This window comes from Watersipora subatra, chromosome 5 (genome assembly GCF_963576615.1).
Source record: "Watersipora subatra chromosome 5, tzWatSuba1.1, whole genome shotgun sequence".
In the NCBI taxonomy this organism is placed as follows: domain Eukaryota; kingdom Metazoa; phylum Bryozoa; class Gymnolaemata; order Cheilostomatida; family Watersiporidae; genus Watersipora; species Watersipora subatra.
In genome coordinates, this window is record NC_088712.1 from 60,922,255 (window position 1) to 61,210,612 (window position 288,358).

The window sequence follows — 288,358 nt, forward strand, 5'->3', positions numbered from 1 at the left end:
GGTGTGTGCGCGTGTGTGTAGCCACATCATATATTTACACTACACAATAGTAAATTGTTTTGAAAATTGTTACAATTATTACTACGGCCTGCTGTATCATTAACATAACACGACTAGCCATACCAGTTTATAAAAGAGTAACTTGTTCAACCATCTTACATGTTTTTAGATTCTCTTGCGATCAAATTACTGTCAAGTCTTTTTATTTATTCTATCCTGTTAGAAGTATGTGGAAGGAACTTTGTGTTAGAACTTGGCTCATGATTGGATACTTCAGGACAAACAGGCATCCTACTCTGTAAAGAGGGGTTGTTGAGAGAGACAGCGAGAAAGGAAAAAGAGAGAGAGAGAGGGAGAGAGACAGCGAGAGAGGAAAAAGAGAGAGAGGGAGAGAGACAGCGCAAGAGGAAAAAGAGAGAGAGAGAGGGAGAGAGACAGCGAGAGAGGAAAAAGAGAGAGAGGGAGAGAGACAGCGCAAGAGGAAAAAGAGAGAGAGGGAGAGAGACAGCGAGAGAGGAAAAAGAAAGAGAGAGAGAGACAGCGAGAGAGAAAAAAGAGAGAGAGAGAGAGAGAGAGGGAGAGACAGCGAGAGAAGAAAAAAGAGAGAGGGAGAGAGACAGCGAGAGAGGAAAAAGAGAGAGAGGCAGCGAGAGAGGAAAAAGGGAAAGAGGGAGAGAGACAGCGAGAAAAGAAAAAAGAGAGAGAGGGAGAGAGACAGCGAGAAAGGAAAAAGAGAGAAAGACAGCAAGAGAGAAAAAAGAGAGAAAGAAAGAAAGAAAGAAAAAAAGAGGTGTGCAGCAAGAGGTGTGCAGAGGTCATGCGCAGGTGTGACTCAAAATTACCAATCTGTGTTGAGTTCTTATTTTGGAGCCGTGAGCTAAAATCGCCCGTACTCTTTGTTTTATGTGACTTTAATTACTTGCATTCCTCTACCTCTTGTTTTACACTTCTTCTATTTGTTTACTGTTTTTAGGTAAACCAATCAGTACTTGAGTACTAACCATACTATTAGCTTAAAGCAAACATATCTCTAGAGTTATGTTTGTTCTGCTGGGCTTATTTGAGGAGCCAGATAATTGCGCCAGAGAACAAATGAAATGGCAAGGGTCAAGAGTTCGGCTATTTAATTGAGTTGCATTGCGGTCTTGGACATCAGAGCTGCACCTTTATTCGATACCAAATGAAATATGCTAATTGTTGGTTTAGCCTCTCTTTGACCCGCCACTAGATAAATAACATGATATTTGGCATTGGCATTTGACCTCTTCTTGGAAAGATCAACCAGCCGTGTACCTGCCATTAGAATTTCATTAAATTTCCGCACTATATCTGACCTCTTCATGGAAAGAGTATCTGAACATTGAATCACTCATAAATCACCTGCCTGATGAGTCTTAGCTATGGCTTCTCTCTATCGCTTCACTTCTCATAAATAATGCACATTAATCTTGATTCTATATCTTTTTAGAGTAGATAAAAATTCATTTATTGCTGACAAAATCTGAGCTTTTTTAAAGGCAATAGCCATGGTTTTATGCCAATCAAATATGGTTAAGTCGGGATTGTAAGATTTGGAATTATCTACATTAGCAGAAGGAGAAAACTCTCACAATTATTTTGCAAAAAAAATTTTGATTTTAGCTTAATTACAGCAGATTTTGGGGTCAATAAACTGAATGCACGTTAACCATTAGTGCGAAAAAACAGTTCTGAGAAAACTGGTGTTAAAGTTTGAGAAACGAAAACCAATGCACAATGTTGATTACATTTCAAAACTTCATAGCAACCAATATCAAGAAGTTGTGATATTTATTTAGATTTCTGTATTTATATCCAAAAAATGATGCTGAATTTAAAAATCTATACAGATTTTAGCTGGTTGTCATAGAAATAGCTGTATATCTCTAAAAAAATGTATTAACTAATTTTCCAGATATTAAAAATGGCTTGGTAATACCGCGATATTTGGCACAGCCATAGTATCATCAACAAAATCTTTAGAAAAATACTAACAATAACGTATTGCACACCATCGGTCACTATATACTTCGATCTTGTAAACTCGAATAGTCATTCTTATATTTAAATATTATAATAATCTTATAAAATCAAATAATTATTTTTATAATTATATATTGTAATAATCTTATAAGAATCGTTAAGAAAATATTATCGTCATTCCCTTCACTTTCACTGCTTTTTATATCAGCTAGAATACCAAAGTACTCATTATAAGTGTTCAAAATGTCAGAACTATATTTAAAATCGGCAAAAAAGAAACGATTACTTTTATCCGATACCATTTTTCAGTACTTCCTGTTTAGCATAGCAACGGTTTTAAAGGGGTTTTTCCGAGGGTTAAAGACTTCTATTGGCTAAACTGACTTCATATTCAGAAAGATCACTCTTTAATTGGTCCAGACGTTACAAAAATCGTTACCAATATTATAAATTCAGTTGGTGCAACTTCAAAGTCGAATAACTCAACTTCGTGGTTTGCGACATAACCATGGTTTCTGTGATCGCAACCCATATATATTTTTAGCATATCTAAATAACTTAAGCAAATATGTTTTGGCACGTTAAAAACTGATGTTTAATATAACAGAACATAGAATTACGTTAATGAGGGTTTCTTTTCAATTTTGAGCAGCAGCTCCTTGAAAAAGAAGGTTCATTGTAGCTTCATGTAGATGCCAGACAGCCTCACCAAAATCAAACAATGTTTGGGTCAATAAAAGCTGCTACAAGTTTTTAAAAACAGCTATATATACATATATAGGTTGTGAACATAGATTTGCTCTTGTAAGCCTAAAATTTAGTATCCAACAGCAAAGTTTCCTACTTAAATTTAAATGTAGACATAGTGAAGACTACCTATCAACCTTAAACATTACAAAAACAGTAGAAGAAAGAGTTTTAAGCTAAAATACGAGAGTTATTCAATAATTAAGGTGAGTTAAAGGATTTCTATTATATTTAGAACCTAAATTTTCTCTTTAAAAAGTTTGTATAATTTTTACTGATGACTTTCATAGTTTTCATTGGAGATGATGTAGCCTACTTATTTAGCCAATAACAGAGTTTATAACAATAAATAAAAACCGATAGATGATCTCTATGTTCAGTGGCTGCTTTACCCAGTTAGTTCAAGTCTGATTAAAACAGCTCATAGTTTTCATAGACACAAAAACAGTGGCAAGACCTTCCTTCTCTGCTTTTTCTCTCGTGAAATTATCCACGATAGCAAAGGAGTTCTGTTTCTCTCAGATTTTCTGCTTAGTGTTCCATAACAATTCATGATACAATCAATCCGCAAATTTGCTTCATCCTCAACATTAAAAGGTCAAGCGAGTCAAGGTCAAGCGAGTCTTGTTATTTGCAAATTCTTATTGAATGTTTTATAGTTTCCAAAGATGGAACCATCACTCACAAGTGAGGCACAAAAAAATGCCACGCAAGCAAGACAGGAGTGTGTCTCTAAAACATCTGGCATAGAATTCCTTATCCTTTTAAACGAAACCTCTGTGTTAACCTGTAACATGCAAATCGTCATTAAAACACTGTCGCGTGATAACTCCACTTGAGCACCATTCCAAATCTGTATTATCCATGTCATGGAAACAGTTTATTTTTGTCCTGGTTGAAAAAAGTGAGCTAGATTCTGCTCTATAATGATGTCAGACATAAAGTGCTGTTGGCACAATTTGAAAAATCTTTGTGTAATTGACACAGAACATTCATGGAGTTAAAGATGAGTACTAATATACTTTTAAATGATTACCTGGTGGTATACAGAGGTCTAACCACAATTAAGGGAATTCAACCACAATTGCCCTTGTGCTAAGTTGGGTCATCGGCGACCAAACTGGCTCTATATTTGCACTCCAGCTTGGGTGAGGAGGGTGGCTAGCAACTCAGTGGAACTAAAAAAAACCTGAAAAAGGGCAGAAAAGATTATCTGCAAGCTAACGGTCAGCTAGCTAGAGATGGTGTCTCAATAAAAACACCCAACAGAAGGCAATGACAAATCAATGTTAAAACCTGCTAAGAGCTGTCATGTTTAAAGGAAGTGGCGGAGAACCATGATCTCCTATGTCCTCACAGGACATGGTAATTTGAGAGAGATACGAGGTAACTGACAGATTGTGAAAAATAAACTCTGTTAATTGGAGATAAGAATGTTTATATGAATATTAGGTAATGAAGTATGTAAAATTTGTGTCAGGAAGTCATATGATCAGCTAATTAACAGTTTGAACTATTTTTAAAAAATATTTTCCAAGAAAGAAAAGACTGTTTTTGACGGACTTACATTTCACTAGGCACACAAAACTTTCACTAACAATTGACCGCTTAAAAAGTTTGTTTCTTTTTTTAGACACCACAACTAGAGCTATGCTGTAATTCTAAAAACATAGAACTATGCAAATTATTAACTACTAGATGGGGTTTTCAGTAATTTTTTATTTCCCTATTCATTGTGTTTATCTCATGATAACTTCTATTTGAGCAGTGTACCAGTATACTGGTACACTGCTCAAATAGAAACTATAATATAAAGTTTTACGGTAAAGCAAAGCATTTTAATGTAAAATTTATAGTCTGTATACTGATATGAACAGATTTAAGTATTTAATGCAGCTTTCCTATAAATAAACAACATCAAAAAAAATTCTGGAGTGTTTCAATATAGCTGAAAACAAATTATTTAAGACAAAGTCTTGTATAGTGAAGGTTTAGAAGTTACTACAGGGTAGCATTCTTTTTAGCATATTTTCTGCCATTAACCTAAATTTTCATTCAATTTTTATTATTCTTTTTTTTGCAATTATCATCTGACTTTAAATCAATAACAGACCATTTTTAAAATAGAGGTCACAAAGTAATAAATAAAATTTAAATGGTTAAAAAAATCCAAAATATGTTGTTTCGCTTGATTTTAAATCGAAGGGAAAAGAAAATCATGGTGCAATTTAATAATTTAATTTAATTAATGCATTTTAATAAAGGTTTAGTAATTTGATTCAATTAATGTGATTTAATAAAGACTTGATATTTGAAATTAAATAACACATAAAGCAAGCAGCAACATGCCTCACTGCCTCATGCCAACATAAGAAGCACTAGTCTATGCCGCTGTTACGTACAAGTGACAAGTAGCAATAGTACAGTACAGGTCAGATATCTACATACAACAAGCTACATGCTAGCAGTGTTCAGTGTTGTCTATAGAAAAGCTGATTTACTGTCATCTCTCAAAGTGTCTCCGGTTGGAAGAACTCTGTTAATTTTTTGTCATTTGCCAAAAGAATGTCTAATCATGGACTACATGGAAACTTTTATGGCATTATACTTGATTGATTCAAGTTAAAAATATTCCTTGATTAATCGCTGTAAAATTTTAAGCTACTTACAGTGACTTATCAGGTACCTACCTTATTTACTGAATACCACTTTCTATATTTCAAAACTTTTAATACCGAGGAGAAGCTAAAATTAATTCTACATATTTAACACGGTCTGTTTTTTTCCCAACATTAGGCAAAATATTTTAAACATTTAATAAGTTGAACACATTGAATCCTTGCTTATATAGAGAGTGTTTTCATCTCAATGGTTAAGATGAAAGAAGCGAGGAATATTTGATATTGTGACTATTAATAGCGGCACTCGAGCACACTTGAGGCACCAACTATTAAAGTTTTGAAAGTTGCCAAATTAAAAAAGTTCTTTTAATTTTTCTTGGCAGTAAGCTCATGGTACTCTTAGATAATTGCGCTAACCGCGTGTTTTGATACTTTCTGTCACTCAGTTAAACCACTTGCTAGCTACCAACCTATTTTCCCACATTACATATCTTGCAGTAAAATTTATACACAACGAAGAGATGCCATGAAGCTGTTAGCTTAGTGCTAGCTATTAGAGTAACAGGAGTTGACTGGCTATAGATTCTGGTATCGCATAGTAACAGCTGCTTTTATAATAATTACTTACTTTTATATAATTACTATGTTAACATTTAAAAATGAATATTAAAACTTTTGTTTCAAAATAAACTTTAAACATAAAAACTAGCTGCCATTTTATTTGATAAAATCATAAAATGTATTTATAAATTTGAAAAATTATTTCACATTTGAAAGAGTAGATTAGAAAATATTGTTTGAATAAGCTTAAAAGAACTTTTGAGTTGAACAATATTATTCTTTTTTCTCGCCAATAAATCAATTAATTAAAATAGACCACAATTTTATTAAATATAAAGCAGACTGAACATAGGAAATGCAGAGGTTTCTGTTAACAATAACTGAATAAGAAAGCTTTATGTAAATACAATTAAACAGTAAGTATTTGTGTTGTCAAGAACACTAGAAAGTTTAAGCTCTCAAAAAGAGGTAGTTTTAGAATAAATAGTTAGGCTGGCAAATAACGCAAACATTAGTTTTTAACGCCCATTCTTTCAGAACATATTTACTAAATTTTTATGTCAGCTCACAGGCATTTATATTCAGGCCTATTAGACAAACATGTACATGCAGTTTTCATGCAGCTATTCATGTCTGGTTTTAAGCTTAACTTCAGAATAAATATGCTGATTGCTGTAATCCTATTCGTAATTCTATTTCTAGATGCAATGAAGTTCATAACAACTGTTTGCTGTTTGGGTACTGCAGTCTGATGGTTAAGCTTGTTACCTCTAGATCTGGAGGTTTCAAGATTGAATCCAGTAGAGTGCAGATGCTTTTTTAGCTATAGCTGGACATACAACCAGATTTTGAGATTAATTTATAGGTGAAGCGTACTGCTTAAAGAACACCATGAAGGCTTATCAATCAGATTACACTTTCGTACCTGATCTGTAAGCCCTCAGTGCTTTATAGCAACAAGCTCACTATTTATGAAAGTTTTCTGATATGTTTTACTAGATAAAAAGCTCAGTTGTGTTAGAGGCAGTTCATAGCATCAGTATGTTCTGTAACCAACTTTCATAAGTGCAGTTCCCTACAGAAATAAGGTATATGTGGTATATAAGGTATTGTGCACATAGATGAATTACATTTTGATCGTAGTTAGGCCTGGCAAGTTGAGACATACATGCAGACATGCAGACATGCCCTTGTACTCATTTATGCCCAAATTGTCTTAGAAGTGCTTTTCTGTTACTAGAAGCTAAAAATCGTTTTTATTCCAATGCTTTCCTAATACATAAACAGGAATTCATTGTATGTTGTGCAAGTGCAAAGTAATTTAGTAAGAATGGCTAGGGTAGGTTGAGGTTGAGCTAGAAGTACCTACTTTTTGTTTTATAGGTATTAACTTGTTTTTATAGCATGAAGCATCACAAGTCGCATTTTCACTACTCTTATTCATAGATAAAATAGTGTTTTATATTTGCGTTTTTGTAATAGCTATTAAGATAAAATAGTAGTTTTTGATGAAAGTTCTATAATGAGCCATAAAAAAAACAATTGGAATTGTAGAATGGAGTTTGCCAGTTTGACTGGAGGAACTTAATCCAAGCTTTAAATTGTTCATGCAGGGTTTAGGAATAGATTATAGGGGAGCAAATAGTAGCCTCTTAAATTATATTGTGGTATTATCTAGGTATGGGAGCCTGAGCTAGTCTGTCTTGAATGTTTTATGTAAATATCGCTGATGCTAGTGAGCTTATGAACTGATTGAATGATACTATTGAACTCTGTTCTTATTTACAGTATAAATAAAGAAAGTAGGAGATATATATATATATATATATATATATATATATATATATATATATATATATATGTAAGTGTGTGGCTAGACGCACAATTGAGTGTGACGAATATTTGAAAACGCTTTTCTCCCTGATGAAGCCTTTTACTAGAAACAAAGTTTTTAGACGGTTTTTAGTTTTTAGTATCTGGTGGTTACTTGCCCTAGAGAAAGACTGTTCGCTCATGCGGCCATAGTAGCTGGTGACAACCCGGCAATCACAGAGCGGGTATTCAAGCTAGAGCATCTCATGGCTACCAGTTTTGACCTCCGGGTGTATGAAAAATTCTGATGAAGTCAACACAGCCTCTAAAAGATTAGTACACACCAGGAAAAAGCTAGACTCTGGCGAAAAACAATTCAAGAAAATACGATTAAAAAAGATGAAGTCTTTAGCAGATCATTGTCTCTCATTAATGTTTGTTTATAACCATTAGTTTTATATAACTCTGGCTGGTCAGAGTGAAATAAATTATAACCAGCATTAGTGGATTTGACGGAAATGAAAATATAAGGTCAGTTGTACTTCCGGGCACCACCAGAAGAAAGGAATTAAATCTTGGAATTAAACTCTGCCTTGTTGTTCCCTGGTCATGTGCTGAAAGCGATCGTGCATTAACTTTAGGCTGAGAACATGAATAAGATAATTGGGGCATTCCTAATGGGGCGTTAAAGGTGAACTTACACCATTGAAGCATGCAAATAAAAAATTATAATTATAAAGTTAAGACATCAAGCTACAAGTTGATGTAATTTTTGTCTTTATAGACCTACTCAGTTCAGAGATATAATAGTTTTAATGAGATCTTCTATTTAAACACTCAGATTCAAGCGAAGGTGCGATTATGACATCTACAGCTGCACTTCGGTAAAGAGACCGACAGAATAGAGAGGGTAACTCTGCAACTTGAACGCAATAGCACATATAAATCACAGTAGAGACGGGCAGCCGCGCAACTAGTGATGTCATTTTAGCTAGTGTGTTTCTATTGAGCATATGAATTGATTTGAGCATATGAATTGATTTGAGCATATGAATTGATTTGAGCATATGAATTGATCTGAGCATATGAATTGATCTGAGCATATTAATTGATCTGAGTATATTAATTGATCTGAGCATATTAATTGATCTGAGCATATGAATTGATCTGAGCATATGAATCGCGATCAAGTTTTGTTGGTTTTAATCTTGAAACATCCTTGCAATCAATTCCCCTCAAAATCAAAAATAACCTAAAATAACAGAAAATACCGATACTTTCTGATAACATCTTTGAATTTTGTAATTTCATCTTTGAATTCAAAGTGTTTGTATGCACTTCCTGTTGAAGATAAACTTCATCTATCTGTTGCAATAGTTTGTTAGGATGTTTGAGGTCATCCTTATTTCCAGGGCCTTGAAAGTTGGCAGCGGGCTTCATCAGATTGTCTGCAAACACTTAAACTATCAGCATGTGTATGTTACATAATGTTACATAATTCACTTACATAATAGAAGCCAACTGTGACCTGAGGGCAATGCTGTCAGCTATGGAACTAAATTGACCTCAGCATTTAGCTTGCTGAGTATGCGTGTACTAACAAAATTGATATAGCAATGCTGTAAATATTTCAGTTGCTGTCTATAATACCCAGTGTATATACGCAAAATAGTTTTATCAAATTTGTATCTGTAAAACTATTAACAGTTTATTAAGTTTGTATGCCAATCAACAATAGATGTTGCTACTTTTGAAAAGAAACTAATTCCACGGGTCTTACTGTTTTTTTTCAAAATGCAAAAGCTATGCAAAATAACCAAAATGCAAAATAATGATGAATAAATAATGTGAACCCAGCGGAAATGAACATATTTGCTGAGCTTTACGAGTCAGAGTCATGATTTTTAATTGTTTGTGTTTATAAAAAGCTTATGCAAGTCAAGCCAAGCTCATGAATTTGAATATTTTTCAGGAGAGTGGTGTTGCTACACAGGAACCAGCCATATTGGTTTTACCATTCAAGTGGCTCTCATACAGATAAAAACAAGGTTCCTAATCTCTTACCTCACTGTTTCTTTTGACGTCTGCAATCATACTTAAATACTTGAATCAGCTTCATTGAGTATCTTCGCCCACAAGTATTCTGGAGGTGATTATGTCTGACATATTTTAGGCCACGGAAGAAACCATTTATGCTTGCTGCAGTATATGATGCATCAGATTTTTTTAAATTCTTGGAACTCTGGAGACTAAAGGTCTAATGGTATAATTTGTATATGAATTCTAATGAGATCAACAGCCCACCCCCACAGATCAAAGAGTAGGACGGTGGCTTTAAGTCACATTCGGGTAAAAATTTAAACATGATCCTCAAGCATGCAGGGTCACCAAATAAAAGGGTCGTGACGAGGGCAGGAGTTTTTTTTTGTACCTAAGCGCGTCATAAATGTTTATGCCAGGTATAAAACTGTCAATAATTTTGATGAGCAGTCTAAATATTTTTCAGTTTCCAAGAAAGGCTGTGCAACATTAATCGTGTGTGCGTAGTATTCAGCTGAATTGGCTGCCGCGCGAGGTAACCTCTGGCTTGTGTTTAAAGCATTCATAGATAGCGTTTAATTTCTAGCCGGAAGAGCTGTTCAACTTTTAGCACAATATCACCATCAACTGTTTTTGCATCAAGTTTTTTATTGCAGTTGGCTGAGTATGAGAATGAGAGAAAAACTGTCAGATTGTCAGCAAATATTTAAATTAGCAGCATGTGTATGTTACATAATGGAAATTTATAATTCATTTACATAATAGAAGCCAAATGTGACCTGAGGTCACAGTTTGGTTACGTTTTTGTATTAAATTTCAAAATAAAATATACAAAATACACTTACAGTTACACACCTACACGTGCTAGACGTTGCTTTGCAGTAACCTGATGTTTTGCATATCTTATGCTTGAAAAATGTCCAAATGATAATCTTTACCTATTTATGAATATAATTATGCGTAACGCATGGCATAACGTATTAAAGAACCTAAAAAAACAGAACATTCTTAGCTAATATAGCATTTCCAGATAACATAGCTTTCTTACATAACATAGCTGTCCTAGCTAGTATGGTTTTACGAGATAACAAGTCATTCTTTCTTGAAGCTAAAATAAGTTTTTTAATCAATGCCAGGTGTACTTGACTAATATAGTTTTGTTAACCAATTTACCTCTAGCAGTCAATAACTCCACAAATCCTCTAATGTAGAATGTTATTGATGTTATTGCTATGCTATTGTTTTAAGAAAAATCACCATACTGACAGACTAGGCAAGATAGCTATAAAAATATTATTTCTCATGATAACAACAGAAGCTTATGCAGTTCTACAGATAAACATGTCTTGTAGCATTATATCAATTATCTCCGAAGGCATGTTTGACTGCTCATCGCAGCGGAGGCATGCAGTAAAATCTATGTATGAAGGCATGTATCAGTTTATCAGCATAAAATGAATATTTTCTAAAATTCTTTTTGATGTGTTCCTTTGGTTTAGAAATCAAAGTTATGTCTATGCAGCTTTCACGTTGGATATAACACATTTCATCATTAAAGAAGCAATAAATTTAGTTTTACAGATTTAATTGAACTGTAGTTTATTAGGTTTATTAAAAGTTGATAATGGTGAATATGGAGTGTGTAGATAGCATCAAAATTTACTATGAGCTCAAATTAACTGATGCATAAGACTTCTTATCAAATGATAGTACCCTGGCAGTCTAAAGGGTCGTGGAAGATCACTGGGTGTAATAACTACACACACAATTATTCTGCAATAACAAGAATTGGTTGTTTGGCTTAGTTGTTAGAGTGTTGGTCTGCCATGCAGAAAATCATTGGTTCAAGCCCTGTGCAATGCGAATCTGTTTTGACCTGACCTGTTTTGAATCTGAACCCTGACTTTGACCAGACACACTGCTTATTACAGCGAGCACTGTGAAAAGGTCACTCTGAATGCACATCGGTCATTTATAACAAAATTTCTTATAAATCATATGTAAATTTTTGACAAACCCTTACAACATTCAGTAAGGAACAGCCAATTGGCAGTAAAAAAAACATTAATTGTAATCTCTGGTTAATTTTTAACATTAAAAACTAACACAGGGAAAAGAAATAAAAACATTCGATCGATTTTCTGGTATCATTATTGTCATATATGATGTACCTGTGAAAGTGTATCGGCAGCAGCCTATGTGGCAAACAGCTGTCTTTGAAATTTAGGAATTTTGCCAACGTTTCTCTTTTCACTGGCAAAGCCTTTCAAATTTGTGGCTTTCATTTTGCATCTATTTTGGCTTCCATCAAGAAATTCATGGTAAGACAATTTTAGCGCAAAGCAATCTTTTCATCAGAAATGCACTTGAAGCTACACTAGGTGAGCTTTTTCACATCTCATATTCTCATCTTCCATTTCAGAGAACTGTTCAAAAGCAAAATGTAGTGTAACCCAATACAAAGATAAGGGTTGCTTTTTGTGTACACGTCTTATGAAATACCGTAATTTTGCTGCCTGTATATTCTGTAAAAGTGAACTCTTCGAAAACTCTTGAAAGTCCTCCATCACATTTGGGTTTTATGGGCTAATCCTACAACAATAAAGCTGAACTATATATTAGCATGGCCATGAGTATTTCATTGTCTCCCGGATACTCCCATGTGATAAGCCTCACCATGTTAGCACATGGCAGCACTCATCTAGCCCGTTGGCCTCCCTTTATAAACTATCTGTAAAGTTTTATTCAACACTGGCAATACGCCAAAGTAGATTCAAGGAGTGCATCCCTATAAATCACAAGATAATTCTTTTAATTCCTAAAAACCACTGAAACAAATTTTCAAAATAAAAAAATCAGTCAAGCAGATTAGAATCGAATTTAACAATTTATTTTTAGCAGGATGACAATAGAAACACTAATTAAATCAATACTCAATTTTCGGTTCCAATCGTGTGAAAAGTTCACCTTTAACTGATCCCATTGTGACATTCCTAGCAGGCGCTGTCTGAGGTCATTATATCTGTTTAGCCAATGAGAGGCATGCCAGGTTTTCAATGCTAAGTAAAAACTTCATTCTAATAGCCTTGAAAGGTAAATCACTGAACTCATTCATCAATAGAGATGTCATCTTTTCTCTCACATCATTATTCGCACGCACGGCCGTGATATTAATTCAAGGTGTTTTATGTCATTGCTGTGTCACTATTCTAACGATATATTGGAATTAATCGAGGCGTAAAATATGTATGCAGTTTAATACTTTCTTGACACATGAAACCATCACAATAAATATAGTCTCCCTGCACGCTTCTGAACCGACATTCTATGGTTAAACAACCACAGATCCCAAAAATCAATTTAACTACTTACAAGCTATCAACAGAGCAACAACCACTTATCAGCATGTTAACAACTACCTATGAACAGAGAAACAACCACTTATCAGCATGTTAACAACTACCTATGAACATAGTAACAACCACTTATCAGCATGTTAACAACTACCTATGAACAGAGAAACAACCACTTATCAGCATGTTAACAACTACCTATGAACAGAGTAACAACCACTTATCAGCATGTTAACAACTACCTATGAACAGAGGAACAACCACTTATCAGCATGTTAACAACTACCTATGAACAGAGAAACAACCACTTATCAGCATGTTAACAACCACTTATCAGCATGTTAACAACTACCTATGAACAGAGAAACAACCACTTATCAGCATGTTAACAACCACTTATCAGCATGTTAACAGCTACCTATGAACAGAGAAACAAAGTAGAGACAGACTTCGCTAGCGAGCCAATCAGTAGACACCCATCAACAGAGCATCAACCCATTGTCAACAGAGTAGCAAGCCTCCATTAAGAAAACACTGACAATCTATTACAAAAGTATCACTCAACCACCAACCAAACACCAGTCATCTATTAACAGTGTACTAACCTTCCATCAAGAAAGCACTGACGATCTATCGCCAAAGTGCCACCAAACCATCAACGGAGCAGCAACCAACCACCAACAGAGCATCGACCTTCCATTAACAGAGCACCAGCCCTTTGTCAACAGAGCACCAGCAACTTATCAAGAAAGCATCAGTTATCATTCAACAGAGGACCAACCACCCATCAACAGAGCTTCATATGCTTCCTCAATAAATTCTTCATTCATTTCAGCTGAGCTGTTATGGAGAGCTTCAGTTATATATTTATGATAATCAATATATTACGTAATGTTCATGCACTGCTTGGCAGAAGTATTTTAATGACTAGCGGTTTATTTTCGCTTGCCTTGTAATTCGGGGAACCTGTCTAATGTGCTCTTTAGCTAAAGAATTTTGGCAAAATAAGTAATAGTAGCAGCTATCAGCTCCAGGGCCTCATCCGATCTAAGGTTCTGGGGTATGGCATAAACATCAAAAGGTTGGCATGCGATAAGTTGAGATTGTCTACAGTACAATGCTGTTGATGTGGTTTGGTGGTTTGGTGGTAAATGGGAAGACTTATAATACGGTTGCAAAATGCTGGCATATATTTGGAAGTGAAAGTGACAACAGCTGTAGATGCATGCCCAAAAATAACATACACAAAAGTTTCAGAAAAAAACCTGAACTTTTAGTAGTAAAGAATGCTTACATTTAAATTAGTAAAATGTTAATGGTTAGATACTCTCTATGCCCGCCCAAAGACTGGAGACTAGTTACGCTTCGCTTTATTGTATTTCTTTTGAATCTGAGACTAATCGTTCTTTGAACAAATATATAAACAGGACTATACAATAAGATGTTCTACGAAAACAAGCTGAAATTACTGTAGAGTGCACTTGGTCCTTCAGGTGGTTTGATTCAAAGGAGTTTTTTATAAAACTAATTAATTAGCTGAGTGTGTTGACTGTTGGAAAGATCATAAATCAGCCATTAGATGCAGTAGCAGGAAGGGAGATATTCAGAGACTTGTACACCAAAGCTACATGAAACAAATGGCATAGTGGCAGTGCTGCAGTGATGAAATCCTACAAGGCTTGCATCCCAATCCGGTAAAGCTGTTTCCATGTTGCTGCCGTAACTCAGTCCAGGGAAAGTAACACTAAAAAATAACAGTATCACTTGCTACAAAAAATAATTATAATCAGAGTCCGTTTTGGCGTTATGGTTTTATGTGATTGCATGGTAGCGTGACACACACTACAGTGATCATGCGAGTTTAATCATGATAGATTTTGAACTCTGTTCATCTCACAAAATTGGTAGCTCTGTTCTATTAAAATTTCTACAGTATTGCACAATTGTCGCCAAACTATTGAAGAAATACAACGAGAATACTAATAAATAAACGCCAACAAATGAAAAGAAAAATTAAGAGAATGTTACTAAAAAATAGGTAGATAAATGATATATTCTAAAATATTCTAGATATATTCTAGAAAATAGATAGTTGATATACATGTATTTTAGAATATTCTAGATATATTCGAAAAAATAGATAGATGGTATATTTTAGAATACTCTAGATATATTCTAGAAAAATTGATATATTCTAGAATATTCTAGATATATTCTAGAAAATAGGTAGTTGATATATTCTAGAATATTCTAGACATATTCTAAAAATAGATAGATGATATATTTTAGAACATTCTAGATATATTCTAGAAAATAGGTAGTTGATATATTCTAGAATATTCTAGATATATTCTAGAAAATAGATAGTTGATATATTCTAGAATATTATAGACATATTCTAGAAAATAGATAGATAATATATTTTAGAATATTTTTGATATATTCCACAACATACTGAAGATAGATGATATATTATAGAATATTATGCCTTTTACATATCTATTTTGTATGTTTAGCCACTCGGTTGATATCACATTGTGTTTTATATCAAAACAGCTTAGCGATTCTCACAAATATGGTTATATTTGTTTTAACAACATATTTTTTGTCTCCTTAACCTTTTTGCCAGCATAGTTGTATTTTTCTACTTAGCGGCCAGTATTGTTGTCTGTCATCTCAGTACAAAGTACTTACACCACAAATGATTTGGGCAGCACAAGGTTCCTAATTACGGTTGTGTATTTTGTATCTTCATTTAAGAAGCAACATCTCTTGGAGAGGTTGCCATGCAGACGCTGCCTTTTTAAGATTTAGTGATCCAAAGTAATTGACTCTTAGAGTCAGCAACCAAGAGCTAATCTTGGTCATAGCCTTTAAGGAATTTTGCTATAGTCATATGTCGTGACTTGGCAATCTTAGAAATCTCCTCACAGATGTCTAGCCTTTATGTACCCATGACTTTCACATGAGAATAAATTATCTAAATATAGAATAGATTTAGAGTCAGATTTAGCCAGTTAGTACTAGTAGCTTTGATTTAATGATCAAAGATTAGTGCAACCAACGAAGAGCATAACCAACCCTTGTTCTTCTTTTACTGGAGTAAATGTGAAAATTTGAGACATCTGCTACTGTTAACCATAGTATAGAAGTGATTTGATGGTGATGTGGCAGTGGTTTGATGTGGTGTGGTGGCTGTGCATTGGTAGTATGGCGGTGGTGGAGAGAGATGGTGGAGAGAGGTGGTGGAGAGGTGGTATAGAGGTGGTGTGGTACTGTGCCAGTAGTGTGTCTGTAGTGTGATAGTAGTGTAAGGGTGGTGTGGCAGTGGGTGGCAGCAGGATAGCACTGATGACGCGATAATGAGGTGATGTGCTGGGTGTGGTAGCAATACATTAACTTGAATGTCACTATTTCTTACTTTTGGAATCTGCCACGCGCCGCGTGTCCATATTTAGCAGCCTAGTTTATCACACTGGGTTACTGATACCAAGGTTTTGAAAAGGGTTATATGTGAAACCACACCAGTTGTCATACAGTGCCAGTGTAGACAGAGATTACATTAACTGGCAAGCAAGACGAGTGTCTATAGTACAGAGCTGTGAGAAAGCTGCAAAAAAGGCTCTTGGAAGCATTGTGCAACAGCTAAAAAATAATGTGGTGTGTTTGCTTTTTTTATGAAATATGCCACAACAATGTGTAGTTGGATCTGTTAACAGCTAAAAGCTAACATGAATGGAAGTTAGCCGAACTCCCTGAAAAAATTCAAACCTGAGTGAAGAGATGGCCAGTATGTTGGGTATAAAGCATATAAATAGGTTAAGGTATATATTGTAAGCTAGATGAATAGGGGGATCAATAGATATATTGATTGTTCCTGGTTTCTTCTTTTTGTAAAATTTAAAGAAAAAATAAGGGCTGTTAGCAATAAATGAATTTTTACTAAATAGAAGAAGTTCTCATTGAAGGTAGATGAAGCTCTTAAGAAACATACTATAACAAAAACAGATATTTTAATAAGGCAGAGGAAAATGTTTAATTTAGCAAGTACATGGTAGTTGAAGAGTTTAATCAGGTTTAAAGTCTATCTTTTGCAGAATATTTGTATAAATGGCATTCATGACTTATTCAAGGCGTATTCAGAGATGTATTCAGAGATGTATTCAGATATGTATTCAGAGATGTATTCAGAGATGTATTCAGATATGTATTCAGAGATGTATTCAGATATGTATTCAGAGAAGTATTCAGAGATGTATTCAGATATGTATTCAGAGATGTATTCAAAGTGGTAATTGCAAAACATTCATTCTAATTTTTCTAATGAAACAGCTTGATTGAGCCTGCATTCTATTTCTTATGCCAGCCAGCGTATTTGCAACCGTAGAGTAAAAGCATTTCTAAATGTGTACCGCCCTGAGTATGACGTATCCTTTGATCTATTTCAAGCTACTAACTTAAAAAAACTTGTTGCCTAACCAATAATAACAAGCAGAAATAAAAGTGACACTTAGACATCATAGTGTGTTTATGCGCTGTGACATTCTTAGTCGATTGAACACCTGATCTTTCTTTCTATAATTGTAGTATTTTTTGCTATTATGACAGTTGAGTTAGATTCCATGCATATTTTCATTAATTATGCTCAAGTCTGGTGTTAAATACTTATCCAATTACCCTAGACTTACAGCACATGTCTCTGTCCTAAGTCTAGTGTTAAACATATATCCAATTATCCTAAACTTACTGCACTTCTTTCTCTCAAATCAAGTGTTACACATATCCAATAACCTTAGACTTCAAAGACTTGTCTCTCTCTTAAGTCATTTGTTAAATGCATATCCAATTACATTGGACTTACAAAACTCGTCTCTCTCTTGTCTGTAATTATTCTCTAGCTTTCACTCTGTTTAGATAAGTTTTGTTTTGACTTCAATATGTCCATACTCTGCTGAAGGCTTTAATGACTTTTTTGTATCTAGTAGCCTAAAACTTTAAAACTTACTAATTAATGTAGCTATTGGGGTAATGACAAAGATTTTATCATCTGTAACATGCATGTGGAAGTCATTGGTGTAAACTGGAATTGTTCGTAAAAAATTAACGTTATGACTAGACTTATTGAATCTGTTTGAACTGAAAGGTTTTCTCTCATTTGATTAATTTCCTGAACTCTTATTATTTTTTCATTTGGTTGATTTTCATCATTAAACTGTGGCAATTAATTTTTTAAACAAAAATGCAAAATTTACAGCCATTACAAACTGTAGATGACTTATATTAGATAATCATTATGCTGGCAGTTCTTTACTTTTAATGGAAAAGTCTGCAAGAATATCCTAATCTTCAAATAACTGCTGGTCATAGAAAAAAGAATAAAGAAGGGAAAAAATATATTAATACAATAAATGACTGACATCTATTTTTTGCTGATAAATCTCGTACTCTCCTTTCTATTTCCTTTCGTCTTTTTCAATAGCTTCCCTTTAGTTCTATCAATTGTTATCTTAGACTTCTTCCAAGGTTATACAGCTTGAGGTGTGTGATGAACATGTTCAGATCATTTTCATACTTTTACCTTTTTAGGGCTATGAGATTAATATGATAATAGTAGATTTTTTAATTTAGCTATTGAGTGTTATTATTTGAGAAACATTCTGTTAATAAGAATGCGAGAACACCCAGATTTATAGCTGAAGGTTTGATCTTAGTAACTACAAAGTACTACAGATTTTGTTTCACCTGAGCATCTGAAAAGTAAAAAAAAGACACATCTTATTCTTGTGGTTTGTGTATTATTAGTTATTCATACTACAGAGTTGTTGTTATTTTGTACTTTAGCAGCCTTAGAATGGTGCAGACTATGGTGCTATAATCTTACCTTCTGTGTCTAAATCTTCGAAATGATTTGTTTCACAATGTACATTGGATACTGAGATATATATCTATATAGAAGGACCTGAAGCATCCTGTATAGGATTTGATCTGTTGATGGAAGGTTGATACTTTTGGTAACTGGGTGATAGGTGTTCTATTGAAGGGTGGTTGGCATTTTACTGGTGAGTGTTTAGTGATCTTTTTATGGGCAGTTTGATGCTCAGTTGATGGGATGCTGTTGCTACTTTTGTTCCTCTGCTCATTGGTAGTTGGTAGCATGCTGATAAGTGGTTGTTATATTGTTAATAGATGACGGGTGCTTAAATTGTTTTTCATTTCATAATTTTTTCATAAATGCTGCCATTTTGTTTATTCTACTAACACTAAACTATTTTCTTTTCCGTAATTGTTTTTTTAATTGGACTACAATGTTAAATCAGCCGTCTTGGTGTTGAATTTACACGATGATGTTTTGCAGAAGTACTCTGAAAAGAAAAGCCAATGTTTTTAAATACTAGAACAATCATTTCACGCAAATGATAAACCATTAGAAAAATACTGTTATTTTTGTAATTAAAAGAGGATGTATTATCGACTCGCTGCAAGTCAGGGATTTCTGTCATTTTTAATTAGAGAGTTCGAGCTGGAGATGAGTGTTTAAGAAGCTGGTTCTCAGGAACCAAACGAAGTTTTAGAACCAAATATTTTTAGCGGCTTTATAAAAGGCACTGAGCGTGTGTGATGTTTGGACAAAATTGTCCAAAAATGTGAAAACGCATTGCATTTATGTGGACTAACAAACAGACAGACCTACCGGCATACACACGCACACGCGGGCACACACACACACAAAACACACACACAACCCACACGCAACACACACAACACACACGCACACACACATCACACACCGCACACACAACGCACACACATTGCCCACACAACGCACACACGCCGCGCACACGCACAACACCCATACAACACACACACTCAACACACACAACACACACACAACACACATAACACACACACCACATGCACAAACACAAACAACACACACACAACACACACACACACAACACACATTACACACCACACACACACACAATACACACACAACACACACACATTGCCCACACAACGCCCACATGCACAACACCCACATGCACAACACATGCATGCACGCACGCACGCACACACACACGCCACACACTCTCCACACACGCACCACACACGCACTACACACGCATCACACACGCACCACACATCACATACATACGCACAATGTCAAACTGGGATCTAGTGGGAAACAAGGGAGAGTGGCACAATACACAAATGCTCACGAGTCCTAAATTGTAGCAATTGTATGGATTTCTCAATCATGAATCAAAAAAACTTGTTTACCAGAACCTAAAACATTGCACCTAGTAAAGTTTTCAAAACATCTATTTAAAAATTTGGCAAAAGCTTGTATACCAACTCGATGAAGGTTTACCACTTTGGTATATAAAGAGAAATTGATATGCTGCCAAAGAGCTGTCACTCTGGTCAACGACACTTCAGTATTGGCTGTTGGTAGACATGAGTCAGTGCGATTACTTAAATAAACTTTCTTTCTCTTGTAAATTCTTATAGAACTCTTTACAATTAGAAAGAAATCAAACGCGTTACCAGAAACAATAAGTAGAATGTCTATAAACTGCTTTGTCCTGAACTAGAGATCCTTTCATACTAGTATGGTTGGTTGCCATGGTAACATCCTTAAACATATGTTCAAGGGAAACATAAGATGTGACAGATGTAAGGGAAAAGTATATGTCACTTTTGGCACATTCAGATATAGAAAAGAAGTCTCTAGCCAACCTTTAGCAGCTACGTGGAAGTAGTTTTCTAGCTCTAGTCTAAAGCCAGTGTTAGCATCTCAAACATCATTGTGGTTTTATTCATAGTGCTAAGAATAATCATAAAATTATGGTAAACCCTGTATGGCTACATTTGATAGAGCTGAATCGAGCGTGACAAGGACCAGCTGAACAGCCAATAAACATGGGCCTTACAACCAACTTACACCTTATGTGGAAAGGTTATGACATTCAAGCACCCACACTGAACTTTCTCATAACTAAAACATCTCTACACAGTGAAAATTACCATTTTCCATTTTCTATTATGGACCTCGAACAGTTAGAGGAAGATTATGGGTAACCATTTAAAGAAAAGGGCATGAACTAACCAAATTTAAATCACATTTATTTTCTTTTTAAAGATATGTAAGTTACCATACTTCGCTGTCAAAGACCAAAAAATTAATGTTAGACACAATATGTTTCTGAGCTAACAACAATTCGTAGTTAACTATAGACAGCTTCAGTGCTAAAAGTTGCAAGAAGTAACCAATTAATGTCATGCTAGCATGTCTCTAGGGTCATGATTATGAAATTCAAGCGGTCTATAGTTGTGTAGGAGACTTTCTGTTATATTTCTAGGGAGTAACTGTTTAGTTCAGAAAGCTTATTTTTGTAAGTTTATTTTATTGCTAGCTTTTATTCAAATAAACCAGCATTTATTCAAATAATTTATTTGTCCAGTGCCTCGATATTAGAATAACTCGAACATTTTGCTTTTGCATCTTTTGTGAGAAAATTCCACTGTTTGTATTTAGATTGTATTAAGATTGTCAAAATTTGCTATAGTTAGTATTGTGATACGTAATGTAGATAGCAAGCATTTTAAGTTCTGATGTTTCTTTTAGTATTGAGATAAACAGGTACGAGTATATTCAAAGTTAGTTCTCCTTCACACAGATAACTTCACGACTGGTTATGATATTTTTAGAAGATTTAAAGCTAATCTTTACTATAATAAGAGCCGTGCCCAAGACACGGGCACGGGCACAGGCCGAGCCCAAGACACAGGCCGAGCCTGTGCCCGTGCCCGTGTCTGTCTAAATTCACGCTTAAAGGTTAGAAAAAAGATTCCTTTCAATGAGATTTGAACTCACAACTTTTGGTTTGATAGACCAATACCTTATCACTTGTACTTATAAACTGCCAAGCTACATTTTGGGATAATTTTGCAGTGAACTATTACAGCTGACAATCACTTGTGGAGCACCGGACTGCCAGAAAGACAGGAGTTATTAAAAAGGAACTTCTCGCAACTGATGCAATGGAATGCTTCATCTGTTTGTAATGCACTAACTCAAATTTTAGCCAGTGTTATGAGAGTGAACTGGCGATGGTTATTATTCTTGCTGGCAAGACGCGCATGAATATATTATCTTATTGCAACAGGAAGGGCTTCATTGCCATGATTAGGAATGGTGAATACATTTATTTATAATTTAAACATTCAAGAGAGATAAACACACTGAGTAATCCGAGTCACATGGTTCTTTTTCATACTCTCTCTACAGAATTCATCTAATTGTTTGAACTATGTACAATAGCTGTTCTCTCCACTTTATGTATAATCTGTTGATTTATGAGCAGAAAGATGAAATGGCACAGCAACCATAAAAAGGAAAAATATATTCTTCCGAAAGTCGTAAAATGTAATTAAATAATTTTTTTTTCTGCCTTTAACAAAGCAAGCCTGTTTAGTTCAGCTGCTAAAGGGCATTAAAAGCAAGCTTAAACTGAGGTATGGAATAAACATAAAAAGACCTCACAATAACCCCTATTGAAGCACCGGTTTAGCTTTATAAGCCCCATTATCTCTACCATGCTGCGCCATACCTCAAATGGCAGAAAAAGTATAAATATGTTCCCATGACCTCACTGGCCTCACTGGCCCGAGTTTGACCTGGAACACTGCATAAACATGAGGAAATGCTCACTGCAACATAATTTTTTCAGAGTGATTCCTCAGTGTTTCCAAAAAGTTCACCCAATTTTCACAGAAATGGTGAAACCGGCTGGAAGTTCAATTACTAATCTGTAAATATTTCCATCATTCCATTCATGTCACGCTACCCTCTCTGCATACATGTTAGATTTCACAAAAACTCTGAATGACCTGGCAAAAGGAGCAGTGCACTATCGAAATGCTGTTAGAAGACATATTTTAGAATGACAAAAATATACAATAGCTCAATGATTACTGAAAGAAATTGGCCTACTTCGCAAGTAAAAGAGACATATACGCATACAAATTTACTTATTCTAGAACATTGTAGAAACAGCCAGCTGTTTCATCTTCTTCAATAGAGCTTAGAGTGAAATGAAAACAAGCAAAAACCATGAATGAAATTACATTAACTACAGTAATAATCATGTACATGTAGTTTTGTCTAGCATCATTATAAAACCAGCATGATTATATATTTCTAACGGAATGTTGCAGCCTTCTTTGAACAAATATATAAACGAGCTTATACAATTATACAGGAATATCACGCTGTTTTTTATATCAGAACAGCTTGAAGATTTTTAAAAATATGGTTATGTTTGTTTTAACAGTATAGGTTTTGTCTCCTAAACCATTTTAGCAATGTAGTATTCTCTTTTTAATGACCACTATTGTTGTTTGTCATGCCAACACGGAAAACGCAACTCGACCAAATGTTGTGCTTTTTGTTTGAAATGAATAAGCAAATTAGCTTAATGTTTTTGTTTGTATAGCTTAAAATACATAGATAGATTAATAGATAGAAGAAAAGATGATTTATAATACATTTTCAATAGACCACATCTAGAATTTTCTAGAACTTTCCGGATTTTATGAGTAATAGGCCTCACAATGAGATTTTTAAGTACTGGAATATTTGGAAATTCATATGACAAGTAGTGAAGCTCATAAGCAGTTAATCTAAAGATGATTCAATACTTGTTATTCGAAATGACAATTATAAACATATGTAGTTATTAAGTCATAAAATAACTCAGCAAAAACCTCACACTGTAAGCTTTCTGAAACAAACAAATATTTGGAATTTGTTTTAAAATGATCAAAGGGAGATATTTAAAATGTGTATTTTTATAATAGCAGTCCTTAAAGTTCATTCAGGTTTAGCTAAAGCTTTGGTTTGACCATACACTTTGTGCAGTTTATTTAGCATTTCTCCTTTGCAGCCTACAAAGCCTTAAGCAGTGACTATATCACAACAATTTGGGCAGTTCTTGACATTTCTTGTAGAAAAAATCTCACTATTAAAACTTCTGGAAAGATCTCCCTAGTAAGAATGCTGTAGCCTTAGAAAAACCAGCTGCATGGTTGAGTGGAGCTGCACACCTTTTGAACCTCTATCATTGCTTATACCATACAGGAATATTTATTTACGTGTGTCGTAATGACTACACTGCTTCTCATTTTTCAAAGAGACACCAAGGACATGATGCAAAAATATTGTAATTGGTTGAACCTTTAACATCGGCTTTTTCACAAAGTTTAGACTGAAATCTATGACTGGCTTTTGAGAACCAAACCGTTTATTGTGGCTGGGATGTTATTTAGCCCATCAATTTTTGCTGCTAAAGCTAAGGCTAGTAGCTGTCAGCATTAAGGATATCGCTTGTTTTGACTTGATGATCTGTAGATTAATAAACGCAACTTTATTTATAAGTATACTAATAAATGGGTAAAAAAGTTATTGAATGCCTCGTTTTTATAGTTCAGGGTTACCAAACTGTCAATTGAAATTAATATCAAATAACTACCAAATAAAAAAATACAACAAGACTGCTAATGATATTGATAATATAAGAGACAAAGTACACATTTATCAAACAAATAAAAGAGTAGAGAGTTGATCTTCCAACTTTTTAACAGCAACATTTTTAATAGCAATAATCCTGCAATTCTGCTTTGGAAAAATTGTGAGAAATGTTTCTACAAAGTTTCGAAAGAAAGATATCTATCTTTATCTCAATTCAGTCGAATTCTCACGATTTCATAGCTGTCAAGTTCAAGCTGGTTCATTCAATGAATGTCAACTATTTAGAGATACCAATCACTCATAACATCACTAGTTTAAATTTATCAACCACCGAAGGGGGTTGATAAATTGATATTGATATCAATTTGATATTGATATTAATTGGGGTTGATATTTCAGGTCTTTTAAGAGCTGGAATATGACTAAACAGTCAAATAGAATTTGAGTCACCATGTGTCAGCCACAGGCTTGGCTTTACCGAGCTCAATTTTAGCTTGCAGATCTTTAGATCAGACTTGTATGTCTTGACAATGTCCAATGATCTCTTCTCTGACTTTTTTGCAACTTTTAATATTAACCGAGAGCTTTATAGTTCTCTGCCGGTGTGATTCATGTGACCTCCATTACTTAGCTGCTGAGTATTTTTTGCCTATCAGGTGGTTATGGTTTGAAGATAAACGTACACAAAGTTTTAGTAGGTTTCATCAGAAAGTTTCGGTATTTTTGTATCATTTGTGGTTGTTTTTGATGCTTGAGGTGATCTGACTATCAGGATGTTTTAAGATTCAAACCAATAAAATTTCATCATTATTAAAATGCTCAAAAGAAAATGTGAAATTACATCGCTAGCTTTCATCGTTATGATAGTTGATATCGGCTATTGTGTTGAAGCTGCAACGTTTATCGTCTCTATTTTGTCAGTCTCTTTGCAACTATAGACATCAGAATCGTTCTTTCGCTTGATCTGAGTGTTTCAACTGACATCAAGTTTTACCGATTTTGATCCTAAAACACCCTGGCAGTCAGATCACTTTAAACATCAAAAACCATCACAAATGATAGAAAAATGTCGATACTTTTTGGTGAAGCTTCTTAAAATTTGGCATAAGTTTATCTTTTTAAGGCTAGAACGCTTGCTTTAATAGTTGATAAACTACTATGTTTTTTTCAATGTATCAAATTGTCAATGACACACAATAGTAATCGTTCATAAGTAATTCTTTTCAGAGTACTCATAAAAGTTATTACTAAGTTAAAACACTCCAAACTAAAATGTGGAAAGGATCTATTTTCGGTTTGATTGGAATTTAGGATGATGAAGCAAGTTTGCTATTGATCTGTATGGATGTGCAAATAAACAACCCTCAGTATTGCATCAAAAGAATTACAATGCATTGCGCTTCTATCGGCATTGTTGAAGGATGACATCATTTTCTCAAATCTTACGCGTCTGACGTAAAGCTGATATACGTATGCACTAGAGTAAACAGTGGGATAATGAAAATTGTATACTTATACGAGTTATGAATAGCATCCTCTGCCCACACTCCATTAAAAGACGCAAAAAGATGTGTTTATTATAAAGTTGTGGGATGCAAATGACTCATTCAACTAAGTCTGTGTTCAAAGTGCTTCTAATTTCAACGAATTTATCATTTCATAGGATTCGTATACATCTGTTGAATGCCTGCAGCCTACAGGTAAGGTCAATTATTTTCGATATGTTAGTGCAAACAGTCCTATTGTGGAGAGGGTGTGACAAGTAGAGAGGGGTGAGCAGCGAGTAAAGTAAAATTACCGTCAAGTCTATATTTCAAAATTTTGTTTGAGAATTTTCACCAGGAGAATGGATGAAACAAGAGCGATCGCCAGTTGCTTCTTGCCGAATTCACCAATTGAGTAAGGGAGGGGCAGAGATGGCCCTTTATTAGTAATTGCACATAGTTCTAGATCCCTGATAATTTTAGCTTTACTTTCTATGCAAGTTTTAGAGCTGAATTTCTGACAAGAAAATAGAAATAAGTAAAAGTTAAATTTACAAACTTTAAAATTTTAATAAAAACTTGCAAAAAATTTTGCAATTTTGATTCACTTTATGTCATAGCTATTTTTATCTTAATTAAATCACTTATTTGGTCTCATTTGAAACCAGAAGTATACAGAACTGATTATGTCATGTGCTACAGCATGGGTCAAGCATATCAGTATTGGATGGCATAGGTCAAATATGCCAATACTGGACAGCATGGGTCAAACATATTAACACTGGACAGCATGGGTGAAACATAGTAACACTGGACAGCATGGGTCAAACATAGTAACACTGGACAGCATGAGTCAAACATAGTAACACTGGACAGCATGAGTCAAACATATCAATACTGGACAGCATGGGTCAAACATATTAACACTGGACAGCAAGAGTCAAACATAATAACACTGGACAGCATGAGTCAAACATATCAATACTGGACATCATGGGTCAAGCAGATTAACACTGGACAGCATGGGTCAAACATATTAACACTGGACAGCATGGGTCAAACATGTTAACACTGGATAGCATGGGCCAAACATATCACTACTGGACAGCATGGGTCAGACATATCAATACCGGACAGCATGAGTCAAACATATCAATACTGGACAGCGTTGGTCAAACATATTAATACTGAACAGTGTATAAATAGTTATGAGTAGATAAAAGTTCTCCTGCTAAGTATTTTTACTGTGAGAACCAAAATAAATTGTTTATCTTGTAACAAGCCATTGCTCCATTGCTAAGCTTATGGTTTGTGTAAGATGTCTACCTACGGTACATAATTTTGGCTTTAAAAGCTAAAAAACAAAAGCCTGGCCAAACTTGCAGCAGGTAATTCTTACAATTCTAAAAAAGCTAGTTTGTCAATTTAAAAAGAGTTTCAGCATTCTAATGAATGGCAAAAAATTTAACATTTTTTTGCCATTTTTTATGTTGAAAACCGACAAATATTGTATTTATAGGATGGCAAATTTTGAGGGGTTTCCTTACCTTTATAAACAAAGAGAATCATGTGATCAATTCTGATATTGCCAGGAAAGAAATGTGCAAAGGTTACTTCCTATTTATAATATTAGTTTGTATATTGTTCATTTTCTACCAAATCGTCACGGGAGAGTTTTAGTATGGTTTCAGGATCTCATCAATTTTGTAAAAATGCGTGCTCTCCCTCCGACCTGAGTCGTTTCAATCACGGAACCTTTATTCACATATATCAGTGTCTAAATATGGTGCAGAGGTGAGAAATTAGTTTACCTAATTTAAAACTTACATTGATAGCATCAATCATGCATGTGCTGCACATTAGATTGTATTTATAAACTCGTGAATTGGCAGTATCTACATTGTAAATAGGTTAACAATGCTTGAAGAATGCAAATGCGCATCTGCAATAGCACTTAGAAATGCCATTCTTGCTAAAGCTAGCCTCGCGCTACGGGTAGCCAAAAAATTGAAGCGAAACCTATGGCAACATGACATAAAACTTGGTCATATGAAACGCGGATGGTGTTTGATGCAAATATGCTATCGTTATGAAGTCCAACACCAAGTCAGTTCACAAGTATTTGAGAGTAAGGAGTAGGTCTTGAAAAGCATTTAAGGCCTTTATCGCCATGAACTACATGAGAAAATGCAACTGGCAGCCTTTCAGAGTCATCTCTTTAAGAACATAGATATTTATGTATTTGCACTTTTCGCGCCTACTGGAATGTTTGACTTCTAATCTATATGAAATAAATTGAATTTTCTATAAAGTAAAATTGTTGCTACAAGTGTATTTACTTTTACAGATACTATGTAAATACTCGCTTGAAGATATTTGTGTAAGAAATTTCCTTCTCGCAAAAATGCATATGCTTTGCATTTCTATTTAGTCAGAGATCAAAAAGATACAGAGATACACAAAGTTTCTACCTAAGAAAGAATTGCTGCTGTGAAGCAGCAGGAAGATCGTTGGCTAATCGCTGAGAATGTGTTGTAATGTTACAGTAAGCCGGCAGCATTTATTGCTGTAGTTTTACAAGAACAGCAATTACTTTGTTAGGATACTAACATATAGTCCAGACTATAAACTAATATATTATATTACTGATTGTATATTATATAATATATAATATATATATATTATATTACTGATATATTATATCACAGCGAACAGGACTAAAGAATTACCTCTTCCAGGCATAAAAGGATTGTTATGTGACTTGTTCTTTAAAGATTAAATTACATAAGAACATCTTCCTTATAAAGTAAAGCACACAAAACGGATCAGCGCAGTAATTGTGGCTAGGAAAACCATTTTCAAAGGATAAAAACCTAGCGAGCTCGTAGAAACATTGCTGAGCCAAACCCTCATCGAATGGTTAGACAAGCCAGAATCTTCTTAAAATTTTATTATATGAAGTTTGTTTTTACTTTGTGAAGTATTTATTGTTTGCAATTTCATGCAAGCTCAGTTTTTACAGCAACTAGTTTTTCAGCACTATTGAAGAGCTCCATCTGTTCTTGGTAAGTTATGCTTATCCATGACACGTTGGTCACGCTAGAGCAATCAAACATGAAAAGCTAGTGGTCAATTTTCTCATGTTCAAGAAAACCTCAGGCGTGACAAAACTATTAACTGGAAAAGAGCTCGCTCATTTTTAGTCCACTAGTAGCCCACCTGTCCTTGAACTGATAAGATCAATGGCGTAGCCAATTTTTTATCGCGTGAGAATACGCAGTATATCAAGTGGTGTAGCCATGTTTGGTGACACGCATACTTTCTGTGAGGCGCATACAGCCAGACGATATCACAGGCATGACCTTTTCCTGACCGGCTTAATCCAGGTACAATTGTATACATTTGGCATATCATAATACAAAAGTTACAGATGGGCGGAGACAAAAGTGACACCTTGTGGCAAGTGTCTGGACGTGGGTATATAAGGCTTAATGCTAAGTTATAAGAGCAGTTAAGTGTAGGGTTTTTAGGGTCAATATCAGTAGGAGCAGCGTTGAAGTTTTGTTGTTAATCTGTTTCATGATAGTTTGAGCAGCAATAGAGGTAACTGTACTCATTAAAACTGGATTATATTATATCATCATGTTTCTGCCACCAGGTGTTAAAGCTTTACTATGGGCAGTTTCCTGAATGGTATTATTGTATTTGCAAGAAATAGGTTTAAAGTTACTTTTAAAAAGATAATCCAACGCAAAATTATGGTGATATATTACAATATTTCCTGTAATAAGCTTTAATCTATTATTTTACCATTGCTTTTCATCATATAAAACAATTATTTTTATTAACTTATGTTGATTTTGCAACTTTTTGCAATGAAATGCAAAAAGAAAATTATTTAAACACAAAGGTGCTATAATATATACACATATATTTATCCATTTTTTACTCTCATAGCATTACTCAAAATGACATGATTTTCTTATAGCCTACATACAGTAATATAATTTAGTGTAATTTACTGATCACCAAGCTTCGCATGCAACACTCTAAATCACCACAATTCAACTCTTTGCAGACGACTCAAACCAGAACATGCTTCCTGATTTGCTTCTCTCATTGCTGTATCCAGTAGCTCTATGGCTGTTTTGCATCACTCTATGGAAGCATTACATCAACAGCCTCAAGGATTCCGCCAGCAGCCTTCCTCTTCCTCCAGGCACTGTCGGTCTGCCTTTTATTGGCGAAACCTTCCACATGATATGCCAGGTGGGTCCGCGATACAGAAATGCATTAACTTCTGCTGAATTAGCAAACATATTGTTTTTGTTAATTTTTATTATTACTGGTTTTTTTAAATAATAAAATTATAATAAATAAATATAATGAAGTAAATAAACACAATAAACTATGAACAGAAATTGGTCAAATTGTGCCCATGGTAAACTGTTGATATACCAAACGGAATGATGCCAGTTTGAATCTGGCTTTTAGAAATCTTTTATTTCATTTTATCTGAAGAAAGTGACACAGCGAACACACATGCTATCGTATTATTATATAGGTAATGCAGTTGAGCTTGTACGTGTTCTATCCTATGCTGCCAGTGAGGTATGCTGACAAGGGAGCAAATGCTTTTTATGCTTTAGGCAAATGCTTTTTATTTGACATAGTCTGCCAGCACAAAAATATTAGTACTGCTCTTACATAGTCATTAGTTCGCTGAGTTCACTAGACAAAATGGTTTGAATAATCAAAAAGCCTTCACCCCGCAGATAGTAGTCTCAATAGTATGGGCGATGAACGATTTATTGAAGAATTTAGATATTTTCTAAGACAAAAATTCCTGTTGCAGTACCAATTATAAACGATTTACGAATTACATATATAAATAAATTTAAATGTCATGATGAAAGTAGCCATAACTGCGCAATCGGAGTTCTTTTTCGTAATTGTGTTGCAGTATAGACTTTCAGCTCTTCAAACAAAAATAGCGCGGAATAGATTAATGACTCATTATTTCAGTTTTATTATTCAATGCGTTTCAAGGATGTAAATTCTTTTGTTTCGTTCAAGTAGAACTGAAAATGGAGCTTAATTTAAGCCTTGCATGTCTAGCTTCACATGTTTGCCCAAACGGTTGCCAAATGTTTGAGTCTCTTTACTTCCTAGTTGATTAAGTTAATTGAGTCTTGCGGCTGACTCAATTGATGCTGCCAAATTGTTCAACCGACAACAGAAGAGTTCCAAATTAGGGTAGCTTCTAACCCTTGACTAGCCGGCTCTAATGGTGTTGATGGCTTCTTGTAGGGCTGGCAATTTTACAAGTCAAGAAAAGAAAAATATGGCCATATATACAAAACACATGTTATGGGAAAGCCTACAATCAGAGTATGGGGAACACACAACATACAACAGGTTAGTATTCTTAGTGTAATGAGCTCAAGTTCAAACTAAGCTTTATTGAAATGCGACTTTGGGTTTTGCATGATAAATCGTGCAACTTGATAGAGTATTTTCAAGGGTTTTCTGCCCTCCACCTCTTCACCCCTTCCATTCATTGGTAGGAGTTAGTTGTTTTCAAGTTCTGAAACAAATATTCTCAATTTTAGTAAACTTGCAGTTTTATTGCTGGTATCTCAACATAATCAGCTTGCAGCCTTTAAGACTCGCAATAACCTTTTCAAACTTTTTCTGTATATATATTCCTTCAACTTTGTTTAGCAGCTGAATAGAAAGTTTCTTTTAGACAAAAAAGGTCCTTTATTGCCAGAGCTAGTTTTAATACCTAGTTTGTCTTGTTTTTTCAATATTTTTAATTGAATTGAATTTGATCTTCTCAAGTAAGGCAATTGGTAAGAAATATGCCGTAAAAATTATAGATGAAGCCTCAAATGCCAATAGCTTGCCTACTCAACGTGCAGAGCCCAGTGAGCAAGGTGTTGCTCAAATAGCTAAAAGTTCACTGCAATTTAAAATTGTATGTCAAATAGGAAGCTTTAACTACATACTTTAGTTGCAGTAAGAAACACAAGCTAAATAATGGACACAGCAAAGTCTTGACCCCCCCCCCCCCCCTTATAATTATCAGACAGAGTTATGACTTTTAGAGGCTATCAAGAAGTCTGTTTTCAATACAAAAAGGATCTATGGCTGCTTACTTGAGCAAAATCTCGATAGATGAACTTACACAAAACTTGAATCGATATTATCATAAATTATCGATATTTTTTCTATCATTTGCGATGCTGTCGATGTTTGAGGTGATCTGGTGGCCTGGAGTTTTTAAGATTAAGATCAACAAAACTGTATCACGTTTAAAATTCTCAGATCAAGCAAAAGTGTGATTATGATGCCTATAGTTGCAAAGAGCCTGACAGAACAGACACAAATAGGTGTGATTTGAACGTAATAGACGATGTCAAATATTGCAACAATAGAAATTGGTGAGGTCATTTAGCGCGTGTTCTATTCTGATTCTTTTAACCATGATCAAGTTTTAACAATTTTAACCTTGAAACATCCTGGCAGTCAGATTACCTCAAACATCAAAAGGAAATCGTAAATGATAGAAAAATACCCATACTTTCTGAAAAAATTGACTAAAATTTTGTGTAAGTTTATCTTTAAAACGATTTACTTTGATACTTTGCCAGATTCATTTGTGGTAAATTTAAAGTGTTATATTTTAATTTTATATAAATGAAACATTATTTATAATTTACAGTGAATATTAGAAAATGAAATGAGGCAGTCATAGACATGTAAAATGTTAAAATAATATTCTAACCTACAAGAAACGGATTACATAAGTTGACTAAAGAATAGCACACGTTTTAGGGTCTACACGTGCGTGCGTGAGGAAAAGACAGCCCTTTTTAATTGATAATATTGCCTGCCAGCATGCAGATTAGCATGGAACAAAAGTGAGGGGCAACCACCTGCCATGTTTAGACAAGTTTAAAACTAATTGCCCGCGGGAGACGGGCAGAAGTTCAAATATGCAAAACTTCAATACTTCCCGAGTATAATTCTGGTCTGGACACCAGCCAAGGTGTCTGCCACGTTCCTGCTAAAGGGCGATTATCGGTCATGGGTTTTCTTCATGAGAAGGTCATTTAGATTCTTTCCTGCTTTGGCCCGTTTCCAGCATGCTGCACCTGCACTTTTAAGTTTCCTTACTTATACATTCTGTTTGAAACAGTTCTTGGCATCTGCCTGCATCTATAACTAGGATAGAGATGAGCTCCAGTGACACCTGCTGAGGCTATTCGATGGTGATAGGCTGGTTGCTTCAAACCATGTTCTAAATAAAAATTGATTTCTGCGAAGCTGTTTTTATGTTTATTTTTAAAATTCACACTTAGGAGTCGTCTTTCACATCAAGAGTACTTCAACTTTTAGCGACTCATAACTATGATCTTACTCTTGTATATAGTTAAGATATACTATATTTGATCTGGTTATATTGACACGCAGCAAGTATATGATGCTGAGATTGATGTGAAGCTGACTTTTGTGCCAATATTTGCTGTCATTTACTAAAAACAATTGGAATCGGTCTCAGTTGGCAGCTTTCTTTTAGAAATTCAAAGTTACTTGCTTATATACACGGTAGACTTAGGAGAGTAGCAGAAAAAAAGGTTTATGAAGAACGAAGTTCAATCACAGTGTTTAATTTTCTGACAAGATCGACAACATGATCTTTGAAAAAATAAAGACTCAATTAAATTATTATTGCACAAATATTCTTAAAAATAAAACAACCCCGATAGCACGGGTTTACAGAAAGTCAGAACTGAAGGTTAGTAATCTATGTTAGGTAGTAACTGATCAACTTGTTGGCAATTCAAAGGATTTCTTGTACCTTAAAATGAGCTTATAACAATTTTTAATATTTTTGATTCGCAATTTTCAGTAGTTCTTTATCATATGCGACTGCTTTCGATGTTTGAGATGATCTGACTGCCAGGATGTTTTAAGATTAAACTTAACAAAACTTAATTGCGGGTTAAAACATTCAGACCAAGCGAAAGTGTGATTATGATGTCTATATTTGAGACTGACAGAATAGCGGTGCGTAACGCTGCAACTTGAATGTAACGGCCGATATCAACCATATTAATGATAGCGACTAGTGACGCCATTTTGGAAAGTATGTTTCGTCTGAGAGTTTTAACAACAATCAGGTTTGGTGGATTTCAATCTTGAACCATCCTTGAAAAATACTGATACTTTTTGATAAAATCTACCCAAATTTTGTACAAGTTTATCCTTGAGGCATAATATATTTTTAACTATCCAATTCTATTGTGAGAGAGTTATACTAAAGAGTGAGTGTTTAAAAACCAAGCTGACAGTAATATAATTTTGGGATATTTCAAAGAGGTGGTTTGAAAAGTTCACAGTGTTTATCAGCATTTTTGTCTCAACTAGAAAAGGGGTCGAACAATGTCAGCGGGTAACAAATCAGTCACTCAATTGGCTAATATTGACTTCTATTACCTGAGGTTGTCTCATATTACGATTTTACTATTTAAATATTGGTTGGCTGGTTGGTTGGTTGGCTGGTTGGCTGGCTGGTCGGCTGGCTGGTTGGTTGGCTGGTTGGTTGGCTCGCTGGCTGGTTGGCTGGTTGGCTGGTTGGCTGGTTGGCTGGCTGGTTGGCTGGTTGGTTGGCTGGTTGGTTGGCGGGTTGGCTGGTTGGCTGGTTGGCTGGTTGGTTGGCTGGTTGGTTGGCTGGTTGGTTGGCTCGATGGCTGGTTGGCTGGCTGGTCGGCTGGCTGGTTGGTTGGCTGGTTGGTTGGCTCGCTGGCTGGTTGGCTGGTTGGCTGGTTGGCTGGTTGGCTGGCTGGTTGGCTGGTTGGTTGGCTGGTTGGTTGGCGGGTTGGCTGGTTGGCTGGTTGGCTGGTTGGTTGGCTGGTTGGTTGGCTCGCTGGCTGGTTGGCTGGCTGGTCGGCTGGCTGGTTGGTTGGCTGGTTGGCTGGTTGGCTGGCTGGTTGGCTGGTTGGTTGGCTGGTTGGTTGGCGGGTTGGCTGGTTGGCTGGTTGGCTGGTTGGTTGGCTGGTTGGTTGGCTCGCTGGCTGGTTGGCTCGCTGGTTGGCTGGTTGGTTGGCGGGTTGGCTGGTTGGCTGGTTGGTTGGCTGGTTGGTTGGCTCGCTGGTTGGTTGGCTGGTTGGCTGGCTGGTTGGCTGGTTGGTTGGCTGGTTGGCTGGCTGGTTGGCTGGTTGGTTGGCTGGTTGGCGGGTTGGCTGGTTGGTTGGCTGGTTGTTTGGCTGGTTGGCTGGTTGGCTGGTTGGTTGGTTGGTTGGCTGGCTGGTTGGTTGGTTGGTTGGCTGGTTGGTTGGCTGGTTGGCGGGTTGGCTGGTTGGTTGGCTGGTTGTTTGGCTGGTTGGCTGGTTGGCTGGTTGGTTGGCTGGTTGTTTGGCTGGTTGTCTGGTTGGCTGGTTGGTTGGTTGGTTGGCTGGCTGGTTGGTTGGTTGGTTGGTTGGCTGGTTGGTTTACCAAGCAGTTTGTAGATAGCAGGAACCTAAGTTTTTAACTTCAAGTCTTCTAGAAGTTTCTCCACTACTATATAAGTTTAGTACAATCATCCTACCAGCGATGGTTTTGTGGCAGTAGTTAGGTACTAAATGCAGTTTGACAAACCCGAAGATGATGCAGCAGTTGTGGTAGTCCATTACTACTTTACATAAGCCATGAATATTAAAGGATTGAGCATACAATTAGATACTTGACACGAATAAGCTTCAGATAGATTGCAGGTGCAGAGTTCATAAAAATAAACTAAAGCAGGTTCAATCATAAAGCCCAAAAATAAAATGTGCAAAATGCTAGGAAATCGCAAGGAAAAATATATATAAGAACTATATAGGTAGCAAGGAAAGATTGATGTGTAAAGGGAGTAGGCCTATAACTCTTCATTTTTTCAATTAAATAAAGTAAAAGGTTGTTGATGTAACAAGAACAAATTTCAAAATTTCCAGTTTTTAGACAATTTTTTTGTAAAACATCTTTCAGTAAAATTAGTTTTGAGGAAAACATACATTTGCTTCAATTTTTCACAAATATGCAGAGACAGGAGTCGTATCAGTTATAACCAGGACACCAAGATATTCTTAAATTTATTGTGGTTTGTATAACAATGACAATTAATGACAAATTAAACATTTTTCTAAAATAAAACAGATCGCAATCATCAATGTCTCTACTCTTGACATAGAATTCATAACCGCCGCACTATTGCGTGTCAGCGACATGATAACTGTGATATTGACCCCTATCCATCAAATTATGCAATGCCAACTTTAGACGTAATCTTCTGACAAACTCACAGCTGGACGATGTGGCAAAGCTCATAACAGCCGAGCCCAGGTGTGAGTGACAATAAAATCCGGTCAATAGCAGTATTGTAAATCCCTTCAGATACCATTATTCCTGGCATCGGGCGCAAACACCGGGGTGATTTCATTACTGCATTATCATTAGTTTGAACGCATCAGCCTAGCATAAGGTCGGTCACAGCTTTAGTTTTCATTAAAGCTAAGTTAAGAGCAACTCATGCAAGTTTTTACTAGTAGAGCTACAATATCCTTTCACTCTCCGCTAGAACCACCAAACTGACCAGGGGTCTGGTCCCATATTTTTCACATTAGCATAAATAATGAATGGTTGGTTATTCCAGGTAATGTTGAACGAGCTAGTGCCATAGGCCTATTGCAAAACAGGGTCAGCGTCAAGTGTGCCAGATATTTCTTCAACCACTGTGATTAGTGCTATTGTTCTCTTTCACTTCATTATTATGTTTATATAATAGAATAACGAGAATAATAATAATAGTAATAATACAAATTGAATCATTTCTGTAAAAAAAACTGAAATTCATTTTTACAAGCCTATCTCTTCCAGGCGATACCAGCAGCACAAAGCAAAAAAACCGGTGCTATTTTACATGAAGGTTTAAAAGCATAGGCAAAGATGTGTCAAAATATAGATTCATATCGTTAGTAAGGTTTCAAAATCATCATGGAAAATTATTACTCTTTCTAGTCATGCTCAGAACTGAACAGCTATATGAGGCCATCCAAAAAGACAGTCTAGTTTAGGAGTCCGCAGATATTGATGATGGTCTTTAGAGTAGAAGAAATATACCCTTAGAAAATAATTATCTTGATGACCTATGACCTTACAAAAGGTTCCAATCTCAGACAATTAGTAGCTTTGCTAAAATGACATGAGCCAACTCATAATAATAACAATAATAATAATACTAACAATAATAATGACACTGAAAAGGCTCTACAGTTGAAGACAGTAACAACCCTCTGGTCCTTAGATAGGACCAGGGTCATTTCCAGCCAACCTTAAAGGTTGTAATAAAATCCTTCCACAATAATGATAATCGCACCAATCAGAATAAAGATAGAAAGAGTATTAAGGTCGGTGAAGATAGAAAGAGTATTAAGGTCTGTGAAGATAGAAAGAGTATTAAGGTCGGTGAAGATAGAAAGAGTATTAAGGTCGGTGAAGATAGAAAATGTATTTAAACTTGCATACAGTTTTTCTTCTGACCAGAAATATTAGACCGAAACATACAGATGAAATTTATCTCCTTGTTTTCAAACCTTCAAGACATTCCCAATTTTTAACTTCAAGTAAAAATGCAAAGGCAGCCTGTCTGGTAGTCTGGTAGGTTGAAGGCGCAGGGTCTTGCAGTTAGACCTTTGCATCTAACCAGTGCTCAGATGGGTGTTTCTGGTGTTACTCGCCTTGTATGTTTTTGAAGAGCTCGCATTCGTTTTTGATTTATGCATATCAGCTTTTCCAACCTTGACACTCATTTTTGGCATAAAAAGCTACAACGAGCTTGCGCAACCCGATGTTGTTTGTTCACAGCTCTTTTTATGTTGCTCAATTGTATACCTATATTTAGATAAATGTGTTTTTTCACGGTAACTGTAGGGTAACTAATGCTCTCGCTAATTGAATAATTGATCATGAAAATAAAATATATTGTAGAAATTGGATTTTTGCTATTGGTTTAATCATAGTACCATAATAGTTCTCATACTTGAGCTATATTCTGTACTAGGTGGTACCAGGTGCTATGCTCTGATTGGTTCCTACCTCTTTCTGCAGCTAATCATCCTGAGAAATGTTTTATAACACGTATAGCAGATATGTGCATTCGCTTAAAGTAACCTAAACATTCGTAATCTTTTGCAGATTCTAAAAAACGAGGAAATGCTTGTGACAATGGCTTGGCCCAAATCCAGTATAGAGATCATTGGAAGGAAAAGCATTGTTGCATCAACAAGAAAAGACCATAACATGAGAAGAGCCCTTTACAGCCGTGCATTTACTAAGGCTGCCGTTCAAAGTAAGTAGCTGCATGCAGCTAAACACGTTGAAAGGTTTATGATTGCATCACCGCGCTAGATGGAAAAATCTTTTTTTTAGACTTTTAAAGTTTTGAAGCTGCCTGTCTCTCTTATTATTGATACCAACTATAGCGTTTAACTTTTAGTGCTTTACGTCTATATTCTATCGGTTTTTTGCCAAAGTGCAACAATACATAGAAGTCATACTTACACTAATGCTTGAACCTGAGTGTTTTTACTGCGATCAAGTTTTGTCAATTTTAATCTTGAAAGATCCTGGTTGTCAGATCATCTCAAACATAAAAAACAACTGCAAGTGATAAAAAAGTACCGGTATTTTCTAATTTTGTGGAAGTGCCTCTCTAAAAGGACACATACTATTGTGACAATGTCAGATAAAAACTGAGCAGCTGTACTGTCACTTGTAGTGCCCGAGCATGTAGTATAAACACAGCTAACAATTGTATCCTGTCTATTGCTCTGACTAGTGGTATGAGGAGTGTCTAATTACATGTCACAGACCATAGATCCCTTTCTACTGCGTTTTTTGTATACATTTAGTCTGATAAAAGGGATGTTGTTGATTTAGTTACGCTAAACTCAACTGTGTATGCTACCAGAGCAACCCATTAGCCTTTCGTTAGACAAAGTATTTTATAAGAGGTATTGCTTGTGATCAGGCTATTTCATTGTCTGTAGACTACAACATAAGACTTGAGGAGATAATACGAAAGTGGGTTCTAGAAAAATGTGATCAGGTGGATGTCATCAAATGCCTGCCAGAGACCCGAGAGCTTTCCCTTCGTGTAAGTCCTTCTTTTACACTCAGATCCTGATTTTGCTCCTTGGTCAGTTGAGCTTATATTCTCAAAGCAGTTGCTTGCAGCGTTTTTCGTATGTTTATTTAACTAATTATAATGTTCTTTTTCAGTTTTGATACCAGAATATCGGTGGTACTTTCTGTATTAGTAGTAACCTAACATAACTAAACTTACAAATTTCCCTTATGCGCTTTTATTTCTTTTCTACATAATCAAGACGAACCAAAGTTCATATTGTATATCGGTCAAGGTCATTATTTACCAACCACCATTTTATTAGGTAATAAACATCTTAGTGTATTATTATGGAAAATAGTATTCAAAATCTTAAAAATTTCACTATGAATAATTAGTGACAAGTATGTGGAATTCAGAAGGACCCCAATCACATATGATATTGTTGGTAGCAGCACTGCGGGCTAATACAGTTGGTAAGGAGTGCATGCTGTTGTAATGACATCAGAGAGAAGCAATCATTCAGTTAGCTATCTTTCTAAATCCATGTTTGAAAGAAAAAATTTTGATACTCAGGTATTTGTACATCCAGAATATTTAGATAACCATATTTGTGATTGTTGATTAATCCAATCTAGATTCACTCAATGTTTCCAAAAATAAGAAAAGTTTTAAAAATCTTATTTGTTCGACATACACGCTGGTCAATAATATTTCAAAACTTTGTAACTGTAAAATTTTATTACGGGTAGACATAGCCTTAGCTAATGCCTTACTCCAGTTACAGATCTACCTGTATATACCGAGTTACTTTGTTAAGCAATCCTTTGTTAAAAAGTCTATCCTTACATTGCAAAAGAGTGTCTTTGTATTGTTGAGAATACTCAGGTCGATATGGTAGATGCAAGGCCAAAATGGGCCGTTGGTGGTCACGCATATCGGGTGCACTTGGGGGCATTCATTGACACCCGATGAATAAATTATGATGTAAGCATATTGAACGCTAAAAATACCGAGGTGGCCAGATTCCGACAGAATGTCTCGTCAATTATTCAGGTGTATTAAAGCTATTGTGTAAATGCATGTTGAATTCGTCTTCAAACCCGCTTTGTCCTGAAATATTAAGAGGTCACACAATCTCAACTGAGAATGCACTTCCTGAGTCCAATATTTTTCAGACATCGCTTATAATCTAATTGGCTGTGCATTGCCTTACATCATTTCGATCAAAAGTTGTCTATTTTGAGATTGAGTTTTCTAAAGATATCATCTTGAGTTGCTTATTCTATTTAAGTTCAGAGACTTGTTAATCAGGGGAATGTTTAGGACGAGCCAGTGTCAAATATTCGGCCGGCCAAATCCTCTCCCTTTTTCACCTCACATTAGTGTAAGAGCTTGGCCCCACACAGTGGTATTTCTTATGCAAGGGCTATGCCACACACGGTGATGGCACTTCTTCGAGCACCTGCTCAGCCTGGGGAGCTAAACAAAGAGGAGAATCGTATTCATGATTCATAACTGCACCAGGAATTCAACGATGATGACAATTTGGCCTACAAGCAAATAATTATGTTTAAGACCATGTTAAATAAAACTTTTCCTTCTTTTCGACGAAGCTTGAGCGTTAAATAGCAGGCTTATTTCTGGTAACTTAACAAATTAAAAAGTGTGCTAAAGTTAACAGAATTATCCAACACGATATAAAAAATGCGAAAACACTCCTAAAAACGCAAGCATTTTAATGTGGGTGTGGAGGACATGAAAAGCTTATGCAGCATGCAGCACATGAACATCACACCCGCATTGACTGGACTAAGTACTTTGTAATCCATTAAATAATTGAACATACAAACTTGTCAGTAATTGTGCTCTATGGAGGTGAAATTAATTATCGCTAGTACTCTGTCTGTTCAGTCTGACAACAGATTTTCAGCTGTACAAATGAAGCCCAGAGCATAACTATGCATACAATTATTCAGAAATACTGGAAGGTGGTTGGTGCGAGTGCTAAAGCATCAGCAATTAACCGAAAATAATGAGTTGAAATCTAGTACAGAGCAAACTTTTATCCCAACTTTCAACTGTGGTTTTGGATGAACAAACAGACAAACAGCACTCATATAGTAAAGACTACCCGGGCAGGTGGGACGTGAGAGATCGTCATGTGTGCCAATAAAGCACAGATAATAAGTATGTGCACAATCATTCTGAAACCATTGAAGGGGAATGATTGACACAGGTGGTAGCCTGTTGGGTGGTGAAGTCAAAAGGCGCGGGCTTGAATCCCGCACAATGAAACATTTTTTCCAATCTCCAACTGGTTTTAGACGGACAGACACGACTCTTATTATAGTAAAGATTATTGTGATAGATTGGCACGTGATAGATATCACTATTAATCTAAAATGGGAAAAATCACTGTGTTCTCATGATGCAGATGATCCAGATTTGGAGTTGTGCGTCCGCTGCGTTGGCGTGCAATATGTATTTCAATGAACATTTGCATGTTTGTCGACTTTGTTTGAAAAGATAAGGATTCCTACGCCAGAGGTCATAGTGACGCATTTTGAACTGCTCAAATCAAAATAAGAATGACGGAAGTGTGGAAAATGTTCGACGTGGAATAAATTGCGCAGTATCTTTTTGCGCATCATTAGCAAGCGTCGTTTCCATTCTTCCTTAACAAGCATGAAACATGCAGCAAAGGTTTGCGAGTAACAAAACTCGCTTGATTGCAGATTTTTGGCATTGTCATCTTAAAGATGCCTTGCTGATTAATTGCATCGTTTTTTCGTGACGTCATTTTATCGTTGTCGGCCATCTTTATAGACAATTTTGTCTTTGGAAACACGAAGCTTTTGCAATGATAATTTGAAGACAATGTTTTTGTTTGCAATTTTTTATTATAATATCAAAACAAGGCTTAAAAGTACTAGTAAATCAAAGAAAAACGATCGTTTTCTACAAAAATGGCGGCTTTTTCGTGAACGAGCGCATGTGCAAACGACTTGATGACGTCAAAAAAAACTATGGATTGCGTCGTAGAAACTTAATAAATCTGTTGGTTTGAGTCCTTTTGAAAAGCCTTTCAAACCAAAGCTTTTTAAAAAACAGCAATTCAAATAAACTAATACATCATTTCGGATCTATGATTGTGTTCATTTTAAATGATTGCACATTTCATAGATTTGATTTCTTGTGGCGCATCTTATAGGCTACAGTCAGTGCCCTCTTGGGAAAGCAGCTGAAACAGAAGCAGCTAGAAACCCTCACGGCCAGCCTGAACACAATGGCTGCTAATTTCTTCAGCGTCCATGTCAACATTCCTGGAACAGGATTTAATCAGGTATGCGATACTGGTTGCTGTATAGCAAGTAGTAAGTCACCATCAGAAGGATTTCCACTCAAGTTATTGTAGGGTTGGGTGGGCCGACTAGTGGATAAAGAAGTAGCCAACATTAGATCTGGTTTTATTGTGTATACAGTTACTATAAGAACAAGATTTTAAGCGCAGTATTGCCTGCCTTTGTATAAAGTGCAATAGTTACAGAAGACACACAGATTTATGCTAATGATTGTTGCTTCTGAGGTTTTGTTACAGTTGATTAGCACCTTTTAATGCTAGATACTGACAGCATACTTTCATGCCTTTTCATACCAAAGAACCTAAGTTCTCAGAACGTAGTGAATAAAGCTAAAAACCCATTCACCATGTTTCCATCACGCAGTTCATTCGTAAGTCTGTCTCAATCTGCAAGTCGTCCGCAGGATGAAAACAGCAAAAAACCGCTAATCGAAAGAGCTTTGTTACTTGCCAATCTTTACCAACTGTTTCAGGCTTACGAATGATGGAAACGACACTTGTGAATGATATGCAAGAATATGCTGCGCAAGCTATTCCATTTTAAACATTTTCTACATTTCAGTCGCTCTTATTTTGATTTGAGAAGCTCCAAATGTGCTGTTATGACTTCTGGTAACAAAATTCGTTTTTTTGTCGACAAAACGCCCTCGTTAATGTCCATCATGCAAATTTTCACTAAAAAACTTATGCGCATGGTAGCTCAACGTGCGCATAAGTGTTCGATAACTCCGAAAGCGCATCATCCTCGTCGTGAGGATGATGTTTAGTCATCGGCGTGACTAAACATGGAAACACAGTGATTGAATTCCTCGCACTTGATAAACAGATCCCTATGTAGAGCCAGTCATACATACAAGTGCAAAGTTCATATTGGCAATATTCCGTGTTGCAAAAAACTGATTATTCCATAGTCGGTGTGTATCGGTAGGGTGCAGCGTGACTAAAATAAAAAGTTCAAGCCTATTATTGCATAAAGAGTTTTTCTACTGCATGAATAAAAAACCAACAAAATACAACCACTTAATTTAGCTAATGAAAATGATTTTTGCAATACGAATGAGAAAACAGCTCAGTGTGTTGACTTTAAGTCAAAACTCAGTACAAATGTTCGTAACTACGAATTGTATAGTACTTGTCGCTCTATATTGTTCTTGTCGGTATAGGTCTGACCCTTTGTGCTCGACTGATAAAAGGTATAAAGTCTGATGACCTTGTATAGAAAGAGGGAAGCACACAATAAAACTTTGGCAAATAATACTCAAAGCGAGTTCAATGCTTTTCTCGTGATTCCTGTCTGAAGTGTTTGTAAAGAGATGTTTAGATGCTGAATAAATTTCAAAAGCTAAACTTCATGCTGTCGTTGCAGGCGATGGTGGCCCGAGAAAGTGTCTTGAAGGTAATTCGCGAAGTAATACATGAAAACCAACGACTACCAGATCAACATAAAGACGATGTGCTGTCTGTACTTCTGTCAGAGATGGAATCTGGTGACCTCAAGCAAGTTGAAATAGAAGACATGCTTATTGAAGGGCTATTCTCAGCTCTGAATGGTAAGTAGCTGAGATCAAACTTCATCTAAACCATTTATATTTACTGTACGTTCTTGATCCAAGCTAAGCTCACTCTAAATTCTGTGGTGAAGCTGACGAAAGGCTCTGCTATGAGATAAAGATGCCAGTCAGTGTTGCAATAGCTTCTGACATCTGGCCTTGTACATAGTTGCATTTCCAATGGTTTGACACACTGTCAACAGGTACATTAATTTGGCAGATTGGTATTTTACCAATGCTAGCTAGCAGGAAATAGCTCAATGGTTCATATTATTATCTAATAGATTCAATGACCCATGATTTTGACATTGTCGAGAATGGCTAGAGGTGAAAGGTTCATTTGCTCTCTATTTGACAACTAAAATATATAGCAGCGATCAAACCACTTGTGACTTATGGCTCTAAGTGTAATCAACAAGGTTGGCGATTGCCTTGAAACCTATTTGAGTGCCAATTTCTTTTTATGAACCTTCTGAGAAATATGAGAAATATTTTAATAATAGCTAATTCAGCAATTAGAGTGGATTTGCATGCATTACTAGCTAGCTTACAGAGATCTAGTTTTGTTGTAAAAGCAATTAATTGTGTCAGAACTCATAAACAAGCTTCTAGAGAGACCGTTCAAGTGATACTGGCTAACAAGAGTTGTCAATGAGCACGGCTAATTAGCAGTCTAGTAAAAATGGACTGTAAGTTGGTTATTTACTAAAGTTATAGAATCTACAAAACTAACTATACAGCAAGTTACACTACCTTAAAGGCCAGTTCACACATATGTTGGAGTTGTCCTTTTGGTGATTATTTGTCGATTAAGTGCACTGTTAACCAAAGTCATCATCGAAGCAACACGCATGATTCGAGAAAGTTTGCAGCTGCCCAACTTTCCCGCTAGTTCGTCGAGCATCGTAGATGCTGATTCATCATGAACTGGCCAATCTCCATGAAATTCGTAGATGCTGATTGGCCATCGCGGATTGATTCATATTCTCTTTTATGACAGATGCTGCGGGACTAGTGAGTGTATTTCGTCAGTTACGAGACCGCATGGCATAATGAGAACGCTATGCCGTGAATCTTGCACGGATGGGCTTGCGATACTGTGAGCACTGTTATCGCAGACGATCATCAAAGTATTGTGTGATTAACGATTAATAGTGTCATACAGCGATGAGCGGATACTTATCTTAAGCAAAAACATAGATGGATCGCCACTATAGCTAAACTGACAGGACACCTGTCATTACACGTGGAATGCATAAAGCCATTTTCTTAACTCATTTCAGGACTGCCAAGTCTTTGCTGTTCTACTCTGGTGCACCTAGCCCAATACCCCAAAGTTGTTTCCCGACTTGTCGAAGAGCTAGAAGATAGTGATCTCATGCAGTCAGATCAGTGTCTCTCTCTAGATGATCTTAAAGGCCTGCCCTATTTAGAACAAGTTTGGAAAGAAATCACCAGAAGTTCACCTCCCTTTGGCGGAGGCTTTCGCGAAGTCATAAAAACTTTTGAATTAGAGGTAAGAATCTTTGGTTTTTATGCAGCATTGAGAAAGCAAATAACATGACAAAAAGCTCTAGTTACAAAAACCTTGACCTATTACATTTCTAGAATGGAAGCACACTGATATAGTATAGTACTTCTGACAGTGTTACATAGATGCTAGAAAGGACCGAATTCATTTCAATTCAGCCAGTAAATCTGAGAATGCTCAAATTTCGTCAACTTATTGTTAAAAAGGTGGAACTTGAAATGCTGAGTTACTAATGATGACAACATGTGCAACCGTTTTTAGTTAGAGACAAGCCATGAAGTGCATTTTGTGAATTGGTATTTATCCAAGAAAATGTTCTCAACTTTCAACATTGAAGTTAAATTATATGCGGGTTTCCTAAAACCTCCACCAGAAAAAAACAGTAACAATTTAATAACTTAGGGATAAAATGGTTGTTGATAGCAAAAACTATGGCCATTTTCAAATGTCTACAAAGAGTTTAGACAGTAGCAGAAGCACATTCATACTGCTGGCTAGCCAAGAAGAAAGGAAAAAATTTGTTGTTTTACTAAAGAAAAGAAAATTGGTGTTTTAAACATGGTTTTATGATAGAACCATTTGGTTATTAATGAAAACATCTCAGCTGTTTCCACAAATTCATTTAAGCTTTCTAAGAAAACCATAAACCATAGCTCAGCCTTTGCAACCAATCACACTAGTTGCAGCGTCAACTCAGCCATTGATCGTGCAGTATCTGCGGATGAAAACAAGTTATATGTACATGTTATCCTTAGCTGTAAACGTAAACAAGTTGTGCTTGATGGGAACATGAAGTACCTTTATTGGCTTAACTCAATTTTGATGTTTAAAATTCTAGAGGGTTCTCCATCTCATATTGTATTTGTACTAGTTCTGTGGCAGTTCAGCAGACCTGTATTCCCTGGTTGCAAGTTGGGGCGGCAAATGTTAGGTGACTAGCTATAAACATCTAGGGTTTGGGGGGAGGCGGTGTAAGCCCCTAACTGGGGGCGAGCCTGCGCCCCGAAGCTCTGGACCTTTTAAGCATCAAAAATCACAAAGTATGCACAAATGCAATTGTAAGCATAAAAATCTACATAAATATATTGTTTATGGTTCATGCAAGGGAAAACTTCTTCTTTATCCAACGAACAATAATAAAACTACGGTATAAAACTCATGACACTACAGATTTCTGTAAGGGTCAATGACAGAACAAGAGCTATTACTTTTTCATTGCAATAGCTTTTGTTCTGTCAATGTGTCCATGGCAGAAATCTTTTACAACTGATTCTGTATCTACATGTATTTCAGCATCTTTATATATGTGTAATATTAGAAGATTATTTAGAAGAGCCTGTCCCATAGCACTCCTCCGCGATGTTTTGATTCGGTTATGCTATGAAAGGAAAATGCAAGTTTGGGGTCTTTTTTACACCCCCACGATAAGCAACAAAGTTCAGTTTCCAAGTCTTAACAAAGTCTCACAAGATGTCTCATTTGGCGAGACCACCACGGAGACAATATAGATCGCTAGTTGCTAGTAAATAAGTTGTTGGAAATTCCAAGTGAATGAGCTTAGACTGCAATTCTTAGTACTTAACCGCCGAAAATCACTGAAAAGTTAGGGCGGCTCAGCTGGCCAGCCGCTCCAGGGAATACGGACTCGAGGTTCAGTTCACTGTGGATGAACTGTGTAATCATTCCAAGATGCGGAGAGTGGTCAATTGATGCGGATGTTAGTCTGCGGATGCGGCCTAGAAAGCTAAATGCTACGAGTTTAAGTCCTCCATGATGCAAGCTGTTTTTACAAAATCTAACCATGTCTTTGGACAGACCGACTGACACCGATGTTATTATAGTAGATTGCTTGCTGTATAGCTGTAATCTTATTAATATACATCGCTGGATACTTAAGTCTTCAGCTAGTCATTATGTCTAGTTCAGTGTATTTGACTTTCTCAACTCTAGCTTGACTGCTACCATTTGTGCAATTCCTTATAACTGATAAAAGGCTGCTTCGCAATATATCGCCATATGTCGGCATCGTTTTTTGGCATTCATCGTCGACTATGTGTGTGTTTGCGCGCACACATAGTCGACGAAATATTGGGAAAGTTTGCAGTCGCCAAACTTTCCCAATATTTTGCCGAGCATAGATGACAGCTTGTACATTGTGCACCATTTTGGCGATAGTACTTTGCAGTCACAGACAGTATGATTTATTACCGTTTATGATAATTGCTGCAAGACTAGTATTTGATTTGAGCAAGCAAAAACTGCTTCTTTTGAGGACAATTATAATTCTACGTCACGGAGTATTTGCTGATGCAAACACGGATGGGTTTGTGATTGTGTGAACATTGTTAACATCGACGATCATTGAGTTATTGTGGCAACAACGCCGAGATAAGGCGATATAGTAGGAACTAGCCTTTAAGGAATGCAAAAAGCGTCACTCATGCAAAGCATTTATCTGTTGTTAGGGCTACCAGATACCGGCAGGCTGGACAGTGCTTTATTCAATACGAGACAACCATGAAGCTGAAGAGAATTTTCATTTGCACTCAGATTTCAATCCTGATCGCTGGCAAGACGTAAAAACTAATGCTGCATGGATGCCTTTTGGAGGAAATGGCATCAGATCATGCGTCGGCCAGCGCTTCACCATCACATTCCTTCAGCAGTTCATCGTCACTGCTGTCAAATATAGCAAATGGGAGCTTCATGAGGCTAACCCCAAGTTTAGTAGTTTTCCAGTGCTGTTGCCAAACGCTCAGTTGCCAGTTGTTTTTCACCACAGGAAGTTAAAGCATAGCGAATAATCCTTGACACAAGCTGCGCGTATTTTCTCCTTGGTACAGCAACTTTGTCTCCCAAAAAGACCTCCCATGACTTCTTCCGAGTCTGGTGTTTCAATCACAATTTTGTGTGTCAAGAGTTGTTGCCTTTTGACAAAACATATAGCTTTGAGCTAGTTTTTTACATTCTGTCAATGTATTTTGAATGTTGAGCACTTTTGCTGTAACTACATGTACATGTATAAAAATTTGCACATGTACATGTATAGAAATATGCACATGTACATGTATAGAAATATGCACATGTACCAAGAATGTCAAATAGCTTCATTATATGAACAACATTACCACAGTGTCAGTATTAACGTAGATAGAAAACTTTATCTCTCTACGCAATCTATATGTATATTATTTATTTAAATTTCAAACTACAGAATGCTTGAATTTATCAATTTATTGTGATGTACAGTTTTTTTATGTAAGATTTTAATTTTTTATGATGAATGGAGCAATACAGTTCAGAAGTTACTTTCAAAAACAACACATCTCTACAGTTATTTTGAGGACAGGTTATACAATTTGGTAATTATTAGATGTATCTACTATTCCGTAGTACAATTCAAATTCACAGGATAGTGTAATATCGAAATAAGCAAACAAATGTATTATAACTTGTCTTTACTCTAGCCTTATCTGCAAAATGTCAGCGTTTGTTTTAAGTTAGGTCTATCAAAGGTCGGCAGCAAATCTTACTCTCTACCTTCAACACTCTGAAGTCTAACCTTGTATACACAAGTAGGACCCCTGATCACAGACAGTATTAACAACTTTCTATTGACAGTGAAAGCACTCAGAATAGCACAATTATTTTTGAACTGAGTATTATTGTGATGTTTTGAATTTGTAGAAAAGAATGAAAATCACAGAAATTGAATATAGTGAATAGTTGACCCCCTCACAAAGTGTTGTTTTAAAGGTAACTGAAGAAACATAATGATTTTAGTACACCGAGTCTCATAGATGGTCTGTTTTTTATGAATAGAAAATCAACTAGCTTTAGGGTCAAGGACTTGTTGCTGAAGAGCAGCAGCTTTAAAAATTTTAACATTAACACTTTCCATCTACTAGCATATTGAAGCTCCAAGCTGGGAGAATTCAATAAACAAAACAGAAAACAAATAGAGGAAATAGATACTAAATAGTTCTTATTTCACACACTTCCCAAAAAGCTATGTTTTAGATGTAACTGAAGAAACAATAATTTGTAGTACACTGACTTTGATAGAGTGAGTATATTTGTTATGATTAAAAAAAACCAGTAGTTTTAGTGTAAAGTTCTTGTTGCTGAGAAGAAGCTTTCTAGTTTTGTCTACCCTCGCTCTGTTGTTAACAAGAATTTTATAACGTGTCACTAAAAACGTGTGTTCTGTCAGCAGCCATTTTCTATTTCTCTGTCGATAAGAAGTGGTCTCGTTATTTTAGTGAAATCTCAAGAACTAATAGTCCATTCGACTTAAAACCTCTGACTTATATTAAAAATGTATTATGCATAAATCGACAAAAATTTCATAATTCTACGTTAACTTAAAGTATAGCCAAACAAAATTATCCAGTCAAGTTTACTCAGGCATTGCATCAGGTAGGAAAACAATTTCCTGAATTCAATGGGGCAATCCAACAATCCGCAATGGGTCTGAAGACAAAACAATGTTGCAATTTTATGAGTGTATAATAACCCTAAGGACTTGAATGTGTGAAAAAAAATTACAAAATAAAAGGTGATTGCCAAACCGAATTGATACAAACATTATTTCCTATACCCAAAAAAATTTTCATCATGCACAAATATCTAAAAAAGTTATGTTCATTGACCATAGGGGAGATAAATCTGACAGCAATATTTTCGAATTTGTGTCTACAGCTTGTACTCTCATATGCATCAAGTTTAAGCCATATAAACTGCTGCTGAATAGTTGGTAGGATCATATCATTCAAAAAGGTACAAACAGTAGAGACCCCAGTTACCTGCAGCGCATCGTTGACTTAGCTTCATTTGCGATGAGTGTCTGAACAATAGATTGGTAAAGTACTTTCTATGACTTGAGCATTGCTTCTCATCTCTGATTGACAATCATAGCGATCGTTACCTTGGCAGAATCCTGTATATCTGCTAACATAAGTATTATGAACCAATTGTGCATCCTCTGTTACCAAAGGCTGAATAGTGACCGGTCAGGTCTTGTATTCTATGGGAAGACAACTTCTAATGCCAAATCACTTGTGCTCGCATCACTCCACAAAATCCTAGCAGTCAAGGTGTTTCTTTACAGAGGCATAGTTATAATTGCCCTATGTTCCAAAGAAATGCTGAAGGCTCCTAGCTTCTTAATGTCAACAAGAGAAACCAATTCCAAGCTGATAGGAACCCTACCACAATTAATTGTTATCTACTCATGTTTGTTCATTTCTTGGCAGGAAGATTCCTTTATGATTCTGATTAACATACACTACACACCGTTGTTTTACACTACACTTTGAAATAGGTATCCGATTTGTTCGCAAATAGGTGAACTTCGAACCTGACTAAGATAATCCGGAAGTTGAACACCATGGTCAAGAAAACTTAGCTTACTATCCAGTATCATGACTGGTCGTTTGTAACAAGCATCATAACTGGTCACATGCTCAGCAGCAGTTTTATGCTTGGTTTCCTGTTCAAAAGTAGCATCATGACTGGTCACTTAAAATGTGGTTTTTTGATCAACAGCGATGTTCAAAATAGCTTTTCTATTGCAAGGTGTAAACAGAATAGTAGGAAACTTTTATCTATCAAAACACCTTGGCACCCCATTATTATCTCTGTTTGGCCACCTGAAGTTCTTGGTTTTGGCTCAATCCTTTGAGTACGAAAAGGCAATAGACTAGCCTTCGCTTTGATGTGTATGTAGCATTGAGAGGTCCAACGATGATTGTTTACACACTACACTAACTAGCACTGAATGTTTGTAGAGTTATCTGTTCTCTGTGCAAGTAAATTTGATGAAAGGCATTGCAAACTCTTCTACAGATAGCTGTATATACACTAACTGGCTTTAGATGTCTGTAGAGTTATCTTTCCTTTATGCATTTAACTGGTTGTGGCATTGATTGCTCTTCTACAGGAAAGTAATTGGTTTTACTCAGTCCACCTACGGTACCACTATTTAGTTGGTTGTTTAGAATCATGTATTTAATTTTATTGCTTCTGTTGACACATATAATAGTAGACTTTGGCCTTGATAGATACACTCGACATTGATGTTTAGTTATAACTGATAAGCTTTATACAATATCGAACAGGGATCCTATGGCTTAGTACCAAAATTATTATGGGAGCAGGAGACATGCTTTCTTCGACTCAAATCTTCTTAAACTTGTTGTGGATTTATGCCCGCTGTTTAGCTTTCGGTCACCCAACATCAACTTACTAATATACAGTCATACCTCAATATACGAGTACCCCCCTTAATTTATACTTCGTAATTGTATATTGGAAATAGTGCCTTGAGACACGAGTAAATTGACTTACGAGCTCAGTTTCAGAAGGCATTAAGTTCATCTGCCAAGGTATGATTAAACAAAAATATAAGGGGCTACAATATTAACCATAAAACCTGCTGGTGGACCTGCAATAAAGACTAACATAACTCGTCTGCCAAATATGACATCTAAACTGTTCACAATGACCTTCACTGATGTCATACATTCTGCCCAAACTGGAACATGTTTATTCCGGGCAACTCCCAGGTACAGAGGACTTTACCTTTTCCGTCTGATCTAATTCCCAATGAGATATCATACCGCATTGAATAGTATGATGCAGTGGTGCCTTGCAAGGTGTGCTAGGGATACAAACATGGCGTATCACCTTATGATGCCCACAATCCTTGCTGATGTCAGCATGCCTTATGATTTCAGCACGATATTCGTCGATACAGGTCATATGAACATACTATTGGTAATCAGGTACCATCTTTGCATGGATCGGGCCGAAAGTGACTAAACCATCAAACACCATCCGAATGGGGAAAGTGCCCTGGACACACTTACCAAACCAAAAACATTAATAAAAGCAGTTCGCTATAACAGTGATAAACTGTGGCAGCACATACAAAGCCAGGTTAAACAAACCTATCTATCAGTCAGCTGCTGCAACAGGATAGAAATGCTAGCATTTTTCGACCTGCTCTTGCCCACTAGATACCATATTCTTCCTGTCGAGAATGTGAATCGGGTCAAGTGAAAGCCAAAAATCTCTTCAACATTCGCATGCAGTTCTACGGAATACAATCATAAACAGTCTTAGCCACCCCAACTGACTTGTTCTTCGACTCATTTATATAAGTACAAGCAGAAGATGATGGTAAGCTAGCAAAATGTATTGCAAATAATCCTCAACTGTGGATAGGCAACAAAATCTCAACTGACATACAAGTTGGGTATTACAGATGAAACAAAATGGGGAGACAATTTCATAATGATTTTACACAGCGATATATACAGAAAAAGGTGTGAACTAAGATGCACCAAGAACGCAACTGAACGAAAATATTTTAATAATACAAAACGTAGGACAGAAAAATATGAAAGTTGTCTTGAATACACCATGTAGAAACAATGAGCTATTTCATTAAAAAGCCATGACAGAGCTTTTGGCCGAGACATGCAGAAAACAGGTGGCTCTGAAGATTAAAGGAAATGTCAATGTAATCTTTCATAATATCTGGCACTTGTTTGAAAATACTGTTTACCTAGTTGCTATGCAACCGCAGACCCAAATTGCTATGCAACCACAAACGCTAATTTGTCTAACCTCGGTGTGAAGATATCAATATCTTTACTAAAATGTTCAAGCAAACAATTGGTCACTTCGGTTAATACTGAGGCATTTGTGTACAAAATCCCAAAGAAATAGACATGTCTAACTGCTTTACAAACATCAGTGCGCAAGCACTATCCGCAGGTGCCGTAACGACAGACTTCTCATACCAGTTAGCAAATAGTTTTTCGGCCAAGGCAAGTCTGAAATACCTAATACACTGCATTGACTTCTCCAGACTGATTGTTGACTAACAGCCATGAAAGGCTTCCACCTTCGATGAAGGCAATAAAACAGAAATGTTCTCACTCACTCGCTCGTAGACACAGATACATCGCTATAAACAAGGATTCCATAGTCTTGTACCGGAGCGTGTGACCTTGTGTACTCTGACATCATGGTGTGTCGCGTTCTACAATACAAATCATAAATTCTTGTTTCGTAACAACACTAGGTTTGATATTGCTGAGAACCTTTCTATATTAATCGCTTCACCAAACTGATATTACACCATCCTGTCTCTTCAGACTACAGTCAAACATCTAAACGCAAAGTTGATTTGTTCAGAGATCTATTTTGTACGTTAAACTGCCACATTTGAATATAAAAACTTTTCAGGTGTACAGTTGAACGTTGTGTTATCTTGAGTAGGAATCGTCTCCACATTCTCTCTCCATTCGGTCAGACAAGGTCCCAAGGACAAGGTATACTGTAAATAACCCGTTCCACCAAAGTCTACATTATAGGGATTCGTAATACGAACATCAAAATACATGTGAATTGTCGAATCAAATCGAAGTTGAGAACTCCGCTGACTTGACACTAAATTATATGAAAATTTTACGTAATGCGACGCAAAAGCTTTACTTGAATTTTTTACGTTAACTGGAATTTATAAAAATAGGGGCTTTACGTTATATGAGCGTCTACTGTATGGTCATAATTACTTTTATGGTTTTCTATAGGCCTATGACTTTTTTAGGTTTTGACCAGGCTCTTCCCTTTCACTTACAAAACTGCTGTGAGTAGAAACACTTGGAATACCATAAGTTGGCGACACAGACTTTGTGCAGTTAAATACTTACTGACATTTCATTTTACCTGTTGGAAATTTTGGTTTTACAAGTAATCAAAAGGTTTGACATGGAAATACTGAGCCAGGTAAGATGTTGACAACGCTAGTACAACACTAGCTATTTACTCGAACTTCCTTCATGAGTTTTGGCGTAATTCCCTTCATTCGCAATAATTCCCGGTTCCATTAATTAATGGGCAAGTCTGCATCACCTGACAGATGAAAAAGGAAAAAATGAAAACGACAAAAATCCACAAGTCAAGTCAGCTTTATTACTCGCAGTTTTATTGAATGTTTAGTGTTTGCAAAGGATGAAAATGGCACACGATGGGCAAAAAATTGCCGCGTGAGCTATTCCATTTTAAACATTTTCCACACTCCAGTCGTTCCTATTATGAAAGCGTGCTAGCGTGGGATTCGTTATCTTTTTAAAAAAAGTCCCAGTATTAATCCAAAGCATGCGGATGTCCATAAAACACTTATCACACGGTAACTCGAAGTGTGCACAACTCCAAATCAGCATCATTTGGCATCATGGAAATATTGTGATTCAGAGCGAAACGTCTGACAGATGTGCAGAACCATAAAAAGCTCATACATTTTGCAGTCAACCTTCAATATATGATTGCTTTAACATATGAATCTTCCAACATATAACGTAAAACTTGAAGAAATATCTGACTTTACACCGATAATAATTTTCAATAGAAGACGTTCACAGTTTATCAAAAGATCAGTTTTGTAAATGAAAGTGAGAATGCTCAAGGTAAAAATTAAAAAGACACGTAAAACAACACAAACTACAAAAGCAATACAAAGTCAGTTAACTAGCTTAACTCTTTCACTGGAGAAATTTTTGCTCATTCTTAAGGAATTAATTCATGCTGAAAAATCTTTGGTGACGTACACTCGGTATTCTTGCTGGAAAAGCTGGAGATTTTGCCATAGAGGTTTAATCTAAAGTTTTTGAAAACAGCAGAAAGTTTGGCGCAATATTAATGCATTTGCCAAAGAAAAGCCATGATTACTATTTTTCTTTAGTTTCATGAAACCTGCAAAAAAAACGTTATCGCTTCCGCAGTTTGACCAAAATGCAGACCCCATTACCTAATATAAAGCTATACATAGCAGAGATAGCCGAGGCCTAGCGTTGAAGAATTTCACTAGCAGAACTAAGCTTAGGTTGCGATTTACAATATTTCCTTTCATCTATCCTAAGCAAAAAATTAAAAAGATTAGAAATTGCGATAATATGCAGTGACTTCTGAGTAAAAAAAACCTAATTAATGCAACATTCAACACATAATGCAGATGTCAGAAAGAATAAACTTTGCATTTAGTCTTAACTGAATATGGATAATCAAGCTAGTTTTTTCTATAAATGCCGGGTGGTATAAGCTCATACTTGGGTTTGGTGTGCGTGAGGATGTGGGACTTCAGGTTGGTGCTTTGTGCAAATTTTTTATTACACGAGTCAAATGGGCAGACGTATGGCCGATCTCCTGTATGGATGCGCACATGTGTCCTGAGATTAAAGTCGAGTGAGAATCTCTTACCACAGCCCTCAAATGTACACTGTAAGTAGATGAGTGAAGTGGCGGGTTGACACAATGAGCATTTGATATTACACTAGGTAGAGGGTTCCTCAATGTTCCCCACCTGCAACATCTGCCAAGGGTTATATTATACATATAAACACTCAACTGAACCTCATTTTTGACAGGGAGTGAGAAGAGCGGTGCTAGGGAGATATCTGAGCTTCGGATATCTCCCTAGTAGAATAACTACTAGGGAGATATCTGAATCTAAGAAGTCTACTATAAACTAGAAATGACAATGCTGACTCATACTAAAGTACTCTACCAGTAATTATAACTAACTCGCCTCAATCTCACCTAAACTACCCAGATCCTGGAAAGCACGATGCAAGTATTTATATGAAATATTCAAGATGCCTGATCTATCATATAAAATGGTTTTTGTGTGCTCATGAGCATGGACATATGGGTGCAGACTAGGCGAATGACCTTTATGCGTTTGCCAAGAGATAGCAATGTCAAATTAGGCAGCACCTGAATCATACAGTCAGCAGTGTTGCTCAATGTTAAATCAAAGGGCCTGACTAACCCTACTCCTACTAATATTAGCCCTACACAAAAGGCTTGCAACATAAACTTGATTGCCACATCTTGGAACTGAATTCAGGAAACATCAGCTCTGTCTGGGTGTAACTGTGGCAACCAAGAAAAAGAATTAGACACCGTGACTACAATTAGCTATTGTGTTACTGCAAGCTGAAGCAACTTATACCTGTAATACTGACTTAATAAGGAGGTCCTGTAGATTATTCACGGACTCGAGCGGAGAAAACATGTTCATAAAGAGTGAACATTAGGCTGATAGAGCTCATGTTAAAAAGAGCTTTGAGAAGAGAAGTTTGCAAAAGAGCTCATGTTAAACTTAAAAATTAATTAATTTAAAACTAAATTAAAAACAATTTTTAAAAAATTATATCTATAAAGTATTAACAACATTCCAAGGATATCATTATTACTATATTTTACGGTCTGCCAGAGGTGTGAATGTTAGATTACAGTCAGTAAGAAGTCTTTCTGACAAACCGAGCTACACCTTGACATGTATGATTTTGTTCCATTCTGATAATTGTCTTCTGTCAAAACCTTCGAATGCTGGAGCTGATACAGACGAACGTAGACTTATGATTATTTCTACATACATACAACTTTTTCAATATATAAAATTAAAAAAAAATTCACATTGGTTACGCTGAACCACCACAACACTGAGTCAACATTTACGCCATCTACAGTATCGCAAGCAAATCAACAAGACTAACTTCTGTTTACTGAATAGTACTTTATAAAATTAGTTTGTAAATATAATTCATATTATTATATTTATTTTTTTACATAATTTGTGTCATGCATTTATCTTGGTGCTATATTTGATTACTTCGAGAATATATCTTGATTTTCTGGATTCTGCAACGAATTAAATAAAAAATACACTGTATAGTTGTATAAATATTTACTTCAACACTGGTTGATTTTGAAGCATGAAGCAAATACCATAATGAAATAAATTTGTATGCCAAGGTTTGTTTGTACTCCATAGGAGAAGCTTTGAATGAAAAAGCAGCAGAAGTAACAGAAGTGTAAAAGCTTACAGTCAAACTGTTCAGTCATGCTTAACTTGGTTTTGTTGAGTGTAACCAGAGCTCACATTTGGTTGGAAAATATACTCTCAGTGAATGCAATATTAACATTATTTTCTGGCCACCATAATAAATACATGTAGTAATCTATGATCTGCCGGGCTTACGGGCTAGGTGAAAATTAAATGATAGAAATGGAATCGGTTGACAATAGATCAAAAATTGGCTAAAGTAACGTTAATTTCCAGAGCTTAGGTTCACATTCAGACAAGATTTGTGCTCTTTTAAGGTTTCGCTTCGATTGTTTTGCCATGAGTTATGCTATACTTTTTCCATCTTCATTTCAAAAGTAGATCTCCTTTTACAATATAAATGTAATTTAAACAAAGTTAGGCCAAAGAGGAAACAAAGATTATTTTTTTAAATAGATCACTGTTTCCTTTTACAATAAGTTTGAAAAATTAAATTGAAAAACTAATTGAAACACTCAAGTACTACAAACTTATATGCTTTCGCAATCCTGCTTATGCTTACATATGAATAGTAGATCTATATTAAGCTAAAACACAGCTTTTCCATCTAGTTCCCACACATCTTGATGAGGTTGAGTGCAGATGCTGTCAGCTTAAGAAGTTAAGGTCAGCCAAGCATATAATAATACTAAAAAACTCTATTTTAGGTGATAAAATGCAGGTTAAAAAGCTACTGTAATGTTGGAAATTATGAATCTATCAAACAGAAATGCATTGCTAGGTTGCATGACTCTTGAAAAGTTGAACTGTCCCAAAACCTTTCTCTAGAGCACCCAGCGACATATGCCATGTCCTGGATACATCTCTCATGAGTCCTCAACTACACATTTTTGTTATTCAATGCAATTTAAAATACCCAGCTTTACACGCCAGTTATGTTATACATTTCATTAGCAGTCGAACAAGCAGTTTCTAAACACACCCATTCATGGCAGGTGCTGCACACCTCCAATACACTTATTAAATATAATAGGCTCACCTGAAAAGGTTTCTCTCCAGTATGAACCAGCTGATGCCTTTTCAGCTTGCTACTCTCCACGAAAGCCTTGCCACATTCGGCACACACATGGACACGAGGTCCATGGGTGTGCAGGTGCTTCCTCATGGACGAGTTGTCACGAAACATCTTACTACAACCCTTGTGAGGACATGGCACAGTCCTCGGGATGTCATCTGAGGGTCTATGTTGCCGAATTCTGCATTTACAATAAGTATTTTAGAGCAACAATGAAACATACGCCGCAATAGCTAAAAATGTGTATTGTGAGTTATTTCATAGACTTGTGCGCTTTTATTCAGTTATATCTTTGAAATTCCATAAAAAATTTGCAATTTCTAGCCTGCACTTGGAACAGCACGAAAATGTTGGGAGTAAAGCTTGGTTTCCATATGACAGCGCAATGATCGTGCGCGGCCCAGTGATCGTACGCAATGCATTTTTTGGGTTGCGATGCAGTGAATCCATATTGCGCGTAGGCGCCATTCTTGCATTGGGCAGGGTGGGTAATCTCCTTACTTTTTCGTAGGAGAGACCGATTTCCTCGGAAAAACAGCCCTCTGTTGCGATATTGCGCTGTCATATGAAAACCAGGCTTACTCTTTTGTACGAGAGACCAATTTCTTCGGAAAACAGCCCTCGGTTTGAATTGTGGGATAGGTTGAAAAGGTCGAGCGGTGTATTGTGGGATACATCATCACATGCACTCGTCGCAAGGATCCATTCTGTTGGATCCTTGCGATCAGCGTAAGCACATCGCGCGATCGTCGTGCGTTGACGTTTCCATATCACAGCCGGCCTACGCACGACGTCGTGCGCCTTGATGCGCGCCTTGCGCTGTCATATGGAAACCAGGCTTAAGTTGAGAAGCTTAAAGAAACTGACTTCCATCTTGAAACAAGTTATAATCAGTCAGCACATATCTTCACAACAAGATGTGATGACAAACAGTCTTGTCGCTATAGTTGTGTAGCTGATCGTCTATCTACTCAACAGTAAACATTTACAAGAATGGTACAAACTAGTGCTTGCGTATGGAAACTCAAGTCAGCTATGCGGTAATCACCATGGTTCAATCAGAGTGAAGTACCAAATATGTTAGTCTAAAGTGCTGGCAGCAGCTGTCGACAGCGTGCAAACCGACAAACTGCAAGAACATGTCATGTGACAGGATCAAGCAAGGAATCTCATGGAGAAGTAAGACCACTAATATAGATACATGTATAGGAAAAAACCAGGAACACCACCACTCAAAGCCATTTTGATCAAATTTAATTTGAGATGACTCAGATGTGTTGAGAGAATGTATCCCTTGTCCTGAAAACTGCTATATTTTCAGTAGAAAGAAGGATAACTCGATTAGAATGGTTTAGTTTGAGTGAGATTTGAAGATGCCACGAGGAGTATGAGGAAAGCATGTACAGATCGTTGAAAATGACAAAAGATGGTATGAAACAGAAATGGCTGATGTCGGACAAGACCAAAATGATAAAGTCATCTCATAGATGTTATAAGTCTACACATGTATGCTTGAGTTATACAACATCATCAGGGATATATTCTCAACTCGGCTAACTGAATGAAATTAATACTATGGGCAACCATCGTATTAATGCTAGAAAAATGTTTTTTTTGTAATGTTACAAAAACAACACGTGCGAAATCTCCCATTTTTATTTGCACTTAAAATATGAAGTCTAATTTTTGAATTTGTTGTGTATTTAGCAATCAAACACCAAATCCTCACCATTTTTACAGTCCATTAATGGTAGACCGAGGGAGGCAAATCTATAATTCGGTTTGACACGCATCCCAGCATGAATAATGATTATAATGCATAGCTTGTAAAATTCTCATCTTACATCAGTAAAAACTAACTGCATACATATTGGTAACCAGTAATGAAAAGATGGATAAGTATGACATTTATCGCAATGATAAAATTGTAGGCCGACTATTTTTGTACCTGGTAAATTCTGAAAGCTGTTTAGGGTCAGTGAGGTCAATGCCTGGCAAACCACTTGATGGGATTTTACGACCTGTCATGAATTCTGTGTAGTCTGTGTCTGCTTCTGCAGCAGCTGTTGTTACAACCGTCTCTTCAACATCTAGCGCTACTGGTGGCCCTTTTCTCTCAACGATGGAAAATTCTGAATCTGGTTCAGTAGTAGCCAGTGAGCCATCTTCTGAAAATCAAAAAGGAAAAATTTTATTGCTATTTTTTAATAGCTCACTTATGCATATATTTTGCAACATTTTCCCTTTTCATCTTTATCCTCATTGATGATCAGTGTTAACATGAATGAAGCATAAAATCTTGAAACCATAGCAAAAAGCTGTTCAATACAGTTCTTTCCGATTTTGGTGGCAAGTCAAAATCTTATAGTTCAAAACTAAACTGACCACTAGAAGTAAATCAAATATGCTGATACGAAAAGCGACCTTAGTTATCTGCACATCTTAGTGTTAATATGTAGTTAGAATTAATGTTTATGCTATGAGAACGAAAATAGTAAGCATGAGTCATAATTAATTAAACAAGCATGCAGTTGCAGCTGTGGCAGTTAATGAAAATTCATCTCAAAATTAAGCAAGTAGATATATAATAAAACGATTTGAGTAAGCAGTCAAGACGAAGTAGACAACAATCTAAGTCGAATTTTATTCTAATAAATAATTATAGGCTCAGGCCAGTATTAGGTGAAGTTAGTAATGCATACCCGACGCCCACATTGTGACAGAAAATTCTCCATCAGATGTTTGTATTTGAAACTTTTTTTGCTCCCATTTTTTATCAGAACTACTGGCACCACCAGAGTAAATTTGATCTGATGCTCCAGATCCAACTAAAGAGTGACTTCGGCCAAGAGTTTGTTTTTTCGGAGACCTTTTACTTGTAGTTCTCATCGACCGAGGAACGGATGATAAGTCAATGTCAGGTGCGGGAACAGGTATTGAGTCTATATACACTAAGCCATCATCGTGAGCTAAAACGGACTGATCTTCCCCAACAATTTCTTCCTGTGGTTGAAGCACGATTTCTTCTTGAATTTGGTCAGGCAAACTGTGAAATGACACCATTTGCTGCCCTTCAATGAGTTCCTCAGCTGTCTCTACTTGAGGTACTTCGGAAAGTTCGACGATAGGCATACTTTCGACTTCTACTTCTAACTCATGAGTTTCTATTGGATCAGCCATTTTGGAACAAAGCGAAAGTGCGTTTCCGGCATTTTGTTATCACGTGACCAAATAATAAAGCTTCGGCGGGCTCCATCAAAACTTAAAATATACTAGGAGCGAACAACCCCTCAATTAATAAACAAGTGTTTTCTGCAAGTAAACTTGAACTACAACGAAAATTTAATTAACAATTATTTTTTAAAAATTATATTTAAATTCTACTAAAATATTCTGTTTAAAAATGCTCAATCAAAAACATAATATAGCGGAAACAAAACAAAGGTTTTGATGTGGATTACATTTATTTCTACAGAACTTTTGTCTCGCCAATGCTAGGACGGCTTTACTTTTAACTGGACTTTCAGTACATGTTCTGAAGTAGATGTGACTCGCTCGAATATTTTATTGGGAATCGCATTGGTATTATTTCAATCTGATATTAACTGGAATGGCAAAGATATTAATCTTTACGTTTTTATTACTGCTCAACTTCATTGGTGCTACAGGTGAGTGAATTTCTGCAAGTAGGTCTAATAATTTAAGTTATTTTATTTACGTAAAAGAGCGATATGTAAGCTTACTCGAAGCGCATAGATTTTGGTTATTCTGTTGCATGGTTTTTGTTATCAGAAAGCTTCATAGTTTTCTTAATACCTCGTATAAATGGGAACAAGTGAAAACTATAAGAAATTTACAGCATTTGATTATATTTTATGTAATTATAATTTAGAATTTAAAACATGTAAACTGTTTTTATTTTAGTATAATTTACATTCTGTTAAATAGAACTATCACATCAATACAAGTTGAAATCGTGAGACAAGATTAGCTCGTTGCATAAAAAATATCCCACAACTTGTAACCAAACCTAACCATGAAAAACAGATTTCATTATTTTAAGGTACAAGAACTATTGTTTCAATTACTAAAATTTTTATTTGTATACTTGTTTCTTACGCTGCTTAATGTGGACCATAGATATCTCTAGTAGTGTTATATAAACGGTGTGTACTCACATGCGGTTGATGTAAAGAAGGAAGCCTCTCCCAATCTCCCCACGCCTTTATACTCCTGTAACCTCTCGTACTTCCTGTAACCTCTCGTACTTCCCGTAACCTCGTAACTACCTGTAACTACCATGACCTCGGGCATTAGCGTAGCCCGCGGCCCACCAGCTCGATTATACAACATGCCCTTTTTCTTTTCTTTTTTGTATGGGCCACTAACCTTCCAGAAATACATTGGGACTCATTCATCAACTCACCTTGCTGGTGAAGTTTACCTTACGCTTTAACCCAGGTCTTCCTCCATCGACTCCTCCTGCGTACCATCACTCCCCAGCAACCCGGGGCTGCTGTCGTACCCGGCCGCACTACTCTCCTCACTCTCCTGATCCTCCACTCTCACTGTTGTATAAATCAGTGTACTCTTCTCGCTACTGCCAGCTCCATTGCCAGTCTGCACTGGCTTTTCCATCACTCTGACCTCCGCCGCTACCAATACTTTTACCGTGACCACTGTCACTACCAACACTCCTCCCACCAACATCTCCAACACTACTTCCACCAACCCTGACAAGCCCGGAGTCTTTTGGTTGGGTCAGTAATGACTCCTCAACCTCATCTCCGTCTCTTCCGTCTTTACCTCGCTCTCCCCAATAAGAGGCAGGCTCAACAGGCTTCCTGTGGGAGGTCTCCACCTGGGCCGTAACCGGCTGCACAGGGGATGGCACCACAGAGCTGGGAGTTGGCATAGGCCCAGACCTATCTAGCTCGACCTCACCTGCAACCAGTGCAGGTCTGCTACCAGCAATTCTCCTCTGAACCTCGGCTAACTCCTGCACCACTACCCTGAAAGCCTTGACATTTTCCAACTCCATGACTGCTGCCTCCCGTTTGGCTTTCAGCTTAGCCAATTTCTCCTTCGACTTCCTCCGCACCTCCCTTTCCTCTCTTTCAATCTCTGCTACCTTTTTCTCATGACCTTCTCTGTCTAACATTCCATTGCTGGATACCTCGGCTAAAAAAGAGCAAACCTTTTCCATTACAGACACTGGTTCAGCTACTTTCTCAGCACCTTCCCTTACCTCATCGTGACTCTGTTCTCCATCACACCCCATAGACCCTTGCACATCTTTGGTGCCTTGGGCTGTCCCCTGTTGGCTACCAATTTCCACGTATTCGCTACTCTTCACTCCCTTGGTTTTACAAGTCCACCAATCTTGACCTGTGTGACCTCTCTTAACTTCGCTCTCTCTGTCAGACTTCTTTGTCAGGTTTTGCAACTCGACATCATCTGAAACATAACTTGACCCAGCAATAATGGTTCTTGACGAAAACAGCTTAACCGGCTTAATACTTCTACACTCCTTAACAGCCTCAAACTTACTTTCGCAAACCGCGTTTACAACAGCAAATAATTGAAGCTGCCTTAACTCAGTTATGCCCAAGAAGTTCGTTCTCAATCCTTTCACCACATATACCTCTGTCTCCATATCTCTATATTTACTTTCCAACTGAACGCCTGCTTTACCGACTACTCTTAGCTTACGACCATCTATTCCCGCCAAAACAGTAGATGGCTCCTCTAGCCGTAGGTTCAGCCTTTCGGCCGTCCCCTCGGTTACAGTCGACACCTCTGCCCCAGTATCAAACGTAAATTCAACGTTCTTCCCATTGACCTTCAAAACCTGTACAATTCTCCTTTCTAGTCAACTGTCATCCTCATACTTATCCCTAGAACCAGAGAACCTAACACTTCTGCCCTTACCACTATCTTGGTACCTCTCCTTATACTTCTCCCCCTCAAACCTATCCATACTGTTGTCCCTGTACCTGCCAAATTTGTCTATAATCTCGCGGGGGCTTTCTCGGCCCCTGTACTTCTCCCTACTACTGTCCCTGCTACCATATCGCTCGTAGCTATTATCTCGGCTACCTCCTGACCTCCTGCTACTACCTCGCCTGTCATAACCTACTTCTCTCCTATCCCTACAATAACGGGATACATGTCCTCGCTGTCCACAACAAAAACATTTAATGGAGGGACAACTCCTCATCTCATGCCCACTACGTTTACAATTGTAGCATACTCTACCTCCACTGCCTTCTCTACTGCTTGCTCTAGATCTAGAGACATGCCTCTCCCTGCTATTGTCTCTATACTTTCTACTGTCACCGTCCTTGTTATACTCCCTGCCTCTTGTCCCATATCTACTAGCACCTTGCTCTTCACTACCATAATACTCTCTACTACTCCTCGGGCTACCCCTAGGGGAAGATCTACCTGCTGAATCATAACTTCTATCTCTATCATTACTCCTGTACTGCCCTCGGCTATCAAACTCTGATATCTTTGCTACTTCTCTCTTAACCTCACTCTTTAAATCGGTACTTCTACCCTCACCTCTCAAAAATCTATCAGAGCTGTCGGCCATTTCTCGAGCCCTCAATGCCTCCTGCAATAACGCCCAAGTAAGATTGGCATTCTTCATTAACTCTCTGCTTACTTCTCTATTTCTCAACCCGTTAACCGCCACAATAAGGGCAAACCTTACCCTATCATTATCGTTAGTCACCTCTGCATATCTGCTCAAACTCTCTACCCGTTGTAAAAACTCTCTATCACTTTCCCCAAGTGTCTGCCTAGCCGTAAGGAACTTATGCCCCTTTACGAACATACTCTCCTGTCTACCATAATAACCCTGTAAAACCTCCACTGCCTCTTCATAAGTAGAATTAACGCCATCTACGTCAAACCCTGCACCTCTCAATACTTCTCTACCACTGTGCCCAATAGCTCTCAATAGTGGCACTAACCTAGCTCTACCTCTCATAATAGGGCGCCTATTTTCACCTTCACCTTCGTAACCTCTTCTCTCTACAGCACTCTCTATACATAAATTCATCTCCTCTATGAATCTCTCCCACGACCCATCACCGTGCTCTCCAAACACCAGCTTCGGAAACCCACTCTCCATCTCTACCCGATACAATATCTCCCTCGCCACGAATACACTCTACCCCACTCGTATAATTAGTGTAACTCCCACCTCCGAATATGTAATAAATAATTGCACCTCAACAACACTGCTACTACACCTCACAACACTACCCTAATAAATAATTGCACCTCAACAACACTGCTACTACACCTCACAACACTACCCTAATAAATAATTGCACCTCAACAACACTGCTACTACACCTCACAACACTACCCTACCTCACGTTACCTCACCTACACGCCCGTGAAAGGGTCTATACAACCGTTTAACTTACCCGCAACCAGAAAAATTATCGCTAATGACAACAAAAAAGGAAAAAAAATCAGAGCTTCGTCAACTGCGCCATGTTATATAAACGGTGTGTACTCACATGCGGTTGATGTAAAGAAGGAAGCCTCTCCCAATCTCCCCACGCCTTTATACTCCTGTAACCTCTCGTACTTCCTGTAACCTCTCGTACTTCCCGTAACCTCGTAACTACCTGTAACTACCATGACCTCGGGCATTAGCGTAGCCCGCGGCCCACCAGCTCGATTATACAACAAGTAGAGGCCAGAAGCTTAAATTCTTAGGCTATTGTTACCTGTGCTATTTAGCCGGTTCATGTAAAAAAACCTTTGCTGCAATGGCTTAGCCTACAAGTGTAATACTGGACATGCCTATCAAGGTGTGTATTAGCTCACAAGTTATTAAAGAGTTCGCAGTTGTTCCAGCAATAGTTATAGCATTTATGCAAGTAGGCTAATCTTTGCGGTATCATTCTTCATGAAAAGGAAAAGTAATCTTAATTCAAGTGATTTTAGGAAGATGAGTTGGGTCCTCACTTTCTAGAATTAAACATTTTAAAAATATTCAATCTTTAGTGCCTGTATTCTTGCTATTTATGCAGTTCTCCTTATTATGAGAACCTAATTTTAATTTCCAGTAGTTTTCTCTGCAAATAATTCTAATTTGAGCATTGATAGCAGCAAAAGTTGGAACAATTGTGGATTGTATTGCTATTGTTGAATGGCTTCCTCTCAACTAAATCAGCTGGAAATCAGTTTTTGATCATGCATTATTACCTCGGTGCTTTTAGTAGGCACCGTTTTGAATAGACCCAATATTAATAAAAGACAACCTCCTACATACATAATCATAGTCGCTTTGCTATCAAACCAATCTTTTTATTTATGCGTTGCTAAGAGGTTCAAGTCAATAATGCTTTGTTGTTTATATGTAGAAGTCTGATTATATTGCTATAGTAATATTCCGAAATAAAGGAAAGTTTATTTTTACTTACTGTTTATATTTTTCTTTTTATCTACTTTACTCAGCTTTAATAAAAAAGCTATACAACATATATTTCTAACTGTACCAGAAATACAAGTAGGGCCTACTAGATCAATTTTTGCCATACTGTTTATGCAGCAATGAAAATGTGTGGCATAGAAAGTACGCAATAGGAAATTCCATCGTTTTTTTACGTCATCAAGTCGTTTGCACATGCGCTCGTTCACGAAAAAGCTGCCATATTTGTAGAAAATGATCGTTTTTCTTTTATTTAATAGTACTTTTTGGTGTTGTTTTGATACTATAATAAAAAAATTGCAAACAAAAGCATCGTTTTCGAAAAATCATTGCAAAAGCTCCGTGCTTTTAATGACAAAATTGTCTATAAATATGACCGACAACGATAAAATGACGTCACGAAAAAATGAAGGATTTATATTCAAATCAAAAATTTTAAAAGTGCTTTCTGCTTAATTTCTCTACTTTTTTCTTACATGTTTAATGGAGGCATGACAACATTCCTTCTTGTGAAAGAATAGTGGCTGAAAGTGAACGGGGTTTGATGACAAGTAGCTAGCACACTAAATAGGGCGTACTAGTTGGCATGGATAACTAAATTTAATTGCCTGGTAAGGTGACCTCACTAGTTTACACAATCGCTGGGCTTGGGTGTGACGACAAGTTATGACGCATAGGCGTATAAAATGGGACTTGGAGTTCAGTAAAATACATTATTATGCAAATTACAGTGATTGCCCTCTTGTGTTTCTTACCCACATGAATTGTTTCAATTATGCTCCTTGCCGAAGGTCTTGTGAAGTTTTAGTGCTAGTACTAGTGTGGTAATGAGTCCGCATGCAGCCTGCTGGCCAGGTTTGCGTACTACAAAAGGTTGGTTCACCCTATATGACAGTATGTCAGTGATCATCGGTGATCGTCTGTCATTATATTGTTCACACTATCACAAACCCATCTGCTGGTTACCTCGGGAACCTGCAGATGGGTTGCAATGTCCTGCAGAACGCTGCAATGTCATCCGATTATCAGTTTACCATGCACATAATCGATGAACAATCGTCGAGAAGATAACCCCAACATGCTGCCATACAGTGTGAACCATGTTTGTCGCATGTAACTAGTAATAATTATTACAGCTTGGTATCTCAGTAACTGATTACATCCAAGTATTATCTCTCTATCTATCTCTCTATCTGTAGGCTGTCTTTCTAGTTTTTCTTACAAGCTGTCATACAAGTGAGGCATTCATATACAACGCTCCTGTGTATGTGCGTGGCACAGCTTAGAATGTAGATGAGTAGGGTTTTGATGACAGCTTACTCCATGTCCTTTGATGGACAGGCAGCTTTCAAATATGACCAATGCGTATATGTCAGGTACTCATGCCGTGAATATAGCGCCCGTAGCACACCGGGATACTCTCTGTATTTCTTTCATCACTTCAATTGCTCAACCAAAAGGAGGCTCATCACTTCAATTGCTCAACCAAAAGGAGACTCATCACTTCAATTGCTCAACCAAAAGTAGACTCATTGTTGTTGATGAATTCAATACATTTTTTGCTAAATTGTGGTGATTTATTGATACTTGCTGGCCAATTCATGTTTACACATTCCTTGCAAATGGGCAAAAATTACTTCTTTCAAAAATTATAGATTTATAGGCGTAATTAGGTGCATCACTTTTTCACAGCCTAGTTACCATACCTAGCAGGTAAGTTAGCTGGCAGGTTAAAAGATTGTGGACCATATAACGATCGGTGTGCTTGCTCTTTGTTACAGTTATGTTTCCATTAAAGATTAGCGTACAGAAAATTTGTCAGTATTTTTCTATCATTTGTGATTAGTTGGGATGTTTGAAGTGAAGTGATCTGACTGTCACGATGTTTCAAGGTTAAAATCAACAAAACTTGATCATGATTAAAACCTCGGAAAAAAATACCTGCAAAATGACGTCACTAGTCATTAACGCTGTTATAGTCGATATAATGCGCTCAAGTTGCAGCGTTACTCGTTTCTATCTTAGCGGTTTCTTTCCAACTATAGGCGCCATGTCATAATCACCTGTTTGCCTGAACTCAGCATTTTAACCGAGATGAAGTATTTTTCGATTTTAAAATGTTTAAACATCTTGGCATTCAAACATCAATAACAATCGCAAATGATAGAAAAATACCGATTCTTTTTTATAGATCCTCCTAAGATTTTGTACAAGTTCATCTTTAAACTGTATATTAAAGCTTCTTCGTACGATTCTCGTAGATTGCTTGCGACTTAGTGAGCACATAGGACATTATGAGACGCTGGAGTACGACCAGAGCCTTCTGAGAGAGAGGCATACGAGATCGCGAAGGTCTGTTTACGACAAGGTTATGAAAGTGAACATAACAGCATTTGGCAGGTGAGTTCCTCTAGGTACTATTTGCCAACATAACTACATGTAGTTTGTTTATATCGCCACAGCCCTGTGTGAGACGCTGCTTTGTACTTGAACACAGTTTATCTAAGGCCTTATCACAGCCCCTTATCCATGACACCATTATCTCATGATACTCACCTTTTCACACAGTCAGCGATAAAAACTCATTCAATGAGTCGATTGTGATTAGTTGATGATTCTTATCCGACCAATCAGAGTGTTATTTGAATAGCTCAAGATTTTTATTATCGGACATCGCAACAAATTTTGAACTGTGTTGCAAGGATTATTGCTACTAATCAATATGTTACATCCAAATATGTCGTTTACAATGTACAAGGAAATTTCAACTCCCGCAGCTCTGTCATGACTTGAACGGTGTCACAACTCTTAATTGCTGGTGGTTGTCAATAAAATTTTAGTTCAAGTACTCTTTATTTCAATTATATAGCTGGGTATTACTACAGACTGATTACAATGCATCTAGTGTAGCCTGAAGAGGCAATTGTATATTACGGAATCAGTACAGATAATTTATGAAATTTTGATGGAATCGGTAACATGGATAGACAATTCCTAAAGATAACTTGCTAATGCAACTTTTAGCGATTTACTTGCCTGCCATCTAGTGACTAAGCAATAGTTGATGCAATGACTAAGTAGTACGTGATGCGGTGTCACTAAATGATGACATCCTTAAATTCTAAGAAAACTGTCGAACATGAAGTTGGCGAGAATAACTTTGAACGTTGTTGAATGAATTGCCTTAATGATCGAGTGTATAATGCCTTCATGTTCAACATGATGATCGGCAGTGATTAATAGTGACCCGTTACGGAATGATGTGTTGAATGAGTTTGGTTTAGCAATTAATATCTGTCAAACATGCTTTAGGAAAGCTAGTTTCCATGAGTGAATGTAGCAGAAGGTGCGGAATGGTAGCGAATGTACATATAGCAGAAGGTGCCACTAGCTATCTGGTAGCGACTGTATCAGGTACCACTGGCTATCTGGTAGCGAATTTAGCTGAAGGGCCACTGGTAGTACATCAGTAGTCACAGTCATCAGACATCACAGACATCAGAGTCACATCTAGTAGTGACGGTACCAGGTACCGCTGGCTATTTGATAGCGAATATAGCAGGTGTCACTGGCTATCTGGTAGTGAATGTAGTAGATACCATTGACTATCTGGAAGTGAATGTAGCAGATGCCACTGGCTATCTGGTAGCGATGGGTTAAAAGCCTTCCGTATAATATTTCATTGGATGCGAGCTAATTGATGTAAATTTGTTGGATTGGATACTTATAACTTGGACCAGATTGCGCTAGACCGTTGTATAGATGTAGCGCACAGTATTAGCATTATTGATGAAGGGCAATAAGTACGAGAGATGTTACTGGTTTTAGTAGCAATAGCAAAATACATGTACAGTAATACTTCAACTTACGAGTGCTCCAACTTACAAGAAACTTGAGATATGAGCCAGCTTTCAAGCAAGTTTTAGCACTAACATACGAGCCATGTTTGAGATACGAGCACTTGAGTCAGTTGCCAAGTATGCCAGAGGTGTTTTATGCGAACAGCATCACTCTGTATTTTTCAACTGCTCAGGTTATACTTTTGTACCGTGTTTTTATGCACGATTTTCTGTTCAAAATTATGTGAATTAAACGTACTGTGCGTAGACCGAAAGTTTGCCAGTAAAATGAAAGATAATACAAAGAAAAAGCAAATGATAACAATTGATATTAAACGGAAAAATATGCGAAATGTGTATGTGTGATTGAGCTAGCTCGGCAATGTGACAGAAATACATCCACAATTATCAAACAGAAGGATTATATTCAGGGCATTTAGTTCGCTAAAGGACTAACCATAGTTTTTCAACGGTGCAGCGATCTTCACGACCGCTGTTGGCATTGGACAAACAATTGGCCGGTGACAGCGTAACTGAAACGATGCTATGTGAAAAGGCCGGCGCTATCTATCCAAACTGTTTAATAGAAATTCGGACAAGTTGGCTAGTGGTCGTGCATTAACCCTTTGTGACAACACCTGTGTTCGTCCTAATCGCAACACGTTGAAAGGGCGACAAAGGCAAACGTCCTTAGATAGGTTTATCTTAAAACGGCCGGCTAGTCGTGAAGGCGAAACAAAGGAAAAATTAGCTAACCAGCGAGAAACTTCAAACTATGAACGCCGAAGAAATTTTAATTACATTTAGTTAAAAATGAAAGTTTGCTTTTAGGTTTGCTTCTAAGTTTGTCTTTTAACACTTTGATAAAATTCAAATTTATCAAAGTCAACTGTTGTAACGAAGGATAACTTATATCTCTCTCCCTGGCAAATGCTAGCGTTAACTGCTATTGTATGTATTTAATTTTACATTTTAATTAATCATATTTCCTTGCATTATGTTTTATTTGTTGTTTTTTGAAAGCATGTGGTACGTTAGGACAATAACCAACATGTTCTTTCTGTTACAATATCTTGTTTTGAGTGTTTTATTTCCATTTTTAGAGTATGGAAACCAATCATTATATATTTAATTGTTCTATATATAAATAAATTGCACCAACATGCGAGTAAATTGACATACGAGCTCAGTCTCGGAACGCATTGAGCTCGTAAGTCGAAGTATGACTCTACATGCAATGAATGATAGGGCCTACTTGATTAGCCAAGGTTTGTGTGTAATGTCTAAATGACTGATGGAATGGATAGGAAAGTAAAGAAAACGATATCAAATAAGCAAATACAGTATGTTTGTTCGGCAATTAGTAATTTGTTGGCTGGTCGCGCAGTTTTGAATGGATATTTAGGAAGGTAGCTCGTTCCTCATACACTGCTGATGGTGTCATGATTATTTGTGAGTCACAAAGCTTTGGCATTCAGAGCTAATAATGGAAGTCAATTCATGGCTTAGGGTCTATTGTAGCTACAATATCTCATCTTTAAATTTGTATCAGTATTGAGAGGTAGGCTACTAGCATCTCCAGTTATTGTTAGAGCTACATGTACAAGTTTAGAGAATCAAGTGCTGGTTTAGCTGATACAAAAGCTTCACAATACAGTTATATCATTTCATATCATTTTATAATAATTTCAGAGTTAAATGGTAGGAATGTAAACATTATTATATTACACTAGAAATTCCACTGTCATACAGCCCACGACCAAAGAGATATTGGAAAAAAGAAAGGGTACTGATGGTTGAGAAATGCAATATTAGCAGTCAAATGGCACTGTAGTGCGATAAGATAACTGCAATGGAAGCTGTAATGTACTGGGTGTGGGCGTTATTATATACAACAAATAGCAATAATGAAAGGAAAAGATTATATGTTTATATCTCTCCCCTGCAATAAGAGAAATGCAATATTGGCCAATATTAGAAGTAAAATGCACTGATATTGTTAGAATAACCAATATTATTAATATAGTAATAATATAAAACCAATGCACAATTTTGTTTACATTTCAAAACGTCATAGCTAGCAATATCAAGAAGTTGTGATATTTATATATATTTTTAGAAAATCTTTACTATGTAGTCATTATTCTGTAGTCATCCAAACTTATAATTAAATATAATAATCTCATAAGAATCGTTAGAAAAAATATCATCGTCATTTCCTTTACTTACACTGTGTTGGACATCAGTTAGAATACCAAAGTACTCAAAAGTGTCTAAAATGTTAGTTACTGTGAAATCGGCAAAAATGAAACGATTTCAGTACTCCTACGTTAATTACAGAAACCTTCGGCAACTCGACAATGCTATAGACTGGTGAAATGTGAACGTTATTTTTTCGTGAAATGCGCATGACTTAATCGTTCTATTCTCTCTCGCTCGGCGTGCGTTTCAATTTCCAGTCTTAATTTTGATAAAAGTAAGGCTTAGCAAGTTTTAATAACAATTTTCGGCCAAATAAATCTGTTTATTTGTGTATAATCCGTTCAGATGGGTAAGTTTTAAGAGACTGTCAACAATTTACAAAGACTTAGGTAAGATAGGTAACAGAATAGAAAGGTAACATATTTAAATAGGCTAATATGTGTTTTGTATCGTTATTATACTTTAACGACTCTACAAAACGATGGTTAAATTTGTTGATGAGATTTCGAGACAAGGGTTTGCGACTTTGTTGATGAATAATTTTCGTAAGTTGTGTGCATATGCATTTATCTTAAAAACTCTCAAACTTCGCTCCCGCTTGTTTGGTTGTGGGATAATTAACATAAATTGTATAAAATAGTAAGAATCAGGTTAGATAAATAAATAATTAAATTCTTGTTACTCCAATGGTAACCTTCGCGAGTCTCTCTAAGATCACGCGTCTGTTGCAGCTATTAGTCTCAAAGATGTGGTTGCGTCAAAAAGGTCGATTTAATGAAATTAAGACCAATAAAAGACTAAAACATCAGCTACAATTTGATGTCATTTTTGTCTTTGTAGACCAATCCTGTCCAGAGATATATGCGTTTGAATGGGGCCATCTTTTAAAAAGCTCACATTCCAGCGGGTGCTTCATTCATGACGTAACTAGTGATACATCTGAAAAGAGTCCACGAGTGATAAATATAAGGCCGTTTCATTAGCCAATCATCAGCACGAAATTTTTATATAGGTCGTAATAAATGTTATCGCTCGTAAAACGCGTTGTTTGTGATCTTAAGTTTAGGGATTTTACTCTATTATTAAATTGCATGGACATCGATATTTACTAAATTAATTAACATCGTTACTTTAATGAATTACTCGATCGACACGTTTTATTGACGAACAACAGAATTGTAAAAATTACTATTAGCTGATTACTATTGTTGTAAAGTTACTGCGAAGGTGACTCCGAGTTTTCTGAGCATCAGGTGGTTAAAGGGCTACAGAGGAAGATAGGAGAATGAAGGTAAATTTATCTTTTACTTTGAGTCTCCTATAGATATACTGTTGGGTTTACATTCAGATTATATTTCCTTGTTTGAGGTTATAATGTAATTTCTTGCGCGCATGCGAGATACATATGCTCAGTGAGTTCTTAACGGCTTCTTTTTAATCCATAGCATCTAGCAATACAATGGCTTAGATTGATGAATTTACTAAAGGTAATATTTTTAGTACTCATTAATACATGTCATAATTAATAAAATTATAACCTAATGCTATCATCAATCGTCGTTATTATTTTTTTATCGTTTCACCTAGCTATATTTGCATCAAATATTTCTTTGGCAGTTTTATCTAGTAAATTAGATTTATGATTTGACTTTAGATGTTCACTTCTCACTTGTAGAAAGTGAAGAAAATCGATTGATCAATGCACATATTTAACTTCGAGAACCAAAACTTCGAATCATTGGCTTGGCGTACTTATGCTTTTGTTAAACATTTATTCATTTTTAAAATTACACTCGCAATCTATTTAACTCTCAAATTGAAAACTTTCAGTAGATACATGTTAGAATGACGTATCTATGAATGACATATATTTATTGCATTTTTTTTATTGATTACAGGATGTTTATGTGGTCCCACCAGCCGAAGCAGCTTTGTCAGTGTGGAAACTGCCATAAATGGGAAAGAGAGACTTGAATGTGTGCTGCATAAACCATGATGTTTTGTTTGAGTTCGCTGCAGTAGATGAGGTTGTCTTATTGTCTTAGCTGAAACTATGTGGGTGGCCACGACATGATGTATATTTTTAATAAAAGCTTTATGCTGAGATGGAAATCTTTTGCTTGTAAAAATTATATACATGTAATAAAATAATATTGTTGAAGATAATGCAAAGCATGATGTGCAGAACATTGAATACATCATAGCCCCATTGACACATGTGCTGAAATCTTGTCTAATAGATGGATTTACGAAGTGCAATCAGAGCTGCATGGACAGGCGTTTTTGCATACCTTGACCATTGGTTTAGTACTTGAATCAACTAATCAAATGTGACCAGTGAATTTTTTAGTACACATTGATACTAATAATGACTCGATAACGTTGACAGTCGACTGTACAATGTATGCGACTTTTAGGGATGTAGTTGGTTTCGCCACATAATCTTTTCAAAAACGCAGCTAGCTTCTTTTACTTAGTAAGAAACTAGTTTTCGGTGTGGGCCATGATATACAGCTCCTTCCCCCAGGATAGGCGACGGGCATCATGTGGACGGGGCTTTGGGGGGCTGAGCTGTATATCATTAGTGCGGGTAGCGACGGAACTGCGGATACAAAGACCTTTTTCTACATAGTTTGCTTGACAGAATTACCGTAGACCGGTAGAATTGGTAGTCGGTACTAAGATTTTTACACAGCATTTAGAAAAAGCTAATATGACAAGCTTTTAATTTTTTTTGTTTGAGGCCTTTGAGACATTGGTAATAATGTATCTGTAGCTAGATTTAAAATTTTATTCTAGCCAACACGAGCAATTATAAAATAAAATTTACGCCAATAGAGCCTATAGAGCCAATAGACTTCTATCGCAATAGCCGATGTGATTACGAGAGTTAGAGACAGGTTGTATCACGCGTTACATCACTTTGGACAAGTCTGGGCATGTTTTTTTGACCTGAGCGTTTTTACCGCGATCGAATCTTTTCGATTTTAATCTTCAAGTATCTTGACATTGAGATCGCGTAACACAACAAACAACATATCAACTGATAGACAAAGAAAAATACTTTCAAAATCAACTCAAATTTCACGCAACCACATCTTTAAGTATTAAAATTACCCTACAGGATGAAAATATTCGTTGGTCATAAAAATTCGCGATTTCGCGAACAGTCAATCCCGCGAATTATTAAATTCAGTGAATAATTAGTTCTATTTTTAATCACAAGAGAGAATAACTACTGCATCAAATTTAAAACTAGTCGCTAGCCTAGTTTTTAATGTAAATACTAAACGTAATTGAGTTCCAAAACATTTTTAAAATCATTGCCTGAGCTTAGAGCTAACACCATTGGCAATGCATCACATTTATTTACAAAATTATTCGAGGTTGTCACACAATATGCAAAATGGCGTCATCGCGAAAATAGCCGCGAGGCAGAAATACTAAACGTAGCCGAGTTCCAAAACTTCTTTAAAACCATCGCCAGGCTTCGAGCTTTATTGCTATTGTGTCAAACTTTACAAAATTATTCAAGGTTTTTACAAGTTATTCGGCATGGCTTCAGCATAGCAAAACAGCTCTCCTAATCTTTTTACATTAGAATCAACTCCATCAATTTCTAATACCGAAGTCAAGGCCGATCATGATTCTGATCTGAACATTATGGTATGTATTTGATTTGCAGTGCAGATACGTTTTTCCATAATCAACTGCATTAGTTAATTTTTTTGTTTAAAAACTGATCGCTCTCATCAAATACTTCAGCTATTGTTTTTGTACTTCCTCAACACTCGTTAATATTTTTTCTTTTTTGTGTTTATTGCAGATTGACTACGAAAACTAGAGACAAGTAGTAATAATATTCATCAAGGCAGGAATATTGGCAGAGAGGCAACAAGTCAACCTAGACCCCTTCATCGACAACAACTCCTTGATATCGCTGCAGCAAACATGATTAAATTATATATTTTATTTCATGTATAGATATATTATAATTTATTACAAACTTGAGTGTACAAATAAAATGTTTCACATACAAATAAAATTTTACAAAAGATGAATGGAGTAAATATAAACAGTTTAGTCCATATGGCGGTTGTCTAGCAATGAAATTAAACTGGTACTCTTGATATGTGAATACTAGCGTGTAATGGCGCTTTCTGACTAGTTATTTCGGTAATAGCAGCTCTGTCGCTGTCACTGTCTTGGGTATGTGTTGAAGGCGATTCTCTCGCTACTACATGGCTGGTAAGGAAGTTATCATCAGAACCCTCCTCATGGCTTACTATTGCAAAGTTCTGCCGGTTGGCCAAAGATTTGTGCTCGTAAAGGCGTTTTCGTTCCTTTTTTAAAAACAGATATATTCTTCTCGTAAGTAGCTGCGGTCACTTCAACCTCAATTTCCAGACCTCCCTGAATGATTGGTGATCTTCTAAGAATGACATCTACCACCCTTGCAATCATTGTTCTTTGGTGTATGATGAAAAATCTCTCTCACACTTAAACAAATAATGAAGCAGTAGGGATGGAAAAAATTAGTATTGCGTTTTACCGAAGAACCAAAGTAAAATTCAACTAATTTAGTAAATGTAAAAAACTTACCACAAGTTGTTGGCTTATCAAAGGCCTCCAAAGCAAAGAATATTCGTAAAAACCTCTGGACGCAGCAAAAATTGTTTACCGTAGAATAGCATGATCGCCCCGCAGTTGTAAGCTAAATATAAACCGGAACACGCGGTGTGCGCATGCGTAGGAATATCTATTACTAGCCGCAATAGAGTTAACTTTTCCTAGAGAGTGGCAGTTTTCAGCCGCGAATAAATTCATCCGCGAATATGCATGAAAAGACAATTTTCGTGAAATATAACTCCGCGAATAAATTCATCCTGTAGGGTAAGTCTTAAAATTTAGCAAAAAAGGCATGACAGTAGACGCTTCTACAACGTAAATTTATAGCCCGTTCCGGGAATGTTTATGTTATAGGAATTTTATATTATGCAAACAGTAAAATCCATGTAAATTGCTTAATCTGTTGCAAGATTGTCTCAAACCCATCCCTTTAGTTGTTTTTAGAAAAAAAAGACTAAACTTGACATTTTTATTTAATGACTGGAGTAATTGTGATATTATTAGTTTGAGTTGACAACTTTCTCTTTTCTCTTATCACTTTTGGTTTTGAGTCCATGATTATGGTAATTTTATATTAAGTTAAGAGAAGTACAAACCTTAAATACCAATTTAAATAAAAATTTTCACTTTTTCCTACACAGCAAGCTCTATGCTGCATAGAAAAAAGAGAAAACACTCTGTATTCATGAAATAAAGTGGACAAGTATTAGATACCCCTATACGTCTGTTTCTCTCCCAAGTGCAGGGAGAGAACAAAATATTTGTTTGGTCTAAAGGCGTGGTCACACGAGCACCGAACCGACGTAGAATCGGTTCGGAGGCTGGTTCGGTTCGTGGCACATGTCACACGGCCACCGAAGTAACTTCGCTTCTTAGGTACCATACGTATAGAGACAGGACACGGTTTCATTGGTAGTTTTTATGTATTTGAACTAAATATTTCTATTGTAAACAAAAAACTTTGAAGAACAATTATAGATTATAATTACACAGCAGATTTATCAGAAGATCGTTCTGCTCAAAATAAATCACTCGATACAAAGATTTTGCCAACCCTTCCCATCAACATAATTATATTTTTTTATTAACATATGAATGTTTTTCTATGCTGAGTACATAACAAACAAAAACAGTATTTATCATAGTACTGTGGTTTTACATAAATAAATCAGTCAACGATACTTCATCAGGATGAATATGACACATTACTTATATTCTACACGAAAGAAAATCACAATTCTCTTACATTTATGCAAAACTTAAGTGCAACATCTTACATTTATGCAACACAATCACAAGTCCGGGTGAACCTTGTCGTAAATTGCTTCATGTTGTTTATTTAACGAAATAAAAATATCGTCCCATTTCTTTTTTAACTTTACTCACACGCACGTAAAGAGAAATGTGATGCGTGCTCGCTAAAATTCTAGAATTCTAACCAGCCAATAAGAGCAAGGGTTCGGCCACAAAATTTCGAGCAGTACCGAAATGGTTCGTTTCGGCTAGAAATGTCTTCGACCGAACTTTTTACAGCTGAGAACGACGTCGTTTTGCGTCATTTAGTTCGGTTCGGTGCTCGTGTGACCACGCCTTAACTGTAGCTTATGACTCACGCTATTCAAATCGAATTTTAGACCTTGCACTGACTTGACACTTTACCCTATTATGAAATGTCTTACATAATCCGCAGCAAGAACTTGACATAAATTTGTTAGCTTTGGCGAAATTTACTTACATGTAGAAGGCATATATATGTTACAGGAGCGTCTACTGTAGCCTACTGGGTAATTAAGAAATTATTTCTCAGATAGTCTATCAGCAATTCTTCGGATTTCTAGGCATTATTATTGTTTAGTATAAAGTACTCTACAACCTTAAAAATAACAAGATAGTATTTCAGTGTATTGCGGCGTAGGTTGGCTCTACCTACCACTCGGGGTCATTTTACACAAAACCTATGGCGAAGAAGAATATTGTTGTAATTGGCAATGGGAAAACAATAATATATATGATGTACTATTATATCTTTTTGGTTGTACTTGCAAAATTTGACGAAAAAGTTACTTTTGATCATTATGTCCAAATTTACAAATTTTTGACTTACCAGTTAGAGAACACAGCATAGAATGAATCGAATATGGTTACTTGATAACCTTGACCTATTAGAAGAAATGACAACTCCCCATAAATGTTACTCATTGCACAGAACAGCATTGCTTTTCCAACCTCAGTCTCCCCACATATAATTTTGTCGAAGGATGCGCAGCGTTAATTAATGCTACCAAATTATAAAGTTCTGTTCACAACTGTGTAAAATTGCTGCCTTGGAAATAAAAATTCTTATCCAAATCACTTTCAATTTTAAATTGTATTATCAATTGTTAATTATTGATTTATTCTTCAATATTTTCTCTTTACTCATTGGTAGCGAGCTCTCCCTTCTACTTCATCCAGACACAGAGACATTCCATTCTCACACAATTATAGAGATGAATGGCGTAGAAGAGAAATTAGACACCTCCCATCTCTATCAGGGAGTTGTAGAAGGTAGTTGGCTTTTACCTGGTTGCACCTTATTAGTTTTGTGTTTTATTCATTTTTATTAAAATTTAATTTAATTTAATTAATTAGATTTGTTATTACCAGCTTTGGGCCGAATATTATTGTCCGCTAGTATTGGACTTCTAATACCCAGTACAATGCTATTGAGTATTGGATATTCTATTCGAATTTTGTTTTTCCGGTATTGAGTATTGGTATTGGATATTGTAATATGGGAAGGCTCAGTATTGGATATTGGTATTGAATATTGACTTGTTGAACGTTTGATAATAGTAAGCATGTACTAGATTTTTATTTACTAATCTATAGATATATTTCTCAAAGTATGTCCGTATGTCTGTCTGCATTCCGGCTATAGCTATTATTGGAATAACTGTAGCTGGACAACAATGCTGACGCAATGTCATGGAGTACAGTCATTAGAAGCCTAGCAGCTTACTTGAACTTTTCATTTGCAATGTGCCAGGCTAATAGCTTGAGAGTTATAGTTATTTGACAAAGTTTTAAAACCTTTACAGTTGTTTTTATTTTTCTCTTAATTTTTTTAAACTGCACAAAACACTTCTCTCATGATATGTAGTTGGAAAGTTAGAATGGGAAATGTTGTTATATGTTAAATACAAATCAATTTTCGGTCCAGACTTTTTTATTAGCTAGTCAATCATATTATATACGTATATAAATTCCTGGAGGTTTCATTATTACACATGATGCTGCTTTGGAAATGTGTAAGAATGGCAACCAACAAGCACTTTTGTCTTTCATTGACATTGATAGATACAAAGACATTGTATGTTTTACCTCAAAAATGACCTTTTGTCACAGCTTAGAACTTCCCATGCGATTGTTTTTTGTATCCAGTAATGGTTCTTTTTGTAACATCAAAGTACAGTCAAACACGGATAACTTGCCCACAGATAGCTCGAACACATTGCTACGGATTTGTTTGGTCCGTTCCCACAAAATAATAAATTGGTTTAGATAACTCCAACTTAGCATTATTAACTCGCAGTTTTTTTGCCCAACTGCTACCGAGACGAGACGGTTGTTATCACTTTAGAATATCACTTTATTCCAAGCCATAGAGATAAACATCAACTTTTAGTAGTTCTTAGGCGTCGTTGTTACCATCATCAGCAAAATATTTTCGTTAACGACTTTTCTAAAGGTTTTCAAAAAATCAAATTTCACCAAACATCCGCTTAGCGATGGCCCTTCGAAAGCAAGGAAAAGCGAGGTAACCTTCGAATAAACTTACAGTAAAATCGGCAAAATTGATCTTGGTTAACAAGCTCATAAAAAAAAGATGTCATTTTTTCTGAGCGTTTGAACTGCGATCAAGTTTTGCCAATTTTAATCTGAAAACGTACTGGCAGTCACATCACCTGAAACAACAAACAAATCTCAAGTGATAGAAAAATATCTACGTATACTTTCTGATACTTTCCGTTTTTTAAAAACTTTATTACATGAGAGGCCCTTTAATTGGCAACACGCACTTTATGCTTTTGATTTATATTATAGTTTGTATATATACATGTATCTACTGATAAATACATGCACTTGTGACAGTGCTCTGATAGCTTGAACGCTCTGATAACTCCAACACTTCCCTCGGTCTGTGAAGTTTGAGTTATCCATGTTTGACTGTAATTGCTGTAAAACGAGATATCTTGATTACATTGGTATAATTAACTGTAGTTTTAAAACGCTGTCAGTGAACCTTAAAGCTTTACTTGTACTTCCTTAGTATTTCGGCTGAATGTTTTAATTGTTTATGGCTATTTATGTGGTCATTAGTCATTGAATCGATTACCGCTCACTACGTTTAAACGCCGAAAGTTGGCGTCGTGTGCAAGATGGAAACGACAAAAATCCACATCTCCAGCGAGTTTTGCGATTCACAAGTTTTTACCGAACATTTTATGCTTGCAAATGATGGAAACATGAAAACTTGGTGAATGACGCGCAAGAATATGCTACGCAAGCTATTCCATGTTAAACATTTTCCGCATTTGAGTCATTTTTATTTTGATTTGAGCAGTTAGGAATGCGCTGCTATGACCTCTGACATAGAAATCTATATATATTTTTTAACCAAGTGTCCATGTTAATCCTCAACATCCAAAAGTCCATTGAAACACTTATCACACTGTAACTCAACGGGTGCACAACTCCAAATCCGCATCACTCGTGTCATAAACACATAGTGATTGTATCACACAGATCACAAATTTTTCAAAAGGGAAAATTTGTTTGCTTAGTTTCTCCATTCAGTGCTTTAGGAATTGTTAATAGACATATTGGTCGGGAATAACTTCAAGGTATGAAGTATGTTCGGTCTAAGATATGCTTCATATGTAGAAACCTCTATATTAAAGCATATATTTCTGTAAGGATACAATGTGTGTAGTTTAATATTTTTTTGAGCCCTAAAACAGTGACAAGTAGTTGTAGTAATTATGATGTAACACATAAGTATGTTTTAATCGAGAGGTTTAACCAAGATCAAGTTTTGTCAATTTGAATCTTGAAACATCACGGCAGTTAAATCCCTCAAACATCAAAAACAATCACAACCTTCCGATAAAGTATACTGGAGTTTCGTGCGAGCTTATCTTTAATGTAGCAATGATAGTAATAATAAGTGAGCTATGTTTCTCTTGTTCCTTTACTGTAGTGATATATGAATGCTTGTGTTCATTTGTTAAAGGTTGTTGATGTTGAATGCTTCAACTTTCATTAGATGCAATGAATATTCCAACTCGCATTAGATACAGTTAATATTCCAACTCGCATTAGATACAGTTAATATTCCAACTCGCATTAGATACAGTTAATATTCCAACTCGCATTAGATACAGTTAATATTCCAACTTTCATTAGATACAGTTAATATTCCAACTCGCATTAGATACAGTTAATATTCCAACTCGCATTAGATACAGTTAATATTCCAACTTTCATTAGATACAGTTAATATTCCAACTCGCATTAGATACAGTTAATATTCCAACTTTCATTAGATACAGTTAATATTCCAACTCGCATTAGATACAGTTAATATTCCAACTCGCATTAGATACAGTTAATATTCCAACTCGCATTAGATACAGTTAATATTCCAACTCGCATTAGATACAGTTAATATTCCAACTCGCATTAGATACAGTTAATATTCCAACTCGCATTAGATACAGTTAATATTCCAACTTTCATTAGATACAGTTAATATTCCAACTCGCATTAGATACAGTTAATATTCCAACTCGCATTAGATACAGTTAATATTCCAACTCGCATTAGATACAGTTAATATTCCAACTCGCATTAGATACAGTTAATATTCCAACTTTCATTAGATACAGTTAACATTCCAACTCGCATTAGATACAGTTAATATTCCAACTCGCATTAGATACAGTTAATATTCCAACTCGCATTAGATACAGTTAATATTCCAACTTTCATTAGATACAGTTAATATTCCAACTTTCATTAGATACAGTTAATATTCCAACTTTCATTAGATACAGTTAATATTCCAACTCGCATTAGATACAGTTAATATTCCAACTTTCATTAGATACAGTTAATATTCCAACTTTCATTAGATACAGTTAATATTCCAACTTTCATTAGATACAGTTAATATTCCAACTTTCATTAGATACAGTTAATATTCCAACTCGCATTAGATACAGTTAATATTCCAACTCGCATTAGATACAGTTAATATTCCAACTTTCATTAGATACAGTAAATATTCCAACTCGCATTAGATACAGTTAATATTCCAACTCGCATTAGATACAGTTAATATTCCAACTCGCATTAGATACAGTTAATATTCCAACTCGCATTAGATACAGTTAATATTCCAACTCGCATTAGTTACAGTTAATATTCCAACTCGCATTAGATACAGTTAATATTCCAACTCGCATTAGATACAATTTACAATAACGAAATTTATAAATGTGTTAATATTTTTTATTCCCATCAGTTTTTTTACCAAACTGAAATGTCTTGAATTTTTTTAGATATGTAAAAGTAAATCTAAGAAGAATTTTGTGTTAAAATGCGGCTTTTTCATTATTATGCCTGAAAGTCTTTAAATGGAAGTATAAGCATGAATGTAGAGCAGTAGCAGTAGTGATACAAGTCCTCTACCTGACCTCCTCTAACTTCTCTTACAGCAACTTTAAACTAATTTGGCTCACGCTATCTTATTATTGTTTTACATCTTATATTTTTTATTTCTACCAGCTTTGTTACGTTTTCACTTGTCAAACTGCGATGCTTCAAGTTATTTCAAATGTTGTAAGCTAGAAATTTGGACATACAGTCAAACATGGATAACTCGCCCACGGATAGCTCGAACACATGGTTAATTCGAACGGTTTCTTTGGTCCGTTCCCACGTAATGATAAGTTGCTATATATAACTCGAACTCAACACTGTTCATTCGAACTGTTTTTTGCCCAACGGCTACCGAAACGGTTGTTATCGCTTTAGAAAATCACTTTATTCAAAGCCATAGAGCTAAACCTCATCTTTTCGTAATTCATAATCGTCGTTATTACCACCATCGGCAAAATATTTTTGTCAACGACTTTTCTAAAGGTTTGGTGAAATTTGATTTATACTGCTATACGATGAATAGCACGGGCTAGCCGGGTCACGCGTGCAAGGATTTTCGCCACGCACATACAAAACAAAAATCGCATGTTGTTTTTGTTTTGTATGTGCGTGGCGAAAATCCTTGAGTGCGTGGCGTAACCCAGCTAGCCCGTGATGAATAGTTTTCCGACGTTGATTCCATGTTGAATCAACGTTGGAATATTGAATGTTTAAAACGTCTTAAAAATTGTTGTAATTAAACGTATACGTTGTCTTAGCTACAAAACACTATTCATCGTTTGACCTAAACACAGAATACGTGTGCACATTCAATAAGTATCTATTAAAAAAGCGTGAGTGATATAGAATGTACGTAAAACCTCGAAAAACTTCTAATTGAACTGCCTCGGAGTGTTGCTCTTAACGAATCCCAGGTAAAGTAAGGTAATCTTTACATAAACTTCAAGAAAAAACGGCAAAATTGATCGTGGGTAAACCCCCAAAAGAAAAAAATGTATTTTCTTTTGAGCATTTCAACAACGATCAAGTTTTGCCAATGTCAATCTAAAAAACGTCTTGGCAATAACATCACCTCAAACAATGAACCAATCTCAAGTGATAGAAAAATCTCTATACTTTTTGATAAAAACGTTTTAAACTTTACATTAGAAGCATTTAATTTGAAACAAGCCATTTGTGCTTTTGATTTATATTATAGTTTGTATATGTACATGTATCTACTAATAAATAAGTAAATACATGGACTTGTGACAGTGCTCTGATAACTGGAACGCTCTGATAATTCGAACACTTTTGCTCGGTCCCGTGAAGTTCGAGTTATCCATGTTTGACTGTAGTTACAAACATTTGTCATGACTTATATGTCATTTGATAGAAATTTGTATGTATACACATTCTTAAGAGGTTTGAATGTACATGTCTATTACTAATGCATCTCTAATTACCTTTTCTGAAAAGAAATCAACATGCAGCCATCAAATCTAGTTATAGTCTAGTTATAGTCTAGTCTTGTTATAGTCTAGTTATAGTCTAGTTATAGTGTAGTCTTGTTATAGTCTAGTTATAGTCTAGTCTCGTTATAGTCTAGTTATAGTCTTGTTATAGTCTAGTTGTAGTTTAGTTATAGTCTAGTTATAGTCTAGTTATAGTCTAGTTATAGTCTAGTTATAGGCTAGTCTTGTTATAGTCTAGTTATAGTCTAGTCTCGTTATAGTCTAGTTATAGTCTTGTTATAGTCTAGTTGTAGTCTAGTCTAGTTGTAGACTAGTTATAGTCTAGTTATTGTCTAGTCTAGTTATAGACTAGTTATAGTCTAGTTATAGTCTATTTATAGACTAGTTATAGTCTAATTGTAGTCTAGTCTAGTTGTAGGCTAGTTATAGCCTAGTTATAGTCTAGTTGTAGTTTAGTTATAGTCTAGTTGTAGTCTAGTTGTAGTCTAGTTATAGACTAGTTATAGTCTAGTTATAGTCTAGTTATAGACTAGTTATAGTCTAATTGTAGTCTAGTCTAGTTGTAGGCTAGTTATAGTCTAGTTATAGTCTAGTTGTAGTTTAGTTATAGTCTAGTTATAGTCTAGTTATAGTCTAGTTATAGTCTAGTTATAGTCTAGTTATAGTCTAGTTGTAGAGTCACTCTATAATTGGTTCAATCTTCAGTTTAACTACTCTTTTTGTTTTAGAACTAGAGGCTGTGGCCTAAATGTTTTGATACCTCGCTGCTTTGAATGGCAGCATGACTCATCAGATCTGTTCTGCTCTGATTTGAATGGTTTTGAATAGTTTTGACACCATAATGCTAACAACATTGCGGGATGGCTTGTTGTCAAAGATAACATATGCGTAACACTAATGCATCAAAAGCCACTACGATTTATCCTGCAAAAGAGCTGTTTGGTCACATATGGCTGCGCTGTTTCAGGTTATCCCGGGAGTAGAGTAGTTGGTGCTATAACGGATGGAATATTTCAAGGTCGAATTGTTCTCAACGATGGGGAAAGATATCATGTCGAGAGAAAAGAGCACTATCATAAAGATAACAAAGATCTCGCTGCTAACGCACGTGCCCACTCGGTTATATACCATGATGACAGTGTCGACCTGGAAGGGTTCTATAAGTAAGTTGGCATCAGGTTCCCAGCTTGTTTTACTATCAGATCGGCTTGTTTTACTATTAAATCCACATGCTTTACTATTGGATTGGCATGTTTTACTATTAAATCCACATGTTTTACTATTAGATCAGCATGTTTTGCTATTGGATCGACATGTTTTACTATTAGTTGGCATGTTTTGCTATTGGATCGACATGTTTTAATATTAGTTGGCATGTTTTGATATCAAATCCACATGTTTTACTATTATATCAGCATGTATTGCTATTGGATCGACATGTTTTGCTATTAGTTGGCATGTTTTGCTATTAGATTGTCATGTTTTAGTATTAGCATGTTTTGCCGTCAGAGCGTCAGTCAGTCACCCACTGGTTGGTGAAAGCAAGCCATTTGGTGAGGTTAATATTGTCAGCAGATTTATTCCAACACCCGGGAATAGCTTCCCAATGCTAAGAGATGCTGCGCAATGCAGGCTTGTATTTATAATGGGTTGTGTTGAGCAAAATTTTACCGTGTCATCATCATTAGTCGTTTGAATAGGCTTCGAAAATAATACATTTCACTCTCCATGGAAAAGGAATTAAGCATGTCTAGCTTATAGAGTTTAACTGACAGCATTTTAAAATCATATCTGTTTTTAACAATATAGCATGGTATTTCACTTTTTAGCAATGTCTTTGATATTAGAAGAACAAAAAATCAGTTTTTGAAATAAAAACATTCGCGATGCAAATGTCAAGTTATGGCGTAACAATGTCATTTTATTGACAAAACCTAGACGTTTGAAGTATGATGTCAAACCTACGATTAGCCAATCCATTTACGCTGAACAAAAGCACTTCTGTTGGTGGCCATTCTGATAGATTTTCCTCTTCCAATTGCCATGATGCATCATTGTGGTTACCCAACGTAGCAGGTAATTAAAACCTATGGTCAAAGCACATTCCATGAATACTGACCAACTTTGTGTCAGCATGAACATCCTGCATTAACTTACTAGCGGTAGATATGGAATTATACCAATCGGCTTGTGCAAATCACATTTGGAATTTGTTAACAAGAAATTATTCTGTTGCACCGATGATAAGGATGATAATAAGGATTCGGACCGGGCAATGTTTAGATAATCTATTTAAAAACACGACCGATTTTAATATAATTTTATTGCGTCGCCGCTGTTTCTGGTCAATATTTTGCAAATATTGTAAATGTTTCCGTCCACTTTCAAGAATTGAAAATGTTGATATAATCCGGTGTTTGGTCAAAATTTCACAAAAATATTATTCAAACCCAAATCTGTTATGTTAGCTGCTACTGTTGATGCAATAATATTTTGTGTCGTTAACTTTTAATTATTTACATCTTAAACATGCAGCATGGCTGATGGCTACCTGACTACCTTGAACATGGTAGACATAAAATGAACTAGACTCCCGTTCTTTCTAACCTTATTTTTTGACTAAAACACCTTTGTGAATATACTGCTGTTTATAGCCATGATGTTTTTTGAGTTAGTGTTCTTGAGTACCATCTCTCTATTCTGTGTGGTACGATTTACGTCTGCACTTAATTTCTCTAATGGCTCTTTCTAATTGCTAGCACTAGAATAAAAAATCAATGGAAACTCACAAACGCTCAATTTAAACTGTTCATTACAAACTCAATGAAGCAACCACAGCAAGCCAAACAGTGTACAGTAGGTTTTTACATGGAAAGTCTTGAAATATCATATGAAATCAGGCTATTATCAGTACATGTAGAGTCCGGCCACATCAAATCTGTCTCCAAAGCTTTTTAAGTGGGAGAGTTCCACTCAGGTTCACAACTTGTGGCCAATGCTTAATGGAAATACAAAAGCATCTGAGAGAAACCGAGCACTGGAGATTGAAGGCTGCTGTCATCCACCTGTCATACATGTCAACCGTCTGAGTTATAATACATGGAGATGTACTGGTGTAATAACAATCCCAGCTTGGTTGGGTTTTTGAGGGTGTTTCTAGACTGAGGATTTCTAGCTTCACATTCCTTGCTGAAAAAGGGCAGCCTGATGATTGCATTTTCATTTCCAATTTTCAAGTCATCACATGTTTGATTGATTTTCTTATAGTCTTGTAATTCTAGCAGAGCTTATAGCTAGGATGGATATTATAGGAGGGATGGGTATTTCTAAAGCACATTTCCTATTGTCTCCGCCTAGCGGAGCGCAATGTCTAAGCAATGCAAAATTCCAAGTATCCTTTTGGATAATTTATCAATTGGTGTCTAAATTTTCTCTGTGGAACAGACTGCTGCCTTAACGAGGAGTTTTACGCTGAAGCTTTTGCGGAGAAGAATTCCTAATACATCCGTTCTTATGTGTCTTTTGCTATTGTCTGACGTTTAGCTTGTGCACCTCGCAGGGGTTTGAGAGAGAAAAGAAAAGCATCAGACAGTACCTGCGGTAACAGTGACTCCGGTACCGTGAAGTGGATGGATCAAGTTAAACGATCCGCTGAGGAGGTAAGCAGAAATTATGTTTACTTCTAACCGTGGTAGTTACCTGTAATAGTGGCATGTAGTTTCCTGTCTTTTTTAAGGTCAGATCCGTATACACGCTAAACCTTAAAGGTTGACTTGCAACAAAATTCACATTACCGCTATTTGATATGAAAAGGTTCACCATGTCTTACTCTGTTGTGTTGTAGGTGCAAAATATGTGGAAAGGTGATTACAAGCTCTTAAAAGCTCAAAAACGAACAGAAAATCGTAACCACATGAGACCGCCGTAGTTTGGATTCCCTTTCCAAAACGGCTCAAATGTGATGTAGTTGTGAGAGATGGTTTCTGTTTACACTTTCTTGCAACCTTATTCGTCGAAATATTTTCACAAACATACTTTACGCATTCAATAAAACTATGTCTATTGTTCTTACGCGTCTATTTTATCGTCATTGTAATGCTGTCACTTTTAGCACTGATATCTTATAACTTACCGTAAAAAATCGTTAAACTTTTTAACTTTAGCTCGAAGGAGTACATATCATTGTCTGATAATCATGACGAGCCTGTTGGTCACTTGTGATAATCGAAAAGTGCTGCAAAGATTATTTACGAAGTATTGGGTCACATGATCAGATTATGACTTGACGATTGAATAATGCCGAAACAAAACTGTAAAGTAGCGAGCATCTATATTTGATACGGGGTCTTCGATAAAACCCGAAGTGTTTGTCATAAACTAGTGCTACAATAAGTTTTATATTGAGCTTTTTATTGGCCTTTCAATTCACATGAGAACATATGTGACAAGACGATAACCAAATTTCGTGGTTACGTCATCGAAATAAAGAGATCTCAATCTACGGCGGCTTTTCGTTTTTGAGTTTTTAAGAGCTTGTAATCACATTTCCACAAATTTGGCACTTACAACACAACAGAGTAAGACATGGTGAACCTTTTGATACCAGATAACTGTAATGTGAATTTTGTTGCAAGTCAACCTTTAAGCTGAACTTGTGTTGTTCTATCTTTTGCAACTGATTTTGATGTTTGAGGTAATCTGATTGACAGCATGTCTCCAGATTAAACTTGATAGGGATTAAAACGCTCAGATCAAGCGAAAGTGTGATTATGAAGTCTTTCATTCACTATGTTTCCATGATGTGCAGTACTTCGGAGTTGCGCTCTCTCCGAATCATGGAAACGGCGTCTCCGCACTGAAATCACTGCGCACTGATCAGTGCGAAGCCAGTGCAAATTCGCGTCAAGGAAACATCGATTGCGCAGTGGCTGCGCATAGCTCTCTTGCTGTGAAGGCAGATTCATCGAGGGCCATAAACTATTACAAAAGTTATCCCGCTTATCTGGTTTTTTTCTATTCTTTCGATTTTCTTTCACTTAAATTTAATTATGGTCTGCACCCACGAAGATGATGAGGTGATTACTTTTCCGGACTTTTGTTATCGATGCCAACACTTTTCGAAAAATAGGTGGCAAGTCCAAAAGTAACATTTAAATAATATATTACTTAAAAATACTTAATAAAAATATATTACTCTGTAGAAATTATGTTAAGGTTTGTAAAACCTTGTGGATGTCTATTGTAAATAAAAGTATAATGACGACAGAAGCATAAAAAGACCGTTTCTGAAGCTCGGTATCCATGATCGAGTCTATGTATGCCTCCATCCGGCGATTCGATTTATACAATTTCTCTTCTCTGGCTAATTTGCTGAAAACCACTGCGCATCATGTAAGCGTGCAATCCCCTCGACTTCGGAGGGGGCTGCATCAAAGTACTGCACATCATGGAAACATAGTGATTGTGATGAGACCAACAGAATAGAGACGCGTAATGCTGCAACTTGAACACAATAACTGATATCAACTAATCACATCATTTCTCACATATTTTTCTTTTCTTTTTTTATCAATTTTAATCTTGAAACTGATAGTTTGAGAACTACTTTGTAGGTAAGCAAGTTTTATTGTCACCACTCAGGTAGAGTAATGAGGGCTAAGGGAATACCTAAGTATCACTATCACACGTGATGAGTCACTAACACAGGATGAATTACTAGCACATGATTGGCTAGCAAAAGTACAAGCGACACTAGCAAACAGCTGAATCAAAAGCGGGTCAAAAACAGAACATCAGTCAGTAATTAAGGGAGAAGGCAGCTCCTAAAGGCTAGAACCGTAACTGGGAACTATAAAGTTACAAGCAAGTCTTATAACAACAGTCCCACTTAGTTCATAGTTAACAACAGAAACATCCTGGCAGTCAGATTACCTCAATCATGAAAAACAACCATACAGGATAGAGAAATAACGATGCTTTATGATAAAATCTACTAAAATGTTGTGTAAGTTCATCTCTAAGCTGTAGCAGGTGTCAAGGTTATATCTGGAATTATCGTACAGGACTCGACTGTCTATTGTCTTTGTTACTTAATGAAAAAAGCACATATATAGGCAGCTCATAATGTCATCTCTATTGCATGTTGAAAGGGTGAAGGGGGCTATCAGCACAGAGCCGGAGACAATCCTTACATCAGGGCGAAGCGTATGCTCAGCTCTTACAGTCGAGAAAAGCGTAACACAAGAAAGACCACTTGTAACCTATTTCTGCAAGGAGACCCAGAGCTGTGGAAGTATTACGATGATATGTACAGTTCCGCTGTAGGTACTTGCATCTTATATAAAGAGTTCTAGGCTGCTAATAACCATTTGACCAGGGCTTACCGTGTAGTTGTCTTCTCACAGGCAACTGAAGAACAAATAAGAGAAGAGATCAGTGCTTTGTTCCATTCTCACGTTCAGGAGGTCCATTCGATTTATACTAAAACCACCTTCAGAGTATCTGGTGACACGCAATCGTTCACCAACCATGGCTTCAGGGTCACTCGAGTACTGGTAGGTTTCGACTAACCCTGTACACTGTATCTTTGCTACTTGGTGGTGCTACTGGTAGTCCAGACTATCCTTTGTTGCTGTTTATGTCAACTGTATGCTCAGAAGTCTACTGTTAATCCAATCATAGACTCGAGGCTGGTTCATACTATACTGCCGTATGACGACATTTTTCTTTCGACGTTCATCGTCGTTCGTGTGAGCTGTAAACTGATGGCATTGATGAAGCAACGCGGATGCGTTAGGAAAGTTTGCAGCTGTCAAACCTTCCCGATATTTTGCCGAGCATCGACGATCGTCTTTTTAATGTGAATCATTTTGGCGATAGTAATTCGCGGTCACGGATAGCGCGATTTATTTATTTCCGTTTATAATAGTTGCTGCGAGACTAGTGTTTGAATAGAGCATGCAAAGACAAAGAGGCTTTTTCATGAAAATTTAGAAAGAAAAATGAGAACACTTCGTCATGGAGTATTTGCTGATGCAAATATGAACGGGTTTGTGATAGTGTGAACATGGTTATCGTCGACGATCACCAAAGTATTGTGGCATCAACGCTGAGATATGGCGATATAGTGTGAACCAGCCTTTAGTATTTCAAAAGAGTTTGATGTTGTGTCCTCCATCAATCTGCATATGAAGTCTACCTACTTTGTGTATTTAGTAACGATGAATATAATTACTGAAACTAAATTAGGTTAGAATAAAGGAAAAAACATGTAATTTCGATTTGCACTGATAATATTCATGTCTAGATGACTTTATTTGTGACCTATTCACCAAACAGCTAGAAACAATCCGTTTGCTGCGCATCTACTGAACAGGTTGTAGATTCCCCTACCCTAATGTTTGCTCTTTAGATAGATGTGACATTCGGTTACATCCCACCAAACAATAAAATCTCTTGTAATATCAATTCACCTAGTGAAGTGGTTGAACCCACTGATTAGATAACAAAGCTATTGTTCACCACCAGCTCCATTACTGAGAAGAGTGACCTTTGATACATTCTAGTTAATACTCGGCTTCTACATTTTCAATGTTTCCTGAATCAGTTCTGTATTATTATCAAATACTGTTAGCCTATATCCTATTCGCCAGTTCATATCACTGAGACTGTTAGCCTATATCCTATTCGCCAGTTCATATCACTGAGACTGTTAGCCTATATCCTATTCGCCAGTTCATATCACTGAGACTGTTAACCTATATCCTATTCGCCAGCTTACATCTCTGAGACTGTTAGTCCATATCCTATTCGCCAGTTCATATCACTGAGACTGTTAGTCCATATCCTATTCGCCAGTTCATATCACTGAGACTATTAGCCTATATATCCTATTCGCCAGCTTACATCTCTGAGAATCTGGTATGTTACGGTTGACTGTTTTCTCAAACTTGTTCACTGTTGCTCTTGTTCTGTTAGCAGTTTCTGTCCAATACGGCTAAGCCGTTCTCAACCCCACTGTTTTGATGGTGGCTTTTAGGGGTCGCTAAAATGTTCGTTTAAAAACATATATGTCAAGGAAAGTCAGCTGTTGCCCATATGTTTGCTGTCAATCTGCAGCTGTCACTCGCACTCCAATGGGCTCTAAGTAAAAGCGTTTTCAAGTCCTGCACACTATTCTACATCAAATTCCGTTAACATACCATCATGACGACCATTGAGACTGCAATGCTGCTGTCAATGTAACATCGCAATAAATATAGCAGCGACTCGCATCCAAGATTTCCTTTTCAAAATTATCACGGAGCTTCCATACACTATTTTCATGAATTTGGCACAAAACATTAAACTATTTAAACATTTCCTGGAAATGATTGGGGTTGGAGATTGGAGTCAAGTTTGAAATGACAAGAATGATAGATCTTTCGGAATTGTTTCGAAATGAAACATTCAAAGATGAACTTAGACAATTTTTGGTAGGTTTTATCAGGTAGTATTTTTTATCACTTGCAATTGTTTTTTATGTTTGAAGTGATCTGATGTTTCAAGATTAAAATTGACAGAACTTGATCGTGGTTAAAACGCTCAGATGAAAAATATAGGCATAATGATATCACTAGTTGTTATCGTTGTTATAGTTGATATCAGCTATTGCATTCAAGTTGCAGTGTTACATGTCTCTATTCTGTTGGTCTCTGCAACTAGAGACATCATAATCACACTTTCGCTTCATCTGAGTGTTTTAATCGTGATCAAGTTGTGTGGGTTTTAATCTTGAAACATCCTGGCGATCAGATCACCTCAAACATAAAAAAACAATCTCGATTGATAAAACATACCGATACCTTCTGATAAAATCTACAAAAATTCTGTGTAATCTCTAACAATCTAATGGAAGAAACTGAGCGATGGGCTTCAAGTTTTGATCTCTCAAGTTTTTGAAAGCAGGAGCATTGATTGACATCCGAAGAAGTGTCACAGCTGATAGCAGTGGTAATTGACCTTGACTTACCTGTGTTCTCAGATGAATAAGACATGTGAGAGTGGAGACTATGGTAGCAACCCGTTCTGCAGCCCTAACATCGATTCAAGTAATCTCCTGAACCTTAACTCCTACAGAAACCATGATGCATACTGTTTAGCCTATGTCTTCACCTATCGCGACTTTGATGGAGGCACTCTCGGACTAGCCTGGGTCGCTGAACCAGGCAGTAAGTAACTTCTACACAGCTCTGCAGTCAGTCGTGTCTGAAAGTGTTATGACCATTCCTTTAGCAATTTGAGTTTATCTATTTTCTAAGCGACGCCCTAGTTAATTAAATTGCTTGGTGTTTATTTCTATTATTTGTAAACTAAACCTCACAAGTTGATACATAGATTTTATCAGTTGAATTTAAATATCAACTCACTAAGGCATTTGCTAGGACTTGAACTGCTGCACTTGTTTTCAACAGCACCATACTATATGTCATCGCATGTATGCCTATCTTACATGTAAGCGAGATAGGCATACATGCGACTTTAGAAAAATAGCCCTAAAATGTTATTTCATTTGCTTTTAATCAAGGTTATGTGTGTATAAGAAGGATCTCTTAGTTCAGTATTTTTTTGCGTTCTAGAATCAGCTTATTTGCGAAGATATATGGTAGCTTTCTGGGTAGTTAGTTGTGTTATTTAAGAACAATCCAATTATACTGGCAGCGAAACGTTCAAATCAATTTTTGACACAGCTACTTATTGCTATAGTTGAATGGGTGTGGTGGATACAACTGATACTGCATCAATTGATGGAAAACAATCTATATTTAGGTGAAATTTGGGTCGACTGGGCGGGTCAATCAGTTTCACACACGCAGTAACAGCTGATATGGACAAGAATTAACAGTGAACGTACATGTACTTTAGAAAATCAGATTTTTGTTCATAAGCGTGTCCATATCAGATGTTTTATCTGCTACTAGGTTATCAGCTCAGCAGAGTACACCATTTGACTACCAATAGTATTTGAGCATCTGCAGAACTAACACGAGTTGCTTTCCTTACCTGACTCAAACACACCACTCGTGATTCATCGCCTCTAGTGTTGGTTGGTCAGCATTCAAGTTAGCCTGTCTTGACAAACTGTTGTTTTTGCGGAGTTGTCCCCTCGTCGAGCGGGGAGCAAAACAACAGATTGTCACAATACGCACTGCACCTGATGCATCAGCTGCACTGAAAGAGAGTTGTTCTCTTCCGTCTATGCGGCTGGCTGTGATGTTATGTCGGTCGCTCCATTGGTAATCATAACGGATTTCGCGCAAAATTTTATGTAGAAAAATTAAGATAATAACGTTTAATCAGCGACCAGTCTCTGCGGTAAACTTTAGTAGAACTTGAGAACTTGGCAACAACAGCAACTAAACATGTCGTTATTTGTACGCTCAGTCAGTTTTATTTCTATTTTTGTATCAGTCAGTTTTATTTGTTCGTATTGATTTTATTTTCAATTTATTTTATTTTCAAGTTCTACTAAAGCTTACCGCAGAGACTGGTCGCTGGTTAAATGTGTTAATCTTATTTTTTTCTAGATAAATTTTTACGTGAAATCCGTTATGATTACCAATGGAGCGACCGACATAACATCCACAGCCAGCCGCATAGACGGAAGAGAACAACTCTCTTTCAGTGCAGCTGATGCATCAGGTGCAGTGCGTATTGTGACAATCTGCTGTTTTGCTCGCTGCGCTTGCCGGGGGAAAACTCCGCAAAAACAACAGTTTGTCAAGACAGGCTACATTCAAACTAGGAATGCCACTGGTGCATCTCATGTAGGAACTATCCTAGAGATTTTTACTGTTAGTGTTAACAACGTTAGTCAGCGAGTCCGGTAGCATCAGCTCTCATATTTCTTGGTTTTCTAATCATTCTATTCAACTTTAGTTGTTCAAGCAGTTAACGTGAGAGTAACAATATTTTGTTAGTGGTGTGATTGCTGAAGTCTTGCCTTGGTGATTTTGTTAGCACTTACATGCATAATGTTGCTGTTTTAAGATTTACCAGAGTGTTTGCAGCGACATCCTAGCTACTACCTTTCCGTTACTACTAGTTACTACGTTACCATGGCGCGAATGAAGCAGAGTTGGAGTTGTGCGCACATTGAGACCCCGCGATAAGTGTTTCAATAGAAGTTTGTGTGTTGTAAGTTAATGGAAGCACTTTGTTGTGAAAAGATATCGATTGCTATGCCAGAGGTCGTAGCGGCGAATTCGGAACTGCTCAAATCGAAATATACGTGAGGAAAATGTTAAAAATACAATAGTTTGCACGACACTTTTTTTCGCATCTTTCGCAAGCATTAAATATATAATAATATAAATAATATTAATAATATAAATATAAGTTTGTGAGAAACCAAACTCGCTGGACATGCGGATGAGCTGCTGCATTTATGCATATCGATTAGCAGTAAGAGATTGACAGACTTCACTTCTATTGAAGTCAAAACAATACTTATCTTATTTCAAGCGTATATTTTGGGTAGCGAATGGCTGCTAGATTATGACACCTACTAAAATATTTTTTCCGAAGTATTAGTATAAACGCTTTTCATGGCTGTTGCAGGTAGTTAGTCCAGACTAACCAACCGCTGCTACGCTAAAACTATAATGCAGCTAACCAGCTGGCTAAAAAGTTTCCTCACAAATCGTCTCAAACGTCTCAACAGAAAATTAAAATAATTAGTTGGAATCTGCCAGAAATTCATTCTAAACAAAAAATAGTACTTATCGATTCTTAAGTTATAAATTATAAATATGTATGAGAAAAAATTTCATCGTTACTTCAGTACATAGTTGACAATGATTTGTTATTCTAGCTATTAATAGATGATATTAATAGTGTCGGAATCATTTATTCTGTTACATCTATTGATTTTTATTATAATCTTGAAATTAATAATTATGGTATGTAACTGACATTCTGGACCTGGATGAGAAAGCATTTGGGGACAATCGTGTGTTTTGCGATGGTTTCTTGATATAGCGAGTGATATTCATTAGTTTATTTAAACTTTTAACTGTATGTTGGAGGAAATTTCTTTAATGACACAAAACTAGTGGGTCAGCGCTTGGTAAATCAGTACGCATTGTGTAATTGAATTATTAGCTCTCGATGTTTCTCATGAGTAAGATGCCAAATACTTTTTAGAGCTTTGTGTAATGCAGTTTTAAAGCTTGAATTCTCAACCCCTTTCTGATAGACTGGACTGATATTTGTTAGAAGTGGGAGGTATCTGCTCCCAGTATCAATTCGTCAGAGACTCTGGATTTCGTAGCCTCAACACCGGCATTATCACACTCAACAACTACAGAAAGCGGGTACCGCCCCGTGTGTCTCATCTTACATTCGCCCATGAACTCGGGCACAACTTTGGTTCACCAGTGAGTCAATGCTGTCTGCTACTTGAAACTAAATTCAGCTGGTAAATCCTGCAACCCTTTGCTTGCACCTTTGATTGACCTTCTGTCCTGCCATGAATCCGTGTCTCTCCGGGTTGAACTAGTGCACTGGTGAACAGAGTGGAGACAACATTGATTGACTTGGCAAAATAGAATAAAACATTGCCACTATCACATTTAATTCGCTAAAGAGATTTCAATTTATGTTTACTCCGTCGTTGTGATACAACAACATTCAATATCTCGATCAGCGTATATATACTTTGCTTCTAGTAGCCTATCTTATAGGAAAATTTTTGCGTCATAGACGCCAGGCTGAAACTGCTACGTTCAATTGATAAATCTCACGTTAAAAAATGGTGCATTTCCAACCAGTTCCAACTTAAGTTGATTAAATGAGAAACAGGACTAATGTTTCATTGCTGTCATTTAAGAGCCCAACCATCAATGATGGCTCAATACTTGCTTGATTAAAACGTACGTGTCATAAGAACATATAAAACTATGTAAACTTGCCACGCATTCGTCAACGGCTTATTAATTAATATTGCTCCCGTACTGCACTCTGTGCCACGAAGATTCTCCACTCAGTTCTGCATAGCATGTTGCTCAAACCTGATTGTGTCGATTGTCTGCACCTGCCTTGCCCCACTTTGCTATCATGGATTTATTGCTCATTGGATTACCTCATTCTGGTGGTGGGTAGCACTTTTCAGTCATTAGTTACAGCAGGTATTAGTTGCTCTCCATTCATTAGTTACATCAGGTATTAGTTACTCTTCAGTTGCTAGTCACAACAGGTGTTAGTGACTCTTCAATCATTAGTCACAGCAGGTATTAGTTACTTTTCCGTCATTGGTTACAGCTGGTATTAGTTGCTCTCCAGTCATTAGCTACATCAGGTGTTAGTTGCTTTTCAATCATTAGTTACAGCAGGTACTAGTTACTCTTCAGTCATTAGTCACAGCAGGTATTAGTTGCTCTCCAGTCATTAGTTACAGCAGATACTAGTTACTCTCCAGCCATTAGCTACAGCAGGTATGTGTTACTGTTCAATCATTAGTTACAGCAGCTATTAGTTACTCTTCAGTCATTAGTTACAGCAGTTTGTTCTGAGCTCAAAGACTGGTCAACTAATATGTATGTATATTCTATACACTCTATTATATGAATCGAATCTTCAAGCATCAAATTTTGAAGCTTCTGGTGGCAAGTTTGTCGATTGTCATGATGTCAGTAATATTTCGAGCATGGACTCTTATCTCGTTGTTGGACTTGCATACCGTGATTAGATTAGTATGACAATATTGGACTGGTGTCGCAAGGGAGGGTAACTGTATGAGTAAGTGACATGACAAGTGTAGACAGGTGCAGTTTGGGTATTATGGCATGACACATTTGTGTCAGCTAAGCAGAGATAGTTACTCTAGCATGAACGGGTAGGTGTAGCATTGGTGGATCAGTATGTTTAAGATAGCGAAGTTCAATTGTAGCGTTCCGCTATGACAAGAGTAGGCGGGTATAGCAGTAATATAGCTTGCTTTCTACTTAGAAGTTTGAATTTAGAAATGGGCCAATCCAAAGAGACGATCAGATATTTCCCTGGCCTCCAATCGTATAAGAATACATCACTTTCATTAATTACTAATTAGTGCTTTTTGATTTGGATATGGCCCAACGTGGTAGAACTGCAAGACTTTTTTTCTATATAGTATTTTCGTATAGCGAACTCTTAGCCAATGTTTACGATCTCTTATAAATAATCCTTTTGGAGTCTTAAGCTGCTAGTTTTATGTCTCGAAACTACAGTAGTATAGGATAATCTATCTATAAGCAATACTCCCTTTTATTTCTAGCAATGTAAACTTCATTATCACTCCAACTTGCTACCTGACTAGACTGTGACTTCTCAACGCAAGGCAACTCTGTCCTGTCTACTGTCTGTTTATACAACGATGTACTCTAATGCTTTAATTAGGGTTCTAGTGAATATCAGTTCCAATAAATCTCCATCTATTAGCGTGATAAATTTTCAGAGTTGTATTAAGACGATTCTTTTGTGAAACTGAATAGTGTCAATTTATATTAGGTGTACCTTTATGTCATATTTGGTACAGGACACTATTATGTTATTAACTCTTTCAAGTTGGAATTTATTTTCAAAATAATTAAGTACGTTGACATGGATATATATGACTTTTCGTAACTTTTCATATTCTTATTATATTTAATAATTTTTCATTGTAATTGGTATATCTTCAAACTGAAATTTGCATCTTATTAAGCACAAAATTTCCTTTCTAATTATATATCAACCAGCTAGTTTTATTAAATTCTTCCATTCCATAAAAATGGGACAAAATGGTTTAGAGAAATAATTTCTAAATCGTCCCTAAAACGCTGGAGATTATAAGACTGCTGAACTATAAGAACAAATAAATATGATTACACATGTTTTGTGATCTCTCATGTTAGCCATGTACATCATAGTGAGTGCTGAAACCTTGTCATCATAGTAGCTTTATTATTTTGCACAACAGAGAACATGTTTCCATCAAGCACAAGGAGGCGTTATGAATAGGATTTTAGAAGTTATGCAATCAATACCTTTTTGTAATCCTTGAAGCTTAGAATGGGAAGGTTCTTTGAAAGTTTGTACAAAATAAGTGTTGACTTGGGCTATTTCTAAGCTATTTGGTAAAAAAATTGCTTCTAGACTTAATACTTTCAGAGAAACTTCCGAACCCAAAAATGTTAAAATTGATAGTTGGATAAGAGTAATTTGACAGTCAGATCGGTTGATCACAAACTTTGCTAAAACGCTTTTGATTGGTTAAAGCAGAATCACAAACTATTGGAGATTTCACGTTGATTGTGTTACTCGCTTTATACCGTCGAGAAACATTAAACTGGATACTTGGCTCAGGCAATTTTTGCTTTTGTTTTTGATTACCAATTTTATTTACCGATTTTGGGAAAGCATAGAACCAGTCAATTTGATGATATAGGATTTAAAATAGGTTATCCCTTGTAGAATTTTGTGGAGAGCCAGCTAAAAAAATTATATAGCTACTGTTAGTGGTTGCCATGCAACAAGCGAATGAGCTATGCAGTGTCAGCAAGCCGCGGGGTGCGGCTTGCTGACACTAAAAGGTTAAAGGTGTAAAGCAGCTTTTTCAGTTGAATTAACAGTATTGCGTGTACAGTAAATAAATTGGAAACTATACACCATATTGTAACTACTGTAAAATAGATTTTCCAGCTGAGTTAACAGGAGATAAACTGGGCAGCTGGTTTTTGAAGCTCTGGTCACTTGTGAGGTGTGATGAAGTAGACTCGAGATTAGAATAAGGTTCAACCAAAAGTCTATTGCTTATTCTACAAAATTAGCTTTAACATTGCTAAGAGGTTTTGCGATTTTGGATTGGGTAATATTTACAGTAAAATTGTGATAAAACTTGATTTTTGTACAAGCCTCTTGTAATCATGTACACTTTCATTATCAAGAATTTAAAATGCTCTTGTACAAGTCTTGATTTTGAACGCAGGAGAAATGAGGTAGTTTGATCACGTTGAAACTTAGAAAATATTTCTGGTTATTGTAACTCTATTCTACGAGAGTTTTCTTATTGCAAGAGCAAGAATAGGAACTAACACTAAGGCTATAAAATGATAAGGCAATAATACCAGAATATGCTGCTTTTCCATCTGAAGTTTATGAGAAGTATTATTGCTACGTTCTAGCCTCAGGTCTAGCTAAGTTATCTCTTTGTTTTAGTTTTGCCAAGGGAAATTCTTTGCTAGAACCATGTATTGCAATTTTAAATTATCAGTTCGGAGTGATTCATTGATATTCATTGATTGGGACATTAACCATTTAGAACTTGTATTTGTAACGGAATTTGAAAAGAGAAAATGGTTGCCTGCATATTATTCTTAAATGGCAATTTGAAAATTGAAATAAAAAGCAGCAACACGCTTCACATGGGTGAGCTAATTGCTCCGAGCAATCTAAAAGAACTGGAGTGCTGTCCTCGAGTGGACCATTAGTCCACTCGAGGACAGCACTCCAGTCCATAAACTTATCCGTCTTGTGTTAATGATTACTGCTGCACTTTCTTGATAATTGTAGTCCTGTAAAGCTAACACTACGGTAACTTAACAAGCAGTAGGGCTTCTCTTTCTTGCCAGTGACATTCTTGCTGTTACATAGGTCACTGTTCTCAAATCCAAGTAGCCTTTAAACTTATCCTAAATGAGACAACAACTTGGCAGTGGGTGCAGCCACAGGCTATAGACTAGACAGGGTGCTTGGCCCAGAAAACCATAACGGTTAATATACATATATATATATATATATATATACAAAGCAGTTTGTATATATATATATACAAACATACTAGCGGAATTCTCGACATTGCATGGGTATGTAGTTGCCTGCCACTTGCCATTAGCCTGGCACATTGCCAATGGCTAATTTAAGTAAACTAGCTATCTTACTAATACATAGAACGGAGAAAGGTAGTGTATTTTTGCCCAGATAGCGACATATATTGCCCCATGAGTCCATCAATCTTGCGTAGCTTAATTGGTAAGATACTTGCTTGGCAAATAGAAGGTTCTGAGATCAAATCTAGAATGAAACGGATATTTCATTCCTAAATTTTAATAGCTATAACTGAACAAACAGAAGTACACACACATACACAAACTTTGAGGTTTATGTATATGTATATATATATTGTACTTTTATATATATATTTATATATTGGCTAAAACCTTTTCTGAAAAATCACATTTTCACAACCTAGTGTAGTTATGAAAAATGTGACTTTCCAAATTCGTTTTATTCTGAACAATTACTCTGCTTATCATTAGTATGGAGTTCTTTTGTAGCTTTGAATTTTACCATATCCTATAATTTATGTTTAGTTGTAGAATTACATGGAACATTATGTAGGATGGCTGACTGCTTTTATATATATTTATATAAATAAAAGTACGCTAATACAAACAGTGTTACTAAAATACTAAAGGTAACTCTACACAGATCTACACTCATCAGTATAAAATGAGATTTCTATCTACCTTATCCATTAGGCAGCAGCTCTGTAAGCTTCCTCAACCGTGGTTATGGGCTAACTTTCCATGCTCACAGGCTATCTGCTTCTGCTCTCTCCCACAGCTGCTAAAGGTGGCATCTGCAGTGAGTATTCAGCCTATTCTGCCGCTGGAGGTGCACTCCTCAAGAGCCTCAATACAGGGATCATCACCCTACAGAATTACCAAAAGCATGTGCCACCCCTCATTACACGTCTCACATTCGCCCATGAGATAGGCCATAATTTTGGCGCTCAGGTAATAACTAGTGGGCACATGTGCTGGACATGCATCAGCTCCCCAAGGTATCATTCACACTAGAATGCAATGTTCCCGCTAGAATGCAATGTTCACACTAGAGTGCAATGTTCACACTAGAATGCAATGTTCACACTAGAATGCAATGTTCACACTAGAGTGCAATGTTCACACTAGAGTGCAATGTTCACACTAGAATGCAATGTTCACACTAGAATGCAATGTTCACACTAGAATGCAATGTTCACACTAGAATGCAATGTTCACATTAGAGTGCAATGTTCACACTAGAATGCAATGTTCTCACTAGAATGCAATGTTCACACTAGAATGCAATGTTCACACTAGAATGCAATGTTCTCACTAGAATGCAATGTTCACACTAGAATGCAATGTTCACACTAGAATGCAATTTTCACACTAGAATGCAATGTTCACACTAGAATGCAATGTTCACACTAGAATGCAATGTTCACACTAGAATGCAATGTCGGTACATCCGAGAACTTTTAATTTCTTTATAGGCCAATTCAGCTTGCATCTGCCAACATCTTCGTGGAGCAGTTGCAGAAATGGCGAGATAAAGGAATGGGGCTCATATTGTATAACTCACTGTGCATATACTGCGTACATATGACGATGAAACATTACTTTGATGAGTTTTGTATAGCTTGAAATTTAACGTTTTCAAGTCGGCCATGTCCCATGTGCGAAAGGCTGTCAACATGCACCCGTGATGCGCGACTCACTTAGCCAACGCATCATTTCCAAATAAATGTGTGTGTCTAAATCAATAGAATAAAACTGATGCGTCTGTAATAGTTAATTGCGCCATCTCAATCCCATTGCAGGCTTGTTCATGCTATATCACCATATGCCGCTGCTAATCCTGCAATACTTTGGTGTTCGTTTATAATCACTATGTTCATATTATCACAAACCCATCAGCGTTTGCATCAACGAAATGTCCCCGCATAGTGTCCTCATTATACAATACCATCGCAGAAGGATGAAATACGAGTCTCGCAGCAACTGTCACAAGAAAAAATATGGACAGAGGATTCTGCGATGGCCAATCTCCATTGCCGAAGGGGTGCACGTTACACAGTCTGTCGCGGATGTTCGGGGAACTATCGGGAAAGTTTGACAGTTCCAACTGTTTTCGAAGAATCCGCATTGCCTCAACCGATGGCTTCGGTTCATGGTGCACATTATTGATAATTAATCGCCAAGAGGTCAACGACGACATACGGCGGTATAGCGTGAACCAGCCTCTGTCCAACGCATGATAGTTGCGTCTGATTCTGCCTTTTGAACAACAATAACAGCAATTTATATTTGGTAAAATATATAGTCACATGTAATATATATTCGAAAGTCACGAGTATAAATTATTATAACTGTTTATAAATCATTTTAAATGGTTTTTTTCTGATAATTGAAAATGTTAAAATCCTTTTTTATAGTTTATTTATGCCATGAGCCTTTTTGTGGTTGTTTGTTTTCATCGTTGGTGTGTTGTCTTTTGTTGAGCAAAATATAGCAGTGCAAATAACTGCGGAAACATAGCTGTCAAAAATTAATTAATTTATTGTTGAGGATCCATGTTACAACACGATTATTCAGATGATGCTTCAATAAGTGCGCAGAAAAATCTAGCAAGCATGTCATAGCCTTCACCTGACAGAGATCACCTGACAGAGGTCACCTGACAGAGGTCAATTCCCATTGATCAATCTATTTGGAAGCGTTGGCGGAACATCTACACAACACATCGTCAACGCATTTCGTCATGTTGGCACCAGACCATTAGACATCGAATGCGCCGTTCATCGTCATGAGAAATCTTAAAGGTTGACTTGTAACCTTTAAGGTTCTTCTTATTTAGTGACTGAGAAGAGATTTTAATGGAGCTGAACAACTGTTATTAAGAATAAAAGAAACGAAACTCACTAGTTTTACTATTATTGCATTGCAGTGTGAACAAGGTCTTGCTCCTTGAATGAAACAAAATTTGAAAAAGTGCTAAATTTATGTAAAAACGTCTGTGGCCATGCATACAAATGAAATATATTTGGAGTTGTCATCTTGCTGTTCACTCAGCATTTGAATCTCGCAGAAAGCATCAAATGAACATTTCATAGACTCACGAAGTGAGATTGTTGTATGTTTCAGCAACATTGGTAGCCCGAGTAGTAGTATCAAATACCACTGGTAATATTTCACATGCATCCTTTGCTTGTTGATTCTTATTGCTGTCTCTTCCTCCGCATGCGCTTGTTAAAACCTTGCTGCTCATTACCTCTGAACTACATGTATATATACCTCTGAATATACATGCTGCCTGTATATTACATGCAAAAACACTGGAAATTGGCACGCCACCACTGCTTTCAATATTAACTTTGGTTGAATTACTTGTTCCATTTCACTCATTTTACGAGTCATTTTCATTTAGTACTATGCTCATGATACATAGCTATTACTCATCTCACAGCACGATGTCGAAGGGCATAATCCGAGTTGTACTCCTGAATCGGACGGGACGTCATCTGATGGAAATTATATAATGTTTGCAAGTGCTACCACCGGTACGAAGCCCGACAATGATCAATTCTCCCAGTGCAGCAAAACAGCTATAGCCCAAGTGCTTAACACAGTCATCAACAATATGAATGGAAAGCAAAATTGTTTTGAGGGTAAGTCATCATTTAATTCAGCATCGTTAGCTCTTCAGGCTAGCATAGAGCCATGTGTTATGAACCAAAGGCTAAAGTTCAAGTCTATTCTTAACTCCCTTAGCCATGTTTATAAACTTCTGTTTTCATAGCAACTGTTCATAAATAGAACCACTCAATGATGTGGACGTTTTAAACTTATAAGGAGAGTTATCACTTACCAATTACACTGTAAGCTAGAGTTGCCCCAATTTTGGTATCCGTATCGGTGCCGATATGGGTGTTGAGTATCTGAATCGTATCGGCCGATATTTTCTTAAAAAATATGAAACTTCAGATACTTTTTACAGATCAACTATATAGCAGAAAACAGTATTTTAGCCTGCTACACTAATAAAGATCATCAGCTGCAAGTTCCTTACTTTTACCTAATGAATTCTGAGCCTGCCATACAATTTATTTCATGTCTATAGCCTAATAAACATCCACACAGCTGAGGAACCTTTTTGCTTTAGTCAGAACGTAATCACAAAGTGTGGTATTTCCGCAGTTACAGCGATAGGATTTATTGCAGCTAATCACGAACAAGATAACAAAGATGGGAAACAAGAATGCAGTGTAATATTTCTATTTACTAGCATTACGAGAGTAATTTAAACGGTCGATGCATAAAGTTATCTATCACTCTCTTTATCCTGACGATATGATGTATCGTTTGTATTGTACAGAATACGTTAACCCAGTGGCTTATCGGTATTTAGCTTCTCCTCCATCATCTGTGGCAAGTGAGTCCCTCATCAGTACGACTGGCTACATTGCTAGTGATAGAAGAAAGAGACTTCTTACTGAGAGAACTAAATCGCTAACCGTAGTTAAAAGAAACATTGATTTGTTCTAAACTTGTACAGGCGCAGCAGTTCACTCAGCAATAAAAGAGAGATTTCATTGTCACAGAGAGGGCTGTACCACTAATAGTAATTACCTTTATTAATTACACATTACAAGAAACATGGACTGTTTTTTTTACTGCATGCACGGTATGTCAGTAGGCCTATCTGAAATTTTTTTTCTCTATAAATACAAATAACTAGAAATTCCAATGTCATACAGCCCACGACCAAAGTGATATTGGAAAAAATAAAGGGTACTGATGGTTGAGAAATGCAATATTAGCAGTCAAATAGGATAACTGCAATGGTAGCTGTAATGTACTGGGTGTTATTATATACAACAAATAGCAATAATGAAAGGAAAAGATTATATGTTTATATCTCTCCTCCTGCAAAAAAAGAAAAGCCATATTGGCCAATATTAGAAGTAAAATGCACTGATATTATTAGAATAACCAATATTATTTATATAGTAATAATAAAAAACCAATGCACAATTTTGTTTACATTTCAAAATGGCATAGCTAACAATATCACGAAGTTGTGATATTTATATAGATTTTTAGAAAATCTGTACTACGTAGTCATTGTCCTGTAGTCATCCAAACTTATAATTAATTATTGCAATAACCTCATTAGAACCGTTAGAAAAAATATCATCGTCATGCCTTTACTTACACTGCATTAGATTTTTAGAAAGTCTGTACTACGTAGTCATTGTTCTGTAGTCATCCAAACTTATAATTAATTATTGTAATAATCTCATAAGAAACGTTAAAAAATATCATCGTCATTTACTTTACTTATACTGCGTTGGACATCAGTTAGAATGGGAAAATATTCAAATGTGTCAGCAAATGAAAATGAAAAAATTGAAATCGGCAAAAATGAAACGATTTCTGTACTCCTATGTTAATTGCCAAAACCTTCGGCAATTCGACAATGCTATAGACTGGTGAAAAGTGCACGTTATTTTTTCGTGAAATGCGCAAGACTTCATCGTTCTATTATCTGTCCCTCGGCGTTTCAATTTTCGGTCTTAACTTTTATTAAACCAAGCTTTTCAAGTGTTTTGTGGCGATTTCCGTTGAAATTAATCTGTCTATTTGTGTATAATCCGATCAGATGGGTAAGTTTTAAGATAATACCGACGGTTTACAAAGACTTGGTAACATATTTAAATAGGTTTAAATGTGTTTTGTATCGTTATTATACTTTAACGACTTGACATAACTATGCTTAAATTGGTTGATGAAATTTCTTGACGAGGGTTCGTTTCATTGTTGATGAATAATTTTCGTAAGTTGTGTGCACATGCATTTATCATAAAAACTCCCCCACTTCGCTCCGCTCGTTTTGTCGTGGGAATATATTAGTATTTATATTTTTGGCATCATATTTATATTTGCATGATAAAATGAACAATTATCTATGCAACACAAAAGGTCTGCATCGGATTATTTTTCAATAAGAATCGGTATATCGGTATCTGAATCGGCTGGTGAATTTAGAATCGAGGCATCCCTACTCTAAGCAATCTCTCGAAGACGGAACATGAAGTCTGATTGTCTTATTGCAAATAGAGACTGTGGGTGTTTTTAAGAGCATTATTGCAAAAGCAATGGCCCTGTGATCTTGGCTGGGCATGCCTGAGTCTCGTGGCAAGAGAACCTTAGCGACTGAAGTTGCAGAGGTCCTTTTGCAAAGAGCAATTTGAGGTTTGATGTAATGCCTGTTTCTGTTATTTGGGATTAGAACCCCCAACCTGTTGTTTGCAGTTCAGGTGCGCTAGACCACCAGGCCACCAGACCACGGCTGCTGTCTAAACTTGACAATTATTAATGAAAAAGCTGGCCATGTTTCATCCTATTGATGGAATCAATGTCTACGAATATGTCCACTTGGCAAGCAATATCCAGCATGCATTCGATGTTGTCATCCATGTTGAGTTAATGTAGGAAAAAGTACATTTCATTATAGAACTGAAAACGCAAGCTGTCGATCGTCGACTTACTGCGACTGCAATTAATTCTATTGGCTAAGTTATTAAAGTTTATGACCAACAATACAAGAGGTGTTCTTCTAAAACTTACTTGGAGCTGATTGCTCTACCACGGCAACCATCTTGAAGTTTCATACGAGTTTCATATGACCATCCTTGACTTCATGGTCGCTTCTCACACCTTAAATAGACTTACCTGAAGCAAATGCGGACGAGCACTAAAAGCTGTAGACGCGCGAATGTCTCTTAGCTTCAAATCACTGCTATTATGTAGCTGGGTTATTAAGCTTAATGCCCATAATGCCCCTCAAGGCTTCATTAGTCTGCGCTAAGTATAAGATAGACTGTAGATCTGCAGCCCTTTAATAAGTGGAAACACTTCAAACGCTGCTCAGTTGATGGAAAGTCTGCTCAGACGATCGATGTCGTTATGTCAGTGTATGGCGTCTCAGTCGGTTTCATTGACTTTCGAGTTTCTTTCCGTTTTGTTTCATTGGACAACTCTTGGTTGAAATCCTTTCATACCTTTTTCATACAAGTAGAGCATTTCATTCACCCAGAGTTCGACACATGAGATACCGGGCTCTGAATGAGAAAAGCCAAAGAATATTCTATTTTTAACAACTTGTGAGGTCATCACTTTTCACTATATTTTGACATGGTCCTCCTTTAAAAAACAGTTTGACAATGCAGGATGGTAAAATATGTTTCTAATTGCTATTTGGAAAGTCTTATTAGGTTGCTAGTTAGATTGCGCGCAGAATAGACCCTTGCTTGGTGTACTTTGGTAGCACTATTGTTCTAAGCTTTCCTAAGTCCATAAATTTTTTGTGTCTATTGACGTTGCTGCTTTAGTGTCACAGCGAAATGAGCTTCATCGTCTTACCATACTTGTCACTAGACCGCTCTGTGTCTTTTTCATTTTATACCTCCGGCATAGATTGATTCTGCCATTCCCACCCATTTTATTTTAGTGTCACAAATTTATTTCATGTTCGAAGAATGATCATCACTGTTGGTTATGTTCCAGAATCTACCGGGGCGTGGTGTGGAAACCAGATACAGGAGAAGGCAGAAGTGTGCGACTGTGGCTACGAGACTGATTGTCCTCTGAATGACCTTGATTGCTGCAAGTGCTGCGTTGGCCAATCAGATGACAACCAGGGACCCAACGCCTGCAAACTCAGGACCGGTATGTAGCTTTTAAGAGACCTTCATCTGCAAAAGGTTTGCTGTTTTCACATAACGCAGGTTCAGACTAAAAGGGTAAACAAGCAGATGGTTTGTCAGAGGGCTAGAGTGACTTCGTTCTCCTTGTCTATCGCTGTGTTTCCATGCTTTGAATGGGTCCGGAATTGCCTGCTGCCGATGAATTCCTACTCTACCGTCATCAGCAATGAGCATTTCCTTGATGTCGAAGCACTCTCACAGCAAATGTCTTCGTCTAAATTAGCAAAGCGAAATAGCGTCAAATGCGTTGGGATTTTACAATTTTATGATTCAGAGCGGAAGCAACTCCGAACTAATTCAAAGCATGGAAAAACACCGTATGTACTTATATGCTTTGCCTGTTTTCATCATTTAGCATGATATAAAGACAATAGTGAATTTATTGTGTCAGCTGTCAGTTCTTGTTCAGCTCGCGGAGTGGTGTGTGACCCGTCACAAGGTCCGTGCTGCAATGCCAACTGCGGGTTCGTCCAAAACAACATCCTCTGCAGACCGGAGAGTGAGTGTCTGGAGGCGCAGAACTGTTCATCCAATCAGGCCAAGTGCCCTAACTCCACCCATAAGCCTGATCGTACACCGTGTAGCCTTAATACTCAGATATGCAAGGCAGGGGTACGTATGTATTACCCGCCTTCTCGCCGTAAGGTATACCTAAAGACTAAATCATTGAAACACGTAATCTTTTACAGCACATAATATTTGATGCGATAATCTACCAATCATGTATACTCTTTTTTAACTTGGACAAATGGATGCGTGGCTTTCCTTTGGTGCAGGGAAATGAATACCGCATCAAACATGTAGTTGGATTTTCTTCCAATACTCCACAATGCCTGTGTGGATGAAGTAACTCCTCGTGCTTTAGTAAAATAAACTTGATTTGGGTGAAGTTTGTAACATCCTTGCTGGTTTTTCTATGATTGAAACCCCATCAACTAAAATCAACAGTTTGTGGTGGCTATAGCATTTGAGAAGCGATTTATTCCATTTTATTTTTACTCATGTAAAAAAACATGTCATTTGAGGAATAAGATCAGCGAATTTGAAAAAAGTTTGGTTACATGAATTGAGCTAAACAAGAGAAAAACTTTGATCGCTAATCGATTTAAACAACTAAAGATTTGTCTGAAAGTTTACTGTGAACAATTGCAGTCTACACAAATAACCATATAATATATCCTATATGTAAGGATATCTTTGTTCATCCAACATAAAAATATTTGTGTGAAGCTTTATTTTCAGCATTCGACAGGAAATGTCACATAAATGAATAAAATAGAATTGAGAAATTATTGATAATTAACTCTGTTGACCAATCACAGATATATCAATTTCTTTTCTATCGCCATCAGCCAGCATGCTCATTTAGATGGGACGTGTGACATATTGTCGGTGATACCCTGGCTGTATAAAAAACGAGTATGGTTGATGTGTACAAACTCGGGTTTAGTAATGGGTGTATGAGCTGCAGTAGGGTATATTACATCTGATACTCGTCTTAGTAGGGTAGATGGTCAACCAAAGTGGCAGCCAACCAAACCAGCCGTTCAATTGTTTATTCGTTTCTCTCCTGGAGTACGAGATTTCTCACATTATGCTTCATCTCACTAGTCTCTTTTTTCTGTGTACAGGAGTGTACTGGGTCACTTTGTGAGCTCATCACTTCAGACGGGATAGCATGGTCTGCGTGCGAGCCTGACCGTACTCAAGATACCAAGGCTAATGATGATCCAAGGCTTTGTTTCCTGGCATGCCAGAAAAACAGCCAGAGTGTTTGTTGGTCATCGGCAGATTTAGAAGCTACTGACTTCCCGAATGACTTCAAAAATATTTTAATAGAACACAACAAAGGCTCCAGTATTGCTATGGCTGCTGGTAGGTAATCAATCAATCGTGGAGAGTTGTCCCCACTCTGTTCTTGCTTTACTTGTGGCAGTCATTTTTCCAATCACCCGTATACATTGATTAAAATGCTGGAAATCACTCTCGTGTGCCTATTTCTAAAGTTGGTAGATTGTGGTTGCGAGTAGCCTGAGTTATTGAAGTAAAAAGAATATTTTTCCTCGTAGGTTTGATGTTATAGCATTTGAAAGTCCGGCAAATGAAAATGTGATGTTCTTGAGGGAAATCACTCGACTAATGCGAATGATGATTGTTGAAGTAGACCCTGGATGTTTTTTGTTGTTCAAGTTTCTTTTCTTGTTTGGAGGATGGCTACCGTGTCATATGGTTATCATACAGCTCTCATTAAATTCCAAAACCATGAAGTCCAACAGAGTTAACTGCTTTCATGTATTTAAGCAATGAAATTCTTGCGTGGTGGTTATGTGCATCTCATGCTTATATCATTAAAGATTTATGAGATTGTTAAGTGTGTATGTATAGAGAATGAGTATCTCATATCAAAACTGAACATTGATTATGTCAGCGAATCACACTCATCTCTGAGTTTGGGTACTTGACTCTTAATATCATTAAGTTGCTTCCCCGATGCAGCAGGATTGTTGACTCTTTCACTATCATAGGCAGCGCTAGTACGACCCAGCAAAGCCTTTGCATATAGGCAAGCGCTTCATGATGCGGCGGTAGCCGACTCCATACAAATTGTTTCTGATTAGTGAGTAGTTGATTAATTAACCTATAGTATCTGTACTTTAACGAAAGGAAACAATTAACAAACCCATTCTCAGCGTAGTTTTACTGTGCAAAAACTTTTATTTGCTATCGTAATTTCTTAACAATGACCAGTCGTGTCAAAAGTAATGCAGCTATGAATTATCACTAAATTCAGATCTTTGGATTTTGAGTTATTTTTATAGAACAACAGTACTACTGAGAGTGATTATTTTAATCTTTACCAATAACAATAAGGATGTAAGCTGTAGTAATATTTGTAATCAAACGTTATCACGTTCTTTTCGAAAATGGCCGGAAAAATTACCAATTTCATTGCGTAAGACATTTGTGGTATTTCTTATGGTATCAGCAGATGTAAAGTTTTATGTTGAATAATTTGGTGTCAAACATTTTATAGACCTTGTGGTTCAAAGGTTAAGACGATTTATACGTGCCCTTTTCACATATTAAGTTTTACCAAATATGTAACTATGTCCCGGTAAAGAAATAAATTTGGTAGCGAAAGAGTTTAGAAAGTATAGTTTTAAGGAATCCAGTCGTTGCTCTTTTATTATGATTTGTCAGCAGTGATGTCTCGAGTGTGACTAATCTGACACATTCCTCTTGCCAGGATTCATCTGTGATAAGGAAAAGGGTTTTTGTGATCACTTTCAAAAGTGTAGACTAATCAATGCTAAAGGACCTCTCGCGCGTCTCAAGGACCTGATATTCAGCGAGAGCACTCTCGATCTTATTAAGAATTGGGTAACGGTAGGTGTCAATCACTCTTCGATGCCAACCATTCCTCGGTGCCAACCACTCATCGGTGCCAACCACTCTTCGGTGCCAACCATTCCTCGGTGCCAACCACTCCTCGGTGTCAATCACTCATTGGTGCCAACCATTCCTCGATGCCAACCATTCCTCGGTGCCAACCATTCCTCGGTGCCAACCCTCTTCGGTGCCAACCATTATTGGGTGTCAACCACTCTTGGGTGCCAACCATTCCTCGATGTCGATCACTCCTCGGTGTCAACCACTCCTCGGTGTCAACCACTCCTCGGTGCCAACCACTACTTTTTTACTCTTTCTCTTGCTCCGTTTTATTCACACCACCATTTTGTATCCTCTGCTTGAATCTTCAATTACCTCCCTTTTGCCTCCTTCCATTTTGTATCCTCTGCTTGAATCTTCAATTACCTTCCTTTTGCCTCCTTCCATTTTGTATCCTCTGCTTGAATCTTCAATTACCTCCCTTTTGCCTCCTTCCATTTTGTATCCTCTGCTTGAATCTTCAATTACCTCCCTTTTGCCTCCTTCCATTTTGTATCCTCTGCTTGAATCTTCAATTACCTCCCTTTTGCCTCCTTCCATTTTGTATCCTCTGCTTGAATCTTCAATTACCTCCCTTTTGCCTCCCATTTTGTATCCTCTGCTTGAATCTTCAATTACCTCCCTTTTGCCTCCCATTTTGTATCCTCTGCTTGAATCTTCAATTACCTCCCTTTTGCCTCCTTCCATTTTGTATCCTCTGCTTGAATCTTCAATTACCTCCCTTTTGCCTCCTTCCATTTTGTATCCTCTGCTTGAATCTTCAATTACCTCCCTTTTGCCTCCTTCCATTTTGTATCCTCTGCTTGAATCTTCAATTACCTCCCTTTTGCCTCCTTCCATTTTGTATCCTCTGCTTGAACCTTCAATTGCCTCCCTTTTGCCTCCTTCCACTTTGTATCCTCTGCTTGAATCTTCAATTACCTCCCTTTTGCCTCCTTCCATTTTCTCCATTCCATTATCTTCTTCTTAACTTCTTTCTTTTTTATTAAGAAAGAAATTCTCTCTTCAAACATGAATGCTGCTTATAACTTCTTCCAACTCATAAACTGGTAGTGTTATGCATCACTTCATGCATGTGAATATTTATGTTGTTTGTAGCAATAGCATGTTCTATAGCCATTAGCATGCTATAGATTTATAGCATAGTATATATAGCATTGGCACGTCGGCTATTCTATGATATATAGTCTAAAGATTATTAGGTTACCATTGAAAAAGTCATTGATGAGTCACTATCGGCCGCCTGACAATAGGCTGTTATTTGAATTGTTGTTCATAAACTTCAAATCATTGGCGAAAGTTGGTAAGCGTTATTAGCTCTCTTTAAATATATAAAAAATTATTAATATTGCATTTACACGCATTTATATACAGTGGACCCCGCGATACGACATTACCGTACTTTTCGGACTATTAGCCGCTACTTTTTTCTAATGTTTTGAGCCATGCGGCTTATGTAAGGGTGGGCTGATCTGTGGTTTTTTTCTTTCACCGCTAGGGCGCATCAACCGGAACCTCCAGCTAGTACGCTTCTAGCGGTGAAAGAAAATAGGAAACAATGCCTAACCATGCTGTTCCGTTAGGCACTGGGTTAAAAAGCGTCAGTTAATACGGAACAGTACCTAATGGTACTGTTCCGTTTTAACTAGCAAAGTTGCTGCCGTGTTAAAAATCACCGTCCTGAGTTCTGCGGCCTATACAAAGGTACGGCCTATGTATTATTTCTATTATCGTTTTTTTAAATAAAGCAGATGCGGCCTAATGCGGTTAATAGTCCGAAGAGTGCAGTTATTGTTCTGGTGCTGCCCTCATTCCGGTGCTGCCCTCATAAAACGAAAATGTTGTATAAAGGAGTATAGCAACCTATAGCAATTATCTAATGCAAACATTCTTTGGTAAAAAAACATCAAAATTTTATATACATACTGTACATATTATAAATTAGTAACAAAATAAAATATTTACCTTGGTAACTATTGTTACCTACAGTAACTTTAGTATATTTACGGGTTGAGATCTGCTGATGATTATGGTTATGTTTCATCTTCCTTGACGTCGTTATCAATCTTTGCACCCACGGCTGACGAATTAAAGTTATATATGTAGTCATTTATGTACATAATAAATTAAATTTTATAGTAAATGTTATATTAAACGCTAAAATGCACAATAAATTTTCAATTTCGTTTTTCACTAATTTTCATTTCTCTCAATCGATATCAAGCATTTATGACACACAAAAAATGCTGAACTGAAAGAGCGAGCATCGTATCTGTTTCAGCCGTTGTTTGAGGGATTTCGGCGAATAGCATACGGGCATCTTCGTTATTTCGACATATTCAGCACATCGACTGCCAAACTTTAATTGCGAGAGTTGTTTTTGGTAATGTTGTATGGTGAAAAAATGCCGTAACGAGAGGATGGAAAAACACCGTGTTTCACACCAAAAGGCAAAAAACATAAAACAGGGGCGTCGTAATCCGGTGGTGCACTGAGTATAGGGACTTACTTCAATGGTATTCAACAGCTAACAAGAACTTCCTTTCCCTTGTTTTAGTCTTCTTTCTCTCCACCAACTAAATCTCACTGCGTTCTTGTTTAAACAGACTCCAAGAAGCACGCTGTATTGCAGGTATACTGGTATGCAGTGGTCCTGTCAGGCCTTGGTTTCATTGGTTTGATGGTTCTTTTTGTCAAATGCTGTGCCGTCCACACACCTAGCTCCAACCCCAAAAAACCTCCAGCCCGAAGAATCTCACAGACGCTGACTTTGCGTCGGCGACAGCAAGCCCAGGCTGCCCGCAGCAGTAATGTTAACCAGAGGGTGAGTGTTTTCTTCTCATTTTTGTACTGCGCTCTCATTAATTTGAGCAGTCTCGTCGGGAGTTGTCTTCCCATCTATGTAATAGAGGTACAAGGATCCCTCATTGATCGTGGTTAATGAGAATGTCGCTGACCGAAAAGTCACAAACTATGGATTAGTATCATCTCTGCATTTTGGTACACACATTAACTCTTTCACTACCGCATTAAATTCTGACCGAATGATTATTCTGTCCGAATTTATTCAAACAGAGTTTCAAAAAACCGATATATCGCTAGTATTTAAGCAATATCTCGAGAATCAAAACAGATATTGTTTCACTGTAAAATGCATCTTATTCAGAACAAAATTCTCTACAAAGTAAGTATAAAATTGTGTAGTAAATCCCTCTCTCGCAAAATTTCTGACGTCCTCTTTGGTTTGAACGAACGCTGTGTTTCTTATTGCCATGACGATAACGATCTGGTTTTCCCGTTTTTAAAAATAGTTTAAAATGAAATTGTTGAGTCAAAATATTTTCTATTGGTTTCACGTGGTTGGCAACAAGGTCGTTTCACTGGAGACAAAATTGGATTGGTCTAGCTAATGTGTGAGCTTCGTAATGAAAATAAATTACCGTGATAGCCAATACAACAGCTTACGGTAGTGGAAGAGTTAAATCAAAGGTAGTGTGTACATTGAAGTCAGTTTGGGCAAAGTTCAAACTAGCCTGTGATCAATATATTTGGTTCACTGTGCAATGGTGAGGTACATACTCTAGGAGATCTTCTGACAAAAGAGATTATTGCTAATAAGTTTCACTGTAGCTGTGGATAAATGACACGCTAATCTGACAATGCTTCTTGATAAATCTATTATTTAATCTAAGAGGCTCTGAGGCTAAAGCTCACTATTTATTTACTCAAACAATTCTCAAATTTAAGCTGCCACTCCCCCTCTCTATTTCTTTCACATCTGTTGGAACTGCAGCTAATGACGAACCCACAACACAGTGAAACTCGGTAGGAGGCGTCATGTATTGAGGGATCAGTATAATAGTCATACACATTTATGGTCTGCTGCTAGAGGGGCATGTGTCTTTTTTCAACCATTTTTTGGGTATGCCCATATATGGGTATGCCCATATATGGGTATGCCCATATATGGGTATGCCCATACGAATCCATAAACTAAGGCTATTTGATAAAAGGTCTACCATCTTCTGCTAGCTCATGGGATGTCATTTTAGACACTTATCATCTCAGTGCGTCATTGTGTATGTAAGCGTGTCCAGTTTTTCACGCATAGTAAAGGCTTAGGAAGAAATTGTTTAGCTTCACATATCTTCATGTTATGAGCAAATTAAAGATGGCATTTATGCTTGTCAGGTATGGCCTCCGTTACATCTCAATACAACTGTGGTGCCGTACTAAGGACAAACAGTTGCTAGAAAAGATTCAGTATTTTTAGTTACTTGTGTATGTGTTGTGGCTGGCTGTGCGCAATAAGCAATCCATCGTTTTTTTTGACGTCATCAAGTCGTTTGCACATGCGCTCGTTCACGAAAAAGCCGTCATCTTTGTAGAAAACTATCGGTGTTTTTTTAATTAATAGTGCTTTTTGGTGTGGTTTTGATACTATAATAAAAAAATTGCAAACAAAAGCATTGTTTTCAAAAATTCATTGCAAAAGCTTTGTGTTGTTAACGATAAAATTGTCGATAAAAATGGCCGACAACGATAAAATGTTGTCACGAAAAAACGAAGGATTGTTAAGGCTTGTTTGTACCCATTAACTGGGCGCTATCCCATTAATTGGGAGTTATCCCATTAACTGGGAGCTATCCCATTAATTGGGATTTATCCCATTAACTTGAAGTTATCCTCATAACTGATAATTGTCCCATTAGCTGGGAGTTATCCCATTGACGGGAGTTATTCCATTAACTGAGAGTTATTCTCTACCAACTTTTTTAGCAATAAAATTGGTAAGGTAGGAAACTGTAAGAATACAACAACTACATCTTCAGCATTTAGTGAATGTATTTGATGTATAGTGATTTGTCCATTGCTGTAGCCTACAATCAGTAAATATTGAAAAAGATCTCAGAATATGTTTTACCATGTTGCTCACTATCAACTAGGCTCATCCGACAATGCTCACATACCATGTGACTTACCATACATCTATCATCGTTAAAACTACCACCGCTCTTCTGCAATTGTAACTGGTACGATAAGAATTCGGTCAATAGACGCATCCATCATAAGCATACGGAATCGAAAAGCATTCAATTCCGACAATATCTTCAATTTTTTCTTCTTTGTCACACATATTAGAAGTTGAGGGGTTGTTTTTATAATGTTAGTTTTAAATTTTTAAATTATGCAACGGTGAGCATATATGCTGGCGTCCGTTATGCCTTTTAATCTTATACATCTATGCTGGCGTCCGTTATGCCTTTTAATCTTATACATATATGCTGGCGTCCGTTTAGCCTGTCTTGACAAGCTGTTGTTTTTGCGTAGTTGTCCCCTTGTCGAGCGGCGAGCAACAACAGCTTGTCACAAGACGTACTGCAGCTGATGCATCAGCTGCATTTATAGGGAGTTGTTCTCTTCCGTCTACGCGGCTTGGCCGCGATGTTATGTCGATCGCTCCATTGGTAATCATAACGGATTTCACGCAAAAATTTATGTAGAAAAAAAAAGATTACAACGTTTAACCAAAGACCAGTTTTTGTGGTAAACTTTAGTAAAACTTAAGAATAAAATAAACTTAGAATAAAATCCATAAGAACAAATAAAACTGACTGATACAAAAATAGAAATAAAACTGACTGAGCGCACAAATAACGACATGTATAGTCGCTGTTGTTGCCTAAGTTCTCAAATTCTAATAAAGTTTACTGCAGAGAGGGGTCGCCAGTTAAACGTTCTTATTTTAATTTTTCTACATAAATCTTTGCGTGAAATCCGTTATGATTACCAATAGAGCGACCGGAATAACATCGCAGCCAAGCCGCATAGACGGAAGAGAACAACTCCTTATAAGTGCAGCTGATGCATCAGGTGCAGTACGTCTTGTGACAAGCTGTTGTTGCTCGCCGCTCGACGGGGGGACAACTACGCAAAAACAACAACTTGTCAAGACAGGCTAGCGTCCGTTATGCCTTTTAATCTTATACATCTATGCTGGCGTCTATTATGCCTTTTAATGTTATACATTTATGTTGACTACAGTAGGTTTTCTAGATTCTAATACACCCTGTCTTGTAGGGGTGCATCAAATATCGCAGTATATTCTGTCTACATCTACTACAGGGTTCTTCTCAAACAGTGTCAAGAGAGTCGCCTACGATCACAATTGTGTTCGCGAAGCCTTTGTAATATTATGTTGGTTTTTATGGTTTTTCATTGCGAATTCTGTTCATTTTATTCTAACTGTTTGCTCTGTGTTTGGCAGGTGCCGCTCTCACAGAATCCTGAAACTTCTATTTAGGTATCTCACTGCTTCAGCTAAATTCTACCTTATTCCATTCTTATATATACCTTTAGTACATGGTATCCTTGTGTGTCATAAACCCCTGTCATATTTCTTTAGGCGTGTATTGCATATGCCTGAGAGTTTATTCTCGCCCCGTGCCACATGTGCTGATGCCATAATTCAATAGATTTATGCCATCAGCAACTTGCGCACATGTGTGCAAGAGAAAACAAGGCTGCAGTTTTTTGACATGCTCTGCAAACTTGCTTTTTCGTCGTGTCATTTTCCTCCTGTGGGTTTCACTTGGCTATCAGGGACATTCTGACTAACTCACTAGAGCTCATATGCTTTTATTAACAGTTGTAAGCCAGGTGTTTCTTTTAAAGATGGACTTACACAAAATTGTTGAACTATTTTATCAGAAAGTATCGATATTTTTTATGATTTGCGATTGTTTTTGATGTTTGAGGTGATCTGACTGCCAGGATGATTTAAGATTAAAATCGATAAAACTTGATCACAGTTAAAATGTTCAGAAGTAAAATGCGTGCTAAAATGACATCACTGGTGCTCGTCTGTCTCTTTCTCTCATTATCGATATCGCCTATTGTGTTCATGTTACAGCGCTACACGTCTCTATTCTGTCTGTCTCTTTACACCTATAGAAGCCATAATTGCACTTTTGCTTTAACTGTGATCAAGTTTAGGTTTTTTAATTTTGAAACATCCTGGCTGTCAGATCAGCTCAAACATCAAAAACAATCGTAAATGATAGAAAAATGTCGATATTTTCTGATAAAATTCGCTGAAATTTTTGGTAATTTTATCTTTAAGGGCTGGGCTTTCTTGCTGTAGAGGCAGCAGCTGTGGAAAACTTTACAAAATAAGCTCTTTGTGGGGTCTTCAACGTGTTGATTCTTACCTTGTCAGCACCATTGCCTTGCATTTGTGCATATCCTTTGCTTGAAGCCCATCTGGGGGAAAAACTTATCTATTGTGAATGATTGTTTTTGAGTTTTTCCATATTTAGGTCATGGTAGCAGCATCCATCATGTGTCATTTTCATAGTCACAGCGTTGCGTACACACATCCAGTAATCATAAATCGTGTTCCAAACAGCTTCCTGTTCTCTGTCAGCAAAGCAGTAAACAGGGTGTCTTTAATAGGTCAATGGAACTTAATTCTTCTGGAACTGAATTTCAACCTCAATGTGTGCATTTTCAGCCATATTATTCGAGGCCCAATTGTGAGGAACAAGTTACTCTTCGTCATTTGTTTTTTATAGCAATGTAGCAGCTCAGCTATTCGGTCAAATGTTTCTGTCTTCACAACTCGTCACATTTTTATGATAAAGTGTTGAATTGTATCGCTTTGTTGCAGTGATGTAATTCTAGAAATTATAAATGTTTCAATTACAACCCTACATGGTTTTCATATTTGTTACATCTGAGAGCCATTTCTAATCAGCCAATAGATTGGTTAGCTAACTACGATTCAGCGTGTGTATCCTTAGTCATTACACGGTTGTGACGATTTGGCCACAGCTAATTTTACATCCATTGCGATGCTCCAGGCTCAGCAGGCATTTCTCGCTGTCAATAAGTTGTTGCAGCTTTTGCACTTCCTGTTCTGTCAGTTGCAGCTGTGTCATCCATTCTTTTTCACTAGATACGGTTGTCTTAACTGTTGCAGCTTCAGCAACAGCAGCCACCGAAATCACCATCACGAGATCCAGAGTTACCCCCTCGATACAGTGACCTCATCTCATCAGAAACTGAACAGGGCCAACTAGGCAATCAGCGCCCAAACCCAAGGCATGGTCGGCCCCATACCAATGACAAACGTCAGCAACAATACGAGATGCGACAGCAAAGAGGAGCTAGTGGATACAAGTAACATGTATACTTTGCGGTATACTAGCTAAATAGGCCGATTTGTTTATATTTTTATTTTTGTGTTGAACTCGGAATGCAGTTCCATTTGTCACTGTATTTCCAGTTTCTTCGCTGGCCAGCTAACCTGTACTCATCCATTCCTTGTCTCTGCAACTTCATTCGGTTCAAATCCAGCTATGCTTGACGACATCTGCAAATTACTTGTCTTCGTTTAATTGTACTTGTATTGGTTTAATGTTTCGTGCGGAAATAGGTGCAGTTTCTATTTTTCTATCGCCGATTGGTTAGGGCACAATATACTGCCTTTTGTGTTGTCACATTTTACTATCTTTAGCATTTTTACTAAAGTTGTCATTAGGCATCTCTACCGCAAACATTTTATATCCTCATTTTTTCCTATTAAATGTTTATATGTGATGAACGGTCAAATCCCTCAGTTGAATCAGCGTTGACTCAATTTTATCTGATTGGTTATTCTGATTTTTTTATTATGCAATGCTTTAATCGTTGTTTTTTGCACCATTATTTGAACACCTTGGCATCTATTCACTTCCTTTTTAAATCATGCTTTCTACTTCTTCAGTTATCGTGTCAGCGATCAGCAAATCTGTTGCCTGGTATGGTGTTACAACACCAGATGTGGTGTGGTGTTACAACACCAGATGTGGTATAGTATTACATTGCCACGTGCTCATAATTATTACCTTGACAATATTTGTCTTTAATACCAATAAACTTTATACTGTACAAAGCAAACAGTGACCAATTCCGACTGAAGGGAGTTAGTATTTGGAGTTGTCATAGCAATTTTTGTAATTTCATGCTACAGCTTTTGCAGTTTTTACCATTTCTAACCTACCATACAGAATTCTTGTTAACTAGCTTGAGTGTTAAATCAGATACAGTTGTACATCCGACTAAACATACAAATGATACTATATGGGAACTTTTATCCCACGACCAAACACGAGCGGAGCGAGTGTTTGGGAGCTTTATGATAAATGCATATGAGCACACAACTCACAAAAATTATTCATCAACTGCCGTACCCAAACCCTTGTACCGAAATCCCATCCAAAAATTTAACCATTTTTGTGTGGAGTCGTCTATGTATAATAATGATACAAAACACATATAAACCTATTTAAATATATTACCAAGTCTTTGAAAAGTGTCGACAATATCTTAAAACTTGCCCATCTGATTGGATTATACATAAATAAATAGGTTAATTTGGCCTAAAATCGCCATTAAAACTTGACAAGCCTTTTTTAATCAAAATAAAGCCAACAAAACGCCCATAAAGCCGTTTGACAGATGGTAGAACCATAGAGCCGTGCGCATTTCATGAGAAAAACATGCACACTTCACCAGTCTATGGCATTGTCCAATTGCCGAAGGTTTCTGTAATAAAGGTAGACGTACTGAAAAGTAATCGTTTCTTTTTTGCCGATTCTAAAGATAACTCGAACATTTTGGACACTTATAATGAGTACTTTGGTATTTCAACTGATGTCCAAAGCAGTAAAAGTAAAGGAAATGACGATGATATTTTTCTAATGATTCTTATAAGATTATAATTATAAAAATAATTATTCGATTTTACAAGATCGAATTATATCGTGACCGATGGTGTGCAATATGTTACTGTTATTATTTTTTTAAAGATTTTGTTGATGAGACTACGGCTGTGTCCAATATCGCGGTACTGCCAAGCCATTTTTAATATCTGCAAAATTAAGTAATAGGCCTACATTTTCTTACAGATATACAGCTATTTCTATGACAACCAGCTAAAATCTGTTTAGATTTTCAAATTCAGCATAATTTTTTGGATATAAATACAGAAATCTAGATAAATATCACAGCTTCTTGATATTGGTTGCTATGACGTTTTGAAAAGTAAACAAAATTGTGCATTGGTTTTCGTTTCTCAAACTTTAACACCAGTTTTCTCAGAACTATGTTTTCACACTAATGGTAAACATGCATTCAGTTTATTGACCATAAAATCTGCTGTAATTAAGCTGAAATCAATTGCTTTTTTGCAACATAACTGAGAATTTTCTCCTTCTGATAGTGTAGATAACTCTAAATCTCATACACCCGACTTAATTATGGTTTCTGTGATATGACCATTCTTTATTTTTCACCATTTTGCAAAAAACTTTCAGACACACGTGAATGCTAATGCTTGCTTTCTGTTACAGATACTGTCAAAACCATTGTACATTCAACACAACCAACTTTCAAACTGTATATTAAACAGCAGCTTGCCAGTTTACTTCTAATATTGCATTTTTCCTGTTGCAGGAGAGAAATATAAACATATAATCTTTTCTTTTAATTATTGCTATTTGTTGTACATAATAACACCCAGTACATTACAGCTACCATTGCAGTTACCATTGCAGTTTTCCTATTGCACTGCAGTGCCATTTGACTGCTAATATTGCATTTTTCAACCAGCAGTACCCTTTCTTTTTTCCATTATCACTTTGGTCGTGGGCTGTATGAAAGGGGAATTTCTAGTCTAGTCTTATGGGGACACTCCTAGATTTGCTAATTAAACTCTGTAACCTTATGCGTGCTTAGGTCAACAAAACGTTTATTTATTACCACTAGTGCCTACTTATTCTAGCCTGCAGGGCTTAATTGATGCATACGTATCAACTGGTGGTAAATTGAGAGATTCCAGAAGAGTGGAGTTATGTAATGTCCTTTTGCCACCCAATAACCTAGGAATATTCGTAGGCTTGTACTGTATGTGTGCTGCCGGTGGTCTTTGTTCCTAAGAAGAATTATTTCTAGTTTGTTTTATTATTAGGTTGTTTGTTGACAATTGAATGAAGGGAGTAGCGGATGTGATCTATTAGGCAATAGTGAGGCACGCATGCTATTGAGTGTCTCCTAATGTCTGCCATTTTAAAGTGTTTTATATAAATATCATGTACCAATGTTTGCTTGTCAGCCATTAATGCTGGTAGTGAATGGTTGAACTGTAGTTTGCCAGAATTGTAGCTGGTTTGTTCATGCCATGATGTTATCCATAATAATTACCTCATGTCTCCTGTTGTTATATATTATCCATAACAATTACCCCATGTTTCCTGTGGTTATATGTTATTTATAGCAATTACCCCTTTCCTCCTGTTGTGAAATTTTATCTATAACAATTATGTTGCGTCTCCTGCTGCTTTTTATTTTCAATGGCAAAAAATAACTGACCAATCATTCTTTTATTAAGCCTTGTTTGATTTAATCCTCTTTCTGTGGTCGTGTTTGTGAACAACTAATATGATTGGTAAACAATTTTACTCCCGCAGTAAAATAGAACAACTGAACAATGTCTGGTAAGCCAACCTATTTAACACACTTTAATGCCATCCATATTTTTTACAAAAGTTCACTTGTACAAAGTGACTTCATCGATAAGCAGACTAATGTAGAGATATAACAAGGAGGTAGGTTTGTACATTTCAATAATCCCACCTCGATCTCACGATTTGACATGTCTGTCTGTTTATTGAATAAGTAAAAATAAATGTTTCTGTTCTCGAGGAGCCACAATGGCTCATTGTGTTTATAGTAAAATCTGTTAAAATTATGTACATAAATATAAGTGTAATTTCTATGATCATTTTCGTGCGTTAATATACACAGTTTCCTTTGATCAATAGTGTCTGCCGAGCGTCGCTAAAGAGTATCGCCATTAACTCTCAGCTTATGGAACAACTCCATTTGTGAGGGGTTTCATTCGAACTGCTTAGATTGCTCGGTTCTTTCTCATAACCTTCTGGGTTGGTCACTAATAACTTTGGAACTTCAAACAAGGTTTGCTTCATTTGAGGAGTTGTGTTGGGAGATGAACGGTTTGAGCTTGGTTTGACAGGTGTCCCAACGGAACCCGAAGTATGGGATGGTGTTGATACTTCTAATTGTCTCCAGGATTTGTTCTGACCTGATGCTTCAGTTTTATTATGTTTTTGGTCTTCTGGGTGTTTTATTTTTTCGTACTCTAAGGTTTCCGAGCTAGTAAAAGCAAGCAAATGACTAGATGTACGGTTATAGTAAAGCCTATGCCTTTTATGTGCATATCTGTATCACTGTCAATATTATATATTCATACACATATGGCTGTAATAAAGCCAATGTCTTTTAGATGTATATCTGTATCACTGTTAATAACATTTATACATACATATAACCGTACTAAAGCCAATGCCTTTTAGATGTGTATCTGTATCACTGTCAATATAATTTATTCTTACACATATAACCGTACTAAAGCCGATGCCTTTTATATGCATATCTGTATCACTGTCAATATCATTTATGCATACACATATGGCTGTACTAAAGCCAATGCCTTTTATATGTATATCTGTATCACTGTCAATATCATTTATACATACACATATTATTATACTAAAGCCTATGCCTTTTATATGTATATCTGTATTACTGTCAATATAATTTATACATACACATATAACCGTACTAAAGTCAATACCTTTTGCAGGTTTGATGGTGCTATAGCTGGTACTTTTTACAAGTACAAATTAACACTAAAATCGATACCTGTTACAGGCTTGCCTGAACCACAGTCACGCTTCTAAAGAGATGACTGTATTAGTCTTTCGGGCTTGTGGTTTTAAAATGTTCATTACTTTTTAGATGTATAGCTGTAATGGTAACCTAATATCTTATAATTATTGACAACAAAAGCTACAACTGATAATATTAGTCATTGCCAATAGGTAGCTATAGTTCTTCTGTAACTGTTGTTGTAACAAATACCCGTACCAGTGGTTATTTTGCAAACGCATCAACCTACACATTTTGGTGTCACAAGCAAAAACGTGACACCCTTTTGGCTTTTGACGGCTCAAACACTGCTCATCTGTTACTGATAGACAGTAGCAGATGAGCAATAGAACGGTTGTCACTTACCATTTTTCCGAGAAGTCGCTAGATGTCAGATGCTTGAGACGATAGTTTTTAGCCATGGCAGCCATACTAACTGCGGCCATGTTGGAGTACCGCCTCCGTTTTAGGAAAGTCTGTGAACTGAGCCTTGGTCGACTCAGGGGTTTTGTCTTACTGGCTGTAGCCTCGCTTCTAACTGATTCTGCTAGCAAAGAATTTTGGCTATTTGCATATCGTACATGTACCTTTGAAATTTTTTGCTATAACTGAAATCATATAAAACAATATAGTAAAACTGTTTGATTTGAAATGGTTATCAAGGTTTTCAATATCTTCAGCCTTTGCTCCTAGTGTGTAGTCAATGGTATGCGGTGAACAGCATGCATATTGCTTGGCACATGTAGTCTTAGTAGGTGATATTTAGAGTGGAAATTATGTGGTACACGGGCTGGTGGCATGGCTGGGAGATGCCAGGGTGGCCTACTATTTAGGCTGGGATCAGAATTGTATAGAACTAGCAACAGAATATTCTACAATGGGTAGCAGCTCTCAGCATACTGCTGTGTTCACTGGTAAGTGGTGACTAAACTGAACCACTGGTCTCAGCAGAATCAACCAAAGTTATAAAGACTGACCACTCAGGTCAAAAACTAGCTACATATATACCATTTCTTGTCGTCCACTTGTCTGGGTCAGAATTAGTTCGATCATCAATGAAAAAATCATGTAAATATTGTATGCTAATAATATGTCATCCAAATGTGAGAATTAGTTAAACCAAGTTAGTGTGAACTTCATGTAGCCACCAATTTATGCTTTCACTTCAGGACAATTTAACAAAACATATCATTCAGTGCGTTCGACTGAGTCATACAAGTATACGCATGCAAATGGTCATAGAGCTGTAAACAATAGAACTATATTGTAAGTGAGATATTTCATGCATGTACTACTGGCATTACTAGTACAAGGACAAAGCCTTGTGTATAATAGACTCTCCAAGAGAAGGAAAAGTAATGCCAAATGCGGTAAATTTTACACTTAGGCTGGAAATTACTTCAGAAATAAGTTTTACTAACTATTCTTTCACTGTTTAGGTGTACTTCCTGTTCCAACCAAACAGCCAATTGTACAAATTTTCACTTGTTCAGCTTCATAAGGTTGACTGACTATGCTGATATCCCAGATAGATTTGGAACATAATCTAACCAACTATTGTGGGCTATGTTCATTTGAACATATAATATTATTATATGTATTAATTATTAGTAACAAATTGATAATACATAAAAACAATGATGTATGCAAACATAGTGGGTTTAACAGCCAAACCACTAAAAACCACAATAACTTCAGTTTCAATTGTTTTTTGTAATTTGATACCCTTTACAGAGTGATATACAATAGTGAAGAGTTGTCAGTCCTTTTTATATGGATAAAATTACATAGATAACTTCACGACATTGTACATAAATAAAAGCAGGTGCTTGCATTCTCGATATTTCCTACCTTCCTCTGGTATTTCCAGTATGAGCTCTCGTACTTTATATTTCCAAACTGTGGCTAGGTCCTTCACATTCGCTCTCCTTAAACATTTAGCAAGGTCATTGGGTAGGTCATGGCAGGCAGCGAGTTCAAAGAAGATGCCTGACTTCAAAAATCTTTAATTTTAGACAAGCATTTTGATAGGCAGCAGATGTTACTAGTAGTAGGTCTGTAGACCCACAAATAATAGCTTTGTGGCAAACAGCTCAGTCACTCCTATTGGTGTGAGGCGGTGTTGTGAAATTTCACAACACCGCCTTGAAATTGTTAAAAGAGATTGTGAAAGGAAATTGTAAAAAGAAAATGTGAACGGAAATTGTGAAAATGTGAAACGAATGTTTTATGCTGTTTGCAGTGAATTTAGTAGTAGAGCTGGAAAGGTAAAAATAAAGCTGAGCCTTGAGCTGCTCGCCGACAGCATAAAATCACTCGTTCTTAATTCTTAAAAACTGACCATCATTCTATTGGAGACGCAATTCTTCACCGCAAACTCTGAATAACTTGACAAAAATGGGGCTTAGAATTTTAGTTTCCTTAGCCTTTTTCTTCTTAGAAAGTTATAATTCTTGACACCCTTACATTTGAGCAGGAAGGCAGGCTAATTACCAACTCAAAAATACATGTTACAGATACAGTATGTAGCCTATTACCTACTAACTTTACCTACCAACAACCTGCTATGCACTACCTTTTGCTTATTGCTGATTCCCTACTGTTATTACCTACTGACTCTAGCGTCTACATACCGATAGGTTTATATAACATTATATTGTAGGTAGGCATACCCTACCTACAATATAATGTTTTAGGCAACGCAATGTTATCACTTGGTTTTTCTAAAAAATCTTTGTTCACAATAACCAATGTCTAACATAAAAACAAATCTTATTAGTAATATATATAAATTTATATGGGCACATTGTCGTTTTGTTTAATTATTTGGATATTTATCTTTATTCCATTGCTTGAAAATAAATATTAGGTTCATATTAGTTTTATTTTATTCCGTTTTAATAAAATTAATTTAAGTACTACAAAAAACTACAACGGCTTCAGTTTCAGGTACATTGCTTAGCTGCACTAAAAGTGCAAAATGCAGACAACTCATTCCAGTGCACTTTGGTATTTGAAGGTGCTGCGCCCGATCTGCAAAGCCAGAAACCATGATTTTTTAAATTTTTTCACCATTCAGCTAGGCCGCTTCTGAACTCTTCATGCATAGGAGGTACACAGTTGTGTACCACAATTGCGGTACATAATTGTGTAATACAATTAGTGTACTCATGAAGCTCAAATTCTCATTGCAGAAACTTTATAATAAGAGCTGTGTCTGTTTGTCCATCCTTTTGTTCGCCCAAAGCCATGCTAAGAGGTTGGGAAAGAAGATTGCTCTGTACAGGAATGAAACCCTGATAATCCGATTCTCAGACAGGCGAGCTAGCAACTGCGCCACTTGACCACCTTGATACAAGGAGGAATAATTGTACACATACTTATTACACCTGATGATCTCTCATAGCCAGAGTAATAGTTGTAATAATAGTTTTTATAGCCTTTGGTTTGATGGGGATACACAAAGATACACGATAATCTGATTGGGCATGGTTCATCGACAATGGAAAAGCCCCACTTGTGGGTTCCTTCGTCATTAAAAGACATAGCCTAAGTGTTTTATAAAATTTTTTATGATTGTAGGCTATAATAACCAAACATTTACTTTATTACAAATAAGTTCTTTGTGTTTTTATAATGTTTTACAGAACTCATTGGCGAGTCATCGATTTATGTCACCAAGTTTATGGATGCATATCTCTAAGTGATTTCCTATTGAGTACTCCATTTAATGATAAATATTTTTCAATGCTTGGTTATGCGTAGCTTCCAAGAAAATGCATAAAAAATTCTCAAGCGGTGCCCCTATTAAGAAAAATTGTTTGGCATTTTTGAACAAATTGGAGTTGGTTTTATCAGAAAGTATTGGTATGTTTTTATCATTGGCGATAGTTTTTTTTATCTTTGAGACATTCTGACTACCAGGACATTTCAAGGTTAAAATCCACAAAAATTTTATCACTGTTAAAAAGCTAAGAAAAATACATGTATGTGCAAAATGACTTGACTAGTGGCTATTGTTGCTATAGTTGGTATTGTTGCTATAGTTGGTATTGTTGTTATAGTTGGTATTGTTGCTATTGTTGCTATAGTTGGTATTTTTGCTATAGTTGGTATTGTTGCTATAGTTGGTATTTTTGCTATAGTTGGTATTGTTGCTATTGTTGCTATAGTTGGTATTGTTGCTATTGTTGCTATAGTTGGTATTTTTGCTATAGTTGGTATTTTTGCTATAGTTGGTATTGTTGCTATAGTTGGTATTGTTGCTATAGTTGGTATTGTTGCTATTGTTGCTATAGTTGGTATTTTTGCTATAGTTGGTATTGTTGCTATAGTTGGTATTGTTGCTATAGTTGGTATTGTTGCTATAGTTGGTATTGGCTAATGTGTTCAAATTGTCTCTATTCTCATTTATCTACTCTGTCAGTTTCTTTGGAACTATACACAGCATAAATGTTTTTCCTTTTATTAGACTGACTCTAAGTTGGGCAAAAGCATAAGAACAAGAATTAAACATTGAATGAAATATTCAAACTAGACTATGATAAATCTTGAGACATGAATGATTATTGGCTGACAGGATGTTTATTGCTTTTTGCGGGTGGGTGTTTCTTGTACTTCAGAATTTTTGAAAAGTTTTGTCAGCCCTTCAATTTGTGGATTTGAAATCACAAAGTTTTTGAGGTTAATTGAAGTCGACAAACAAAATGTGTACTTAAAAATAAACTTACGCAAAATTTTAGTTGATTTCGTTATAAAATATTGATATTTTTTATCTTTTTTGATTGTTTTTAATGTTTGAGGTTGCCCTGTCGTCAGGATGTTTCAAGATTAATATCGATAAAATTTGATTGGGGTTAAAATGCTCAGATGAAGCAAAAATGCAATTTTGATGACTATAGCTGCAAATAGACTGACAGAATAGAGACACGTAACGCTACGACTGGAACGCAATAGATAATATCAACTATCGCATTGATAACAGCTAGTGATGTCATTTTGCACATTTTTTTTTGCTTGTTTTAATTGCGATAAAGTCTTACGGATTTTAATGTTAAAACATGCTGGCAATCAGATTAGCTCAAACACTTAAAACAATAACAAATAATAGAACAATATTAATACTTTCTAATAAAATCTACTAAAATTTTGTGTTAGTTCATCTTTGACAGCATTTCAATAAAATCTTGCTCAGATGACGGATGAATAGACGCAAATCGATAGTCGATTTTAGTATAATAAAAAATTATATGAAAATTCAAGCAAGAAGCGGCTATTATTTTATAAACTTATTAAAATTTGCATTTAACTAATAGATTTTTCAATCTATCGTATCTGGTTTACTTAGCAAACTTACCTAACTATACGGCTATAAGTCATGAAGCGATTTTTAACCAGTTTTTGCCAACTTTATTTCGTTGTTTGTCACCCAAAAATTCTGATGTACGATTTTACCTCTATTTATTTTATACTTACAGTTCGTTGGTTTCAGCTTTCGTCCATGGAGAGGCCTTTGCTGAAGCTAAACAAAATACATTACACTATTGAAATCTTACCTTGCGATAGAATAAAACGGTATCATAAACCAAAATGAGGAAAATTAAACAGATTTAACTTCAATTCACCATTATCATTTATTCTTCTCCAATTACCTAAATTGTTGACGAGACAGCTAAAAAGTTTAGCCACTAAAAGGTAGAGTGTTTGTTTTATAGAATTTCTCATAACTGTTCGTCAGTTCCTTGAGCCAAGGTATGCCTAATAAATCTTTTCCTTATTGCCTTAGTGTAGCTAACCGAACAGTGCATCTTAAAACATGACAAGTTTTGAAGCCTTCAATATTACTGAAAATTGCAGCAGAAAATAGTGAAGTTCAAAGTACTTACGAGTACATGCAGCCTTCAGGCTGCGCATTCGTTGCTGTTTCACTTTTTTCCAAAATGGGTCCTGCTCACTTGGTTTGTATGAGTTTTGTTTGTCTACGTAATTTTTGAAATTTTTTCGTCGAGCTTTAGATTTCTCTGATTGCATATTTTTTGTTTCTTCAGTTCCTTCAGTCTTGTCATTATCGACACTTTCTTTTTTAGCTTGAACTGAAAGTTCTGGAATAATCTCTACTCTCTCTACGCCGACTTGTTGTTTTTTCGGTTTTTTGTCACTCTGGTTAATATTTGAGGAGAGTCTATGCCTCATTTTTTCACAACAGGTACCCCTGTGAAACATGTGTACAAGTGCCTCTATAAAACATGTGAACAAAATAGCCCCAGTGAAACTAGTAGACAAAAGTCTATGTGAAACATGTAGACAGGTGTCTTTGTGAAATGTGTAGGCAAGTGCCCTTGTGAAACAAGTACACAGGTACTCCTGTGAAACCTGTTGACAAGTGCTCAGTGAAACATGCCTCTAAGACGCATAAAAATAAGTACACCTATGATACATGTGCACAAGTGCCCCAATGAAATGCATACATAAGTGCACCTCTGAAACATGTGAACTAGTAGCCATGTGAAACGTGCGGACAAGAGCACTCGTAAAATATTCGGTAACCAAGCTAACTTATGATACCACCGAAGTGGTTTAACATTTTAAAATGACCATGGAATGTGCAGGTTTAAATTAATTTTTCTGTTCTGGTACTGGTCTGTAGCTCAACGTGACAAGAAAAGGAAGTTACCAAATAGACAGTAAATAATTGTTTTGTTCATCATTACAGATATAATATAATAGCTACTAATAGTATTTTTGGTTTCCAAGCAGGCAGACAAAAAGATTTGAAATAGTTACTAGTTTGGAACTATTTACATATACAGTAGACGCCTTTACATACAATAGATGCGCCTACATACAGTAGACACCTTTACATACAGTAGACATCCCTACATACAGTAGATGCCCTTACAGCGTATATTATCCATTCTGGGAAAATTTAAGGTATAGGCCCATCTACTGAATTGAAACCTGTGTCAAATCTGCATAAAGATATAAATATACAGAACAGTTATAGCTTTTATGTATATCTACAGCTTACATTGATGCACAGAACGGGTGTAGCTGTTATGGATATCTATATGCTTATGTACAGTACGTATAGATATACAGCAACAACTAGAACAGCCACATTTTTTACCAACTACACTCAAAACTAGTTGCCTTGGAATGATATAGATGAAAAATTGTATGAGACTGTATAACAGAACCAAAATATATAAAAAAACAATAGAAAATAAGCTACTAACATTTTTTTTAAGACATGTTGCGCTTGATAGTTGTCTCCTCCTGAGAGTCATGTCACAACCTCACATGACTTACAGAATCATCTAGCGAACGGCTAAGAAGAGTGGAATGGTATGATTTGTTGAATGTCCTTTGGTGAGTAGAACCTGGTGCGCAGCTGCTCCCAGACTAATCGTAAAACTGATGTTGCTTGATCCTTGATATATTTGTAAACACAAGTAGTTAGTTGCCAACTAGCCAGTGAATGAGTGTACAATAGCCAATCTTAGCCAATCTCATGAAGAGAGTACATACTGACACTGTTGAAAATTCTTTTTCTCTTCAACAATGCATTCAGGTTAATGGTCTGGCTTATCTTTCTAACTATTAGATGTGCTGACAATTTGGCTTTGGCTGCAAACAAAACATCTTTTTACTAAATGATGAAACATTTGTCTTTACTAGGTGAATCTTGCGGCTTCATGTAATTTGAATTTCATGTTTGGATATTTCTTAGCATTCTGCCTTTGCATTACATCTCCCTTTTGCCAAGCTATCACAACTCTGCTATCACTTACCACTTGAAGTCCATTTGTCCAGTGCTAATGCCATTTTCTTTAACCGCTAATATCTCCAATTGCTGTTGAAATCAATCAGCTATTCATACATTTGCTTCAACTGGTAGCAAAAAAGTGAGATGACATGAAAAAATTAGCCGTCATTTAATTTTGCTGGGGAGATTTTTACAGATTTTTAAGTGATTGAATTTCATTATTTAAGCTGATTTCAATTTTGAATTTGATCAGTATTCTATTTTTAGAATTACTACTAGTGACAATTCATATAACTGTATTTAGCAAACAATTACTGCTAGTGACAGTTCATATAACTGTATTTAGCAAACAGTTACTACTAGTGACAGTTCATATAACTGTATTTAGCAAACAATTACTACTAGTGACAGTTCATATAACTGTATTTAGCAAACAATTACTGCTAGTGACAGTTCATATAACTGTATTTAGCAAACAATTACTACTAGTGACAGTTCATATAACTGTATTTAGCAAACAATTACTACTAGTGACAGTTCATATAACTGTATTTAGCAAACAATTACTACTAGTGACAGTTCATATAACTGTATTTAGCAAACAGTTACTACTAGTGACAGTTCATATAACTGTATTTAGCAAACAATTACTACTAGTGACAGCTCATATAACTGTATTTAGCAAACGATTAAAATAATCCATCATTTTTGATGCCATCAAGCCGTTTGCACATGCGCTGGTTCATGAAAAAGCTGCCATATTTGTAGAAAACGATCGTTATTCTTTTATTTAAAAGTATTTTTTGGTGCTGTTTTGATACTATAATAAGAAAATTGCAAACAAAAGCATCGTTTTCAAAATTTCATTGCAGAAGCTTTGTGTTTTTAACGATAAAAGTTGTCTACAAAGATGGCCGACCACGATAGAACGGCGTCACAAAAAAACGAAGGATTGAGCTATCGTCATGTTCGTGGGACATACAAAAATTAAAAAAAATCACATTTTTTTCAAATGTTTGAGCTCGTTTTTTGGACATATTATAAAACATAACAATTTTAACGCTGCTTTTTATAATGTTTAGATATAAGCAAGAGCAGTGTAAGATACTTTCTGATTGTGCACTCTAAACAAGTTGCAGGTACAAAAACCAAAGTAATTTAAATCTCGGCATTGGCTAGTCTATTATAGCGTGAGGATGTGAATCCATAGCAGACACCTCTCTCCTTTCCCTTCCCTTCATTAGGAAGGCTAGAAATACTACACAAACAGACATTTTCATCGGTATTAATTTTTTGAAACTTTGATATTTAGGATCACAGCTAAATTTCAAAAAACTAAAATATTGTTTTTCAACTTAGTCCTTCTTACAAAATCTTAACAAGTGCTGCCAACAATAACATTGTCATAAACCCTTGGTCCCAAGATCTATTCTTTTTCAAACTTTATATTGTAAATAGGTGAGCCTCTTATCAACCAGTGAAGCAAGTGATAGCACACCGCCTGAAGTAAAGACAGGATCACAGGCTAGGCAAAATATCCTTTAAGGCATGTTTGGATTACCGATGCATGAGAGTGAAGAATTGGGCAATCGTGAGGCATTTAGGTTTCAATTGCATAGCCTGCATGATTTCAGGAAACTAACAGTTATCGTGGTTTCGGTGCACATGGAATCAGGTAATCGTGTTAAATAGAATCCGTAGGCAGTAGATACGTAGATGCATGGTGATGTGTCACTAAAATAAGTGGCTGAAGATTTTTATGAATATTTTCATTATATTTCTGGCTGTGATAATTAAATACTCATCCATTAAAAATGTGCTTAGAATGCGATAAAGGTTTTTTATTAAAAGATTTGCTCGCGTGACGCCTACATACTGCTAGAAGCTGCGTTTAGAGGACAACTCCAAGTTTGCCAATTCTCAAAGGACTAAAGCAATAACTATTGTGAACCCTATTCTGCAGTAAATGTGTTTCTATGATATGCTTAATATTTTGAAAGTGGAGGTACATGTAGATGCACATTCGCTCAGTGAAACTTTGCTATTCAATGCCAATCATTCATTGCTAGTCTAGTTTGTTACTGTCCGTAGAGTATGCTTGAAACATTTCCTTATTCAGAAGCTGTTGTGTGCAAATCAGAAAAAACTAAACACAAGTGGGGTAAGTTTGGTGTTCAGTGTGATCTAGAATGTTTTCAAACAACTCTTAAATTTGTTCATTATCTGCGCTCTCCTTATTTCAACCTAGCAGACTTGATCGGAGTACTTCGTTGTAGCGAATGACCCAAATATCTAGCATTGCTACAATCAGATTGACAGTTCATAAGATTCAATTGACGACCACAACTCTCTCTGGCTGTCCGTATGCTTGTCTAAACGATCAGTGTTTTGAAAGACTTGTGTTGAAACTGCCTTATCTTATCTTTTAAAAGCCAAACCAGTTAAACCTCTGTTTGTTCTTGGGGGCAGGGCTGTTACACTCATATTTATACAGTTAATCAAAAGTTACCCTTCAAGAGACGCGGACCCACACTCACGCTCAAAGTTGGCTGCAAGTATGACCGCGGTGCCTAAGTCAGTAAGGCTGTTAAACGGCAGACGAATGCCGACTGTTGGCCTTGGAACGTGGCAGGTATGAATTACACTTTCATCATCTTATAATAAGAATATTTGAGGTACGGTCTTTGCTAGTCTAAATGTTTTCATTTTAAAGAGAATTACAGAACTGCAGATTTCCCGCTCTATCTGAGTTGGGATCTTTATGAAAAAATCATAGTTATACATTGATAAGCATACACATTGATTAAAATGCATTACCGCTGCAGTAATCTTTTACCTGGGTATCTTTGTAATTGCATTAGCAGTGCAATGTAAATGTATTGCGTACTTTTACTACTGCGCAGTATGCAGTATACATGCAGTAGGCTACAACTATTTTCAATAATCACTATCGGTGCAGTCAAGGTATTACCGACTGCACAATATGCAGTTCTAGATGCAGCCGGAGTGTTGCTAGTACATATTTCTATCAGAGCTTGTGCATTACACTGTACACACTTGTGAAAACTCATCCCAGACTCAAGTATTGAGTTACCTCTCATGCAAACACAACACGGTTGCTAAATATGATTGCTGCTCTGGCTTGAGTTTGGATGGACAAATAAAATTATCACAATCAGCATGTCATATGGGTATAGTTGAAATGAGAATATATTTATGGTTTTAATATATAACGTTACTGGGAGCACAATATAAAGACCCCAATTTCGTTAGAATAGCGTTAATGCCAGCCTTCCTATTCCAAAATGATATGGGAGTCGAGTGCACGTTCATGGGTTAGCTAAACATACTAACACTGCATCTGACAATTTTGTACAATACTGAACAGGCGCTTTGAAAGTCAGCTGTGTCAGTTGATCTGCAGCATCAAATTTATAGTAATGCTCAGTGGCAGTACACAAGCCGGTTCAAGGTTTAAAGAATACACATTTGCAGTATGCATGGATTGTTGGGTTTCAGATAATACGTCATGAAATTTACAGTAGGAGCACAGTTGCAGTAGCAGTAAGTGTCTACCTTAGAAAGTTGTAATGCACTGCGAAGTTACTGATTACTGTTCAGCAATGACGAAGTACAGTTCTAATGCATCACAACTTTGCACTATATGTATGTCCCCTCTACACCAAGGACTTATAAGAACTGATTTCTAAAAAGTCTGCACCTTGTCAGCTTCTCTCATTTTTTCTGTATACAATAGTCAAGATATAAGTTATGTCAGAACATTTCAAGGCACCCAGTGATTTGGGCATTTCGAAATTAGTTCTTCCCTGTGGCATTAGTGGTAAGGAGGTCAATCGTCTTTGCTCTGTTAGTTTTTTACATTCATTCATGGTATAATGCTAGGTTGTCTGTAACTACCATTAAACCTTTATAAATAAGGTCATATCATCTCTATTTTAAATTGAATAGAGCAACTTCCTTGAATCGCTTTTGTCTTAACCAATCACAGACAGGGATGTTTAGCAGCCATCTCATAGTCTATTAAAAAGCGTTCACTTTTTAATGATCAAACAACCTGTTTAAAACATACATTTGACTCATTCATGGTCAAAAAAGCTGATGCAATCTACTTACATGTTTGACCCACTTGCTGTCAGATGTCACATGTTTGATTATCATCACTGAGAACTGCTTACTGGTGTCTAGATTTATTGGCAACAATTTAGAAGTTTATTTAAAGATGAACTGCACAAGATTTTTGTAGATTTTATCAGATAGTATCGGCCTTTTTTATCATTTGCGATTTTTTTTAATGTTTGAGGTCATTTGCTTGGCAGGATGTTTCAAGATTAAACTTGATCGCGACTAAAGCACTTAGATCAATCGAAAGTGCAATTATGAGGTCTATGACTGCACAAAAACTGGCAGAATAACGTTTTAAATTGAACCCAATATTCGATATCGACTAATGACATCATTTAGCATGTATTTAATCGCAATCAAGTTTTATCGATGTTACTCGATGAAACTTCGATTTAAAAATATCCTGACAGTCAGACCTCCTGAAACATAAAAAAAATGCAAATGATAAGAATTACCGATACTTTCTGAGAGAAGCGACGAAGATTTTGTGTGTTTATTTTGAAACTCCGGGGTTTGTCAGTTTGTTCACAGCGGGCAGTTTATAATCTATGCAGCTGCTGATGTGTATTTCAGTCAACGAACTCGGAAGAAGTCAAGAATGCAGTGAGGGTCGCAATTGAAGAAGGCTACCGACACATCGACACAGCAAAGGCATATCAAAACGAGGCTGATATTGGATCAGTACTCCAAGAGCTAATTACAGAAGGGAAGATTACACGAGATGAGATGTTTATTACAACAAAGGTTAGTGTTGTGCAAGGTTGTATGATAGATCGGCCTTCTATCTATTCTAAATTTTCAAAAGTTTCATTTTATGTTTTATAGACCTGTTCTAATTATAGGCATAGCTGAAGTACCTGCTAAAGGTAGTTCAGTAAATGTTAAAGTTTTGTAAGGGAACGTATAGTAGGTATAGTTTGAGTTTTAAATTTTTGAAAGCTATCCGCTAGTTATCGTCTGCTGAGTCATCGTGTTGGTGATTGTGTTAGCCGATAATGAGAGATCTGTACGACTACCCGATCTTACCAAGCTCTAAATACTCCCTTAAAGATGATCTTACACAAAGCTTTAGTGAATAGCATCAGAAAGTATGGGTACTTTTTATGATTTGCAACTGTTTTTGATGTTTGAAGTGGTCTGACTGACAAGATGTTTCAAGATTAAAATTGACAAAATGTAGTCGAATTTGAAACGCCCAGAAACAAAATGCGCAAATTAATGTCACTATTTGCTATCATTGCTATAGTTCATATCAGCTATAGTGCGGTAGTTGAGTCGCTATACATGTCTCTATTCTTTCGGTCTCTTTGCCACTATCCTTCGTTTTTTGTGACCTCATGCTATCGTTGTCTGCCATCTTTATGGACAACTTTTACCGTTAAAAACACAAAGCTTCTCCAATTAATTATTGCAAACAATGCTTTTGTTTGCAAATTTTTTTAATTTTAGTATCAAAACAACACTGAAAAATACTATTAATCAAGAGAATGACGATCGTTTTCTACAAAGATGGCGGCCTTTTCGTGGACAAGCACATGTGCAAACAGGGTGATGACGTAAAAAAACGAAGGATAGATGTCATAATCGCATTCTCGTTTGTTCTGAGCATTTTCATCGTGCCCAAGTTTTGTCGATTTTAGTCTTAAAACATCCTGACAGTCAGATCACCTCAAACATAAAAAACAATCGCAAATGATAGAGAAATACCGATACTTTCTGAGGTAACTTACTGAACTTTTGTGCAAGTTGATCTTTAATGTGAAGACCTCAATGGCTGATGCTAGAAATATAAGAACTCCTTAGAGTAGCTACAAAAAAGCTATACAAAGTTTTTACTTTTAGCTGTGGATGACTGGAATGGCTCCGGAGAATGTCAGGAAAGAAACTCTTACTTCATTAGAAAAGCTGAAGACAGACTACATTGACCTCTATCTAATCCACTTCCCTGTAGCACTCGTGGTAAGCAGGGAAATCATCTTCACTCTTTTAGTTTTTTACATCTGGTAATGCTAGGTTGTCTGTTACTATCAGTAAACCTTTATAAACGATTTCATATCGTCTCTTGGTCTCGTTTGTATTTTAAACCTTTTGTTTGTTTGTACATTTTTTAAAGAGCACACTTTAACTGACTTCACAGCTCAAGCAACAGAAATAATACTTTTAAAAATAATATAGATAATTAATTGTCTTATTTCAAAAACAATTTATAAAATTAAACATTCTAAGACCACATATAAAGAACCGAATAATCTAAACATAATCCTAATCTATATATATTTCTCAAAGTTTGCATATGTCCAGCTATAGCAATTTTCATATCCTAGAATAAAGAATCCGTAAAGCAGAAGATTTGATCTCAGAACCTCCCGTTCACCAGTCCGACCTCCTTACTAACTAAACCACACAAGCTTGATAGATTTACTAGGCGATATATGTTGATATATGGGAGCAAATATGCTGCCCTTTCGGTCAATGACGCAAAGGGATGGTGTAACGTCATGGGAAATGGTAGCTCTTATTAGTAAGCTTACTCAAATTATCCTTTGGTAATGTGCCAGGCTAATTACAAGTGGCAGGCAACTCTTATTACCTCTTATTGTTTATAAGCTGATTTTCAATACCCGGGCAACGCCTGGAGCCCAGCTAGTAACTTAATAAAATATTAACTGATAAAAAGAGGCTAATACTGCTGCTTTATCTTAAAGATTTAAATAAAAGTGAAAGCTCAGCAATAAGCATTTGCTAATAGATTTTTCTTCATAATGACTAGACGATACCTGTAACCTTCACTTGTTAGTACTGATGGTCTACTATTGACTATTACTAGACGATACCTGTAACCTTCACTTGTTAGTACTGATGGTCTACTATTGACTATGACTCGACGATACCTGTAACCTTCACTTGTTAGTACTGATGATCTATTATTGACTATGACTAGACGATACCTGTAACCTTCACTTGTTAGTACTGATGGTCTACTATTGACTATGACTCGACGATACCTGTAACCTTCACTTGTTAGTACTGATGATCTATTATTGACTATGACTAGACGATACCTGTAACCTTCACTTGTTAGTACTGATGGTCTACTATTGACTATTACTAGACGATACCTGTAACCTTCACTTGTTAGTACTGATGGTCTACTATTGACTATGACTCGACGATACCTGTAACCTTCACTTGTTAGTACTGATGATCTATTATTGACTATGACTAGACGATACCTGTAACCTTCACTTGTTAGTACTGATGGTCTACTATTGACTATGACTCGACGATACCTGTAACCTTCACTTGTTAGTACTGATGATCTATTATTGACTATGACTAGACGATACCTGTAACCTTCACTTGTTAGTACTGATGATCTACTATTGACTATTATTAGACGATACCTGTAACCTTCACTTGTTAGTACTGATGGTCTACTATTGACTATGACTCGATGATACCTGTAACCTTCACTTGTTAGTACTGATGATCTACTATTGACTATTACTAGACGATACCTGTAACCTTCACTTGTTAGTACTGATGATCTACTATTGACTATTACTAGACGATACCTGTAACCTTGACTTGTTAGTACTGATGATCTACTATTGACTATGACTCAACGATACCTGTAACCTTCACTTGTTAGCACTGATGATCTACTATTGACTATGACTAGACGATACCTGTAACCTTCACTTGTTAGTACTGATGATCTACTATTGACTATGACTAGATGATACCTGTAACCTTCACTTGTTAGTACTGATGATCCATTTCAGTAAATACACTAACTAATAAACCCTATTTTCCAGGACACCATACCGAAGGACTCCCCTTCACCACTGCTGCCGATGTATGCTAATGGAGCTTGCAAAACAGCTTTCATCGATCCTCTCGACACTTGGAGAGTAAGAAACCTTTTTGTTTGTAGCAGAAGCCATGCTAACGGTGTACTGCTTTAGGCAGCACTAGAGCGCAGGATACCTGTGGTAGGTAGGAAATTTTTTAAGAATTTTACTGCACACTAGGGTGTCAAAGTTAAATGAATGATCAAGTAAATAGTTTTTCTACAAGCCGAGTGCCGGACTAAGCAAATGTTTATTGAAAATTGTAAAATGACGATATATAGCCCAAGTGAACCAAATTGAAGCTACGAAAACCTAACAAATATATTCCAATATGATCAGATAAATAAAGCAATATTTTTATGGCTCGATCAGTAATCTTAAATTTTTAACAATTACAAAAGAAAATTTTCTTAATAAAAATCTCCATAGCATAAAAATTAAATCAAATAAGTCAATGTTACTCAAGAAGTCACCAGTAGCTTATATTTTGTCTTTCAGCACAAGTTGGCTAAATTTGTTTCAAAGAAGAAAATACTAATCACAAGGTTTTCCAGCTAACTCTGCAAACATGTAGTCTAAACCTTACCTTGTTTGAAGTCCTAATTTTCAGTGTTTGCCTCAATTTTGCCATTTTTATGGGATGTTTGGCAAATGCTGTTGTAAATGTTTACGTTTGAACCATATTTGGTTGGAGGCTAGAATAAAGGATTGTACGTTACCGGACTCTAACTGATGACATTCAGTTTGTTAGCCAGTTATAATTACACCGTGGGCCAAATGAGCCTCTTGGTCCTGAATTTGACGCTGGCCTGTACTTGAAAATTAAATAACTTTTAAGGTACTAGCCCAAACAATTATTCATATACTTTTGGCAAACTAATAGCAGGTATCGTCGCACCGACTGCACTTTTTATTATAACTAGCTTGATAGCAACTGCAGGTAGTACTCTAGTAGAGTTAGTAGTCTAGTGTCCTGTGGAGATTGTCAGATGTGCCATCCGTACAATTATTCTGAATTAGTAGAAAGGGTTGGATTGGTGCAGATGCTAGAGGGTTAGTTTATCAATTTGAATGTCACTAATTTGAATTTCATTTTAGCAATATTTTACCACAACCTCTAACCCTAGCTTCAGACAAACAGACAGATATGGTTCTTATTATAGCAAAGGTTTGAATTTTATCCAAATTAGACACAGACGCTTGGTGAACGTACGAAGAATATGCTACACAGCTAGCAGTAGCAACACTTGTAGTTATGGCAGTGAAACTGTAATCTAACTATTGGCATTGTTGCGATGTTCCACGGAATAGTTAACCCGCGAGTTTGCGTCACCCGGAAGATGGAAACCACAAAAACTTGCGAGTCAAGTGAGTTCTGTTACTCGCAAACTTATATAAAATGTTTCACGCTCGCGAACGATGTGCGCGAAAAAATGCTGCGCAAACTATTTTGTTTTAAACATTTTCCGTACATCAGTCATTCTTATTTCAAAAGTGCACTGCTAAACAAGACAGGAGTGTGTCGCTAAGACCTCTAGTAGACAATTCTTTATTTTTTAAAGATAAAAAAATGAAGAACTAATTATGTGGTAATCCATTAATCCTGTGTTAATCTGCACCATGCAAATGTCCAATGAAACACTTACCATAAGGTAACTCGAGGCAAATCCATGCCACCCGCATGATGAAAACATAGTGAGTGTAAGCAGAGAAGTTACAATATAATATTGTATGGTACAGGAGATGGAGAAGCTAGTTGATGACGGGTTGGTGAAAGCTATAGGACTTTCCAACTTCAACAAAGAACAGCTACGGAGAATTTACGAGCAAGCGAGAATCAAGCCTGCCAACATACAGGTCTTACTCATTATTAGTCTATCTTGTTTACTCTATAAGATGATGATAGAACTAAGGCTAATCCCATCAGAGTAGACGTGACAGATAAAAGATATTTGCAGATTCTCTATGTATAGCTGTATGTGTCAAAGGTATATGGGAGGTATCTATGTTTTAATCATGTACTCTTGGTAAATTCAGGAGAAATATGTTAGTTTTTACTCTGATTGGCTATAATAACCACGTTGAGTAGGACTCGCTGACAGTTGCGAAATACATGAATAAAAGCTGTAGCTCGAGATCCTTAGATATAATTTTAGGTTACAATAATCGAAGACATAGTTCATAGCACAAAACGTTGGACTATGCCACAAAAGTTATTTTGGAATTGTCTGCAAGTCATTATTACCGAGTCATTTACATATTGCTGGTATTAGCATGAAGAGGACAACTCCAAGTTTATTGGTGCTTGTCTCCAAGCAATGCTTAGGATGTACCTTATTTCACGTTAGACATTTTTTGATATTTAATGAAAGAGTGCACGGAAATTCCCAAAACATTTTTTACTATACCCATCATTTGTACGTTTATCATAAACAAAGGGTTGAAAACTGTTTGAATATTCATGTTCCACAGATGGAATGTCATGCTTGGTTTCCTCAATACGATCTTCTAGATTTTTGCAAAACAAGAGGAATTTCCTTTGCGGCTTATGCTCCAATTGGATCTCCTGGGAAACCACCGTAAGTAATAAATTAAAAATTTATACTGTTCTTTATGTTTATATATATTATATATAATATATAAAATAAATATATAAAATAAATATGTGTATATATATTTTTTATATTGTTGTTTGTAGACCTGGAATGCTTCCTCATACTTTCTTATACTTCACTGATTAGAGTTATCGTCCCACCTTAATGTTTAAAGCTTGGTCCCAAGGCTAGCTCTACCTTATTTTTGATTAACAGTTACTTAATTAAAAACAAAACAATTTTGCTGCAGAGTTCTTCATTTATGTTTTAATAGTGTTTTAGTCTAATCAGCATACACCTCTATTGCTTCACAGTTCACAGGTTGTATTTGAATGTCACCAAGTTTCAATCTTTTAGATTAATCTATGCGTATGTTAAGTCTATGGGTATGCTAAGTCTATGCGTATGTTAAGTCTATGCGTATGTTAAGTCTATGCGTATGTTAAGTCTATGCGTATGTTAAGTCTATGGGTATGTTAAGAGCATCAGTACTATTCGCCACAACTTGAAACACAAAAATTACAAACAACACAATGTTTTAGTGTATAGAATATTCATTATTTTCTTTGTTAGCAATTTAAAATAAATACTATCAAAAATCAATTAAAAATGCGTATCATTTTGTACGATTTCTTAACAGTTATAATTTGATTTTCACCATAATAAGTATTTGAAATGGCTGTTTATCCAACCGCCTTCTTATGCTTTGATAGTAAAAAAAACCAGGCTATAGGCATCTGCTTTGAACACCGGCAGATGCTACTATGTATTTTAGTACATGACACGAACGGAAGAAGCCCTTTTTTAAATAGCGTTGTTACAATCTTTTACAGAACAGCAGGTAGAAAGATACCAGTATTGATGGATGAGCCTGTGCTTCAAGAGATTGCTTCTAAACATAACAAATCTGTAGCCCAGGTTTTACTACGCAATTTGCTACAGCGGGGTATTATAGTGCTGCCTAAGAGTGTGACTCCCGCAAGAATTAAGTCTAATTTCCAGGTATGTGACATGTAAAAAGTACACAGACTGTTATAAGAATACATACAAAAGCTACATAATAGTCATTTGATTTATTTTGGTTTTTGTTCTGGGAAAACTTGATGAAGATGCACCATTTTAAAAGTAACTCAGACAGCAACTGAGCAAACATTTTGGTCGTAAAATCATCAATATCATTTTTCCATTTGCAAGATGTCATTTGTGTATGAAAACTGATAGACATAGGCCTGTATTCGCTGGTTGCAAGTTGGGGCGGCAAATGTTACTCGACTAGTTATGAACATCTGGGGGTTTGGAGGGGGCGGTGTAAGCCCCCCAACAGGTTTCTTTTATGTAGGGCCTCAGCCTCAACCGGGCCTCTCATGTAAATTTAAAAAAAATTTATTAGAAAGTATAAATATTTTCTATTATTTGAGATTGGTTGGTTTTAGGTGATGTGACTACCAGGAGGTTTTCAGATCAAAATAGGCAAAACTTGACCACAGGTAAAAAGCTCAGCAAAAAGACAGCTTTTTTATTTTTGAGCGTTTCAACAATGATCAATTTTGCTGAGTTTATTTTAAGTTTATGCAAAGGTTTCCACGCTTTCGATGGGCCATTGCCAAGTGGATGTTTGGTAAAACTTGACCTTTTGCAAACCTTTATTAAAGTCATTAATAAGAATATTTTGCTGATGATGATAATAATGACGCCTAAAAACCACTAAAAGTTGATGTTTATCTCTATGACTTAAAATAGAGTAATATTCTAAAGCGATAACAACCGTCTCTGTAGCCGTTGGGCAAATAACTGTTCGAGTTAATGATGTTGAGGTCGAGTTATCTAAAGCAGTTTATCATTGCGTGGGATTGGACCAAACAAATACATTAGAATTAACCAAGTGTTCGAGATAAAATTTCAACGGTATTTTATCCTATAGGGGGTGTTATCCGAGTTTGGCTGTACTTAGCCGCTAAAAATTTCTAAAAAAGTTGAGGCAACTCAGCTGCCCCAGGGAATACGGGCTTGGATAGACATTAGGTACCTTTGATGGAAAGTAATTCTAGTGCCTAGCTGGACAAATCACAGTAAATCTACTACATTATTAAAAGGCGAATTGACATGTTTTGAGACAAGGACAACAATAGAAAGGATTAGCGACTTGTGAAATAAAACAACTGGAGGACAACTCTATATTAGTCAGTTCATTCTTGTCTTCTTTATATGTAATATTTGTTGAAAGATTTTTTCTTTCTACACCAGGTATATGACTTTGAGCTGGACAGCGAAGACATAGATATGGTTAAAGGAATCAACAAAGAGCTGCAAATGTTTCATGTGGAAGCACTGGGCAAGCAAAAGTAAGTGTCAGCATTACACTCTAGTTTAATAAATATTTGGTGAAAATTTTCTGCCACATAAACTTGACTTTTAAGAACCAGCGATTAATTAACCAGATGCAACCGCTGCCCTGATGCAACCGCTGCCCTGGCTCAGAATGCATTATTTTACTTGTCACTCCCATTTCAATATAATCTAACGCGCCTAAGCTAATCAGTTGCACTAAATACTGTCGCTTTCCACAAAAGCTAGATAATACATGAATATGTGGCATTATTTCTTCAATAGAGAGAACCTACTTTTGTAAGGGAGGACTACTCCATGAATTTTTTTAACTAACAAAACTTGACTTAAATTTATCAATTTATTTCAGTTTCTCGCACCCGTTCTTCCCCTGGCCGCACTTGATTGACTCTTAACAACCTGACCAGACTCTGTTTCAGCATGACTCATAAGAACCATCATAAGAACCTACGTACACTCGAGATCGCCTCTGCACACCATGACTCTTGCCTTTTTCTTGTTGATGACAGTTCTAAAGATAGTATGCCATTTGCAGAAGGCAAAGCTGCAATGTGTAATCAAAATTGTCATTGAAAACTAAATAAATTACTAAAAAATAATCAACTTCATTTGTTGACCAGATGTAGAATAATGAAAACAGCCAATATTATGACTAGTATTGCTTTATTAGCAATAATTACATTTCAAATAAAACCTGCTTTTCAAATACAGCAATAATAAAACAAAAGAAAAAGAAAACAAGGGCAACAGTCAACCACTAAAATCGAATAAAAGGTACAAAATTATATTACTAAATGACTAGTATTCTTTGCATCAATTTTTATAGCTACAAAAAGTGACATAAAATACTGAAAAATAATTGTTTTGTGGTAGTAAAGCCAAGGCATCTTTTATTTCAAACTGGTTTATGCTGACATACAAATAATTTGAGCTAAAATTAGATTGAATTTGTAGAAATTTTTTCAAAAAAAATAAAAATGATAAATACGATATATTCACAGTAATGAAAGACTTTATTGGTACCATCAGCTAGAAATTAGAAGTTAGTTTTAGCTTCAATTCAATTTACCTAGTTTCTACACTAAGGGTTACTTTTTAGCAAACATAGCATACCTTCTGCTGAAATCACCCTACAATATGTCTACATTCAGCTCAAAAATGATTGCAAGAAGTTTTGCTATGGAATATATGTATTTGAAAAGAATTTGTTGTGTCACACGCGTTAATAGCAGCTAGCATGGAAGTTAGTGATCAAGCGTAATCTGTGATTGGCAGATAATCTTGAGGATTATATTACTAATTCAACTGCAGAGTTAGTCCTCTCTCATAAACAGCAGAAACATGGTGATAATTTGTGATAACAGATGATAAACTCGATAGTAAACAGCAGCAAATAATGCTAATACTGATATCATGATTACAAATTTTTACAACAACTCTCGCCTGTGCAAGTATAGGAATATGGATCTAGGTAAACTAATATAAACATTGATGAAGGTGGTAAGCCTACGAATATCGGTAAATAATGCCTGGTGTGTACAGAAAAAGCTACTTGAGCTTTTGTTTGTATGTTTCTAATTTTAAAATTTTTAGAATAAAGAAAGAAAGAATAAGTGAGTCGATTGTTTGTCGCTGCAGTCTCTACTGTGATGGCCTTTTTTTCTGTTCTGTGGTTCCACTTCATATTCTTTACTGACCATTTTCTTTTGCAACTTTGGAGCATCTCAATTTAGCGCGTCTGAATTCTTTTTTAGCAGTAATACCTTTTTATCTTAAAATTTGAATGGTTTGCAAAAGTGAAGTTTTAATTTTTTTGAAGAATTTGCCAGTTTTAATTTAAAAGTCTTTTAATCCAGAAATAATTCTTTGCTAATATGTGAACTCGAAAGCAAGTTGAAAATTCTTTGGAGTATAATTAGCCGCAGGTCATTAGTTTGAAACTGGCTACAGAATGTCAAGAAAAGCTTCTGAGTTTACAATACTCCTGTGCTAAGGGAGATAACTCTAACAAAAAACTTGAGGCAGAAAATTGAAACTGAAATTATTACCCTCTCCAGAAAGCTGATGAAACGTCAAATCAATGCAATTGTATAGGGGGTATGCATAGTGGTTGAATGTAGGGGGTACGCTCAATGAGTATGCATATGGTATTCAGATTTAATTTGTATACCCTTTACAATTGTGGAAGATTCAACAGCTTTTTTGATCTGAGACGAAGCTGTATAGTTTTAGATAGCAGTAGACATGTGTATAGCCTTTAAAATGCATAATTAAATAGGTGGTAAGAAACTTTGTCAATATACACTGCTTGCAGGTAACGGCAGCCCATTTGTCATTTGAACAACATATTTTTGATGAATACTAAATGTGTTGTTATTGGAGTATTCAAACTCATTTTGAGCTCATTATAAATTTGAAGTCATCCTTGTCGAGGGTAACTCTTAGTTTATAGGTACACCTACATCCAGCCAGGTTTATATTTTTCTGAAAGTACTGAAAATGATTATGGCAAATGATTTCACCAAAAGAAAAGGTTACCGACTGATTATGTTGAATTTACCTCTACTAACGAATCTCAAATGAGCAAAAAATGCATAGAATAGAGTCCAAAGTCTACCTATAGAAAATGATGCGCAGCTTGTTAGAAGATGAACCAGAATATTTTGATTTTGGAAAGTAGGTCATAACGCTCTACATGCTTGTCGGCTATTTTCTGCAGTGAGAAAGATAAATTATATCGGTAGTCAGCCAAAGCTTCAGACTTAGAAGGCCACTGCGAGTAACCTGTTCACTCTACTATTATATTCAAATTATGAAAAGATGTTGGAACTAGAAAAAAGACTAGAACAGTTTTATAATCACACAATTGACTGACTGACATCGGATACTGGTAAAAGATTACTGATGAGGTCACAATCTGTATAGTTTGATGAACCCCAAGAACTAGAAAGTTTTATGACTGGCAGACTGTCAGAATACTTGGAATCAGTTGTAGAAAAAAGTGAAATTGATGAGAGAAAAGAAAATCTTAGATAACTGCTGCGCAAAAGTAAAAAAAGTACAAGTGAAAGCTAACACCCTACAGGGTTTGGTCAAAGACTACTGCAGTTGGATGGAAACCAATCAGGAAGTCTAAATTAGGTTGCTATTGTTTCCTCTTGTGAAGTGTTTTATGATCTTTTACCTAGGGATCGCTTTTATTTGGCCATGGCAGCAGAGATGGCAGCTATAGTCTTGTAGCTTCGGAACAGGTCAGCATGCTTTGCTTCCTTACCATAAATTGCTTCTTTCATTCTAACTGATTTGCGACAGTAGCTCATAGCTGACTCATAATCACGAAGATCTCCATAAACAGCAGCAAGGTTATTGTAGCTTCGAGCAATAGATGGATGATTGGTTTTGTTTCCATGCAGTTTTTTCAGCATAGCAAGAGACTGCTTGTGGTGTTCCAAGGACAAATTATATTCTCTTCGGTCTGCATAAGCAATACCAATATTGGTAAGACTGTCCGCTATTTCTGGATGACACGCTTCAGCACCATATTTTCGTTTTCTCAGCTCAAAAGCTTTGTAATGGTATTCAAAAGAAGATCTTTCATCTCCCATTGCCCTTAAAGTCAATGCTAGATTATTGTAACTTCCTGCAATGTGAGAATGAGAGCTCTCTTTTCCATAGATGGCTTTTTTCATTTCTATTGATTCTGAGTGGTATTGTTGTGAAAGTTGATTTTTGTTAAGATGTCTGTACACAGTAGCAATGCTGTCATATACTCGTGCTATTGATGGATGAGGACTTTCGACTCCGTACACCTCTTTCATGATTTTAAGCGAATTGATGAGGTGGTCAAGAGCTAGACGATACTCACCTAAATCGCTGTAAACTTGTCCCAAGTTACTGCAGGCATTTGCTACTTCAGGATGGTCGCTCTTCTCACCATATACAACTTTCATCATTTCGATTGACTTAGAGCAACTTTCCAATGCTAAATTGTACTGTCCCATGTCACTATGCACGGTTGCTATATTGTTGAAGGCTCTTGCTATGTCTATGTGGTTACTCTTGGGACCGTAAAAAGATTGCCTGAGATTCAAAGATTGTTCAAAATGAGCCAAAGATTGTTTAAAGTCTGCAAGGTTACTGCAAATGATCCCGATGTAATTGTGACTCTCAGCTATTTCCGGATGATTAGAATTGCTTCCATGAATAGCTTTCCTCATCAAGAGAGCTCTTTTGGCATGTTCTAGAGACAGGTCATATTCGCTGAGGCCATAATACGCATGGGCTATGTTACTATATTCACCGGCAGTAATGCGACTAGCTCCCTTTCCGGCAATTCTCTGGCTCATTTCTAGGGCCATCTGGTGATATTCTAAAGCATCCTCGTGCTCCCCCAAATCGCTGTACACATTCCCAATGTTGCTGTAGTTTATAGAGATATCCTCATGGTCCATGGTACCTATGTAGCGTGGTTTCCAATTTTTCTCTTGATTGTTGACTGGCTTTAAGTGAGCCTTGGCCTGAAATTGTTGAAACTAGTTAAAAGAGCTGCTAATAATAAAAAGCCACCAGTCATAGTGGAGAAAGAATGGGAGTGGAAAGAAAACAAGAGTAAAAAGAGAACAAGTGTAGAAAGAGAATGGGAGTGGAGAAATAATAGGAGTGGAAAGAAAGAACGAGAGTGGAAAGAGGACGAGAGGAGAGAGAAAGAGAGTGGAGAGAGAACAAGAATGGAAAAAGAACTAGACAAAAGAGAGAATGACGGTGGAGAGAGAAGAACAGTAGAGAGAGAACAAGAATGAAGAGCAAAACGGAGAGGGAGATAGAAAATGAAAAAAAGAGAGGAAGGAAAAGAGAAAAAAAATTCGAGAGGAAGTGAGTGAGAAACTGAGTGAAAAAGTGAGTGAGAAAATAAATGAGAAAGTAAAAGCGAAAGTGTGAGAAAAAATGTGAGTGAGAGAGTGAGCGAGAAAGTGAAAAAGAGAACGCGAGAGAGAGAAAGTTAGAGAGAAAAAGTGAGGTAGAGAAAGTTAGAAAGAAAAATGGGAGAGAGAACCTGAGAGAGTAATAGTAATAGAAAGAGAAAGTGAGAGAGAGAAAGTGAAAGAAAAGAGAGTGAAAGAGAGCGAAAGAGAAAGGGAGAGAAAAGGACAAAAAAAAGAGTAAAAGAGAGAGAGAGAGAGAAAGAGAGGAGAGAGAGGGAGAGAAAGGGAGTAATAGGGAAAGAGTAACTGAGAGTGAGGGAAAGATAGAGGGAGATAGAGTGAGAGAGAAAAGGAAAGAGAGAGGGAAAGAATAAGAGAGAGAGAGAGTGAGCGAGAGAAAAAAAAGAAAAAGAGAGAGGGAGAAAAAGAGGGAGAGGGAGAGAGAGACGGAAAGAGAGGGAAAGAGAGGGAAAGAGAGGAAAAGAGAGAAAAGGGAGGAAAAGAGAGAAAAAGAGAAGTAAAAAGAAAGGAGAGGGAGAGAGAAGGAAGAGAGAGGAAGAAAGAGTGGGAGGAAAAGAGCGGGAGGGGAGAGAAAGGGAGAGAAGAGAGGGAGAGAAAGAGAGGGAGAGAAAAAGCGGGAGAGAGAAAATTAATATGTTTAACTACGGATTAATATATTTTGATTTTTATGTGGTAAATGTGCAAATCTAACAAGAAAAAACTTGAGCGTTGGCTGAAATCAGTAAACCTGAATTTTTGAAAATGAAATTTAAGGTTTATTATTTAAACTTAAAACAAATAACAATCGATAAGAACAGCTTTTGTCAGAAATCGTTTCACTTACTTCAATCAGATGTGTTCTCGACACTTTGTAGTCACCAGTCTCTTTATAGCAGTGTGCCAGTAACAACTTCCACAGCCCAATCTCTCCATCATTTGATTTGATCAGCCATTGAAAGTAGCCAGTCGCAGCTTGATAGGACTGTGTGTAGTAAAGGATGTAGCAGCACAGTTCAACATACCGCTTGTTTGCTCCTCTCGTATACGGCGCAATGCTTGATTGAAACTGTAAGCATGATATCTGATCGATCGGAGCTTGTAGAATTTTGCTAAGCTGGTCCTTTGCTTGTTGGTATTGACCAGAGAAGTAACACACCTCTGTCATAGCCAACCCATGAGCCTCATTGAAATGGATCCCATTCATGAGGTCAAAAATTAGGTTTGTACCAGATTTACTCTCAGCGCCAAATGACTCATCAGCAAGGATCCTTTTAATGGACCGCTTGATGGGTATAAGCAGACATCCAAGGTTTACAAAGAGAGAGCTCGGCACCTGATACGAGTTTGAACTTGTTTCTGAGCTGGGAAGAAGATTAACGTATTCAGACTGACATTTTTGGCTCAAGTATGTGCAGGTTCGCATATGTATAGACAATGCAAGAATTATTTTGAGACACCTGTAGGTTTGCTTTGAGATTTTATCCCGTTGATACAGGTATGTGTAGATATTCCATGCGCACGATAAGCTCAGACCAAGCAAAACCTTGGCATTATTAGCTAATAGGGTTGGATACCGAAATATGTCAGCCTTCACTTTGATTTTCATATTTTGGGGAGGCTGGTATTTGACGAATTCTGGTAAAAAAGTGTAAGTTTGCATGTCTTTTATGAAAGTTTTTATTCGCTTTTGCTGCGTTGCTTTGTTTGCTTTGGCAGTTGTCTGTTCATATGAGATTCGCCTATCCCTAAACTGCTCATGAAGTAAAGACTTATCTCCCTCATTTGTGTAAATGAGAACTGTTGATGATAGCATGTCAGATTTGTCCGCAACTGTTCCTGAATACGGAGCTTCCGCTGCGGTTGTATATAATTTCATCAAATCAGAAACTGTCAAAGTCAGTGGCTGTCCTGTAGGAAGACCGCTGCCAGTTGGAATATTCCCTGATTTGCTCGTGATCCCATCAATTCTATAACCAATTGTCTGATCATCAGATAGCACAGGAGGGAAACCTTGGTCCGTCTGCAGCTCCTCAATGTTGAAGGTCTTCAGAGGCGTCTCATTCAAGTTTCCAATTCGGAAATAACTGTCGACAGAAAGTTTTTTAAAATAGTTCTTGGTAATGCCATTTTCAGTTTCTGTTATAATAGCATATTCAAGGTCTGAGTAAGGAGTTGCTTCTCCTTTGGCGATAGAACCCAATCCGATAACAGCAAATTTGCAAGGAGCTTTCAAATGCATTTTAGACAGAATTTCTATGCTTGATTGAATAATTTTTTTAGAAAACTGAGCTAAGCCATCACTGCATTTTCTGCTACTATTAAAGAGAGCGTTGCAAAATCTTTGTGCATTTTCTATGTTCGTCTCGCTATGAATATCTTTCACGTCGAGCGACTTTGTCCATTCGTCTAGCTGTAGAAAGTCGTTTGTAGTTTGAATTCTATAGTCACTCAGTTGCTTTTTGTGTGATGCAATGAGCTTCTGGTGCTCACTGTAGCTAAGTGGGTGGTCTCCATTGTACCACTGATCTTCTACCTCATAGACAAGCTTCCTTCTTTCTTCTGTGGGGTCGACCTTGAGGCAGTAATTCGCTAGCCCATGAGCCTAAAGATTATGGAGGCAAAAGCTTAGCCATTTGATCATGACTGTACTAATGTACTACATAGAAACACACGTATAAAAGTTATCACTGGCTTCTACTACTCATATAGACTAACTAGCAATTCCTCACTATTATCCAGCTATTGAGAAACAATTTAAACACGCCTACAAAGTTTCATTTTTCAATGGTTTTTTATAGGAATAACTTAAGTAAATTTCAGCTCTAACACTAAAAATCTTGTAAAGTTTAGTTTTCAAATTTTAAAAAATCTAGTAAATAATAGCAAATTTGAAGATGCCACTGTCAGATTAGGAGTCAGATTTACTGGTATGACTGAATGACAGATGAATTAAATAACAACTTCCTGTCAAAGCGCAAAGCCATGCTGAGGACAACTGCTAAAGAATTCCAAGACCAAAGCTAAGTTCTGAACCCTCTTCATTTCAAAAAAAGGTTTTACACATTGTGGAAAGAAAATAAAAAAATGTTGACCCTTTAGCATACTCTACGTATTTGTATTTTTTATTCCAACAGATAAATGGGACAATCATACCAGTAAATCTTACGAAATTTTATTACAAACCAGTGGTCTGGCCTAATCTCAATGTGCTCACCAAGAACCTCACATGAAATAAAGGGAGCAAGAGCATTCCATGCCTTTCTGGTAGTATATTTATTGATCTGCTTTTTTATTTTCACTTTATTCATTTCATTTGCAACTAAATTATTGTAACCACTGAATGAGTGTTCAGTGGCCCTAGTATTCCCTACAGTTCCATCTTCTTCCACCCAATCTCGATGCTGCCGAGAGGTCAAAAATTTTTGGCTTTTGAGCTCGAAGCACTGAGGACCTTAGAGAGTGTGTAGAGTAGAATATTATACAGTCATTTAGAAGTTTGCAACATAAACATTGCCATTTTCAGTGGATGTTTATAAATTTATTTATACCGTTATTCAAGTTACTGTCCTGAAACAAGTTGAGTCAATTAGAAGCTAAAGATTTCAAATATTTTTGGAAATAATTTACAATTACCTTAAGGAAATCTGTCCAATTTCTGTGCTTCTTCCCTTTCTCCAAATAACTCCGAGCCAACCATTCTGCATAAGGAAAGCTTGAGATGTCCGTTTTTAGCCCATCAAATGCCTCCATCTTTTTACTGACTCCCTTTTTGACATCTGAAATAAAGTGTTATCCTTGTTGAGAGGTAATTAGTAAATAAACAGGCATACGGTGATGACTCATTGAACACACTGTTAAACCACATGGTGCCTGCAAAGAGTAGCTTTATGAAACAATAGAAATACTCCCGTTGGCCCAAGTGAAAGGTTTGCTACACAAATCAGTATTTCCACTGACTCAGTCATTGATGTGTTACGCGCAAGCTTCTCGTAGCAACAGTTGCAGATTTAGTGTGTTCGTGTCAGCTTTGAGTTGTAAGTCTCTAAGGTTTCAATGGCTGCTTCTTTTCATAATGGTAGCAATTGGTATGCGGTGAAAGACACACGTAAATTAAAATAAAACTTTTTCCAATTAATAAACAAAAAAATTGACATTTAAAAATTGCCATCAATGAGCAATGTCCTGGCCAATCTACTTACAGTGTTGGTATTATTTTAATTTCATGTCAAGCATCCTTAAAAAACAGCAAACTTTATGACCAAACTTCATAGCCAAGAAAATGCGGTTACTATCACTTTTTTTAAACATTAGCGCCATAAAACATTAGCTCTTTGAGCCAGTAATTACTGAAGTTCTGGTAAGCAGTAGACACCATCTACTAGTTTTCACAAAATATTGCTAAACTGGTGTGTCTGAAAAAGTGCTCTGCCAGGCAGTGTAACATTTGAAGAGTTTCCCAGCAGGTTGCATTCTACTGCAAGCAGATTATATCATCACATGTTTTCATCAGTCTAAACAAACAATAGTTCACTGATCGAGGAATATAAATGCTTTGCCTACTGCTACAACAAAACTAAATGCTTTTTAATCAAATGATACCAGCTGAACTATTTGGTATTAAAAAATGAACAATTTGTATTCAAACTTCTCTTAGATGTCTGTGAAGTTAATGCAGCTGAGATTAGGAATATTTATGGGCTGAAATAAAAATATAATTTTGGATCAACTTGAATGACTATTGAGGTGAGTCAAAAAGAAGGTTTTCCCTTTCGCTAAATGGCAAAACTCTCTCACAAGTACGTATTGTTACCTTCCCATAAATCACTAGTCTGCGATTTTAAAGCCACTGGTTAGAGAAATCTTACGTGACATTTAATTTCTGGCGAGCAATGAGAATGACAAGCCATTTGCATAGTACAGGTTTGCCAGTTTCGGTCTATACTTTTCAACTTATACGCTCCAGTCTGCACACTCCGGTCTGTACACTTCGGTCTGTACACTTCAGCCGGTACACTCCGGCCTGTACACTCCAGTCTGTACACTCCGGTCTTTGCACTCCGGGCTAAATTTTGATGTCTACACACTCTCGCTTGTTTTTAATTGCAGCAAAAAGCTTTGAAATTTTTTTCATTGAACACTAAAACAGCATTTAAATAGTGAAAAAACACATAAAAGATGGCACCCAGTCAGCCATCAGCTAAACAGCTTCGTAGCCTAAAAACCAAAAGTTCTGTGTTTTTTTTCTGCTAGATGTTTAACCACTAACAGTCAAACAGATGGCTGGTCGGCCTAAAGATTTTACAAAATAGTCCCTTTACACATGGCATGTTTCTTAAAATGAAGGTGTTATAAGTTTTTTGTTATTGAATGTTGACTCAAAGGATATTGTGGTATGTTTACCATACTATACATATCTTGCTATGAATTCTGAGATAACCTATATTCGTAGCTTTTACACTGTTGCAAGTACATGAACAAGTATACGAATAATAAAATATAAAAGGTACGCGCCTAATAAACTAGTCCTGTCTAAAGCACACAGATTGTACCCTATATATATTATTTTAGAATGGAAAAAAATTCTTTTGAAAGTCTTGTCATTCTATCTCACTTTTAAATTATTTATTGATAAAAAGAAAATTTTTTCAAGGTTTCTAAAATGTATTTTATTTGATATTTAAAAAAGTATGTTAGGGGGTGTCGATCCATAATGAATTCAATAACTCTTCAAAGACTTTAACCACTTCTCTCTCTTAAAAAATTTTAGTGGTCGACCATTAGGCTCTACCCCTCTTTTATTATGAAAAATTCTACCGGTTCAATGTTGTTTTGGTAGACTGCCGTGAGTCAATTTTTTGGTAAGAATTGATAGAGCACTGATTTTGTCTATTTAGGTGAATTGAATTGAACTGATTCACTGAAGTTAGGATAGCTAAGGAATTGAAAACTGAATTATAGCGCTTATCTTAAATTCAGAATTGAATCAATTCTTACTTGGCTTACACTACGATACAAAAAACTATGAATTGAATTATCATTAATTTCTTAATGAGAATTAAACTAACTCGAGTCGTTTGTAAAGCCTTAAAACTTCTTTGATGCTTTAAAAGATAAGTGTCCTTTTATATCCACCACTTCTGCAAAAACATTTTTTCTGTTGTTTGTTTTGCCTGCTTTTTCAACAGTTTTTTTATATTGCATCATTCCAAATTTGAAATTTCTTACCTCCTTTAGAAAGTTTTAAAATGGTACTTTTTTGTTTTGCATATGGTTGTCTGTTGAGACTGTGCAATTCTGAGGCTCTTCGTTTTGAACCTTGTCTAGCTGCCGGTTGCTGACCCAAGTGTGACAAAGAGCTTCTGAGTAGAAGACGCATTGGTTCTTCAGACATTGCTCTCCTCTTTCGAAATGTCTCTGCAAACAGACGCAGGTGCAAAGTTATAAATAAGCAATATTGGCAGTGAGCTGTGGAAGGGAGATTTTTTGCGTGATACATGAGAAATGCATATAAGAAGTGTGTCAACAGCACATCAGTTGGAAAGAGTACGCCGGCAGCCTTTCTTCAACAAACCTAAGCACTGCAATAACTACAAATGCATTTATTTAGTTATTTAAGAAGTAAGCTGACTTATTATTTTGGTTAATTAAATTTCACATATGAAACTTCATTATATGTAGACATACTTTTTATCAGTAGCTATATAATTGGGAATTGTCTGAACATGACATATTTTCATAAAAATGAACTAAACTTGCCCTATTCACAATAATGACAAGCATAAGTATATTTTCTAAAGTGGCAAGGCTATGGAGGCACACATTTTTGGTATGAAGCTTTTCAATCATCGAGTTAGTCAAATTTATCTACACATCTCAGATAATAGATTAGAAAAACAACTTCAACTGTTTGCTTCTGTCCTTAAACCTATTCTTGAAGTAAAACAGCTGTCTCCAAAATGCAACACTTTATTCAGATGAGTCAATGATCTGCATAAATTTACTAGATTACTCAACTAAAGCTCAAGTCAAACCGCTTGCGTAGTTTTGACTATAGTTACTCTAAGTGTACACTTGATTGACAAACTGAGCAAGAGTCAACTTGATAGACAAACTGAACAAGTGTCAACTAAATAGACAAACTGAGCAAGTGTCAACTAAACAGCTACACTGAGCAAGTGTCAACTAAATAGACAAACTGAACGAGTGTCAACTAAATAGACAAACTGAGCAAGTGTCAACTAAACAGCTACACTGAGAAAGTGACAACTAGATAGACAAACTGAACAAGTGTCAACTAAATAAACACACTGAGCAAGTGTAAACTAGATGGACAAGCTGAGCAAAAGTCAACTTAGCCTAAAAGTTAAACCGTCATCTACAAGGTTGACAAATTGAACAAGTATTTGCAGAGTTGAATAATTGATCAAGTGTCAATCGAGGTGAAAAACTGAACAAGTGCCCACTGGGTTGACAAGTCGACCAAGTGTCAACTGGGTTGACACATTGAGCAAGTGTTCACCGAATGACTGGTTGAGCAAGTGTCAAAGGGACTGACAAATTCAGCAAGTGCACACTCGTTGTTCAAACAACTCTCGAGCAAAATGGTAAACTATTTGTAGCTAAAGGTGATAAATGCTGGCAATGAACTTGTAACATTCTGTGACAATTATTGCCTATCATGATAAGAACTAATATACCATGACTTTTAACAAGACACACGCAATCTCTACAATGATTGTCAGAAAATATCCTTTGCATGACAAAGCAATCACGATGCTTAGCACTGCATGTACATCGATTAACAGAGTGTGTACAATGTCTATCAGAGCGTGTACATACATTGTTCAGCTTATGCTTGCAAAACATATGCATAATTTCCCTACTTCGCAGGGGTTCTGTTTCAGGCCCAACCGGGAAATGGGAAATTCCGCAAAATGGAAACTAGAGTTTTTGAAGCGATAGCCATAATTTTAGCACTTCAGAACTTTTAAACTAGTCTCAAAACTTGCAATTATGTACATGCATGTACGTGTCATTGTACATGCGAAGCAAATTTTAGATATTGTACTGAAATCCATAAGAGGCTAGGAAAATCGAACGGCGAACCATGACTAGGGCAAAAATCAAAGAGACAAAGTCAATGGTAAGTATTTTTAACCAGCCAGCGTCAGGATAGCAAAGTGATGGAAATGCATACAGTCATATCTCTACATATGAGCTTAATGCACTCCGGGGCGGAGCTCATATGTCAAATTACTCGCATCTCACGGGACTATTTCCTATATAAATATCCAAGTACAAATTAATCCGTTACCATATTATGAAAAACCCTCTGAACAGGATGCTGTGGTGAAAAAAAATGTTTTTAATTGTTATAATTCAATACCTACTCTAACAAAGCAGCAACTACCCATATAATACAATGATTTGCAATAAAATGTAACAACCCCATATGCACTACAGAATGAAGTTTTCACCTTCGAGCAAGACATTGTTGATATAGGTGATCTGAGAGGCTTGAAATCAACGTGTTCGGTGCCCTAAACCTGTGTGACCACCAGTAGTAGCAACTTTGAATTAAATTCAAATGAATTTAGCTTACTAAATGCACACTTGAAGCTAATTTTAATATTTCACTAAACTTGTTTTAATTTTATCATCATATTTTTTAGTATCTGTTTCCGGTTATGCGCTTTTTGCCTCGGGTTGCCTGTAACTTTTAGACAACATTTTAAAAGCTTTTTTCAAACCGAATCGATGATAAAGATTGAGTGATTTTGCTCTCAAAAGTGATCTCTCACATATTTGGTCATATAGTGTAGTGACCATAGAGAACTGGCTTGTGCGCTCAAAGATTATCTCAAAGATTACTCGTATCTCACGGAAAAGATTTGCTAGAAAGTCAGCTCGTATCTTGAGTTGTCCGCATGTTGGGGCACACATATGTAGAGGTATGACTGCATTGAAAATTAGCTATAGATGAAGAAAGTGGGCTGATTGAATTCCATTCAATAGTTGAAAATGAATTGAAAAGCAGTCTAGATGTATTTTTCAAAGATATTTCATTTTATTGCTGGCATAAATCTGCTCGTTGCTATAGGATACTTTCCTATCACGGACTCTGAGCTCCTATTCATGCCATAGCGATGATACTGACAGCGTATTGCTATATGTATGCTATATGTATTGCTATATTTATACAAATGAAGGTCACTGAAAACCAGTGATACAGAGAAGCAACAATAAATAAAGTAACAAAGTAAGAGGGATAACTGTAGAATGCTTAGCACTGCATAGACAAAGCTTGCACATCTATTACTAGTACTATATATATATATATATATATATATATATATATATATATATATATATATATATATATATATATATATATATATATATATATATATGAGCATTAGCGTTATAGAGTTTGTATAAGATAATTGCAAAGCTGGAGGCAGACACATACAAACAAGATCACAAAAAGATATATATGCTAGCTATCATTATGAAATAGAGACAATCTCTCGGATTTGAACCATGGCTAGAGCTTTTCAGAAATAGTCTATTTGTTGATACTGCTTAAAGCACATAAATTACATAATTTTTTTATTATATAGTTCAATACATCAGAGTCTATATTTAATACACAAAGAATAATAAAACTATGGAAAACAAGGTGTCAAAAGTATGTCCTGCAACAAAAAAACACTTGGTTGCGGTTCCCAAAATGTGATGTCACAACTATTATTTAGCCTTAGGTAGTCGATCTCTTTCGCTGCAATTGAGGCTGCGCTTTTCTGTGACAATTCGTGCTGTTCAACTCAGAGAGCGCTAATAATAAACTGGGATTCTAGATAATCAACAATGCCCGGGGATCGTGCTAACGCCCGACCAATGCAAACACATGTTCTGGGTTAATTAATTATGCTTCGATAAGTGGCCATAAGTATACTGTCGTTGATAAAGATAATGAAATCACAGCGATTAAATTTTGATCTGCAGTTGCGTGGCCCTAGGACTATATGTCAATCACACTTTCGCGAGATCACTCAATGCTTTAAATTTATATGTCTCAGTTGTGCCCCTCAACATCACAATAAAAAGAGAGGGCTAGTGCATAATATCATCGAGAAAATATAGTATGGTTCTTGGAGTCTGAGGTACTTATCATAGAATTAATATGTACATGGAGAACTAATGACACTGATTCCTTTGTCATCTTCATTCGTTCTCTGGAGTTGCCCTACCTTCGCCTGCCACTAGCATCATTATCGTCACTTTCGTAGTTGATAAATAAGGGGTAAGAGCACACAACAACGAATATGAGAATTGTGACGTCACAATTTTCGAGACTATGCCAGTAAATTTTTTCGCGGTAGAGCGCTGGGGAAATTTTATAAACACCAACCAATGTCTGTCTCACCATGGCAAACAATAGCTCATTCGAAAGCCAAGACTCTGATGTATTGAAATATACAATAAAAAATTATGTAATTTATGTGCTTTAAATCATTTTAAGATTCTTTTGTATAGCTAATTACACATGCAGTAAGAGGTATTTGTTCAGTTGTTCTGAAATACTGGTTATTAAAGAAGGAGTGACAATGCACAGTTTAAGCGTTTTATAAAAATGATTACAGCCTGACAACAATACTTTAATAAACGCAGTTCAATTTTGCATGAAGCTGTTTTTAATTGTTCATCATGTCAATATGCCATGTCATCATTGTCATGCCATCGCGTCATGTCATCGCGTCAAGTAGCCGCCTCATGTCATCGTGTCATCACTTTGTTTTATTATGTCATGTCGTGTTGCTGTGTCATTGCTGTTGTCACATCGTGTCATTGCGTCTTGTCTTTGTGTTGTCACATCGTATCGTGGTATTGTGTTGTCGCGTCATGCCATCGTGACAAGTCACCCCCTCATGTCGTCGTGTCATCATGCTGTTTAATCCTGTCACGTCATGTCGCCGTGTCATTGCTGTTGTTGCATCGTGTCATTGCATTATGTCATTGCGTTGTCACATCATATCGTGGCATTGTGTTGCTGCGTCACGTCATCAAATTGTGTCGTTGCGTCGTGTCATTCCTTTGCTTCGCTACATCAGGTTGTTGCTTCATGTCGCTGAATTAAGTTGTCCTATCGTTGCTTCCTATTTTTGTGTCATGTGGTCATGTCGTCTAGTTGTGTTGCCGAGTCAATGAGTCATGTCGCCGTGTCATGTCATCATGTCCTGTCATTGTGTTGTATCGTCACGCTCCCACACAAAAAATGGTGCAGGTCAACAACAAACTGAATTATTTTAGTTCTATTTACGTGTATGTAGCTAGTTATCTACTAAGATTATTTGAAAAATTAATTTCTTTCGTAGCATATTATTTTAGTTTGCTACAATGATATTCTCATCCACACACGCACAGCAGTTGGTGTTCTTTTACCTGCTCTTGTTGCCTGCCCTACAGGCTTGGTGAATGATGTGTCTTTGAAAGGTTCTGAGGAGTGATGAGCAGATACGTTGTTTGCTGCATTATTTTGAGGGATTTGTTTTGAGAACAGCTTTGAATCTGTTGATTGATTTTGCAGTCCTGGATGGCTGTTTCTATGCCTCACTAGCTTAGTGGTTTCTACAAAGTTTTCACTAATGGATAAATATTTATGACGAAATGCTAGAAATACTACAAAAACAGAATTTGAACAACCCGAGGCCTTTAAGGCTTCCACATTGCCCTACTTTTCTGTATATTATCCAATCTTCACACTATAAATCAAATGTTAACTATTTCTGTAGCTTTTGAAGTTCTGGAGCTTACCAGATTTTGGTAAATTTGATGGAATACTAAGCCTTCGCTCATTTGCCTTGACAAGTTCTGCTATATAAGACACTTTCCGTCCATCTTGCTTAGACGTCATGCCTAAATGACGGCCAAACTTCCTTTCAGTAGTCAGCCCCGCAGCTTGACCTGCCTCAGCTTTGTCAAAATTGGAGGCTCTAACTATTGCTGAAGGCTTTTCATCTGTCAGACCTGCAAATCATCTGATAATATAGTGTCATCAACCAGAAAACTGCTTATCCTGGTATGACATATATATTGTTATATTTTATCTGCATTTTTTTAGAATCTCTTAAAGCTTTTTCTATGAAGCCACATCTGACACCAAAAATAAATTATTGCTGGTTTAACATTTTGAAACCATCTTGAGGGACATCATAAACATAAATTGGCAAGACAAAGTCACAAACGTAGAAATCTTAAAACAGGCAGGCCTATCATCAATGGCTGACATTCCTAATGATAAAAGTATGAGATTTTGATTTTTTGATTTTTGATTTATTTTTATCAACAATAGTAATTAAAACAAAGAAAACAAAGCTGGAAGAGTGATGAAGCCCATAATACGCATTAGCATAGCTAGCCATGGCACTGGGCTTGTCGTTGGGCATTGGGCTTGCTTCTGAATAATTGTGCTTATAATCATATACAATGATCATAGACTGCAAGCGTGGTACTTTAATCAATTGCTATAATCTGGACAGGTAAAAGACAGTCTGTCAAACACCTGTTTTTATACAAACATTATGTCCAAGTCATGTAGGGACTTGAAACCAATTAGGGCATTTATATAATGAAATGCGCTTCTATTTTACTAAAATTTTTACTCATAACACGGCTTCCGCAACAAATTAATTCTGTAACCCGAGGTTCTGCTGTATATCACTGCGTTTCCATGACCCGCATAATTCGCAAATTTGAGCCAATCCGCAAGTTATCCGCGTCATGGAAACGGTATAATTTCCGCATAATCCGCAAGCTAAGCGAGTTTTGTGATCCGCAAAACTTTATCGAATCCATCATGTAACAGTCAGCATGTTACCAGTGAGTGTTAAACCGTCCACTAGCTTATCTGACACGCTACAGTCACAGTGACTAACTTGGCAGTTTTTAGCCATGCACAAACTGGTTTGGCTAGAATTGATCAAAATGGTTGCTCAAAACTACACCTGTAGCGTTTTACAGCATGAAACATACCTTCAAAACTACAAATGCTACATTTGGCAGATGATAAAAAAGATTAGTCACCATGCATAACATTGCATAACATTACATAACATTACATAACATTACATAACATTACATAACATTACATAACATTACATAACATTACATCACTATGTGAGAAGATAGTTTGCCCAAACATAAGAAAAATGAGAAGAGTCATTATTCATTAGAGAAATTGTAACTCCTAAAATGCATCATTTAGATAGAATCTTTGCTTTTTTAATACTTTAACACTTTTTTAACAAAAGCAACTTGGAAAAGCTAATGAAATTATTTGATTTGCAGCTTCAGGAGACATTTTTGACCAAATTCTTAGGAGTTCATTTGGACAGATACTTGGTATGGGGTGTACACATGGTTAAGCTACATAAGCAGATAAAACCTGGTTCCCATATCAATTGCAAGACCCCGGCGGTAATCTTGCGCAGCAAACCACTTGCGACGCTAGGCTCGGCGGCTTATGTTCACATAAAGCTGCATCACTAATAACCGCTTCAAAAATGTTTGCTAGCCATGCTGTTTCGATAATGCTAACCGTCACCTGTACAGTGCATTTTTGGAAGGTTTTGCCTGCAGCTTTTCGCGAAATCTGAACAGCACCAAACTCTTACGTTGACAGCCGGCAACTACCGGCGGTGCTCGGCATGTAGGCTCACATTTCACCGCTGTTAGCCTGCAATGCTGTCACCGGTGCTTTGCGGCGTATATGGGAACCAGAATTAAGATCTATGTTGCGCCTGATGAGTAAATGTTCCAGATTTTTACCCAGAGCTGTAATGAAACTAATATACAACACATTTATCAACTCTAAAATTAGTTTCTGTAATCATGACAAATGCTACATTGTGTTATTTAAGAAAAATATTACTTTCACAAAAGCGTCCAACGCACATAATTATTGATAAACCACCACTGATTTCATCGCAATCCTTATTTGTTGAATGTTTTGTGTGGTCTGTTAATAAACTTTACCAATATAAAACTCTTTTGGTACCACATTTCAAATTTCATTCAAATGATTATACAGCAAAAAATGATTCTCTCTATAATATTAGATTTTTTCACACCAAACTACCCTTATCAATATTTCATACCGCTTCCAGTCAAAAAACATAGTAATACAGAGTACCATCACGATGGTACAGTATTCCAAAAGACTTACATAAAATTTCAGCATTTAGTAGCTTTAAAAGAGATGTCAGAAGCTACTTGTTAAATCTAGATTAATCAAAACTGGCCTGCTATTTCAATTTTGAAAAAATATGCCATATATTTCAACTTATAAGCCAAAATATGCCAACTTCTGTGGGCCAAGCGTTTTGACTAGCTGCAGTTTAGCTGTGCATTAGGGCCTCCTCATAACATAATATGTGGCGGTTTTTTCATATCTTTTTTTTCTATATTTTAATTTTTGCCTAATGTTATATTTTTACTAATTGATGAAATAAACAACGCACTTGGAAGCCTGGAGCTGAAATAAAGTGAGGAGTTGTTTTCCACCTGATCCAAGGCCTCAGTAAACTGGTCTGCATAGTTTGTATTTACTGATAAATATGGAAATTATAACAATCCACCGTAGCCTATGCTAGAAAGACAAAATAATACTTAGTATTTCCCATTGTGAAATGATATTAGGTTAATGTGTATGATATAAAGAGAAATGATATAGCTTATGAGGAGCCATGCATAATTGTAATTTATTAATAATATGCAAGCTTTTGAAAATACAAATTATCAATAAAAGATTGATAATTTGTGTTGTTGCTGTTTTTTTGAATCTGATATTTAGGTACACTGATATGTGTAAAAAAAGCTCAAGATCAAGGCCAACATAGATACCAGTCGATTTTATTTTTATCTGTTTAGATCTGCATATGGATTGTTTCCATGTCTATTAAAACAGATTTCAGCTTTGTATGGAAAATCCGGCATGCCAAAGCATGACTCATCTTACATTGTATTTGGGCTGCTTGCCAATGTTTCTTTGTTCCTGCCCAACGGTATCTAAGTAAGCTAACTTGCAATAATAAAATTTTGAAGGGGAGCCATAGGCTGGTACGAAGCATGTAAAAGCAGAAACTGGAACGAATTCAACAGAGTTTAATGAATTAGTCCATAGTTCTGATGTCATGCAGAGCATGCTCTAACACAATTCTTTGTGTGTAGCCATAAAATCTCTTACCTTGATTTGCGACATAAGGAAATGTTTTGTCGACAGAAATCTCGCTAGCACCTTCTTTAGGACGTTTTGCTATTTGGGGCAGCAAGACCGGCAGCTTTAACCTTTGAACTAAAGTAAAATCAATCTATAAAGATTTGGTAGTTGTGCCATAGAATCAACTTAATGTTTCCCCATAATTTGGTCGCTGTTGTCATTCCTCTTTCCAGTGTCCTGCATGTTTCTAGCACAGAGATTTCTACTGAATTACTATACCGCAAAACCATTTAACCTGTACCAAAGATAAAGGCTATTTACCGTTTGCAAATTGCAACAACGATTGCTAAATAAAGCAATTGATAAACTTTAAAATATTGTTTTCTAAAACGTCCTAAAATAAAAGCAAGAGTTAGCTGAACACAGCCTCGTTATTATTCGTTCTTGCCTTCCACAGACATTGGTTCTTACCGAGTCTGGCAGAGCTCTCTGGTTTCATAGATTGACGTCTCTGAGGCAGTTTTGAGTTCTGTCTAAGGCTGCAAACGAAGAAGGATTCAGATGGCGTTTGTGAACTGTGAAAAACTCGACCTTGACCTAAAAAAAAAAATGGCATACATTGAAATAGAAATATGCGAGCTTTAGACCAGTTGGATGTAATAGATACGCATCATACCTGCTCTAGATGTCAGCTTCTTAATTGGTGGCGCAGCAAAACCAATAGTTCTCAAGCTCTTTGACAGAGAGTTTGTTGTGTTATTAGTACTAACCCTGGTGGCTCTCCTAGACTTTAGCTGCTTTAATAACAGTGGGTTACTATTAGTACACTTCTCCTTCTGCTTCATAGAGTTATCTGCCAGAGACTTATCTGTAAAAAAAAATTTCAAAAATAAATGGAGTAAGGCTATATTGGAATGTCAGGGAGCACAGGATAGGACCTGTATGTACGTTTTTTTGATGTTTGCGACTAAAAACAAAGTGATATTTTTTATTACATGTCACAAAAAATAAAATGAACAGAAAGAAATCAAAAGATATTAAGTGAGTTGAACAAATGTGCTTTATAAATCGGTAATCTAATAGTATTGCGGAAAAGTCAAGATAGTGAATTGAAGGTTGTAGTAACATAAAGTTCACAAACTAGTGAGCTTGGAAAGCTGTTTGAAGTGAGTAATCCCTCTGATATACAATATACATGTACTCGTTAATATATGCAGGTGTGAGATGTGAAGTCATCCTTTAGGAAATACAGTATCTCACCCACTATAAAACTAGCTTTATAGCCCAAAGATAACACGCTGCAGATTAAATTAACATCTTCATATACAGTCTGTATTACAGGCCAACAAACAAATTTTTCTGATCAAGTTTTTCTGAGCCAAAGGGTGCTAAGTACATGTTTTACGCACATAAAAACAGTACAGAAATATATACAGTCAATAGGAATTACAAACCTAACACAAACATAATACAGCACTATTATATAACATGTCTATATGTAGCAAATACAAACTCAACACATATATATATGTAATACAAAAGTATACACTATAAATACAAACACGGCACAGATAGAGGTAATAGAGAACTATATGTAACGTATATCAGAACTTTAAAGGCTATTGACTAAACTCTATCAAAGCACCACATGGTAGTTATCCATGGAAGCCGTGCAGACGTGTGAGATGATGGTTACCTTTGGCTTTATACTTCAGAAGGGTTTTGGATACTGTAGAATAAGGCTTCCCATTTGGTTGTAGAGCGCCTCTCTGACTGCGCATAGATTTTTTAGGAAGCCTTTCCTGCTTGGGAAAAGTGTCGGCAGGCGCCGTTGGACCAACCCTTTGTGAGTGCCTCAAGGTCAGAGAAGGAAAGAGCTTTTCCCTTTCAGGATTTTCAGACATACTGATGCTTAAAAATGTTGCTTGATGTCAGATGACTTTCTATAAGAAATAAAACAAAATGTGCTATTATTATGATACCTACCTAGCTTCAAAAGACTATTCATGAGGGTATAGCCAATAATTATAGCAGTTGAAGACATTGAAATAATGTGTGCCTCAAACATAAACTATAATATCTAAAATAATACTTATAATAATAAATGAAATATAAATAGTCTTTACACTTGTTGATCTATAATTGTAAAGTCAGGTACAACTGTTTTTGTCACTGAATCTAAACAACAAGAATACAGCTATTATTCAAAAAGTACTAACAATAGAGCACTGTGAAAAAGTACCAACACTCGAGCACTGTGAAAGAGTACCAACAGTAGAGCACTGTGTATGAGTACCAACACTCGAGCACTGTGAAAGAGTACCAACAGTAGAGCACTGTGTAAGAGTACCAACACTCGAGCACTGTGAAAGAGTACCAACAGTAGAGCACTGTGTAAGAGTACCAACACTCGAGCACTGTGAAAGAGTACCAACAGTAGAGCACTGTGTATGAGTACCAACACTCGAGCACGTTGAAAGAGTACCAACAGTAGAGCACTGTGTATGAGTACCAACACTCGAGCACTGTGTGAGAGTACCAACACTAGAGTACTGTGAAAGAGTACTAACACCAGAGCACCGTGTAAGAGTACCGACACCAGAGCACCGTGTAAGAGTACTAACACTAGAGTACTGTGAAAGAGTACTAACACCAGAGCACCGTGTAAGAGTACCAACACTAGAGTACCGTGTAAGAGTACCGACACTAGAGTACTGTGAAAGAGTACTAACACCAGAGCACTGTGAAAGAGTACCAACACTAGAGCAACGTGTAGGAGTACCAACTGCTATGAAGGTTGCTCTGATAGACATATAAAAAGCGTTCAAAAGGGACACCATTCTATCTGTATAACTCGGGAAGCTCTAACAACTCGCCTTTTTATATTACATTAATATACTATACATTAATACGCCATACTATTTTAGTCCATTACCCTGTGAACTATTTTCAAGCATGGCAGCAATTCTACAAGTTGATATAGATGGCATGTTAGAGAATAGCTAAAATTGTATTTAATTTTATTATTTAAGCTTCAGTGCATGTTTGTTTGTGAATTACACGCATACAGTCAGAAGTGAGTAATCAATACTGCTCCAAAAGCACTTGTGTCTAGTTCAGCTACCTTTTTAGGTTGATGTTAGACGTTTCTTATTCAACATTTAAAACTTTATATGTTCTCCATGTTCATGAGCTCTAACCGCTTCACAGCAGAAATATTTTACTAACACCAAGACACTCCCGGAGATTTTGTTATGCAATATGAACTTTAAGGCAAGAAACTTCAGCTCACCTGTTATGCTGACTCAAGATCCTTCAAACGCTTTGTTTTGGTAACTTATTTAAAGCTCATCGGCCAGCCACACTTCTAGCTCTAAACCTGGTGCGAGTATGTTTTAAAATGCAGCTGGTACTCTTATATAAATCTATCAAAGAATAATATAACAATTTTCTTGTCTATCGCAATGTTATTGTAAAGGTGCACCCACACGAAGCCATTTGTATAAACTATTAGAATAGAACTGCTTTTGTTGTTGCTTTTCCTTCCAAAACAGTTTGACTTGTGAGCGTCAAATTTCTTTTATAGTGAATGGCTGACTTCTTTGTTGTAATGTTTCCTTATGGATTGGATTGGATTGGGTTATTAGATTGGAATGGATTGGATTATGGATCCTTCCATTGATGGCTGCATCTATAAGGAAAAGCTAACAGCCACAAAATGGATGATGGTGGTTCATCAAACATGATAGAGTTTTTCAAAGCGGTTAAACAACAGATGTTATCTACTAATTAAAACTGCATGTATAATAGAAGACATGCTGAGAGAACTTCTCTCAAGATATGTAGGCAGTTGAACTAGAAGGAAAAAAAGCCCCTAGCACTAAAGAAGTTGATTTGTTTTCGTAAAAATTAACTTTAGGATTTTAAATGAATGATAACTTTACTGAAGCTAACAGCTTTATATAAATTTGTAAAAACTTCAACAATTCTCACAATTTGCCTCAAATCTCAAGGATTGCTAAAAATTAGTCAAGATCAAAAAAAAAGCTTTACCAATTTGCAAAGTCGTACTTTTTAAAGGAAACTTAACAATATTAATAAATTATTGATGCTCTTCATTCAGTTTACTAGTTCAGTTGATAGCTTCGTATGTATTGCTCAATTGCTAATATTCGCCTAGAGCCTGACATGGGGGACTCTATAAGATGAACTCTCTCAAAATCTTTATAGATTTTATCAGAAAGTATGGGTATGCTTTATCACATGCCATTGTTTTTGATGTTTGAGGTGATCTGATTATAAGGATATTTCAAGATTAAAATTGATATAACTTTGTAGCGAATAAAACACTCAGAATGAATACGAGTGAAATGATGTCACTAGCGCTGACGCCATGCTTATGTGTTCCTCTATAAGTATATTATATAGTACATACTAAATGTTGTTACTGTTTCCTTTTGAGAAGGTTTGCTCTAAAGGAAAGTAAAAGGGTTTCACACAGACAAAGCATATAAAGGAGTATGCCCAACAGTATAATGATGAATAATGGGCAACTCTAGCGTTAAAAAGGCATATATAGCAACAAGGCTCATCCTAAAGATGCAACTAAAAGATTTTCACAATTAGGAGGAATAAAAAGGAGTGTATCACACAGTGTACAGATGAATAATGGGCAATCACCTCCAACAGGCGTATAAAAGGACAATTCTCTTCCTAAAGAGGCATATAAAGGAGCAAAGCTCATTCTAAAGAGGCCAATAAAGGAGCAAGGATCTTCCTAAAGAAGCATACAAAGGAACGAGCTTGTCCTACGGAAGCACATCAAGAAGCAAGCTTATCCTACGGAGGCATATCAAGGAACCTTATTGTATAAAGCGGAATACTAAAGGTCATGTAGCCCTAAAGATTAAAATAAAGGGTTAAGTCTAATCAAAGAAATGCATGAAATAGTAACTCTCACTCAAAAGAGGCAAAATGAAAGAGCAAAGCTTACTCTTGAGTTGCCAATGCAGACGTACCAATATCATCTGAATAAAGCTCATTAGCACAAGGACCCTTTACAGGGTGGCTAATGCTCAAGATTGTTTAGTCATAAAATATAAAATTAATTTGGTTTCATTTAATATGTCTCGCAAACTGCACTGAGAAAACCAAACACATGCATGAAACTTGTAGAGCTATCAAGGTGGGTTGTTAAAAAAGGTTTTCTAAGAAAAATCATAAAATGATTACTTGTTATCTTGTTAAAGGTTAATGGACAGCTGACAATAACATTGTGTAAATTGTGCCAGGTAACATTATAGATTATGGTTTTAAGAATGTATTTGCGTAATTTTGACCATATTATACTAAGCTTTATCAATACTAATACCCTGGCAGTCTGATGTGTCATGAGAAATCGTCAGGTGTAATTACTAACCACACAATTATTCCACAATATGGTAAAACAGATGATAAGTGCAGGTAGCAGAGTATCAAATTTGTTATTTGAATCTTGCTAAAAGCCATCATTTTTTGTAGCTTCTGGACACGACTCTTATTATAGCAAAGATTTTCTTTAATATTTTGTTAGCGTAATCTTAATATGTGAAGTTTTCATAACCACTTTGACTGGTAGCACCTGACGATGTGTGTCGCTGAGTTTGGGCATATATCATTGCACCTTGTATTTTGGATATTTAGTGTTAGGACATCGAGTGCAAGCTGCTTTAAGAGCTGCCCATGGTTACATAGGCAGAGGATTGAGAGCGTAGTAAATGCTCTGGTGCATGTATCTATGTGTGTCAGTACAACAGCCTCAAGGAAAAATTCTAAGTTTATTATTGAGGGACAATTACACGCAGTTATATCATTCAATGTTCATTTCATTGTACCTGAAGTTTTCAAAACAATCGTCTGTGGCCTGAAGGTCTGAACTATGAATTTAGTTGTATAAACATCCTACCACTGAGAAACATTTGCCAAAGTAAAACAAAAGTCATTCAAAGAGCATTATGCACATTATATATATTATTACGGATAAATTGTTATTATGACGTGTGTAGGCCTACATAGCGCTTCCTATAACTACACTAAATTGTATGCAAGAGAAACAAAGGCCTGCTATAATTATTGTACAACTTTCACTTCTTAAAGTAAACATTACAACTATTTTGGTTTTAGAACGGATGTTTTTGATTTAAAAAGTCTGCACTCGGTTCATCTTGGCCTAACACTCTATTGATTAGTAGTTACTTTGCTGACCTTTTTAGCTGTGACTGGTTACTAACAGTTGTGAATTCATTTGGTTATTTTTTATCATGGCAAGGCTAGTTCTAAGAAGTGTGTATAAACTAAGGAGTATTTCTAAATGTACCCACCGTTCTTGGGAATCTATGGAAGTTATAAAAATCTAAGGCGTCTACTTTCATTGCTCATCTTACTAGATTTACAGTAACAATACAAACGCTATTACTACTTTGAAGTGTAATCTTGTATATACAAACAGGGCCCTTGTTACTTCTTGTATGGATTGCCAATTGAGTAGGACTGATACTTGGAATGTGTGTGTATACGTTTATTCTGTTGACCGTAAAACTGCAAAGCAAGTGTACATAATGAGTGCAGCTATACAGTAAGTACATAACACCCAAACAAACTGAATGTATGAACAAACCAAATGAAGCCTCTTTACCTCTAGATATCTGTCCATACAGACGAGCAAAATTCTTCATACCAACAGCTTAGTATGAGCGAGGATGAGTGTTTCTTTGATGAAGTTTTCCTTTGTCCTGTTCACAACGGTAGTAAGTTGTGCTTTCATATGGCATGGCAAAGATTAGCTTGTGTCAGGCCTGTATTTCCTGGGACGGCTGGCCAGCTGAGCCGCCCCAACCTTTTAGTGATTTTCGGCGGCCAAGTACTAAGATTAGCAGTCTAAGCTCATTCACTTGAAATTTCCAACGACTAATTTACTAGCAGCTAGCGTTCTGCGTGATGGTCTTGCCAAATGAGTGATCTTGTGAGACATTGTTAAGACTTAGAAACTGAACATAATTGCTTATAGTGGAGGTGTGAAGAAGACCCCCAAACTTGCATTTTCTTTATCATAACATAGCCGAATCAAAACATCTATGAGGAGCCCTCAAGGGGGCAGGCTCGTGTAAATAATCTTCTAATATTACACATATATAAAGATGTTGAAATAGATACAGATACAGTTGTAAAAAATTTCTGACATAGAAACATTGACAGAACAAGAGCTATTGCAATAAAAAGTGATAGCTCTTATTCTGTCAATGCCCCTTACAGAAATCTGTAAGGTCATGAGTTTTACATCGTAATTTTATAATCGTTCGTTGAATAAAGAAAAAGTTTTGATTTCCATGAACCATAAACAATATATTTATGTATATTTTGATGCTTGCAATTGATTGCATTTATGCATACTTCAGGGTTGTTGATGCTTAAAAGGTCTAGAGCTTTGGGGCACTGGCCCGAACCCCGTTGGAGGCTTACACCGCCCCCAACACCCCAGGTGTTCATAACTAGTCACCTAACATTTACCACCCCAACTTGCAACTCGGGAATACAGGCCCGGCTTGTGTTGTAACCCAAGAGGCGCTTAACGGATAGCAAGAGACTTACTCACAGCAGGCTTACGTAGCGGATTACAGAAAGCCTGCGCATAGCTGAAAAATAATTCCTGATGACCTCCATTACACTCCTGATCCTAAACCGTATTAACAACTTTCAATCTATGCACTATTCAAGTATTTGAATAGTGCAATTCTTTTGAACTGAGTTTCATGTTGAGATTCCAACCTTGTAGAACTCAATGAAAAAAAAAAACATAAATCAAATAGAGTATATAGATTTTTTTACACTTTCAAAGAAGTAATGTTTTACAGGTAATCTAGAAAACATAAGTGCAATATACCGAGTCTGATCGAGTGTGGATATTTGTCATGAAAAAATAGTTTAGCATGAAGCTCTTGTTGATGAGGAAAAGCTGTCTGATTTTTTCTAATTTGGGTCCTTTATTACCAAAAATGTCAATCAGTATGTAATTAGAAACTCTTGTTCTGTTAGCAGCCATTTTTTTACTTTTCAATTAGTTAAAGTGTCCTCGGTATCTCAAAAACACCTCAAGAACTATCAACTCAATCAACTTTAAACTTTAGAAATATACTAAAGACTTATCACGCAAAAAGTCAACAAGATTTGGTAATTATTAGTAAACCAAAAAAGGAAACAAACAATTAAGCATCGGATCAGGAGGTAAACAGTTCTTGGAGTTATCTGTTGTTCAGGTCTCTAAGCGTTAAAATGCATCTCTACTGGTTATCCAGTTTTTGTACTGAAATTCTATAACACAACAAATTCTCACTTCAGCATCTCAAAAAGAGCTTTACACTAGAACATGTGAATATTTCAGAAATTAATGTTTCGGTTGTAGAACCAAGCAGCACTAGAGTAGAAGCAGCACTATCCGATGTTAAAATACACAAGGTAGTAGCGAACAGCCATGGTTGAGATATTTGACTTATAATCAGTGGGTGAGGGGTTCAGTGTCATGAGGACTATTGGAGGTGTTTACAAAGACATCCGACTACATTTGCTCCTGTGCTTATGCCATTATTAGTACCAAGTATGGCTGGCATCCAACAAGTAGGAAAATCTAGCGGAAGCATAAAAAGCGCAAACTAGTGATGGATGAATTATGTTCAGAGTAAAGTGCCCGATCAAAAATGTGTCCATTTTCATACCAGACTTAATGCATGTTGCTATAAGCTGAATCTCACAAAACAAGTAACAGCTTACTGTAATATAATCACTGCGGTGTTTAATTAAAAATTTACTTAATGTTAAAAAATAAAAGCTTTTAAATTAAAACATGTTTATTTATTTATGTATTTAAATTTAGCATTTTGTAATCTATAATAGAGAAAATTTAACGCAAAGTCAAGAAACAGGAAGTAATTATTCAATAAACACTTTCATCAAGTACTACATACTTTCGATTTGTTACAATAATATGCAAAGTTACTATGAGTTATACTACTCAGAGTGCTCCGTGCCAAGACCTCTTGGTATTACTTTCAGATGTCTTCAGGAATAATCAAGTGTTAAACATGAAAAACTCTTCAATGTTCAATACTCACATCAAAGTATAGCAAAGCAACCTCATAAGTGTTGGTTTATGCTCTATATTGCTTTCAGCAAGTTAACATGACTAGTTACTTTGGATTAAATTATGGGTACACCTGCAGAGCACTCTAAGCTTTTAAATATTATGGAGGAGATTCTTATATCAGAATCATATATATATATATATATATATATATATATATCATAAAAGACCTGTATATATCTACATTATATATAAGATAAATATTATTAAAAGTAATTAAAATTATATATATGTTATATACATGTATATATCAATATATGAAATGATGTTTATATGATTCTGATATAAGATTTATACATGCATGTATATCATATATCAAAATCTTATATCAAAATAAGGAGAAAATTGTGAGATAAACGAGCGATCAAAATTGATGATCCAATCAATCAATCAAGTAATTAAAAGATTATAAATCCTGATGACTAATTATATTGACAGGAAGTGCTGCCTAAACAACCAGACGAGGGCTGTCACAATTATGGTATATATATATATATATATATATATATATATATATATATATATATATATATATATATATATATATACCTTTTACTTTCATCTGTTTCAAGTTATGGCATCAAGAGATGAAGGACCTGCAGTACTGCCTCAGTCAGCTGCCAGAAAAAAGGGTCAAACTGAAGATGCTCATTTAGCATGGACTTCTAAATCACAAATACTCAAACTAACAAAAGTGAAGAAGATAACAGTGATTGCTGACAAGAAGAAGCAGCTCGATGGTAAGAGCTTTGTAAATCACAAGACCATTCAGTGCATTAATCGCTCTTTTATTGTAGAGAATGGGGATCAGCGCTGACATTAAAAATTAGGCAACCATTGATTACTCTAGGTTGTCCGCCATTTTGTTCAAAACTATAGCCAATAAGTGAGATATTTACATGTAGTTTACTGTAGTTGCTATACTCAATATGTCTAAACTTACTGTTCATATTTTCGATGAAAAAAAAAAGCTGCCGCTGTACCAATCTGTTAAATAATTATTTTGAATGATTTGTATGAACATAGCCTTGGAGAAATGATGGGCTAGTCTAGAAATGCTTGTTTTTCAAATAGAGTTGTTAATTCAAAAAGCTCACAGGCTAATAGATTGAATTTTTTATTTGTTGGAACCTCTGTTACATTGACCTTGACCTGGCTGTTCTCCGTATGTCATATACAATAGTGTTATAGCTATTAAAAACTCAAGAATGAAGTCATGGGAGATCATTGTATAAATTTATCACCAATTATAGCAAAGTGGGATTGTTTGATGAAATGGTGATGAAACCACTGCGACGATGTTGCTGTTCACCATTTAAAATTTTGCTTTACAATAATTTCATAGCCTTGGATAAATCGTTCACAAATTCCTATAAAGGTGTTTAAAAACTTGTATATCAGCTCATTAACTGCCTAACTGGGCACAACCAGATAACTAATAAACAAATTTAAGAAAGGAGGTGCACCTCCTGCACCTGCCCCTACTACCTGGTTCTACGGTTCGCAGTAAACTCAGTTCTATTCTATTGACACAGATCCAAACTGTAATCAGCTGAGATATTGCTTCAGGTTTCCTCAAGTATCTTTAACAATGCACGTGGCTATCAAGCCATTGCAATCCAAATTAACTTTACCAACTAAGATGCGACAGCGCTGATAGCGACTATTCATACACGCTGCTTAAGCGACAATATGCTATGTAACAATGCTTCTTGGCCAAAAACGTATACATGTAACAAACACACCTTGTTTATATCATCAAGAGAGTCCTAAATGGTAACGTTAGATTCTATCACTTGTTCCCAGCTTCTAGATCTATAAATATTTTAATTTCTCAAGATTTTCTGAATTTATGTCTGAATAAATTTGTTATTATGCTTTGTATGTGTGCTTTTATATTTGATAACAGCTAGACAAACTTCATGGTGATAGCTTGATAAAGCTTTATAGCTAGAGTGTAAGAAAGGTTCTTTTTACTTGTTCTGACTCACAAAACTTATATCAAAATAATGGAGGTTGTCCATTTACGTTAACCTCAAACATCAACTAACATGAGGCTGATAGTTTGGTAAATATTCACCGATGACCTTTCACACCAGAGTGATAACAACGCAGGTTCCGTGTTAATTATCTTCAAACAATAATTATATTATTTTGAGTTCGACTATCACGAGTAATAATTATTTTTAAACTCTGTGTTTGTTGGTCAGTAATACAGATATCACATTCAATTCTGGTCATTGTTCTTGTCAGCATACATTCAACGTGAACTAGAATAAAATGTATAGCTGTAATCTATGCAAACATATGTTTACTGTAATCTTTGAATGTCTTTATGCCTTAAAGCAATGATAATATTACCAATATTTAAATATATTTTCAGTAAATATTTAAATATTTCATGAGCCAACATTCAACGGAAACTTGGTATTTCCTTGATTACGTTTACTCAGAAAGTCCTTGTCTTCCAAAGTTTACTCACTTTTGAAAGCTCACTCCTCGGCAATACCAGAGTTGCCACAAACAAGAATACCAATTCATTAATTTTAGACTTCCTGATCAGGTTCGTGAGGTACATCTGATTGGTTTGTTGTAGATTGGGCTAGTTGTGTACCACTCAACTACCAAATATTTGCTGATGGAGAAGCTTTGTACAACGTAGTCGAAGGTAGGTTGGTATTTGATAGACTTGACTGTTTCTTGAAATGAAAGAGCAGTAGCAGACGATTGAGTAATTTACAGTGCTGGCTAATAGTAAGTTTTGTATACAGCGACAGGGCAGTGATACGTAGGTGCAACAGTGCGGAAGCGCTACGCTGGGCTGACCGACAGATCATGTTTCAACAGGATGCTATAATAGTAAAGTGATGGTTGTGCTACGCCATATGTCAAGGTTGCATCTTTGAAGTTGTGCACTCGTTCAAAATTGATGCCATTGATGGCTAAAGCCATTTTTATGACACATAGATTATAGATAGTACATTGCATGGGTGTTTTGTCTCCAAACAGCAGCACTGAACCAAAACAGAATGAGAGCAACTTGACTGTTTCCATGATGGAATTGCAGCACCTTATGAGGATGTTGATACACTATCCCTGTATGGAACTTAGTGTAAAGTTTGGGTCACACTATATTGCCGTATCTCGGTGTTGATGTCACAATGCTTCGATGATCTTTGATGATAACAATGTTCATGCTTTCACAAACTTATCCGCATTTGCATCAGCAAATACTCGTGACACAGTGTTCTCATTTTTCTTTTTAATTTTTCGTGACAAAACTTCTTTGTTTTTGCGTGCTCAATTCAAAGACTAGGCCCACAGCAGCTATCATAAACAACACTAAATAAATCACGCTACCCCCAACTGCGAATTACTTTCACCAAAGATGTTCACATTATACAGACTGTTGTCAATGCTCGGCAAAATATCGGTAAATTTTAACAGCTGCAAACTTTCCCGACGTCATCGCATTGCTTCGTCGATGCTATCAACCACCAGTTCACATAGACGATGAAGGACACCGAAAAGAAAAAACTGACGCATGGCGATATAGTGCGAACCAGCCTTTAGTCTTTCACAGGCTTTCAAAGTCTAGTAACTGCTTCAAAATCATATAAACACTGACAACAAACTGTTTACATTGTAAGATACACTGTAGTGTTCAAGATCAACTGTAAATAAACCATTTTTACATTACAAACTAGAGAGGGTCTAGTTGAATAGGTTTACAAGCAATAAACTTTCAGTTATCATTCCTTAATGACAAACGCTATACCAATATTGATATAGAGTTTTTCAAAAGCTTCAAATCAAACCATATAATTCAAATCTTGAGGTGACAGAAAATGAAAAGGAAAATTTGCTAATGAAACAGATTCAGAAACTGTTGGAGAGTTTAGCCGCTGGAAATTTGCTTGTAGCTCCTGCGTGCTGCTGCACCTTGTGCTGTGGGCCAGCCAGAGGGACCACCCTGAGTCTGCTGTCACCTGATTATGAGGAATTTGCAGTCTTCAAAAGGCATTCTTGCAGGTATGTGTAGAGTAGCAGTGAACATCTATGATGTCATCATTTTGAATTTTTGAAAAGTAGCCCGAGGAATTAGGTTTAGTATGGGGTAGTCTATAGCTGCTCCATTCCCTGCCCAGGCTGATAGGACTGAGCTAATTCTGGCCAAGGGAAGAATGGATGAAGAAAGCTGCAATACGTAAAGAGAGAGATTACATTGGTGATCTAGGTTTATCCTTTGTTTAAAAGGTCTTATGCAGTGCTCCCTGTCAGCGAGTGCAAATGAATAAACTACCTAACTTCTCAACATTTACAACTCAGCAGAACGTCAGATGACTCCTGACTGACAGCATACCAAATCTAAAACTTTTGCTTCATTCTTGCAAAAAATTTGGATTGTAGCTACTTGTCATTAAAATCTATGCTAAAATCATAAATCCAAAATAGAAAATTGAAAACTGCTTCAGAAATCTCAAAAGTAACATGCTAGACAGATGGCACATTAAAATATCCGCAATTTTGGTTTAAAATGAGACCCAATATAGAGCCAAATGGTGACCTCTTAAAATTTTTTAAGCTTTTTAAAAGTTTTATTTGATAGTACAGAAACCAAATAAGATCTACATGTACAACCCATGCGCAAAGTCAAATGCTCAAGAGAGAACGACTCCATTTGTTCATATAACATCACGTAGGGTGCGGGCATATGAAGTCTTGAAAATAGATGAATGATACTCTAAAGAGAACCTAGCAACATAGTGACCTAACATTGCGTGTCATGACTCTAACATACAGAGACATGTGGAAGAGCACTTACTTCTGCTTGCCATAGTAGTTAAATTGAAATAGCCGGAGCTCCTTGTTAATCCCTTTGATGATGTCCATTTCCTCAGGACTCAGTTCAAAGTCCATAACCTGCAGATATGCTCATTGGTGGTGAAATGGTCAAACAATTGCACAAGGCATTAGAAAAATAATGACTTGTGGAATAATATGTGAATATCTGAAAGAGCTACCAACTTTGTAAGGTCCAATTTCCATGTTATTAGCCAGTAATACAGCTGGCTTGCATGGAAAGACAGAGGGCTGGTTAACAGGATTCACTATATAATTGAAAGTTAACCAGTGTGAGAGAGGGGTAACCCTGATCTTTAGGGTTAATAACAAAGAACCAGTCTTGCTGTCACTCCCAAGTAACCTTCAGCGTGTAGTAGTCTGGGTGGAAATAGACAGCTCGCAGCATCGGAGGCTGCTAAGCAATTATTGGTTTGCTCACAAGTGTTGGCAAAAGAAAGTGTCAAAATTCTGTGAGATTAGTTGTAGCTATGTCTGCAGCTTGGTGCTGCGTTGATGGCACACCAACCTCTTCTTTGCCACCAGCCTTTACCACCACGGCGACACACACCAACAGCTACAATTAACCTCACAGAAATATGACAGTCCCTTCTGTCAAGTAAATAAATGACAAAGCGGTTACTGTCACAAAAATTGACAGTAACAGCGTTTTTATTTTGCTAACTTGACGCTCTCTTTTTCATAGTAAGAATGACTCCTAATACATACATTACTAGCTTCTATACTTACAAGAGGAATTAATTCTAAACCATCAATATGAACAAACATTACCTGAAAATTAGACTTAATTCTCTCAGGGGTGACGCTCTTGGGCAGCACTATAATTCCTCGCTGCATGAGGTTACGGAGTAGAACTTGTGCTACAGTCTTCTCATGTTTGGAAGCTATTTCTTTGAGTGCTGGCTCATCCATTAAAGGAGGAGTTGCAGGACCCTCAACCCTAGATAAATTCACTGGCATTAAAAACCAATCTATTTAGCAAAACTGTTGAAAAATAGCTATATGTCGGTGTTACTTGTTTTGACAGAAGCCATACAGGTGACTAAGGAAACACAACTGCTGATCCTCTCACCTAAGGTTGTTACTGACTTCCTTTATGCTGACTGCATAGTAGCTTTTATATCTTAAAACTTTTTTGGTAGAAGTGCATTACTCAAGAAAAATAAGGAAATAGAATACTGTTAACTAGACTGCTGCATGTTTTGTATCATGTAAGAATAAGTTAAACTTAAACTATAATATAGAGGTGATAACTCCAAATTGGTTAAATTGGTATAGTCACTTCTGGCATTAATGACATCAGCCATGACTACTAGCATTTGATGCAAAATTTTCTATAAAAAGTCAAGCAACTGAAACTATGGTTCGGATTTTTAAATATCTCTGTGAAAAAAGATTAATAATTTTACACTTACGGTGGGCGTCCTGGAGAGCCAATTGGCCCGTATGCCGAAAAGGCAATTCCCCTCTTTTCACAGAATTCAGCCATTTCATACTGAGGAAACCAGGCATGACACTCTACCTGCAGTATAACTAGATTAGGAATAGGTGAAGAATTATGCATACGTTGAGAGTTAAAATTACACATGTGACCTATCTACATGTAAGTTAGTTACACCCGTAACCTATAATACTAAAAGTTTTTACTGTAAGTTAATACTGTAATACCTATAACCTGTAAGTTAGTTACACCAATAACCTATATAGCTGTAAGTTACACCCATAACCTATCTACCTGTAAGTAAGTTACACCCATAACCTATCTACCTGTAAGTTAGTTACACCCATAACCTATGTACCTGTAAGTTAGTTACACCCACAACCTATCTACCTGTAAGTTAGCAGGCTTTATTCTGGCTTTCTCAAAAATTCTTTGAAGTTGCTGCTTGTTTACGTTGGACAATCCAATAGCCCGGACTAAACCCTCATCAACCAGTTTCTCCATTTCCTGCAAAAAAATAAACTACAGTCAAGCAAAACATTAATACCTGATAAAAGTTATACATAGTTTAAAGTCTAAACTATCTGTGGCTCAAGGGACAATTAAGTTAGCCATGGTTTAAAAAGGTGATGAAGCAAATTGTAATATAACACTCAGCAGAAATGCAACAAAATTAAATAAAATAACAAACTTGCATCTTCTAATGCTAATAACCTTGAAGGTTGACTAGCAACAAAATTCACATTACAGTTATTTGGTATCAAAAGATTCACCATGTCTTACTCTGTTGTGTTGCAGGTGCAAAATATGTGGGAATGTGATTACAAGCTCTTAAAAGCTAAAAAACAAACAGTTAATCGCAGCCACACGAGACTGCTGTAGTTTGGATTCTCTTTCCAAAACGGCTCAAATGGGACGTAGTTGTTACAAGATGGTTTCTGTTTACACTTTCATGCAACCTTATTCATCGAAATATTTTCACAAATATTCTTCACGCATTCAGGTCTATTGTTCTTACGCGTCTATTTCATCGTCATTGTAATGCTGTCACCTTTAACACTGATATCTTATAACTTACCGTAAAAATTCGTTTAATTTTTTAACTTTATCTCGAAGGAGTACATATCATTGTCTCATAATCATGACGAGCCTGTTGATCACCCGTGATAATCAAAAAGTGCTGCAGAAATTATTTGCGAAATATCGGGTCACATGATCAGATTACGACTTGACGATTAGATCAAGCCGAAACAAAACTGTAAAGTAGCAAGCATCTATATTTGATAAGGGGTCTTCGGTAAAACCCGAAGTGTTTATCATAAACTAGTGCTATGATAAGTTTTATATTGAGCTTTTTATTGGTCCTTCAATTCACGTGAGAACATCACGTGACAAGACAATAACCAAACTGTAATGACTACGTCAGAGAAATAAACAGATTCCAATCTATGGCGGCTTTCGTTTTTGAGCTTTTAAGAGCTTGTAATCACATTTCCACATATTAGGTACCTACAACACAACAGAGTAAGACATGGTGAATCTTTTGATACTAAATAACTGTAATGTAAATTTTGTTGCAAGTCAACCTTTAATAAGGAAGTGTAGTACTTAAATAGTGCTGATTGGAAACCAAAGAGTAGACAACTCCATTTTTTCCCAATCAATTCGGAACTGAGAACAACAGCTTTTTACAATCAGTTTTTGTGCGTCACTCTCCTGTGATACTCTTTGTCTGCTAGCCTATGAACTTAAGGCAAGAGACAGCAGAGCTACTTGTCTAAAATATAAAAGCTCTTTGCTCTAAAATGATTGTGAACATACCCTCCATGTGTCAAGAGGGTCTATGAAGCTGGTCTTTAGGGCTCCATTTTTATATTTAGGGAACCGAACTGGTGGCTCCTCACTCATGCCTTCATCCTACCAGCATAAGTAAACATACTAGAAATGAGAGTTTTGAAATATTCTACCTGTGTTCTTAGCATCAATATGAAACACATTTAGGTAGTTACTTATACTTATACTTGATGGGGTATTACATGCAGGTGCTGCCGTGTACTAGTTGATTCCTGGGTGTTAATCATTAGTTGAAGCAATTGTCTGGGCAACCATAAACTCTGACTGACACACACAAAAATATGATTTATCCACCTTCCTATTTTTTACACATTTTTAATACATTAAACTTGACTCCAACGAATCATATAATTCTTTCCAATTACAACTGATCTTCTAAAATATTTGCATTAAGGCTACTTGATAAATGCATGATTGCGGCGTTTTAATAGGTATTACTGACCCCTAGTGGGTATCTCTAAATGCTAAAATATAGTACTACTCCATAATAGGTAATGCTAGTATACTAGCATTACCTATTATGGAAAGGTATATACTAGTAGGTAATACTATATACTAGCAGATATTGCTACATACTAGTAAGTATTGCTACATGCCAGTAGGTGTTTCTATATTCTAGTAGGTATTGCTAGACACTACTATGCCTTGACATAAAACCGTTTATGAAACTCACAGAGATAGAGACAGGATGATGAATGAGATAGAGATCAATGTAATCGGTCCTTAACCTCTTCAATGACAACAGTGTTTCTTTTTTAACGTTCTCTGGAGCCATTCCTGCCATTGCTAGCTGAAAGTGTTTATAAAGAGAAAAATGGTATCTAAACAAGCAATCTATTACCGCAAAAACTATTTCTTAAGCTGGTCAAGTAATTTTACAATCATGCAAGATGTTTGACACACAGCTGCATAGCAATAAGCTTTCTATTTTAACATCCTAGAGTCACAAACACCAGCTAGAATAGATCAACCTATTACAATAACTTTGGAAGCTGCTTAGAAAAAATGTAAACAACATGAGCCCTTCTCTGCATTACACATAAACTGCACTTGATAAACCTAAGCTCTGCACCAGCCACCTTAGTAGTGATGAAGACATCTTCTCTTTTCACTTTACCCTCGTTGACCTTCTCTTCCAGAGCCTCCCCAATCTCTTCCTCGTTGTAATAGTTCTGGGCTGTGTCAATGTGTCTGTAGCCTGCGTCTAGCGCGACTCGCACTGCATTGCCCACCTCACCTATCTTAGACTGAAATGCACATAGACATAGAAGTTAGTCATCAGCCAGATTTATTTTTCAGATGAGTCCAGTTTGATAGCTGATTTAAATAAGCATCTATAAATATTGATACTTTTTATAACTTATTTTCCGACATCAAAGGGAGAATAACTTTCAAAAACATGGTGAATCCTAGAACTTTAGACAACTTCCTTACATGTCCTTAATAATAGCTAACATGAACTTGTTAAACACTAGTCTATAAGTCTAATCACATTTTATTATGGCTGCCACTTGTGATAATCCGTATTCTCTTAAAAAACTAATAATATTTTTATTCGAATAAACAGTAGTTATTCGAAATCATTTGTAAAGGAAATTGTCTTCTCTTATTATATGCCCGAGTAATTGTGTGCAAGCGAAAAATTTATGATGATCAGCACTGAGCACAATGCATAAATTCACAGCTGCAGAATCACACTCAAACATAGCGAAGGAAGACATGTCGAAACTAGGTAATCTAAGATTACAGTGGACTCTCTTTAAATGTAAATAATTTGTTTCGAGAATGTTTATGCTATAGGGATTTTATGCCATACGATCGGTGAAATACATGTAAATTACCTAATTCGTTACAAGGTCATCTCAAACTCACCCCTTTGGTCCTTTAAATAGAAAAACAACGAACTGAACTCTTTAATGACTGAGCAGTGTAACTGTAGTAATATTGGTTTGTATCAAAAAATTTTCTCTTTTTTCTTCTGGCTTCCACTTGGTAAAGAACTCATGATTACGGGAATTTTACATTAATTTAAAGCCAGCACACCTTTAATGTCTATTTAAATAGATTTTTCTCTTGAAATAAAAAACTGCAAAATATTGTATATATCTCAAATAAAGTAAAACAAAAACAGATATTTTCTGTCTGTTCATCCGTTTTTCCAAATCCACAGTTGGAGGTAAAAATAAAAAATTGATTCCGATGAGACTCCAGCTCGTGATATTCAACGTGATAGACCGACCTTCACCTGCATCAACCGACGCCTTTAGGTATTTCTGTAAAGTTGTACAGCTACTTATTCTCTGTGCTTTACCGGCACTCATGACGATCTCTCACTACTCACTAAACTGTCAGGGTACTAGAATATATAATAGAGATAACATTATATGTCATTTTCTCTTCAAAGTGCTACAAGAGAGAAAACGATACTTTGAATGCTAACTATGGCGCTCTCATTATTCTAATCGAATTTGAGAACTTGCACCAATCTGACGCTTTATGTTATGTAGAATTTATTATGTAATACAGAGCAAACACGTTACCTATATTCTTTACCTAAAGTGCATTTTATGTTAAAAGGAGTTTAAGTCATAGAAGCGTTTAATGTACTTGACACAAATCAGTTATAGTCCAGAACCTGAACGAAAATTATCTCGCCGACAGGCGGTCATTATGAGATTAGTTTAATGCTTACCAGCCAAGTTCCCAAGCCTACAATTGGCATGCTGTGTCCATTCAGCAGTCGTACACTCGGTCGAACAGCCATTCTCAACTAGTTGTTGACTTCTTTTGACTCCTTAAAATTCACATGCATAAGTGCTAGCCTTAGTTCTTTATGAGTGCCTTCTATCCTTTTGGCCTTTATGAGTGGCCCTTGCAGACACTCGCAACTGATTCTACTTAAAGCTTCGAATGACTCAACTTTACAATTTGTTTACCATGAAAATATGACAGGTTTTAACAATTGCTCTTAATTTTTCTCAATAAAACGCCTTACCTTTGAAAGCAAATCGAAACACTTCCAATAGTTAGTAGAATGTTTGTATCCGCCTCACTAACTCCAGGCACTTGTCAGGGCACCTGTAGACACCTGTTTATACGTGTAGCTTTCACACTGACCTCTAACTGATAAATAAAGCTGATAAGATGTTTTAAGAAGCTTGTCTGTAAACATTGACACTAGAAATTTTGTAGCCAGTATATATAGTATCATCTTTGGCTGCTGATACCGGTATGGCTCATACTTTCCAGCAAATGATTAAAAGGAGAGAATGACTTCAATTAACTTCGCCGACAGCGGATTAACAGAAATGGGGGCACCTGACCTGGGAGATTTCAGTCAAGCTAATGTAATTAAGATAGAACATTCTATAAGAAGGCATATGAGAGAACATTTTTGTGTCTTTCAAAAAACAAAACTTCTGGTTATCTTCTTACTATGCTAAATCTATATTGGGATTATCATTCCTTGATCCAAATTTTGGGTGATGGTACGGTCAATCTCCGCTAGCTATGCCTTTCGCAATATGGCTCATATAAAGCTAGATGACAAATAGTTTAAACATCTTTACATTGGATAACGAAAAATTTTACGTTTTTTGTTAGCACCAGTCTTTCAAGTTTGTTATGTGAAAACAAATTAATCGGTTGCAAATTTACATCTTTTTGCAAAGTCTTTCACAACAATTACCTGAAATTGTCTGATCTGAACATAGCAGATGGAGTAAGTATGAGTTATTCACCATTAAGAGAGTTCTATTCCCGCAGGAATTTTTGATAACAGGAGTCCATTCAATAGCAGAGTACCTGTTATAGGATTGTTTATAGCAATTACATAGCTACGCTATTATGGAATAGAGATCATAGACTATGCTTTATGATGACAACAGCTAAGAAAGGATACAGGTGACTGCAATGACCTGGTTACACACACAGACACAATGTTATTTTGAGTAGTTACTGTGTAAGAAAAACATTGCCAGTGCGCCAGATGACAAAATACCATGTCGGTCTACACTGACAAGGATTAAAGCTAATCCGTGATTAACTGAAAGGCTGAAATAGCTCATCTCAACAAACATAGTCTTGATTATGTGGTATGTATTTACAAAGCTAGTTAGTTTTATGTACATTCTATGTCAGCAGAGTCCCACACAAACAATTATTTATACATGAACAAGGATAATTTCACCTTTAAAGGCTGACTTGCAACAAAATTCACATTACAGTTACCGTATTTGATATCAAAAGATTCACCATGTCTTACTCTGTTGTGTTGTAGGTGCAAAATATGTAGGAATGTGAATACAAGCTCTTAAAAGCTCAAAAACGAACAGTTAATCGCAGCCACACGAGACCGCCATAGTTTGGATTCTCTTTCCAAAACGGCTCAAATGTGACATAGCTGTGGTATATAGTTTCTGTTTACACTTTCATGCAACCTTATTCGTCGAAATATTTTCACAAATATACTTCACGCATTCAATAAAACCATGTCTATTGTTCTTACGCGTCTGTTTTATCGTCATTGTAATGCTGTCACTTTCAGCAGTGATATCTTATAACTTACTGTAAAAATTCTTTTAACTTTTTAACCTTACCTCGAAGGAGTACATATCATTGTCTGATAATCATGACGAGTCTGTTGGTCACCTGTGATAATCGATAAGTGCTGCAAAAATTATTTGCGATGTATTGGGTCACATGATCAGATTACGACTTGACGATTAGACCAGGCCGAAACAAAACTGTAAAGTAGCGAGCATCTATATTTGATACTGGGTCTTCGGTAAAACCCAAAGTGTTTGTCATTAACTAGCGCTACGATAAGTTTATATTGAGCTTTTTATTGGCCTTTAAATTCACGTGAGAACATCACGTGACAAGACAATATCCAAACTATCACGGCTACGTCAGAAAAAGAAATAGATTCCAATCTATGGCGGCTTTTCGTTTTTGAGCTTTTAAGAGCTTGTAATCACTTTTCCACACATTTGGCACCTACAACATAACAGAGTAAGACATGGTGAATCTTTTGATACCAAATAACTGTAATGTGAATTTTGTTGCAAGTCAACCTTTAACAGATATATAAGGACCACTAGTATAAAATGGAACCGTTTAGGAAACTTTCAAATCATTTGTTAAATGGTATATTTTTTGTGAGAATGACAATATTTGAACGCTCCCAAACTTTTTTGTCTACATGTACACAATGCTTGTAATGAAAGTGCAATAGTGTCAAGGAAATTGCCCGCTCCTTTACTTTCCTCGAGACGGTCAAGCAATAAACAATATATATACTTGAATAATATATATACTGTATACATATACATGTATATATATACTGATATACACGTATGACAATGCCATAAGCACATGAGCATGTGATAGCATTTTTCTTCTTTTATACAATCGTCTTTCGTTAGGCTCTGCCAATTTTTCTATTGGTCTATAATTCGGATTTCTACTTGTTTTACTTGGTGGTCAGACCTCACTCATCGGTGACTGAGCCTTTTTCGATGGCAGTAAGGCTCCCGTCTGGTGACCACAATAGTACACGCAGTCAATATAGCTCTGCCATCACAAGAGTACACTTGACCATTGAGGGTAAATATAGTTGCAAGTGTGCTGGCTAATTGCCAAAGCCTGGCTTTGGGCTTAGCGGAATGTTATTTTTGTGGACTAATTGCTGCTGCAGATACATGTAGTCTGTGCTTCGTAAGTGGGTGGAGGAAAAACAATTTCTTTGATCTAAAGGATGGAGGTCTTACTATTGTTTTGCCGAGCTAAAGTAAACATAATTAATTGTTGAACTGGTATTTGAGAAGCTGGAAGGTTTGCATAATATTGTATCTTTGTTTATTTCATATCACACAAACATTGTTGTAATGTCTATTGCCTCAACTAGGTTTCTCTTATGTGTCTGCTGAATGATTGCTTTATGGTTATAAAAAGGTTTATAGATGTTTCTGAAAGGAATAAATCAGCGATGGTTAACACTATCCCTTATGACTCTGTTCCCTACAATTAGTGTATATTAAAACTGTTTATTAAACTTTAGAGTTGATCTGCTGAAGCAATTTTTTTCTATATCTTGATTGAAATCCTAAAACAAAAGAATTTTTCTAGATGACTATTTTCACCATTTTTTTTAAATTTCTATCATACAGCATTTTTTCTTTCAGCAATAATATAAACATGCAACTCGCTGTACTAATGACATTGCTATCACAAATTATTGATGATCCATATTAGTTAACAAATATACTGACATTACTTGAATAAATATCATGAAAAAATCCAACAAAGCCATCATTGCCTTCGTGCAACTGAGATAATTTTTCATTAACAATTATTTTATGAACAAGATGCATCCTTTGGTAGCAATGGTGTGGGGAGCAGCAGCAAATATTTGCTGCCTGCTATGCATTGGTGGTTGTTTGTAGGCAGGTATTTGAAATGAGTACATACCAAATGAATAAGAAAGTAATCTATTAGCAGAATATCCTAGGGAAACAGTAAACGTGCCAGAAGAATTGACGCAAACTGTTATGAAAGGCATGCTTTCAGACAATTTTTGAGCAGGGTGCTTCGCCTGGTCAGCGTAACTACCCACCTTTTTAGGTGAGGTATTCAATTTGTGTGAGCCACATGAATTGAGGACTTGAATTTGTGACAAAAAGTACAGACTGACACAACAACTAACCTGACTGAGTGTTGCTTATCTCTAGCGGCATAACAGCTCAAGTATGAGCGATGTTTGTTCATTGTCCTAGATAATTAAGGGCAGTTTAAAACCATTGAATAAAGTTAGGAGTTGTTGACTCATGGCAAACAGCTGATCCAATCTTAAGTGAAATTGCATTGTTGAGTAAGTGCAGTGCAATTCTGTTGTGTATTTGAAACAGAAAGTTATTTGTTAGTACTTTTATATTCCTTTGCATCTGACGATGTGCATCTGTCAGTGTATTTTTGCAAAAGAGCCAAGGAACCCTCCCAGTGATAAGAAATGAAGTACAATGACTTCGGTCTGAACGTTTGAATTTATATGTAGGATGCTATGGCAATGATTGTAGGTGTGATGCTTGCTGCTGTCTTAGCTGTCTCTTCTGCAACCACTCTATGGAAGTGTTTTTGACTGAAGGAGAGCTAATAGGGAGAGTTACCCAGAGGTAGGGCATATTAAGAATCATATATATATATATAGTGACATCAAATTTCTATAGCACAAATAACAATGCTACTTAACCATGTTATGAGAATTTGGGAATGCCCCATCATGCTGTTCTTACTCAACATAAGCAATTTACACTTTCAATAGACTATGGAAAATAAATGGCCAAAATTTTAATATAAGTGATACCTGAATAATTGCTGAACAATCCATTATCCAAACCAACAAAAATAATATTTTGGTTTAATCTGGTACATTACAAGCCTAGCTTCACTGTGCATAATTGGCTGGGGACACAACATACACCATTTGTTCTGGAACACATTGCTTTTGCTACCGCAGCAAAAGCTTCTAATCGACTTATATTCTTCAAGAGCGAATTATATTCACCTGCCCGTGTAATGCCTTGCAATAACACATTTTTACCTGTCAAGTATAATTTGTAGATTTTCAGTAGGGGCTCCTAGATTCAACATAATCTATGGAAATGAAAAAATTGCTATGATGGAACCATCATGCTGTCCTTGCCGGTGTGCATTTCACATGGAGATACCAGTAAGTAACAAGAAACTGTAAGCTGTGTAGAGAGCTCTAACACAAAAAAGTTAACCATCAAGAAGCAAATCTAATTAGATGCTCAGGCACAAGAGTTGACAACTCCTAATAATGTGCAACAGCACCAAGTTTTGAATCTATGGCTTGCCAAACTGTTCTTAGTCCTACAATGACCACAACTAGCTAGAGTTTATGACACGAGATAACGCAATTAACATGTCCACATTCTTTAGATACATGCAATCAATGGCAAATTCTGCAGTGGAGCAGTAACGAAGACCTACGAACCTTCCGAGGAGTTTAACACCGACCATGAAACCTTCGAGCTCACTTGTATGCTGCTGACAATTGTTTGTATTGGCATGGAATGATTGTTGTTAGAACGGTCAGGATTTTCCATTTTGTATCCTGTAGCCCGGGTTGAAATGGATTCTCAATTTTTTGCTTTGTCATTATTAGATGCTGAAAATTTTGGATTTTTACTAAATCACTAACATTTGCGGACTGAAAAAGAATAGTTCTTCATTTTAGTTGATGATTCTACAATGACACCAGAAGCAAAGATTCTATGCCTTGGAGGAGCATTTTTGATGGTTAGTATGATGCACAACAACTTTACATTTTGAATCAAACAGGCAGTTTCAAGCTGAATGGTAACATTCTGATAAGCTGATGTTTTATTGCAGAACCTGATGTACTTTGAAGTTTCTTAAAAAAGATTTGCCCTTTTCTAAAGAAGCTAGATGACGTACGAATGAGATTATACTAGCCGCATGTGTCAAGCGAATAAAACAGCATTTCCATGCAACTAATCAGCTACGAACGGTCTCATGAAAATTTCTTTTACAGCCCATTCATCAGTATTAAAAGCAATATAGAAGGGGTTTTCTGCTTACACTCTATGAAGTATTTATTTTTAAATAAATATTTCCCAGACTAAGGATGGTAATGTTAACAGAAAATCATTCATGTCCATGTAAGACGAGTTAAGCAGCAAGGTCTAATAAGCTGGAGAGCTGGATTGACTGGCGTCTTCTTAATAGTTACCGAGGTCTTAATGCTGTTTCTTTCGGAATGAGCAACCTGTAAGAGATGAACTGCAATTACTGTTGTGATATAGATTAACATGAAAAATCACTATATTTTGAAATCATGGAAACAATCATTTGAAAATGAGTGGATTGCAAATGATGTCTCCAGCATAAAGAGGCTTGGATTACATTAAGCCGAAACTGCCTCTTCATCTTGGAAGTGAAAGTTGATCTATAGCATCAACTTCAAACTAAGAAAACAGTTGCTGTGTACTGCAACTATCAACAGTTGCAGTATTAGCACCGTGTATTCTTCAAAACTTCCTAAGTATTCTTCAAAACTTTCCAAGTTTTGAAGAATGTGCATTTGCTGTATGCAAGAATTGCTGAGTTCCAGGTAATGCGCCATAGAAGCACATTAGCAGTAAATCACAAAGAACAATTAACAGAGTTAGGTTGTAGTAACGAGAGATGTCTACCGTGCATCAGAAAGTCGTAATGTACAGTGCACCCTCAGGATACGATTTTAATCCATTCCTGAGTTGGCATTGTATGGTGGAGTATAGAAACATAGTAATTATATAACGAAAACATCCCCTGGTAAAAATCATCAAAATTTACTAATAGTACTGTATATATTAAAAATTAGTAGAAAATAGCATGTTAACCTAAGTAACTAAAGTAACTTTAGTACAATTAGCGTATTTATTGGTTATGTGCCTTAAAATGGAATGTTGCTAGGTGCAGTAACTACCATAGAGTTTCTACCTTTAAGACAGACGGATAACACAAACTTTGAATTCATTTTAAATTAGTTTAGCTTACTAAACACACACTTGAAACTATGTTTTAAGTCAAACTTAAAAACTTAGCTTCAAGTTAAAGCTGAGAATTTATAACTATTTTACTGAAGTTCAGGTTTTAAAACTAAAATTTCGTTTTCGTTATGAAATGGATTTTTGTTAGCAGATTAAGAGAAGTTGTTAGACCACCTCTTCTGTTTGAAGAAATCGCCATAAATTTGGTCACTTAATGGGGTTGGGAACTACTTTTTGACGAACAGCGTTTTGGTTATTTTGATGTATGTAATAAGCACACCGACTGCCAAATTTGAACATGAAGAAAATTTTTTCGTTGAATTCGTATGGTGAGGTAAAAAAATAATTATGTTCCAGTTCGTAAGATAAAAAAAATCGTATATCAGGGTTATTGTATCCAGAGGGTGCAATGTACTGCAAAATTACTGGCGAACTGCAGTGGGGTGATGTGGTGCAGTTCTAATGTCAAAACCGTAAATTCAACACAGATCTAGAGATAGATCAGTAATGTTTTGGAGGCAAAGAACTTGTGGGAACCTGAACCAGAATATTAAATGGGCTCTGCATCATGGCCAATTCACCTGAAAGAAAATGCTTTTCAGAAAATGACCAAAAATGCCAAAGTTCACAAAGATTTGAGGTCACACCAATACACAATCTAAAAAAGGTCAAATAACTCAATACGTTGTGAACAATTTTCCCTAATGTGACCCCGTAATTCTAGGCAAGAAAAGGCTAAGCTATGTGAAGAACTTAGAGACTGCAGAAACTCACGAAAATCGCAAAAAACAAAATGTATATTAAGCTTATAATTAAAAAAAAAGATTTTCAATGATTCTGATACAATGAACTTGCTGAAAACTAAGTTTTCTATCCGACTTTTACCTTTTTGTTGCCTCGACAGCCCTTTTTGAACCAATTATTCACTCTATGTAATTAATACTTAGGTTATTAACAACTTGTATACCTAGCTTTTGTATCAGTAATCTGTTTTGAAAATGATAAAACTTTTGTAAAGTAAAATACAATATTGCATTTGCAATAAATAGCAATGCAGGTCAGAAGCTGAGGCACCGATTTCTTTCAGACGTCTCAGAATATATACCATTCGGTAACTCAGAAATTTGAATGGTAAACAGTCTATTTTGATTTGCATCTAGACAAAACTTTACAAGAGGGTCATTAGGAACGCATGTGAAGAACAATTAATGCACCTGTTTGAACAACCTTGACCCCCATCAAACAGTTGGAAATGCGTTTAGGGTCGATAGAAATTAGTCCGTTTAGGATCGATAGAAATTAGTCCGTCACATACATGTGGATCGTTGACCTTCAAACGATTGGATCCCATCGAAGTCCCTACTTGATAACCATCCAATTAATATTCACAAGAATGACCATTAACCAGAACCAAATTTACATAGAATAGCCAAGGATGACTATAGGAGGAGCACCATGCTATTCATTGAAAATGTTTTCCCATAGCTTCTGTATTATTGACTGTTACCGTTAGGAACAAAAACTTGTTTTCATATCTTTCAAGAACTATGTGTTCAGTATTACCAGAAATAACAAGGACAGTGGAACATAACACAGCATCCTCATCGGCCAAGATAGCACCAAAACTAGTAATATTGTTAATGTACTTCCAGCCAAAGTGTTGTTCATTCAAAATCTTGTCTTGTATAACTGTCCTATCCATTGAACTATTTTATTCAGCACAAACTGTTATGTTTTGAGTTATTTACAATGCCACAACAGTTACTTTACGTCAAGCACACATCTCAAATACAGTTTTGTGAAAACCTACGACAACCTGTAAATCACCTTACGATTTCTATTAAAACTTACTATTAAACTCATCTAGCAATCTCGAAAAGTGAAATCAATCCGAGAGCCGAATACAGAAATTTGTGTGCATTAAAAACAATAAAATCACTCAACCAGCATGCTAGAAACTGAAGATAACTCTGATAAAATATTTGAGCAACAGATATCAGGTTTCCCTTTCAAACAATCAAATTTTAATACAACCAACGACTGCATGAAAATTTAATGCCACCTACAAGACGACAGGAAACTTAAAACAAACAGGAATGCTATGCCCTTTGTCCTCAAAGCTACTTCATGTGCAAGAGAAATTTGGCAACCTATTAAAATAATTTGAAACATACAAAAAATTTTGGTTCATGGCATCAATATGGTAACGATTTGCTCTACAACATATGTACAGGTTGCGGAACCACCAGTAATAAACCACTAACCGAAGTTACACTCATCACAAAATGGTAATTTTGGCAAAAGAAAACATCCACTTTAGCAATAATCTGTCGAACAACAACCAAACCCAACTATGTACACTTCTTGCAGAGTGAATGCTGTTTGGTGGATATCTATGCCACTAAGAACTTGAGTTCCCTATATGCCTACAGATGCAAAGAAAATTGTTTTGAATGACAGGTCATACTATCAGCTAGTGCTGATTTACTATGTTTATGATAGGTTTAGCGCAAGAGATGTATGTCACCAACTAGATCCACTAGGCGTACAACAACTACTATCAGAGTTCCTGGCACAACACTGCAAATTTCAACATATGACTATCAATAGAAATTCTTTGCACATACATGCATATTGCTGGTAAATTCATACCTTCTGTGAGACGAGCCTTGCCTCCAGTTGGCTGGCACAGCACTGTTGAGCAGCCCACGCAAAGCACTACAGTCTGTGCATGCGAGAAAACTGTTGTGATTTTGTAACAGCCTACATAAAAGGAAACGGAATATAAAGTTAATTTGTATTAAAAATGTTCAGCAAACGTCATTCTATGCTAATCGCCTTACTGTTTTCCATCACCTATTAATTCCTCCAGCAAATAATTCTAAATCTTTCTTGACCTAGGCTTAATATTTTTATCTATCGTCATGTCACATTCAGATGCGACCATTTGACAAACACCTGTTATAATAGATAAGTTTTTTTGATGAAGTTATCAGACTGAGCGTAGAAGTCTTATAGACATGAGGCTTTCAGCAAAAATCAACAACTTCTCATTAAACTACAGCTAAAAAAATAACACAAAGAGTGGTAACTGTCATTTTAATTACTACACTATCAATTGTAAGAAAAAATAAAAAGGCTGTTGATGTGTCGACCAGCTACTGATAATGATGTGAACAATTAATTTATTGAAGTATTTTAATTCATGCTCTGAAGCTCTAGTTTAAATTACCCAAGTCAATGATATGACCCAAAAGTAGCAGAAGTACTGCCTACTTGGACATGCCTATCTTGTAAAACTATGCAGCAGTACGAAACTAGTAAGCACTAGGAAATTTATGCATAAAATTTTCAAACTTATACATGAGCTTATTTACAAAAGAAAACCAAGACTGGGCATAACACGAACCTGGGCATTTGACATCCATAAAATATGAATTCGGACTCTGTACAAGCCGCTTCAGCTTACATTTTCGTCTTTCCTCTTCATGAGTAGGATGTAATAGATCCTTGGCGAGCTACAAAAATGGTGCACGGTAGAAACAGCATACAAGGGCAATACAATATAAGTTTAATGCTAAACAACATGGTTCAATCAGTGACTTACAGGCATAGTTACAATGAGACAGATGATTTACGACGAACACTTTCGAGAATAAGAATGCTTCCAAGGCCTATATTCATACCACTGAAAATCAATTATTACGCCAACAATAGCAACAATAACCTACGTTAAATCTCCTAATGGTAACTACTATTGCACCATCACGGGAAATACAACTACATATATAACAAACAAACTACGTGTATTTTAATTATATTGTGGCATGCCACTCTACCAATTCGCAATAAAACTGCCTATAAGAACTTTATTCGGACCGTAGAATTGATAAAAAACTTAACAACTTACAGGCATTGTCAGTCAGAAAGAAGCTCTGCGACGGAAAAGGAAAAAGGGGGGCTTGCGAAGAAGAACTTTCTGAAGTTGTAGCATTTACGTAATTATTATTTTAGTTCGGGCTCAGAAAAAACAGCATAAAAATTTTGTTAAAAATAAAATTAAAAAAATTACATAACTAGCTATAAAGTGGGCCATTACCCCATTTACATATTTAACAACGCAAAAGCGACTAAAGAGAGCACAACTCCCAATGCAATACTTTGTACAAATAATTACCGTATGTCATCATGTAATATACATGTAGTCTATCATATTATTTCATAGTATACATGCATCAATACTGCTATAAATATTGTTATATTATAGCATACTCATCTACATTATATTATTTTAAGCAATACAATACTATGTTACACTACATTATGTTAGAATATGTCAAACTAACAAAATATTATACGGTTCGTTTGATCATGTTAAAATTTATAATACTATATTTTACGATAATACATTAAATTATGTTAGATTGTATTATATTGTGCTATACTCTGCATGCCTTGTCTAGTTACTATGCAGTTGACCATTTTTTTATTTTATGTACCGACCTCTTTAAGTGTTTGCATATTCCATTTGAGAACCAAAGTATTTGTTGTCACTATTATATGGAGGAGACAGCAATGCTTGCTAGACCTAGATAGTTCTGCTTTACCATGCTTTCTTATGGCGTTAGTTGTTACAGGCTCTTACAGTAAAGCTTTGCTTTAAACGATGGTAAGAAATTTCCTGAAACACTTTTGAAATACTTTAAAATTGGAGATAAATTGTTTCAATTGAAACACTCTCTATTCAAACTTGAACAGGATGCTTAAAATGAAATACCAAGTTATGGTCTATAAAAAAGGCATAAGAAAAGAAGTGATACAAATTTGAAAGAAGTGATAGCTCAAATTTCAAAAAGAAGGTTACAACGAGTTTGTCACATCTATTTCTAGTTCTGTACCAATCGGGAATGGAGGATTAAACGAGCAGAGAAATAACAAGTTTTTTATAATTAATTTTTTGTAGTCTACTCGTTTCAAGCAGCAAGCAGGCTAAAATAGCGGCAGCCTTCTGATTAGCCAATCACAAAAAAACTAAGTTATCCAGCTGAACAGTTTCATTGAGATTTATACTTCAAGGGCCATGTAAGCATTGAAGGTCACATGGGATCAATCTGAGTCAGCTGGGTTGAACTAGATAGCCAAACATAACACGTCCTATTTCACATCGAGGAGTAAAATCTGTGTAGCTGATACCGCGGCAATTCAATCCCACAATGCATGATGGTAGAATACTTGTCAGCGACAGATAGTTTTGATTCAAGGACCAGCCTATGATGAACAAATATTATCAAGCTAGCTTTTAGACATATTCGCAATATTATACATGTACATAGAGCACAGGGCCAAATGGCAAACATAGGAGTTATGGGTAAGTGAGCACAACTCTGAATGCTAATAGTCATGCTACAGGTTCAACAAATTAGATTGTTCTGCCATATTATTGAACGCTTGACGAAATCTGTAAAAAGTACTTCTTTATTTATCGACACTCATAGAGTATTGGTCAAGTTTATATTAGTATAACACAGCACTAGTATGGTTAGTAATGCTACACCACTGCCAACGTATTGTCCAATATATAAACGTATACACTTATACTGTAAAACCTCTATTTGAACAACATGGTATTCTATTTTTTAAAACTTTTCCACAGTGTCTGCTGACATCAACTCTTCTTCTACACTGCTGAACTAGTTGATGTTAGCGTCCAAACAATTTTTTTAGCTGAGCAAATCTTTTAAGCGTTGCTATTTGAAACACTTTTCTCAAACATAATGATAAACTTCCAGAATTTTTTATTCCTTATTTCTTGAGTTCTATTTATTACATGCAAAAAGTAGTTCATTTGCTAGTATTATATCCTTTAATACTATGCATGTGTAATTTTTTGGCTACTAACCAAAAGCTACCACCCAAGAGGGCTATTTGCAAAAATAAAGGTACCAAAGTATTCAATGACGCTTGATGTAATCCAATCACACTTCAAGTATCCACTTGATGTTTTCATTCTCTATAATGCAGCTTTTCGACAAGCTTAACCCTGTTTCAAAAGATATTACATATAGTTGGTTGTAACAAGCTTCAACAAGCTTCGACAAGTTTGACCAAATTTTAAAACGTTTTAAAAGACTTTTCATTCCATGATTGGTTAATAATACTCAAGCATAAAATAGAGAGGACAACTCTAAAGTGAATGCAGCCATTTCTGAAATTTTACAAAAAAATGTATAAGCAAAGAAGAAGCAAAATAAACCACCATTATAACACATTATAAATGTTTATGTTAGAGTGAGCTCCTCACTAATTTAAAAAAAGTTTAAATTCTAATTAATTTTAATAAAGGTGAAACATTTTAAAAATAAATAGAGTTGAGAGAGCTTAGTTGTCCTTTGTCTCGTTAAACATCTATTTGAACAGATATAATTATAGTGTTTAGAGCTGCTAATACATTGATATAACATTTAATGTTATGTGCTTTTCTTGAAACTTGGAGTGATCTCTTCAAATGTTGAAACATTGACACTGTTACTTGCGGGTTGACAGGTCTAACTTACCAACAGCGGCAGCTTCTTTTGAGAAAGTTTAACCAACAATCATGCTGTATGGCTACTAAGTGCAGTCGCTTTGAATTCCATCATCTTACATGATTATTATGACAAGGATTATTCTAACATCGAACCGCCTTGCAACTGCGTCAATCTTCAACTTCAACCAACCGAAATATATTCAGATGTTTTTCACACAAAAAGTGCCAAACCCCTCGTGACATTTTGAAATATAACAAGACTTGTTAAAATGAATGTTAGAATGTTAAAAAAATGTATGACGAAACACCGCAAAGACTTTTACAAGTGGACTGTTTAACTTGTAAGTACATCAAACAAAAAATGACTCAACAACAGTTCTTATGAAAACCTTTAAACAAACATGTGACGACAATGGAGGACATAGCAACATCCTCGTGCGTGAATAGATCCACGTTATGATTTCATGAACTATTTATGGTGTGTGATGAATTTTTTATTGACTATTACGTATGCTGCCAATTTATTTGAGCAATATATTAAATGCTTTTTTTGGCTGAGAGATTTATGACACTTTTCATCCCAAAACTTGACCTTTTATTGCCCAGTCTCCAAACCACCCAAGAGGTATGACCTAAATTTCATAGACAAAAATAAAGTTTGCCAAGCCAAGATAAACCTACCTACTGTACTTGGTATTGTAAAATGAAGAAATGGCAGTTTTGATATTTTATTATCAAGGATCAAAAACATTTCTGAACCTTGTGCTGTATTGTATATCATTATTTTTAAAGGTAAACTTTGGAAAGAATTACGTTGTGAAAATACACTTAACGGCTAGCATCAACAATGGTTACTTTTACGGCTATGTTAATCTGTTAGCGATTAAGTCATACTCAGATGTTATGGTTGACAAAGTTGCTAGAAACCAACCCATTTTTATAAACATAAAAATAATTAAATATATATCTATATAAAGTTCAAAGTTTGTTCTTTGTTGGTATTTTGTATTCTGTGGTCGATGTGTCCAGCTATAACAATTAAAATCTTGCAATAAAAAATCCCCAATATACTGGAATTAAACCCACAATGCTTGCATTTGCAAATGCAACCACAAACAGTTGGCCATAGGGCTAAGCCAATCTTATTTGATCTAGTCCATCTACAGTTTCCTTATCGTGATTAAAGCTAAATATGTACATTTTATGATGAATTAATGTAACATACGGCGTTTGCTCTTCTTTTGAAATTTTCAAAAGCCATTATTCATTTTTCTTTATTTGCAATTTTAGATTGTGCTGTTTCAACTTCAAATGCGCTGTTACAGTGCAACTGTGATGGCGCAATTTCCATCTCCAATTTCCATCTCCAATTTCTCGTTATTGAAAAGGGCAAATGCTAGGAATCGTGAAACTAAAAAAGTTTCCATGGACATTTTTGAGTAGGAATTGTCTCTACACTCTTTCTCAGTTTGGTCAGACAAAGTACTCCCGTGCGCTTTACTCTTGTATTTAATTACGATATCTCATTTTTACATTTGTACCAATATGACTGCATTCAAAATTTTGATGGATAGTTTCAACAGCAACAGTAATCTTTTTATACACATACTTCTATGTACTCATTGTTATTATTAATTTAACATATTCATGATTCTTATTTTCTTTTCTCAATTTGTATTAATTGTATCAGTATAAAATATTTTCATCACACTCATTGTAGTAGAATGAACTTCATTTAGACAATACTTACTAATTATTTTACATTTAAACCCCTTTAATGCCGTCAGATTTTTTCTGTAAATTTTTTGAGCTGCACAAAAAAGTTCTCATGTTATGAAGTTTGTAATATCTATTCTCACAAACTTCGTGCGCAACAAACTAATTCTTTAGGTGTTACAAATCGTATAAAATTTCGGTAGTTGATCTGCCTAGTGGGAGCCCGCCAACCTAAAAACGTGTAATGCATTATTTGTCTGCCTCCTGGTGATGTCTAAAATGTACATGTAAAAGTAGGTGTCAGCCAGCTCACACACGCTGGCCAAATATAAAAATAACTAAATATACAAATAAACTAGGCGCATGCCCGGCGTTGCCTGTGTTATAAAAAATCTTTGAACAGAAAATTTATTTTTAATCAGCACATACAACCATTTACCATTTTAACCTTTAAATTTAGGTATTAGTTTATTTGTCTGTATTGAGTTTATTTCTGTGTACTGAGTTTATTTCTGTGTACTGTGTTTATCTCTGTGTACTGAGTTTACCTCTGTGTACTGCGTTCATTTCTGTGTATACTGAGTTTATTTCTGTGTACTGTGTTTATCTCTGTGTACTGTGTTTATTTCTGTGTACTGAGTTTATCTCTGTGTACTGTGTTTATTTCTGTGTACTGAGTTTATTTCTGTGTACTGAGTTTATTTTTGTGTACTGTGTTTATTTCTGTGTACTGTGTTTATTTCTGTGTACTGAGTTTATTTCTGTGTAGTGAGTTTATTTCTGTGTACTGTGTTTATTTCTGTGTACTGAGTTTATTTCTGTGTACTGTGTTTATCTCTGTGTACAGAGTTTATTTCCGTGTACTGTGTTTATTTCTGTGTACTGAGTTTATTTCTGTGTACTGTGTTTATCTCTGTGTACAGAGTTTATTTCCGTGTACTGTGTTTATTTCTGTGTATACTGTGTTTATTTCTGTGTACTGAGTTAATTTCTGTGTGCTGAGTTTATTTCTGTGTATTGAGTTTATTTCTGTGTACTGTGTTTATCTCTGTGTACAGAGTTTATTTCCGTGTACTGTGTTTATTTCTGTGTACTGAGTTTATTTTTGTGTACTGTGTTTATTTTTGTGTACTGTGTTTATTTCTGTGTACTGTGTTTATTTCTGTGTATACTGAGTTTATTTCTGTGTACTGTGTTTATTTCTGTGTACTGAGTTTATTTCTGCGTACTGTGTTTATTCCTGTGTACTGTGTTTATTTCTGTGTACTGAGTTTATTCCTGTGTAATTTATACTGTACCAGCTGCAGTGTCTTCTACAGCTCTATACTGATTACAATACTCTGGCTGCTCTTGTAAGTTTAAGCATTTTTCTTCTGGCCCACAGTTCTAGAATAATGCTAACTAAAATATTTAGCATGAAGCCATGTGTAATGAGTATGTTCACAATTTACTTTACAGTACAGTCAATTGGACAGAGTAGTGTAAATACTTGTCTGCAGAACTGGAAGCTCTAAGTTCAATCCCACTACCATGTAGTTTTTTCAATGCTAAATTGAAAAACTACAATTTGTTACAACTTGACACACAAATTAAAAAAATGAAAAAACAAAAAATAACCACCTTCATTTAAATTAAAAAATGAAAAATGCAGTACGTTAAACAAAAATAAATTTTTTGCACACCATTTTTTTATTACCTCCGAAATGCCGGATATTCATCTAGCATGTATATTATATATGTAATGTATATTATATATATTTAATATGTATATTGAATAAAAATATTAACAGCTGAAGTTGTTGGGCTCGTAAATTGTTCAAATTATTTATGCTGTAACAAACTGCCTATAAATAAAATTCAACAATTAACCTAATAATCTATGAGTAATAATGATGACAGTTTGAGAAAATGACTAATAGTATCCACTGACTCGTTACCCAAAGTGACCCACTGCCAATAGCATTTAAATAAAGAAAAAGCAAAGGAGAGACATTAACAAAAAAATGAACATGGCAACTGATTTATAACAATTGCTTTAAACACAGAGCCTTTATTATTAGGCTAGCTTTAGATATGATTGCTTTATCTGATTGGTTTAAAGAAAGCGGAGTTAGGTCACTGTAAAGTTTATTGTTTTTACGTAGTCAATTTACGAGTCATCAAGCCTGAAAGAAACATTGCTGTAAAACCTAGGGCCAAGGTACACTTTCACTGCTAGCATGAAGGCTGCCTGAATGACTTAGTAAGACTGCAATGATTTAGCGTAGAGCAACATTTATTGTGTTGAACACATAATAACTTGTACAAAAATATCAACCATATAGACTCTGAAGCAAGCACATTTGATGCCTTGTTAAAACTCAGACGATTTCTACATATCGAGGTATGCTGTGACTAGAAGAAGTAGGTCAGCTGAGCGCATGTTTAGTAAAAATGACCAATAATAAGTGGTCAGTAAAGTTCAGCAAATGCTAGGCATAAACATCATTGTGCACACAAAATATTGCAATGGTAAATAGATGTATGTAACTTTACCTTCCGCAGTATTGTTACAGTACAGCGGCCATCATTCACAATGTCCATTTATGTTAAATTATGCAATATTACAGCGCATGTTATACATGTCTCACATAGAGCATAAAAATGAGATCAGTGCGAATCATTTCATGTGAAAAAGTTTACAAAAGTGCGTAATAATAATGAAGTGCTGAAAAATATGGACCAAGAAGCTCACCTAAAATATATACTTATATGCAAAAAGTAATGTGAGTTGTTTAACGCCAAACTTCATGTATATATAGCTTACAATGAAGGGGACTAATAGATCTACAAGCGGAGCTAGCCACTGCTTAGTTTGGAATCATTGATTGACAAAGTCCTCAATGACAGAGTTCTGGTTTTGCGAATTCATCTATCACACTTTCATGCAAGCCATGGAGTCTAATACTGACTTATTGTTCACTTAGTCGAAGATAGCTAGCAGGTAAAGGAGAGTTACAGTTACAGCCACCTACGGTTGGTGTTACACTGATACGTCGGTGGTACTGCAGGATGGTGTGACAGAACTCACAGAGAATGCAGTGGGTGTAGATAGTATTTTGGAGAAGTTGTATGTAAGTGAATGTTGACTGGGAAGTAAGTTGAGGGAGAGCTCTGAAGGTCAGAGGTTCTTCTATAGAGGAGTTTCCACAGTCTCCCATGCTAACAACATTCTTTAGGTCGTTAAACAGTCCTGCATCATATAAAATGTTTAATATCAGAACATTATATAAAATTTATTATATTTACTTTATATAATAAATATAACTACATGATGTAATAAGCATAGCTGTACTTCCTTGTTGTATAGTCACTACTTGTGACTTCGTAAGCGGAATCTAGATACATTATTATTCCTGTAAAGACATAAAAACAAGGATTACCTGAAGGGTTGGAAGATATAGTAGTCACATTAGAGTTATCAAGGACAGTGAAGCCATAATGTAGATAGTCCAGAACTGAGTCCAAGTTGTACACATAGTTTATGAACAGTGTAGCAAATCTGTAGTCCACTGTCTTCTGTAGAATATAAGACCAAACTATTGTTGACCCTTAAAATATCAACTTGTTGAGAAGTGAGCCAACATTTTTGGTAGCTGATTATAATATTCAGTACTTTGGCTAGTAACATTAATCTGTATATATATAAATCTTAGTTTTTGTCTGTCGCCTGCCTTGTGTTCAGTTATAACAATTAAAATATAGGAACGAAAAATCCGCTTTGCACTGGCTTTGAACTTGTAACCTTCATGTCTGCAGACAGGCAGCTAAACTTTCAAGCGAAGCAGCTACATTGCTATGCAACAGAATAATTGTTGTCATACTCATTACATCTGTTACAATATGCAAGCCCACAGTGCTTGGGGAAATGTTATTGGTTATTATTAGCACACTTGAAAGTAATGATTGCATGAGATGTCATTACGCGTAACGTAGCGATTATTATTATTATTACGCAGGCTTCAGACATGGCTATTATTATATTAAAGACTTAGACTAGCTTAAATTACTAGCTTAAGGTACTCAAATTCATTAGGTAATTATTCTATTATCCGAGCAATGACCGGCATTCACCTAGTATAAAATACAAGACACATATTGCAATATTGTGATAGTCATACTTTTTACAAGGTTGGAGGTAATTAAAATAACTAAAATCCATCTAGTCAATATTTATCTAAAGCACAGATATCTCAATCGTTGACTTTTAGTCCATTTTATCAGTCCGTTTATGTAACCAGGCTAACATCTATCTTCCAGAAAAAATTATTAGTCCTTTTTTAAACAAGAAAAAATTTAATGGATTTTAGAATGCTAAAATACCTCACAAAGAAATTAAAAACTTGAAAAATTAAATTTAAAAATTTAAAATTTGGTTTAAATTTAAAATTTGAGCGTAAAATTATAAAATTAAAAAATAAAAAACCAAGAAAATGTTTAGAACTCTGCATGAGTTTCTTAACACCTGCAATAATTTTGCTGGTGAGTAGAGCTAGCAGTTTGACTTAATTTTGCAAGATCAATATTTGACTTACATTTTGCAAGATCAATATTTGACTTACATTTTGCAAGGTTAATATTTGACTTACATTTTGCAAGATCAATATTTGACTTACATTTTGCAAGGTTAATATTTGACTTAATTTTGCAAGATCAATATTTGACTTACATTTTGCAAGGTTAATAAAAAGACAAGTTTTTAAAACCGAATATTTAAAAAAAACTGAAGCTCACTCTGATTTATGCTAAAGTTTTGGTAAGCTGTTTTCATTGTGTATAATATAATCTTCACCGGTTCTAGTCTTGTTCTCAGATTCTGGTAGATGGATCTCTGAGCTGCATCAGAAACATTTGTTGAGCCACACGTAATCACACTCTTTGGTTTTACATCATCATTATAGAGGCGCATCTGCAATTACCATTCCTAGATCTCAAATCCCAACAGCTTTAGCAATTTCTAGCTGAGCCATTGCTCAAGAATAAAAAGCAAACTGATTTTCTGAGCTATTGAAGTTAGGTTCATCAGCTGGCTTTGCAAAAAAAAATATACATATGCTAGTGGTATTCAGATGTCAGTAATAAATATGTACCCTAAATATAAACACTTTTTCATCAAATTAAACTGCTTTAAACTAGCATAATTAATTTAAAGCAGTTTTTATCAACTAGTAAAGTTGAGTCACAAAAGTTTAGGTCATTTGAAGCACCATTTTTTCCTGTAACTGCTGACATCTACATACATGGTTGGCCAAAAATTAAAAACAGCAACTACCTCAATCGCTCATTAGATTAAGTAGAAAACATTTGCGTGCTATTATTACCTGTTATTGTTATTATTATTATTATTATTATTATTATAATTACTATTATTATTACAATTTATTATAATCAAAACAGCACAAATTAATTGCTAATTTGTGCTGTTTTGAAAAACTTGAAAAATCTTTTTACTCTGCATTTTGATTAGCAGCAGCTACGACGTGTTAGGCTGTACCACCAACACAAGTTTTTACCAAAAAAAGTCGAAAAAGTCTGCCATAATTTAAAAACCTTGTTAGGCCATTTTTCAATAAAACAATCTGTTAACACCATATTATTTAGCACAGTCTTTATGTGGAGAAACCAAATTTTAAGCCATTTGATGCATCATTTTTTATAACTACCTAAAATCTACATCAATTTTTAGTCTCGACTTGAAGGGAATTCTGGTCTTATCAAGCAACTTGATTGTGTATAAAAATGTTTAGGAAAACTGACCAATAAATTGTTTGGGTTCAAACCTTACATATAGAACCATCCCGCACTGATAGCTGAATGTCTTAATTATGCACCCTATAGAATAAATCTAAGCCATTGTTAAAGCATATAAAGAAATGCCTTAACTTGTAGCTCCTTTGATAATTTTTTATAATCGTTTTATTTGAAGTAAGTTTACAAAATACATAATTATGATGAAATACTGAAAAATAAGGACCAACTAACTTATTGTTTTTGATGCACTTGCATTTCCTCAACGATGCCAAAAGTTTACAATGCACATAGTTTATAAACAAGAGGCAAAAGAACAAAGCCGACATACCGCAATACAGTGTAAACCAGGCTTCACATAAAATGACACACACATACATACAAACATACATATATACTACTATATATGTGTACTAGATGAATGCCGGGCGCTACACAGGTAATAAAATAATTACCCAATGAATTGGAATAATTTACCTGGTAAGCCAGTATCTTAAACTTTTTTAAATATTTACTATAATAAGAGCCGTGCTTGAAGCTAGCTCTATAATCGTTACGTTGTGTGTAATGATCGAGCATGCTAGTTAATAACCAATAGTATTTTCCCTAACACTTCAACCGTGAGTATTTCAACCGATGTAACAAATATGTGCACAGATATGTGAATTATTAATCACTATGGCCAGTGTAACATGCAGTCTAGTGGGTTGGCTTGTGCGTCTGCAGACGTGAAGATTTTGAGTAAGAATCCTAGCAAAGTGTATTTTTTGTACCTAAAACTTTAGTGCAAAAATTAGACACACGAATGAGAGACGACAGACAGAAAAACACAGAGATTTATATATTTCGATATATTAAGCAGTTAGTATTCCTAAAATGCTGACTAAAGGGAACTCTTTCAATGAGTTTGTAAACTTCTATAAAGTAAAATACTCTAGCAATAACTATGTGGAGTTTGTCAGTCAAGTTTAAACATCACCTTAGTTTTATTAAATGCTATTGGTGCTTATACACAAACATCACTGACATGTTCTGCACGAATTTTGAGCAAAAGATTTTTTTTGCAGAAACACATGTACATGTACGTTGCGATTAGCTGAAACATTTATGAACTTCGACGAGCATTGGAACTTGGTAAACAATAAAATTCAAATCTTTAATACGTAACTAAGTGATTGGTTGAGGTAGAAATTGTTTTTGAGCCATGGTCAACTATTTACATGTATGTAAATTTCAACAGTTTCACAAAAAGCAAAAATTTTGCTTTTTTTTCTAGCAAAAAAGCATCAAGATGACGTAAAATACAAAATTTTATATCATTTTGATGTTTCAAATGACCTAAAACTTTGTATCGAAAAACTCTGATAAATGATATTATAAAACTAACATATTGTTTCATCTAAGTAAAGGCCCAATGGGACCACTGAAATAAAACTACAGTTTTGAATGAAACATGCCGAGCAGTCTTCTGTGAACTTTTTGTTAAGTTGCTAAGTGTGCATTTAATAATTACTAAGTTTTCAATCGAATTGTAGATTGTGTGAACTAAACCAACAGTATGTATATATGTATAGAAACAGACACATTCACCAAACATAGTTTTCTCTTCAGTTACGCCAACATACTACATCCACCATAGTATGTTTCAGCGTATGAACTTTCTGTAACTACAACCTACAATTCACTATCCCGGCTCTTTCACAATACTATTAGATTACCAACTTTCAAATCACTTTTGTTCAACTCGCTGAATAATTCCTGGTTTCTGTCTTTTTATTTTTCTTTCTTTTAGAATTTAATGAAAAACGTCCTTTAGTTGAAGATTACTAATGCGAAAAAAAATTGTACATATATATATATGTTCTGTCATTTACTATTAGATCAGCAATAAAGCTCTCTGCTATAAAGTCCAGGGCTATAACTATAACCTTGACTTGTCAATGCTGTAGCTTATCAAGTTTGTTTAACAATTATCATATGAGCCCTTACCAAATCAATGATGTACCTTAAAATTTCCTCCAGCTGCATCTGCACAAGGATGGGTTGAACGCATCTTCTATAAGTACGTGGCTGACAATGAGCTTGAGCGCTAAGGCTACATACTTGCTTTGATTTCATGAATACGCCATATCCGATGGTCTGGGAGACAATAGTTGGGTAGTGAGGGTTTTCCTCTTCGACATGGAATGATCCGAACTACAATACACGATGTCTTTATTTTTTTAAGATTTTTCTATAGACATCTTATTTTTTAGACTCTACCACCAGCACAGCAATGTTTATGCATATACAGGAGCATAGATGTCTATATCTATGCTGACAGCTTCATAATAGTGCTTTACCAATTTAAATATGTAAAAAGGCTAAATGGGATAACTCGGTTCACGGTTCTGGCTCACTTAAATACCTTGTTGGCACTTTACATTATGATCTAAATCTATATATGACAGCAAACGACAATTAAAAATTTTTTTATTAAATAAATTTAGTTAGAATCCATTATGGATGCAGTGTCTGGTTGAACCAGATTTAAGGATCTAAACCACCTGTGTTCCTCCAACTGCTGATCTACAAATTCAGCCTTTTATAGATTTCAGTTTGAACTTTCTAAAATGTAATTTAAATTTTATCTCACCAGCATCAGCAGCGAACATCCAAAAGTAAAGCACACCATAGTTTGTATCCACTGTATATCACAATAACTATCTGATGCACCTGTTGGAATGCTATATCTGAGCAGAATAGCCAGTGTTTATATATGGACAGAGATGGCCCAATGCTGTTGTAATGTTTGCCTAAGAGTTGTATTCTATTTAAAAATGAGCCCACTCGTCTGCTTGAAGCAAATGCTATGCGTCATGTTAGATCACCATTGAGTTGCGTTACAGAATAACAAAAAAGCTTTTGTTGAATTGATTTTCTATGATGTTTTGTCTCCTTGTCAAAAACCTGGCACGGAACACTGAAACAGTATTCAAATTTTATAAAAAACATATATATCCTCATGAGGGAATTTTCCTCTGCAAAAACTCAAATTCTCTGGCAAAAGAATTACCGAAGCCACCAAAACCTGGAGCCCATTCGGGTGAAAAAGCATTTATAGAGTTGAGAAAGCTTCTAGTTATTTTGTACATCGGAATTTAAAAGCAATTATAGTCTTACATATTCTTTTCTTTTCTATATTATTGACTGATGTGCTTAATAATTTGGTTTCAACAGCTATTATAGATTAGAATAACTATAGCAAATGAATTCTAATCTACACACTACTCTCATGAAACATAAAGAAGACTACAGTATGCTGTGGTATGAAGTTATAAAAAACCAAAATACTTAACTTACAAATAATTGCATTCATGTATGTTAGGTATCTGTACGCTTGCAACAGCTTACTGACAAACTAGGAACATCTTTACATGTTGTTTTTAAAGTTATCCTAATGTAAAGCTGCAGCCATATTGACATTGATAGTATTTGACTAACTACTCAATCTGAAATGCTTTTTCACAGCCTCATCTTTCTTTATATGAACAATTATTTGCAAAGCGTACAATATTCTCAATGTGACCACTTTTATAAACCATAGCTTCACATTCATATGAAAACTTATAGATCTAATATACAATATTTTTGAACAAAATTTGATGGTTAAATTATAACAGCATGGCAACACAATGTAACATTATAATATCTTTATTTTATAGTTATTCAAATAGCTATTACGCTGATCAACTAACGAATCAATAATCTATAATAAGATGATACATAAGATCAGTACTCATCTGTAAGAATTTACCTAACATATGAATGCTGCCAGGTATAAACTTTTATAAACTGGCTTTTTTTGTTTGATAACACTAAATTTACATTTGAGTATGTACTGTAAGTTTTAAAACAATAATAAATTATTTGTTTGATTTATTATAATATTATCCTTTGTAGTGTGAAATTGAAAACTTTATTGTAAAAGTGTATCTTAGTTTGTTGAATTTATGCTGTTGTACTACATGAGTTAAAAAAACTCCTTTAGTATTTGTCTAAAACTATTCAACAAAATGCTACAACAAATGTTTTGTGTTGCTCCAAGCTAGCAGTTTAGGATGTGCTCACACACGCAACTCCAAAAGCAGTTTATAAAATATGACACCACTTACAGGAGAGCTGCAAATTTCTAGTGGTGTATCTGGTTAAGTATATCATGAGTGGGTGAGTTGAAATAGAATGATGACTAATACAAGATAGCAATCAAGGAAATGACTCATAGAATTTATGAAGCAATCAGCTTCTAGATATAAAAGTGTCCCTCAACTCAACTACATTCTGATTGGAGGAGAGTATCTTAGTTACGATTGATACTAAATATATAAACTATTATCTACTAATTAACAATGTATAGTATTGTTTATATTAATAGAGTTGTTATAGAAATCTATCAAAGTGTGAAATTCATACACTTATGTTTGTGCAGTCAGCGTATCTGTCTATGGAACATAATGGTTATAAAATAAGGCCACAGTATTGTTTAAATTAAGCAGCGTGCCTAAAATAAACATGACTCCAATGAGCTGAATCAGTCATCACCTCGCCAAACTAAAACAAATGCCAAAAACTCTCTTTGGCTGAAAATATAAATATTTACAGTTTTAAATAAATAGTTTATATAGTAAATATATAAACCATTATTTACTAGTTAACAATGTATTGTTTAGACTAATAGAGATATTATTTATTATCTATATTAGCTTTTCCTTCAAACTTACATGAATAGATTTTTGAGCAGCATCTGGTGCATTTCCTGAACCACGTGCCACCATGTTTTTTAACATCCCACTTGTGTCTGAGTTATACAGATGCATCTACAATTGACATTCACATGACCTTCGTTTTTGGGCTACCAAAGCATTAAGTAATCAATTATCTAATTATGTTTTTAGTGCCAAAAGGTCACAAGTACTTTCAGATGAATGGGTAGATTTTTAAGAGTCTAAATAACTTTGCTGTTCTTGATTATTATTAGAGTTGTCTGCTGCTACAATCTGCAGACCAAATTATTCTTTCACATGTATATATTAAAGTGTGTTGAAACTTCTTGCGAATTGGACTAAGCAATTTGTTAACTAATTCTTATTACAAAGTAGATATTTTCAGAAAGTTCTCTATTTTGTAAAATGAAATATATGGGAAGTATTAAAAACTGCAGTTAATTTTCACTATCTCTTAATAATAATTAATAGAACGAACTGCCTACACACATGTACTCATCCACCTTTCCTTCTCCAACTCAACTAAACATTCCTCCACCAACAGACCTGACTTAAACTCATACCAAGTCTTTAGTGTAGTCTAGGATATCCTCCAGCTGCATCTGTAAAGGGGTGGGCTGCACACACCTTCTGTAAACACGTGGTTGACAGGAGGCTCTGGCACTAAGATGAAAAACCTGTCTTGACTTCATCAGGACATGTATCCAACCAGTTGGGTTGGTGTAATTGGATATGGCCGTCTTTCTTCTACATTTAATCTGCTCAACTGATATACAACTCAATTTTAAAAGGTTATTGTTTTGATAGTTTAAAGTTTGCTTAACTAGCAATAATAATATAATGATATATATAAATATATACGTATTAATATTATTAATGATAATAATAGTAGTAATTATGTAGCAATTTGTTTTGGATGCTTAAAAAGTTAATCTAAAGAGCAAAATATTGTTAAGATTGTGTGCAACAATAGTTTTAAAACTTGCAAAAATTGAGTTTTGGAAATAGAAAAACAGTAAGATGAAATAGAAACAATAATAATAATACTTTCATTAAAAGTGAATATATTAAATACCTAAGTTAGAAAAAAATTAACGCACATAATATTTCATACCAGTATCAGTATAACAGTTACATAGCATAAGTCCATATCACCTCTTTACATAGTTTAGCCATAAAACTCTTGAACATCATAGTTTTTATTTACTGTTTAAAAGAAATGTAGTGTTTTTAAGTTACTCAAATGATCTCTGAGCTTTCAAAAATCAACATCAAAAAATTGCATTCATACGCTTGTTATTTCAATTTTTTTACACATTTTTAAAATTCTATTTAAAGAATTTGGTTACAGACATAATCATTGTTACATGAACATCATTAGAAAACATTTTGAACAAATTATTAGTGCCTATTGATTTATTTGAAAGCATTCTTGAGACTGAAGCTGCTCTAACCACCAGAGTAGGCAGTCGGACCTTAATATAATCAATAAAAAACTAATTTGGTACATTTAATTATATATGTTAAATATTATCTTACCATGATTATGAGAATACATCCACAAGTGTAGCAGTTCATTTTTCTACGTTAAGAACACAGTGTTAAAACTACTTGAATTAAACTTTTGAAATGTTGTATCTGAACTCACTCTCTTATATGTATAGAGATGTCTAGATTCCGTTTCAATTTTTCTATGAGATCAGGGCTCTATTATCCCACGACCAAACGAACGGAGTGAATGTTTGAGAGTTTTATGATAAATGCATGTGCACACAACTCACGAAAATTATTTATCAACAACGTCGCAAACCCTTGTACCGAAATCTCATCAACAAATTTAACCATTTTTGTGGGGAGTCATTTAAGTATAATAACGATACAAAACATATAAAAACATATTTAAATATGTTACCAAGTCTTTGAAAATTGTAGACATATTTCTAGACCTTACCCATCTGATTGGATTATACACAAATAGACAGATTAATTTGGCCGAAAATCGTTATTAAAACTTGCCAAGCCTTGCTTTTATCAAAATTAAGACTGGCAAACGAACCGCCGAGCGACAGAGAATAGAATCATTAAGTCGTGTGCATTTCACGAAATAATAATGTGCACATTTCACCAGTCTATAGCATTGGCGAATATTCCAAAGGTTTCTGTAATTAACGTAGAAGTACTGAAAAGTAATAATTTCTCTTTTGCCGATTTCAAAGTAACTGACATTTTAGACACTTTTGAATACTTTGGTATTCTAATTGATGTCCAAAGCAGTGAGAGTCAAGGAAATGACGATAATATTTTTTTCTAACGATTCTTATGAGATTATTACAATATTTAATTATAAGCTTGGATGACTATTGAAGTGTTAGTCACACTAAAAACATCGATGATGGGCAATATGTTACTGTTATTATTTTTTCTAAACAGTTTTGTTAAATAGATTTTCTAAAAATCTATATAAATACCACAACTTCTTGATATTGTTAGCTATGACGTTTTAAAATGTAAAAAAAAATTGTGCATTGGTTTTTTATTATTACTGTATTACTATATTAATAATATTGGTTATTCTAATAATATCAGTGTTTTTTACTTCTAATATTGCATTTCCCCTATTGCAGGGGAGAGATATAAACAAATAATCTTCTCCTTTCATTATTGCTGTTTGTCATGACCAAACACTTTTTTAAATAGATTTTCTAAAAATCAATATAAATTTCACAACTTCTTGATATTGTTAGCTATGACGTTTTGAAATGTAAACAAAATTGTGCATTGGTTTTCTATTATTACTATAGTAATAATATTGGTTATTCTAATAATATCAGTGCATTTTACTTCTAATATTGACCAATATTGCATTTCTCCTATTGCAGGGGGAAAGATATAAACATATAATCTTTTCCTTTCATTATTGCTATTTGTTGTATATAATAACACCCAGTACATTACAGCTACCATTGCAGTTCTCCTATTGCACTGCAGTGCCATTTAACTGCTAATATTGCATTTCTGAACCATCAATACTCGTTCTTTTTTCCAATATCACTTTGGTCGTGGGCTGTATGGCAGGGGAATTTCTAGTATTATCATGCTTCTTTGCTTCAAACAAATACTATGCGTAACTTTGGACGGGTAGGTAGTGATTGCAACAACAAATAAACAAGAAGGTGATGTATTGTTTATTGTTTGTCAACAATGCTTTGTCCCCTTTCTATATACATGGTGCAATGTACTGAGCCAGTAGATAATGCTCTAGTTGAATATTAGCAGGAAATATATTATGTAATAAGGGGAGTTCCCTCTGACTTACATAAACATCTCAGATTCTTGCAAAAAAATTAATAAATCATTAAATTCAACAAAGATTTTGGCAGTGTATCTATATGATACCTCTATTAGCTTTTATATTTCTAAATACTTTGTTTTACAATTAATATTTGTTTACTTTTAAAGTGATGTTTATAAAATTATATTTTCAGTTGAACATTGCAATGCATAAAATTTCGTTTGATTGCATTTTGAATGAGATAATAAAAACAAATAATTTTTTTTATGTTCAAAGGAAATTTGGCAAAAACTTTTTATTCAATTTTTAATTTGTAAATTTTGGTTATTAACTTGCAAATAATTAATAATTTACTAATTATATTAAATTATCTAATATGAAGCCATCAATACACTAATGACTAATCTAAAATAGTAAAAAAACAGTCCATTTTTATGTAAGTAGTCATAGTAAAAAGTTTGACTGTGTGACTTTGTTTTTAATATTAATCAAATGATCATTTGCAAGTAAGTGAGCAGTATTAAAAAATGTTTTATTTTTAGAATGTTTGTAAAAGTAAACAGGTTGCTTGCAGTAGATCAAACACTCATACCATTCCACTAGCCTGGGCATGGCTCTCTTTCTCTCCCACCTTTAAGAGAGCCATGCCCAGGCTACCATTCCACTATAACATGTCACTGTTTTTATTCTATGCAGAGTTAGTCTGGTAAAATACTAGCTGCTAACAGAGATGTTTTGCCAAAAAAACAAATACATGTCATCAAATTATGTAACTGAGAAGTCTGTATACCTGTTAGTACTAAACATAGTTTACATGGTTATATTACTTTATGCTTCAACGTTTACTTAAAACTTAAAATAACTTAATTTTTTAATAAAAGCTGTTATATTTGAAATAAAAGATATTTTTTAAATACTTATAAAAAACTTTTTTTACATGTAAAGGATCGAATCAGCATTTGCTCCTTTTCATGCTCCAAGTTGGAAAATACCAGCTATTTTAGAATTTTGAATGTTTAAAAGACTATTTTAAAACTAAATTTAAATATTTAAATCTCAACACTTGTTAGATTAGGCAAACAAAACAAGACTCCATTATTTAGCAAATAATAAAGGTTAAATATAAATAATAATAATTGTGTAAACATCTAAACATAATAAACTGGTTTAATTTATATAAGAAAGGTTTGATAAGTTATCTAATAAGGCTAAAACCTACTACAGTTTCTGTGGGCTGTTGAACAGCCTGCCACCCTTCATAAAAGTAGATATAAAGCTGCATAAGTGAGCACTGCAAAGATGAATCACATTTAAATATCTTTATTGTATTTATAAGGATTTGCAGCCAAAGAGAGTTTTTGGCATTTGCTCTAGTTTGGCGAGGTGATGACTGATTCAATTCGTTGGAGTCATGCTTATTTTAGGCACGCCGCTTAATTTAAACAATACTCTGGTCTTATTTTATAACCATTATGTTCCATAGACAGATATGCTGACTGCACAAACATAAGTGTATTAAGTTCACACTCTAATAGATTTCTATAACAACTCTATTAATCTAAATAATACTATATATTGTTAACTGATAAACAATAGTTTATATATTTAGTATCAATAGTAACTAAGATACTCTCCTCCAATCAGAATGTAGCTTAGTTTTGTGACACTTTCCTATTTAGAAGCTGAGTTCTTCATGAATTCTAAGAGCCATTTCCTTGATCGCTATCTTGTGTTAGGTATGATTATGCTTAAACACTCTCCCTTATGATATACTTAAGTAGAACAACTTGTGGCTATTCTGTAAAGTCAAATATTAATTCCAGGCAAGGAAAAGTATAAACTAAACAATGTTAAAAACATACTGCTTTCAGAGGGGTGTATTTGAGCCTATCTTGTAATCCAAGCTTAGAGCAACACGAAATATTTTTGTAGCACTATATTCGCATGGTTTTAGACTAAAACTAAATCAGTTTTTGATGTAAATAACAAGACATCATCCACCTAAAAAACCGAAATACACACTGGCAACAAAGTTTTTGAATTGCACTAGTACAAACTACAATATTATAGTCAATTGAGCAAATAACTTATATTTGTTAAAAAACTACCAGTTTAGACTCAAATGTTAATCTACTGTTACCAAATAATATAAACTGGTTGATAAAAGTTCATCTCTGGCAGCATTCATATGTCAGGTAAATGCTGACAGATACGTACTGATCTTGTTTATTTTCTTATTATAGATTATTGATTAGTTGTTAATGTGATAATGATGTTAATTTATAAAATTAATAACATGTAGAGATGATTCAAATGTGTTAAGAGGTTATTGCAAGCGTACAGCGGTTTAGCAGTAGATAAACGTATTTACTGGTAATTTACAATGTATGTGTTTTAATTTTAGTAACTTCATACTGCAACCTAATCTTATTATTTATTGAAGTGTAACAATTTAATGATTCTAGTTTGATTTAGATGTGGAAAGAAGAACAGTTTCAACCAATTTAAACTATTTAGCATAAGTAAAATTATTGCATGAAATATTTGATCAAATGGAAACAATTAAACTCCTGAACAGATCGCAGCGGGTGTTCAGATATCCACTGTTAGCATTTGTTGTCATAGTTACCGGTAATAGAAACTGTAAACCTACATTAAGGTAGTAAATAACATATCTCAGTATCTCTGTTATCTAGTATTTGGTACAAAAAAAACAGTTACAAGAAACCTGGATACTACAGTCCTTAGGCACGGACACAGGTGCCGATTTCTTTGATGGTTCTGACCGAAATCACAAAATAAACAAAAATACAAAACGATTTAGTCAACATTCGCAAAATTGTCAAAGCTGTGCATGCCGGAATCATCGACGAAACACTTTTAATTGGCTAAACAAACTATTACCGAGCACGATTCTAGCAGCTTTCGTAATTTATATAGTCGGAGTCACATAAAGCGACACACAAGAAAAATATTAACACGATTCGGCATAGTAAATACGATGCAACTGACTTGATTGCGCTGAAGATGGTAACTCTTTCTACAACAGAACTTTTGTTGCTAAATAGAAATGGTAATTATTATAAAATAAACGAATGGTAGCCATAGTGTCCAAAAGATAAAGAACCAATATTAGCGCAAGCTAGGCAGTTGCATCGTATGTACTACATGTATGTTGAATTGCATTGGTAATTTTATTACGTGTTGTAATACGTCTCGGACTATACCAATTGCAAAAGCTGCTAAAATGGCGCTTGTTAATTATTTGTTTGGCCAATTGCAAGAATTTCGTAAACGAGTTTGGTGTGCATGCACTGCTTTGACAATTCTGTGAATTTTGGCCAAATAATTGCACGTTTTTCATTCATTTTGTGATTATGGTCAGAACCAATGAAAAAATCGGCACGTGTGGCAGTACTTTTTTGCAGCAACATAAGAGAAGGAACAATCACAAGAAGCCTAGATTCCACATGGTCTTGGACAGCAAAAACAACATGATTGTCTTTATGTACCCTCATGTCATACACTGATGGTGGTATTTTGGTTAAATCGAAGGATAAGATGATGTATTGACCAGACTCATTGATTGCAGAAACAGGATTTAGCAGTTATAATCATCACATTATTCCAAAATGTTCCAAAACATTTTACCTGATATGTGAAATGCTGCCAGGTGTGAACTTTTGTCAATCAATTTATTTTTGTATTATTTTATTACCTTAGAATGATATTTGAGTATGTAGTGGTAGTTGTTCAACAATTGTAAGATGTTTTTGCAAGTTACTATAATCTTGTATTTTGTACTGTGCATTTCTCCAAACTTTTTTGTCAATGTGTGTCTTATTTTTGTAGGCACATGCTGTCGTATAACATGAATTACCAAATTGTTTCAGCATTTGTCTAAAGCTATACAGGCGTAATGCTACAACAAATGTTTTGTGTAGCTCTAAGCTAGCATTTTAGGATGAGCCCACATACAAATCTTTAAAAGTCGTTTGCCGATAACACCACTTAGTTAAGTGTATAATTGTGAAGCAATAATAGATGAACTCATGGCGCAGCTACCAATTTGTAACAACATATCTGGTGAAGTATATCATGACTGGGTGAGTTGAGATAGAATTATGACTAATACAAGATAGCGATCAAGGAAATGACTCATAGAATTCATGAAGAAATCAGCTTCTAGATATAAAAGTGTCACTCAACTCAGCTATACTCTGATTGATGGAGAGTAACTTAGTTACTATTGATACTAATTATATAAACTATTGTTTACTAGTTAACAATATATTGTATTGTTTAGATTATTAGATTATTATGGAAATCTATTAGAGTGTGAAATTCATACATTTATGTTTGTGCAGTCAGCGTATCTGTCTGCGGAGCATAATGGTTGTAAAACAAGACCACAGTATTGTTTAAATTGAGCAGCGTGCTTAAAATAAACGTGACTCCAGCGAGCTGAATCAGTCATCATCTCACTAAACCAGAACAAATGCGGAAAACTTTTTTGGCTAAAAATATTGCTGAATACAGCAAAATTATGCAGATGCAGTAACAACATTTGAATATAGCTTTTTTTGGAGTGTCCACTGAGAAGGGCTTCGTATCCACCTTGCTGAAGAATGAAAAGTTATTTGATTCACTGCCCACAAAAACTGTATCAGTTGTTAATATTTTCAGATAATTTTTCAAAGCAATCTGTTGTAAATTGAACCAGTTTATTAAGTTACACATTTACACAAGACTTGCTCACTCGCAAAATATGTTTTTATTTATATTCCTTCATCATTTGGTAAGTGACAGTGCTGCCTTGCTTGCTTAAATCTATTAGCATTGAACTTTAAATATTTAAATTTTGTTTCGAGGCAAAGTTTTTAAATTAAAAAAAATCAAATTTATTCAAAAACTGGCATTATTTTACATAATATATTACATCCTAATTGTAATCTTCAAACGTAGCTATATGATATGACAGCTTTAGTACCAGAAGCTGAACATTTTTAGTTATGACTTATACACTCAGTTAGTAATCATTATATCCAGATTAAATCATGATATCTACTTAAGAGCTAATGGATAAAGATAGATTCATAATATTTACTAAAAAAATTAAAAACTATTTATTTAAAAGATTTCATAGCAGAAACTGAAGGTAACTTATTTTAAAGAACAAAAAATTAAACATAAACATGAACAAAAATAAAACATAAAAGCTAAATAATATCACAACAAGCTGTTTATCGAAATCTTTTCTAGAATTTATTGAGTTTTTCATTTAGATCTACTTGTAAAAGTTTGAGATTTTCATGTACATGTAAGCCAGAGGGAACTCCCCTTATTACCTCATATATTTCCTTATAATATTTAAATAGAGCATCATCTACTGACTCAATTCATATTACCTTGTCTATAGAAAGGGAACAAAGCACTGCTAACAAACAATAAACAATACATCGCCTTCTTGTTTGTTTGCTGTTGCAACCGCTAGCTACTTGTCTAAAATCACGCATAGTATTTGTTTTAGATAGAGAAGCATGATAATGCTTTTAATGGAGCCCTGATTTCATACAAGTATTGAACAAGGAATATTTTAGTGGCTATTTAACTTCAAATAAAAAAGTTTAGTTAGCTACTCATTCTGCTCATTTACAACCATTTGGGTAATCATCAAAATAAAATCGAGTAATAAAAGCTTTGCTGTGATTGATTTTGTGAAAAATGGAATGTTTCTTCTTTTTTTTTAAATTTTTATCTCTTGCGTGTTTGACTGTTTTAACATTAAATAAATTTCAAAATAATAATTTAAGTATTGATAAAGTCTAAACCAACAAAAAATAATTAACAAACTAACAAAAACCTGTAGAACAATAAAAAAGAAACAAACTTTTTTATACAGACAGTAAAAATAAAAAATCAATATTTTTTACTATTTTTTCAAAGTTTAATTAAATTTTGTTTATTTGACATTATTTAGCAAAAGAAATAATTTTTAGAAAAATGATTTGATAGACAGGAAACTGTAGATATTGATTAAGTGATCAAGGGACAGACTATTAGTGTATGATAATGGATAGAATAACAGAAGTATGCAAATATGGTGGCTTTAGTACCAGCAGATGAACTCTTTAGTTATGAGTGATATATACTCCTGTAATAATCATTATATTCAGATTAAATCATGATATTTACTAAATTGCAAATGGACAAAGATTAATTAATAATTTTTACCCAAAAAAGTAAGTCTATTTATTTAGAAAATTTATTAGCAGACACTACATGCAAATTATTTCAAAGATAAAAAACTAAACACCAATATAAACAAAAATATAGCATAAAAGCTGAATAATATCAACAAAATTGATTATCAAAATATTTTTTAGAACTTAATGAGTTTGTCATTTAGATGTACTTGTAAAGGTTTGAGATGTTTATGTAAGCCAGAGAGAACTTCCCTTGTTACATAATATATTTCCTTATAATATTTAAATAGAGCATCATCTACTGACTCAGTACATAATACCATGGCTATAGAGAGGGAACAAAGCACTGTTGACAAACAATAAACAATACATCACCTTCTTGTTTGTTTGCTGTTGCAACCAATAGCTACCCGGCCAAAGTTACGCATAGTAATTGTTTGAAGCAGAGAAGCGTGATAATACTATAATGAAGCCCTGATCTCATACAAAGTTACAACATACTCTAGACATCTTTGTACATATATCACATATATATATAACATTTCAACAGGTGAATTCAAACAGTTCTAACTATCTTTTGTTAAGTTAGAAAAATGAATTGTTACACCTTTGCCTGTATTGTAATGATGATGATGGAATAATACATGAAATGTATAACAATATTTATCAAATTGATTTTTATGTTGTCTTTATGGAAATCTGACTGCTTGAGCTAGTGATTAAAAACAGATGCTAGTTACAGCATTGCCATCTTGTATTGTAGATATAGGTAACTACAAGCAATTTGATTAAGCTACTGCTTACGTTTCAGTGTTCATTTTTAAGAAAGTGCTAAAAATTTTAATTGATAAAATGTTTTAAAAAAAACTAAAAACTACTAACAGTAGGTTTAAAAAATTAAATTTTTATGAACCTCGTGTTAAACTTATAATTAGGGCTGAAATAATTTCTCGAGGTAAAGTTTTAAATGAAATGTAAAAAAGTTTGCAAAAATGGAAGTATAAAAGCAATCTTTTGGCATTGACTTTGGAAAAGGCTCCGAGATAATTTAAGTTGCATTATAAGCTACACTTCGGTTTTATGTCTAGAATATATGATGCGGTGATATGAATTTATGATATGCAAACTGTTATTCTGATATTGAAATGTTATATTATTTATATGACTTGTTGATTAAACTTATTTATATTTATTAGTTTTAATCAATTGATATGACCATCTTTTTTTAAAGTGCTTTTGTTTGTATCTGATCTTAGCATTTTCTTATTTCCGAGACTCAATTAATAAATTTGTAAAGGAAAAATTGAAACTTTTCTTGCCGCTCATTAATAAGATTTTGCTATTAAAATAAATTTATTAGGAGTTTAAAATAAACTGCTGTTATTAATATTAATGTTATTATTATGGTCAGCAAAGCAGACTTCTTCCTATAGAAACATCAAAGTTTAAAAATAAATTGTGTGTTAGTTGGGTAGAATAAATGTGGAACAAAAATGGCCATATTCAAATGCAGCAACCCATTTATTTGAATACAATGCTCAGATAAAGTCAAGATAGGTTTATCATTTTAGTGTCAGAACCTCTCGTCAACCACATGTTTACAGAAGATGCGTGCAGCCCAACCCTTTACAGATGCAGCTGGAGAATATCTTAGACTACACTAAAGACTTGGTAAAAGTTTATGTTATGTTTGTTGGTGTTTCTATGTTTGGCTGCGTTAAAGAAGGAGAGGTGAGCTTTGTACATGTGTATATGCAGTTGGTTCTATCATTCTATTCTCATATTTATTATAATAAAAATTTACAGTAGTTTTTAATATTTCCCATATATTTCATTTTATAAAATAGAGAACTCTAGAAAAATATCTACTTTGCAATTAGAATTAGTTAACAAATTGTTTTGTCTAGTTTGCAAGATGTTTTAACTCACTTTATTATACATTTGGAAGAGAATAAGTTACTCTGCAGATAGTAGCAGACGACCCTCATAATAATTAGGAGCAGCAATACTATTTAGAAACTTAAAAATCTACTCATTCATCTGAAAGTACTTGTGACCAGCACAAAAAATTTAATTAGAGAATTGACTACAAAAAAACTTCGGTAGCACAAAAGTGAACAATGATGTAAATGTCAATTGTAGATGCATCTGTAAAACTCAGACACAAATGAGATACTAAAGAGCATGATGACATGTAGTTCAGGAAATGTACCAGATACTGCTCAAAGATCTGTATAAAAAAGTTTGAAAAAAAGGCTAGAACTGGTGAGCTGATCTTAAATGAATTTCTAGTAATAGTCTAAGTTAATAGGATTTACATGTAGTATCAGACTATAGTAACCTATTGGACTCAATCAAGTCTAAATAAGTGAATATACAACAAGAGAGCATAGGTATACTTACTACATTATTTAAATATGATAAACTTTGTACGAAATACTAATTTTCAACTTTTTACATAGGACAGGAATGTTCAACAGCTTGAAGAATGTTGTTAGTATGGGAGACTCTAAAAACTCATCCACATAGAAGAAACTCTGACTTTTAAAAATCTCTCCAACCGAATCCACAATCAGCATTCATTTACATGCAACTCCTCCAAAACACCATCTACACCCAGTGCATTCTCTATGAGTTTTATCACACCCTCCTGCAGTCCTACTGAAGTATCAGCATAACACCAACGGCAGGTAGTTGTAACTGACTCTCTTTTACCTGCTAGTTGTCTTCAGCTAAGTGGAGGATAAAGTATTATACAACTACAGGGCTGCATTGAAACAATCTAAACTCAGTTATTTTGAAGGGAGGGGGGACTTGTTGTTCATTTCAAATCTGCTTATTAGTGTGTTTAGTGAATCTTTCTTGACTAGCTTTAGTTTAGACTGGGAACTTATGGCTAGTAAAGTTTAACACTGTGTTATAAAAAAGAGCTTGGCTAAAAGTGTTGTTTTTTTAATTTTAATGAGTCTTCTTTGATTTTCTTTCCAAAGTTTTTATCTCCAACTTTATTCCTGATTTTAAGCTTTTTACCAATTTTTTAGTTACATTTATTGCCTAATAACTGCTTATATTTGTCTGACTCGCACTTTGAAACTTGATATCTTTCCATAAAAAATGCTCTTCAATCACTCGTCAATGAAACAACCCCTGACAAAAATTAACATTTCTTTAACATTTCCCAAAATTTTAAAGAATGTTAACATATCTCCAAATGTTACAGATATTGCTGTTAAATCAGTTAATTCATTGGAGCAAATTATTTACACGGGTATTTTGGTTGTCCTCTAGCATGCAAAGCACAAAGAACAACTAGTTGGTATCACATTACCACAATTTTTAGACGCTTGATGGTACCTATCTGATCAATAAAAACTTACACATTAGTATCTGGTAATTTATAAATAAATATTCAAAGCACCAAAAATATATAAAATACCTGTCTGCTAGTTATTGATTCCTTTAGGATGTTGCAGTATTATCAAATTATAGTGTTGTGTTCGGAGTTGTAACAAACTGTCAATAAGAGTGCTACATTCAGCAAATATTTTACTGCTGCAAGCTACTGTACCTTGTTTTGACTTCAATAATAAACTCTATTCCAATCTTGCAAGACTCATAAATTGGCTGCTTAAAAACAAACTTTATAATGACCCAACTCTTGCTTCAGTGAGCTATTCAGCTGACTTTATATTAAAGACTGTAGATAAAAGAGTTGTATTGTTACTCTCTTATTAATGTATAGTCTCTTTTGTATTTGCTGACTTTAAATAGCTTTGGTAGCAGGTCACTTATTAGGATGAATCTCTGAGCACCATGAGTCATTTCCTCAAACTGTCTCCAGTATTAGTAATTATTTTTATGCAGCTTCATTCTGAGGTAAAAAAACGAAGTAGGTGGGAGTTATGATTGTTAGTGTTTAAAAGAGAATACCTTAGTTGATAAAATGCACAATGGTGTATATTCCCAACATATTTTAAAAAATGGTATAGTATTAAAAACTTATTACTGTTTTCTCAAGCAAGATTATACATTATGGTATTCTTTGTAGCTTATGAAAACTTGGTTTAAAATCTTGCAATAATGATTACTACACAAAATTAGGGTAGCTGAAATATTTAGAAATACATGGAAAGCAAACTATAAAAATAAGGTATATCATTTGTATTACTAATCTCTTTTGAGAGTGAGCAAAGATTTGTTGCACTTTGATAGACATGTATACTGATAAATTGCATACTTCTTGGACTTTTTACAATTACTAAGCTTTAATAGATTTAAATATTTTTAGAATCAAATTTTGAAACATTTTCTTTAAAAATATTTAGTCGTTTTATAAACAACAAAAGTCTTGAAACATGTTTGTAAGCTCTCAGGTACTCTCAGGTGCCATGTAACGACTCACTTTTAGGTATAATAAGTTATAATAGGGTATTATTTATGACATATACTTTATTTTTGTTTAAAATTAGCAAAAGTAGTGCTGTTGGAAAAAAGACCAGTTAAAAGTTAACATTGGCGCATCATTTCTATAGAAAACCAGATCGATTCTACCTGTTTGAGCGAAAAGTCTGAGCTGTTGTATCACAACTGGTTCAAGCCAGACAGCAACCTCACCGGCCAGCTCTTCCTAGATTTGCTTCTATAGGTCATCACTTCATCTTTTTTTCACTTGACCTTTCTATTTTAAAACCAACTTATTTTCAAACTTTCCACTGATAAACTAGGTGCTGAATGACTTAAACGAGATGCACTTAAAACCTATTTCACCAACATACTGATGCATTCTGTAGTTATATGGAAGAGATAATTGAACTTTTGGTAATGTTGCTTGATAATTCTCACTTGAGAATCAATGCATGATTAGACTAGTTGGTCTGATTACAAAGTGTCTTCCACATTTGAATACTATTTTTAATTTCACTAGCACATATTTGGGTCTAAGCATCACAATGAAATGACAGGCACTTTTTCGAAACGTTAAATGTTTATGAAAACTGTTTGTTTTTACCCACTTAAGCTCATCAATTTCCAGTACAGCAGAGATTTTTGTAAAAATGTTATGATGTTTGTACGGAATCAGCTCTTCAGTTGATGGTATAGCAACATTTTTCATCTGATGCTTTTAGTTAGGTCTCGAAACAGGCTTGTAACTAATACAAGATAGCAATCACGGAAATAGCTCAAAATTCTTGAAGAGTTCACCTTCTAGATATGGAAGTGTTCACTCGACTCAACTACATGTACATTCTAATTGGGAGAGTATTTTAGTTACTTTTGATACTAAATATATAAACTATTATTTACTAGTTAACAATGTATAGTATTGTTCAGATTAGTAGCGTTATGATAGAAACCCATTAGAGCATGAAGTTTATACATTTATGTTTGTGCAGTCAGCATATTTCTCTAAAGAACATAAAAGAGAAATAATCATTGGCAATGAAGTTAAGAATAACCGATAGTTGTCTTTGGTTACAAAGAATGCAATTACTCTAGCACTAACGCACACCTTGCAGAAATCGCAACATTGAAATAGACCGTAATCAATAAACTCTCAATAAAGTTTTATTTTATTAGTGTGACAAAAACCTGCTGTTAGCAGTAAATGTCAATTTAAACTAAAAATATGAATTCTTTCATGAGGTGAAACTTAAGTCATCTACTGTTGAGAGCAGTCTAGTTGATTGACATGGTGTATATCTACCTAAGGTTCACGTTGATTACACCTATCTGCACTACCGACACAATCTGTACGCTATCTGTACATTATTGACACAATATCTAAACCCATCAAATTATGACAATAGTAAAATATTCCAGAAGTATACGCTGTATCAGTATACATTAAAGAACAGGGAAGTTTCATTCTTTCTCAAAAAAGATGAGTGGATAAAATAATATACCTTATTCTTACAGTCTGTTCCGTTGACAAAAGTTTGAGAAATTTGCCCTCTATTGAGCTTCAACATTTGTACTCTACAAAAGCTGTTTTGTTCAACATCTCTCTTATGCACCTACTATTTTGTTGCATTATTTAAAAAAAATTTGAAAGCTAAAGAGTACAATGCTATATACTTTTGTTGCAGAGAATAGACATAAGTTTTACTCACTTTACCGCTTTGTACAATCTGTAGAAAATATAAAAACATTGTACATTTCTTATAAACTAAGATATACTCTAATAAATGGTAACTTTGCTTCTGAACTACTGAAAGAAATAAAATATGCTTTTTTAAACAGGGGCATGTAAAACCCTCACCTATTTAATTTTTAAACCACTGAAAAACATTGGTTTGAAAAGAATGAATAATATTGAAGACAGTTTGAGGAGATGACTCATGGTGTCCTCAAGTTTATTCTAATCTGTTACCTGCTGTCAGAGATTAAGATTGTTATTCTTTATTGCGAAAGTTTTTTTCATTAATCTATGCTTTAACACCATGTTTTATAAAAAAGTATATTAAATTTCACAATGCATTTCAAACCAACAAAAACAGTTATTACAAAATGCATTTATTTCATAAGTAGGTCAAACTTCTTAAATTCATTAACATTGCAAAAAACACAAAAGTTGAATAAACGAGATAGAAAAAAAAGACATGTAGCACTGCTCTTTCTTATAACGCAACATCAAACTTTAGTGAAACTTTCTTCCAGAAAGTAGCTTAGCTGAGGTAGCTTGATGAACCGGTGCTTACTTAGCAGGTTCGTGGTACACCAAGTGTCAAGCAAGAACTGAACAGGTTGCCCCTCTGACTTCTTGGAGAGGGAGTAGCTAGTGGAGTAGGGTCAGCTAGGTGTTTGTGCTCAGGTTAGCTCAGGACTACTGCCGCTAAGCCAAGCAGGCCTATCTTATTCAGGCACTCCTGAGGTTACCGAGACAGCATTCTGGAAAGCCTGAAAAGCCTGAGAAGCCTGACTGGCTAGTGTACTAGAGGTCAGGCCTACCACCTTCAAGATAGGCTTCTGACAGCAGACTGTGCTGCAGTTTTGTTACTGCACAACCGGAATGCCCATACTCCTGAAGTGCTGCATCAGTGGGGTATGTGACAGGAAACGCATCGGATTGGCCGTAAAAGTGGGTTTACGACGTTGTACCGGCTGGTTCCTCTCCTAATGATTATTGAGCACCCTCTTAGTTGGGCAAACATGGTGCAGCCCGACTTAGACATGCTGGTATGTCTCAGGGGCCTGATAGTAATTCCAGAGAGCGGCAGTGGTCTCTTCTGCTGTCACCCTGGCAGGGGCAGACCTCCTTTTCTTTGGCTCCCATCTTGACACATACTTTTCTGGCTGGAACAATTTTTAGCCAGATCTTCTCAGCCGAGGCTTTGGCAAACCGGCCGTTACAATGGGCCTCTAACACATGGCTGACTGGTTTTTTTTTATCAGGGAGTACGAGTTTCGAGCCTCAGTGTAACCAGTAGTCTGCACTACTGTTGCAGCCTGTTACCGTTTACACCGTGTGCCGGCTTATTGGGACAGAGTCAGCATACATGCCTGCTGACCCCATAGCTCTAACACTGTAGAGGTTTTAGCTCTTTTTCTGGGGCCAGTTTCTCTTTTGTTGCAGATGCTGCGCTTGTTGTGTCAGTTACTGCTTGAGCCGAGACCTAGCTCTCTGTTCCTCCGAGGGTTTTTCACAGCGGGTACTTTGGTCGGCCCCTTGTCTTTAGGCTTAATCTCCAAGAACTTTGTCTCAGCCTGCACTGCATTTGTTAGAGTAGCTGCGAGCATGGCCAGCAATTGTTTCTGGTTTGGTTGCAGACCGACAGAGCTATGTCAGTTCGATAGGGGCGTGACAGGTTGCCGTATGCCATTCGGACTAGCCTCACTACCTGGCAGGCGTGCTCCTAAGAGGTTGCTATGGCCCGTCTCAGGATGCTCAGCTTATTGCAAGCCTGATTGGGCAAAAGGCTAAACCGAGTGGGAAGCGCATCAAAAATGGCTTCCACGCGGTGAGCCTGTCTGTCGAACTCTGCTCCATCCTTGAGGGACTTTTGGTGGTGTAACAGGCCAGCTTTCTCAGTTCAGAGGTTGGCTCTGGCTACCTCCTAGAACCGGCTGATGAAATACCTCACACCTCCAATTCCACATATAAAATTTGAGTATTGAGGTGCCTTTAACTAATGAACCAGGATCTGACCCCGGGGTGCCAATGCCTGACGTTCAAAGACCTCTGCCACCCAGCCCGTCGCTTAGTTTGCGCTTTTTGTGAAAAAAAACTCGCCGAGCTCTAGGCAGTGCGGCTTATGCAGCACAGTTTACTGAGCTCAAGAAAGTTGTTCTTTCTTCCGGAGAAATCTCACTGAATTTCGGGACAGCGTTGCTCATGCAACATGGCTTATCCAAGTCAGGGAAGTATTTTTTGATCATTAGTAAACTGAGCCTATTGAGTTCAGGAAACTATTTTTTGACCACTCACTTAAGCAGTGCTCGCTAGCTGCTAAGTGACAATGATGTTGTCTCTAGTGTAAAGGATCTGCCAGATCTGCCACCAGAGTAAAGGAAACTGTCAGTTTTCTTTACTCTCTACCAGACAGTCAAGCAATAATACTAAGCGCTATACTCTAGCGGTATACACGTATATATATTTATATATATATAAACAAATAAGTATACATCAACATACAGGTAAGGTAAAATACAAATCATGTGCAAACATGCGGAGAGTGTTCGCGCACAACTCTGCCTTAACGATTGTTTCATACTCATTTTAAGTACTTTCATGCTCCGTCATAAGTACTAGGTATCTAAACAGCTTTGCTGTTTCTGATTATAAATTGAGTTGTCAGCTGCTAGTATATACGGAGTAAATTATACTTTTATATAACAATGGTTGTCAAAATATCTTGCGGGCTTGACTAAACATTTCAACTATAAATTTTTTTATTCAAAAGTACATGTAGATGTTTTAAAGAGCCCTCTATTTTTTAAAATTTAATATATAGAAAATTAAAATTAAAAATACTGATAATTTTATTTCTTCTTAATTAATGACAGAACCAAGTGCCTACACACGTGTTCATCGACTCAAACATAAAACACCAACAAACATAACATGAATTTTTAAAAAGTTTTAAAGGTAGTCTAGGATATCGTTCAGCTGCATCTGTAACAAGGTGGACTGCGCACACCTTCTGTACATACGTGGTTAACAGAAGGCTATGGCACTAACATGACAAACCTGTTTTGACTTCATCAGGACATTGAACCTAAACAGTTTATTTGTTGTAGTTGGATATGGTTTTGTCTTCCAAATTTAATCTACCTACCCGACACACAATTTATTTGTAGATTTGGCTGTTTCTATAGCTAATAGTGTGCTTAGCTGACAATAATAATCATAAAAATAATAATATTAATAATAATAACAGCAGTTTATTTTGAAGTCTTAAAATATTAATTTTAAGAAGGAAATCTTGTTAACAGTATACATTATACATTATGGTAACAAAAAACAAAAACAACTAACAAAAACTTTAATTTTACAAAAATTGAGTCTTGGAAGTAAAAACATACTATGAGCAGATGAAAACAACAATACTTTAACAAAGAATGATCATATCAAATAATTAAAACTATTAAATATAAATGAATAAAATTAATAATAAGTTATCTACATAATATCATACATCTATATATCAGCCTTACAGTTCATATATCATAAATCCTTATCACCACATCACATATTCTACTGATAAAACTCTTTGAGTATTTGAGCCTTTATTTGGTGTTTGAAACAAGTGTAGCTTATTATGCTACTTAAATGATCTTGCAGCCTTTTTTATAAAGAACACCCAAAGATTGCTTTTATACTTTCGTTTTTACAAGCTTTTTACATTTTCTTCAATTCTATCACAAAAAATTATTTTAGCCACCGCTATTATTTTAACAATAAGTTCATTAAGATTTAATCTTTCAAACTCATTGTTATTACTTGTTGGTTTTTTTAAAAAGTATTTTAAATTGTTTAGCACGTTCTCAAAGGTATACGTTTAAAGGTACACTTTTAAGAAATATACTAATATAGAAGTATAGGTATTTACCAAATTGATTTTCTAGCACTTTCTTAAAAATATACACTTTTATCCATTTGTTACTAGTTATCTATATCTACAATACGAGATGACAGTGCTGTATTTAATCTCTGTTTTTTTTTAATTATCAGTTCGATCAGTCAGACTTCTATATAAACAAGATAAAAAAATTGGTAAATTTAATAAAGAATCTTAAATATTATCTCTTCATCATCATTAGAATGCAACCAAAAGTGTAGCAGATCATTTTTCTATCTTAAGGAATCTTAGAAAAAAAGTGTTAGAACTATTTGAATTCACCTGTTGAAATTTTGTATTTGAACTCGGTCTCTTATATACATGTATGTACAGAAATGTTTAGAGTATGTTGTAATTTTGTATAAGATCAGGGCTCTATTATATTATTATCACACTTATCTACCTCAAACAAATACTATGCTTAACTTCGGACAAGTAGCTAGGGGTTGCAACGGCAAACAAACAAGAAGGTGATGTATTGTTTATTGTTTGTCAACAATGCATTGTTTCTTTTCTATAGACGAGGTATTGCGTACTGAGTCAAAAGATGATGCTCTATTTAACTCTTAGAAGAGAACATATTAGGTAACAAGGGGAGTTCCCACTGCCTTTTGTAAACATCTCAGATTTTATCAAGTACATGTAAATGACAAACTCGATATCTTTTAGAGAAGATTTCCATAATCAGTTTGCTGTGATATCAATTAGCTTTTATGTTTGATGTTTGTTTATGTTGATGTTTAGTTTTTCATTTTAGAAATCATTTGCATTCAATGTCTGCTATGAAATTTTCCAAATAATGAGTTTTATTTTTTTGGTGAATATTGTGAATTAATCTTTATCCATTTGCAATTTAGTAAATATCATGATTTAATCTGGATATAATGATTAATAGCAGAGCATATAAGTCATAAATAAAAGGGGTCATCTGCTGGTACTAAAGCCACCATGTTTGCCTATATCTGTAATTCTATTCATTAGCGTATAGGCCTACTAACAGTTTTTCTTTGATCACTTTATTAAAATCTAAAGTTTCATGTCTATCACATCATTTTTTAAAAATTAATTATTCAGCTAAATAATGTCAGATGAACAAAATTTCATTTGATTAAACTTTGAAAAAAATAGTAAAAAATATTGACTTTTTATTTTTGATGTCTGTATAAGAAAAACCTGTTTCTTTTTTATTGTTTTACATGTTGTTGTTAGTTTTCTAACTATTTTCCGTTACTTTAAAATTTAACAATACTTGAATTGTTGTTGTGAATTATGTTTAATATTAAAACAGTAAAACGCACAGGTGATCACAATTTAAAAAAGAGAAGAAACATTCCATTTATCACAAAATCCATCTCAGCAAAACTTTTATTACTTGATTTTATTTTGGTGACCACCCAAATTATTGTAAACGAGTGGGAATTGAGTAGCCAACAAATTATTTTTTATTTGATTTTAAATAACCACAAAAAAATTCCTTGACGTATTTGTTTTGGTTTAAAATACTAGATTAGACAGAAACATTAAAGACAGTTTCTCATTACTTATAAAAAGATGAAATTTTTTATTTTGAGTTGAAGAAATGTCATACATTGTATTCAGATGTCACTGGAAAAGCAGATATTAGCAAATACTGTTGCAGCGGTTGTGCATGAGATCACTCTTGTATTGCCCAATGGATATAATTAGCCACCACTCATAAATTCTATGAATAGTATTACAGCTGCGCAAGAGAAACAATTAGCAGTTTGTAATAAATCAAACACACTAATCTATGCTAACCTGTAAGTATGTTTAATTTATACTAAGCTAGTCTGTTGAATTGTCAGCTGCTAACAGAGATGTTTTAGAAAGAAACAAATTCTATCACCAAATTATGTAGTTGAGTAGTATGAATAGTTGAGTAGTATAAAACCTTTTATTATTTTAGGCAACAAAATAATAACTAAATAATAATAATAATAAATATAAATAATAATAAATTTGCTAACACTATTAAATAACTAAAACGCTTAAATAAAAGCGGTTATTTTTAGAATAATATGTTTCATAACATACCTATAAAAGCAAATTATTTACATGCAAAGAATTAAAACAGCACTTGCATTGTTTTATTCTTTAAATTAAACAATGCCAATTTTTTATTAATTCAAAAGTTTAAAACATTTTAAAAATTTACCTAAAAACTAAATTTATATATTTAAAGTCCAACGCTAATAGATTTAAACAAGCAAAGCAACACTGTTTCACTTACCTAACAATAAAGGCTAAATATGAACAAGCAAATCTTTTGTGTGGGCGAGTCTTGTGTAAAAATGTGGAACTTTCTAAACATATTAAACTGGTTCAATTTATAAGAGATCGGTTGGCAAATTATGTAATAAGACTAACAACTCAGTTTTTGTGGGCCGTAAATTGAATGACCTTTTATTCTTCAGCAAGGTAAATATGAAAATACTCTCAGTGAACACTTTAAAGGAAAGCTGATACGTCTTGTATGAAGTGCCAATTGTGTATACGTTTATTCCGTTGACCGTAAAACTTCAAAGCAAATGTCCATAATGAGTGCAGCTATACATCATGTAAATAAAATACAAACAAAGTGAATGTATGAACAAATCAAATGAAGCCTCTTCACTTCTAATTATCTATCCATACAGATGAGCAGAATTCCTGATACCAACAGTGTAGTATGAGTGAGGACGAGTGTTTTTTTGCTGAAGTTTTCCTTTGTTCTGTCCGCAACAGTGGTAAGGTGTGTTTTTATATGGCATGGCAAAAATTATTCCTTTAGCTTGTGTTGTAAACTATGATGTGCCTAACGGATAGCAATATACTTATGCACAGGAAGCTTTCGTAGCAGATTACCGAAAGCCTGCACATAGTGGAAGATTAATTCCTGATGGCCTCTATTGCAGTAGCCAAATTTAAATGTTGTTATTGTATCTATATATTATAATTGTATTTGTAAGGATTTTCAGCTAAAGAAAATTTTTTAGCAATTTTTCTGGTTCACTAAGGTGATGACTGATTCGGCTCGTTGGAGTCACGTTTGTTTGAGGCACCCTGTTCAATTTAAACGATACTCTGGTCTTATTTTATAACCATTATGTTCCATAGACAGATACGCTGACTGCACAAACATAAATGTATGAATTTCACGCTTTAATGAATTTCTATAATATCTCCATTAGTGTAAATAATACTATACATTGTTAACTAGTAAAGAATAGTGTATATAATTAGTATCAATAGTGACTAAGTTACTCTCCATCAATCAGACTGTAGCTGAGTTGAGTGACACTTTTATATCTAGAAGCTGATTGCTTCATAAATTCTATGAGTCATTTCCTTGATCGCCATCTTGTATTAGTCATAATTCTATTTCAACTCACCCGCTCATGATATGCTTAATCAGATATGTCGGTAGAAATTGGCAGCTCTCCTGCAAAATTATGTATTATTGCTGCACAAATATAAACTAAGTGGTGTCATCAACAAACGGCTTTTAAAGATGTGTATGTGGGCTCATCCTAAAATACTAGCTTAGAGCAGCACAAAACATTTCTTGTAGCATTACGCCTGTATAGCTTTAGACGATCACTGACACAGTTTTTTAATTTATGTAATACAACAAAAATGCGACTACAAAAAAGACACACTGACAAGAAAGTTTGGAGAAATGCACAGAGTAAATTACAACATAATAGTAACTTGAAAAAATATTTTACAACTGCTATACAACTACCATTACATACTAAAATATAAATCTAAGGAATGCGACAAAACAAAAATAAACTAGTTGACAAAAGTTCACACTTGGCAGCATTTCACATGCCAGGTAAAATATGTTGGAACATTTTGGAATCCCTTGATGATTAACTGCTGAAGCCTGTATCTGCAATCAATAAGTCTGGTCAATAAATCCTCTTGCTCTATGAGTTAACCTAAAAACCACCTTCAGTGTATGCCATGAGGGTACATAAAGACAATCATGTTGTTTTTGCTGCCCAAGACCATGTGGTATCAAGGCTCCTTGTGATTGTTCTTTTTGTACCAACTGCTAGATAACAGTTTCTACAAGTTTACAGTTTCTATTACCAGTCACAATGACAAACAAAGGTTAGTGGTCGATATCTGAACACCCACTGTGATCTGTTCAGAAGTCTAAATGCTGCAATTTTATCAAATTTTTCATGCACCAATTTTAGTTATGCTAAATAGTTTTAATTAGGTTAAAAAAATTTCCACCTAAAAATTCAACTGAAATAATCAAATTTTTGAACTTCGGTGAATAATAAGATTAGGTTGCAATAAGAAGTTACTCAAATCAAAACACATACATTGCAAATCATGAATAAACGTTTTTATCTGTCTAAACTGTCATAGGCTTGCAATAACCTTTTAACGCATTGGGATAATCTCTAAATGTTATTTTTAAGTTAACATAACTATCACACTGACAACTAATCAATAATCTATAATAAAAAGATAAACAAGATCAGTACTCATTTTTCAGCATTTACCTGACATATGAATGCTGCCAGGGATGAACTTTTATCAACCAGTTTATTTTGTTTGGTAACACTAAGTTTATATTTGAGTCTGTACTGGTAGTTTTATAACAAATATAAGTTATTTGCTCAACTTACTATAATATTGTCGCTTGTATGAGTAAAATTCAAAAGCTTTGTTGTCAGTGCGTATCTCATTTTGTTTGGTGGATGCTGCCTTGTTATATACATTAAAATCTGATTTATTCTTCGTATAAAACTATACAAGTCTAGTGCTTCAAAGAACTTTGTATTGCTTGTAGGCTTTCATTTCAAAACAGGCTCAAATACACTACTCCAAAAGCATTAAATTAATAATATTGTTTAGTTTATACCTGCACTTGCACAACATTAATATGTAAATTTACAGAGAAGCTACCAATTTTTCTAGTTAAATTTTTCATGAGTGGGGGAGTTAAAGTAGAATTCTGAACAATACCAGAAAGCAATCAAGGAAATGACTCATAAAATTCATTACAAAATCAGCTTCTAGATATGAAAGTGCCGCTCAACTCAGCTACACTCTGATTGGTGGAGAGTAACTTAGTTACTATTAATAATGAATATATAAACTATTATTTACTAGTTAACAATATATAGTATTGTTTAGATTAATAGAGTTATTATAGAAATCTATTAGAGTGTGAAATTAATACACTTATGTTTGTGCAGTCAGCATATTTGTCTATGGAACATAATGGTTATAAAATAAGACCAGAGTATTGTTTAAATTAACCAGCGTGCCTAAAATAAATGTGACTCCAATGAGCCGAATCAGTCGTCACCTCGCCAAACCAGAATAAATGGTAAAAACTCTCTTAGGCCGCAAATCCTTATAAATACAATAAAAATATTTAAATGTAATTCACCTTTGAAATGCTTACTAAAGCCTGGTTCCCATATACTCCGCAAGCACCAGCAACAGCACAGCAAGGCTATCAGCGATGAAATGTGAACCTTTGCTCCGAGTCCCGCGGGTAGTTTCCGGCGATCAACGTAAAAGTTCAGTATTGTTCAACTTTCATGAAGAGCCGCCGGCAAAGTTTTGTCAAAATGCACTACTCAGGTTAAGGTCAACACTTTTGAAATGACATGGCTAGCAGCCATTTGTACGCGATCGCTAGCGATGCAGCTTTATGTGAACATAAGCCGCTGAGCCTAGCGCTGCAAGTGTTTTGCAACGTGAGGTTACCGCTGGGGTCTCGCGCTTGACATGGGAACCAGGCTTTATGCAGCTTTATATTTACTTTTCTGAAAGATGACAGACAATCCAAATCAAAGCCCACAGAAATTGTTGTAGATTTTAGCCTTATTAGACAATTTATCAAATCGTTCTTTTATAAATTAAACCAGTTTATTACGTTTACAGAGTTATGATATTTACAAAAGACTTGCTTAGTTGTAAGAAATTATTAATTATATTAAATTATTGTTATTTGCTAAATAATGGAGTCTTGTTTTGCTCAACTAATTTGGAAAGTGTTGAATTTTAAATGTTTAAACTTACTTTTTAGGTAAAGTAATTCAAGTCTTTTAGACATTCTAAGTTAAAAAAGAATTGATATTTTTCAACCTAGAGAATGAAAATATGCAAGTGCTGATTTGATCCTTCATGTGAAAAAATTTTTTTTTATTGGTATTTAAAAAGATTATCTAAACTATAACAGTTTTTATTAGAAAATATAGTTATTTCAAGTTTTAAGTAAACTTTCAAGCATAAAATAATATAACCATGTAAACTATGTTTAGTACTAACAGTCAAACAGGCTTCTCAATTACATAATTTGATGATATTGATTTGTTTTTTGGCAAAAAATCTCTGTTAGCAGCTGATATTTTACCAGACTAACGCTGTATAAAATAAACACAGTGACATGTTATAATGAAATGGTATGAGTGTTTGATCTACTGCAAGCAAGCTATTTACTGTTTCTCTTGTGTGACTCAAAGAGCGTGTGATATAATTCTATGAATTTAGGAGTGGTAACTAACTACTTTCATTAGGCAATACAAGAGTGCTGAATACAGCTAATATCTGCAGTTTAAATGTTCGTAAATGTAATTTATCGAACTGATTAAACTTCAAATGAAAAACGTTTTTATGTGAAATGAAAAACTGCTTCTGATACTTTCATTTAATTTGATATTTTAGGCCAAAACAAGTTGAACAAAGTAGATTTTAATTATTATTTAATTAAAACTGAAACATTTTCTTAATACTCCTTACCTACTTGCAAACAATTATTTGATTATTTGTTAAAACAAAATCACACAGTTAAAATTTTTACTGTCACTACTCAACATGAAATATTGACCGCTTCTTTCCTAATTTTAGATTGACTGTTAGTGCAGGGTTGTCTTCATATTAGATAATTTAATATAATTATTAGGGTGTTAATCATTTGCAAGTTATTAACAAATAATTGAAAAATTAGCAAATTGAACAAAAAATGTTCGCCAAATTTTCTTTAAACATTAGAAATAAAAAATTATTAACTCCTATTATCTCAGTCAAAGTACACTCGATCAAAATTTGTACGTTGTATTGTTCAACTGAAAATATATTTTTATGAAAATCATTGAAAATTAAAAGACTATGAATGGTAGGACAAAAATCTTTAGAAATATAAAAGCTAAGATGTACCATAAAGATTAATTACCAAAATCTTTGTTGAATTTGATGAGTTTGTAATTTTTGGTAAGTATTGTGAATACTTACCAATACTTACCAATATTTGCATAATGTCGTAATGGTTCTACTACAAAATAGATTTTCATAAAATATTACAAAAAAACTAAAGAGCGCTGAATGAAAACACAAAACATTTAAAAATATAAAAAAACTAAGTAATATCACACAGATTAATTGCTGAAATCTTTGTTGAATTCAAAAGGTCAGTAAGATTCTTGCAAGAATCTGAGATGCTTATTTAAGCCAGAGGGAACTCCCCTGTTACCTAACATACTTCTTTATAATATTTAAATAGAGCATCATCTACTGACTCAGTACATAATACCATGGCTATAGAGAGGGAACAAAGCACTGTTGACAAACAATAAACAATACATCACCTTCTTGTTTGTTCGCTGTTGCAACCATTACCTACACATCCAAAGTTACGCATAGTATTTGTTTGAAGCAGAGAAGCATGATAATGCAATAATAGAGCCCTGATCCCATACAAAAATTACAACAGATTTTAGAAACCTCTGTACATATATAAGAGAGTGAGTTCAGATACAACATTTCAACAAGTGAATTCAAATAGTTCTAACATTATTTTCTTAAGATAGAAAAATGAACTGCTACACTTTTGGTTGCATTCTAATGATGATGGTGAGATAACGTTTGACATATATAATTAAAATTACCAAATTATTTTTTACACTGATTATATAAAGGACTGATTACATACGCTGGTAGTTGGAGCAGTTTTAGTCTGTAGAATGCTTTAAAATGAACCAATAAACTTGTTTAAAATTTTTTAATGATGTTCATGTTAAAATTATTGCATGAGCAACAAAATTCTGTAAATAAAATTTTTAAGATAAGTAAAACAATTCGGAAAAAACAACAGTTTGGAAATAATTTTTAGATGTAGATTTTTGGAGACACAGAGATAATTTGAGTAACTTAAAAAGCTACACTTCAAATACAAACGCTTTAAATATTAAAGAGAAATATAATTATTATAAAATTATGATGTTCAAACGTTTTATGGCAAAACTACGTGAAGAGGTGACATGAGCTTATAATAAATATACTGTTATGCTGATATTGTTATGAAATATTATGTACATTACCTATTATTATCTTTACTATTTAATAAATTAACCTTTGAATAAAATGTTATTACTATTTTTATTTTTATTTTACTATTTGTAAAATTTTATAAAATCAATTATGAAAATTTTAAAGCTCTTGTCGCACACAATCTTAACCATGTTTAACTTTTGAAATTTATTCATTAGGCTTTCAAAATAAACTGCTACATAATTTTAATTATTCTTAATAACAACGTATTAATTTTATTACTGTTAGTTAAGCAATGTTTAAACTATCACAGCATTAAAATCTAACAATGAATTTTGCATCAGTTGAGCAGATTAAGTGTAGAAGAAAAACGGCCATATCCAATTACACCAACCCAACCGCTTGGATACAATGTTCTGATGAAGTCAAGACAAGTTTGCCGTCTTAGTGCCAGAGCTTCCTGTCAACCACGTGTTTACAGAAGGTGTGTGCAGCCCACCCTTTTACAGATGCAACTGGATGATATCCTAAACTACATTAAAGACTTGGTAAAAGTTTATGTTATGTTTGTTGGTGTTTCTATGTTTGGTTGCATTAGGGAAGGAGAAGTATATTTTTACATGTGTATATGCAGTTGGTTCTATCAGTAGTTATTTTAAAGGTAATGAAAATTAACAGTAGTTTTTAATATTTTTTATCTATTTCATATTAAAAAACAAAGAACTCTATGAAAACACCTACTTTGTAATAAGAATTAGTTAACAAATTGTTTAGTCCAACTTGGAAAATGTTTTAACACACTTTATTATATAAGAGCATAATATACTCTGCAGATTGTAGCAGAAGACAACTCTAATAATAATCAAAAACAGAAAAGCTATTTAAACACTCGAGAATAAATCTATTTATCTTAATGTACCTGTGATAATTCAGCACTAAATATTTAATTACAGAAATGACTACTAAAAAAATCTGTAACATAAACAATGTCAATTGTAGATGCATCTGTACAACTCAGATACGAGTGGGATGCCAAAGAGCATGATGACATGTGGTTCAGGAAATGCACGAGATGCTGCCCAAAAGTCCATATATGAAAGTTTGAAGGAAAGGCTAGAACCGGTGAGCTGATCTTAAATGAATCTCTAGTAATAGTCTAAGTTAATAGGATTTAGTATCCGACTATAGTAACTTATCAGACTCAGTCAAGATGGAGTATTTTACAGGAGACGGTAGACTACAGATTTGCTACACTGTTCATAAACTATGTGTACAACTTGGACTCAGTTCTGGACTATCTACATTATGGCTTCACTGTCCTCGATAACCCTAATGTCACTACCATATCTTCCAACCCTTCAGGTAATCCTTGTCTTTATGTCCTTACAGGAATAATAATGTATCTAGATTCCGCTTACCAAGCTACAAGTAGTGACTATACAACAGGGAAAAACAGCTATACTCATTATTAATTATGTAAAGTAAATATAATAAATTTTGCACAATGTTTTAATTTTAAACCTTTTATATGCTTATTACATCATGTAGTTATATTTATTATATAAAGTAAATATAATAAATTTTATATAATATTCTGATATTAAACCTTTTATATGATGCAGGACTGTTTAACAACCTAAAGAATGTTGTTAGTATGGGCGACTGTGGAAACTCATCCGTAGAAGAACCACTGACCTTCAGAGCTCTCCCTCAACTTACTCCACAGTCAACATTCACTTACATACAACTCCTCCAAAACACCATCTACACCCACTGTGTTCTCTGTGAGTTCTGTCACACTCTCCTGCAGTACCACCGACGTATCGGTGTAACACCAACCGTAGGTGGTTGTAACTGTAACTCTTCTTTACCTGCCAGATATCTTCGGCTAAGTAGAGGATAAGGTGTCATGAAATTGCAAGATGAATATCTGCGTTGGAACAATCTAAACTCATTTATTTGGACTGTATTCATTTCAAATCAGCTTATTAGTGTATTTATTCAATCTTTATTGACTGGCTTTATTTTAAACTGAGAACTTATAACCAGTATGGTTTAACACTGTGTTATAAGAAAGAGTTTGGCTAAAGGTGTTTTTTTCTATTTTATTGTTTTTTTTTAGTTTTCTCTCTGAAATTTTAATCTCCAACTTTATTCTTGATTTTAAGCTTTTTACCCTATTTATTAGTGGCATATTTTGTCTAATAACTGCTTATGTTTCATTGATTTGCATTTTGAAACTCAATATATTTTTCATAAAACTTGCCTTTCAAGCATTCATCAATGAAACCATTTCTGAGAACAATTAATAATTCTCAGATTGTTAAAGAAATTGCTATTAAATCAGTTCACTCATTGCTGCAAATTATCTACACAACTCTGATGGTCTTCCTCTGGTATGCAAAGCACTAGAAACAACTAGTAGGTAACACATTAATAAAGTATGCAGACTACTGTGAGTCCTATCTGATCTATGCTAACTTACACATTAGTGGTTAGTCATTTATAAATACACATTCAAAGCACTGAAAATACACAAAATACCTGTCTGCTAGTAATTGATGCCATTAAGACATTGCAGTTCTTTCAAATTCTAGTTTTAGGCTCAAAATTGTGACAAACTGTAGATAGGAGTGCTATATTCAGCAAATTCTTTACTGCTACAACTGCTGTACTTTGTCCTGAATTCAATAATAAACTCTATTCCAATCTTGCAAGACTCATAAATTGACTGCATAAAAACAATAAACTTTAATAGGACCCAACTCTTGCTTCAGTCAGCTATTCAGCCAACTTTATAATAAAGACCCTGTAGCTAAAAGAGTTGTATTGTTACTCTCTTGTTAATTTATAGTCTCTTTTGTGCTTGCTGACTTTAAATAGCTTTGACAGCAGGTCACTTATTAGGATGAACCTCTGAGCACCATGAGTCATTTCCTCAAACCATCTTTAGTATTAGTCATTCCTTATGAAGCAATTTCTTTCAGTGGTTTGGAAATGGAGTAGGTAGAAGTTTTGACTTTTAGGGTTTAAAAGATTACAGCATACTCTTTTATTAGAGTATATTATACTTTATCAATATCTTAGTTGATAGAATAGTATATTATACTCTTTTATCAACTAACATATTATCCTAGTTAATAAAATAATGCATTATCAAGAGTGTGTATTTTTATCAACTGATATATTTTCTTTGTTTATAAAAATATACACTAGATTATGTTCCTTATAGATTATTAAAAATGCTATAAATTGTAGTATTAAACAATTAAGATTATATTTTTAAAACAAGATTATATAGTATTGTATTTTTCGTAGCTTATAAAGATTGTTTTAAAATTCTGCAACAATAATGGTAACTACATGTACATAAAAATATTGTAGCACAAATATGTAGGGATACATGGGAAGCAAACTGCATGAATAAGGTCTATCATTTGTATTGCTTATATCTTTTGAGACTGAATGGAGCTTCTTTGCACTTTGATATACAGGTATACTAAAAATAGTCTACTTCTGAGAGTTTTTACAGTTATTTAAATTTAATAGATTTTGATAATTTTTGAAACATTTTCAAACAGATGATTTTAAACATGCTTAGTCACTTTATAAACGAACATCTTTGTAAGCTCTCAGTTGTTTTCCAGGGCCATGTAAAAGCTTACTCTTAAATATAATAAGATATATTAGGTATTGTTATTAGGTTAATCCTACGACCAAATACGAGCGAAGCAATTGGTTGGGAGATTTATCCCATGACCAAACACGAGCGAAGCGATTGATTGGGTGATTTATGATAAATGCACATGTGCACACAACTCCCAAAAATTATTCATTAACAGCCGTTGCAAACCCTACTGCTAGACCTTAAAATTAACCCATCTGATTGGATTATACATAAATAGACAGATTAATTTGGCTAAAAATTGCGATAAAAACTTGACAAGCTTTTTCTAATCAAAATTAAGACCGGCCAACGAAACGTTAACAAGGCCGTGCGACAAATAATAGAACTATTAGGTTGTGCGCATTTCACGAGAAAAACGTGCACATTTCACCAGTCTATAGCATTGTCTAATTGCCGAAGGTTTCTGTAATTAACGTAAAAGTACTGAAAAGTTATCATTTCTCTTTTGCGGACTTTATTATTCGAATTAATTATTTGATTTTATAAAAAAAATTATTATAATAGTTAATTATAAGAATAATCGTTAGAATTTACAACACCGAAGTATATAATAATTGCATTGTTTAATTGCCGAAGGTTTCTTTAATTAACGTAGACCGTTTGAGGCGTAGACCGATTTACAGGTACAAAAATGTGGTACACAGTTTATCAAACTATGTTTTTTGTCCAATTACCAAAGGTTTCATTAAATTATCTAGCACATTAGCCAGATTTCTTTACATCTTATCTACAAGCTAGGGCCGAACTACTATGCCCCTTTGTGACAAGAATATTTCTTTATTTTGCTCCAGTTTGCAGAAAACTTCCAGACGCGTTAATGCTAATGCTTGCTTTCTTTTACATATCGCTGTCAAAACCATTCTACATTCAACATAACCAACTTTTAACTTTCAAACTGTATATATTACACAGCAGCTTGACATTTTCCTTTTAATATTGCATTTCAGAGATATAATAAACATATTTCATTATTGCTGTTGTTAGTTAAATTACGTACAGTAGGTTAGGCCTACAGCTTGAATTAATATTTGTTTTATTGTTGTAAAACATAGGTTGGAGATAGTAGTAGATCAGGTCTGATTTTCATACAACCTTTTGTTTTTCATAATTGACCTTTTGAATTTTATTTCAAAACAACTAGACAACTACCATGGACATACAACCTCCTAGAACACCACGTCGTAGCACTAGCCATCCAAGTGTCTCCCAATTATTACGAAGGAGAAATAGAAGGTCCTCACAGCAACCATCAACATCAAATGCTAATGTTCAACTACACGCTACTCAAAATAATAACAACAACTCACCTGATTCAGAGAATTTTTTACTAAATTTTGTAGGCAAAGCCTACAAAATCTAACTAAAGAATTCTACTTTTGTAGAATTCTGACTTTTTGTAACTACTTTTTCAACAACCAGCAGTACCCTTTCTTTTTTCCATTATCACTTTGGTCGTGGGCTGTATGATAGGGGAATTTCTAGTATTATATATGACGTATACTATACTTTTATTAATTTTTTTAGAGAATTGTTAGAAAAAAGACTACTCAGAGGTTAAATCTGGCTAGTCTGTTTTTAGAAGATCAGATAAATTCTACTTGATTGAACAAGAAGCCTGGAGAGTTGTACCACAACTGGTTTAAGTCAGACAGCAACCTGCCTCATCAGCTTTTCCTTGATTGGCTTCTATAGGTCATCACTCCATTTTGTTACTAGACTTATATATGTTTTTGAAGAGCTCCTAATTTATACAAAGGTTATTTATGAACGATCAAGCAGGTTCTAGTTTCTTAGCCCCATAATTGTTGTCTCTTTCTTATGCCCATCAGGACCACTGCAAATATAATGGGAAATAGCTTTATAAATAAAGTACTTTATATTTATGTTCAAATTTTTACTGATAACCAAGGAGTTTAATGACTTAGACCAGATTCACTTAAAACCTGTTTCACTTACTTATTGATAAAGTGTGTAGTCATATGTAAAAGATCATTGCATTTTTGGTTATGTTGCTTGGTGATTCTAACTTGACAATCAATGCATGGTTAGAATAGTTGGGCTGATTACTCGGTATCTTTCACATGTAAATAATCTTTTAGTTAATTAGCGCATATTTGCATGTATGCTGCTGATAGAAAAATATTATTGCCCGTAAGAAAATAGCTGATGAGGCTTGACCCACTGATTGTGAATTTATTTTGTGTCCAAACACCAAATTGAGATGAAAAGCAATTTTCAAAACTGTTATGATGTTTGTACGGCATCAGCACTTCAGTTGGCGACATAGCAACAATTTCAGCTGATGCCTTCGGTTAGGCCTTAAAACAGACTTATGCCTAATACAAGATAGCAATCAAAGAAATGACTCATACTTCAGGAGAAGCTCCGTTTCAAGATATTAAATTGTCACTCAATCAGGCTACATTCTGATTAGAAGAGAGCATCTTAGTTACCTTTGAGACTGAGTATATAAGCTATTATTTACTAGTTAATAATGCATTGTATTGTTTAGTAATGTTTAAACTAATAGATTTATTCTAGAAATTCATTAAAGTGTGAAAATTTTTTTTTGCAGTCAGCATATTTGTCTGAAAAACATAAGGGAAAACAATCATTGACAATGATGCTAAGAATAACCGATAGTGGTCATTAGCTACAAATAATGCACTCACTGGAGCGCTAACAAACACCTTGCAGAAATCGCAGCACCGAAATAGACCCTAGTCAATAAACTCTCAATCAAGTTTTATTATATTATTGTGATAAAAACCTGACTTTAGTAGTAAGTGTCAATTTAACTATAAATATGAATTATTTCGTGAGGTGAAACTCAAGTCATTTGCTGTTGAGAGCATACATCTAGTTGATTGACATTGTCTATGTCTATCTAAGATTGACATTGATTACGCCTATCTGTACAACCAACACAATTTGTACACTATCTGGACATCATTGACACAACACCTAAACCCATCAAATTATGACAATAGTAAAAAATTCCAGAAGTATATACTGTATCAGTATATTAAAGAGCAGGGAAGTTTCATTCTTTCTCAAAAAGATAAGTGAATTAAATAATATACCTTATTCTTACAGTCTGTTCTATTAACAAAATTTGACAACTTCACTCTCTATTGAGTATTAACATTTTTATTCTACTAAAACTGTTTGTGGAACATTATTTTTGTGTACCTACTATTTTTGTCGCAATACCAAAATAAAATTTAAAAAACTAAAAAATGCAATACTATATAATTTTGTTGAAAAAAATTGACATAAAATAACATTATCCTTAACATCCTAATTGACATGACATTACTCTCTCTATTGCTCTTTGTAATTTGTAGAAAATATACAACAGTGTATATCTCTCATGAACTAAGATATATTCTATTAAACGGTAACTTTGCTTCTAAACTACTGAAAGAAACAAGAGATACCCTTTTCAACACTCACATGCAAAACTACTACCTACTTCATTTCTAAACCATGGAAAGAAACTGCTTCAAAGAGAATGACTAATACTGAAGACATTTTGAGGAAATGACTCATGGTGTTCTGTGTTTCATCCTAATAAGTGACCTGCTACCAAAGCTATTTACATGTAAAGTCAGCAAATACAAAAGAGACTATACATTAGTAAGAGAGTAACAATACAACTCTTTTATCTACAGTCTTTAATATAAAGTCAGCTGAATAGCTCACTGAAGCAAGAGTTGGGTCATTATAAAGTTTATTGTTTTTATGCAGTCAATCTATGAGTTGTGCAATATTGAAATTAAATTTCTTATTGAATTTAGGACAAGGTACGGCGACTTGCAGCAGTAAAATATTTGCTGAATATAGCACTCTTATTCACAGTTTGTTTTTAACTTTAAGCACAACACTAGATTTTGTGCTATATGCAGCTCAGTAAAATATTTGCTGAATATAGCACTATTATTTACAGTTCGCAACAACCCTGAGTGTAACACTAGATTTCAATAGTAGGCCTACTACAATTCCTAAAACATCAATAACTAGGAGACGAGTGTTCTTGTAACATCATTGCTTTGAATGCTTAGTTATAGTTGAACAACTACTAGTGTCTAGGAACAGGTACAAATAATAATCAAACAGATTTCACTAGTGCTTTGTAGATCAGAGAAGTATCACCAGCGTATTGTAGATAATTGTGAAGCAAGGTGTAAAACAGGCGACTTATTTATTTTTTTATCTGAGTATATTAGAGCTCACAAAAGATTGCCTTGAAAATTTTGTCATATATAACTATTTGCAATACCTTTAATGTTTTGAGACATGTTAACTTCGGTTAGAGGCAGTTTCACCAATCAGTATTTAAACAACAAGTTTTATAGTAAAATATTTTAAGCTTTAAAATACAAATCAATAAAACTTAAAAAAAGTTATTACAAAATATATATCTCTTATAAGTAGGTTAAAAATATTGAAATCAGGAATAAAATTGGGGACTAAACTTTACAGAGAATATAAATGATGAATAAACAAAATAGGAGAACCCTTTTAGCCAAACTCTTTCTTATAACACCATGTTAAAACTTACTGGTTACAAGTTCTCAGTCTAAAATAAAGACAGTCAATAAAAGTTGAATAAATAGCCTAAAAAGCCAATTTGAAATGAACATCATTCAATTCGCAGAGTTTAGAGTGTTCTAATGCGGATATTCGTCTTGCAGTTGTATGATTCATTATCCTTTATTTAGCCAAGGATACTTGGTAGGTAAAGGAGAGTTACAGTTACAACCACCTACAGCTGATGTTAGGTGGTACGACAGTGGTACTGCAGGAGATTGTGACAGAACTCACCAAGAACACAGTGGGAGTAGATGGCGTTTTAGAGGAGTTGCAATGAAATGAGTGTTGATTGTGGAGTAAGTTCAGGGAGCGCTCTGAAGGTCAGAAGTTCCTTTATAGGTGAGCTTTCACAGTCCTTCATACTAAAAACATTGTTCAAGTTGTTGAACAGTCCTGTCCTATATAAAAGATTTAAAATTAGAAATATTTTTCAAAATTTATTATATTTACATAACATAGTTATTAAAGAGTATAGCTGTGCTTCCGTGTTGTATAGTCACTACTTGTAGCTCGGTAAGCAAAGTCTAGGTACATTATTATTACAATGAGGAAATAAAAACAAGGATTACCTGAAGGGTTGGAAAATGTGGTAGTAACATTAGTGTTATTGAGTATAGTGAAGCAATACTGTAGATAGTCCAGAACTGAGTCTAAGTTGTACATATAGTTTACGATCAGAGTAGCAAATCTGTAGTCCACGGTTTCCTGATGTATATACAGCAAAGTTACTGACAACCTTTCAGAGCAACCCGTTGAGGAAAGCTTGTTTCTGAAGGTATGTGTCTAAATTTCACGGTTTTGATTTGGCAAAATTTAAAACTATCTCAGCCATGAAACAAATATAGTTATTTGAAGGATCATGATGTAATACATTAGATGCAAATTAGTTCTGCACTTTAAATTGCTATTATGGAAAATATATTCAACATAAAGCAAACGGTCTTTTGCTCACTTCAAATCTTTTACTGTATGTATGTGGAGTGTGGAGTTAATTAGTACGATTTGTTGGAACTCCTAATATTATAGGACACAGGCTTTATTATACTTATATAAATAGTATCTCATTTATTGTTTTAATTACTTACTGATTTAAACAGCAACAGCTATTTGCAGATTTGGAGCTTAATCAGTTACCAAGAAAAGAATATTTAAAATTAAAAGATATTCCATCTTCACTGAGTCGGTTAAGTTACTATAGTCTGATAGTAAGTCCTATTAACTTAGAATATTACTAGAGAATTATTTAGGATCATCTCACCGGTTCTAGCCTTTCTTTCAAACTTTCATTTATAGACTTTTGAGCAACATCTGGTACATTTTTTGAACCGTATGTCATTCCGCTCTTTGGTATCTCACTTGTGTCTGAGTTGTACATATGCATCTACAATTGAAATTCACATCATTGTCGAGTTGTAACACAAAGTAAGTTTTTAGCAGACATTTCTGTAATTGCACTTTAGAATGGTCACAAGTACTTTAAGATGAATGGGTCAACGTTGAGGTTTCTAAGTAGCTTTGCTGCTCCTGACTGTAATTAGAGTTGTTTACTTTCTACAGAGTAGATTAATCTCTTATATAATGAATTTTTTAAAAGTTTCTTACAAGTTGAACTAAACGATTCATCAACTATCTTTCATAAAAAGATGAATGGGTTTAATTATTTGCTATATTTTTAAAACTTTGTATATGCAAAATAGTACAAATTAAAATTGCTGCTAATTATTTTGTTTAAAACACTAAATTACAGAACCATCTGAATATGCACATGTGTTCATCCATGTCTTCTCCTCCCGTTAACTCAAGCAAACATAGAAACACTAACAAACATGGTTTAAGATTTTACTAAGTCTTTAATGTAGTCTAGGATATCCTCCAGCTGCATATGTAAAGGGTGGGCTGCACACACCATCTGTAAACATGAGGTTGACAATAGGTTCTGACACTAAGACGACAAACTTGTCTTGACTTCATCAGGACATTGTATCCAACCAGTTGGGTTGGTGTAGTTGGATATGGCCGTTTTCTCTCCACACTTAACCCGTTCAATTGACATACAATTCATTGTTAGATGTTTTTGTGTTCTATAGTTTAAAGTCTTTTTAGCCATCATTAATAATAAAAATAATGATAATAATCATAATAATATTAACAACAGCAGTTTATTTTGAATGCTTGATAAATTTTTGGAGTGAAAAATTTTAACAGTTTACAATGAAAGCCTAACTTCTGTGCAAATTGTGTCTCTCGTGTAAGAGAAATATTATGTTCAGATAAAAATGATAATGCTTTAATAAAAGATGATCAAATAGTTGAAACTAATTACAATTTACATACACTTACAATTACATCTATATATCAGCATTACAGTTCTTGTATCATAAATCCGTATCTCCACACCACATATTCTAAACATAAACATTTGTGACCCCGGCAGTCATAATGTACAATCGTGCGGTAATTGGATTGTTCACAATAGAGCGCAACGCGTGCTATATGCTATTATATGACTCACCGTCACTATTTTATAAACAGTGGTTTATAATAGTGCATTCAACCCTGCTCTTTCACGTGGTCTTGTTTATTTTTGTGTCTGGCCAATCATAACGCCAGAATTGCCGTTTAAATTTACCCATATCACATCGGTAGTTGCTATGGAATTTGTCATAACCCAAGATCTTAAGTATAGACTCTAATTGCGGGTGAGCGCGTGTATGTAGCTATTTTCTGTTTCAACGCCTCAGGCTAAAACAAATTAAACCGTCGCACAAATTACGGCTAGTTGACGCTAATAATTTAGATGTAATTCTAAGTATTTCTACTTAGAATCTAAGTAGGCTGCCTCAGATTATAGTGAAAGCGATGATGAGGATTGTGATAATAGGAAAACCTCAGGAATACAGCTGCTTACGCAATATATGGCTGCTAACGATAAGGAGAGTAACAGCGATCATCCTAATTAATTAAATTACAGAGAATAACGATCAGCCTATCACTGCTGATAACTTTCCCATTATAGCTGTTGATATCAAACTAACAAGTAGATGCAAATGTAAGAAATTCTGCACTAGGTTTATGTCATCTAAACAAATAAGCTTCGTTAGAACTGTGTATCAAGGATTACCGAAGGACACATTTTATATGGTTGTGTTGGGACAAACTGCCACTAATATAACAAGCAAACCCGTTGAATGGGCTACAATAAATCTCTGCAGTGTACTCTGTGTTACAATGTGTGAGTGTTAAACTACATAAAAATAGCTCTAGATTGAATGGTCACTTGATGAGTTGGGTTGATATTTCTGCATCTTGATGCCCTCTGTGGTCACCTTTCGTTGACCTTACCATGACCTTCTGTATAGATGGACAATTTTGAATACACTTCCAACATTTTGATAAGTCGTTGGATTGTCATTATATGCAGTCATAGCAATATAGCTTGATGAGAAGTGCCCAGTTTGAAGCATACCCTTTTAATGTAAATCTTCAGGAAGGTGAGCTTTTAGCCACATATATTGCTGACCTTACCCTGACCTTTGGAAGGTCAACCGTCAATCAAATTTAAATAAAAATGTGACCATCATCTTTTTCAGGGTTTTAATGTGTAGAATGCCAGGTTTCATCAATATAGGTTGAGATTAAGTGGTCTGTTGCTATGGCATTTTGATTTGTAAACAAATACCATGATTTACGATTCATGAATCGGCAACCTTATCCTGCCTAAACTCAAAACAACAGTTTTAGTTCATCGTGAGACCTTCTCTACTAAATCTTGAATAACTTGGGCATATATAATCCAATTTAAAAAATTTAAATTGCATTAAAATCCTCAGATATTGCTGATTTTGAATCTGTAAATAACTCAAAAATGTTGTCTTAGCACGATTGTACATTCTGACTGCCTGGGTCACATTTTTGAATATCATCTTTGTTTTGGGTTTACAAGAAATAAAGTTTTTCATGTTACTCAAACAATTTTTAGCTTACTCTAAGCTAACAACTTCTGTTTTTTTAAAAGCCATCCGTTTAACAAGAAAATCATAAAATAATTTTTAAACTCATTGTTACTACTTGTTGGTTCTTTTTAAACTACTTTACATCTTAAATTTTTTAGCACTTTCTTAACAAAAGGTTTAATGTAGGCAGTTACTTTATCAATCTTTTAGCAATTATATATATATTAATAGTACAAGATGACAATGCTGTAACTAACGCCTGCTTTTCTAATCACTAGTTTGTGCAGTCAACCCTTCTATGTAAAGAGTTTGAAAATTAATTTGTTAAGTTTAGATGTATTGTTAAATATTATCTTACCACCTTCAACACAATACAGTCAAAAATGTAGCGATTCATATTTTACCTTAAGAAAAGAGTGTTAGAACTATTGAACTCACCTGTTGGAATGTTGTATATAAACTCACTTTTTTGGAATTTTATACTTACAGAGGTGTTTAAATTCTGTTGTATGTTTTGGATGAGATCAGTATTATCACGATTCTCTACCTCAAACAAATACTATGCGTAACTTTGGACAAGTAGCTAGCGGTTGCAACAGCAAACAAACAAGAAGGTGATGTATTGTTTATTGTTTGTTAACAGTGCTTTGTTCCCTTTCTATAGACAAGGTAATATGAATTGAGTCAGTAGATGATGCTCTATTTAAATATTAGCAGAAAATATATTAGGTAACAAGGGGAGTTCTCTCTGGCTTACATAAACACCTCAGACTCTTGCAAAAAAATTACAAAATCATTAAATTTTACAACCGTTTTGATAATAAATTTGCTAGGATATTATTTAGCTTTAATATTTTATTTATACTAATGTCGATGTTTAGAGTGTTATAATTTTTAAATTACTTGCATGCAAGGTTTGCTATGAAATATTTTAACTAAATAACAAATTTATTACGTATATTTTTCCACGACCAAACACGAGTGAAGCGATTGTTTGGGAACTTTATGATAAATGCACATGTGCACACAACTCACAAAAATTATTCAATATCTGCCGTCCCAAACCCTTGTGCCCAAATCTCATCAACAAATTTAACCATTTCTCTATAGAATCTTTTAAGTATGATAAAGATACCAAACACATAAACCTATTTAAATATGTTACCAAGTCTTGGAAATTTGTAGACAATATCCTAAAACTAACACATTTTCATCAGATTATACATAAATAGACAGATTAATTTGGCCTAAAGTCGCCATTAAAACTTGACAAGCCTTTTATAATCAAAATTAAAACTGGCCAACGAAACACCGATAAGGCCGTGCGACAGATAGTAAAACCATTAAGTCATGCGCATTTCACAAGAAAAACGTGCACATTTTACCAGTCTATGGCATTGTCCAATTGCCGAAGGTTTCTGTAACTAATGTAATAGTACTGAAAAGTAATCATTTCTTTTTTGCTGATTTCAAAGTAACTGACATTTTGGACACTTATAATGAGTACTTTGGTATTCCAACTGATGTCCAAAGCAGTGAAAGTAAAAGAAATGATGATGATATTTATTTAACGATTCTTATAGGATTATTATAAGATTTAATTATAAGAATAATCCTTCGACTTTCTAAGATTGATGTATATAGTGACCGATGTTGGGCAATATGTTACTGTTATTATTTTTCTAAAGATTCTGTTGATGATACTACGACTGTGCCCAATATCGCGGTACTGCCAAGCCATTTTTAATATCTGCAAAATTAGGTTATAGGCCTACACTTTCTTATAGATATACAGCTATTTCTATGACAACCAACTAAAATCTGTTTAGATTTTTAAATTCAGCATAATCTTTTGCATATACAATGTAAATACAAAAATCTAGATAAATATCACAACTTCTTGATATTGGTTGTTATGACGTTTTAAAATGTAAACCAGATTGTGCATTGGTTTCCATTTCTCAAAATCTAACACCAGTTTTTTCAAAACTATGTTTTTGCACTAATGGTAAACATGCATTCAGTTTATTGACCATAAAATCTGCTGTAATTAAGCTGGAATCAATTTCTTTTGCAAAATAACTGAGAATTTTCTCCTTCTGCTAGTGTAGATAACTCTAAATCTCACACACCCAACTTAACCATGGTTTCTGTGATCATGACCGATTTTTTCACTTTGGTTGCATCTTAATTGTATCCCATGCTCATAGAGTCAAATATAATGTTGTATTACTTAATATATAGTATTTTTATTATATGACATATTATTTTATGGTGTTATGCATTTACTTTAACAAATTATGTTGGATACATATAGTAGTACTTATGTAGCATATAACACTGCACTACAGATTATACAAACATCTATATTATATTTATTAAAATATTATTTACATGACTAATATATAGCGCTATAATCAAATATTTTATAAATCCATGATGTATATATAATATTTGAATATAATATACAATACATCATATTCAATGTATAATGACCTTGTTCATTCGAGCTTATCTTGCTGACTTTGTATAGAGTTGTTTTCTCCTACAGCTTTTGGAACTGCCATGATGTATGTAGGATTAGAGGGGAAATAATGGAATGCTAACTGTTTCAGATGCACTGCCTGCAATAAAAAGCTTTTCACTAAAGGGTTCATTATCATTACCATGTACATGTAGATAATATACGGTAGCGATAATAAGGTATCGGTGCCATATATTATCTACCATGTAGATAATATATGGTACCGATACCTTCTATGTAGTAGTGATGTACCCTCCCTACTATGTAGAAGTCATCTACAACTGTTCTGATTGTAGCAGCCGTCTGCACTGACTCGAACTGACTGAATGAAAAGTTTTTTTCATTTTTATTTAATATTTGTAAATAATTGTTCAAGTGAGGGTATAACTATTTATAGGAGTATAAGTTAATGTTGATCAGCCTGTGAAATATTAACATTGTCAATATAGCTGCAGCATTATAAAGTTTTTAAACATTATAGATACATGCTTCTCGCCTACTCATTTGCTGCACAAAGTATTTAACAGACCCATGTCAAAAGTCGCTACTCTTGCATTCCTAACATAAATGGCACATAGACTTACATAACACACGTTTGTTGAACAACCAGCAGAGCACGACAACAAGTAGGGCCCGCAATTTTAGAGTAAGGAGCAGCTGCATACTGAACGGAAACTGCCTAACTGCAAACATAATACACCAGGCCATAGTAACTAGAGAGGACACGGGCACTGAGTACACCTATATAGGACTATTCACAACTGACTTCAAAACTAGAAAGACAGCAACTCAACAACAACATAACTTGGAAATATTAGCTCAAGCACAACCACATACATACAAAACGATGCCAACGATTTTTAGCGTATACATATATATAAAAATGAAAAGATCTTATAAAATGGTAAAATGATTTTATTACTTGAAGTTTCATGCTATTAGCGTTTGAATAGCTCAGCATATGCTTCGAGCACTCTACAGCTCACGCTGGTACCAAACTTATATATATATATATATATATATATATATATATATACTGGGTGCAATAACACCAGCGCATGAAATTTGGCTTTGCCAAATACTAACAGCAATCAACTCAGGTGAGTTGCAGAAAAGTGCGCTATTGGGAACAGCTAAGATCTTGAGGCGAGTGCTCAAACTCCTAGGTCTCTGGTAGGAGACCCGAGTTAGAGCAGAAACTACCACCCATATGGGTTAACCGGGGTGAGGAAACAATTTTCACATATATATATATATATCTATATATACGCTAAAACTCGTTGGCTTCGTTTTGTTTTGTTTGTATACGGTTGTGCTTGAGCTAATATTTCCATGTTATGTTGTATGTTGAGTTGCTGTCTTTCAATTTCCAAATGTGCTTGCTCAATTCTGTGTGGTGTTGTTTGTTTTTGTGGTTAAATGAGGCTTTATGGTTGCTGTATCTAGTTTTAAATTCTGCTGAGCGAAGTCCTATGTAGGTCGCTACGTGGTTGTTTGTATGGTTGTTCACTGTTGCTTGGTATATCACATTTTTGGCACTTAGCAGCTTCAACAATCCATCAAACGCACATCAACAGAGCTAAGTAGTTATATATGCCAGCTTAAAGATTGGTTCATCCAGTACAACACCAAGTGGAGAATATTGAGGAGAATGGGTAGTTACAATAAGACCAGCAAACGCTGTAATTTGTGCATATGGGAGAAATAATTTATTCTGTACAAACTTGAGCAAGTTTACTGAGCAACTGTTCTTGAGCAACTCACAAAACGAGCTTGTGTCAAAGTGCAAGCATTCTAATAAGCACTTAGTTTGCAATGCTGTGAGATGAATAAATTACGGTAGTATATTTATATTGTTAGCTTATTCTTTAGGCTATTTGATGTGTTTTTGCAGACTGTTACATGAGCTCGTATCATTTCAGTTTTACCTGATGAATGGTAGCAACCACGAAACTTTAAGTAGTAAAACGCATTAAGTTTTACAGTTCTAAATACATTTTATATATATTTTTAAGTGTAATAAGATACTTAAATAACCTAGAACACTTATGTATTCGCGTCATCTAACTTTCGCATTTTTACGGAGTCATCCTCTCACGAAAATTTCATGAGCGAAACTAAACTATTATAATGAACGAGCGAAAACGCGAAATTAAATAGCTTTGTTCATTGATATCCACAATAAAATTGTCAAATTAGAAATGCAGGTAACCTTTGTGTGGTTGGGCTCATTGGGCAATTTCTGCTAAACTCATTATAGCTAATACGCCGACTGAGCAGTGTGGCAAAGCAAATTGAGATAACAAGTTTTTTTGGAAAATACAAATGAGGAAGATGATGATAGTAGTTTAGTCAAAAAATTTGTAACTGATGAGGATGAAAGTCTGGTAAGGAAAGTCATAAAATTGAATAATAATTACTGTAGCGATGAGTTTTATTACCAACCAAAAGCAATAACAACCTTGAGCCATGGCCACCGCGTGCTATAAATACTTGAGATCTAATATTGGTACCATATCAGTCATGGCGGCAAGGACCTAGACATTATTGATAGTCCAAGAAACAAATAGCAGCAAGCGATCAAGTTGCATTGTCGATCTCGCCCACACACTTCTACCCGCGGTTCACAAATACAAATCAGTCCCAAATTGAAACTTTTTTTTACTAGTTAACTGGACCTGAGGAATCTAACTATGTTTGTTTTACTGTATTTATTTTCCCATCACTATATTTTCGCACTCATCAGATCCGCGAAATTAAGTTGCAGGGAAATTTTACTCTGTATGCTACACACGAAACTAAATACTAGCGAAATATAGGTGTCCTAGGGTATATATTTATACATTGATATATATTTATACACCCATATAGTGTATATATGTATTATATATATTATATCATATTTATATATACTGTGTTATATATATTATATGTATATATATCGTATTATTCATCTATATTATATATTTAAAAAAAATCAAGAAGAAACTAAACTTTTAGTAATTGTGCTGCAAATTTGTTTCATGCGATGCACTCATCAGATGCGGTTGGACTAAAATGCAAAGCTGTACCAAATGTGCCGAAATGCTAAAAATGGGCTTACTGTACTAATCATGTGATTGAGTGCTAAGTTTAACCAGGAAGATAGCTTCTAGCATTTCTGCAATTAGAAATCAATTCTTTCCTTTTATTCAATGTGCTCAACTGTGGTTTGCATATTATGAAGTAGTTTTCTAGTGAACATATTTGGCATCGTTTTGTTTTGTTTGTATATGGTTGTGCTTGAGCTAATATTTTCCAAGTTATGTTGTATGTTGAGTTGCTGTCTTTCTAGATTTGAAGTCAGTTGTGAATACTGCTATATAGGTGTATCACTCAGTGCCCGTGTCCTCTCTAGTTACTATGGCCTGGTGTATAATGTTTGCAGTTAGGCAGTGTTCGTTCAGTATGCAGCTGCTCCATACTCTAAAATTGCGGGCCCTACTTGTAGTCGTGCTCTGCTGGTTGTTCGACAAACGTGTGTTATGTGAGTCTATGTGCCGTTTATGTTATGCATGCAAGGGTAGCCGAGTTTTAGCGTGTTGGTGTTTTAGCGTTTGTTTTAGCGAATATATATATGTATATATATGTATATATATATATACATATATATACATATAAATATATATATATATATATATGTATATATATATATATATATATATATATATATATTAACTAAAAGCAAGTGCAAAAGCATATAAAAAGAGAACTCTACACTAAAAACCCAAAAGATTATTAGTGGAGTATGAAATATTTGAAAAATTATTGCGAAAAAAGTAAACTTTTAGTATTTGCGTTACAAATTTGTTTCGTGCGAAGCACTCCTCAGACGCAATTGTACTAAAATGAAAAGCTTTACCGAATGTGCCAAAATATCAGAAATGGGCTCGCTGTGTTAATCATGTAATTTAGTGCTAAGTGTAACCGAGAAGATAACTCCGAGCATGACTGCAATTAGAAGTCAATTCATTTCTTTTATTTAATGTGCCTAAGTGTGGTTTGCATATTATGAAGTATTTTTCAAGTAAACATAATTTGCATCGTTTTGTTTTGTTTGTATATGGTTGTGCTTGAGCTAATATTTTCCATGTTATGTTGTATGTTGAGTTGTTTTCTTTCAACTTCCAAATGTGTTTGCTCAATTCTGTGTGGTGTTGTTTGTTTTTGTGGTTAAATGAGGCTTTATGGTTGCTGTATCTAGTTTTAAATTCGGTTGAGCAAAGTCCTATGTAGGTCGCTACGTGGTTGTTTGTATTGTTGCTTACTGTTGCTTGATATATCACATTTTTGGCTCTGCATTTTCCTTCCAAAGGGCAGTTGTTCTTTTGTCTGCAATTGCAACTTTTTTCATTGTCTTCTTTTTGTAGTGTACTGGTTTTATTAAGGGTTTTGTTGCTCCCATCAATGATTGTTTTCATGTTTGGCATTACTGAGTAGCTCAGTTTTAAGGTTTGTCTATTAAATATTGCCTGGAGTGGGTGTTTCTTTGGAAAACATGTTGTAACTATGCTGAAGAATTTTTGTCCAATATTGGTTGCAACATTGGCGCTGAATGGTGGGTTGTACCATGTGATTTTTCTTTGTCTGTTACGTTTTTTAGGTTTTTTCATGTTGGTTTCATATTGCAGTCTGCTGTTGTATCCACTGTTATGGAGAGCTTCTTGGTATGGTTGCACTGTGCTGTTAAATTGTTGTTCATCTGATGAAAGTGCGTTTAATCATTTGTTTATGTTGTCTGGTAAGTTTTTCAATATGGAAGGTGGATGGTTGCTTTGTTTGTGCACATATAGTATTGTGTTGCCTGGTTTTTGGAAAGGCATATATATATATATATATGTATATATATATATATATATAAACATAAATGTAAACTTTATTTTTGCATTTTTTGCATATATGCAATTGCATATATGCAAAAATACGTTTTAATAAGGTACATGCGTCATGTGTGATGGCTTATAGAAAGCAATAACTAAAAATACTTTGAAAAGTTTTACTAGAGGATAAGTTACACCTAACTTTTTGGGTGATTTTTTGGTACACAAAATGTGGCTTACACTCGAATTAAAACTGTAGAAGCAAAAAACACAATAGAATGTGATACAGACTTATATGATTAGAATTGACAGAAAACAATAGGCCTAGTAAAAAGGCTGTAAAAATTAAGTATAATCAAATACAAACAAAATGTGATGTTTTTTAAATCATAACAAACAATTTAATGCACTAAAACAACTTGTGATTAATGAAAGTACCTGTTTCATTATGTCATAAAAATCAATACAACCCAGTCGGGTACAATACAGTTAAATGAATCTACACGTATTTAGGGAAGGGATGGGCATGATCTGGCGCAATTTGATATAATGCCTAGTAGTATGTGTAGCGAAAATGCCACGAATCGAGATGACAGCAGGTTTTGCGGTGGTTTAAACTGAACTGATCGTATTCTGGTAGATATGACTGTTTATTTTACTGATAGCCAGAATAGACCGTGAAGTCTACAAGAGTACATGTCACAATAAAACTACAGTGTAAAGTATAATAACATAAAACAAACATTATATAATTGACATGAAAGTCACATTAAAACGAAAGCATTCAATTTAGTCAAATAAAATACATATAGGTATATAATAAAACTGACCTTTTGCCTCCGTAGGCCTGCTAGTCTCTCACTTATAATTTTGTCACTTATTGATAATAAAACTTTTTGTGCTGGGTTACTTGCTGCCCACAGCACTAAAACTGCTACTGCGTGGCTAATCTGAAACTGGCGTGTATATATATGTAAAAGCAAATATGAGTCAGCACGTACAATGTCACCATTAGGGAAACCAGTGGAAGTCGCTTAGAAAAATCGTTCCCAGTGCGGCAGCATGAGTATGTTTTAATAAGCAGTGTAATTATGGCATAACTGATATTTTAATGTGTTTCGGCAAGGTTAATGGGTTTCATGCGTGGCCCGGTGGTGGCAGCGAACTATAGACATTACAATGAACTGTAATTTGTGAGTGCATAGGAAATGGTACTAGCTGACTTTACACTTCACAGTATGGTAATAAATAAAGTGCTATTACACCCAGCTATTCAATATCAGAATAGAATAAAATCTATATTAGTGAATCTCAATTTTTCATTCTGTATTTCTGTCTGTTAGTCTGCCAAAACGTTACGCTTGCCAAAAATTTGGCAGAATTCTTCCAAACTTTAAACACATGTGCTCTATACCTCCAGCCATGTCAGTAAAATGTTTGGTTTCAGAACCAGCCTGTTGGCTATCTTATTCAAAATGAAGGAACTCTGGGCATTGCCTGGTTAACGGCTAGCAAAATATATGGTACCATACACATGAAAATATCCTAAAGTTTAGAGTACAAAACAACTATCACACCTACGAAGTACAACAAAATTAACCATTTATGGTGAATGCAAGTAACATACACAATTTTACTTATAAAAAACCTGGTAAAGCATTTATTCAACTTTTTGATTTTGTAAAACCAAGTATTATTAAATGGATTTAAAAAATTCATTTGTGCTCTCAAACATTTTTTTTATTCACATTAGCAGAATTTCACAGATTCAAGGATTGACTGCGAAATGTATGAGCAAAGAGTTGCAACATTTGACTTCGATAACACAGGAAAGTTGATGGCATTTGAAGCAGGTGCTACAAGGTAGAGAGCTTTGGTAACACAGAAGATCTGATATTGTTTGAAGCTGGTCCTACAAGTACAGAAATTTCATAAACTAGAAAATATGATGGCATTTGATGCAGGTGCTACAAACTATGAAGTAGTTTTACTCAAAACCACAAAGAAAGGCTGTTGCAAGCCAAGGCTGGTGTAATTTTAAATGACAGAAGTAAGTTTTTAACCACAGCAGTTTAGTTTCATGCTGTTGTGGGAATAGTCTTAATAAATAACTTATTGTAGCAGTAATTAGTGCCATGTCTAAGTGCTTCTCAGTGTCTTATAATCTCTATTAAATATTTATAACAGTATCAATAGACATAGACATATGATAACCTGCCAAGTTAAGTAGACGTCATTTAGCTAGATCAATATATGGACAATTGATTGTAACAGAGAGTTTATTTAAAACCAAGCGTTGACTCACTTTAAGAAGTTCCATGACTAAACTGAGGCATGAAAAAGCACCTGAGTTGTAACATGCTCAGCCAGTGTCTGCTGAGGCTCATAGTGCTGTGTTATGGTGGACTACTGGTTATTATTTCACTAGGAGGAGGTGAGACTGCTTATAAAACTGCTGTCATTTTTGCGTAGTAACAATATGTATGGATGCTGCTTTTTTCTGATTTGTGTAAACATGAGCATTAAACAAATTTCTAGCACAAAAAAACTTGCCCAGCTTAAACCAGTTTTAGACAGCTAAAAAGCCATGAAGCCAAACACAATACGGAATACACTCTGATTAGCTATTATTAAGCAATTTACTTGTTACAGCATTTATCTTCTTTTGAAGTTATCTGACCATTTCTGGTGCAGTTACACTAAAATCAGTGAAGTAGTTTAAATGATATGATGACATAAGAAACCTATTAAGTGGTACATTTCTAAAAGAATGGTTATGTTCATGTAAGCAAAATGTTAAACCCTCTTGACATGTTGTTATGGCTTTGCACCTAATAAAAAGCGTTGAGTGAAGCTCATTGTCTTTAATGAGCTCAGTATTGTCAATGAGCTTCTATAAAGAGGACTAATGCTTGTTCACAGAATTCCCCGTACATCAGTGTTGTCCTCTTGGCAATTATACATCGATTATGTGCACCGCAAACCGAAGACATCAAAGATGCAATGCGAATATTTCAGAAAAAAAATTGAAGCTCTCAACCTTTTCCCATAGTTTGCCAAACATCCACAACAGCCTGTACAATGTGTACCACTTCAGTAATGGTGATTGGCCATCGCGGATTGTTCAATCCATCTTTGATTTTATAACGGTTGCTGCGGGATTAGCATTTTGTAGATTTCGCGCCGCATTGTACAATTAATACATTATACCGTGGTCAGTTCAATATTAATAAATCACATTTTTTCATCGTGTGCGTCTGTCTGTTAGAAACACAGACAGATTTGTGTTAGTGTGAAAATTTTTATCACAGATGTTCACTGACGTGTCCTGCCATTAACACCGATATATATATACAAGGATGCCATGTAAAACAGCTTTTAATCACGAGTAATGAAGAGTGTTTAGCCATGATTAATTAAACTGCAGGACACCTTTTAGGAGCATTGACCACCTCTATGTGCAGTAGCATGAACACAGGCTAATGATACTAACAGCGGTTTTTGTCATAATGCTCTTTGCAAATTTTTGGAAAGAAAACAGTTGTCTTAAGCTATTAAACTAATCTAATTTGATATTTTGGCACAAATTCATCATAATGACTGGCATAAAATTTTGCTCAACTTTTCAAGTTGTCAAAGTGCACCGATCTCCGCTAAAACATTTGGATAACATTGCAAAGAAGATATTGAGATAAAAATTATCGTTTTTTTTAATGCGGAACTCAATTGTCAACATGTTTTCTATTGTTTCATTACATCCAGAGAATTTTTCTCTTTCATTTAGGAATGGACACGGTAAGCTAATTAGTTAATTTTGCAGCTAACCAAAAACTGTTTGTATGATGCTTACTGAAGCCGCACCAGGCGGCTCATGGCCATATGCAAATGCTGTACCATGAGCCGTACATACGTAGAGCTACAGCACTTATAGTATTTAATACATGCAGTATTTAATCATTTTATAAACTAAAATTAAAATCACAGCATTTTCTAGAAATCTATAAAATAGTTACTTTCAAAAAATCTAATATGATTGCTAGCTAACATAGAATAACCATCTCTAGTTTTCAGCAGACTTGTCAGTAAATAAAAACTTATTATGTTACTACTAATATTAATAAAACACATTTTTTGTCATCGCGGGCGTCTCTCTGTTAGTCTGCATAGGCCACGCGTTTCCCCAATTCATGGCCAATTTCATCCACATTTCACACGCATTTGCTCTGGGCTTTTTTAGATTGCTAAACATATTTATTTTCAAACTTCTGTTCAGTTCATGAGACTCAACCTCTTAAACATCCACCGTTGGAATATCTTAGGAAAAATGGAAGAGGTTCTGGCACCACTCGACTTAATGGTAGTAATAAATAGCATCAGATACCCTGACGAGTATAGCCATAGCTTACCCACAAATGCTATGCAGTGATTGGCTACCACAACCAAGCTTTCCACCTCAACTAGTCAGCGCTAACTTCTTGGCAATGCTTGCTGACCCAACCAGCTTTTTTTCACGTACATTACATCAGACAGGTTTCAAAATTTTATTAAATGACTCCATAATGCCAATTGAAGCAATACCATGTAAGCCTTTTAAAATAGTTTTTTTAGTTTAGATAGTTTTGTGTTTGATTGTAGTTGTAAAGTTTTGCCAGTTTCAGTGGTGTAGTCAGCTATACTTATTGACCTGGCACACATTTCATGAGGTTTATACGCTTTACGTGGGTCAAGGTTATCTCTTATCATTTAAATAATTTGAAGCTGGGAAGTAATATTTTCAAGAGAGCCTTCAGTTACTGCTGTGTTAAAAACTGTCAACCCTGCAATACTGTGTCTATTAATAGACCTGTTGTTCGTACTTTTTGACCTTAATAGTAAGAAGTAAGGCAAAAATTTAATTGCCATCAACTGCTCATTAACTGTACGGAAATCATTTCTGGAAATGTCAATATTTAATTATATATATGTCTAACTATTTTTATTGATTTTATTTTAAGGTGAAGCATTAAAGCTGGTCTACCAGGGCTGCTATGTAGACACTACAAAGAAAAATCTCTCCTTCACCCTACTACCTGGACTGGCGACAGGAAGGCTTTGTGCAAACATCTGTCACCAAGCAGGTCAGGAGCTTCTCTGTGACATTTTACAATCACAGCAGCTGCTATGACTCTACAAAACAACTAATTCCTGCTTTGGCAGTGAGCACAAATGTTTCATTTTAATATTATTGAAAAAACTTACTTTAGACAGTAACCTTATAATTAATTAAGCAAAAACCAACAATAAAATGATTTATTTGTTTGCATGTATTCAGTAGATTTGGTTTATGAACTTCTATAACAATACAACCATTAATGGCTAGTACAAGTGTTTATCTTTGTAAATTGACTTTTTGTTTGTTTTAGGTTTTCAAATATTTGGCTTGAAATCATCCAATCAGTGCTTCTGTGGAAATATCGATGGCCGGTACAGCGGGTCAGCTATGGCTGACTCTGAGTGTGATCAACCTTGCAGTGGAGACAGCGAAGAGTTTTGTGGAGGCGCTGAGAGATACTCAGTATATAGAACAGAGAAAGGTAATGTGAACATGCCAAAACAGTAGCTTTTAGTAACTAATAAATTCCATGAATGCTGTAACTTATAATAATGAATCACTGAGACAAACACTACTGGCCCTGGAGTCAGGCACCCAGTTGACACCGGAGCCGGCAAAATGACTGAGCTGAGCCTCGTTTTGGCAGGAGATACAGTTGCCAATGAGAACCTGATCGGCAGAGAGACAGGTGCCTACACAAGACTGAAACAATGTTGGGGCAGAGCCAGCAAGTGTTGAGATGGTATATAAAAAAGACCAGATGAGACGAGAGAGCAGAGACGGCTGGCAGTCTCTTGCATGTTGTTCTGTTGTATTCACACGCATCGTGTTACATGTATTTATTTAATTTTTTTAAACATATATATTTATCTTATTGTCTCACATTCAGGAGTTTTGATTGGTGTGAAGCAATAAAGGGGACTCGGCAGTTTCCTTTACAAATCTGTGTTAGAGCTCATAAACACTACGCTTTTCTGCATGTTTTTTGCCAGTTTCATCAAACTTTGCACATATATGCTTCATGACTCGTTTGATAGCTAAAATTATTCTGCTTCTTATGAAAACCTCCTTCCACTAGATTGGAGGTTTAATTTAATTTTACATTTACTTTTATTATAATTATTCGGCCTCAAACCCTTTTCTGTTTGAGAGCCTCATAAGTAACCAGCAGAAAGCTATCTGATTGAAAATTAATAAAATTTTGACATCGTATGTCTTACTGCAAGGTTATACAAAAGTGTTAGATAGGTTACTTGTACTCCAGCAATTGCAATGGCAACAACCATTCAAGTTTACTTTAACGACAAATCTTTGTTGATGATGTAACTATATCTACCTCGCAGCCAAAGTAGTTTGTCAGATACATTTAAATCTTCTAAAAGAAAAGTTGGCAAAATAAAATGGTAGAACAGTGTGAATAAATTTTAGTAAAATTATTAGAGACCTTGCAATCTTGTTTGCCATTTGTTTGAGTCATGCTACAGAAAGGCATTCAAGCTTTAGGATCCTTAGAAAAGCTTAATCTAAAGGTGATAAATGCCCACATGATCAAGCTATCAAACGATCTTTCCTTATTTACTAGTATTTTACAAATCATAAGAAATGGTTCAGCAATACACCGTCGAAGCACAATCATTTGCTACTGCAACTACTTGTACCTAACTAAAAACCTTGTTTCGCATCAAATTATGAGTAGCTTTAGTTCAAAACCCTTTGCTCTTTTGCAGTTTTTTATCCTTTAGTTTTCAAATCTCAATTCAATCTGCTGACTTTTACCTTTGCAAATTATTTTACACTTGTATTTGATACTATTAGCACAACAAGAAAGAAGCTGAAGGTATTTTATGTGTATAAACTCTGTGCTTTGGTTATTCTAGAAGTAAACGTTACATCAAAACATATCGGCTGCTACATTGACGAACCGGACCGAGTGCTCGGTGGGATGAGAGACTACTCAGTAGCAAGTGTTCAAGAGTGCCTCCAAATCTGCTATGATAATGGTAAATTTTTAGTGCAAATTCAAGCTGCTATAAAATTGGTACAAATAATAATATTTATAATATTGAACGTAACACAATAATACCAAAATAATGAGTACAAAGGTTTGTTTATAACAATCTATAGTTTTCTCATAATTCTGGTGTTACATGTATTTGCTATAAGGTAGTTGAATAACAACAGTTCCTTCATTTTCCATAGCCTTGGCTCCTAATTTCAGTTTGATTTGCTGGCAGTATGGTCAGAATGAAAGTATGGTCAGAATGCCTTGGCTGCTATATTTATTTCACTTTGCTGGCAGCGAGTTAAAAATGAAGGACAGACTTTTTTCTCATCAGCTTGATATACATTTTAAACTATAATTTATACATTTGAAACTATAATTTTCAAATAGTTGTCTCTTTACCAGTAGAATACAATGCTTTGTATGCAGACTCCTTCTGATTAAAATAGAAGGTGATCACATTCTTGTTATAATACTAATGATAAACACAAATTAATTTTATTCATTATGAAGTGGGCAGTATGTAGCTAACCATACATAAATTTAATACATCAATTAAATTTATGTTTTGTATCTTTCGAAAACTCAAAATTTGTTTAGTCATGCACCCTTCAAACAAGTTTTTTTAGTCTGTTGAATTTAGAAATTTGATAATAATTTGTAATTTGATTGTCAATAGCCATCAAAGTCAATATATCATTCATTGACTTTTGTATTGGTAAGCAAAATGTTTTTAATTGTTGATGAGAAACTAATTTTGGTTTTGAAAAGAGTGAATAGACTTGCTCTCTACCATCTTGATTATTTGACCACCAGCACAACTTTGATTGAAAATAAGATGCGGCAACCCACAGAATGAAAACTTTTGTCCCACCATGAGATTGGCATTGACAAAGAAGTAAATCACATTTGCCATTACAGAGATTGACATACTTCAGTTACAAATTACTTCCAGTTCCAAGTTTTCCTTGAGTTTGCTAAAGGAAACTTCAAAGATTGAGAGTCACATATCTTGTTGGTTGGTTTTACGCCAAAAAACCATTCGCTAAGTTGGTTTGTTTTGTTCAAAGTTCAAACAATTGGATGACGGGTTTGTGATCCGTATTAAATGAGATGTATGCAGACTTATCAATAGGTCAAACATATACCACTCTTGTCCTTATTTTAGATCTGAAGTTGTGTTTAGTTATGTTTAGTTGTGTTTAGTTATGCTAAGTTATGTTTAGGTATGTTTAGTGATGTTTAGTTATGTTAAGTCATGTTTAGTTATGTTTAGTAATGTTTAGTTATGTTTAGTTATGTTTAGTTATGTTCAGTTATCTTTAGTTATGTTTAGTAACGCTTAGTTATGTTTAGTAATGTTTAGTGATGTTTAGTTATGTTTAGTGATGTTTGGTAATGTTTAGTTATGTTTAGTGATGTTCAGTTATCTTTAGTTATGTTTAGTAATGCTTAGTTATGTTTAGTGATGTTTAGTTATGTTTAGTTATATTTAGTTATGCTTAGTTATGTTTAGTGATGTTTACTGATATTTAGTTATGTTTAGTTATGTTTACTGATATTTAGTTATGTTTAGTTATGTTTAGTTATGTTTAGTTATGTTTAGTAATGTTTAGTTATGTTTAGTGATGTTTAGTCATGTTTAGTTATGTTTAGTAATGTTTAGTTATGTTTAGTTATGTTTAGTTATGTTCAGTTATCTTTAGTTATGTTTAGTAACGCTTAGTTATGTTTAGTAATGTTTAGTGATGTTTAGTTATGTTTAGTGATGTTTGGTAATGTTTAGTTATGTTTAGTGATGTTCAGTTATCTTTAGTTATGTTTAGTAATGCTTAGTTATGTTTAGTGATGTTTAGTTATGTTTAGTTATATTTAGTTATGCTTAGTTATGTTTAGTGATGTTTACTGATATTTAGTTATGTTTAGTTATGTTTACTGATATTTAGTTATGTTTAGTTATGTTTAGTTATGTTTAGTGATGTTCAGTTATCTTTAGCTATGTTTAGTTGTGTTTAGTGATGTTTAGTGATGTTTAGTTATGTTTAGTTATGTTTAGTTATGTTTAGTTATGTTTAGTTTCGTTTAGTTATGTTTAGTTATGTTCAGTTGTTTTTTGACCTGAAAGGATTAATATCGACTCTGAAAGAAAAAAAAGAAGAAGCTTGTTGGTCCTACACAACATCTAAAAAAACACTTAAAAAACAAATAGATTTAAGAACAATTTTTGTGTCAAAAGGAATAATTTATTTGTATTTATAAACTTTACATCAAGTTTTGATTATAATAATTCAAGCTTATTATTTATTATAGAGCCAGCTTTATGTCCTTAACAATTTTATTATTTATATAATCAGCTATAATGATTTATATAATATATGGCAGCAGCTGCTGCTCTTTAGCTAAAACATTGAACTTTATTTGAAAAAGTAAATTTGCATTCATGTTGTGTATATCAGCTATATACAGTATGTTACCTATGTTGTGTATATCAGTCACAAATAAATTGTTACCTATTTTCTGTATATCTGTCATATAAAGTATGTTCTCTATTTTGTGTATATCAGTCATGTACGCGTATGGTATGTATGTTGTGTATCTCCGCCATATGTAGTATACAAGAAAATCACATACAAAAAATTGCAAAAGTTTTCACTTGTATCTTACCTATTCAAGTTTTAATTCTTGTCTCTGAAAGATGGAAAAATATACTATTAGTATTATATATATTATATATTAGTATATACTATTAAATATACTAAAAGTGAAAAAACTATCTAACTGCAGAAATTAGGCTGGTGTTAAAGGTGTGACTTCAACTTAATTCAGACTTAAACAATCTCTAGGTGTTGAAGTCTAACATGAGAAGCACCAACAAAATTTAATCTGTAAGGCAGAAGCACAACGCGGTCTATGAGACGGCCGTATTACTTTATTATGGAAACCAAAAGAAAATTATATATAACATTCACTGTAACTTGCAGGTTACAGAGTGTTTGGAACAGAATACAGGACTCAGTGTTTCTGTGGTAACAGTAGTTATGACAGATATGATGCAGTCGATGAAAAAGAATGCTCGATGAGATGCGCAGATGGGTCGCTCTGTGGAGGCGTGTGGAGAATATCAATATATTTAATTAATGAAGGTAATGAGTCACGCTAGCTTGCTTAATTAAAATTAGCTTGAGTATAATGGCACTGTGCAGTTTTGCTACTGCATAGTACGCACTATATATAACTATTTTCCAATGATCAGTAAGCAGTATTGGTTTAGTGGCAGTATTACCTACTGAACAGTGTGCAGTGCTGGATGCAGTAGAAGTTTTGCTAATGTGTATTTTGATTATACGCATGCTTAAACTGTTGACCTTGCTGATTCTATAAATAAGCTCAAAAATGAACAGAGAAAAACTTTTGAGTACGTTGATATGAACAGGAGGCTTGGTATTTTATTAATTATCAATATTCATATCTTTATGTATATTAGTTTTCATTATACATTGAAAATTAGCCTCGCTTTAGATTTGCACTTCTAGTTCTGGTTTGTGAGAAGTTATTTCCTCTTGATATTGCACGAGGCAGCCTAGCTTAGCAGTAAGCTGACATCTGCAATGGCGAGGCGCCGAGACCAGTGTTCGCTGCCTAGCTGACCCTAAAGCTGACACTCTAGCCAAACCGAGTTCCGGCTCAGCAGAAGACAGGTTGACAATGAAGATTTGGTGGGCTGAGAGAAGACAGCAGAGACTGATGGAGGATCAAAAAAGCAGATGGGGCGGAGCCAGTTAAAGGCTGTGCGTATCTAAAGAGGCCGGAAGAACAACGAAATCAAAGATTGCTGGCGGCCTCTTGCATGCTGTTCTGTTGTATGCGCACACACTGATCACGTGTCGTCATATATATTTATAAAATATATATTTGCTTTATTGGATTTTGCTCAGTGGCTCACTAATTCTTGTGGAGCAGTGAAAGAAACAGGCAGTTTCCTTTACATTTGTTGCAACAGGGAATTGCGGGTCCCGGCTCTACAAAAAGCGGCAGATTTTTTGGTGTTCAAATCAAGGATACTTTAGTAAAAGTAAATGGCACTCTTTCTCCAGTGAAAGCACTGGAGAAAGAGTGCCATGAAGCAAGCCACTCCTTGATCACGGAGAGCCTTAACTGCCTAATGGCAGCCCGTCCTCACAGATCGGCGAGCTCTTGTAAAGGTAGGTATTAAGATAAATGCGAGATGCACTTCTAGCATAGAAAAAGGCTCTGACCATTTTGCCGAGGTACTAGAGAGAACGATGTTGATAGCTCGAGCTTCAGCTTGAGCAACCCAATCAAATCCCTTTAGTGATCTGGCTCAGGAGACATCCAACACTTTTTTAGCCATTTTCAGGAGGTGGTAAATGCAAATGGTTGGGCAGCGTGTGCCAGTTGGCTTCACTTCCCAGAGGCTCTGCAAAAGAAGGCAAAGAGCATAGTAAACAAGCCGACTATGTGAAAGGCATCTTTGACATGCTACGAGCCCGGTTTTGCTTTTTTCCTATGCGAACTCGGCGTAAATTGAGCACCTTTGGGCAGTCACTAACCTTCAGGAACATGCTTGCCTAATAAAGCGCTTAATTTGTGTGGCTGGTAGAAACTTTTCCGCGGTGTCATGGCTGACACTGTATGAGAGTGAAGAACCATCAGATAGAAGACAAATTATCCCTCTTTGACTTGGGTGTTTTACCTCAGAGCGTGAATATGCTGAAGACAAGAGTGCCAGCCCACCTAAAGGACCTGGTCGTAGCAGCTCAGAAAAACTACACAAAGCCAGGGCGAGCTAAACAGCTGGAATGGTGTATGATATGCTATCAGGGTACTTTTAGCACTAGTAGCAGAGACTAAAGGGGTACCTCCAAAGGGGAGCTTTCAATTTCACTGATGGAGAGAACTTGGCCTATTCGGCAGCTTCCACATAGGCTAGAACTAAAAAAAGATACGGCGGTCGAATGTCAAGTCTAAAACTTTTTGAGTAAGAGACTCGTCAAGCCGGTTAGAGGAGCCTGGAGCTCTCCAATTGAGTTGATTTCAAAAAGGAAAGCAAGTGTCCACTCCTTGCCAAATACCGGTAGCTTAATGCCATCACCAACATGAAACCTATCCTCTTTTTTGATTCAACATCAGCCTCAATGCCTTGTTCGGTAGTAAATACTTCAGCACACTGGACCTGGTCAGTATAAAAGAAATTGGTGGCTGCTACTCAGCCAGGCCTGTAAAAATGGAAGGTTTTGCCCTTTGATCTCTCCTCTTCACCGCTCATCTTCTAGAGGCTAATAGAGCGCGTGCTAAACGGCTTGTATCGGAAGACACTGCTGACGTACCTGGATGGCAACATTGTCATTGCCTCTGACTTTGACACTCACTTTCATTGGTTAGAAGAAGCATTCTAGCATTTGACAGGAGCCAGGCTAAAACTATAACTTTCTAAGTGCAAGCTACTCTGGTCACAGGTGTGTTACTTAGGCTATGTAGTGAGTGTTGGCTATGTATCTACTGATTTAGAAAATCCGGAGCAGTCTGAGAATAGCTGAATCTCAAAAACCTTAAGAAACTGCAAGGCTTTCTGGGTACGATAGGTTACTACCGGCGACATATCTCAAGTTCTGCTACCACATCATGGTCTTTACTCTCGTTGAAAGAAAATTTGAGAAGTGGACATGGGGTGAGGAAAAACAGACAGCCTTCAAAGAGCTGAATAAGCATCTGCCCTTGGCACCTGTACTAGGTTGCCCTGATCTGAGCTGACTGATTATCCTGGATATGGATTTCAATGGCTGTGAAGTAGGAGCTGTGCTATCACAAATACAAAATTGGTTCGAGATGGTAATCACTTTCTTCAGCAAGCCTCTGGCATCAGCAGAGAAGATCTACTGTGTTACTCGCTAAAAGCTGTTGGTGGTGGTAAAAGCCGTGAAGCATTTTTGGCCATAATTTTATAGATGGCAGTTCCTTCTGCGTACAGACCATGCTTCTTTTCAATAGCAATGCAGGTAGAAGGAGACCTTAAACCAGGTGGCTAGGTGGCTACAAATCTTATCAGAGTTCTAATATACTTTAGAACATCAAGCCGGATTCCACCACAAGAATGCTGATGGGCTCAGCAGACAAGCCTGTGAGAGCTGCGGCAGTGTAAGCTCATCAAGCTGAGAGACAAAAACAGACTTACAGGAAGCTTGCCATGGATGGTCGGACCTCATCAGATAGATTTGAGATAAGCCAAACAGTCATGTCAAAGGTTGTCAAAACCGCACACAAGGTTGTTAATTGTATGAGTTCCTTCGGGCCACGGCAAGTGGAGAAGCTGGCCCTGGACTGACTGAGGCTACTCTAGGACTCTGTGTCACAGCTCTAGTAATTACTCATGGAGACGCCAACAAGGAGCTGATCCAAATGCAAGCTGCTGATTGGGGACCAGTAACCACCATGTGCAGTGCTATTGCCTGAGCAAAAGAAGCGACTTAGGATCGGCTGAAGCTGGAAGGATAAAAACCTCGGCAGTTACAATCACCGAAGTATGATCATCGTTGCTGGCATAAGTCGATGTCAGTATTGTCACTGGCAGAAGCAAACCTTTCATACCTCCAGTGCAAAAGGCTGTCCAAAGTACGATCGCCAAGTTAAGGATCTGATCATTTTTCTTCAGGCTACCACTGAGGGGGGTACTGAAGGCCAGGACATCTCCTTATGGCCAATTTTGGTGAAACATGGTCGGTTCACCAGCCATGAAAGAGGCAATCGTTTGGAAGAATCACATCCTTGCTCACTCTGGGTTAGGTGGAAAGATCAGCCAACTGCAACTGACCTGGTTCTGGCCAGAAATGACATCCAAGGTGAAGAAACCGATCATAAAACTGTAAAGTTTGCCAATTGGCAAAGCGTTGTGGCCCCAAAATGGCCAGCAACAAACATAGACTCTATGCTAAACAGCTATGGCAGAAGGTGGCAGTAGACCTGGTGGGACCAATGGTGGAAAAATCAAGAGGATACATGTAGATCTTGGTGCTAGTAGACCACTTCACAAGATGGTAAGATGTCCTGGCTTTCCCGAAGACCACAGCCTGATTTGTTGCTAATGCCGTGGGTGAGCGGGTGTTCTGCATTATGGGCCTACCAGAGCAAATCTACACCGACTAGGATTTGCATAGTTCTCTTCCACCCGCAACCCAGCAGTGTAGTGGAGTGCAACAACAGCTATCTAGATCCTAGCTGGACACCTGTGAGCATTACTGCTGGCCCAAGGTCAAGAGAAGTAGGAGAGGTTGCTCTTTCAGTTGATGAGAGCGTATTGTAATCCACTGCGGTCGACTACAAAAAAAGACAGCCAGCCTGTTAATGCTAAGAGAGGAGTTGCGCTTGCCTGACCACCTAGAGCTTAATCTACCACTAATAGAAGCCCAAACTTGACATGAATATGTGTGAGAGTTGATGAATAAGCTTGAGAAAGTGCATGCAGCCCTCAAAAAAGAATAGATGGCTATCCGGCAGGAAGGCTGAGAAGAAGTTCCACTATACGCATTAGGAGACTGGATTTGTTTTTTAAATATAAGACAAAAAGGTAAGATACCCAAAAGGACCAGGCAAAGTTAGTAAAACCATACCAGGTCATTAAAGCCTTGCCCAACCATGCTTGCCTGATGAAGCAATAAGAGCAATTGTCTGTGCAGAACTAGAGCTGGCTAAAACCTTTCCGTGCCTGCCGGGAAAAGCTAGGAAGAGTGCAATTTATCATGGACCCTTGTAGGGGCCCGAATATAAAAGAGGCTAAAGTCAAGAGGCAGAGAACTCAAGCCAAGTTGAGGGCAAAGTCGGAACTGGCAAAAAAGATGCCTAAAGCTAAAAAAAACTAAGGGTTTAACCAAAACCTTCAGGCTTGGCTAAAAGCATACCAAAGGAAGCTGAAAGATCAGAAATGCAATGTTTTAGGAAAGTCAGCTCGTCCCGTGAGTGTATCGCTGGTTTGGCCTTTGAGCCAGAAAAAAGAGCACCTGGTGTCACATGGCACGACTTGGGGCCTGCTTGTATCACTCAAAAACCAGACTGGTATGAAAAGTAGGCATGGCTATCAGCAGTAGCAGCCAATCTTGAACGCTTTTTGCATATGAATACAGGGTCTGAGGAAAGGTCGCAGTCTCGAGAGGTTAGTTTACAAAGAGTATTTGCTTCTGCACTTTACAACGAGTAAGTACTCTCTCGGAGATATACTGATATCTACACCACAGACACGATCTACTTTTTGACAAACCGGTCGACATAGCTCAACCAGGTTAGCCAGTAAACTTTTTTGCAAATATTTTGAGCCTCCTAGTGTCAATAGAAACAGGAAAGGAAGAAGTATTGGCAGGCCTACTAAGCTTGGAAGAGGAGCCCATGTATACGAGCAATGGTTTGGCTAGCTCAAACAAGGTTGTGGGAGTCCGCAGCAACCAAGAAGGCGAATGTTCTGGCAAGGCTGCCATCATGGGTGAGTTTGTTTTACACAGAAATGCTTATATTGAATCACACTTAGTTGACACCCTGCCGTGGTACAACTAGCCGATGCCTGCTCGGATTGTTAATTTTATGAAGGTGCTAAGCAGCCAACCAAGTGAGCCAAGTGAGTCAAGTGAAGCACCCCTTGAGATTCATGAACATCTCAATTGGGTAGAAAAAGTGGAGAGAGCCGACTGATCCGAGATGGTCTGGATTACTTGTTTATTAAAGACCGAGTCTGTTGGGATACCAATCTCAAAGGAGCCAATGACCTAGAGGCTACAAGTACAAATAGCAAAACAATCTTCAGACACCTGAACCAGAGTGACCGAGGCATTGCGTGATCCCGACACTTGTGGCTTGTGTGGAGTTACAACTAGCCACTAGCGGAATAGGCGATGTGTCGTTAAACACTTTGCCATCTATGTGTGCACCTGCTGCTAGCAAAACATCCCTGATGGCCAAGTAGTGTCATGCTAAAGGGCCCATGAGAAAGCCAAGGGTGGGAACAGTGTCTACTCGATGAACAAAGCCAAGTGGCCACCCTTTGTTTTGGTTAGAGGATGGCTGACCAAACTTCCAATGAAGTCATCGACCTCTACACTGACGGTGACTTGGAGAGCCAGAGCCAAGTCTGTTAGTGTAGACATGCACATGCCTAGAGGAGATCAAGTAGGCAAAGCATAAGCCGGCTCGGCGATTGCAAGTTGCCTCGATACAGCCGAGATAGCCTGGTTCATCCGAGTCAAATTCTAATAGCCCATCTCCAAAGATGAGGACAACCAAGGACCAGCCTGAGAGTCTACCTACTCGACCTGGGAACAAACCAGAGGAGGCTATGACACAGGCCAAGCTCTATGCTGAGAAATTGGCTCGCTTGCTAGGAGTGGTGACAACCGATGATTTCCTCTATCATTTGCAAAAGGAACGAGCACACCAGCTGTTTGAAGACACTCGTCGGTGTCAGAAGCAAGCCTTCCGCACCTACAGTACAGAAGGCTGCCCAAAGAATGATATAAGACCGAAAAATGTTTTGGGAAGACCGGACATGTGCGGAGTCAAAGGTTGAGCACGTGGGAATTGAAGCCTGACATCATTGGCTCTGATCTCAAATCTTCTTGTCTACTAATGCTGAGTAGACAGCCTTTAGAGCTTCTACTTAAGGAGGAGAGTGTAACGGCAGTGCATTAAGACTAGGGCTGACTGCCTAATCAACCCAAGGACTGAGGCTATGGCCGACCTAGTCCTGGCTCAGCAAAAGATCCAGCAGATGACAAAAACTCAGTCAGCCAAGACAAAACAGCCAAGACTGACAGAGGACCAAAAGGACTGATGGGCGGAGCTAGCTAGAGACAATGCGTATTTAAAAAAAATAAGAGCATTAAAGCCAGATATCACTGGCAGTCTCTTGGATTTTGTTCTGTTGAATACGCAAACACTGAATCACATGAATTTATACATATTTATCAAATATACGTCTGTCTTATTGCCTTGCACTCAATGGCTTTGATTCTTGTTTTGCAGTAAAAGGAGCCAGCAGTTTCCTTTACAACTTTTTTTACTTGTTGACAAGCTGAATCACACAAAACCAGTTGGAAAATTTAAACTGAGAGATTATCACTATCACGAACATGAGTTCCGTTATGAGGGATACAGCTTTTCTTCAAAAGTGAACTAACACAACATCTTGGTTGATATTATCAGAAAGTATCGAGGATGTTTCAAAATTAAAATTAACAAAACTCGATCAAGTTAAAAAGCTCAGAAGGAACAAAAGTGCAATTATGTCGTCTATAGTTGCTAGTTGCAAGGAGATTCATCTAATAGAGACGTGTTACCCTGCAACTTAAGCACAATAGCTGATATAAACTATAGCAATGATAACCACTAGTGACATTATTTTACATATATTTGTTTCCCGTGCATTTAAACCGCGATCAAGTTTCGTCGATTTAATCTCGAAACTTCCTGGCAGTCAGATCATCTCATACGTCAAGAAAAATCAAAAATCGTAAAATAATATTTATACTTTTTGATGAAATCTACTAAAATTTTGTGTAACTTCGTCTTTAAATAAATCAGCTTTGGCTTTTTTGTGGGTGAAATAAGAATCATTGTGAAGAGTAAAGAGTTGTGTTGTAAAGAGTATAAACTGTACCTTGGCTTTTTGTCACAAAAGTGGATTTTCAAAAAAATGACTAAAAAGGAACAGGTAGTTTTAAACACACGGATACAATTTTTACTAAACAGAAATTTTTTGACTTAAATGCACGATCTGCTACTTATCCTTGGAAACAACATTGACAAATACAAAATGAGAGCAACAAGACAGAGTTGCAGTGACCAGAGAATTTTACTTCAGTCATTTTTAGCCTATGCAAGTATTTTGCAAAAAGTTGTATCTTTTGGTGCTAATAGCTGTTTATTTAATAGATAGTAGTCCATGATTAGATACTAATCTACAATTGACACAGAGTTGCATAGATGCATATTGCTGCTTACTGTTTTATGTCCTGTGATTGACTGAATGATTAACTAATCATTTAACTCGAACAATCCTATGTTTTCACAATTTTAAATCTACTTGTCCATTATGTCATCTCTCCTTCATGACTGAATGAGTGTGACAGGCTCCTAAAAGTTACTATTGTACGAGTTCTTGCATTTTCCCACTACCAAAAACGAGCAAAGCGATTGTTTGGGAGATTTATGATAAATGCATATGTGCACACAACTCCCAAAACATTACCTGTTAACAGCCGTGACCAAACCCTTGTACTAAAATCTCTTCAACAAACTTAACCATTTTATAGAGAGTCGTTCAAGTATTATGATGATACAAAACACATATACACTTATTTAAAGTTGTTACCAAGCCTTTGAAAGGTTACCGCAATATCTTAAAACTAACCCATCTGATCGGATTATATATATAAATAGACAGATTAATTCGACCTAAAATCGAAATAAAAACTTGACAAGCCTATTTTAATCAAAATTAAGACAGGCCAACGAAATGCCAATAAGGCGGGGCGACAGAGAGTAGAACTATTAAGTCGTGCGCATTTCACGAAAAATATCGTGCACATTTCACCATTCTATCACATTGTCCAATTGCCGAAGGTTTCTGTAATTATTGTAGAAGTACTGAAAAATAATCGTTTTTTTGCTGATTTTACTGGACTCTAACATTTTGGACACTTATAATGAATACTTTGGTATTCCAACTGATGTCTAAAGCAGTGAAAGTAAAGGAAATGACGATGATATTTTTCTAACAATTCTTTCTATTTTACTGATTTCTAACGATACAATATATAATTAATGTAGCAGTACTGAAAAATAATCGTTTCTTTTTGCCGGTTCTACCAGACTCTGACATTTTGGATACTTAAAATGAATACTTTGGTATTCTAACTGATGTTCAAAGCAGTGAAAATAAAGGAAGTGATAATGATATTTTTCTAATAATTCTTATAAAATTATTACAATATTTAATTGTAAGAATAATTATTCAACTTTATAAGATTTAGTTATGAGAATAATCTTTCGAATTTACAGAATCGAAGTGTATAGTGACCGATAGTGTGCAATATGTTACTGTTATTTCTTTTCTAAAGTATTTGTTGATGGTACTACGACTGTGCCCAATTTTGCAGTAGGCTACTGCTAAGCCATTTTTAATATCTGCAAAATTAAGTAATAGGCCTACATTTTCTTATAGATACACATCTATTTCTATGACAACCAGCTAAAATCTGTTTAAATTTTTAAATTCAGCATAATTTTTTAGATGTAAATACAGAAATCTAGATAAATATCACAACCTCTTGATATTGGTTGCTATGACCTGGTATGCTATGGTTGCTATATACAGCCCCTCCAGCTATATATATATTATATATATATATATATACAAACAAAAAATTGTTTCCTCACCCTGGTTAACCCGTATGGGTAGTACTTTCTGCTCTAACTCGGGTCTCCTACCAGAGACCTGGGAGTTTGAGCACTCGCCTCAAGATCTTAGCTGTTCTATATATATAAATATATATATATATAAATATATATATATATATATATATATATATATATATATATATATATATATATATATATATATATATATATATGTATATGTATATTACACAGCAGCTTGCCATTTTACTTCTAATATCGCTTTTCTCCTATTGCAGGGAGAGATATAAACATCATCTTTTCCTTTTATTATTGCTGTTTGTTGTACATAATAACACCCAGTACATTACAGCTACCATTGCAGTTCTAAAAGAGTGTATAAAGAGTGTGATGTGTTCATACAAAAACATACTGTATCAGCTATAGGCTTCTCCCAAGCAGCACTACTGCCTGCTATGGAAAAAATAAGAAAGCTCCAACAAATGAAAGCTGAATAAAAAAGATGCACTATCTTAATATTTAGCTAACCATGATGCCTTAGCAGAGGCTCATAAACTGAGTTTATTTTGATGGCAGGTTAAATCAAAAACTTTATCAACTTTGACAGACAAGATTACTCGTCAATTTCTTAGAGCATAAAACAGTATGATCCATAAACAAAAGAAACTGAAACTGTCTGATGCTTATATATCATATAATTATACACCTATTTGTTTTACATCTTGTTTTACACCTCTGCTGTTGAGGCTGAAAAATCTATCATCAGAAAAATATGGCCATTTTCAAAGACGGTATAAAATATTTGTTGTTACTTTATTAGCAATAATTTCATTTCAAACCAAAATACTTTTCACCCTGCTTGATACAAGCTTCCTTAAAAATGGCTATAACCAGTCAAATCAAATAAATAGTTTGTCATACAGCACTTAAAATACCTTTCTCTGCTAAGAGAACGGCTATTTGGTTGAAGACCGTTAAAGCAGCTGGCAATGATATTTTCAAAATAATTGTTAGATGTTGTATGCAATTTTTTCATATCACAAGTTGGAAACCAATAATTGTCACAGAAAAATCAAACAGTTCAGGAACTTGAGTCAGCAAACTCTGTATAAAGTCGCTTATACACATTGCATGTGCGAAAAAATATTCCACTTGTATAACCTGTTTTGCAGTGCTTGATAATTATGGGAAGTCTTTCAGCCGCACTGACCATGCTAAGCACTATGAAGTGACCAGAGAAATCATCTCAACATCGCTTGGTCTTTGTGCACTGGACTGCCTTAGTAAAAGTGGTTGCGTTGGATACAGCTATGTCGGTGGAAGTTGCTTTCAGTTTCAGCCAAACTGCTCCTCATTGTCTAACCATACCTTTCCTATCTACATCAGCGAAGAGTTGGGAGTCAAACATATTGATAATGGTAAGTACCAGCCTTGGTGAATTTTACTTATTAGCAAGTGTACAAGTGGCTTCATTTATTCAGTAATTAGGTTTTATTTTGATTGGCTTAATTTAAAATTTAATTGGTTAGTTGAAATTAAAACTAAATTGATTTGTATCTAATAATTTTTAATTAAAGTTGACTAAATTAAATTCAATTTAATTTTCAACTGATTTCACTTAATTCAATTAGAATTAATTTAAAAATTAAATTAAAAATTATTCAATATAATTAAATTAATGTAATTTTTCAATATTAATTTAATAATGCTTTTTGTGTCTCTCTAGTTTACCTTTGAATTAAAATTGTGTTATTACTCAACAGACATCTTGCTGACCACTAGTTCTGGAAAGGAGACAACTATCCAAGGAAGTTTACTGCCATCCATGTTTTTTGAGCAAAGTAACAGTCACTGGCTAGCTATTGATATGAACTCAATCTACAGTGTTTGCGGACTTTGGATTCAAACTCTTGGAATTATAGGTAAGACCAAATGACTGCCCACAAAGTTTTATATACAAAAAGTTTTAAAAGCTCGAGCCTAGGTGTATCTGGTTTGATACTCAAGATTAGTATCAACAAGTTTTTTCTGTCGTCGTTCTGGTTAGCTTGATGAGTACAAGCAAGTTTACTAGGAACAGCAAAAACCACCTCCTTCTGATTAGATTGTGTTTAATTTCACTCCAGATGAGGATCTCACGCGCCTTTCAGTGCTGTTTGCCTACCATCCAGATCTACTCCCAAATGATCCAACCTGCTATGAAAGCACTTCGCTAGCTGACTACATTCCTTGCAATGCTGATGCAAGATGCCTCAAGATAGAGTTCATCCTCATTCATTACAAACAACTTACTGTTGAAGATATCTATGTGGAAGGCTGGAAAAGGGAAAATATCTAAACAGTCTACAGAGAAGTAAAAAACAGTTTAGTATGGCTGCATCGCAAGAAACATTTGGGACCCTCAATATTATGGCTTCTATTTATAGCCAGTACAATGTTTAAAGGACTACTTCAACTCTAAGGCTTCCAGTTAAGGCTCTGTTTATTCTGCATGACTGCTACAGAGTATAGTTACATGGGTCTGTCACAACAATAGTTGCTAAAGGTGTAGATTTGAGCAAACCAAATATTCAATCCATTCATAAAGTTCTTCCTCTCATAGGAGCGTGCTTTCTTAAGCCAATTTGAAAATTATGTAATTCTCTTTGAATCACGAATAAAATGGCCTACAAATAAAAATAAAATCTTTGTGTACAAACACAATTTCAGTTGGCTGCTCAAATCTTGAAATCATCAAAATTGTCTTCGTCTATCAGTTTCTTAATGCTTTGAAAGACTAAATTTATGGCCAAGCATTATACTACAGAACAGTTATACCAAAGAGTTAGTTGAAAATAAACCCTCATTTATTGAACATAATTCGCTCAGTAGATATTTATATTAAATTGCCACATATCCTCTTAGAGATTATGCAAACCGCCTCTCTTTCCATACTAACTTTGGTATACTTTGCTATGATTGGCTAATGCTTGTCTGGTTCTGTAAAATACTGATATTTATTATGTATATTGGCTCCTAAATCTAAGGATTTGATGGTAAGACAATCAATGCTAACGTTATGATACTCATCACAACAGCTGCTGTTGTATGACTGCTCAGCTAAAAGCCAAGGTTCTTGTTGAGCAACTAACAGACTAGTGGTAGAACTTATTTTTTCAATAGCGTTAGATGTAGAAGGTAATATTTAGGTTTGTTCGAGCTATATCTTGAAAGACACTAATCAGCTACGGCTTGCTGCCGCCGGCTTGCTGCCTTTGGCTTGCACAATTAATCAGACAATTGAGCATTTGTTAGTTTCTCTATCTCCAGAAGACAAAGAAAAAAGAACCGCTATATTGATTGTGATTCAACGTTCCAGCATGCTTTCTAATTTGTTGGAGCTTTGAATTCTCACTCACAGAGTTGTGCAGTTTGGGTGCACAGGAAGTATCCAGACTCGAGCTGCGCACCTCTGACAGTTTTGCAAGAGGTACTGTAGTTTCTGCTATACTCAGAATATATGAGATTAACATTTAACATTAACATGTAACAACTGAGACGTAGAGAATTTGTTGATTGGCAAGAAGAATAATAATGGCGATGCGTCACTAAAAGCTGCTATTTGAGGACTTTTTACATTATGTTTCCATGATACACATGATGAGCAAGTTTATGTGAATCCACAAGAGATCCGCATCACAGAAATATCAAAATGTGCAAGTTAAGCGAGTTTCGCTATTCGCGAATTTTCATTGATTGTTTATGTTTACAAATGATAGAAACGGCACTTGTGAGTTATGCAGATTAAATTATTTTGCAGGCTGTTCCAATCTAAACATGTTTGAACTTCAGTCATTTTATTTCGAGTTGAGTAGTTGCGAATGCAGCTAATTGTGACAAGACTGCATTGCTAATTATTAACCTGTGAGGTCAATAATTAACGACGCAGTCCAGTCTTTTTATTGAAGCGCTGAAGTTAAATGCATCATGCACATGTCCATTAAACACTCAATTGCTTAATTATATAGTAATTAAGCAATTGAGTTTTAAATAACTCTAAGTTTTTGGTTATGCATAAAGATATATGAGCATTTATCACTAATCTGCCCACGAGAGATATTTTGCATTATAACCGGCACTCTCTAGGATTGTTTGCTTTTACCTTCTTTTGAAAAATAAAAAAATAGATGCACGCCCTTCACTAATGCACGACCATTAAACAACTTGTATGGGTGCCTCTGATTAAATGAGCAAAACCGAGCGATGCCGTTCTTGTAAGCAGCTTCTCTCATACTCAGCCTCCTAATGGCCGCATCAAAAATTATCTCGAATGATCACGTCCAAAATTTGTCTCATATCTAAGAGCAAGAGTGTTGCATCTCAAGCTTCTTATCTCTCGACGCACTAGTATGTTGAGGTATTACTGTACTTTCTTCAAATCATACACAGTTAGAGTCATAGTCACACACATCATACACACATCAGTCACACACATCATACACATCATACACAGTCATCATACACACTCATAGTCTAGTCATGCTACCACACTGTAATGGTAATATAGGCACTGACTCAGAGAAGTTTTAAAAATGATTTTAGGCCAAATATTGGAAAATCTGATCTACATAAAATTTTATGAGTGGTTAGTGTACAACCTTGTAACTTTAGTCAGTTGCTCACAAGTATCTAACTTATAATTTGATCTGAACAACCGTTTACTAAACTCTAGTAAGAATTTGGTATCACTGGCAAGCACCACCTATATTTAATAAAGTTTTCTACAGTTTGACACAATAGTTAAGCAACAGTTATATAATTTATGTTTTGCAACTCGAAACTATTATAAAAATTATTAGCAGCTTGCAAAGCTATAACGGTTGGCAAGAAATGTCACTCATTCAATATATTTTGAAACCCAGCAGTTATCTAACAATGATTTACCCGAAATGCTCCTGATTTTAGTTGTAATGCATTCAGTAAAAGCGAGTGGAGATGAAAATATTAAATGAAGATGCTTGGTTATTTTGCTAATTTTTTGGAAATTTTTTTGAGTTGTTTATACTCTTTCAGAAAATGTGCAACTCTGACTCTTCCTCAAATGAATGGATTGTCAGGTCTACATGATAAACTGTTGCACATGTAGCTGTCACTCTAATTAGTAGTGGCAAGTTAGGGTGTAATTAATAAAATAATGCTTGAGTATTTTTGCTAAGCAGTGAATGCTCGTTATAGCAGTTTCACTGGTCTGCTAACACCGCAAGCTACTGACTGGAGCGTGAAACTTCACTGATGGATGTTTGTTCAGAGCAAGTTATATAACGTTTCTTTATTTATATATAGTTTCAACTCCTACACAAATAGCTTTGAATGAAACACCGGAAAATCTACAAGATAATGGGTTTAAAATAAGATGAGCCCACGCAATAATATGTGATAATTTGAAATTGATATATGAATCGTGTATCATATAACATAGTAAATAAATTTTCACAAAGAATAATAACCAAAGTATGACATGAATGTTCGTATAAATAATTGAATAACAATAGAAGTAAAAATAAAACAAACCTTTTAGCTCTTGTTTAGTAGCTTGGTCTATTTTGTTGACTTATTTCAAATTTACTTGTAAATATCAATGCACTACTGCAAGTGCATCCTTGTCTGATGGCTGCATTCAAGCTAATGCTCAAATAACCAGTGTTACTAAACTATTTGGGTTTGCAAAAAGAAAGAAGTTATTTACTTGTTTTTAATTGGGCTGTGAAGGGAGCACCATTTAATTTTGACCAATGCCCACCTGGGTGGCTGCCACATGATGGTTTTGGCAGACTCATCTTTAGACCAAGAAAAACATGAGTATAGCTCTTTTTAATGAGTTGTCAGTGCAGTTGTGGCTACAGCATAGCATGCAATAGATTAAAAATGAGAATGCAATTCACTATACTCGGAGTTGTGCACACCTTTTAATACCTTAAAATATGTGAAACGTCAAGTGTAAATGATGAACTATCGCAAATGAGCGTTAATAAACAAGTGGCTTCTGATTTAGTAGCAGAGTTAACAGAAGTGTACTAACCGTACTGATTTTTAAACTTCAAGTGGTTGGCATTACAGCAAGCCTCCTTAAACGGAGAACAAGATGTTTTTTATTTAGGCGCACATTAGGTAGTCAAGCAAGGACTTGTGCAAAATATGTCAAGCTCTTCTATGCGACGATTTTCTCAGATTATTCAGCAGTGAGAAGAAAACCCTTATATTTGCTGCAGTACACAACAGGCCACCTACTCACATTATTGCAAGAGTTGGAGTTTGTTACTAGCTATAATAAGCTTTCAAAACTTAAGTCTTTTGCAATGAGTAAAAAATTGTCAAGTTAGGCAACGTCTGTCAAGCATTTTAAAATGACCCAATCTCAACTCAATGAGGGTTTTAATAAAAAGAGTTTTTATGATGGTGTATAAATATAGAGGAGATAAATCTTTGCAAGAATTTTCAGTTTTTTTCACAACACTTTGTAATTCGGGAATTTTGTTAAAAAATAGACAAAAGATCTAATTTTTAGTTTATGATAACTGTGATATAACATGTACTTCAGCATAGCATGTATAGCATATTTATATATAACATATATATGTGTTATATTCTTATCAGTTTCATATCCATATCAGTTTCATTGTCCTTGCACTCAAAATAAATAAGTTTCTAAAATATTTATTAGGGATAATCTAAACAAGGCTATTTTACTATGTAAAATAGACTTGTTCACATATATCTTGATTTGTATGTTGTGTGTGAATATTCTATTTTTTTCAAGTTCTAAAATCAGTCTTATTGCGTTTGCATATAAGACCAATAAGTTGTCGGCATTCAATTCAAATAAGATATAATACAATAAAACATAGGGCAATGAAATAAGAGGCAACGTGAAATGATGCAATACATTGCAAAGTATTTTGAAGCAGCTTAAAGATACAAAAATATTTGTGGCTATAGAATTACTTTCTGGGAAAAACCAACCAATCAAAATGCATCTCGCGCGCGATAAAGTTGTGATAGAGGATGTTTAGCGTTATTACTCTGCATAAGCTCTCTGAGCAAGTTCTAGAACAGATTAGCACCTCAAAGCGCAGTATTGCGGTAAATAATGCCTAGTATGTTTGCACTTTTAGGCTTGCTTGCTGGTCATATAGAACGGTGACAATTAATGTTTGGCACTCAGAAGAAAGCTAGACAAAGCATTGCTCCAAAGGCCTGCAATTCCTCAGTAACATTCCTGCACATATATATAATTATATATATATATATTTATATATATGTATATATATATATATATATATATATATATATATATATATATATATATATATATATATATACAGGACAGATAGTGCAGTTGGTAAGGTATCGGGACAGTGATATTTTGGTCCTAGGTTCAAACCCCAACAACTGCACCCTTCTGGTGGTACTTTGCTTGTGTAATGTCTACAACATCTATGATGAGTGCAATAACCGAAACCATATATATATTTATAAAGCTCAAATATCAAAAAAACAAAAAATTCTTTAATCATGATTTATTCAAAAAGTATAACAATTTAACTATCTGGGCTCTGGCACTAAGACGAAAAACCTGTCTTGGCTTCATCAGTACATTGTATCCAACCAGTTGGGTTGGTGCAGTTAAATATGGTCATTTTTCTTTCACATTCAATCTGTTCAACTGACATACAATTCATTGTTAGATATTTTTGCACAATGAAATCGACATGTAAGGACAATAGACATGGTTTTATTGAATGCGTGAAGTATATTTGGAAAATATTTTGATAAATGAGGTTGCATGAAAGTGTAAACAGAAGCACATCATGCTCAACTACATCTCATTTGAGCCGCTATGGAGAGAGGGATTTCAACCCACGACGTTTTCGTGATGGCTGCGATGAACTGTTCGTTTTTGAGATTTTAATAGCTTGTAATCACATTTCCACACATTTTGCACCTAAAACACAGCAGAGTAAGACATGATGAATCTTTTGATACAAAATAACTGTAATGTGAA

The 288,358-nt window shown here is 35.3% G+C and overlaps 8 protein-coding genes across 10 annotated transcripts in view; 4 read left to right on the forward strand and 4 right to left on the reverse strand.

Annotated features, from left to right (window-relative positions):
• Positions 1-831, forward strand: part of LOC137397556 (octapeptide-repeat protein T2-like) — a 17,429-nt gene extending 16,598 nt beyond the window's left edge. Inside the window, exon 2 of the mRNA XM_068083847.1 lies at positions 278-831. Within this exon, the coding sequence (XP_067939948.1) occupies positions 278-831 (554 nt within the window). The remainder of the gene's footprint in view (positions 1-277) is intronic.
• A 28,585-nt stretch (positions 832-29,416) lies between these two features.
• On the forward strand, positions 29,417-49,068 carry LOC137396506 (cytochrome P450 26A1-like). 2 transcript variants are annotated; one of them, XM_068082808.1, is made up of 9 exons: positions 29,417-29,538; positions 30,231-30,421; positions 31,463-31,570; positions 38,378-38,531; positions 39,232-39,338; positions 42,523-42,654; positions 44,039-44,222; positions 45,506-45,738; positions 48,219-49,068. In XM_068082808.1, the coding sequence occupies exons 2-9, from the start codon at positions 30,248-30,250 to the stop codon at positions 48,555-48,557; spliced, it is 1,431 nt and encodes a 476-aa protein (XP_067938909.1). In that variant the 5' UTR covers positions 29,417-29,538; positions 30,231-30,247; the 3' UTR covers positions 48,558-49,068. The 2 variants fall into 2 exon arrangements, with proteins under 2 accessions (XP_067938909.1, XP_067938908.1); XM_068082807.1 differs by lacking the exon at positions 29,417-29,538 and adding an exon at positions 29,673-29,755.
• Positions 34,689-35,832, reverse strand: LOC137396678 (mucin-1-like). Its single transcript, XM_068082994.1, has 2 exons — positions 35,801-35,832; positions 34,689-35,643 (listed from the first exon to the last, which is right to left on the reverse strand). Exons 1-2 carry the CDS (start codon positions 35,830-35,832, stop codon positions 34,689-34,691), a joined length of 987 nt encoding a protein of 328 aa, XP_067939095.1.
• Positions 49,069-52,930: 3,862 nt separating the features above from the next.
• On the reverse strand, positions 52,931-61,901 carry LOC137396303 (transcriptional repressor protein YY1-like). The gene is made up of 5 exons (XM_068082512.1): positions 61,391-61,901; positions 60,637-60,856; positions 58,653-58,869; positions 55,872-56,041; positions 52,931-53,803 (listed from the first exon to the last, which is right to left on the reverse strand). Exons 1-5 carry the CDS (start codon positions 61,866-61,868, stop codon positions 53,701-53,703), a joined length of 1,188 nt encoding a protein of 395 aa, XP_067938613.1. The 5' UTR covers positions 61,869-61,901; the 3' UTR covers positions 52,931-53,700.
• Positions 61,902-62,180: 279 nt separating this feature from the next.
• LOC137397657 (disintegrin and metalloproteinase domain-containing protein 10-like) lies at positions 62,181-122,957 on the forward strand. The gene is made up of 16 exons (XM_068083959.1): positions 62,181-62,356; positions 69,408-69,546; positions 80,245-80,363; positions 86,943-87,138; positions 89,535-89,634; positions 92,125-92,295; positions 92,380-92,529; positions 94,998-95,184; positions 98,231-98,391; positions 106,265-106,466; positions 110,368-110,529; positions 110,977-111,179; positions 112,199-112,442; positions 113,815-113,954; positions 116,650-116,841; positions 121,999-122,957. Exons 1-16 carry the CDS (start codon positions 62,299-62,301, stop codon positions 122,200-122,202), a joined length of 2,628 nt encoding a protein of 875 aa, XP_067940060.1. The 5' UTR covers positions 62,181-62,298; the 3' UTR covers positions 122,203-122,957.
• Positions 62,873-66,362, reverse strand: LOC137396679 (uncharacterized). Its single transcript, XM_068082995.1, has 2 exons — positions 66,227-66,362; positions 62,873-64,145 (listed from the first exon to the last, which is right to left on the reverse strand). Exons 1-2 carry the CDS (start codon positions 66,360-66,362, stop codon positions 63,286-63,288), a joined length of 996 nt encoding a protein of 331 aa, XP_067939096.1. The 3' UTR covers positions 62,873-63,285.
• A 14,070-nt stretch (positions 122,958-137,027) lies between the features above and the next one.
• Positions 137,028-148,089, forward strand: LOC137396339 (1,5-anhydro-D-fructose reductase-like). Its single transcript, XM_068082568.1, has 9 exons — positions 137,028-137,185; positions 139,270-139,440; positions 140,539-140,655; positions 142,515-142,610; positions 144,291-144,407; positions 145,023-145,129; positions 145,978-146,146; positions 147,389-147,486; positions 147,840-148,089. Exons 1-9 carry the CDS (start codon positions 137,111-137,113, stop codon positions 147,883-147,885), a joined length of 996 nt encoding a protein of 331 aa, XP_067938669.1. The 5' UTR covers positions 137,028-137,110; the 3' UTR covers positions 147,886-148,089.
• Positions 148,090-180,788: 32,699 nt separating this feature from the next.
• On the reverse strand, positions 180,789-188,067 carry LOC137396145 (aldose reductase-related protein 2-like). 2 transcript variants are annotated; one of them, XM_068082298.1, is made up of 10 exons: positions 187,955-188,067; positions 187,652-187,753; positions 186,039-186,206; positions 185,633-185,749; positions 184,927-185,022; positions 183,496-183,612; positions 183,080-183,186; positions 182,436-182,604; positions 181,627-181,724; positions 180,789-180,999 (listed from the first exon to the last, which is right to left on the reverse strand). In XM_068082298.1, the coding sequence occupies exons 2-10, from the start codon at positions 187,721-187,723 to the stop codon at positions 180,924-180,926; spliced, it is 1,020 nt and encodes a 339-aa protein (XP_067938399.1). In that variant the 5' UTR covers positions 187,724-187,753; positions 187,955-188,067; the 3' UTR covers positions 180,789-180,923. The 2 variants fall into 2 exon arrangements, with proteins under 2 accessions (XP_067938399.1, XP_067938398.1); XM_068082297.1 differs by lacking the exon at positions 187,955-188,067 and having other exon boundaries at positions 187,652-187,906.
• Positions 188,068-288,358: the final 100,291 nt, after the last annotated feature.

What these genes read in the sequence shown, in the direction of transcription:
- LOC137396506 (XM_068082808.1), top strand. Translation starts at nt 30,248, where the DNA reads ATGCTTCCTGATTTGCTTCTCTCATTGCTGTATCCAGTAGCTCTATGG. An exon ending in GAACACACAACATACAACAG is followed by an intron (nt 31,571 to 38,377) that starts GTTAGTATTCTT and finishes AATCTTTTGCAG; the next exon opens with ATTCTAAAAAACGAGGAAAT. An exon ending in CTGGAACAGGATTTAATCAG is followed by an intron (nt 42,655 to 44,038) that starts GTATGCGATACT and finishes CTGTCGTTGCAG; the next exon opens with GCGATGGTGGCCCGAGAAAG.
- LOC137396678 (XM_068082994.1), bottom strand. Translation starts at nt 35,832, where the DNA reads ATGGACTACCACAACTGCTGCATCATCTTCGG. An exon ending in AACTGCTGCATCATCTTCGG is followed by an intron (nt 35,644 to 35,800) that starts GTTTGTCAAACT and finishes TAAACCAACCAG; the next exon opens with CCAACCAACCAACCAACCAA.
- LOC137396303 (XM_068082512.1), bottom strand. Translation starts at nt 61,868, where the DNA reads ATGGCTGATCCAATAGAAACTCATGAGTTAGAAGTAGAAGTCGAAAGT. An exon ending in TGTCACAATGTGGGCGTCGG is followed by an intron (nt 60,857 to 61,390) that starts GTATGCATTACT and finishes TTTGATTTTCAG; the next exon opens with AAGATGGCTCACTGGCTACT. An exon ending in CTCACGCACACCAAACCCAA is followed by an intron (nt 53,804 to 55,871) that starts GTATGAGCTTAT and finishes TTTGTATTGTAG; the next exon opens with AACGCGACACACCATGATGT.
- LOC137397657 (XM_068083959.1), top strand. Translation starts at nt 62,299, where the DNA reads ATGGCAAAGATATTAATCTTTACGTTTTTATTACTGCTCAACTTCATT. An exon ending in TTAAACGATCCGCTGAGGAG is followed by an intron (nt 89,635 to 92,124) that starts GTAAGCAGAAAT and finishes GCATGTTGAAAG; the next exon opens with GGTGAAGGGGGCTATCAGCA. An exon ending in ATGATATGTACAGTTCCGCT is followed by an intron (nt 92,296 to 92,379) that starts GTAGGTACTTGC and finishes GTCTTCTCACAG; the next exon opens with GCAACTGAAGAACAAATAAG.
- LOC137396679 (XM_068082995.1), bottom strand. Translation starts at nt 66,362, where the DNA reads ATGCCCGAGGTCATGGTAGTTACAGGTAGTTACGAGGTTACGGGAAGT. An exon ending in CTTCTTTACATCAACCGCAT is followed by an intron (nt 64,146 to 66,226) that starts GTGAGTACACAC and finishes GTTATGTTTCAG; the next exon opens with ATGATGTCGAGTTGCAAAAC.
- LOC137396339 (XM_068082568.1), top strand. Translation starts at nt 137,111, where the DNA reads ATGACCGCGGTGCCTAAGTCAGTAAGGCTGTTAAACGGCAGACGAATG. An exon ending in TCAAGCCTGCCAACATACAG is followed by an intron (nt 144,408 to 145,022) that starts GTCTTACTCATT and finishes CATGTTCCACAG; the next exon opens with ATGGAATGTCATGCTTGGTT. An exon ending in GGATCTCCTGGGAAACCACC is followed by an intron (nt 145,130 to 145,977) that starts GTAAGTAATAAA and finishes AATCTTTTACAG; the next exon opens with AACAGCAGGTAGAAAGATAC.
- LOC137396145 (XM_068082298.1), bottom strand. Translation starts at nt 187,723, where the DNA reads ATGGCTGTTCGACCGAGTGTACGACTGCTGAATGGACACAGCATGCCA. An exon ending in ATGTCTTCATCACTACTAAG is followed by an intron (nt 185,750 to 186,038) that starts GTGGCTGGTGCA and finishes AAACACTTTCAG; the next exon opens with CTAGCAATGGCAGGAATGGC. An exon ending in GGCTCTCCAGGACGCCCACC is followed by an intron (nt 182,605 to 183,079) that starts GTAAGTGTAAAA and finishes GAATTTATCTAG; the next exon opens with GGTTGAGGGTCCTGCAACTC.